The sequence below is a fragment of the Bos grunniens genome, chromosome 9 (assembly GCF_055505025.1).
Source record: "Bos grunniens cultivar Pamir isolate PY7600 chromosome 9, Bosgru_T2T1.0, whole genome shotgun sequence".
NCBI lineage: Eukaryota > Metazoa > Chordata > Mammalia > Artiodactyla > Bovidae > Bos > Bos grunniens.
The window spans coordinates 44,570,407-44,858,764 of record NC_141173.1 but is presented as its reverse complement, the minus strand read 5'-3'; the positions used below and the strand labels follow the sequence as shown (position 1 = coordinate 44,858,764).

General features: G+C 40.1%; 2 protein-coding genes, 2 long non-coding RNA genes and 2 pseudogenes across 17 annotated transcripts; 4 read left to right on the top strand and 2 right to left on the bottom strand.

Annotated features, from left to right (window-relative positions):
* Positions 1 to 74,312: 74,312 nt before the first annotated feature.
* Positions 74,313 to 96,885, top strand: PRDM1 (PR/SET domain 1). Of its 3 annotated transcripts, none has more exons than XM_086317518.1 (7): positions 74,313 to 74,594; positions 76,222 to 76,470; positions 82,876 to 82,995; positions 86,523 to 86,775; positions 91,819 to 92,939; positions 93,408 to 93,536; positions 93,882 to 96,885. In XM_086317518.1, the coding sequence occupies exons 1-7, from the start codon at positions 74,553 to 74,555 to the stop codon at positions 94,452 to 94,454; spliced, it is 2,487 nt and encodes an 828-aa protein (XP_086173644.1). In that variant the 5' UTR covers positions 74,313 to 74,552; the 3' UTR covers positions 94,455 to 96,885. The 3 variants fall into 3 exon arrangements, with proteins under 3 accessions (XP_086173644.1, XP_086173646.1, XP_086173645.1); XM_086317520.1 differs by lacking the exon at positions 74,313 to 74,594 and adding an exon at positions 75,822 to 75,968 and having other exon boundaries at positions 93,882 to 94,987; XM_086317519.1 differs by lacking the exons at positions 74,313 to 74,594; positions 76,222 to 76,470; positions 82,876 to 82,995 and adding an exon at positions 86,181 to 86,338.
* Positions 96,886 to 136,320: 39,435 nt separating this feature from the next.
* On the bottom strand, positions 136,321 to 139,224 carry LOC147365903 (small ribosomal subunit protein eS1 pseudogene; annotated as a pseudogene). Its single transcript, XR_015133005.1, has one exon. The product of XR_015133005.1 is annotated as a small ribosomal subunit protein eS1 pseudogene (transcript).
* Positions 139,225 to 140,112: 888 nt separating this feature from the next.
* LOC147365902 (uncharacterized) lies at positions 140,113 to 141,832 on the top strand. Of its 2 annotated transcripts, none has more exons than XR_015133007.1 (3): positions 140,113 to 140,251; positions 140,905 to 141,027; positions 141,701 to 141,832. It is a non-coding gene; the product is annotated as an uncharacterized LOC147365902 (long non-coding RNA). The 2 variants fall into 2 exon arrangements; XR_015133006.1 differs by having other exon boundaries at positions 140,136 to 140,251; positions 140,908 to 141,027.
* On the bottom strand, positions 140,943 to 286,999 carry ATG5 (autophagy related 5). 10 transcript variants are annotated; one of them, XM_086317527.1, is made up of 10 exons: positions 286,745 to 286,999; positions 280,386 to 280,549; positions 266,725 to 266,852; positions 265,439 to 265,539; positions 256,974 to 257,052; positions 248,468 to 248,630; positions 218,055 to 218,149; positions 188,886 to 189,003; positions 153,807 to 153,971; positions 152,548 to 152,801 (listed from the first exon to the last, which is right to left on the bottom strand). In XM_086317527.1, exons 6-10 carry the CDS (start codon positions 248,568 to 248,570, stop codon positions 152,605 to 152,607), a joined length of 678 nt encoding a protein of 225 aa, XP_086173653.1. In that variant the 5' UTR covers positions 248,571 to 248,630; positions 256,974 to 257,052; positions 265,439 to 265,539; positions 266,725 to 266,852; positions 280,386 to 280,549; positions 286,745 to 286,999; the 3' UTR covers positions 152,548 to 152,604. The 10 variants fall into 10 exon arrangements, with proteins under 10 accessions (XP_086173649.1, XP_086173653.1, XP_086173654.1 ...); XM_086317528.1 differs by lacking the exon at positions 286,745 to 286,999 and adding an exon at positions 286,493 to 286,570; XM_086317523.1 differs by lacking the exons at positions 152,548 to 152,801; positions 265,439 to 265,539 and adding an exon at positions 140,943 to 141,379.
* LOC147365900 (uncharacterized) lies at positions 155,340 to 166,323 on the top strand. Its single transcript, XR_015133008.1, has 2 exons — positions 155,340 to 155,474; positions 166,046 to 166,323. It is a non-coding gene; the product is annotated as an uncharacterized LOC147365900 (long non-coding RNA).
* On the top strand, positions 158,253 to 159,044 carry LOC147365901 (small ribosomal subunit protein eS1 pseudogene; annotated as a pseudogene).
* Positions 287,000 to 288,358: the final 1,359 nt, after the last annotated feature.

The window sequence follows — 288,358 nt, the reverse complement described above, 5'->3', positions numbered from 1 at the left end:
AACTTTTGCCATTTTTTAAGGTAGTATGAAGTATGTGACCTATCTTTACTTATATATTTTGTGCGTGTGTGCCAAGTCGCTTCAGCCGTGTCTAACTCTTTGCGACCCTATGGACTGTAGCCTGCCAGGCTCCTCTGTCCATGAGATTCTCCAGGCAAGAATACTAGAGTGGGTTGCTATGCCCTCCTCCCGGGGATCTTTCCAACCCAAGGATTGAACCTGTGTCTCCTACATTGGCAGGTGTATTCTTTACCACTAGTACCGCCTGGAACTATATCCAAAAGTTTGCAAAATGATGTAACTACTGCTATCTTCAATGTGCTAATCTCTATGTACCTATCTCCAAGACACATCAAAGCCAAGTTTGCTTCAACTTTTAAAAAGATACACATTTTTATGTTCAAACTTTCCTTACTCTTTTCATCTTTCTCCTCTTCATGAAGGTTGCTCCCATGCATAGATTTTAGACTTACTATATTTGTGTGTATATATAACATTGTTTTGCTTATTTTTTTAAGTGATATAAATCACACCATATTGTATATGTATGTTCTTTTTAACTAAACGTTGTTCTTTTGAGATTTACCCATACTGATATATGCTGCTTTTGTTGATTGCATTATCAATGCTGTAGTATTCCATCAACAAACATAAGATCATTTTTTTTTTTAATAATTACTACTGGTTTCTTTTTTTTACCTTTATGGAAGTATAATTGATTTACAGTGCTATGTTAATTTCTGCTGTACAACAAAATGATTCAGTTATCTTTTTCATATTCTTTTCCATTATGGTTTATCACAGGATATTGAATATAGTTCTCTATGCTATATAGTAGGAACATACCATCATTAATTTATTTGTTTTGTAGTGTTTGCTATTTAAAATAATGCTGCTCTGAAATTCTCCAACATGTCTCCTTGTGCAGGTTGTCTCTCTAGAATACTACCCAGAAATGCAGTTATATTGTCACCAACACTTGTTAGGATCAGACTTTCAAATATTTCCCCACTTCAGATGGAGATAAAATGGTAATTCACTACTGTCTTAAATTATATTTTCCTAACTACTAGTGAGACTGTACTTTAGCTATAAATCTGGCTTTCCTCTGCTCTAAATTACTTGCTCTTATCCTATACTTATCTTTTCATATTTGGAGTGGTTTGTTTTCTTACTAATTTTTTTTCGTTCTGGATTCTAATTCCTTATTGGTTATGTTTGCTATAAAAATATTTTCCTGTTCTGTGGCTTAGCCAGGCATTGTTTATGGTATCTTTAAAAATGCATAAATTTTCTTTTTAATATTAAGAAATATATTTCCTTGAAAGTTTGTGTTTTCTCCCTCTTTTAAAAATCTTCCTTAGCTTGAAGTCATAGGTAAATTTACCTATATTTTCTTGTGAGTTTCCTAAAGTTTTGCTTTGTTTTTAATCTACCTAAAATGTATTTTTCTGTTTGGTATGAAGTCTAAATCTGTTTTCCATCCCCAATAGATATCTTGTTGTCCAAGCACATTTATTATATAACTCATCCTTTCCTTATATTTTGAATTGCCAACTCCATCCTATGTCAGATTCATGCCTACATCTGTGTGTCTCTTTCCTTTCCATTGGTCTGCTTGTCTGTCTATCCTTGTACCAGGGCAGTGGAATCAATTACTTTATGTCTTGACACCTGATAAATTCCTCAGCTGTGTTCTTCAAAATTGTCTTGGTTATTCCTGGCCTTGTACTCTTCCATTAGATAAGGGCTAGTGTGTATGTATATATATATATATATGTATTTTTTTTTCAAAGTGGAAAAACAGATTGGGGAGTGTGCTAGTATCTGTAAACAACTTTTTGTTGAATTTCAGGTTGGAAATATTCATTTAATATTTTCTGTCTTTAATATCTGGATCTTCATTGAAATGCATTATGTAGTTGACGCTACACTGCCTCCAAACCTGCTGCTGACTTTGGCTACTCTCCTGAATTTTGGTACATGAATGGAGTTGGAAAAGTTTAGTTTTAATTTTTTTTTAAATTAGAGTTTGACCAAGCTGAAAAGTGGTTGCAAAAAAATGAGGGGTTTTTTGTTTTCTTAAGTAGCATTTGAATTGAGATGTAGAGGTAAGGCCAGGTAATCGCTTTCTTTTCTCCTTTTGTCATTAAGTTGGGATAGAACAATGGATGTTATTTGAGAGCTGCCCTTCTAACCTCTGCTGCTCTGCAAATGCCTTCGGGTCATCACAAGTTTCTTAGTGGTGTTTTAATTTTTTTAATTTAATGTTTAACTTCAGAGAGAATTGCTTAGAAACACTTAACCTTGTTGAGCTGCAGGGAAATGGTTAGATAATAGTATCTGTTGGTGACAATAAAGGATTTCATAACATGTTTGTTTCGGTGCCTGATTAACATAGGTTTGTCAAAATTTCATCTAATTATAAATTACTTTGAATTCTTTCATCCTTAAGGTATCCAACATTGGAAATGAATCATGTTAAAACAGCAGAAAATTTTTGATTTTTTAAATGAATCTTACTTTACACAAACTTAGAAAGTACACTGAATTATCCTCATTGAATATGAATCTACATCATAATTAAATAAATGTTTTGTTTTTTCCTTACTGACCTCATTGCCTTTGTCCTCTGGAAGAAAAAATGATACTAAAGCATTCAATTCTTTCCATTCTACAGTTTACCACGGATTGGCCCTAGGTGTTGCTATGTATACCTGCAGAGTACAGTTTCTGGTTCACAGTGCTGATTTTTCTCGATTTCTCATGCAGTTTCTGTCTTGAACTTTTTGGCCACGTTCCTCAGCTGTGTGTGGCCAAGAAAAAAAAGCAAAAGCCACCCCCCCACACACCAAAAAAACCCCCACAGAGTTAGCCATTCTCCTTTGGAGGCTTCAGCAGGATTATGGTGTTTGGAAATTTTTATTTTATTGTAATGCAATGGTGTGTGGTTATTTTTTTGTTCTTTAGTTGATTTATTCCAGCTTAGTAAAGACTAAGACAAGCCTAGTCAGAGAACTCTTTTACACATAGAAACATATAGTTGGAATTGAAGATAGTCACTTATTTATTCATTCACGCATTATACATATATAAACATGTTATGAATAGAGTGACCATATAATGTATAGTTCAAAGCAGGACACTGAAGAGTGAAAAGGGGCATTAGAAACAATAAACATAAACCAAGATCTTCCCTGGTGAACTGTAATGCTGTGGGCACTGTGTATCATGCTTCCTACAATGAGGAAGTTTTTTTAATAACCTAGTTAACTCAGGATGGGAAAGGAAGGGAAAGAACTGATTAGAAGGAAGGGGAAGGCTTCCGTATAGGCACTGCCCCTATTAATATAAAACAAACACCCAGAGACTGCAGGTTTATTGGGTGCTAAGTGTGCCCTGGCTATAATCTGGTTTCATTGAATTCACACACTCTTAGTCCTTTTCTGGAAACTGTCTCTGCTTTGCTTCCTTATTATCCTTAGACATTTTGGGAAATATATGTAATTGACATATAACATTGTATGAGCTTTAGGTAAACCTTAGGTATTTAAAAATTTACCTTCTGCATATCTTTCTTTTGGACCGGTAACATACTTCTGGCCCTTGCCTTTGTTCCTAGTTCTCTTATTTTATAGTTAGACTAGTTAGATTTCCAGGCCATTCTCTAGGCAAAATCAATTGGCTGTTTCTTTTGACTACTTGAGTAGAGGGCCATGTGCTTTTCATTGTCATCCAGTTGTTCAAGTCATAGGATTTGTAGGTACTTGTTTTGGGTTATCAAGAATCTGAGGAACTTCCCTGGTGGTTAACACAGGTTCAATCCCTGACCGGGGAAGTAAGATCCCACATGCTACACAACCAAAAAACAAGGGGGGCGGGGGGGGAGAAACTGGAAGGAGCACAAACTTTCACTTCCAGTCTGGACCTTGCTAATTTTTGGACCCGAGTGCAGATGATTCTTAAAGCAGCACAGCTTCATGTACCTGCATTCCAGTTCTGTGGTTTTGCAGTTTGCCTCTTCCTCCAAAGAGAGAGTGAGTGTTGAGTGGAGGGAAGGTAGATGCAGGAAGGGCTTGCCTTGCCTTATGTGGCAGACAGGATTGGGAGGATGTATGGACTGTTTGGGAAAGAGTCATTCTGATTTTGTGGGTTCGACCCCTCCCTTTGCTGAAATCTATACTTGAAAGTACGAAATACGTGAGTGTATATTTGCTGATAGTCAGATCAAAGGTCCCAGGGGGCTGAACTACCTGAAAAGGAAAAGGAGGAGAGTGGCTCTCCGCAGCCTGACCTCTGCCTGCTCATTGTAACCAGGCTTCTGATGGGCAACTAGAGAGAAAGCCGCTGGTATGACCTTCCCAGGTGCTGCTGAGAGGGAAAGTGTGGCCCTGTATATGGATATGGTAAAGTTGAGCCATTGGAGGTAGAAAAAAAGATAATAACATTCATGCTAACATCAATATTAAAACAGATTGCTCACCTTTCATCAGAGCCCCTTGGTTTAGTATCCTTTTGTTCAGCAATAAGGAGTGTAACTATTGACTAATACTGTTTCAAAGACTGATATTTGTGGCACCAAAGGTAAGCATAACCTGAGTAACTTCTTGACCCTTTGCAAATATTTACAGGTTGAAAGAATATAGTTTGACAAAAGAGCCAGGTGATTCTGTAGTGATTTACTTTCTGGTTTTCCTACAGTTCAGTAGATAACTTACCTGGAAAAAAAGAGAAGATTCTCTTATTTATTTTTTCTTTAGTGGTGGTGTAGCAGATTATTCTAAACCGCTTTGTTGTTTCCAACTTTTTGGAAACACAGAGTCTAGATGAATTTTGTTTTTAATTGAAGGAAACTGCTGACAATGGTAATAGCATGACACATTATGCTGTTATAAATATATTAAAGCAATTTAAAATCTTTTATACATTTTGGCATGGTGATTAAAAATATATAGGGTCGACATACCTTTTTTTTTTTTAATAGATGTTGAGTTAAAAAGCGTATCTTGATCACTTTCTCAAAACAACTGTCAGGAATGATAACATTTGTGAAAAGGAGAGCAACCTCCCTCAAATGTTTTTATGGAAACAACAAACTCCTCAATAGATTTCCTCTTAAGGTTTGTGGTTCTAATAATGTCATAAGTTTACCCTAGGCCTGACACTTAATTCTCCAGGCCCTTTGTACAGTTAAGTGCAGGCTGGAGTCTTCTCAAGACTGAAAGAATGACACATTCAAGCAGCCTTTGACAGTGTTTAAACACCTCTTATCAAAACTTAATTTCCATGAATGATTGATTTTGGCACTTGATGGAAGGCTGAAGAATGTTCAATTACCCCATTTTCATGTGCTAATGAAGCCGAAAGTGACTTAAGGAGATTTCTTTACACCAGGGTAGGCTGTTTGGATATGCACATGACTTCTTAGGTTTCTCTCCCAGGGTTTGTCTCTACTAAATAGTTGTTTTATTGAGGGACTGTGGCTAATCTGTGTGCTTGGTCCCAGCCCTTGGCCTTCCTCTGCAGAAGGGACTGCAATTAGTGAAGCTGTCAAACCAGGTGTTTAATTTCCAGAGAACTTATTTTTACAGATCTTCCAGTAACTTGCAAAAGTCAACGAGGTTGGGATTTTCTATTTGTTCACAGGCACTCCTTGGGAATCAGGGTTTGAATAAAATCAATATGGAAAACATTTTAAACTGGAGAAAAAGCAACTTTCAAATCCAGTTCCAAACTAGGGGTTGAAAAGTTTGATCATCAAATTCAGTTTTTCATACACTGCACTAGAATTTTTATTAAAATGCTTAATCCAAGCTTGACCAGAAGTATAATATTTAAGGATGTCCTGGCTTCTTTTTTTTTTGAAGAAGTGAAGGAGAGAGGAGAAAAATTGTACTTATAGGAAAATACTTAAATACTTAAGATTCTCACTGCTAAAATATATGGTGGTCGTGGATTTAAATCTTGATGATTATGCTACATGTTCTTTTATAATCATCTTCAATATAATTTTAGTATTAAGAACCCAGAAAACTTGAGATTTAGACAGCCTTCTGGGTTGAGATTCCCTTGGGGTTTATAATTCTGTTGATTCCAGCAAGGTTGTTTCTCTGGCTTCTGAAGACTTCTGGGGCCTGAAGGAAATCGGAGGCTGGTTTTGTGACCCTAGATGAGCAACTTCTAGCCTCTTAAGTTCAAAACAACAACACTCCTCATCCAAACTGCTTATTACTTCCTCTCAGGTTCCACTTCCTCCTAATGAAGGTGTCTGACTCCCCAAGCATGGAAAGCGCTGGATTCCCGGGAGATCAGATCCTTGTTTAGATTGAGGCAAACATGCTGTGTGTAAACACTTAAGCTTTTCCTTAGGAGGTATTCAGGCTCAGCCAAAACTGACAGTGTCTTTTCCTTTTTTCTTTTCCTCCCCTCTATGGATGGTAAGGATGACCTCTCTACATGACTATTGAGTGGCTGATTACTGACTCCTGACATAATCTTTACTTACATAGGAAGCACGGAAATTATGTCAGGGGAAAAAAACAGCTTTGCTTCCTGAAAGGAGCCCTACCGAATGAGCTTGCAATTAGGAGATTTTAATAAATCTCCCTTCCGGGGGTGAACCTAAACTCTGATGAAGCAGAAGCTTGAGATCCTTTTAAAATGTTATTCAACTTCAGGTATCATTTTATCAGCTGTTTGTCCTTAGAAGACACCTTCTCTCTCCCTCCATCCTCCCCCTAGTTATCCTCCTCATTCCTCCACCAAAAAAGAAAGAAGGAAAGAAAACAAAAAAACAGAGAGGGAATTCCCTGGCAGTCCAGTGGTTAGGACTTCCAGCTTCCACTGCAGGGGGCACAGTTTCTGTCCCTGGGGAACCAAGATCCTACATGCTGCATGGCCAAAAAAAAAACTAAAAACAGAGAATGAATGGAAATGAGACCATTAGCAGATATCACCAAAGTGTCCTCAGGGTTTGTCTGGTACTGGTAATGGAGAAATGCTTTCTTCTTTCCAGCTCTGAAAGGTGAAGGCCATGTCTTGGTCCCCACTTTCCTTCAGAAACTGCCTGTCCTGCTTCCTACTCAGGTACTGTGTTGTAGGTCTTCTCTACTTTGATAACAGAGCAAAATCATCTCATTCCTTGGGCTAGAGTATAAGTTTAGAATGTCTAAGGTTTCTCCTAACTCCCACGTTCAATGATTGTTTATTCCACTTGCATATAATTTGGAAGGTGTACTAACAGATGATAACATACTGCACACAAATTAATGATTATTATTTTCAGTTTCCCTGCTGTGTTCAGGAGGGCTTAGTCACAGTCAGATCCAACCTGTTTTCCTTCTGAGTGATTGTTCTCTCATTTTTACCTTTGCTGCATTACCATTTCACATGTTCTTTAGGAGCTGGTGAATCAAACATTATTTGAGGCAAAGGCAACCATCATTTTGCTACTGTTTGAGCAGACCATTCATGGAAATGATCAGCTCTATTACCTCTTCCAAATTGTGTGGAACGAAAGATGAGGGGGAGTTGGCAATTAAAAAGTTATATTCCAAACTAATTTTCCTGGTATTTTTAATCTTCTTAATTTCATTAAGACTTTTTATATAGACATTTCCCACCTTGTTTGAACTTTTCCCTACTTCTTTATTCCTTAAGACCTTCTCCTAATGGCGCTCTTCACTTGGACATTAGCAGATCGGGGCATGCCTACCTGTTGCTTTTGTATCACACTGGTCAGCCTTCTTGATGTTTTCCTTGACTTGGCTACTAAAGACTCCCCAGCTCCGGGCTCTCCCAGCACCTGTCCCTCCTCCACACTGGTGTCAGCTTCAGCTTCCTAGTGCACCTTTTCTCTGCCCTGTGAGGGCAGGGACCAGGCTGGTCCTCTCTCACCACTGTACCCCTTTCACTCACTGGGTGTTAGTTCAGTGAAACACGTACCACTTCGGTGAAATCTCTTTTTATCTCCATAGCCCCTAATGGCTTTACATTATATACAAACTAAATTTCAAGCCCCTTAATCCCACATTCTTGTCAAAGCCTTTTAGGAAATGGCCCCAACAGTTTCTCACATAACTCACATCAGTGGGAATTCTCTCCCAAGCTTACCTTCCTTCCTGTCTTGGTGCAGAGGTGGGATACCCCCTTCTTTAAATATGTGCTTTCTAGGATTTTTCTTCCTTCCCCTGACTGGCAGGCAGGAAGAGACAGCCCCTTTGGTAACATCTGAGTGTAGGGGGTGGGGGGCAGTATTTGGTGGTGCCCCCTTTTCATCCCTGTTTCTCCATAGCTTTACCTGATGCTTTGCTTCAAGTAAATTTGTGCTTATTGCAACCTCTTTCCCCTCTTGCTCAACCCGTCTTCTGCTCTCGCCTGAAATTTCCTCTCCTTCAACTCTGCCTTTCTCCAAAGTCCTATCCATGGTCAGACATCATCTTTCCTCTGAAGACTCCAGAGCCTGAACATGATCCTTTTGTGGCAGGAATCATCAGATGCGGCCTTGTGTCTGTATTGTCCCTTGGGTCAGCTACCTGAATCTCTCAATCACTGTAGTAGTTACTTTTGTCTCCCCTGGAACACTTGAATGGGGGTTATTATGTTCTTGGTTTTTCTTCTCAGCATGAAATAAATTCACTTTGACAATAGGTATTATTATTTTTATATTTTTGACCACGCCATACTGCATGTGGGATCTTAGTTCCCTGACCAGTGATCAAACCCATGCCCCTTGTATTGAAAGCTTGGAGTCTTAACCACTGAACTATCAGGGGAGTCCTCAACAAAAGATATTTGAAGCAAGGACAGTGAACAAATTCCAAATGGATGAAATATACTAGAATTATATATGTGACAATCATGTTTTAAAAATTTTACTGTGTGCTTCAAAGCAGATTCAATTCAATTTGAATTTGATTTTTGTTTATTTACTTATTTTTTGGCTGTTCTGGGTCTTTGTTGCTGTACAGGCTTTTCTCTAGTTGGGGTGAGAGGGGGCTGCTCTAAAGTTGTGGTGCATAGGCTTTTCTTGTGGAGCACAGGCTCCAGGGCACATGGGCTTCAGTAGTTGTGATACGTGGGCTCAGTTGCTCCACATCATATGAGCTCTTCCTTGGCAGGGATCAAACCCTTGCCTCCTGCATTGGCAGGCAGATTCTCTATCACTGAACCACCAGGGAAGCCCCAGTTTTAATTTATATTGTAGCAAATATTAAGATGGGTTTTTAGGATTATTGTCTCTTCCTTCTGGTCTAGAGAGCTGTATCACACTAAGGTGAAGAAAAAAAAAAAGAAAAACTTAGAAAGGCTATACATATACTTGGATGAGTAATTAGCACTCTTTAGGTAAATCATTCCCCCAGGGTTATGTTTTGTTTTGATTTTCCCATGAACTCTGCTCATTTCAAAAATTCACACATATTCAGAGCTGTAGTAAAGGAGGAAGAGGGTACAGAAGCTGTGTCTACATAGATATATATGGAGGAAATAAAAGGCTGTATCTAGGTGAAGAACAAAAATGAATCAATCAGTGAGGGCTACAAATAGGAGGGAAAGCACAGAAATTGAAGAAGAGGCTAAGAGAAGGGGAGGGAGGCCAGAGGAAATTACTGAGACTCTGCCATGAGGGGGCTGTGGTTACCTGCCACCCCCTGATTATCTGAGGCAACACCATGGCAGGTCAGAGCCAGCAGAAGTCCAGTAGGCCACTCAGAAAGCTATGGGACCCCCAAATGTCCCTCTCTCTGGAGTAGAGTGAGGTTGGTTTAGACCCTCTGCAAACAAACTACCTCAAGCCTCACAGCTTGAGATACTCAGGACTCTGGCAGGACACTCCTGCTTGTGTTTTCAATCCTTTACTTTTTTTTTCCTTAAGAAATAGACCTCCTATTTCAGAGAAACATTTACTCAAAATCTCTAAATAAAATGTATGTAAGTGATAGCTTAATAATGTCAACAAAATGCATAATAAATTTTTATATATTTAAATTTAAAACATTTATTTATTATGAGATGAATCAGTTCAACTCTTACTGAATCTCAAATATGAAATCTATGGTTATAGATAGTTACAGCCTTCCATCAGCCTGTAAAAGTTCCACCTTTCATTCAAGGGTCATCTTCACAAAGAACCAACACTTTTCATCTTCATTAGTGCTGCCAAGAGTTTCAGAAGAGCCCACTTGAACCAGTAGAGCTACAGATGCTGAAGTGGCTTCATGGCTTGCTCAATGCATGGTTCTTGAACCATACCCTCCATTCAGTGAACAGACCACATCTTGGAACTTAGTGGGTATTAATTACATAAAGATCTGTTGAAATTAATGACCCAGGTTCCTGCTTCAGTATAACTTGTCAGAGACTTTCACATTGCTCAGAACCCCTATGAATGGTTCAGACAGCGATATTAGATCTGCTCATTTACCATAATTTGACCCTCTATTTATTTCCCATTTCATTTAGGATAAAATCCATGGTCTATGATAGGGGTTGACAAACTTTTTCCTGGGAAGAGCCAAATAGCAAATATTTTTGGTGTTATGTGTGTATTGGTCTGCTCAGGCTGCCATAGCATAATATCACAGATTGGGTGGCTTAAGCAACTGAAATTTCTTTTCTCACAGCTCTGGAAACTGGAAGTCTAAGATCAGGATGCCATACTGATCTGGTCCTGGCGAGCACCCTCTATCTGGCTTGTAGCTGGCTGCTTCTCCTTGTCCTCACCTGAAGGTGGGGCCCAGCAGGGGGCGGGGGATGGGAGATGGAAAAGCAGGTTCTCTGGTGCCTCTTTTTATAAAGGCACTAATCCTGTCCCGAGGGCCCCACCCTCATGACCTCATCTAAACCTAATTATCTCCCAAATGCCACGTTTCCAAATACTACTACATTGGGGGGTGAACATATGAACTTGTGGGGGGTGGACATATGAACTTGTGGGGGACACAGTTCAGTCCATAGCAGTGGGCCATATGGTGTCTGTCACAACTTCTCAACTCTGCCATTGTAGCACAAAAGCAGCCAGAAAAAAAATAAGTATCCTGAAATTTGAATTTTACAAATTTTCATATGAAAACTTGTCATGAATTATTATTCTTCTTTTGATTTTTTCCCTAGCATTTAAAAATGTAACTGCTATCTCAGTGTTAGCTCCTGGGCCATACAAAATAAAGCAGCAGGCCAGACTTGGCCTCTGGGTGATAGTGTATCCACCGCTGGTCCATGAGGCCGCATAGGTCTGGTCTCACTTCTTTGACCTTCTCTCGCTGCTCCCTTCTCTTCACCCCAGCTTAGCCTCCATGTTCTCCACCGTTCCTTCCAAGGCTCTTTACTGGATCCCTAATTTCCCAGGGAGTGGCCCTCTGCCTTCGTTGGTTTTGGTCACCTCCTCACAGGGGCTTTCCTGATGGTCATCTCCAAGAGAGCTTCCTCTGTCCTCTTTCCCCATCCTGTTATCCTGCTTTATGTTGTTGTCTCCTAGCTCTTGTCAGTGTCTAAATGCACGTGTCTATTTCTTTACTTCTTTGTTGTCTGCCTCTCTAGCCAGAATGCTAACTCCATGAAGTCAAGGAATTTATTTGCCCTCCTAGTTCACTGTTGTGTCTGGAACCACATCTGGCACATAAAAGATGCCCCCCCCCCAAATCACTTGAATAAAAAATATTAAATAAATGACTTGAATGAATGCAAATGCTGAAATATTTGTTTTTTTTTAAGTTTGAAACAAGTTTAATTATATATTTTATCTACCTTTAATATATAATAGCTACTACCATTGTCCCTTCTAAATTTTAGATTTATCCTGAAAAGATATAAAGTGATTTTCTTACCTTTTTTTTTTCTTTTATTTTTTTTAATAGAAACTTAAAAGACAGCAGTTGGTTTTCTGGTGACAGGTGTCTTTCTCTTGTCTTTTAATAGCCAAAGTTGTAAATTACTGTGATCAAAATAGTTTGGGAAAATGATGGGCTGGATTTTGCTTGTTTTGTCTGTCTTTTTGTGAGATGAGGTTGAGGGGAAAGGAAGGAGGCCCTGGGACAAAACAGGTTTATAGAGTTCAAGGCACAGTCCCCTAGGACGCCCAGAGAACTTCTTTAAATTGAAAGAACAGAGACTTGCCCTTGCAGTCTGAGTGGTGATCATCCAGAGGCCACCCCCACCCCGACCCCAAGTGTTCCCTTTTCTGGGACGGATAACTCAAGGGTGGGGAGGTTTCATTTCTTCCTTTCTTTTACAAGGTGGTAATCTCTTAGCTGCCTATGGAAATAAGGCTGCTTTGAAAGAGGAGCTTTACACCTTGTAAACTTTTCCCCCAGGGCAAGTCAGCCATCCTTAATGCTTCTTGAAGTTAAATTTTCTTTTTTCTCTCTCTCTTTTTCAAACTTTTGTTAATGAAGTAGAAAGTGAACTCCACTGCACTTGTTAAAAAGTGCTACTTGGGTAAAGAAAATATGTCTGTGCTCTTTTCCTCCACAAATGTGTAAAATCATCACTTTTGAGGTTGCATTAAAACATTTCAACCTTCTTAAGATTTAAAAGAACAGCAAGATGCTACATGATGAATATAATGTGCTACCTCTTGTGTAAGAAAGAGTGGGAAAATGAGATATCTATTTGTGTTAGCTTCTGTTTGCTAAAGAAGAATAAAGGAAAAATGGTCCCTGATGAACAGCTGGGACTGTGAGGGCTGGTAGGAGGGCAAGGCTGGAGATTGGACCAAGGCTGAGACTCTCCCTGTTTATCTTTTTATATCATTCTGCCTTTTGAATCATATAGTGTATTTCCTATCCAAAAATTGTAAAATAAAAATTTTCCAAATCCTTAACTCCCATCTTATTTTGATCTTTGGCACTTACTGTTCTAATCTTTTCTTTCTTTAATTTTTTTTTGGGGGGGGGAAGGGAACTGCGAATTTTTTAAAAAATTGTATTAAAATACACACAACATAAATTTTACTATTTTAACCATTTTGAAGGCTGCAATTCAGAAGTATTAAGTACATTTACAGTGTTGAGCAAATGCTACCAATACCCATTTCCAGAACTTGTTTCATCAACTTAAACAGATACTGTATGTGCACTGAACAATAACTCTCCCTTTGCAGCTCCTGTTCTACTTTCTCTGTGTCTCTGTCTTTGGCTGTTCTAGTACCTGTATAAATGGAATTATACCATGTTTGTCTGTATGTGTCTGGCTTATTTCACTTAGCATAATGTCCTCAAGGTTCGTGCATGTTGTAGCATGTATAGAATTTCACTCATTTTTAGGAATGAATAATATTCCATGGTATGTATATACCATGTTTTGTTTACATATTCATCTGCTGATGGACATTTGGGTTGTTTCCTTCCACCTTTTGGCTATAATAAGTAACACTGCTTTCTTTTTACCATTATATACTTACAGTGTGTAATTATTTGCATTGTTTCTTTAGTCCCTTCTAAACTGCGAGCTTTGAGAGAGAGAGCCATGCCTTGTTTATCTTATTCATCTCTGAATTCCCAGCACTAGAGGAGTAATAAGCAAGTGTTTACTTGGCACTCGACTCTCTGTCAGATGACTAAGTGGTAGGTGAAAATGAGTTTTGAGTTTACTTCATAAGTACAAAAGAGAATTCAAAGGTACTTACTCAACTCTATCAGTTTTGAAGCAATGATCTTGTTTATTTGGAATTAGTTTTGAGTTCAGTCACATTTTGGTGATGGAAAGTGGCTGCAGAAATGTAGCCATTTTCCAAACACAACATAGTATTGCCAGACGACAATATTAATGAATGCAAGCTAATAAAAAACAGCCCTGCTCTGTGTCTGAGTGTGGGTATGTGACTCTACCATGAACTGGCCATAGAGGTTGACCCGTGCACTACCTAGCCCTGCCGGAGGGCACCATGGTAAGAATAAAGTGACTAAGTTTAGAAACAGGCAAAAGGGTAGCAGTGATGGGGTTTGGGGTAAGTTCACGCAGTTGCCTGGCCATTCTGACCCTGGGCAGATGTCCTCTCATCTCTGAATGATGGATGACGCAGCAGCTTTGACCAAGCTGAACAACCCTAGTTCCAAGACCAGCTGCCAGAGTTTTTAACTTCTTGTAAAAGGACCCTGAAGGGATGTTGATTTAGTGGCAGCCCCTCACGGTTGACTCTGTCAGTCATGGTGATGATGTGGGAGCAGAGGCAGATGAAAGGTCAAGCCCACTTTTGGAACAAGAAATATAGCCTGTTGTTGGCTGAGAAAAGGGGCTGAGGTGGAGCTGGGAGAGACCTCTGTTATTTTAAATGTATGCCTCCGGCTTTTGGAGAAATGATATGGAATACGGTAGAAGTGGAGAGCTGTAAAGAGCCATACTGATAATCTAGTCCAGCTTCTTGGATATACTGGTGTGGAAATTAACAGACGAGGTTGAGGTTGCTTAAGAGGTCTTGCATGTAGCCATATTACACTGAGGTCAAGCTGGGCAAATACCAAGACATTTTCATCTGGACTGCTCAGCATTTATGACACAATGATTTTCCATTGATGACTATTCCTTCAACAGAACACCATTTTTTTTTTTTTAACAAAGCTGGAATGAATAGACATTTGACTCTAGGAAAATAATTTGCTAGTAATGGAATGAATAGTTATAAAAAGAATTTTGTTAATGATCTATAGTGTTTTTTTTAAGAACAGACTTAGACATACAAAATATTTGGTAAGATAGTACAGAGTTTCTTCTGTTATTAACATCCTACACTAGGATGGATCATTTGTTAGGATTAATGAAGCAGTATTGACATGATCATTGATACAGGCTTCCCTGATAGTTCAGTTGGTAAAGAATCCACCTGCAATGCAGGAGACCCTGGTTCAATTCCTGGGTCAGGAAGATTCCCTGGAGAAGGGATAGGCTACCCACTCCAATATTCTTGGGCTTCCCTTGTGGCTCAGCTGGTAAAGAATCCGCCTGCAATGCAGGAGACCTGGGTTTGATCCCTGGGTTGGGAAGATCCCCTGGGTTGGGAAGATTCCCCTGGAGAAAGGAAAGGCTACCTACTCCAGTATTCTGGCGTGGAGAATTCCAAGGACCGAATAGTCCATGGGGTCACAAAGAGTTGGACAACTGAGTGACTTTCACTTCATTGATATGGTTTATTGACTAAAATCCATACTTTCTTTCAGATTTCCTTAGTTTTTACCCAATGTCCTTTTTCCTCTTCCAGGAGTCCATCCAGGATACTGTTAGTATTGTCATGTCTTCTTAGGCTCCTCTGGTCTGTAACAGTTTCTCAGACTTTCTTCGTTTTGACTTTGACAGTTTTGGGGAGTCCTTGGTCAGATATTTTGTAGAATATCCCTCAATTGGGATTTGTTTAATTTTCTTTTCATGATTAGACTCAGATTATAGGTTTTGGGAAATATGACCACAGAGATAAAGTACCATGTCATCAAATCATATCAAGGGTACATGTTATCAATGCAACTTATCACTGTTGATGTTAATCTTACCCTCCTAGCTGAGGCAGTGTGGGTCAGGTTTCTCCACAGTACTTTCTCCTCCCAACTTCCCATATGTATTCTCTGGAAGGAAATCTAATGCACAGTCAACACTTAAGGAGTAGAGAGTCATATTGCATTTCCTTGAGGGCAGAGTATCTACATAAATTATTTGGTGGAGAGAGTTTTTATAGTCGAAGAAAAATTTAATCTTATGTATGTTACTTACTCATGTAAATTTACCCAGGTGGCATCTCAAAATACCATAAATAATTGAAACATAGGTAAATTACAACTATTGAGTTAGTTGATAGCTTTTGACTATTTCTTATCCCTACAAATTAGAACTGAAAACTTGATAAACTTGCATTTTTGTTCATCTGTGACAGGAATAAGCTACTTAAGGAATGGAATGGTTAGAGAAACAGATGGAAATATTCCACATATTTGTTATTCACCTAAGAAATAAATGATTTATTATGTTTATTATTGATTGATATCTTTTTCTGTCTGACTCTTTATTTTTAAAATTTTGGAGTATAATTGATTTACAATGTTGTGTTTCAGATGTACAGCAAAGTGAATCATTTATACATGTATATCTACTCTTTTAGATTATTTTTGAATATAGGCTGTAACAGAGTATTGAGTAGGGTTCCCTGTGCTATACAGTAGGTCCTTGCTGCTGCCGCTGCTGCTAAGTCACTTCAGTCGTGTCCGACTCTGTGCGACCCCATAGACGGCAGCCCACTAGGCTCCTCTGTCCCTGGGATTCTCCAGGCAAAAATACTGGAGTGGGTTGCCATTTCCTTCTCCAATGCATGAAAGTGAAAAGTGAAAGTGAAGTCGCTCAGTCGTGCCCGACTCTTAGTGACCCCATGGACTGCAGCCCACCAGGCTCCTCCGTCCATGGGATTTTCCAGGCAAGAGTACTGGAGTGGGGTGCCATTGCCTTCTCTGTAGTAGGTCCTTACTAGTTATCTATTTTATATAGAGTATGTCAATCCCATAAAGTATGGTCAATCCCAATCACCCAATTTATCCCTCCCCCCATCTCGCTTTAATTTTTGAAATTTTGCTTAATGTCAGAAAGGGAAACATTTACTTAGTACTTCTTGTATGCCAGGTGGTTTACATTTATGTTATCTGACAGAAACTCTGAGAGCTAATGGGTGGTCGGAGGTGGTTAGAGTATATTTTCCCTATTTTCACCTATGAGGAAGGTGATACTTGGAGAGATTAAGCTGTTTGCTCAAAGTTTACATGGACTAATCCAGATCCAGTCTGGGTGTGCCAAACCCTTGAGGGCTCTTTATACTCTACTCTTCACCTCCATCCCGTGTTCTGTTCCTAACCTTCATGCTGAACTCAATTGGGAGGAAGGGAGGATTCGCTGTGATGGAGAGAACATCCTAAAGCCATGTGCATGGCATTCCACGAAAGACCATTTTTCTGTCACTTGAATAATTTATAAACTGATCATTGACCTTTTGTTATTTGGGCAAATCCCTTTATACCTAAATCTCAGTTTCCAAATGGGTAGAAAGAGAACTTCAAGTAGGTCGTCTCTGAGTGCCTCCCCAGTAATCACACTGCATCCTCTTCTGGATCAGCCCTGGCCCATTTTTTTCTCTTCTTCACATCCTCTGAGGATTTGGACTACATTGGAGTGGATTGTGGCTCTTACAAAAAGCTAAGAGTGCTCATAAGTAGAGTAGAAATGTAGGCCATTCATAACAATAACTTAATAAAGATAGTGTTATTTGGTTTTTGATAATCGAAAGGAAACATAAGTGTGTGCACTAAATCACACTGGCAAGAGTGTGTAATCTGAGGCCAAGTGTAAACTGAACAGACTTGAGGCTTACTGACATCAGATTCTTTGATTATGTTTTTTAAATTTCTTTTTTTAAGTACTTCCAGTTTCCTGCATTTAGATGGTTTCCCTTCTCAACCTCCTCCCCTACGCCTGCTTCAATTTCAGCAAAAGATGCAGAGAATGGAGAAAAAGTCAATGAAAACTGTGTGTGTGTAGGGGGATGGGAACGGATGGCAGTGCAGCAGACTCTACTTTCCAGTGAAATTTGCAACTTATAAAGCATCTGTGAGTGGAGTATGCCAGACAGAGTTGGTTTTCTTCGAGTTTACCTAAGAGGCCCTTACTCCTTTACTTGGGGGCAAAAGGAAGCTTTCCTGAGCTTAATTAATGGCTTAAGAAGCGAAAGAAACATCCCCACTCTCCTCCAAACTAAGTGTTTATTTCTTCAAGTGTGTGCCAGCACCAGGAGATTGTCACTAAGGAGACTGATGAGTCTGAGAAAGTAATTTTAAGTTGATGATTCAGTTTCCTCATATCTAAAATGGGAATTACAGTATCTGTCTTCCCACCCTAAAGGCAGATTTCATACCCTGCTGCTGCTGCTACTGCTGCTGCTAAATTGCTTCAGTTGTGTTCAACTCTGTGCGACCCCATAGATGGCAGCCCACCAGGCTCCTCTGTCCCTGGGATTCTCCAGGCAAGAATACTGGAGTGGGTTGCCATTTCCTTCTCCAGTGCATGCATGCATGCATGCTAAGTCACTTCAGTTGTCTCCGACTCTGTGTGACCCTATGGACAGCAGCCCACCAGGCTCCTCTGTCCACATGATTCTCTTGACAAGAATACAGGAGTGGGTTGCCATTTCCTTCTCCATTTCATACCCTACCTACCTTAAATACCTTATTTCATAAAGATGAAATAAGATAAGAAAGAGCATAGGATGTTTAAGTTGCTACAGAAGCCGGATGGCATTTCTATTGAAAGAGCAAGCTTTTCTAGCAGAATTGGAAATATGAAATTCCATGTAAATCTTCTAGCTAGTAAAGCATGTGTACCCTTAAGCAGTGCATAGAGTTTTGAACATCACTCTGTTTCTTAAAGATTCAAGGTAATCACCAAGAATATTGGTTATAGAATAGTTCAAAGTCCCCTAGAGTCAACTTTAGAATGGGGCTATGTTCTGCAGCCAACTCATTGATTATATAAACAAGGAAAGAAGTTTATATAATTTTCTTAGAGAATTTTCATAGGGGAATGTCTTCCTACCTATCTGTTACTTATAAAAACAAACCGGGATGTTTATTTAGGTATAAGAAATATTAGCTTAATAAAAGCAGACATTCACAACCCCCACCCAAAAAAGAATTGTGCAGAATCTTTATCCTTTATTCTAAGTGGCTTCAGGCTACTGTGGTTTTTTGTTTTTGTTTTTGTTTTGAGTTCTTGTTTGTTCGGCTTTTTCACTTCTATCTTACTGAAAGACTGTCAGCTGCCCCTCTCGTGTAATGAATGTGGTTTCCTTCATCTTTTTGATTGCTTTTTCTGATTTTCTGCTTTGGAGCTTGGAAATCTGGTAATTAATTCATTAGAATTATCTCTGATAGGAAATAAATGCCTGGCAGTGGGGAATTGCCGTGACTTATGGATGCACCCTTTGTTCCCTCCCTGTTGGTTATTTGGTCTGTTGCTTTACTCTATTCTTATTTTTTTCCTTTTCTTCCATCTTCTACTGTGTATTTTCTATAGTGTATGTATGATTCTGGCACTTTTCTACAACTACCTTAATGTGTAAGCGTGCTTTAGATTTTAGTGAATTAAAGTAAGTTCTGAGCAGCCCTCAGCTCCTCTAAGAAGCTTTGCTTAAGTAGCTGAGGCAGGTCATTCCTTTTTTTTTTTTTTTTTTTCATTTGACAGGAACTTAGCTTAATTCCTTGTGTTGTCATCTATCTTGCGTAAGCTGGGTTCTTAGCTCTTCCTTAGGGTAGGAACCACACTAATTGTCTGAAAAAGTCTGTCCTTTAGGACAGGCTAGATGCTCTGCATAATTCTGTCCCTGTTTCTACAAACAAGGAAACACTGGGGCTGGTTTCAGTAGCACAGGCCACATGGCTTATGGCAGGGCCAAGACTGGTGCTGATGGAATCTGCTAGTATTTGACTCCACGCTGTGTTTCTGCCACATCTCAATGGTGACTTGAAGCCTTATTTCTCTGATAAAAGATCCAGAAAAACCAAGCCATGTACCTACATATCCATTTAAGTTCTGGAAACCTCTTTGATTCCTTTTGTGCCTATGGGGCCATCTCTCCCTGTAGAGCATGGCCTTGTGACTATCTTCACAACCCCCCCCCAAAAAAAAAAAAAATTAAATGCAAGAATTCTGTGCCTATGACTATGACCATAGCTTTTTTCAAAATTTCAAGGACCTTTGGCCTTTAAAAATGTGGCACATACTAACATAATATGGTTTGTACATTTCCCCCCACCTAATTAGTACTATGTCCCATTCAGGGGATTAAAATACTTCAGACACCTTGTTTCATTTGCTTGCTATGATGATAGCAGATTGCTGTTGAAATTTTAAATTTGTCTTGGACTGCTCTTCTATGAAAGGAAATGACTTTCCCATGAGACAAACATGTGACATTTGAAAATGACATTATTATTTTCTGCATTCTTAATGATCTACTCAGTGGACGAAGTCACACTGAAAGGTATGGAGCTTTTAAAATTTCTCTGAACCTGAGTCTTTTTTTCTGTCCAGTAGAGTACAAGTTTTTATGCAAACTGTACCAGATCCTGGGTTTAGCTCATCCTTCCGTGAGTTTATTTGCCATGCTCCAGGCAGTGAAATCTCTCTTTCTCTTTGCCAGCAGCTTTGCAGGTAGAATATGTGTCAAGTAACATATCCATGCTTGTTTTTTAAAAAGGGAAATGGAAATGGTTCTTCGAAAAGGAAGAGGATTGAGATCTAGCACATGGGAGTGAATCCCAGTCTCCTGTCTGCCTCAAATTCTATTGATTACCTCTGCAAAGGTAGAGGATCCTTGACCAGTGCAAGAAAGAAAAGAATATGTAAAAGTCATGGTTTTAAAATGTCATGCTGCATGTAGTTGAGTTTTTTTTTTTTTTTCAAACAAGAAAACCACCTCTGGGCTATCTGGTAAAGTTGAAATATGTTATCAATCAACTTCTCTCACATTTAAAAGGAGAAAAGAAGGGGAGGAGCAGTGGAGATGGAGACCTTATGTTAAGTTTGAAAAGTAGAAGCCTAAAAAAATGCAAATTTTTATAGTGTAATTTAGGCTCTTCCACAGCTGTATTCCTTTGTGTTGTTGAATTCATTAACTTTTACGTCATATGCCGGACATAATCCGCAGCACAGAATCATCCAGAAGCACGAGAGGACTGAACTTGCCATCAACAGTCCATAACTTTCAGCTCGCAGGAGTTTCTCAGGTGTAGTGTGCTGGCAGTTTTTTAGGCTTAAAAACATTTAATTAGTATTTGGTCCCCATAGTGATGCAAGTTGAAGATTGCACTTTTTTTTTTTTTAATTGCCTTCCAGCTGAAAGGCAGATTTAGAGTATTCAGATCTTGAATCTGCTTCCTAGAAGAAACATCTTAGCGTGAGATGAAAGCTGCTTAGTGTGATCAGGCTTAATTGAGAAGGATGTATGTAAAAGTAACTTTCATTTCTCTCCTAAGGAAAAAAAATGAATGATCTGTATCCTCCTATCACTGAAGGTGTAACAGCATGGCATTATGATGCTTTTTCTTTCTGTCAAATAGGGATTCTTTGGGGGAGTTTTGTATGTGCAGTTTTCTCACAAAGTCATTTGGCCTCATAACGTTGCACTGTCTTTCTGGTGTTTAGTCATGGAGAGTAATAAGAACAATAAACATGACTAAAAGTTGGTAATCTTATATACAAGGGACTCAGAAGTTTTGAAACAGACCTCATGCATTTCGTAAAGTTAAGTGAAACATTACGAAGACATTCTTTCATTTTCCCCTCATTTCTTCTTCCTTTATTTCCTTCAACAATCTCAAAAATTCTGTAACTCAGGAGAGGTCTATTAACTGAGACACTTAGGGTGGGGTACATTGCCTTGGGAGTGACATTAAGGAAATATATAATCAGATAACGTCTTTGAAAGAGGGTGGTTTTCTTTTTTGTTTAACATAGTTTTTGGTACAGAGGGAATCCCATTTGTGTGTTTGATTTAAAGAGCAGAAAACTGAACAATATGTTCTCCTCTGATGATGCAGAGCAGAGGGAGGAGCATGAATTTCCTGCTCGTTAGTGACAGTAAGTGGAGGGTGTGTTGAGCAGCGCCTGGCTGACCAGCACCAGATGGGTATCACCTAATAATTAGTCTTGCTTCTTACTTAGTTCACCCCTTAGATCTGCAGGTCTTTATTTTTCCTATCTTAGAGAGAGAGAGAGAGAAAGGTATTTGTGCATACAAAGATGTCTATTTGTGGAAGGAAGTCTGTAGACTAAGAATGAATGCACATCCATGAGAAGCAAACAGAAAAGTCCCCATCTGTGGGAAAACATGGACCAGCAAAACCACAGACAGGAAACAGTGCTAAATCTAAACGAGTCACAGCAGTACGTTTCAGCAAATGGGAAAGAGACTGTAAGATGTGCTGTTTTTACCAAAGACATGTGTCAGAGTTTGAGCATTGCCTACTGTAACTTCCATCTTGTCTCTTCTGGGCCCCGCTCCTGTTGAAATTCAGATCCCCACCACCCACCTTATTTTTCCACAATATGTCCTATGTGATCTATTCAGATCTCATTAAACTGATTTACTGGGCCCGCTGGCTCTGCTCACCCTCAGTTTATTCCTACTTTGTTTAAAATTCGGGAAGTGCTGGGGGAGGGGCAGGACATGAATCGCTACACTTGTGCAAACGGAGTGCCAGCTGATTTATGGCAAAGGTTATAAAGGAAAAGTATTAAGTGCGCTTCATTCCGTTTGGCAAAACCATCCTGCACAATGTCCACAGAAACCCCAAGAGCCCTGTTTTGTGGAAAGAAGGGGGGAAAAACTCCACCAAAGATGTGCTCTTCTTCTTTTGAGCATTAATTAAGACTGTAAATCACAGGCCACATGAAACAACTGTACAGGACAGAACGTGGATGGTCGGGGGAGTTCTGCTGGGCTTGTGTGATCAGTCTGAATACCTACACCAGAGCCCTAACGGGAGGGCAGACTTCAAAGGGCAGTTTTGGCATGAAGGAGAGGTCTGCTCCAACAGGCAGGGAGAGAAAGAGTTGTAAAGTACCGGCTGCATGGAAAATAGGTGGCGGGGGAGGGGGGGGGGGGGTGGGACCAGGAAGGAGGGGAAGAGAGAGAACAGAGTGGAGTGGTGGATTGTTTTTAAAAGTGCCAGATAGGTATTATATGATGTATTATTCCTTTGTCCTAAAATGGTGGTTTTAATTGTATCATTTGAGAGCTGTCTTCCCCAAAACAAAACAGAGCAAAACAAACCTCTATTTTCAGGGAGAGGAAACTATTGCTTATATTCTTTTTTTTTTTTAACCTGAGTGTAATGTCCTTTGGCAGCTTTTTTTGACCATTTCACCATCTCTCACTGTTGGATCTCAGACCACTTGGACAAGTGTAGTTAGCTCATTACACGTGATCCCCTGTGTGGGTTTGTCAATGTGAATTTACTTATTAATTCCCCTTCCTCAATGTAAAATCAACCTTCGGCATGATAGAGCTGAGATAGTATTATTTTCCTTGGAGAGCTCTTCTGCATTCCTCTTCCACCCCAGAATATATGTTGAAGACATGCAATGAATATTTTTTCTTTTTTCCTTCTTTTAAGGCTGATTAAACATATTCTTTGTGTTCAGAGATAATGTGATGGATACTCCTTTTCAGCATATGCCTCTTTCTCTTCTGGTACTGCTGGATTTGTATTGATTTTTTACCTCATATTGAGTTCGTCCAGTGCCTCTTGGTCCAATTGTGTGTATGTTTAGCATAGCAGTTCAAGACTAAGGTTAATTCCAAGTTCATGGCTATGGAACAGAACTTTAATGTTGGACCTTTGCTTCATGAGTGTTGTATACTAACCAACAGAGGTAATGCCTCTGAGAGTTAGACATGGCCGCTCATTGAAAACATTGTCTGTGGGTCGTGATAGTGAGCAGTTGAAAGCAAATTGAATATCGAAGCATAAGGGTTCGGTTAAATAAATCAATATGTTCATGTAATGGAATACTAAAACAGTACAGAAACATATGCATTTGTATAGAAATGGGTTCACATTGTATTATTAACTTAAAAACACTATGTATGTTTGATTTTGTTTTTCCACTTTATTGAGGTATAATTGAAGCAAACCAAACTACTCATATTTAAAGTGTACAGTTTGATGAGTTTTGACATTTGCAGATACCTGCAAATTCATCACCACACTCAATATAATAACTATTCTATCCATTCCCCTCCAAAAAAAGTTTCCTTGTGCCTCTTTGTAATCTTATTAATCTGTTCCTCCTTCCACCCCTGTCCATAGGCAAACACTGATCTGCTTCCTATCACTATAAATTAGATTGCATATTCTAGAATTTTATGTAAGTGGAATCGTGCAGTACATGTTCATCTTTTTGTCTTCTTTCACTTAGCATAATGGTTTTGATATTCACCCATATTGTTGTATGTATCAAGAGTTCATTCTTTTATGTTGTTGAATAATACCCCATGGTCTGTTCATCTCATGATGGTTCTGGTTCTACTTACAGCTCCCTAGTAGTTTTTCTTTGTTACTTGGCCTTATGGAATCTCACTTAAAGGATTCTAAGCCCATTCAGTCAGAGACTCAAGGAGACCCACCTGCAGATATCTTAAACTTTCCCTTCTGTTTGGTTCTTTGCCATACGAATTCCAATCACCTCTGCTGCCTCATTCCTTGATATTTGGCACCTCAGGTTATTGAGATGGCAGTAGTCTTCTTGGGGTCCTTTCATTTGTTGTATCTTGTAGATGCTCAGGCAGAAATCTGGGAGGTGGTAGGGCTCATCTTGTTAGTTTTGCATCTCTCAGAGATCACAGTTCTATGTTGTCTATTCTGTATCTCCAAACATTTGTATCATATTTTTGTCCAGTGCTCAAATTGGCTCTAGTTGGGGAGCTGGTTTAGAACTAATTACTCAGTTGTAACTGTCAATGTTAAGTTCACATGTATTGTTATAGTGATATCTAGCATTCAGTGTGAAGATTTGTTTTTAAGAATCTTAACAATTTTCCAAACGGGGAAGGTGGCTCTTAGTAAGTATTGTTATCTTCTTACTTCTCAGGGCAAGTAAACCGCTTTAATAAGATTCAGTGGGAGTGCAGAATCGGGAAGCATTTGTAGTATAGTTCATACTATGACAGGAAGAAATCTTTTTTCATTAGGAGCTTTCTTCATTGACTAGAGTGAACCAAAGCTAACACAGAACAATTAAACTGTTTCAAATGCCCATTTACCAGATGAAACCCATGTAACTTGTATAGGCCAAGGAAGTTTGGTTTAGGATGTGTGTAGTATCTGGTTAATGAAATAGAACGAGTCCAGGCTACAACTTTCTATTTTCCTTCGAACGCATTCCCTAGCTGACAGATGCTATTGATAAAAAACAACTTGCTTCAAAATCAGAGGAAAAAATGGACAGCCTTTATTTTTGGTGTTTTAGTAATATGTGCTATTATCATCCAAAGATTTAGGTAAAGGTTACAAAAAGGAAAATGCAAATATAACTTATGGAATAGACATACAGCTAATAAAAACCCTTGCCCTTTATTCCATCCTTGCTTTGGGAATCTACCAGTGTTGTACCTGGCTTGATTTTTGGCTAGAAACATCTAGAAATTTTCTCACATAAGTCTCAGCAAACCCTCACTGATAACTTGACTAGAACAATTCCCAGAGTTTGCTTTATTTAGTTTATATTTGCTTTGTGACTGTTTTTGTATTGTGGCAAAATACACGTAAGACTTACTATCTTGCCCACATTTTAGAGTATAGGTAAATGATATTAAGTGCATTCATATTGTTTTCCAACCATCACTACCATCTATCTCCAGACCTCTTTTCATCTTGCACAACTAAAACTCTCAGCATAACATCCTTAAGGTTCATCCATGATATAGCATATGTCAGAATTTTCTTCCTTTTTAAGGCTAAATAATATTCTGTTATATATATTTACAATATCTGGCTTATCCATTCATCAGTCAATGTACAGTTGAGTTGTTTCCAAGTTTTATCTATCATAAATAATGCTGCTGTGAACAGGAGTGTGCGATATCTTTTTTATATTCCACTTTCAGTTTTTTTAGGTATATACCCAGAAGTGGATTTCCTGAACTATAAAGTAATTTTATTTTTAATTCTTCGAGGAATCACCATGCTGTTGTCCACAGTGGCTGCAACATTTTGCAATCTAACCAACAGTGCACAAAGATTCATTTTATCCATAAGTGCTCCAACACTTGTTATTTTCTGGGTTTTTGATAATAGCATATTCTCTCCTCATGGTTTTGATATGTGTTTCCTTGTTGATTAGTGATGCTGAGCATCTTTGCATGTGTTTATTGACCATTCATATGTCTTCTTTAGAGCAATGTCTATTCAAATCCTTCATATACTTTAAAAAAATTTTCTCATGTATCATGGTGGCTTCTTTTTTTCAATATCGATTTATTTTTGGCTGTTCTGGGTCTTCGTTGCTGCAAGGGCTTTTCTCTAGTTGTGGCCGGTGAGGGCTGCTCTCTAGTTGCAGTGCTCGGGCTTCTCATCGCAGTGGCTTCTCTTACTGTGGAGCACGGGCTTCAGTGGTTGCAGCACGTGGGGTCAGTAGTCGCAGTTCCTGGCCTCCAGAGCATAGGCTCTGTAGTTTTGGCACACGGGCTTAGTTGCTCCATGGCATGTGGGATCTTCCCAGATCAGGGATCCAACCTATGTTTCCTGCACTGGCAGGAAGATTCTTCACCACTGAGCCATGAGGGAAGCCCCTTTGCCTGCTTTTGAATTAGAATCGGTTTTTTTGTTGTTGAGTTTTAGGAGTTCTTTCTATATATTCTGAATATTAATGTCTTTATATATAATTTACAAATATTTTCTTCCATTCCATTTGTTACTCTTCATTCTTAATAGTATCCTTTGATACACAGATTTTAATTTTCATGGTCTAATTTGTCTTTATTCTTTGTCTTTTGAACGGTTGATAATAACGTGTCTCAGTGCAGATCTCTTTAAGTTCATCTTACTTGAAGTTCGTTGAGCTTCTTGGTTGTTTATACTTATGTCTTTCATTAAATTTAGGAAAACTTTCACCATTATTTCTTCAAATATTCTTTCTTCCTCTTTGCCTCTTTTCCTTCTGGGACTCCCATGGTGGGTGTTGCTCTACTTGACTTCCAAAATAATTGCATCAGACAGATTTTTCCAGTGGGATTGTTATTTAGGTGGGGAGATGAATTCCTGATACTTCTTACTCCACCATCTTCCCAGAATCTCCTCCAGCTGCCATTTTGAACACATATGTTGTAACCGGCTACATGCATTTTCAGAAATCTAATTCAAATTTGCATAAAATTTGTCAATCCTAATGACCCATTGCTAGAGGAGAGCAAATGAGGTGACCTAAAAGTATGCGTTTTTAAAATATTTGTAAAATAACTAAGGTATCTTCTTTATTTCTCACATTCTTTCAAGAAGCCTGTGAATTTAGAAAATGCAGAAGTAGCTATGGTATAAGATTCCTTTTGATTTCTTGTGGTCATCTCTACCTTTTCAGCTTGTATTGTTGGGATGGGGAGAGACTAAGAGATTTCTTCAAAGGATAAGGACATTTCCTACAAAAGAGACCGGTAAGGAGAACTTCTGTGATGTAAGTTTTTAGTACATCAAGAATAGAAAATTACATTTGAACTGTGTATTTAGACAAGTCTTCTTAGGGTTTTCTTAAGAAACAAATGAATAAATTCCTGTTACAGTTGTATAACACTGTAGCACATTAATTATACAGAGAGGAATTATCCTCTGTAGCTACTATTTTGGTTATTCATAAATGTTTCTGAAACATCATGCCAACTTATCAGACAAGTCTACATTCCTAAGCTCACTCATTTCAGGAAACAACCACAGCTTTTTTTGCTTTTTCTTTTTACTTAGTTTTTATTTTGTAAGGATTGAAATATAAGCCACCTGGAATTTGCTCCCTTTCATCTCACCTTGTCATTAAATTCAAGTATATAATATTACCCTGATGTGTTCAGTGAAACATGATTAAAATTTTACTTAAAAAGTTAAAATCTAGTTTGTAAAATAATAGTACTAAATGGATTAGTCACAAATGTATTGTCATATAATATTAGAATTAAGTATTTCTTGCTGACATCCCTGCCTTAATCAGTTAGCTAGTCCATAGAGGCTTAGTGAGATTGTATTTAGCCTATTTCCCAAATGTCAATTAAGAAATGGTTTCATTTCCTAGTAAAGGTTCACCTGTGAAATCTCTCTGGCTTGTCCACCTCTGTGAATTCTGTATGTCCATCCCTCCTGCTCCCCTCCCCACACCTCTCTAGAAACTCTCTTCCTTTCCTCATCCCTAAGACCAAGGCTTTCCAAACATTCCCTGTGTGTTTGTACAGTACATATCGAGGAAGAAATGATTAAGCAGCGAGATGTTTGAAAGTCAGCTAAATGCAAGGATTATCATCTATTTAACTCTTTCTTATCTTGATCTGAGAGGGGCTTAATGGCTGGACCTATTCTCCTTTTCTTGACATTAATGAAGAAATCATAGCATCAGCTAATTTCCAGAGGTGGCTCAAAGTGACCTGCTGAATTGATTAATTTTTTTCCCTCCTTAAAACTAGACTGGAGTAATGGAAAGCATGGTATTGTTAGAATAAATACAGATGTGCTTACGTGCTTGCACACTTAATACAAGCACACCACCTCTGTCCACACTCAAACCAGTGTGTTTAGCCTCTAATAAAAGGATTGAAGGGGCCTGCAGATAGTCTGCTTAAGGGATATACTGCTAGTTTCTGTTCTACTTTCTCGGTGATTAGGAATCCCATCAGTAGCAGCCAGCAGCTTCTCTGTATAAAGCAGACTTTCCAGTTCTAACCTGTATCTTGTAGGCTCAGGTGTTGTCAGAATACATACCTGTCTATAGTAGGTCAGAAGTTTACCTATTTCTTATTTTTCATAGTTAGAAGAATTATTATTAACTTGTATTTTATGACTTAAGAATAAAAACTCCATTTTTATGTTAACATCATGGTGTGTGTCCTTTATTCCTTTCTTCCATAATCATATATAGAGGAACATAGAGTTATACAACATTTTCTGTCATTGTTTTTGAAAAATCAGGTTATATTGTGTTTCTTGCTCTTCTAAATAAATGTGTGAGGGAAATCCTTCTAAACCTATTACAGATCCAACTTCTATTTAATTTATGCCTGGAATTCATTGGTATGACTATGTCAATGTATTCCTCATTCTCTGTTAAAGGGCATCATTAATTTCTTATTTTTTCCCACTACAAACCACACAATCTTCTAGGAGAGGTAATAGTAACATAGATGCTGAAATTGAACTGCTTGGATTAGAATCCTGTTAACACCACTTACCAACTTTTTGATCTTAGGCAAGTTACTCAACCACTGTCTGCCTCATTTTCCTCCTCTCAAAATGGAAAGAATGAAAGCATTTACCTCCCATATCTCTTGCCCAGCAAAGCTGAGCACTTGCCTAGCTTTAGGGCAAAAATAATTCAGTTCACCTGTTCAGCTCTGTTTGGAAGAAGGGGTCAATGTAAACCTTCAGGCTGTGTCCTTCTTGGGGAGGTGGGCGGGGCAGGAATGGGGGTGGATGGGCTTTCTAAGGATCCTCTGGAGGCTAAGGACTCATAGTTGTGTATGTTTGGCATCTAGTGGGGATAACATCCAGATTTCACCCTGTCTTTCCATCCAAGTCTTAACCTCCACATCATTTCAGTTCAGTTCAGTTCAGTCACTCAGTGATGTCCAATTCTTTGCGACCCCATGGATTGCAGCACACCAGGCCTCCCTGTCCATCACCATCTCCCGGAGTTTACTCAAACCCATGTCCATTGAGTCAGTGATGCCATCCAACCATCTCATCCTCTGTCATCTCCTTCTCCTCCCACTTTCAATCTTTCCCAGCATCAGGGTCTTTTCAAATTAGTCAGTTCTTTGCATCAGGTGGCCAAAGTATCAGAGTTTCAGCTTCAACATCAGTCCTTCCAATGTATATTCAGGACTGATTTCCTTTAGGATGGACTGGTTGGATCTCCTTGCAGTCCAAGGGACTTTCAAGAGTCTTTTCCAACCCCACAGTTCAAAAGCATCAATTCTTCAGTGCTCAGCTTTCTTTATAGTCCAACTCTCACATCCATACATGACTACTGGAAAAACCGTAGCCTTGACTAGACGGACCTTTGTTGGCAAAGTAATGTCTCTGCTTTAAACTTCCATATAGATGAGTTGAAAGCCGCCCTTTCCCCATCCAGTCCAGCCCAGCCCCAGCAGTAGCTCTCTGCTTGGATTTGGGTTGAGCACTGCAAGCCATCATCTTTCTGAAATCCCATCCAAAAGAAACTATCTACCTAGACTTGGCCTCATAGAAATATATTTTTCTGCTTAACGAATTCAAAATAAAGTATATACTTTCAATGCTTGATAATTCAATCAGAATAGACCATGATAGTTATAAAATTATGTGACTAATTCTTATAATATTGTGCAAGATCTAGGATTACTTGTACATGTGCTCATATCACTGGAATGGATTCTTAGTTAAACAAGAAAAAGAACAGAAATGTTTCCTGTGTTGAATTCCGTCTCTTCTGTTCACAGGTCTTTGAGCTGGCATCCCTATTAATGTTACTGTATGTCTCTGCTACTTTTCACTGATGTTCATTTGAGAGAGTTTTCTGAATGACAAAAAGCCTCCCCCTGGCCCCGTTCCCAGTGATGATATATTTTCACATTGCTAAAAACTTAGTATTTCTGGTCAGGAGCAGAATAAGTTAGTTGAGGAAGGTTCAAAAATTTTAAAAATTTATGAAGCATGAAAGAAAATGTGTTAGTCACTCAGTCGTGTCCAACTCTTTACAACCCTGTAGACTATAGCCCACCAAGCTCCTCTGTTCATGGGACTCTCCAAGCAAGAATACGGGAGTGGGGAGCCATTCCCTTCTCCAGGGGATCTTCCTGACCCAGGAATATGAAACTGGGTCTCCCGCACTGCAGGCAGATTCTTTACCATCTGAGCCACCAGGGAAGCCCACATTAAGCATATTAATCTCAAATAATGGTTAAGAAAAAAAGTCATTGTTTAGGGAATTATTGTTTACTGTGTTGTTCTTTTATTTCTACTACTTCAAATTATGTGGCTTTTGCCCCTGAAAATTAAAGTGAAAGTGAAAGTCGCTTAGTCATGTCTGACTCTTTGCGACCCCATGGACTATCCAGTCCATGGAATTCTCCAGGCCAGAATACTGGAGTGGGTAGCCGTTCCCTTCTCTAGGGGATCTTCCCAACCCAGGGATCAAACCCAGGCCTCCTGCATTGCCAGGTTCTTTACCAGCTGAGCCACAAGGGAAGCCCCCGAAAATTAAAGTAATGCCTACTAATTGTAGAGAGTTTGGAAGCTACAAAAAAGTGTCACGATTAAGCCATCAGGTGTGGTTATAAAGGAATAGCACAAGGGGGTTTTTTGGCATGATGGGATCACCCTGTAATTGGTTGTTACAGGAATCTATACATGTGTAAAGATTCATAGAATTCACTTTACTGTATGATAATAGGAAAACAAAATTCAACAAAAGTTGACCATCTATCAGTGTAATTCCTCCATTTAGCTTTAATCATTTTTAACATTTTAGTGTAGTTCCTTCTACTATTTCTATTACTACAACTACAGATGCATTTCTCTTTTACAAAATTGCTCTTTTATGTTTATGTATATACTGATTTTAAATATCTTGAACTTTTTTGGTATCATTTAATATCATTCTGAAGCATTTTTACATGGTTGGATAATATTCTGTCATGAGATGTACCTAATGTATTTAACTGTTCTCTTATTGTAGTATATTTCCACAACTGAGTGTGCAACAAAAGTTCTTAATTTAAGAATAAATGCTTAACTTTTGCTCCTATTAGAATTATCCTCGGAAGAAAATCCTTTTCTCACCAGGAGCTGCAAAGATCTGTTGCTTCTGCAGCCTCAACTCACATCACTTACACAGCTGTGGTCCTTCCACCCCCAGAACTCACTGAGGACTTCCTGGCTTGGGAGTGCTGAGATGCTTCTCTTCTTTCCATCCCACCTGGTCTCTGCCCCTGTCTTCTTCCTCTCTTTCCAATCTACAAGGCTGACACCTTTAAGCTAGGCTTCCCTGGTGGTCCAGTGGTTAAGACTCTGCCTTCCAATGCAGGGGATGTGGGTTCGATTACTTGTCTGGGAAATAAGGTCCCACAGGCTGTGGAGTATGGCCAAAATTTTCTTGAAAGCTTCAGCTTAAGAGTTCCCTCATAGAATGTTCTTCCTTGAACATCCCGTTCCCCGCCATTCCTCTCTTCTTTCACACAGCACCCTCTCTTTTTTTCCTTTTCTATCACTTCCCACACGTGGCAATTATATTTTGACATTTACTTGTTTCATGTCAGTCTCTCCGTTAACAATTAGCTTCATGAAGGGTAAGGACCATGTCCATTTCGCTGAGTACTGGACACCCGGAGCTTAGCACAGTGCCTGCTCCCTGGGGCGGACTCAGTAAATCATGGATGGCTGCCTGACAGGCTGGCTGAAATGAATGAAGGGCTGTCATGCTCTACTAACACACAGACCTAATAATGACGAAAATATGTTTGGAGAGCTTACATTCAGACTTTAGTTTTTTTAATCGAATTAACAGTAAGTGGCATTGTGATTAGTAAGTGACTGTCAGTGAACTTAGTTTAACAAAATGGGTTGAGATCCTGTTACTGTACACTGGAGTAACTATTTTAAAACCTAAGGAAAGGCTTTTTCTCAGTTACAGTTCTTTTCTGTGTTAATTTTATGCCCTACTCCCTACCCCTACTCTCTCTCTCTCCCCACCTCCCCACATACTTTTTTGTCGATGTATATCTATATTTTTAAAATTACCATTTTAAGTTCTCACTTTTTAAAGAAAAGCTTTACATTTTTTTCTCTCATCAACTACTTTCTCCCTTTTTGTTCTTCTTTTTGTTGTTACTTTAAAAAAATAATCTTTTTCTTCACCCCTGCACACACCCCAAATTATGTCGGAATTCTTAACTTCATTTCTCTTCCTTTGAACTGTTAGAAGATTGGAAAGTTGTAATTGAGTAATTAAATTGAATACTAGGTAAAATTTGGCACAGTAATGGAACTGTGTGTGGGTTTGCTTCTTTTGTTTTTGTTGTTGTCTGTTTGTTTAATAAATCACTTAGTATTTTCTTCCAGGGGAAGCCAGAAGGCTACCATCATTGAAAAGCATAAAATATATATTCTATCCAGGGCAAACATTTGGATGTGGAGGGAGAGTATCCAGCATTAAATCACATAGCCTGTTTCTACCCTTCAGTTCCCTCAATCTTTTACTAATGCTTCCTAGAAAATCTTAATTGTCTAATCCAAAGTGGATCAAAAACCTTAAGTTAAAGATTTGGATTCCTGCTACTTCCCAAATAGGTGAATGGACCATTCTCATTCTTGTGTTTGTAGAGCCCAGAATAAGCTTGGTAGTCATCAAAGTGAGTTAATCAGGTTCCTTCTCAAAGGACATCCTATCCACCTAGATAAGACCAAGGAAAGGAGAAAAGATCACTCTGATTCCCAGTGAGAATCAGAAGATAACAAAAAAGACCATGAACATCTTTTCTGCTGAGGATTTTTCCCCCTCAAAATGAGAGGGGAAAAAAAAGGAGGTGAATATGTAGACACCTTTAGAAATTTCACTTTTACTTCAAAGTGGCTAGGAAACCAAACGGCTAGAAATGTTAAATCCAGTTAACCCTCAAAGATAAGATAATTGAATACAACGTAAATGAAAAATATGGCATTGGGATATTTTTCAGATAATTAAAAAAACTTTTATCAATCGCTGTGGTGTATCAATCACTGTGCCTAGAAAATGCAGTTTCTCAGCTGTCTTGTCAATGTTCTAACTGATTCAGGAACTATCCCAATAAAACAGCATCCTAATTAACATAGCTCAGGTGGGTGTGAATAGCAGCTTTAATCCTCAGAGCAGTAGCTGTTGCACAAGTGGCTGCAGGGAGAGAGCCGTGTCAACAGGATTCAAAACTTGGATTAAGGGTCGCAAGTCCACTCTTTTACGACTTTCCTTAAGACACGTGATTAAAAAAAAAAAGTTTCGTATTAGACTTTTTTTGAAAAGCAAATAAACTTTCCTGAGTTTGGTAGCTTTTCTTCCTGGTGTCTGAAACTGTGCCCTCATTTATTATGATTTATTCTGGTGGCTCAGTGGTAAAGAAGCTACTTGCCAACGTAGGAGATACAGGTTCAATCCCTGGGTCGGGAAGATCCTCTGGAGAAGAAAATGCAACCCACTCCAGTATGCTTGCCTGGGAAGTCCCATGGACAGAGAAGCCTGGTGGGCTGTAGTCTGTGGGGTTGCAAAAGAGTCGGACACAATTTAGCAACTAAACAACAATAATTCAAAATAGCATATATAAAAGCAGTAATTAAAGCATAGATGATCAATAAAGCTAAACATACATGCTATGCTAAACTTTGTATAGTGTTCTGAGAAATCAGTGCTGTAGTTCTCTTTTATTAGTGGTTGAAAGTAGTTTAGAAATATTTTCATTAAAATCTGGTTGACACTGAAGTTATTATTCTAAGAAACAATGGAGGGACAGAGGATAAATCTCCTTTGGCTTCTGTGTGGTTTTCATTGGTTCTCTCTGAAATGTGATGGATAAAATCACATAGAGATCCAAATCTATTTCTATGTGCTTCAGTCTGATGAGGGTATGGGGCAAAATTTAGAAGACCTTGGATTTTTAAATCTCAAACTAAATATAGTATTTACTAAGTGGAAGGTTAAGCAAAAGCAATGTTTGCATTCTAGACAAATGTTCTAATAATCCCTTCTCCCCTCTCCAGATCTTCATGGCTGATTTTATTATAAAATACATTCTCACACCCATTGCCACCAATGTCTGATTTTTTCCCTTGAGCAAGACAAAAAAACCCACCATTGTTACAGGAAAAGAAAGTATTAGTCCTGATCCTAACAGAGCTGCTTTAGGGAAGAAAACACACAAACACACTCACATACACAAACCCTTGGTAGGATGCTAATCAGGCCTATTCAGAAAAGCCCTAATTAATGTAATTAAAATCTGTCAGATCAAACTGATTAGCCTGATTCCCAAGCCAGAGTAGAGGGAGTGGAGTTCCCGGCGGGGTGGGGAGGGGAAGCGGGCACCGCCAAGGTGGGGTTAGTTTTCAGCCAAAGGAGGTAGTTGGTCTCCAAGGTGATCAAAGCAACTTGTCTTTCATTTCCATGGAATAAGGACAGTGGGCTCCTGGCCGCAGATCTAGTTTCCTGCGTCTCTAGTTCCTGACACGTCCTGAGCCTTTCAGGTGGGAAAAGCAGATCCTTTCTGGGCTGTGATGGAAGGCAGTGGAAAAGGCTGTTTGTCTTCTCTCTTTGACAGCTAGAATACAAACATGTGAAGCATTTTTCATCTCCTAGCAATCCCCTGTTGCAGTCTTTGGCCATGACCACTGACACACCAGCAGGAAGGAGACAAAGGCCATGTCATGTGATCATTCCGATAGGGCTGTTGACTCAGGCCTCTTTTGCAAAGAGAGCCACATTCTAGGGGGAGAGCCGCTCTGCACTGCTTTGCTCCAAGCAGCTCCTTCCCAGTCCGCAGGAGTATTCCAGGCCGATTGAGTGGAAAAGTGAGTATTTCATCAGCAACAAGAGAGAGGCTGATTGTAGCCAAATTAAATTAAAGAAGAACGAAGGACTAGTAAATAGAGGGCTAGGAAATTCTGAGCTTCTAATTGGTTCCTGAGAATATATTCTTTCTTATGGAGGGAAAATGACATTCTTCCTAATAACAGTTTTTTTGAAGCTTCAAGTAAGATCATCATAGGTATTTTTCAATTTTTTATTGATTAAGGAATTTGAAAAGCAAGACACATTAAAAGATTCATGATCACATAGGAAGTAACCTATATGATCTTTCCTGGTTTCTTAAACTAGTAAGTACAGAGGACCAGGTGTCTTGGGTCTTCATAATTCTTTACACATATTGCATCTATTTTCATTTCTCTGCTAATACCTGTATCAGAAATACTAGGAAATGAAAGAAGAATAACTAGTGGAGGTGAGGGAAGAATTTGGAGTTTTTATTCGTTTCCTTAATCATAAGTACTACATGTAGTATACACTTCATTTTTAGTCACAACTTATGCAGTTTCTTTAGTTTTGAGGACAGTGAGAGAAATAGTTACTTTGGGTTTTATTAGCATGATACATTTTAAAAATAGTCTTTTGCTTCCACCAAAGAAATAGGTCTTTGGATAGCGCATTTCTTCTAGTCATTGTGTGTAGTGTAGCTCATCACACAAGAGGAGGATATAAAAAGGTAAATATTTATTATTAGACATTCATTGGGACTTCCCAAGGGGAAAATGTGTCTTAGGGTGGCCACTTCTTTCATTCTTATCTTCAGAGTTATGTTTCACTAGAACCTCTCGTAATAGTTGCACCAAAGGAATAAGAATTACATGGACTTTCACTAAAATTGTAAAGACTAGTAAGAAAACTATTTATAGTAATGGAGAGAGTAAGGGCCAGGAGTTGAGAACTTGTATAGTTGTCAGTTTTCACTGTTGATTAGCCAAGTGTGAGCAAATCCCATCCCTCTCTGATCCTTGGCTTCCTTGGAGCTAAAACTAGGAGCTGGCTAGGAGAACTGCACAGTTCTAAAAGTCTGGGACATTTTAATAAACAAACTCAAAGTAGAGGGAGAGTCTTTCTTTTTTTTAAGCTGTAAAACTTCAGATTTGGCACTTCTTAAACAGCTTATACCAGAAATTCTAAAATGTAGTGGCAAATAGTAAATGGGTGTTATGCCTTTGTTTATATTTGTTTGGTCTAAATAACTAGACTTTGGAAAATGCCTCTCCCTCTTCCAGACTTCTGATGGCACGGGCTCTGCATCTCTCAAAAACAACACGTCTGGAAGAAGCAATGCGTGAGTGGACATGGGCAGGACTGGGGCACTCAGAACTGACCACACTGTGTTATCCTGATGTCAGCAGCTTAGCTGTCTGTCCACAGCCATACTGATCAGGCTAGGCCAAGCCTGTGTCTGACTTAGCCCCTTCTTCTCGAAATTTCACAATTTTATGGCTCTTCTGGTTGCACTGATATCCTTGAAAAAGACAGCTTAGTTAGTTAGTGAACCTGCAGTAAAGTGTGACTGCCTGGTCAGCACAGAGTCTTATCAGGAGGGAAATGCGTTTTATGGAATACTGAAGGCCAGAAAGGCAAGGGAAAGCTTTTCTCTTCTGCCTTGGTATTACTTTTGTCTTGCTTCAGAGTTAACCTTTTCCATTCCTTAGTATATTCGAGTTTTGTGGGGTTTCCCCCCAAAAAAACATGAGAGAAAAGCTTTCTCCAACTCTATATTAGCACTTTCGGAGGCAGGCAGCGGAGTAGAAGGGGAAGCGGGGGCAGGGGTGAGTTGCAAAGACACTGATTATAGAAAGCAAAGCATTGCAGCCTCCAAAGCCCATTATGCTACCTCTACTGTTTCTACAGAGAAGAACCTGGCAACAACTGTTGAAATCTATAACCTCCTTTTACCAACAACCGTTGGGTGACTGACCAAATTTTACGCATCTAATTTCTAGATGGATTTATCTTCCATGTATCTGTTAGTAAATAAACACTCCCTTTACCCCCCACCCCCCCAAGTCTGAAGCCCTGGCCTGCACTTTGTCTCCTGGCTACCTTTCTTCTCCCTACTCCCCACCCCTTCAAGTTTTGGCCAAAGTAACTTTCCAGACATACTTTCCACAATTCTGTAAGAGGCCTTCGTTTCAGTCAGAGTAGATGGGGGAAGGCCTGTGTTCTTCCCTTCCTTTCCACCTCTGCACTCCAGCCGTGGCTGCTGGGAGTTCACCTGGGTGCCACCATTCCCCATGATAGTTTTTGAGGCTCAGCTCAGATGACACCTGGACACCCATGCTTGATTGCTCTTTCCTCTCTGCATTTCCTGCATCACTTTCATGGCATCTATCACATCCCGCCTAGGACTGTATGCAAGTGTGCACACACACATGAGCAGCACCATGCCAAACAGGAAACGCACCTGGCAACAAGGTCCTAATTTATTTGAGCATCTTTCTCAGTACCTGGTGCAATGTCTGCGATAACTGTCTGCTGAGTGAATGAATATAGGAAAGGATGATGATGATGATGATGATAATAATGCCTTTACCCTTCAATTCAATTAGGTCCCTTCTTTTCCTGATTCTCTGTTTCTTGTCTTTTGGGCCTTGATAATGGAAATTGAGGTGATCAGGAATTTCAAACACATACTTCCCTACAACCCCACCCCTACCCCCACTAAATTTTATGCTACTTCTTTAGTTCTCCAAGTGCAAAATAATAAACTATTTGCAATTCCAAACCGTTAAGATTTGGTGGAGAGGAAGGTAGTAAATAAGGAGTGCATGTACTAGTCTCAGCTCCGAGGCTGGTGTGATGTGAGTTTGGAGAAGTCACCTAATCTTATTGGGCCTCTGTTTCTGCTTCTATAAAATGAGGGGATTGGACTGACACAGTGATTCTCTGACACGGGCCTTGGACCCTCAGGTTGCGTCCCCAGTTGGATTTCTGCCTTTATCTATTCCACTTGCTCAGAGCATGGTAAGATTTCAATAGGTTTAATAGAAGAAAAAAAGCTAATTAGTGGTAGCTCCACTACTGGAAAAAAAGAAGTTTGGATATTCTTACATTATACTACACGATCTATAAGGTTCCATGCATGTGTGCTAGCTCAGTCGCTTCAGCTGTTTCCAACTCTTTGCAACCTGATGGACTATAGCCAGCCAGGCTCCTCTGTCTATGGGATTCTTCAGGCAAGAATACTGGAGTGGATTGCCATTTGTTTCCCCAGGGGATCTTACCCACCCAGGGATCGAACCTGCATCTCCTGCATTGCAGGCAGATTCTTTACCCACTGGGCCACCTGGGAAGCCCATAAGGTTCCATACAGAATTCTAAAGTGTGATTTTAAGAGAGCATGAGGAAAGTTTTAATAAAATTAAAATGAAAACCTAAAAGAGAATTATTACACATAGAAATTTTTAAACCAAAATTATTTATGGTACTTTAGTATATAAAATGTTGTGGTTTTTTCTAAGTTAAAAGCAATTATCAATATTTTGCCAAAACAGATGAGATTTTTTGAAAATAGTGAGCTGTCTTCCTTCCAGGCTTGCTCCGTTTTCTCCCTTCATCCATTTCATCTACCAAGACAAAACTTCCCTCCCTACGGAAGGCTCAGTATGGACTTGCTCGTTTTGTGTGATAAATTTCTTATAGAGTTAGACCTTCTACAACATATGAGTCAGTTCTTAGGTGGATTTTGGTCATTCATCCTTTCTCTTTTCTTGAGGTAAAATAAAGCAAAGCAGTTTACTCATACCTAAGCTACTGAGAGAAGCGTTACTCCAAATTTACAAGTAGTGGAAAACATTTTAAAAAGACGTGTATTTAAGGAAAGGATTGTATACTTTTCATTCTTATAATCCTATGATAAATTGTACTTAGAAAACATGTATAAAAATATATTTGGGAAAGGACAATCATAAAATCTTTACATCTGTTTGAATGGTTTTGCTGCTATATCTATAGTGTTGTATCAGTTTTCTAAAAAAACAAAACAAAATTTTTTTCTGGAAAATTCAGACTCCATCTGTCAAAAGACCACAGTGTTAACCATTTAGTTTATATATTTTTTTGCCTTTAAAATCTTTAGGCCCAACTGAAAAGAAACTTAAGAAAGGTCAGAAAGCAAAAATATCTCCTTGATTATACCTAGGAGTAAAAAGCATGGTAACAAGAAAATGTGACATGTAATATGGCCCTTGTTAATCGTTAACTCTTTGAGTTGAACCTAGCTCCTTAAGCAAACATAACCACGGTGGGATGGGTCCTCTTTCCCCTGTAGACCCAGGCTTAGGGACTAAGCTGGAGGACTGAGGAGGCCTCTTCCCCAAACTTAGAGAGTGGACTCTCAGCAGGAGGGCTTTCACTGTCTCTTCAAACAGGAAGGGAAGGAGTCATGTTACTTCAACTGCTATTTTCACATAAAGAAGACAGAGAAGGGGGACTGGTTTTGTAAATGTCTTTCAGATCAGAGGGTAGCTGACCTGGCTTTCTCAGCTGTTATTTTGCTTGTTTAAATGACCCGTTGTCTGAACAGGTGTGTGGTACAGCAAAGGGTTGCTTAGGATAGCTGGCATAACTTTCTTTTCCGGGCTAGAAGTAGACCACAACATGGTTGTCCAGGAAGATTCTGGAGTCTGAACTCTTGAAGGGGGAAATGATGCTGAAACCTGAATTTTCTTTATAGAAGGCAAAAATTATTTTTGAAGAGGTGAGTGGATGGTCTGTGATGGTTATCCTGTATTTGGGAAATGATATTGCCTTTAAGTTTTTTTTCCATATATAAATTAGATAATTAAGATTTACATTTTTTTAATTAACATTATGCTAAGTGAAATAATCAGACACAAAAGGACAAATGTATGATTCCAGTTACATGAGTTACCTGAAATTGTTTGATTTTCAGAGACATTAAGTAGAATACAGGTTACGAAGGACCGGAGGTGGGGAGAAATGCAGAGTTGGTGTTTAGTGGGTTTGGAGATGATGAAAAAGTTCTGGAGATGGAGAGTAGTGAAGGTTGCATACCAGTGTTAGAGGCCTAATACCACTGTACACTTAAAGATGGTTAAAATGGTAAATATTATGTATCTTTTGCCCAGTTTTTAAAAAATAGGCTATCATAAGTATTGTTGAAAGACATTTTTATTATAAGACTTACCAAAGGGACTCTGGAGAAGTTTGGTTCAGTGACATGGAGATTAACATGACTAAGACATAACGAGCGAGTTGCTTGGTTTTGTTTTTTAAGTGAACCGAGTCTTTGGGTAATTTTTTTTTCTGTTTTGTGGAAGCTTTTGCACATCCTGTGTGTTAAAGGCATGGTCGCCTTGAATTTCTAGTTAACAGATGCCTTTTTATCTCTTTTAGGCTTTATGTGCTTTACATTTAATTAACAATTCTAAAAATAATTGTCAACTTGATGTTAATATTTACCTCATCAGACTGTCACAGTAGAATACCCAGCATGTTAAATTCAATAGTTATTTTGGATCCTCATTATCTCCTGGTTGTTAGCCATTGATGATGATTTGGTGGGATGGCAGATTTACATTCAAACACTTCTTAACTAGGTGTGTTTAAATCATATAACATTAAAAATTCATGGTGATCATCTAGAAGTTATTAAAACTTAAAGACTATAACATATTATTATTTTCTACAATTTTACTCCTTAATTTAAAGGTATTGTTTAGAGTGAAATTTTCTTTTAATTAAATTTGAGTTTTAGAATAAATGTATTCCTTATTTTCTTCAGTTTAGGCAAACTGGACCCAATTTCACTTCCTGCTTCCCCCGGTGATTTTATTCCCACCGGTTTTAAGAGCATGGAGGCTCCCTTCTTCTCTCCTCTCCCTCTCTCCCCAAGAAGAAAAGACTTTCTGCACTCTAGGATCAAATAATCTAATTAAATTTGTAGTCAAAACATCTTTGAACCTGAAAGAAGTAAAATCTGTTACTAAAAACTAAAACAATTGAAAATTAAGACAGCCAAATGAGAGCAGAAATGCTAAGTCATAAGTAATTTCTTCTGAGTAGCAGTCTCCTCTTTACATGTGTTTTTTTTCCTTGCACTTCATTTACAATTTAAAAAACAGAAAACACTGTTGCAATCCAGATTATAAATATATATTCTATTCTATTGTGTCCTGATTCCTTTTTATATATGCCTTTTATTAGCACCGAAAGATGCTGACAAAACTTTAAAAGTGCTCTAAAATTTTGCTCTAAAGAGGCTTGCTTGTTTTCACTGAGGCCTAGCTCTTGAGTGAAAGGGTTGAAGTTAAAATTGGGTTCCCCGCCTGAGAGAGGCTTCCTGAATAAAAGTGTCTTGGCTAATGTCCTTTTTTATGGTTTATTTTAGCAGTAGCACTGGGCCTCCCCCAAATGTTTACAGTCCCCTGTTTGGGTAGAAAGTTCAAGCCTCGGAGCATCCTTAGCCCCTGGTTTACAGAGTGGTGGGGTAGTTTGAATGAGTGTCTAGAGTACAAAGGTTATGAACTACTTGTAACAACTTCCAGAATAAAAGCCCCTCTGGGGTTTCGCTGCAGAGCTTGATCATTGGGTTGGTCTCTTTTTTTTCATGGAGACTAAACTCTTGGATCATAGGTCACCTGCTGGAAGCATCAGTCTGCCTCCTGCTCGGTGAAGCAGCCGACCCCAAGACTGATCGTGTCTGAGGTGGCTGTCATTATTCTACTGAAGCAGACAAACAGAGAACAAGTTCATCGAAAAGTTTTGGCACAAACAATTATGTAGAGAGAAAACCGAAGGAAGATACATACTCAGATATTTTACAGAGAAGGGTTTTAAAATGCTTTTTTGCTTCAAGTAAATGAACGCCTCTTAATTCTTCTCATAAATATTTTTAAATCTTTTGTGTGTACGCCTGGTCATGTTTTTGCCCTAGATTGAAAATCAAATTGCTTCTTGTTCCCTTCTGTCTGTCTTAATGTCTCTCAGTTAAAACTAAGTCTGAATTGTGGGGAGGGGAGGGGAGTGTGTCTTTGGCGCTATTCAGTTTTCTTTCAAGATACTCTTCCAAGAAACTGTCAAGTATTTAAAAGACTATTAGGTGGGTAATAAGCGTAGCTCTTCAACTTTTGTGCTTTGCACACCAATATATGAAAGACTTATACATTTCAGTGTCAGATAAATATATAAGCTTTAAGAAGATAAGGACCATGTGCATTTTAACTTTTTCAGGTAGAGCTAAGAATGTGTGTGGCTTAATCAGTTATTTTATGGTAATTGTAATGAATCATAGCTGTACTTTCTGAAGAGAAATGAGAGAAAAGCTTAGTTTAATCCTTTTCAAACTTTTTTATGCCAGGAAAACGTGTACATTTCTTTTGTCTTTATGGGATGAATGTATATGTGTTCCTTCATAAGCAAAGAGACATTACTTACTGATCTTTTGACAGAGGGGACATACATTTTGAATTTGTAGTAAAGATAGGGTTTTGACCTTTCTATACACACCATTTTACTAAAGATATCACTACCATAAATATTGGCACATAGTTTACACCCTTGGAACAAAATATGTTGAAATGATAAATACTGCTATTGGATTTGTGACCTGGGTTTCATCAACCAATCAGCACTTCTCAATGTGATCTGTCCTGGATGATCTGAGCCAAGAAAGGAAACCATTCATACCCAGCAAGTCTCCGCCAGGGGCTTCCCAACAATGAATGTGTTAGGACTTGGTTCACCACACCCAAACTGCTCACCCTCCCTTCAGTGGGGGTAACTTTGCAGAAGGGGTTGTCGTGAAGGATAACTCTTCCCACTCAACATTTCTTGATTCAAAACATGCCATGGAGTTTGGACCCAAGACTGTTCAACAATTATAAATCACTGCCAGTTGAATTTTCCTAGTACTTTGGCTGGTAGGAGACTGGGTGGATAGCCTTAAATATATATCCAGTAATACCCTACTCTGCAGTTTACTGAAACAGCAAGAAGACTTCGTTTCAGAAGAATATTTCTTTTTCTTTCATTTAGTTATATTTGTGTGAACAAAATGCTGTCATTGTATCTAGAGGATACATACATACCCTGCATTACTATATACATGAGACATATTACTAATCTGGTTAGCAGCCTGATTCACAATTATACCTAGTTGTCTATACATCTCTTATGTTTTATTTACTTGTAAGAACATATTAAGTGGAAAATATTTGTCATTTGAATGTCTGAAACTCAAAAAAAAAAAAAAAAGAAATATGTGTCTCTGTGAAAAGCCTGCAGGTTAGATTATCAGCACAGCTAATACTTCAGAGATCTGTGTCTCCCTCATTTGCCAATATCTATTTGTTGAGTGTTGCAAGAGTTTGCTAATTAAACAATTCACAAGGTGTTTTGAGCAGTGCTTGTGGACATTTCGCCAATTAGACAATTTATTGCTGCAGTTGAAAAAAGTTAGTTGCTGTTTATTAACTAACTTTCTTGCCATGTTTATGGAGAGGCATGAGTGCAACTTCTGGCCCCTGACTCAATTTTTAAAGGGCTCATAGTCATTATTGGCACTTTAGTTGCCAAGGTGCTTGTTATTATTCCAAGACACAGCCATCACTTTGCTGAATTTGCAAATTTAAGTGAAGTAATAAGACTCTAAGCCTAATAAAATGAAAGCTGTATATATGGGAAGAGGATTGGGTGAGAGTTTCATTCTTAAAACAAGCATCACATTTTTCACTCAAGGGAAAAAACTCATTGTTATAAAAAGGTAGAAATTGAGGTGTTTAAGATAAAAAGAAAACCTTTTCAAGCTATGAATTTCCATATCATAATTCTTAACAGATGAAGCTACAAAACACTTCTATTTCATTAGGTAAGTGCAAACTTTCATCACCAGCTCTTTGTTGTCACAGCCCAGCAGAATTTAGGGTGCTGACTTCCTACTCTGATGTGCATTGAGCGCTCAGCAGAAAAGTGGAGGAAGCACAGGGCATATGAACTGGGACCCACAGACCCCTAAGTGGATAAGGAAGGGCAAGTTTTGGTCTCTCCACCTTCCTGCCACCTCTCCTGGGCAGGTGACTGAACTCTAATTTGACCATTCCTAAAATGCAGTTAGTAAGAATATTAATCCAGCCTTGACAAAAGTGGAAAAATTGCCTCACTCACCAGATACCATATCTAATCTCCAAGGTGTATACACTTGCTTAGGCTTGAATCCCTTAGACCCAATAGCCTGTTTCATCAGCCGTACATGAACCACTCAGAAGCAACAAGAGAGGCTCCTGCGAGGAAGTGGGTTTGAGTCTATTTGCCCTTTGTTGTGGTCAGTAGAGGAACTACTTGTGCTTTTTAATTACAAGGGTGGGACCAGAGTCTTCTTAATTGCAATTTGAGCTATAATGTAAAGCATTTACAAGAAGAATTTAAAAAAAAAAAAAAAGAAATTCATTTATGTTCTCTCCTTCTTGCAATCCCTGGCCTTTTCTTTGAATGACTTCTCATTTTACATGTTTTACTTAACCCCTTCACCAGAATATATTCAGCTTTCTCATCTCTGAATATGTTTCTGAAGCTGCAACACTGCTTGTGTTGCTTATTAACTTGAGAAGGTGCCCAAAGCGTGCAAAGCCTTGGCTGGTAAGGATGCAGAAACACTGGGTGTGCCCTTTGTTTTTGGAATAGAGACTCAAAAGTGCACACAAAATATGAATTCAGCCATGCACATTTAGAATAGCCAGAAAGGGTTCATCAAAAATTGCAGACAGCTGCTTGTGCTAAGTAGGATTTATCCTTAGAACTAGACAAGGAAATTTGTATTTCCTGTTTTAATTAGAAGGGACTTTCACAACATAAGAATAAAAGGCATGGTTTGCCCCAGAGACACACATCTGCTTTATATAAAAATAAATGCATTATAAGTGTGAGAAATTGCTTGAAGATGGCCATAATATTGAGAATATGCTGTGTATTTACTTTATAGCCATCTGAGGTTTTCTTTTCCAGTAAGGTTAAGAACCTCAAGAATTTTTATGAGTGGTGTAGAGAAAAGCATGTTCAAGTACTCTTGTTAAAGTTATATTTGCACAGAAAGGTGAAAAGAAGCTTTTTACCTCATACACCTGCCAAATATATTCACATAAATGCAGCTTTTTCTTGTAGACATGAGAGGAGGCAATGTTCCTCAGTTTTTCACCACAGTTGTTGGTTTGAGATGCATACTGAATAGAGTATAAGTTGATAAGAATATATGTGTGTGTGTTCTGAATTTGTAGAATAATATACTGGTTTACTGCACAATGTTAATTGTCTTTTTAATAAATCAACTCTACATATATCTATGCCAAATTCACTGTGTGTCTAAGAAAAACATGTCAAAGAGCCATTTAAAATCACTTGGAGTGACAGGATTCCTACCAGAACCGTAAATCATCTTTTAAAATGAAAAAATATAATAATCATTTGACCCTTGGTTCTTACTTTATATAAAACCCAGTTTTTGTTTCCGTGCTTCTCTTGCTCTAAGAAAATGTGACATTTCTTAATTTGTTTTCTTCTTAAATAGACAAATAAATATAAAGGAGATGTGAAGTGCAGAGGTTGCTGAGGCCCATGATGACCACAGTTTGGTGCCTGGGAGGGTTCTCACAGTCCTCTCCTAACTCCATCCTTTGAGTGGTGCGGCTGTGGTCCATGCACAAGGATGCAGGTGGTAGGGGCAGTTGCAGTAAGCTCCTCCCATAGTCACCCATCAGCCATGGACCAGAGTCTTCTTTCATGTGAGTCTCTTCCCCTTTTTCTTGCTGCAGTTTTACCCCAGCCCCAATTCAAAACCAAAAATACAGTGAAATATAGTTAAGTCAGAAAATAAGGAGAACTCATAGTTCAGCTATTGCTGTTAAAAGTAGGTAGACCATGAGGCAAATTAACCTGTGATCCTCCTCTCTTGCCCCATGCTGGTTCCTCTTTGGGCAACAGCACTTCTGGGTTGTATAGGTTTACATTCTTAAACTGCCTTGCGACTTTTCCTCACTTTGGCCCCTCCTTACATGACATACCATCCTGCAGCAATATCTGGCAAAAGTTCTTTTCCACTCTCAGATGCTTCTTGGAACAGCCTCAGGGCGAGTGATCCTGACCTCTGTTTGCTTCCGCTTCAGCATTCTCACATGAGTAGCTGGCACATCTCTCTAACTTCATCTTCATCATGTCAGTGGCCCTGATCAAGAGATCACTGTCCTTAACAATCACTTAATGAACCAAATTTAAATAAGTAGCATTCAATTTCTCCATCCACTCATTCAGTAATCTTTGTCCAACAAATATTTGTGGAGTACCTACCAGTAGTACCAAGCTTAATTCTGAGTGCTAAGGACTATAGGTAAAAAGACAAAAAATAAAAACAAAAAATATATTCTGTAATCTTAATGCGGATTACATTCTAGTGGGAGAGACAGATTAAGTCAATAAGCAAGCAAATTAATTAATGCAATTTCAGGTTTTTCTGAGAGATAGTGAATTAAAACAAGGTAAAGTCCCAGAGGATGATGGGTTCTGGTGCTATTTTATATAAAGGTAGATAAGAAAGGTCTCCCCGAGGAGATGGCATTTGAGTATAGACTGTAATGAAATGAGTGAGCAAATCCATGTAAAATCTGGTGAGAAAATAGTACAGAATCAAGGTAAAAATGATTTTGTCTGTTAGAGAACAGCAAAAAGACAGTGTGGCTAGAGCCTGAAGAACCAATGGGATCATGAAAGGAGATGCGATTTGAGAACTAGAACCCTGAAGGTCTTGAACCATGGTAAGTAGTTTAATTTCATTCTAAGGATGATGGAAAGCCCTTGGCAGGTTTTATCTTTGGAATGATGTGATCTCATTTATGCTTTAACCGGCTCTCTGAATGTTGGGTAAAGAATGGATGGTGGAGGTCAAGTCAGAGAGACTACCAGCTAGTAGAGTCTTTCAACAGTCTAGGCAAGAGATGATAGTGTCTGGGGCTAGAATAGTTCTGGCAGAGATGATGAGATGTGGTTGGAGGACCTGGAATATATATGAGACGTAGAGCTAGTAAGACTTGATGATGGACGGGATGTAGGGGAAGGAACAGAGAGAAATAGGGAAGCATAAACAGTTGATTATTCCTAAGTTTGATATTGGTGAGTGGAGGTACCTTTCAGTGAGACTGGAAGACAGAGAGAAGAGTAATCTTGGGAGGAGAAATTCTATTCTATTTTAGATTGTTAAGATGTAGATTTCCATAAAACATCCAAATAAAGACGTCAAGTAGGTTGTTGGTTATAGAGATCTAAAATTGGGCGTTCTCAGCATATAGCTAATTATTTAAATCTAAGCATTAGATGCTTCAGCTGAACCCTAGTTCACTCCACCTCTTGAAGGAGGAAGATGAGAATTCAACAAAGAAGACTAGAAGCAGCGGCCAGTGAGACAGGATGGAAACAAGAGTGTGTAGTGCTTATAAATTAAAAGGATTTTCTCAAGAAGGACGATTGTGTCAAGTGCTGCTCAGAGATAAATATGATGAGAATAGAGAATTGCTGACTCATTTGGCAAGATGGAAGCCACTAGTGAACATGGTGATTTCAAGTGCAATTCTGGGAGTGAAAACTTGATTGCAGTGGATTGAAGAGAAATTAGGATGAAAGAAAGTAGAGTTGGAAGACATAGACACCTCTCTTGGGTCCTGGAGTTTGGGGTAAGCATGACAGAAGTGGGACTATGTAGTTGAAAACAATATGCAAGGGAGACTAGATCGTAGACTCAAAGTTGGGTAACAAGGGACGTCAGAACAGGAGGTAAATATCAGACAGTGAAAAAGTAGGGCGTCTTGTCATTGGACTAAAAGATCTGATGTGATCCGAGACATTTCCAGAGTCAGGATAGTAAAGTGAATGTGCTGGGAAGACCAGAGAAGGGGAGATTGAGACAGAGGCTTAGAGGAAGGATGTTGCATGGTGCTTCATGATGCGATGTCATTAAGTGGACTGGGAATGGTTGATTGGGGTGGAGTGAAGGGGAGAAAAGATCAGGGGATCAACCAGGAGGGTCTATGAATGATGACAGCAAGCAGAGGTGTGACATATGCATGTGATGTCCTTCAAAAGGAGGAACTGAGGGTGAGGAGAAATGATCTAGAAGCAGTCACAAGAAGCAAAAAAATCTTAACCTCAATGCCAGGCAATCCGCCGCCCTACCTTATTCCTTTTTTTTTGTTTGTTTTTCAGCCGTTGTCTAGAGATTTAGCCAGAATAGTTAACTAGTTCCACTAACTCGGACCGAATGCCTTCCAGTAATTCATATCCACCTGTCCTCTAACACCTGGCTCAAGTGTTACCACCCCAGCCAGATGTCTGAATTCATCTGCCTTGGTCATGATAATTGTGTCCCTCAGGTCAGTGTTATTTCAAATCTATTTCCTACTATGCAGTTAGATTCTGAGTTCCTCTACTTCATTTCAGCCATCTCTAGCAACAAGCACTGTGGTATAAAGATACACTATTTCTTGTTTGAGTTGAGGGTCTTTAATAAGGAAATTGAGACTCAGAGACATTGAGTGATGGGCTTGAAGCTTTCAGCTAATTAGGGGCAGAGGTCTTCATACATTTCAGAGGCCTTGGGAGACTTTAATGCTATCTAACAGGGAAATTCAGCCCTGGTCCATCCATGATCAGTTTCTAGGTTTTAGAGAAGGGATTTAGAGTATACATCTGTCGAAGAAGAAGTGATGTGGACAGGTTTTAAAGCACATTTACAACATGTAGTCCAGAGAGGATCTATCCTGATGGACAACTAACTCATCCCATATCATTTTGCTTATCAGACTGGCAAAGACGATTGCTGAAAAATGCCAATATAGGTAAGGGCAAGGGAAAAATAATGATTGGTGAAGTTATAAATGCATTCATCAGTATTGTAGAGTAAGTGGGACATATATATTACAATAATAATAAAAACCTCTTGGCTCCATGTCTACATATCTTGTTTTATAACTCGGGATATTTATAAAGAGATTTTTGATCATTTCAAATTTGGACCTAGCTATAGCATCTTAAAAACACATTTTTGCTTCATCTATTGGAACACACCTCTGAAATGCAGTGTTACATTTTATTCTTAAGATCTAAGTATTGAGTAATTTTCCATGTCTTTTTTCTTATAGCATTCATTTTCAATCTATTTTTCTTGTCAAAGGAAAGGAAAACGTGTAACCTCTTCTTCCATGAGGTTAATCCGTAACACAAAAGTTTAAATCTTAAAAGTGATTTTTCCATGAATTTATACTGCAAAACAGTTTGAGATGGATTTCCATTGCTCCGTACATCACTGCCAACACAGTTAATGTTGGAAGTACAAAAAGCAGAATCTCAACAAAGTACTTGCAATGTGATATGTACAAAAAAATGTTGGCTACATCTGGCCATTTCTAAGAGTGGACTAGCTTTTATATGGAAATATTCTAACAGAAGTTATTCCTGACAGAAAAAAGTTAGGAAGAGCTTTTCAAATGTTTTAAAGCTCCCAACCCCCAACATACATATCTCCTCTAATTATGGGTTTTGAATAAGTTGTGACTTGCTGTGGTTAATAGGATGGCTGCTAATGTGTGGGGCCATGTTGATTCTTCCCCAGTTGCCCTACAAGGGTTTGGTGGGGGGCACTGGATGGAAATGAATAATCACTGCTGGCTTCTGTTTTTCAAAGCCAAAGGAAATGGCAGGCCCCCTCCTTCCACCACCCCCCTCCTAGAAAGCCTAATGAAGATGGATGGATTCCCTCCCTCCCAAAGGGCACAGAGGATGCCCTCCATCTGCAATAAGAACGGTGGGGTGATTCTTGGGTCCCCGCAAATGCAGTCCTTTCCTTGTGCTGTTTTCCTGGGGTTTCCTGACTGTGGCTGCTGCTCGGCTCTTAAAACCTCTACCTCCAGGTCAGGCTGAGGTTAATGTAAACTAACTCAACACCTCCTTTCCAGATCATTCTTCAAATGGCAAAAAAAAAAAAAAAAAAAAAAAAATCCAGGGGAAGTAAAGTGCTTGGATTCTCAAAAACTGCCTTGTACACCAAGGACTTCACCTCTTGGTTACAGACCAGGTAGTCTTGGCACCAACTAGAATGACCTAAAGTTGGTAGGGTTTACCTGATCTTAATCTATATTCTGCCTATAAATGTCTCGCAACCCCACCCTTGAGAAATGAGCAGTCACATTTTAAAACAAGGACATTAATTGCATCTAGCGTGAGTTTTCTCCTCATTTTGGGGTATTTAGGTATCAAGTTTGATTGCCTGCTTTGTGGGACATTTTTTCTCTAAAGTGTAACATGCTACATAAAGATAATAAATCAATTTAGTAATTCCTGGTTCCCTGAAAAATAATTTCTAAAAAATATGAAAAATTGGCAATATGATCAAACCCCCCCCCAAAATGTTTTTTGGTCAGTTCTGGAAATTTCATTTTAAGTGTACTGCATGTTGAATCAAGTTCTTGATCAAATCATTTGTTAGCCTGAGATTTAAAAAAATGGAGTGAGGATAGTGGTTGAGAAGGGTAGAAGGCAGAAATATGTCAAGAAGCTTTTGTTGTTATGTTGGTTAATTTCCCCCTTATGTGCTAGTCTTATTTAAAGTAAAGGATCTTCATGATTGCATCAAGAGTGTAGCTTGTAGGGATTTAGCCTATACTCTGTTGACTTTCACAGTTTAAAAGAGTTCAGTATAGAGGGTGTAGCTTTGAATTGAAAACAGAAAATTCTAAGCTCACTGACTTTACAAAGGGTAATAAATGCCCTCATATTAAAATTTTACCCCAAATCCAGCATCTGGGAAGGACCTGAATGCAAGAGGATGTAGATGTCTCAAAGATAAAAGGGAGAATTCACTGTCCTGTCTAAAAATAGCATTGTGTCTTCCACCAGTTACTATCAGTTAGAGGAAGGGTTAAAGAGTAGTTGTCTAGGAGAAAAAGACAATAATTGAGTGTGACTGATTCTTTTGCAAGGCGGGTGCAGGTGGTGAAAGTTAAGTATTGTCATTCAGATAAGGCTCAAAAAAGTTTGCCTCCACATCTCTTTGACTCTTCTGCAAAATGTCCTCTCTGGGTGTTGAGCCGTAGACAGACACAATCCAGATCCATTCAAAGGGGTCCCATGGCAATCGATTGCTCTCCTGGGTTCTCAGTGAGGGGCTGAGCTGGAAGGGAACTGCAGGACTGTTAAAACACATAGGCAGATGTTTTTGTTATGGATCTAAGTCCAGAGACTCAAAGAGTATTTGCCAGGTGACTTAAATCTGATATTCTGAGGGACATCTGGGTAATTTGACTCCTGAGTGAAGTTGGAGCAGGGAAGCAGTGCAAGAACCAGGGACTTGGCTTCTGAGAGCAGACAGGCAGTGTCCATTTATCCTGACCTCTACGAGCAGGAAAATTCTCTCTAGTTTTCATGGAAGTGGAAGCTTAGGTTGGGTCCTGATGTTTCAGATGTTCCCAGAGCTGGTTCTCCTTAGTGAAAAGGAAAAGAAAGCACATTTAGCCAGAGTTCTCACAGATGTGGGATTAAAGCTAGCACTGATCAGGGAACTTTCCGCTGGGGTGGGGTGAGAGGGACAGCAGAGGGAACTGGGTGCCTCACAAGTGCCAGTGGGTTCTCACTGAGTTCAAATCGGTCTTTAAACTTAGGACAGTTGCCTTATTGAGTCAGTGTTTCCTCACCTGTGGAAGGGAGATGATGCTTTCTGCTATTGGCCTATCTGGTCCTTGGTAGGGCATCAGCCAGCCACAGCTGCTGTTAATGTGACAGACCTTGCACAGACTGCAGGGATGGCTCAGGAGGCCCATCGAATTTATTCTCACTTCCACATGCCTGGAGGATGTCTATGGTTTAAAGGTTTCTGTCGCTCTTGTCTCTTATTTATTCAACAAGTATTTCTTGAGTATCTATGGTGATTAGACCTGTCCCTACACAGATCAGTCCACAAGAGCTAGACCCTAGAAGACAATACATTTTCAGGGAACATCCTATAACTCAGCTCCTTTTACAATGGCTTGTGTTGTTAATAAGCAGAAATGAATAGTGGCTAAAATTCTCAAAGGAGGTTATGGTAACCAACAGTTCATTTCCTATGTGTATCATTAGTATCATGCATCATCCATAATGTTCAGGTTACTGTAATTATATACGAAGAGGGCTATACTTCTGCTATGCAAATAGTTTCAAAAGTCTGTTTTTAATTACTGCACAAATGTTCATTTGTGATTAGGCTGCCTGCCCAACAGTATCATAGAAAATGACTATAATGTCATCTGTAGTTTATCAGTTTATTTTAAACAAAAACTGGGTCAACAGACCTTCAGATAAGAGGTTAGGATAAAAGAAGATTGAGACTTCATTGCTTCTATAGATTGAGTCTTTGACTTCCAAAATCGGGGGCTGCCTAGTAATCCTAATGGATTGACTTCCAAAATTCCTTAGATTTGCCCTGTCGGACTTGTCTCTCTGGGGCTTAGCCAGATCCCTGCAGATAGATATTATGGTTTATATACAGTAATTCCACTCAGTCCAGCTGTAAATTTAAGTCTATTGTATTACTACAGCATTGAACAGCAACCTTGTTCATGCCTGTCTTGCAGACATGTTGAACAGAAAATCAAGGATTTTCAATTAGTTGGTTGGGAGGCCCTTGGAGAAACAGCCACTCTGCCTCACCACACATTAGCTATGGTTTCTGCCTGCTCCTTCTAAATGGGACAAATGAAGAGATTCTGTGCATGGTCATTAATAGGCAAGCTTTGGTGGGGGCTTTGTTCTTAAACGGGGGCTTTATTTTATCCCTGCTGGCTAAGCTCCTCCACTCACTCCTCACCTGTCATATCTGTCATACATTTAATTCATCACGCTGGGGACAGGAGCTAGCTGATCATGTCAAAAGGCAGGAGGGAGCTTGAGGAGAGTGGCTTGGTCAAGTGAGTCTTAAAACTTTACCGTCAAAGACGATTAACAGATCTTAATACAAATTTGTAAATAGAATGTTAATTGTAGACAGTTTTGTAAAGGAGAATTTTCTGCTTCATGATTCTTCATCAAAGAGGAATCTAGAATTTCTGAAGTGAGGACAGCAAAATCTGTTTAATTTTAGGAATCCAAATGAAAAATGTGGTGGGTATTTAAAAAACAGCTCTCCTATCCAGTATTTTTAACTTTTTCCCCTAAATATAAAAGTAATATTCATTTTTAAAGATTTTTAAAATCTTAAAAAATGCAGGGAAAAACATTGTATTTCTACCACTTAGTTATAATTATCAATATCTTATGTATATATTTTCAGTTTTTTGGACATACATACACATTTCCACCCAAAATCATTATAGTAATGCTAGCTATAAATCCAAGTATTTCCTCCACTTTTACACATCTTCTGCAAAAGTTATTTATTATAAAATTAGGACAAGCTTATTGTAAAGTATTCTAACCATATGTATGGACATGTACTAAGCACATTGTATGTGCCAGGCTCTCTTCCAAATGTTCTATGCACATTAACTGGTTTAGTCTTTACAACCTCTCAGTAAATATAGTGCAGTTATTATTTCCATGTTGCATATGAAGAATATGAGAAGTAGAGAAGGTCATTAATGTGACTAGAGTCAGATAGCTTGTAAATAGTGGAGACAAGATCTTAACCCAGGCGGGATGCCCTCATAGTCAATTCTCTTAATCACCGCCCTGAACAACCTCATGGACTTTGCTTTTATAAGTAATACATTTATTCTATCCTATGTGATTTAATCATTTGGCTTGTTTCTAATTTTTCAAATTTATAAACAGTGCTATGTTCAATAACCTAGTAGGTAATTATCTGGGAGCATCACAGTTACTTCCCTAGAATAAATTCCTACGATTATAATTTCTCTACTAAAATGTACATGAGTTTGCTTCTTCAAATAGCTAATCAGAGTTGCCATATGACACAGCTATTCTTCTCCTAGATATATACCCAAAAGAATTGAAAACAGGGACTCAGATACTCGTACGTTGATGTTCAGTGTTATTCACAATAGTCCAGAGACAGAAACAACAGGTGTCAATCAACAAATGAATAAGCAAAATGGTATATACAGATGGATAAACCAAATGTGGTAATATCATACAATAGAATATTACTCAGTCATGAACAGGAATGAATTTCCAACAGACACTACACATGGATAAACCCTGAAAACATTATGGCAAGTGAAATAGTGAAAGAAGCTAGACACAGAAGGGCAAATACTGTTGCTTTTTACTTATATGGGAAATTAGAATAGGCACAGCCATAGAGACAGAAAGGATAGAGGTTATCAGAGGCTGGGAAGGGGACAAGTGGGATGGGGATGGGAATTAGGAGTTATTGCCTAATAGATACAGAGTTTCTGTTTCAGGTGATGAAAGTTTCTGGAAATAGGTAGTGGTGATGGTTGTACAACTGTGTGAATGTAATCAATGTCACTGAATTATACACTTAAATAATTAAATTGTTTTATATACTTTATTGTAATTTAAAAAATGTGTAAGTTTGTCAAATTGCCCTGAGTCAAGATTTAGCATATCTTCAGCAACATTATTTTTAAATATAAAGCTATATATACATATATATATAATATTTGATCTATTTTGCATGAGTAAATACAGTCCCATGGTTCAGAATTCAAAAGGTGACAAACATGTACAGTGAAAACTCTACACACACAGTCAGCCACCGAGTTCTCCCCAGAGGTAGAGCCTCCTGTGTAGCCTTCCCTATGTATGTCTGTGTGCAGTGTATATATTCTTCTCCCTTCCTTTTCCTGTAAATTGTATTTCATAAAGCATTTTTGTAAATTTGTATTTATGGAAACCTCGCCCACTTCATTTACTTTTTAAAATCCTGATTAAGTTTCCTCACTCCCATCCATAGTCAAGCAATTGAATATTGTTATTTCCCAGATATGTTGAGTTGGGAGTTTGGGTCAAGAGATGGACCCCCTTGTCTGGAAACATCATGCAGTCTTGGGATAATCTTTCCAACTCTAGATGGAATGATAGCCTCATGGCACCTCCTGTAAAAAGAAGATAAGCAGCCATTTTCTTTCCCTGCAATAAGATGAACGTTATGCTCTCTAGCTTATTTCCTGATGAAAACAGACAAGTTCTTGAGGAATTGGTGCTTGACAAATGTTCTCTACTTGAGAACTGTGGGATGTCCCCCACTTTTGACCATTATTATGTCAGCACAGACAGAGCCTTCTTCAACTGCACGGGACTTCCCGTCACTCCCTGGTCTCTGCGCCGTGTGGCACGGGGTTGCAAAGAGTGCACAAGGACACGGGAGGAAATACCTCAGCTCTGGCACCGGCTCTTCTGCTGGCTGCCACCCCTGGCAGGTCACCTAGCCTTCCTCCTACAACGAGAGGGATGACAGTAGACTCACTTGTGGCAGCTAGAGCCTACTAAGTGTTGATTTGCTTGGCATAGGATCCAGCCAATTAAAAAAAACTTAAATCAGTAACTTGATTTTATCTAACTCCTGATAATGTCTATATTTAAAAGAAATAAAATCACAGTTCCTCAGAATGTATATAAAGTGAAAGTCTCTCAGTCGTGTCCCATGGACTATACAGTCCATGGAATTCTCTAGGCCAGAATACTGGAGTGGGTAGCCGTTCCCTTCTCCAGGGGATCTTCCCAGCCCAGAGATTGAACCCAGGTCTCCCACATTGCAGGCAGATTCTTTACCAGCTGAGCCACAGGGGAAGTAAACTATAATTCAACAAGATAAAGAGAGAGATTTAGAAGCAATTAAATTTGAGGCCCTGAGCAAGAAACAAATCTATCAATAACCAAAATCCTGCCCCTGTGAGCCTAGAGTGTCCTTTTTCTCTTTAGAAAGATGGACACAGAAAGTATTAAAAAACATACAATCCAATAAATGTACTGCATTTCTAGGAAACAAAAATACAAATAATAAATAGAAATCCATGTGATTAGCAATTCTATAACCAGTTCAGCCCTAAATATAGCAGTCGGTTTTCGGATTTAAAGTTTGATGTCTACTTCTTAAGGCATTTAAAACACTGAGGTGATAACAAGACTGTTAACTTTAATTAAACCTGAATGTATATATGAAGGTCCTAAAACTGCCTTATGATGCAGAGCTTTTTTTGAAATCATGGTTATCAAAAATTGTTTATAGACTCATACAACTCTAAAGTGATGTTCAGAGGAAAGAAATGGAAGCACCTTTAGAATGTAGGGGAAACTATTACAGGGTTATGCTTACAATGGTGATAGATAGCTATCTATCACAATAATAAAAGGCTAGCCTTTTATTATTTTATCAGTCACGGAAAGAAAGGCAAACTGGAAGCAGAGTAAAGTGTTCCACTTATAAATTCAGATGACGCTCTATCTTACTCCGTATGAGTGACATTACTCTTGCGATGGTTTGGCAGCCCTCTCTACTGCTTGGATGCCATGGAGAAAGAGCGACCAGCTTCTCAGATATTCCAAATGACGCGTGCCAAACACGTGGAAGGTAAATCCCCTAATTCAGTCCGTTCTTCCAGCATTCTCTGGCAGACAGCCAAGCTAAATATTTCTGCTGGATAAAAAATACACTCTTGTGAGCTACACTCTTAACTGGTTGCCTGATTCAGTGGAAGGAGTTGCCTTAGTGAGGAGAGTAGGAAATAAGGAATTGGCTTCCAATGCCTGTGTATGTTTTTTCACCTTAAAAAATTTCTCTAAGCTATTTATGGGCTGTGATTGGATTAACTTATGGTTGCAGGAGGGAGGAAAATTGGAAAACAGATTTAATGCAATTCTTCCTCTTTCCCTCCCTCCACCTCCCCCTCAATTTGCTTTTAACGATTATCTTTTCAGATTTCCTAGGTGGCTGTCATTTTGTGTCTGTTGCCTATTTTTTAGCTAAATTAATTTTCAAAGGCTGTTACATTTGGTTGACTAAGAGGCCCAACATATGGACCAGCGAGTGCGTGTCAGATGGGGATTATAGTTAATTGTAATTTATGACAACACTACTGACTTCATTAAGACTAATTAGAGGAATAGAATTGGAAATCAACTTTCATATATACTCTTCTAATTGTGTGGATGTTTTTGTTTTACATAAAAGACAGGACACTTTTAGTAGTTGTAAAAAAGAATACACATGGAATCATATCATAGTACAGTTTTGTAGCCTCCTTTTTTCGTCCATTTGGTATATCGTGAGCATTCTCTCACGCCACATTTACTTAAAATCTGTTTCAATGGCTGCGTAACACTCATCACGTGGCCATATTATAACGTATTTGGCAATTTCTATAAATATGACTATTCAGGCTGTTTTCACTTTGTCATAATTCTAAATAATATTGCAACTAATATGTTTACATGAATCTGACTCTTCAAATTATTTTCTTGTCAGTATATCTCCATAAGTATAATCATTTGACGAAAGGTTATAAATCTTTAAACCTCTTCACATATATTGCTAAATTTCATTCCAGAAAAGTTATACCATTGAAATATAGTTTGCAAATAATTGGACATTTAGATTCAACTTAAAATGTCAAGAATCTCCATATTTTTTTATCTACGTAAATATTGATGGCATTACTGATATTTGAAAATTTTCCCTGTGGCATACATGTTTATTGTTTGTTCATTTCACAAACATATTGGACTCTGTCTATGTTCTAGGCACCAGGCATATCCCAAGGAGTAAGTTTGGCTGCTTTCAAATATTTATTCTGAAAACAATTTTCCAGACTGTTTCTTTGAACAATCATGATTTACATTGATAGGTTTGAACCTTCTACATTAAGAATGTATCTTGCTATGACCATATAGTCACCTTTTAATTCAGACTATGACCAGAATATAGTTTGATAAGAGCAGTAATATAAAGATAAAAAAAATTAATACAAGAAGATTACAGTACTGACCCACTTTCAGTAGAATGCAGAATTCTGAGTTGATTTTCTGGTATTGGGTATTGCATTGAAATTTACTTATCCACACTGTTGATGGTAGTTTCCTTTTCCAGCCACAATATTCCCCCATAACTGGAATTAGGGGCACAATCTGTGGCCACAGACCCAAGCCAGCCTAAAGGACCCCTGTGAGTACAGAACTCATGTCCTTGGCCTCATTGCCCCAGTTCTTTGCTAATCTCAGCAGCAGATTGTTTGTTACCCGTGATCACCCCAAGCCATACATTCAGATGCCATTCCTGTGAATGTTCCACAACCGTGGTACATTTTGTTTGCCAGAGGAGGGTTGAAGAAGACAAGATTTTAAATGCAGATTTAATCTAAAAGGTGGGCATCTGATTAAGTAAAGCATTTGGTCCCCAAACTTGGCAGCATATTGGAACCACCTGTGTGTGTGTGTGTTTGTCTGTGTGTGAGTGTGCTCACTCATGTCTGACTCTTTGCGACCCCGTGGACTGTAGCCCGCTGGGCTCCTCTGTCCAGGGAACTTTCCAGGCAAGAATACTGGAGCAAATTGCCATTTCCTTCTCCAGGGGATCTTCCTGACCCAGGGATCAAACCTGCATATCTTGCCTCTTCTGCACTGGGAGGCGGGTTCTTTAACCAGCTGAGCCATCAGGGAAGCCCTAAGGATCTTTAAAAACTAGTGCCAGCTCCAATGCCAGTATTCTGATTTAATTGGTGTGAGCTGTGACCTGGTCATCAGAATTCTTTATTGCTCCCAGCACCATTCTAATATGTGGAAAACTTTGAGTACCACTGAGAGAAGGGTTTTGTGGGGCATTTTTTGGGGGGTGGGGGAGAGGTGGGGTAGCTCCAGGTCTTAATGCCAGCATGCAGGGTTTTTGATTTTTGTTGGGGCATGAAGGGTCTTTAGTTGCAGCATGGGGACTCTTAGTTGCAGCATGTGGGATCTGGTTCCCTGACAAGAGGTCGAACTTGGGACCCCTGCATTGGGAGTTCAGAGTCTTAGTCACTGGACCACCGGGAAGTCCTTGTGGAGCATATTTTAATGACCAACTATCAGTACGTTCCAGTCACTGATTCCCTGGCCTGGGCCTTTTGCCTTTATGTCCATACCAAGTCATAGGCATCCATCTTCTTTACCTACCGCGATTAAAAGCTCTCCATCATACTTAGTTATTTCTTCGGGTTCAGGAAAAGAAGAGAGAAGTTGAGGAATAAATTCATGGTCTAAAACGAAGCAAAATACTGCAGGCATATTTGGGGGACTAATATATGAGTCTAAAGCAAGGTTTCAGATTCCAAAGGAGGCAGTTCTGGAAACTGTGACCTTTGCTCTCTCTACACTCAAGTACAGCACATAATTGGGTGCCTCGTCTGCAACTAAGGTATTTCATATTCCCCATGCACAACTCTCCTATGCTTTGCTGTAGAGTTTGAGTATTGCTTCAATGCAGAGGGGAAGCAGAGAGAAGGAACAGTTCCCTCTTCTGTCCCACAAAGTTAGTCCCATGGTGAATCTTTTCTCTGAAACCCAGTTCTAATAAAACTCAAGACCGGATAACCAGATTTCAGAGTGTTCTATTTGGGAGCCTTTACCCAGATGTGTGAGTAGCTTCTCCCGCCGTCTGCGGTGCCGTCTGCGTGGGGGAGCTCCGGGACAACCTTCTAACCATTTGTGTCAGGAGCCCTGAGTAAATGAGAACAGAAACACGATGGGGTGGATTTAGCCCTTCCCTGGAAAGGGGATGGTTTCAATACTCTCATCCCACACAGACTTCCAGGGGATGCTTTGAAGGGAGCCTTATGCCAGCAGGCCTTTGAGCTTCCCCGGAAGACGAGGATTGTGTTGTGTGCAGATTTGATTCCAGTGGGCCGAGGAAGGGGAAGTGGAGATGACACGAGGGCGAGGAAGAAGGATGAGAACTGGCTGCTGGCTGTTCTCTTCACCACAAGGCAGCCGGGAGCAGGCATCTTAACTCCCAGTGGTCAATGAATTTGTGGGCCTGTGTGCAGTGTATCATTCTAAACCCACCATATCTCTCTTTGAATTGCTTATATTAAGAGCAATATTATATCCTAGCATTTCAGGATCTTTTTAAATCTAGAAAAAAAATGACAAAGCCATTTTATTGTCCCTGTCTTCAAATCAGTTGAGCAGTATTAATGAAGTATTATTTTTATTTATTGTTCTGCCTAGATAATGTGTGGCTAAATATCTTACTGTTTAAAAATTATTTGTGACTTTTAAGTTTGCATAAGAAGAGAAAAGATTCAAACTTTATAACTGACTTCAATTAGTATCTTTGTTGAGCCATGGTCAGTCATTTTATTAATAAACATCCGTCTAGTCAAAGCTATGGTTTTTCCAGTGGTCATGTATGGATGTGAGAGTTGGACTATCAAGAAAGCTGAGCACCAAAGAATTGATGCTTTTGAACTGTGGTGTTGGAGAAGACTCCTTGGACTGCAAGGAGATCCAACCAGTCCATCCTAAAGGAGATCAGTCCTGGGTGTTCATTGGAAGGACTGATGCTGAAGCTGAAACTCCAATACTTTGGCCACCTGATGTGAAGAACTGACTCATTTGAAAAGACCCTGATGCTGGGAGGGATTGGGGGCAGGAGGAGAAAGGGACGACAGAGGATGAGATGGTTGAATGGCATCACCAACTCGATGCACATGACTTTGGGTGAACTCCGGGAGTTGGTAATGGACAGGGAGGCCTGGCGTGCTGCAGTCCCTGGGGTTGCAAAGAGTCGGATATGACTGAGCGACTGAATTGACTGACTGATAGAGTCACAGGCCCAGGGACCAACTGAGGAAAGTGATCTGGCTCTGGAATTGACCCTGGGGTAGGTCCCACCCCTTTATGGACATCTCTCAGGGCCAGGTGTGATTTGGACTTTGGAACTTCTGAGAATTTAGAGAGGTAATATTGATGCATATCCACTCAGTGAATTTTTCTGATTCAAACATTAGTGTTTCTGCAGCAGAAAACAGCATGACATTTCAGTAATGAGGCAAAAAGAAAAGACAGTCTTAGGTCTGCAGCAGCGGGGGCTGTGCAAGGGTCTGGGCCAGGGAAGGGCCTCAGAGCACTAATTCCAGTGGCAGTGATGTTGACGAAAGTTCTAGTGAAACTAGAAATGGAGAAAGCAATTAGAAGACCATAGTATCTTGGTGATGAGAGTAGATACATGGTAATAGGAATAAAAAAGTGAAACAACTTTCAATTTTCAGAGCTGTTTGGATTGAAGACTGGCAGATAAGATATTATGGACCTGGCACCAGTAACTAGGATCAAAAGAAAATTACTCGCTCTGTCTGTGTCAGCTTTTTTCCCCTATAAACTTAGTAAGTTAGATAAGATTTCTATGGATTATAACTTTCCATGAACTGAATGCTCCTGAACTTTAGACTCAAATTGCTAATTGCCCACAGCATTCGGTATAATAGTTTTAAAATATTGTAAGTTTGATGATTAATAAAGCATGGTATGATATACTTCATGCTCTACACTTTAGAATACTCTATCCCAGGTGGCTCAATAGAATATTCTAAAGTGCATATTCATGGCTTATTAGTCATTAAATTTATACCATTAATGTTTTTTTTAACTGTTATAAGAATGCTATGGACAGTTAGCAATTTGAATCTGAAGTTCAGGAAATTCCATGGACAGAGGTACAATCATGGTGTCGCAGAGTCAGACACGATTGAGTGAGCATACATCCCAGGTGGCTCAGGGTAAAGAATCCACCTACCAATGCAGAGGATAAAAGAGATGTGGGTTTGATCCCTGGGTCGGGATGATCTCCTGGAGGAGGAAATGGCAACCCATTCCAGTATTCTTGCCTGGAGAATCCCATGGACAGAGGAGCCTGGCGGACTACAGTCCAACGGGTAACAAAGAGTCGGACACACTGAGCGACTGTACACACACAGAGCAATTAAAGATGACACAGACATGGGAAGATATTTCCAGTAACAGCTGAAAAAAGTGGGTTATGAGACTATTTACAATAGGATGTCGTTTAAAAATGATACTTGGATAGACTCAAGAATCTACAGAGTAATGGTTAACAGTGATTGTTTTGTTGGGGTTTACTTGGTAGCTAGGAATAATAAACCCACCTAAACTGTCTCAGGTATAAAGCCTTTTGTTGAAGATTTACGAACGGGGCACACCAGATAATTTCATGGCCATATGTCTGAAAAGCAATGCAGAAAAGCTACTGTGATATTGTAAGCAATATTCATTTCTTTTTAATTTAACCATGAGCATTGATTACTTGTGTATTAAAAGGGTAATTTATTTTTAAGTTTTTAAAAACTACTATTTCCTTTATCAGCATCACTGTTGATTCAGTTCTCAGCTAGCATTTTAAGAAACATCTTGCTTCTGCTTTGAGTTCTGCTAGTAACTATTTGTTGTCAAAGCCAATGAAGGCATCTCATAACTCTACCTCTACCAGTGAAAACAAGGACATATTTTTTGTGTGATAACTCTCTTAACTAAGCATAGGCTTTATAGTTTTGTATTATATATACTCTTTTGCTTTTTAGATCAGAATGTTTATTTTATGGAGTCAGTATTTCCAGTTTACTAGTTATTAAAAATCATGTTTCATAGTTGAGAAGAAATATGGGCAATATGAAAAGTGAATAATATTTTAAAATCACAGCATCTTCTTGGTTATACTTTATATTATCGGTTGCTTCAAAACAATTTATTATCCCAAGTGGAGTGATTTAGAAAAATTCAATTATTGGCTGACCACCTAGAAATGCTGTTAACTAACCTCACTCAATCAGCTTGCTGTGTGTCTTCATATTCTTCTTGTCCTCTGTAAACACACTGACTTTTTTATTCAAGAATAAAAGTCCAAAGATGTTTATTGCATTGTTTATAATAACTCCAAATTAGAAACTCATTATTCATCAAAAGGAGACTGCTTGAATAAACCATGGTTTATCCATAGCATTCTTTTTTAGAAATTTTTATTGGAGTATAGTTGCTGTAAACACACATTTTACTCCCATGCTTCTCTATTTGACCCTTCTCTGACATTTCTTGAGACTTTCTGCTTTTTATTTTTTTATTTTATGCTTACCAAGAGATGTTTGTATATGTTCCCAAAGTTGATGGTGCTAGTTGGAATCATGTAATTTAATTAAATATTATATAAACAAATGAAATATAAGTATTAAGACTTGGTTCCATTAAAACCAAGTAGAAATCTTTGGCAAGACTTGATAAATACTAATTGAAAAAATCCTATAATTGAAATAGATGTGGGTGAAACAATTAAAAAATATTGGGGAAAGTGTAAGTCTAAGAGGATTTTGCCTTCACCTTTCTTGGACTGAAAAGCACTGCAATATGTGAGGATGTATGCAGGAAAGACACTGGAAACTTCAGAAGGAAGAGGATCATTTTGAGACAAGAGGCCTTGGCCCTGTATCAAAAGCAGAGAAATTGTCATTCATTGACATATCATCAAATACAATGTATAAGGTTAGTATTTATTGTTTTTTTGTGAGTCTCTGATTTAACTCTTTATATAATTTTAAAAATTGGGGAGGGACAAGATGGGGTAGGAGGTTAAGAAGAACAAGCTATAATCCATGTTTTATAGTAACTATAAGTGGAGTATAATCTTTAAAAATTGTGAATTACTATGTTGCATACCTGAAACCTACATAATACTGTAAATGAGCCATGTCTGTGCTCGAGCTCAGTCGTGTCCCACTTTGCAACCCTTTGGACTGTAGCCCACTAGACTCTTCAGTCCATGGGATTTTCCAGGCAAGAATACTGGAGTGAGTTGCCATTTCTTCCTTCAAGGGATCTTCCTGACCCAGGGATCGAACCTATGTCTCCTGTGTCTCCTGCATTGCAGGCAGATTCTTTACCTGCTGAGCCAATGGGGAATATTGTAAATCAATCATACCTTGATTAAAAAAATTTATAGAAAAAAATTTGATCCCAGTTACACTGAATATGAAAACACCAACTGCATTGACAGTCAACTAAATTGAAAAAAAAAGTAATTTTGACTGTAACAGAACTTGATTTGCATTATCAATTTCTCTTAATATATCAACAGATCTCATTTTAATTTTTTTTTATAAAACCAAAGTTTTACAAAGTGAGCCATATTTTAAAAGCAGGGAAAATTTGCTATTTAGAAGAATCCTTCAGTGACTTCATTTCTCAAGCAAACTAATTAAAAAAAAATCATGATTTCCTATACTAGATTAGATTTCTAGAAGCCAAAATAACATTTTAGTTATTTTTTTTTTTTATCTCTAGCTCTTCACCAATTCTATATAATTTGAGGCAATTGGATTTTTATTTCCAGTAATCTGTGTCATTCAGAATAAAGACCCGCTACTTAGCTACAATGGCTTCTTGGGAAATCCAAGAGATAAAAAAAGCTTATATTAACCGTTAAATGTCCCTGGTTCTGATAAGTCTCTTCGCTGGCCCTCAGAAGCTATTGTGTTTGTTTTCCTGTAGGGTTATCTGAATTTTAACACACTGAGAATTCTATTACTGTCAGATGCTCATCCAAACTTCTAGTGGAAAGGAGAGTTTACTTTTAATTAAATATAGACTTTTCCTTTTCAGGTGTAGTTGCAGAAAGCTTCCTTCATCGTTATGTTCTTATTCTAAAAGTCAAGGGAGTTGGTATAAAACTGTCATAAAGATCACGACAGGAAACAGCAAATTAAAGTATAAAGAACTCCACATATATGCTTGAAATCTTATATGGCACTAGTGTTGAATAATAGGCAAAATGTTGGAATTATGCCACATTTTTGGTGTACAAAAAAAGATTTTACAATGATAATGACTGGAAAAAGAAGTAGACTTGAAATCATAGTATTTTGTGTAATTTGAAAGTAATATGGATAGGACCTGGTGAGGCTGAATAGTGACCGAATGAAAGGTCCTAGGCGATAGCGTTGCTTAATGGACCTAGCTTGGGTGACTAGGTCAAAGCAAAATCATAACCACACTTGAATAGTGTGATCCCCTCACTGATCCCTTTTAAATTAATATGGCACACAAGTAAAGTATTTTGTGTAGAAGCATTCAGGAGATTGTATCATGTTTATAATCAATCTTCCGTTTAAAAAACACATAAGAGCTATTTAGTAGAAAATATGAGGCGTTTGTCTCAGGATCATTTAAAACTCTGTAACACTGAAAAAAATAATTTGATCTGAATATTAATTGAAGAAGCCATAATGCTTAGTAAAATGTAGCTAAAATGTAATGGTAATTTTAGACTTCAAATTTAAAATATGGAATTGTGTTTCCTACACACAATGGATTATATGCAAAATAGTTGCATAACATATTTATCTTTCTTTTAAACTGCTTTGTACATCCTAAAACAATTTTGCAATCAGAATTATCAGCCCACTAAGCAGCAAGGAGTTTGTTTTGTTAATTGCTCTTCTTAAACCTAATTACCATGGGGTGGAGTGGCTATGAAGGGGAGGAATGCCCAAAGACCAGCAAGGAGAAATTTTAGGGAGAGGTCCAGTGTGGCATGAGTGGACAAAAGCAGACCTCAGAAGACTCTGTAAATCACTTAGGTTTGGGAAACTGTTACATTTGTTTTTAGCCAGTGAAGTTATTTTCAAGTGCTGTTGTTAGAGGTAGGTTCCTCCCTTCTTCCATAAATACGCACATTTTTATGTCTGTGGGTTCTGTCCAGGAACATTTTTTAATGTTCCATGAACTTAGGGCTGAGCAACTTTCTCTAGACAAAGAGCCTATGGCTGTGCTTCATTCACAGGTGGGATCCGAGAACCATTTTTTATCCATTCATGAAATGCACATTAATCAGCCATATACGCTCAGCACTGTGCTGAGTGGTGGGTGTTCTAAGATGCCTGGGATTGCTTGCAGGCAAGTAGGTAGCAGATCTTAGAGACAGGTCCTCCCTCAGTTCATGGGTAAAACATGAGCCAAAAAGTGGTACACATGAAGAAATGGAGCCCAGGGACACAGCCTGGCCTGGAAGCCAGATGTCCTAGCCACGCCTGGCACTCCCATCCTCCAGCAGCTCTTTAGCAAGGAGTACACTTCAGTAACCCAATATCCTGTATGAACTGTCATGTTAGTCTTCGCCAGTCGGGGATTCTGAAATTAAAAATGTTTTGAAGAATGTCTGGAATCATATGAATGAATGTGTATATTTCATATGCCTCACAATTTGAAGCGTAATGTCTCACACTGTGTTTTTATTTCTATTTTGGAAAAACTCCTCTCCTAAGGAAGAGAGGACATTATCACCGGAGAAAACTTTAATCTGGCAGAACCTTTTTATATTAGCGTAAACTAGATGTTCATGAAATAGAGGTCAATAAGGAGATAAACCTTTGATTTGTTTAAATATATTCTGAGTAGGACATCAAGACGAATTGGTGTCACTTGTCTGATGAGTGAAAAGCTTTGGGAGAACATTGAACTAAGCAGTGAGGTAGTTGCGATTAGTTCTTTCTTGCTGGGTAAATGTGTTTACGTTTTTCCACTGGTATTTATACTAGTTAATGTGTTGTACCAGATAAATCTACTTCCTGAGTCCATCTCTCAGCTTGTTCTCCTCTCTTTAGAGCTGACAAATGATTTGACTTTGACACAGTTTATCAGTTGAGCCCCTGTGGGGTGCTGCCAGCCGCTGGCTCAGAAGAAAAAGTGAGTTTTCTGCAATATTTTGTTCCCGGTTCCTCTACCTAGAAGTGCATGACTCAGGGACTGATTTTGAGGGCTATGAGCTGTTTTACCTCCTGTCACATATTTATGTTTTCAGCCCAAGACGCGCTCTTGATCATTTCCTGGTGGGGTCACCGTAAAGCTGCATCGAATGAGGCACAACTTTCAGTTTTATCATAAGGCTGAAATCAAACCGAGTTGGTGACTGTTATACCTCTGAGGCTGAAGGGCACTAAAGATGCCTTACACATGCCGAACCATCAAAACCAAAAACTCGTCCCCCAGAACGACTGCAAGCCCAGAGGCCGCATCTCTTGACAGGGCCAGGAGAGCAAGCAGGTGCCTTTTTCATTTTGTGTCAATGTTTCTTCATGTGCATTCACATGAACAGAAGGCAATAAACTTGAGTTCAACACCATGGGTCAGTCAGGCAGAACTTTAAAAGTTTAATTTTTTAAGCTTTTTATTATAAAATTTTGTTTACAATACTAAAGAACATATTATAATGCACCCTTGTGACCCAGTTCAACTCAAGACCTGGGTTGTTTCCTCTGTATCCCAGCATGAGGGGTTTTGACACAAATCCCAGAAGGCACAGTTGCACACATCAGTATTTCAGTGTGTATATCTGAAATGCAAGGAATTCTTTCAAAAACCAAAAAAAAATTATTGTATTTTTAAGAGACCGATTACTATATGTACTGTTTAGGATACTGAGTAAGGCAAGAAGAATACATGGTTCTAATACAGATTTTCAGCATTCAAAATAGAACCTAAGGGCTAAAACTGTATTGCAAAGATAACTTTGCCTTTGCTCCCTTCCTAAGATTCTGAAAGGAGAGCATGCACACGCAGGCGGGCACCAAACTGGCATTTAAAGCTCTGTTGTTGAGATAGAATTATATGCTTTGTGGTGCTGGTTGAGAATGAACACTTTCCTCTAAGTAGTTGGTGGTGGCAGCATAATTAGTGAGATGTCAGCCACAAATAGAATCACCCAGGCAGATACTCCGCACGCATGAGCACATGCAGATTTGGCAGCCAGCCGTGATCTAACAGTTGGATCCTCTGTGCCCCGTGCCACTTGTAGAGTCTGATGCCTAATGCAGTTTACTCACTGGTGTGTCCGAAAGGAAGATTAGCTGTTACCGATTAATAAACTGTCTGAGGCCCCAGAGGTATTGATTTGGAGTTAGCCTTCTGTTCTAACACCCCGCTTCCCTCCAACACCCTTCCTTCTCATCTCCTTGAGTTATGAGGAAGAGGGGGGAAATAGAAGAGAAAAAGAGGTCCAGATGGGAAGAAAAGAATGCTGGAAAGATCCTGTAGGAAGTAGGTCAGGTACTTTGGAGATTAGAGTAGCGTGCTTCATCCTGAATGCTGGAGCCGGGGACAAGTAGCATACAATTAGAAGGAATTAGAACAGCAGCAAGTAGCTTGGGTTTATCAGCTTTAATTGTCTATTGTCAGGACAGAGCTCTCCTCCCGAGGATCTCGGTGGCGGGCTACATCCTAATACTTCTAATGGACCTCCATTGTGGGATTATCTCTCCTAAAGTCCAGTGCCTGTTCTTTTAAAAGGAGCCGTTGGGAAGCCAGCCTGAAAAACGCGAAGCCCTGGCTCTCCCTGTGATTGGTCCCATTCTAGGGTAATGCTGGGCTGCCCTTCTGTCCCCAGGGGAGCACCTTAAGGGGGAAGATGCCTAGTGAACATTAACCCCTCAGCCCCTGCTTCCCCTGCATATTTGCAGGAAACAATGGGCTGTAGATGGAGATCAGATAAGCCAGGACTGCCGGCTGCGATCTCCACCACGCTGTCTTCTCGTTAAAAGGTTTCCTTAGTCAATAACAGAGTTTTTCAAAAGATAAGATGTCTGTTAAATTAGGTTTGTCATTGTATTGCCTTCCCATTCCTCCATCACCTCTCAACCCCTCAGGTGAAGAAAGCATTGAAGGGAGGGGTCACCCAGGCACTGAATTAGGCTGGTTTACTTTTATTCTTGTCACCACCAGTTTAGAAGGTAAAAGGGTCTACAGTAGGTGAGTCTCCTCCCTCCCCCTTTCCCAGCCCATCTGTACTTGGTGTTGGTCCATCAGTCACATTTGACTCGCTGTGATTCCATGGACTGTGGCCCGCCAGATTCCTCTGTCCTTGGAATTCTTCAGGCAGGAATACTGGAGTGGGTTGCCATTCCCTTCTCCAGGGAATCTCGACCCAGGAATTGAAACCAGGTCTCCCACATTGCAGGCAGATTCTTTACCATCTGAGCCACCAGGGAAGCCCTGTACTTTGGGCCCCACAGGTGCTTAAGAATCCGAGGATTTTACACTAAATGGAGAGCCTAGATCTGGTTTTGCTCACTGTCTGAGCAGAGGCTTGTCTGCTGGCTGGCGTGAGCCAGCTCCACAGCTTATGGAAGAGGCAAGTATGGAAGGAGAGCCAGGAGAGATGAGCTTTGTGCTTCCTGACCTCTGCCCCTCAGCTTCCTCTGCAGGAAAATAAAGTGTTGGGCTAGGTCTGGGGTCCTCAAGGCTGGAGGATTATGAAATCCCCTTTGGAGCAGAACGGTGGCAGAGGGGACATCTTTCTGTCTTTAAACAAATTACAAGGGTCTTATCTTTCCCCCCACCCTCACTGTCTGTTTGGCAGGGTGTTCAAAAGATTTCACTATTAATTCTGTCTCTTCCTAACTCACACTAGCACATAAAAATTAAGCTTCTACAACCTCGAATCCTCGCTTAGAAAGGATGAGAAGAAATGCCAATCCCATTTTTAATTAGAAATCATTCTTCCCTGATCTTTTGCTGAACACTCTGGGGCTTCAGAGAAGTAGAGTGTGGCAGGCCCAGCCATGGGGCACATTTTTCCATTCCTTGGAGATGGTTCCTGCTTATGCGGGCTCTCCTGGGCTCAGGGCTGCTCTTCCAGCTACTGTGCTTCTCATCAGCCCACCTTTGTTTTTAAGACAACTTTCCCCTTTCAACTCACTCTGCTGAAACATCCACTCTGCAACCCTCTTTTGTTTGTAAGTCCACCTTGGATCTCCACTCCCCACCTTCAGTGTGATTTCTCCTCCCACTGGAAGGTGCCAGAAGCAAGCTTCCGTCCCAGGTCTTCCTCCCCCTGTGTGACTGCTGCTCTTCCTCTTCCGTAAATGAAGAGAAGAGGTAAGAGGAAGCTGAGTTTCAGGATGGACACCTTTCCTGTTGCGCTCTTACTCCCTTATTTACAGTTCCTATTTTGTCTTCTGTTTGTTTGTTTTATGTCTTTGTCCCATCAAATGCAAGATTAGGAAATGTTTTCCGGTTTCAGAAATGATCTTCCTTCCTGTGTCCTTCCCCGCCGCCTTTTCAGACATTTAAATCCCCCTCTTGTCTGACTATTGGAAAAAATAGATACATAATTAGGAAGAAACACCAATATTGGAAACCCACCTTGTTTGCCCCATCAATCTCATAGGAACGATTATAATTGCTGTTGTAGTTTATTAAGTGACTGGATGTCAAACTCAGGAATAATTTAAACATATGTAACTGATTCAATAAGAACACAACTGTATGTCTGAAGGCTGAAAGGACACTTAGGTAGGATGAGACACAAGTGATTCTGTCAATCCTGAAACCTCAGACATTGTGTGGGTTTTATAAAGTCCTCTGGATACTTACCGGTTCTTTATTCCTAAGAAAGGGAGGGACCTCAGCTTTGGTTCTTCAATGTACTTAATTTCTGTTTCCCTTATTTAAGAAGTCAAAACACTGATCTCATTTCAAAACACCCATGGTCCCCTAGGATTACCATCCCAGGGTTTAGGCCCTGAATAGGTTTGTCCAGAGTCTTGGAGTTGTGAGCTGTATCACCAGAAGGAAGCCTGGTGCTATTTTTAAACTGATGCAACCCATCACTGAAACATATCATACACATATCATACCAATGACACATACACTGCATTGTAACATAGCATGTGTCATACATACATTCTCTCTCACTCACACACATCCTTGCCCTTCTTGTCCGGCTTTAAAAAAGGAAGGCAGCCAACATGCCGAGCCCAGTGATTTGAGTTGAAAGGCTGTTAACGTGTAAAAACCAAGTGCCCTTAGTGCTCAGCTTGGCTTTGAGACGTGTGGGAGGGCTTCAAAGCTGTGGTGCCCCTCTTTTAGAGCTCAGACTTGCAGTTGGTCCCCAAATGTTTACCAGCAGGAAGATGCCTGACTTACAGGAAGTGGGAAGTGGGTGTGGGGGGTAAGGGTGGGTGGGTGGGTAGGGAGTGGGGAGAGGAGGGTGGGGGGTGTTCTCTTGATGTGGTTAGTCTGTCATTGACCTTGTTTGGGTAGAGCAGGAGTTGAATTAGAAAATGAAAACACGTTTCATCTTAGGCACATTTCATCCCATTTTTTACTTTCCTTAGGAAAAAAAAAATTATTTTTTTCCCCCAAGTGGAGTCAGGTCTCCAAATTTGGTACTCAGTTTCCTTTCATTCTACAAGAGTCTTCTCTCACACTCATCTGGCCGCCTACACGGCAACTCCCAGACCACCGAGGATGGGCCAGGCCCAGTAGCTGAGTCCGAAGAGCATAGACTTTTCAAGCCGTTGTGATGACACCATCAAAGGGAATAGATAGGGGTTTCTGAGAGCCCAGCTGTTCAGATCATTTATGATTTTGCTGCCATTGTGAACACTCTTAAGGAGAGAACTCTGCCTGAGAAATGCTGATTAATAAAGGTAACTGAGGTTGGCTTTTTTTTTTTTTTTTGGTGTTCTAACAGGGAGGGAAATAATATAGTGACTAAAAATGCACCAAGGTATTACTTAGAAATGAACATTTTGAGACTTAATATTCCAGACAGTGGCAGCCTCTGATAGCTCTCTCTGCACAGCAGTACCAGTGCTGACATCTGCCTGCTTGTCAGCTTTCTAAATGCTATGCTCGGGCCTTCTAGAAGCGGGAGACCCTCTCTTCTCCTCCAGCACTTTTGTGCTGGACATACCTAGGTGTGACTATATGAACCTACTTTTTCTTACAAGGGGGCTTGCTTCCTTCCTTTATCCTTTCTTCCTTTTTTTTTTTGCAGCTTTCATTTTAAATTATATTATGGCCGACCTTTGACTGCTATGATTACAATAAAAATGGTCAGGTTTGTGCTTTTGGTATTATTGGAAGGATTTTCTAGTTCAACACTCTGTGTGTCTTTTTTCTTGAAAGCTCCAATCGTGCCTTCTCCAGCTCAGCTGGAGCACCTGGAACTAATTTTAGGGTTGCCTGGCTAAGCCCCACACTGGTATTTGAAGTTTGCGTCCTCCCTAGACTCAAGCCCATTTCACCACCTCTGAAGGTGAGTGCAGGCTGATATTAATTAACAGTGAGTTGATTCACTGGCATCTTCAAGTCATTAAAGTAAATATTTGGTTTAAAATAGCCTCTTCCCATCTAAACTATCCAACTTTTTGCCCCTTTCCTTCCTCCACTGTGGTTGACTCACCAGCCCTTGGAGGGTGTATATGGCCTAAGAACAGTTTGATTCTAAAAGGGAAGTGAAATACTCTAACATCTGCAGGCGAGACTGACTGAACAGCAGGCCAGCCTTCAGTGTGACTACGTCGGGGTTTTTTTGCCCCTTGTGGCGCTGACTCAGCATCAGTTAATAAACCCTCGCGAGAAGGCTGGATTTCTCTTGTTTAATTATCATCTTGGAGCTTTCTGAGAACTCTTTAACAAATTGTTCATTCAGTTTTACACCCCCTAGCACATCTGCCAATTCAAAGTCCTGTTTCCTCTGGGTGCTAGCGTCCCCTCTGGCCTAACATATAATCACAGGTCATCAGGCAGTGATGGGGACTGTATTACTTATGTCCCCTAGTGGGAATTTAATTGTTCTCTACTACAGAAATTGAGGAAGGATTTTAGACACAAACACCATTTCCTGCCAGATAATCTTTTACCTCCCCTCTACCTGCCCACTCCCCCCGCCAAAAAAATTCTAGAAATGTTTCCTAAAAGAGAGAAAAGAAATTTTAAAGATAAATATTTTTATGGTTGAGTTGGGCTTTGTTTGGCTTTGTTTCTTCCTGTAAACAAATACTCACATGTCCACTTCATTGTATGACTAAGTTGGTATCATTAGGTTGGGACTGGGTGTGTGTACGTGGGGGTGTGCATGTCTGTCGGGACGTGGGTGTGTATCACACGTGTATTTAAATGTTAGAAAAGACACTGCAGCCTAAGGTTGAAGGAGAGATGCTTTTAAAAATCACCACGTATAGAAAAGAAGCAGGAATAGTGGGAGACTTGTGCTACAAAGATCTAAACAGTCCTTGTAATGGGGTGTCTGCTCTAAATGGACCCTTTGCATGATTGTTTCTCTGAATTAGAGGATTCCTTGCTGAAGGCACAAGACCATTGAAGGAAGTAAAGCATCTGGTTTGTTTTGTAATGAGAAGCAGGAATGCAAGGTCCACGCTCTTAATAATAAACAAACAGGACATTGTATGCCATCATCACAGGATGTCCTTCCTTCAACAGAGGACTGACCCGGGCTGGAGGAAAAGCCGGACAGGGCTCCCAACGAAGAGCCCCACTAATTACTGCCTGTGTCTATCTTCCACTTGGAGTGATCAGTTCCACATTCTCTTTAAGAAACAGATTAATGCTCTACATTTTGCAAACACACTCCTCTGCCTGTGGGTTTTGGGGAGGGGAGAAAAGGCAAAGAAATTTCAATCTGTAGGATGATAACTTTTTCCTATTTCCCTAAATAATTGAAAGAGGGAGGTCAGTTTTACTAAGTATGAGCTTTAATAATCAGGAGAAATGGACGCTTACAAATTTTGGGGCGGGGGGGGACGGGGGCGGGAGGAAGGAGTCCTTTATTTCCCAAGCAATAGCTTGAGGACTAGACAGCTCCGTCTTATTTCATAACATGCAAATTAATTGCTCTTTTTCACGTGTTCTTTTCAAGTAAGTTTTGTAAGCTCTCTAACTGGACCTAGGCCGAGGAACTCCAACAAGTTTAGATCCTTTTTAGGTTTCCCTGAATTTAAGGAATGTGCGCCCCCTCACAAAGCCGCAGCAGGAAGGAGGGCGGTCTGGAGTCTTTAGAATACAATACAGTCCGAGTCTACGCGGAGGTTAAGTGCCTTCAAAGGGAAGTCACGATTCCAAGTAAATGTTGAAATTCAGATACGGAGAGAGGAAGCTCTGGGCGCTCGCGGGCTGGGGGGAAAGCCCTAGACTGAGCTCGACGCGGCTTGGCCAGGTGCGGCCACGCCCCCTCTTCAGGCGACTGGTAGGAGTGAATCACGAATGGGAAATCTGCAAGCTGGGAGGGGGTAAGGGCCGAGCCGCCGGCCGGGTTAACACAGACTGTAAGCGCAGCCGTGACACTCGGCCCTCCAGTGTTGCGGAGAGGCAGAGCAGCGCGGCACCTGTCCGCGCCGGGAGCCGGGACGCGGGCGCGGGCGGCCGAGCAGAAGGGCACCGCCGCGGTGCGCGCCAGCCTTCGGCCCGGAGGGGACGCGGAGCACTGCGGACTGTTTAGGCATGAGCGACATTTATCTCAGATGTTGGATATTTGCTTGGAAAAACGTGTGGGTACGACCTTGGTAAGGAACTTGATCTTGTTTTTGATTCTGAAATTGATCTGAAAACTTCGCCCCCCCCCCCTCCTCTTTTCGGCTAACGTAGTCTCAGTATAAACCAGAAATGCTTCTGCTTTAGGGCACTTAGCACTGTCAAACATTTATAAGACTTTTTCCTTATGAATCATTAACCCTTTCAGTTCTAGGCATAATTGTCAGTTCATTGAAATTTCAATAGTGACTCCCGCCCACCCCCGTCCAACAAAAGTAACTATTCCGCGTTGGCTTAATTTTAAATTTTGGTTTTATTTTAACACTTATGTGGCATCGTGACTGTACGTGTCGCAACTACGTAGACTTAAGCACGTTTGTTTCAGTCGTGACTGAGGGAAGGACAATTTCGCATCTGATTTTTAAAAAAGGGGGGGGTCATTATATTTAGAGAAGAAACAGAAGAATGGAAAAGCCACCCTGAAGGACTTGGACAGTGTTGTGTTTACATTCTAACGAGGACACGTTCTTACATGGAAATAATACCCTACTCCTTTTTAATACGTTCCTACTTTTTCCCCCAACACGTCTGTATGGGAAAACACTGCAGACGTTGTTTACCTTTTTACCCCCTCTCTCTCTTTGGAAAGCACTTTTCCTGCGTGTGAGGGGGGGATTTTCGGGAATACCCTTATCAGTTTACAAGTGGAAGCAGAGCTTGTCTTCTGAGTCTTCTATATTTGTTATAACTTTAGTTACAGTAAACTGTAGCCCATCAGTGACTTCTGGGAATTGGTACACTTTCAGATTTAAATGGAAAGTGCTATTTGTAGCTGAGGGCTCCTAAAGGAATTCTCTTTAGGGAATTCTGTTGAACAGTTTTATGTTTTGTTTTTGCTTTTTCAATCTGGCATAAGATACCCACAATCAAAAGAAACTGTGGGGAGTTTGCCCCCTGCCCCCCACCCCCATCTTTCCTCGTCTTTTCCTATGGTCCAAATGATTTCTGAAAAGCTGCAGCTCAGTGATGCTGGCAGGATGCAGTCCTTTTCAGTCTTCCATGTGAGAGGATGAAAGAGATCGCGCTGCAGAGGGGGTGTGGGGGGGGGGATAAGTTGTTTTGAAAGTTGTTTTGAGTTGGGAGCTGGTGGGAAAGTTCAGTCTTCCCCATTTGGAAAAGGCAGGCTGGGTTCCGCTCCTGCACCACACGCGCTTTCCATTTTTAGCTTCATTCAGAGGCAGACAGAGCTCCTTCCTCTTCCTCTCCTTGTTTGTGACACTTTTCTGAGGCAGCTTTTCCACAGCGTTGAGGGTCTGGCAGCCATGACCCCAGGCGTCCTGGGACAGAGGACTGGGCGCCCACAACATTTTTCTGCTGTGAGAGGTAAAGCCTGGGATTGTTCGGAGGTGGTTCTTTTCTTTTTAAAACTTTGTCTTCCAGTGAGGTTGCCACACTCTTTGTTGTTGTTATTGTTGTTAAAGGATAGCATTTAAAAACCTTGCTTCTCCAAGGCAATCTTTATACGGCTTTTTGGCTCTTACTCAACTGTACCGAGCACTCTGCATCTGCTTTTAAAGTCTTCAGACGACTGTATTAGTCATAGCCTCTCAGAGGAGCCACGGGACAATGGGGATTAAAGGCCTTTCCCTTCTCTTCCAGGCTGCCCCCAAGTGTAGCTCCAGTGCTGTGAAGGTTCCAGGGTTGGCAGAGGGGACTGAAGGGACCATGAAAATGGACATGGAGGACGCGGATATGACTCTGTGGACAGAGGCTGAGTTTGAGGAGAAGTGTACATACATTGTGAATGACCACCCCTGGGATTCTGGTGTGGAAGGAGGCACTTCGGTTCAGGCGGAGGCTTCCTTACCGAGGAATCTGCTTTTCAAATATGCCACAAACAGCAAAGAGGTAAGCCTCTGGTTTCTTGCTGAAGAAGATTGGCACCTGATGCCAAATCTCCCTACTTGCCCTTGAGGCCTTGTATATCTGTGAGAATCTGTAAGTATCAGTAAATAATTGATCACTTAATTCACTTCTTTCATTGCTTTCTCTTGCCCTAAGTCTGTCCCTGCTTATTTTCTCCAGCTCTTGACTATTCCATATTAATCAGTAAACAGTTAAATTTTTTGGCAAGTTGACATGTCTTAGAAAAGCCGAATTGCAGCATGGGGTGGGTGAAATTGTCAGCAGCTTCGAGAAAGTTTCCTGACCGCTCTGGACTCACTGGCCCTCATCACCCCGTACAACTGCTTTGGAGGGAGAAAACTTTTTCTTTGAGAAAAATGTTTTTCATGTTTCTTTTGTCTCCTTTTGGTCATGAGATGGCTTTAGTCTTTTTTTAACGAGCCAGCTTTATTAGCTGGGTTTCTAAAATTATTCTCAAAACCTTGACGTGTTTATGAACAGAAGTGATGGTGTAAATTGAGAAGAGGTTCATGTAAAAGTGTCCTCTGTCCGGGTGACTTCAGAGCTAACCACTGTTTATCTGCAGCAGCTCCTTTGCTTTGGCAGGGCTGGCAGGCTGATTCCTTCTTAGCCTCTGAAGTGGGTACACTCTTTGTTGTTTCAAAGGGGTTGAAAACCCAGACTTGGAATGAGCAAAGGATTTGTGTTTACCCTTTTATATAATGATTATAGCAAGGCGTGATGTTTAGCTGTGAAAAAACTTGCAGAACCACCTCTTGTTTTGAGAATTCAGCTACTGCAGTTGCTCTCGTGGGTCGACTGCAGGGCTGAGTTGAAGGAATCGACCCCACCACAGACTTAGCACCACCATTCCCGTCACTCACTGTCAATCCTATCACTGCCTTCAGAAAGTCGTGAAGGGCGGGGGGGGGGGGGGGGGGGGGGGGGGGTCTTTTGCTGTAGGAGTCCAGAATTCCATCCCGAGACTATTCATTAACAACCATGTCAAATCACTTTCCTCCTTCCCTAAGGAACAGTATTTGAAGGCGTTGAGAGCTGATTTGGGAAATACTTTGTCTCTTTCCTGTTGGTGTGTCTGAGTTTAGTGTTGTTAGTGAGGGGGTGACACAGCTGTCTAAAATTAAATAGAGCAACTCTGCTTTGGGTTTCATTAAAACTCAACTCCCCCCCACCCCCGCTCCCCGTTTTTCCTACTGGGAGAGAGGAGGCTGATTTCATAAAAAGCAAAATTTAAATTGTGTTTGTATGTGAACATTACCAAAAACTTGACCCCAGAAGTCAGGCTTAATTACACCTTTTTTGTGAAAGTAAGACCCTTTTCTATAGAAAGTCTCTTAGTTTGTGGCCCATGGAATCAGTGTAGGATTTGTTTGGGTCTGTAAGGTTTGTCTGTGGCTTTAAAAACTGTAGCATTTTTTTCCCAGATCAAATTTGACCAAATACTGGTCTGTTCCCAGATTTTAATTGTGTTGTGTTGCCCTGTCCAGCCGCTTGGGATTAAAATCAAGACCTCTACTCTGGTTCATCCTTGCCTTTTAGTTCTGTAGTATTGTCCTCATTTCAGCTCTTAGCCTGTCTTTCAATTTTCATCATTCTATTTAAAATAATAGCTAAATAGAAAAAACAATGCCCTTAGATCATTAGTCCAAAGTTCAAAAAACTAGGCACGGACTTAAGGTGTATACTTGGAGGCAGAGCAAGACTTGGAGCAAAGTTCTTCAGACTTTCCAACTAATGCTTCTACATTGTGCTACACTGGCCCCTCTTGGTGTCACTGTGGTTTTATTTATCGTCTTAACATACTTCAGACCAATCCTTTCTTAAGCTTGTTTGGCGTTTTTTCACTGCATGTGTAACTCCTTATTTCGTATGTTCAGCACTGAAAACGCATACGGTACCTGTATTCCTAAGGAGGGTCCTTCAGAACAAACCTAGTAAGAGGCCAGGGTTCTTTTATTCTATTTTCTCCTATTTGATTTTACCGAAATGCTTGAAGAGAACAGTATGTCTTTAGTCCTTCATCATAAAAGTCAGCAGGAAACCAGCTTAAATGTAATAATACTGGCTTAAGCTCCCTCTGTAATGCGTGCCTGCTTTTCAGTTTCTCCTTCCTTTTTGCCTTTTGGAAAAGGACAGCTCCCTCAAGATGGTGAAAGAGAACTGTGAAATTGAGCCATTGAGAGTATGATAGCTGCAAACCAGTTCTAGGACAGGAACCTTCAGAATGGATGAAATGTTTACATTATCATTATTCAGTTCTTTCAGTCCCACAAGGCGTGGAAAGAGGAAAAAAGCCTTTGTACGTGTAGTTTTTATCTGACCGATGTATCTTGCCCTTCTTTAAATGTTTTCATTTAAGTAGCAGAAGATGTTACATTATGTACTGATGTGCTGACATCCTGGGGATTTTTTTTTTAACAAGACCATTTTTCATTATGAATTTGTGCTATGTGTCAGCACCTTTTTTTTTTTTTTTTTGGTTTAAAAACAAAACATACAAACCGTATTTCTGATCTTGACCCTCATTTTTAGATTTAGTTTAGAATCATTTTGCACCTTTAATGAGGCTGTTCTTACTTCCTATTTCCAGAACCCAAACCAAATATAGATGTTCTATTCAAAAAAACTTTTAAAACTTTTTAAACTGCTGGGTTATTCTTTTAGGGGGATTTTCCCCTTGATCTCCTGAAATAATCTACTGTGAATACTTGAACACAGAAAGATTGATTTAAACACTTCTGTTCTAGAAGCCGTAGCCTGAACTGAGGTTGCTTGCGTTGAATTCAGAGGCTCTGTGGCTCTGAGCCTGAACTCCAGCATCATGTGGCAATTAAACATCAGGCCGATGATGGGGACTCAGTGTCCATTTTGATTGAAGTCCATTATTAAGTCATCTGTAAAAAGTATCTCGCCATAATATGCAATTCCCTCTTCACACTGCCTTTTATTGGGAGACCATGTAACCAGGCATTTCCTTTAATATAAAGATAATTAAGGAAACTTTCCAAAAACATCTCTTTCCACTCCACCCCCTTTTAAAAACAATGGAGTAAAGTGCAGGCTGAAGTCTTGGTTCACTGCAGAGCACTAACCATCTCAATGCAAATATCCTTGTATTCAAAATAGAATTTTAATCTAATGAGTCATTTCTTTTGAGGGGGAGGGGAAGAGGTAGCTAGTAATTAAAATGATTTTAATATAATTTGGGGTGAGGATACTTATCCCATCGTTAGACCTGAATGATATTTCTGCTTGAAACTCAGTGAGATTCATGTGTATTCATATATTCCTGAAGAGGGAATTCGCTTTAAAAAAAATTATTCTCCTTTCTATCAAACTTTGATTCAGCACTCCTAGTCCACCCGTACTAAGTTGTGACATCTTCATTTTGTGAAATGGAAAACAGGCCCTATTTTTTGTCTGCAGGTCTTAGACTTCAGGGTATGTTGTGTAACTGAGGCTGTTGATAGATCTGTAGGGGTCAGCCCAGCACAGAGCACACAGCTGGGAAGAGCGGGCAGGCGGGGAAGTGTGAAGGCCAGCATCCTCTCGCTGGGAGATTTATGGGAGGCACATAGGAGTCTGGGCCCAGCAATGATGCTTTAGGACCCTGGTCAGTTCCAGTGAAGTTTCCTTCCTGAGCTTAGGTGAACACATTCTTAATTAGTCCTTCTAGTTCTGGGAAATTCAAGGCACACACCAGGTTTCCCTACATTATGTGCTGGCTCCAAGGATAGAATGTTGTTGGTTGTTGGTTAAGATTCACATCCAAATCTTTCCAGGGCCAGAGGGAGAAGTATGACTTAGTCTCTTCCCATTAAAAACTACCCTGGTTCTGATCCCCGCTGTAGTTACCTGACTGAGCTCAGGAGTCTTAGAGCTGGAATCTTAGTTATAGCTCTTATGTCCTCTTTGAATAATTTCTCAGATAAGGATCTGAGATGAAGGTGCTGATTGTGAGATAGGGTGCTGAACTGGGAATGGATAGAGATAGTATATGAGCTAAACGGTTCCTTCCAGCCTCAAAATTCTGATTTGGTGTCTCTATTTATTCATGTGTGAGTATATAAGTACCCAAAGCTCTATGGATCACAGAACTTAAAATATTAGTGTTCTGTCTCACTTGTAAAGATAATCTGGTATTGAGGCTCTTTTATTTGTTTGGGACTTGAGGATTTCTGCAGACCTCCTTTTCCAGACAATTGTTCTCCTATCTTGTCTGGTGAGTTGCATTTGTATGGCTATTGATGGCAGGAGCTCTTTAATGCCCTCTCATATCTTCGCCAGTGACTTGCCTATGGCTGCGCTCAAAGATGTTTGGTGGCGTATGTCTTCTGCAAATTCTTTTGTAGGAACAAGTTGCTAGTTGACTTCTTTCGGACCATAAGAAAGTGTTGTGTATTTTCTTAGTGTAAGATTGATAGCTGAATACGAAGCCCATTGGTTAAAGAATGGCAATTCAAGAGAAAAACCCTGACCTCGTTGTCATACTACTTGTTGGTAATCAAGCTCTGACTCCCAAGACATTGTCTGCAAGAGACTATAATTTAAAACAAAGTTGATAAACCAGTTGAGTACCTTTTTTAAAATTACTGCTTTAAAGTGGATATGTTGAAAATATCAACTGCTTATTATTGGCTCACCAGTGAATGCCATTATTTGTTTTTCCTGTTTGTCATTTTAATATTATGGAATAATCACTCAGATATGAATGCCAAATGATTTCTGTCATAAAAGCCGATTCCATGAATTTTTCAAATTCATTTCAATAATACATAATAAACAGTAACCTCTGAATAAGTCTACTTAAGCTTTAGGATGCGTTTTAACTCAAGGCTGTTATAAGGTACTCCGCAGAGCTATACTGCCAACATATACCAATAACGATGAACTGTTATTGAAAGGGCAGATAGATGTAAATGAGGCAGAGGAGGAGAATGAAATGAACATCTGCTTTTTTCAGCTCTTGCCAGAAATTCATAACGGACCAAAAATAACACTCTAGCTTACCAACCTTGTTTCAACTTGTGTTGGGTATAGGAAATTTTCTTTTTTTCTGTCTTTCCAGTCTCGGTATGCTCCATTGGCTTGTATATTGAATATTAAATTTTTAAAATTAATTTTTAAGTCATGTATATGAGAAAGACTGGTCTGTCACAAGCGTGTAGGTGTGTTCTATATCTTTTTAAACAAAGATTTCGGTTGTTGATGAGATTTAATGAAGTATCAGTGTATATCAAAACCAAAATCTTAGATTCCACTGCAAACATTTATTGATTCATATATAAAGGCCTACCATTTCAGGTGCACAATTAGAAAGGAGCCACCAGGAATAATAAAAACTGGAGATAAATATGTTTTTACCTCTCCTCTTGGTCCATATCAATAAGGCATTCAGTAAGTGATTTGTAGGCTGTTTTGGGTGAAAAGAAAATCAAAATGGGAAAGTGAGTGAATAAAAAACAAAATGTACTGCACAGTGTTGTAAAGGACTGTTACAGAGTTCTTTTGAATAATGACGAATTGCTTCCTGATTCATGGTTGGTGACTTTTTTTTTTAAACCCCACCCCCGACCCCAAGAAATTTACCATCAGGGAGGAACTGGTATAGTTAACATGTTTCTTTTTAGCAAGGCCCTCCAAAGTCAAATGTGTGATCCATCCAGTCTAACAAAGCCATTTCCTCAATCTTAGAACCCACAGCTCTCCTAGGTATAAATTCCATTTCAGAGGAAGACTTTTGACCACCGTTGAGCAGAAGATGCTAGAGAAGAGCAAAGTTACTTGAAAGAATTTCCTTCTACTAAAGAGAACTTACAAATTATAAAGAAAGAAAAAAAAAAAAACCTCATCTGGAATGAAAAAAATATATTATGTTTTGTTTCTGGTTCCTTAGGCCTTTGTGGAACAACCAAAGAACATTACTTTGGTTTCTGAGGTTAAAACTATTTTATTCCCCTTAAGCACACTGTGTTTATGGTTTGAGGGAGAAGAAGAAATAGGAAACTAGGAGCGGGCTAAAATGGTCTAACCTTGACTAATTCTGCAGTATTCGAAACTCATCCTAAAATGGAATAGTTTTACCCACTCTGTTCTTCTAGCATAAAAAGTATTAATAAAAAATATTGGACCCTCAGTCACCAGAGAACTAGACTATTATACTTGGCTGAATATTTATTTGCTTATCATCTGTGAGTTTAACAGATAGTCTTCCCCAAAAGTCAGGCTCGTTGTTAATTATGTAGGCACGATTAATGTCTGCTCTCCATAGCACAATTTTGTTATCATTGGTGGTATTACCATTTGACAATTCAACTCATTGAAATGAAAAGATCGATTCATATTTTACTGTTGAACTCACTGTTCAATGTGTTTTACCCCCTTTAGATTACTGGAGTGGTGAGTAAAGAATACATACCAAAGGGAACACGTTTTGGACCTCTAATAGGTGAAATCTACACCAGTGATGCAGTTCCCAAGAACGCCAACAGGAAATATTTTTGGCGGGTAAGTAGGGAAATTTTTCCCAACTCATTAAGTATCAGGGGGAAAAAATGAAACTAAAATTGCTGGGTCACTTCCTTCTTCAACTGTCCTGGAGCTCCCCACAATATTCAGGGTCCCCACGGACACAGGGAATTCTAAGCAATTGTGACGAAACGGGTTAAAAATTCAGCCTGGGAAACACAGCTTGAAGGTAGTTGGGGTGAAGAGGTGGTCTGTGTGAATCTTAACTTTTTGCGATTCATTGGAGTTTTGTGATGAAAGGAAACAGTTTGCTGCTTGCTTCAAGGGTAAGTTCATTTGCATTTCTGTGCAAGGAAGTAGTAATGAGTCACCAAGTCTTAGATTTCACCCCTTCTTGATTTCTTGCTGACTTAACTTTAATTGAGTGGACGAGTAATCACAAATGAATTACCTTGAAAATAAATGCCATTTAGGAAGGATGGTACTGGAGGAATGGAGATGGACTACAAGACTCATCCTGTTTAAATGCATCTGTACCATGAAACTGCTGGATTTGACAGCACATAAGTTATTCCATAGTGTAAGGAAGATGCTTACAACATTCAAGAGGATAAACTTCCCTTTAACATCCCATCTAGTCAATCCAGTTTCCTTTGGAATATCACAGTTAGAAAAAAATCTCACAGGTGAACTAATTAGATAGAATCTTTAGGTAAAAGACCCTGGATGAGAATGAATAGAAAAAAGCAGACTGTTTTCCATTTGCCCATCCATCTCTCTGGATACTCCGTTTCCTCAATTAGAAAATAAATTTAAAAGCAATTATATGTATGTATGTATATAGACTTGCATAAAATGTACATGATTACTGGGAAACCTTTATTGAAATTCTTTCAAGAAACAGTTGCATGGTAGCAACAAAAACTGTATTGTACTTACTTGTTTAGTCGCTCAGTTGTGTCCTATTCTTTTGTGACCCCATGGACTATAGCCCACCAGGCTCCTCTGCCCATGGGATTTCCCAGGGAAGAATACTGGAGTGGGTTGCCATTCCCTTCTCCAGGGGATCTTCCCAACCCAGGGATTGAACCTGTATCTCCTGCATTGGTAGGTGGATTCTTGACCACTGAGCCACCAGGGAAGCCCATATTATACTTATTCTGGTCGGATTTACCTAGAATGCTTATATTTTTTGGACAAGTATTTTTATAAAAGACCTATATTTTGTGATCACCCAGAAGCTGTTCCTAAGAAACAAGCTTTTAAAAAAAAAAACAAAACAGGAAGTTTTGTATTTTAAGAAATCTACTTTACTATTTTCTGAACAAAAGAGATCACTGAGAAGTTTCCACTATGAATTGCATGCTCAAAATTTAATAATTACTCATACTTAAAATACATTTAATACCTGACTAATAATGGGTAAAATGTGAGTGCACTTTTGCCTTTATTGCCAATAAGGTCTTCTGAGAAGTGAGCCATAGATGTTTGTAATTCTTGAGTCTAAGGTCTGAATTAAAACAATCCAGCACAAGTGTGGTTAATGCAGGGTCCTTTCCAAAAAAATGACAAATATTTAAGAACCTCCTATCTCTGTCTCAGTTCCCTAGTTTATTGAAGATTCACTCTAAGTAGCTGAAATGCTTTCCCTGAGAGGATTTATTTGAATTTGGTCCTTCACATGCAAAGGATACTGTAGGAGATAACTCCCCACATGTTGTTAAAAGCATCCCGATTTTGTTGGCAGGAGTATGAACATCTGTTGTGAGGAAAGAAAAAGTTTCATGCAAATTACACAAAGAAGAGAAGGGATGTTCAAGTTGAGAAACCAGTGACATTTCTTGTAACTGTGCTATGAGTCAGCACGTTTTTAATCTTCTTGATAATATATGGAAATAAAGTGAGGGTGATAGGCAGCAGTGTTCATCTGACGTATCATTATTTTATTTTCTTGTGGGGGTGTGTGTGTGTGTGTGTGTGTGTGTGTGTGTGTGTGTGTGTGTGTGTGACTTCATGGCATCGACATTTCTGTTTTTAAATGAGGATACAGTAAATTGTAGTCTGTGGAAGACTGACTGGAATCAACATACCCGTAGCTTTAGAAAGCAGTTTCCGCCCAGCGAAGAGTGCAAGAGCGATGGAACCCCGTGTTCCTGGAAGTTTGCACATCAGAGTAAACAAACTTGAAAACCCCTCTTGATAGCAGAATTCACCCAGCCTTGTTCCATTTTCTCTTAACAAAACACACCGCAAAAGCTCTCATAAGCTGCTTTGATGAAGCCACATGTATTTCCCCCTTCACAATTTACAGGAAGTTACTCTTAAAAGAAAGTGATTCTGGTGTTTACTGCCTGTGTTAAAGGGACAGAGTTCCTTTTTGTCTCTGATAACGTTTGAGCGAAATACAGAAACACTTTAGAGATTAACATACTCAGTATGTGACTAAGAACAAAGCAATGACCTGCTGTCCGGTTAGAGCAAAACTTCTGCTGTGAATCATGCCCTATGACTTGGAGCCTCCAAGTTGCAGAAAACGAGGTACTGCTTGTATATGTGTAAGGATCTTTCTTAAGTCTTAAGATGAGATGGGTACATCTTAAAAAGAGGGAAAGAGAAACTTTCTGGGGAAGGTAAAGGGTCTGTTTATAAAGTCGTTTCAGTAAGACTTTACCTTTTTACTGAGTGGCCTGAGGATATCTGCTAACCAGAAGTAGTAGTAACTTTAGGACAAACTTTGAATTCCTCATTTTGTATTGCTTTTAAAGAACAACACCGTTTTTTCCTCTTCTTCCAAAAACAAACCCTATGGCTCTGTGAGTGGTGTCTTAGCCACCCCCCTCACAGATAAGAGGGTTCCCTCTCCCTTCCTCAGCCTTGAAAGAAAAGCACAAGGCCGAACACATTCATCAAGAGGAAAAGTGACTTCTCAGTAGACTGTCAGATGCTGGCTTCTGTCCCAGTGTTCACTTTGTTATGGCAGGTGAAGTTCACCTTGGCCCCACCCAGCGTTTCCACAAAAAGGCAAAGTTCCAAGTATTCATATGAACAAGTGTTACTGCTGGACTAGGAGGCTTGGGGGTGGAGGATGTTTGCAGAGTTTAAGCCTTGGGCGGGGGTGTAGGAAACGGGCAAGTACAGAGGCCATAGAAAAAGCTGAGAGACTCAGTTTGACGTACTCAGTCGGGTTGGTCTAATACCTAGTGACTCAAAGCATTAAAAGTCAGAATGATCGGAACTCAAGCCAGCCCTGCTGCCTGTGCGCCATTCACTCTGCTAGCAGATGGAGTACTAGGTGCGGCAGCTCCTTAAACGAAATCTTGGGTTTCATTCTTCTGTAGGTTTTCCCCAAACATGAAAAGACCCTAAAACTGAAATGGAAAAGGTAACTGATAAAGCGTGCCTCCCGTTTCCTCCCTTATTTCTGCTGATTCAAGACAACTCCGGCTAAACTGATTTCCTTTTCTAATGAGGCAGTCAGGGACCAGAAATCACACTTGCTATGTGCTGGCAAGCTTTCCATTGCATTGGGGGCTTTATTTTCCACGTCTCTCTTCTCTTTTGCGCAGATCTATTCCAGAGGGGAGCTTCACCACTTCATTGATGGCTTTAATGAGGAGAAGAGCAACTGGCTACGCTACGTGAACCCAGCGCACACTGCCCGGGAGCAGAACCTGGCCGCCTGTCAGAACGGCATGAACATCTACTTCTACACCATTAAGCCCATCCCTGCCAACCAGGAGCTTCTTGTGTGGTACTGCCGGGACTTTGCAGAAAGGCTTCACTACCCTTATTCCGGAGAGCTGACAATGATGAATCTCAGTAAGTGGATTACAGAAAAAAAAAAAATTAAAAATGCCAGTAATGTCAGTTCTGCCCCTTTGCACTAATAACATGTTGTTTAATTACATGGCTTCATTTGATGGGCCAAGTAGGTGGCTTAAACTCAGCACTGGGAAGAGAAAAACAATTTTTTTCAGTCTCTACTCTATTCCCTATAATGAAACTTGATCATTTAAAAAATACTAAGAGCAATTCTGAATGTACAGGAAGAAATAAAGGTCCAATGTTAATCTGTCCAAAAGGAGGCAGGTAGGATTATATTGTAATAGAGATTAGTTCTGACATGCCAAGGATGAAAGGTATAGTTCCTTGTTTGTGGTAATTTCTCAGTGCTTAAAATAAGCTTTGAAATGTAGATGCACATTTGGTTATCAAGTTATGGTCTGATGTGAAACATAATTGTTTTAGAAAAACTTGGAGCTATAATTTTTCAAATCTTATTCGAAATGGATAACCCTGAAGATTTTATATCTTCGCTTCCTTCCTTATGGTAAAAACCTAATTATCTGATCTCCTGATCGGTATTACAGTAACCACCTATCACTTTTATCTTAACAAATTTTCAGTTCCTTAGGTTTATAAGCTTTTACTTTTCTATTGGTTAAAGTTACTGTCGTGACCTCTCTGCAAAGGGCTACTTTGTTTTAGTCATTCTCAAGTGATCTCTAGGAATGATGTAAGATTTACCATAAAATTCCAACCTGTTGTAACTATAGTTGTATGTTCTCAGACTGCTTTTAAAGCAGGTTTTTAAAATCCGCTCCTTTTGGTTTCAGAGTTTGGCATCTAAAAGCTGAAATTTTTGTAACCTTTTGTTTTGATCTCATTTCCAACATAAGGAGAAGTTGGAAGAACAGTACAAAGAATTCCCAGAAACACTTTACCCAGATTCATCAATCATCCATATGCTGTCCCATTTGCTTTATCTGGAGTCTAAATTGTTTTAGTTCACATTTTGGCCTTTGGGACCTTTGGGATGAATGTTAATATTAACATAAATTAGAATTTGACTTAAATTTTTAGCCAATTAACAAACCAATTACTTATCCTAGTCAGGCATAATCCAACTCTATAGCTATTTGGTACTCATCCCAATGATCTCCCAATGATCTCAAGACTATATTTGTAGTTTTCTGAAAAGCTGAGGCTATAAAAGCTTAAAGACCTCTACCATAATATCTTTACATTTGTGTTTGTGGTCCTTATGTACACACATATAGTTACCCTTGAGGTTTGGGGAAAAAACCTTGAAATGTTTGGAAACAAATTGGCTTCCAGCTTGAGCATAGTAGGTATAATCAGGTCCTGGCCAATGGTGGTGGGTCTTTTCCCTCATCTCTCTAGCACTTGCAAGAGTCCCATTATTTCACTAGTACCCAGCATCCCAAGAGCCCTTCTGCTCTTCCACACTCTGTAGGTGCCAGGCCCAGTGGCAAAAGGCAACTTACTCTCCAACAGGCCATCTCCCAGGAAAATGTGCTGCTGCTTCTTGAGGGTCTCCTCACATTCCTTGAGCTTCATCATTCATGGATTCGGAAAAAAGACTTTGATTTTTTGTTTTCTTTGAACTGTAACTCCATTTTAAATGACCCACCTTGGTGACTTTGCAGTAACCACAAAGCAGTTTTTTCACATACATCCCTCACCTTCTTCCACACAAAGAAGGGTCCTAAAGGCCTTGAATTTTTATTCCCCAACAAAAGGCTTCAGCACAGAATTTTCAGGTTCAAATGGTTATTTTTTAAGCTCTGAAGGAACAATCATGTTCTCTATGAAATGACACCTTTGTTCCCTCAAATATCTGTTGATGTTTATGCAGAGTTTTTTCTAAATGGTGGTTGAACATTTTCAGGTACCCACTCACTGTCCAGTATTTGTAGTACAGAATGAAAGTTCACAATAACCAGTCACAGTAAGCCAAGACTTTGCTGCCTGTTGTGAAACCAGTTGTCTTAGGTGTGGTAACTGATGATTGAGATGCTGATCAGGAAAATTTCCACTATTTCATCAGGTCTAAAAGGTAGATTGTGTCTTCAGATGAGTTGTGTTGGGTTCCATGTTTCATGCACAGTAGAGGCCTGTATCAGAATCTCTGTGAGGGCTTTAAAATGGCAGTGATGGTTCAGTTGGTAGAGTTTTGAGGAGAACAGATTTGAAGAAAACTGAAGTCAAGAAAAATAAATAGCCAGAAATCACAAATAGTTATTAAAAAAAAAAAAAAAAAGGAGTAGGAATTATTAGGTTTAACTCTTACTCTCCCAAGGTTGTGTGGTTTTTTTTTTTTGGTATTTTTTTTTTTTTCAGTCTATCTAACTAACCCATCTAGAAAACAGTTGACCAAATTATAGACTTCTAAATGTTAATCTGCTTTCTCAGTTTCAGTTGAAAACAGACTTTGTTTTGCCTACTGCAGAACTTCTAGGTTCTTTCTTATAGTCTTGGGGGTTCTTATTATAGATCGAAAATGTGAGTCGGCATAATTAAGCCATTCAGAGCCTTCAGAAGCAGTTCACTCTTGAAATGACTCCGTCCGCCTACAGCCATTAAAGAATTAAGAACAAAAACAGATCTTGATTTTCTTTTTCAAGTTAACTCAAGCTGCTGCTGAGTGGGAGAGTCAGAAATGACACCAGCTCCACTGATTACTCAGCTACTGAAGGATGGTTTTTTTTAATATATCTTCATATAGACTCCATGAGGGCTTCCCAGGTGGCACTAGTGGTAAAGAACCCATATGCCAATGCTGGTAGATATAAGAGACGCAGGTTTGATCCCTGGATCAGGAAGATGCCCTGGAGAAGGGCACAGCAATCCATTCTAGTATTCTTGCCAGGAGAATCCCATGGACAGAGGAGCCTGGCAGGCTGCAGTCCATAGGGTTGCACAGAGTTGAACACGACTGAAGTGACTTAGCACACACATGCATAGATTCCATGATTGACACATTAGAACACCTGAGGGGGGCTGACATTGCTCTCCAGATATTGTTTTTTTTAATAGGAAATAAATGTGTTTTTATGAAGGTGTAAGATAGTGAGCATTTATCGTGGAGCTATGATACGCTAGGTACACTCTGCTCAGTATTTTGCATAGAAAATAATAAATTCCAACTTTTCTTGTTGTTGGCTCGATTGTTAGCTTTGCAACAGTTCAATAATTGGATTATGGAGGTGCTCAGCAATAACACCTGACTATAAATAGGAGGGCAGTGCTATGGACAGATTAAAACTTCCTGCTTATAACTTTAATTTATTCAATATTAGAACCCAGAGAGTGTGGAAGCTACTAGAAAAAATTAGGAGACTCAGATGTAATTTGCCACATAACAATGGCAGAAAGTTGTGATGGTGAAGCTTCTGTGTTTTCTTTTTTTTTCGGGTTACGTCTTTTTTTTTTTTTTAACCTGAGCCTATATGGTTGCCTCCAAATCATTCTTTTTTTGCCTCAAAATCCCCTCCTGTGGCTGAGATGCCTTGCCCATCAGTTTTCCAACTTAGTTGTCTCTCTTCCTCTACCATTTCAGCTTTAAAAAACAAAAGTGACAAGCTGAACTTCCTGCCCGCTGAGCCTCACTGAAAGACTGGTATTGGCCTGATAAGGGGGTATTTATTTTGGTTTAGTGGCCTCAGAAATCCCTCTCCCTCAACAAGCTTTCCATCACTGCCCCCATCACATCTTCCCTGATAGTGTCTGGGCTGTGTTTATTCTGGGGCTTCGGGCTCACCCGGGAGTAACTGATAACAGCCAGCAGAGATAACATTCTGAGGGGGCTCTCAAACTGGAACCGAATCCCTCAAGCCTGTCAGCCTAGAGAATGGATTTGAAGAGTTCAGACTCTGGAGTCCACAGAGTTCATTTCTAGACCTATCGGGTATCAAGCCTAGAGTTCTTCCTCCATTAAATCAAGCAGGGACAACAAAATGATGCTTTTACGGAGGCTTAGCAAGGTCCCCCAAGCCTGTCCTCTTCTAAGGCTGAGGCCAAGAGCTCTCCTGATGGCATCTATACAAACCCACAGCTGATCATCTCTCCCTACACTGAGGGCAGGTGTGCAGGCTGGAGTGCTTACCAACCAACAACCAGAGCTCCAACCAAGCAGCTTGTATTTTACTTTTGGTTTCCAGGGAAGGCTGAGCAGGGAGTGGTCGGTTTTCCCAGCTCTGGGTGGTTGGTGTCTTCCTGAAAGCATCTTTCGTTCTGCGTGTTTGGAGGGAGCAGTGCTGGCCATGACCTGGAGAACCTGTCGTAAACAGGCTCTGTTTAAGAGCATTGCTGCTGTTCCTAAACAGTCTGTTTACCGAGTAATAATATGCCATCTTTTGGAATACGTGTGTTCATCTTCGCTGCCTGTTTTCTTTGGTGCTCTAAGTAATTGAACTGGCTCGCAAAGTGCCATTTGTGGTTTGGCAGCGATGACTATGTAACGCCTTGTGATTCCGGGGGACAGCATTACTGGGAGCCTGGTGAGACCCGGAGCCTCAGTGAAATTCTGGTGGTGTCAGCAAATCCAGAGGAAGGGTTTGCATCACCTTGCTAATATGTTTGACAGAGGCAGTTTGAACAGGATTTTATCAAATTCGTATTAAACAAGAATGGAGGTGAAAATTGATGACTGCTTATTACTTGAAATGAGTCTTCATCTTTCACATCTAGTTCACAGGGTGTGCTGATTTCCTTTAGGTAAACTGTGACTTTTATTAACCTGTGACACCCCGCACCCAGTATTTCGTGGAGGCACGCTCCTACTCTAGGTTGAACAGGACTGTTCTATCATGAGGATTTTACCAGTGGAAACAGTCATCCAAACGATGTTATTCATTTGACTGATGCCACCGGTGACCCGGTTTTGCTGAGGAGGAACTGGAGTGGCATGAGCCTTCCAGAATGAGTGGGTGTTGAGAAGCCAGGTGGCCCTCTTGGGGCAGCTGGGGCTCAGGTTTGCTCAAGGAGAGAGCAGCCTGGGCAATGTCGCTTCAATTTTCTGTCTCCCTCTGAGTAATCATCTCCCTTTCTTTATTTCAGCACAAACCCAGAGCCGTCCAAAGCAGCAGAGCACTGAGAAACATGAACTGTGCCCAAAGAGTGTCCCGAAGAGAGAGTATAGCGTCAAAGAGATCCTAAAATTGGACTCCCACCCTTCCAAAGGGAAGGACTTGTACCGCTCCAACATTTCACCCCTCACTTCAGAGAAGGACGCGGAAGACTTCAGGAAAAACGGGAGCCCGGAGATGCCCTTCTACCCGCGCGTGGTGTACCCGATTCGCGCCCCGCTCCCGGAAGACTTTCTGAAAGCACCCCTGGGATGCTACGGGATGGAGCGGCCGCCCTACATCACTCACTCCCCCATATCGTCCTCCACGACGCCCAGCCCCTCGGCGCGCAGCAGCCCGGACCGGAGCCTGCAGAGCTGCAGCCCGCACAGCAGCCCCGGGAACACGGTGTCGCCGCGGGCCCCCGGCCCCCAGGAGGCCCGCGACTCCTACGCCTACTTGAACGCCCCCTACGGGGCCGCCGCCGAGGGGCTGGGCTCCCTAGCCGGCTACGGGCCGCCCACCCACCTGCCGCCCGCCTTCATCCCCTCCTACAACGCGCACTACCCGAAGTTCCTGCTGCCCCCTTACGGCATGAACTGCAACGGCCTGGGCGCCGCCGTGAGCAACATCAACGGCCTTAACAGCTTCGGCCTCTTCCCGAGGCTGTACCCGGTGTACAGCAGCCTCTTGGGCGGGGGCGGCCTGCCTCCCCCGGTGCTGGCGTCCGCCTCGCTCCCCAGCTCGCTGCCCTCGGAGGGGGCGCGCCGCCTGCTGCAGCCCGAGCACCCCCGGGAGGTGCTGGTGCCCGCGCCGCACAGTGCCTTCTCCCTCCCCGGGGCGGCCGCCAGCCTGAAGGACAAGGCCTGCACCCCCACCAGCGGCTCCCCGACAGCCGGGACCGCCGCCACGGCCGAGCACGTGGTGCAGCCCAAAGCTACCTCAGCGGCCGCTGCGGCCCCCGGAGGCGAGGAGGCGGTGAATCTCATCAAGAACAAAAGGAACATGACTGGCTACAAGACACTCCCCTACCCGCTGAAGAAGCAGAACGGCAAGATCAAGTATGAGTGCAACGTCTGCGCCAAGACTTTCGGGCAGCTCTCAAACCTGAAGGTAGGCCTGGCTGGCGTGGTCACCCCCTACCCCCACCCCACCCCACCCCCACCCCCACGCCCACCCCCCGATGCTCGGTCTTTCCCCGGGAGGGCACACAGCGCGCCTGGGTACTTAAACCTCTTGCAGGTTGTTGATTGCTGTTTCCTCCGTGTAAGACCCAGGCATGGCATCGTGGGCCAGGCAGCTTGGGACCTGTTACTTCCCCTCCCCCCAGTATCTGATTAATAAACATCTGGGGTTTGGGCTAGAGGATCAGTGTGGAGTCCCTGCTTAGGCTGTGAGTTTTCTTTAGCTCAGACACGACAGAGTGTTCTGAAGCCCACATTGGAGTTTGATTTGTTCTAAGACTTCACCTTGATGCTTAAGAGGTTTGCATCCTAAATGCCCGGAGTACTTGAGCCGGGATGTTCACTCTTACAGCCTGCAGACTGGGAGCCAGGCTAATGTGTTGTGGCTTCTTCCCAGGTCCACCTCAGAGTGCACAGTGGAGAACGACCTTTCAAATGCCAGACGTGCAACAAGGGCTTCACTCAGCTCGCCCATCTGCAGAAACACTACCTGGTACACACGGGAGAGAAGCCACATGAATGCCAGGTGGGCAGTGTTTTCTGGGTAGAACTTTCGACCTTTGTACACAGTGTCTCAACAGTCACCCTCTTGGTGTCCTAAACCAACGTAAGAATTCTGCCTTCCTTCGGCTGCTGATGAGATGACACAGCCGGCTTCCACTGGGTGGACAATGGTCGGGGAGGGAACCACCACCCTGTGGGAGCGTCCCCACTTCGCCCTATTCACCTTGCGCTGCGGTGAGGGGCCACAGGGAGTTTTCTTTCCCCTCCCAGTTTGTCCTGCGTGGGTGGGCAGCTGGCACCTCCCCTTGGCAGCTCTTAACCTTCTGGTCTCCATCCTCCCTTCTCTGCCTCCCTCCCCACACTGCAGGTTTGCCACAAGCGATTTAGCAGCACCAGCAATCTCAAGACCCACCTGCGACTCCACTCCGGAGAGAAACCTTACCAGTGCAAGGTGTGCCCCGCCAAGTTCACGCAGTTTGTGCACCTGAAACTCCACAAGCGCCTACACACGCGGGAGCGGCCCCACAAGTGCGCCCACTGCCACAAGAGCTACATCCATTTCTGCAGCCTCAAGGTCCACCTGAAGGGGCACTGTCCTGTGGCCCCGGCCACTGGGCTGCCTCTGGAGGACCTGGCCAGAATCAACGAAGAGATCGAGAAGTTTGACATCAGCGACAATGCCGACCGGCTGGAGGACATGGAGGACAACATCGACATGACCTCTGTGGTGGAAAACGAGATTCTGGCCGTGGTCAGAAAAGAGAAGGAAGAAACTGGCCTGAAAGCGTCTTTGCAAAGAAACCTGGGAAATGGACTGCTCTCAGGGTATAACCTCTATGAGTCAACAGAGCCGTCCCTCCTGAAGTTGCCTCACAGCAACCCACTACCTCTGGGACCTGTAAAGGTCAAAGAAGAAACAGTCGAACCTATGGATCCTTAAGATTTTCAGAAAACAAAAGGTGTTTTGTCTTGTTTCTTAACTTACGACTTGGCGAGTCAGGGTGCCTGTCGCAAGCGCTTGTACATAATTCCAATTCTGCAAAGCTCTCCCTGACGGCAGATGGTTTCCCTCACCTCTCTGGAATTAAAGAAGGAACCCCAAAGTTACTGAAATCTCAGGGCATAAATGAGGCAAAGACAATATATATACCTATTATATATACTTATTTACACCCCATCTATATATTTGAACCTGTTGTATTTTGAATATTTGTGTGAATATGTTTGCATAGCCTCCCCATTGCTAAGACTATTGCCTAGCCATAATTATTTTTTCAATGATAATCCTTCATAATTTATTATACAGTTTATCATTCAAAAAGCAATAATTAAAAAAAGTTTACAATGACTGGAAGAATTCCTTGTAATTTGAGTTAAGTGTTATATTTTTGTCTGGTGGCCATTCTTTGTAGATAATTTCTGCACATCTGTTTTAAGTATCTCAAGATTTAATAAACAGATACATTACTTCAAGTCAACCTCCCTCTATAATAATGGTTTGAAAGTGAGGTTTGAGTATTGCCAAAGTTAGGCAGTTGATGTGTTCATTCATAGGATTATATTATTTGAACAGCCTTGTATCATTTGAACATAATTTGGGGGTATGTTTGCAGAATTACCCAGTAATAGGTGGAAGAAATAAAAACCTTGTATGTTTCTGTAGAGAGTTCAGCATTCCTGCCCCCAATCACAGATTTACCAGAAAGGTGATAAGGCGTTGCCAGTCTGTCTCCCTCTTCAAAAAAACAGGGTTGTCCCATCCCCAAAGTCATGTGACCATTTGCAGTGGCCATGAGACTTTAGCATCCCAATGTATTATCTGAAAATGTGAAGAAGACAAAATGCCATGTTTAAAACCACTGCAAAATGTTTCCAAAGCACAGGTGGTTTTGTATGGGTGAGGTCTGGGGGCATGAGTCCAGGTGTTTTTGTTGTTGGTCTTTTGTTATTACGTCAGAATTGCACAAGCATGGTGCTCCACCAGGAAGGATTTGAGTTAGATAGGCTCAGGCCACACTTTAAAAACCAAAAGCCAGAAAACGGGTATTCTCGTTGTCTTAGGGTCAAAGCGGGTAATGAACATTCCTGTCCCCAACACATCAGTTGTATTTGTTTTTTCTGTGCAACTCAAGACTTTCCTCAGTATTTGTGTTTTTACATTTTATGGTTAATTTAATTGAAGAAGAAAGGGCATTGCAAAGTTGTTCAACAACAATTACCTCATTGAGTGTGTCCAGTAGTGCAGGAAGTGATGGCATCTTTAATGATTTGCTACTCAAGAGGAGAGAGCACGTGTGCACCAAAGAGATGGAATGCATCCCATTCTGCCTCGTCCTCTGCTAAGCCCAAAGATGACACGTTGGCATTCAAGGTGTAGCGGACAATGATGTATATTTATAAATCTATTTATACCACTATACCATGTATATAGAATATATTTATAACCACTTAAAATTGTGAGCCAAAACATGTAAAAGATCCTTCTTTTCCTAATGGCAAAAAAAAAAAAAAAAAAAATCAAACCCTTTCTGACTCTTTGCTTAATTAGCACTCGATGACCTCACAATTACATTGGTGAGCTTGGGCACCCCCTTGGTATTATAAGAGATCCTAAAATCTTGGTGCAAAGGTGGGGACTGCATAACAACCAGGGAGAAAGAGACATACCTTTTTTAACTATTAAGGACAATCTAAGATGGCTTTTTTTTTTTGTCACATTCTGATGTGGTCACACCCAAGTCCCAGAAATAGAAATCCCATCAACCACTGTAACTTTTCTCTCTTCCTCTCCTTCCTTCTTAAATAACTGATGGATCACTAATCAATCTGGTTTATATATTCAGCATTTTGGTCTGTGGCAACTAGTATCAGCCTACAGAAGAGAACAACAAATTTAGGATAATCCAGGGAAACCTAAGAGCCTTACTGATCTGTTCCTTTAAATAATGAAACTGACAGTTTTTTTTTATATTTTTTTTAACAGTGTTTGACAAACAGTCCTTGATTATAAGTAAACCAAAGCATCATACTGACACTGACATCAAATATTTTCTATTCCCCATCACTCATTTGTTCTCTTTTTTCCCTCTCATGCTTTCTCGTTAGTGGAAATTTTTACTGAGACCTGCACAGTGGCTTGAGACCCCGTAATTCTCTACCATCTGACTTTCCCTCTGAGGCCTCTTACATGTGAATGTTGAGCCCACAATCAAGAGTGGTTTTGTTTTTTTCTTTCTTCTACTCAAAACTGACCAAAGTTACTGGCTTTTTACTTTGCTAGAACAAACTATCTTATGTTTACGTACTGGTTTACATTGTTATTTATGTGCAAATTGTCAAAATGTAAATTAAATATAAATGTTGATGCTTTACCAATGCTTGTCTAATGTCTTGAGTGGAGGGTGAGGGAGCAACACCTTAGCCATACTGTAAGGGTGGCCTTAGAACAAATTCCGAACGTGACACAATTTGCCTCCATCCTGCTCATGTCCCCACCCCCATCCTCCGTGCCCCATAGAGATGATTCCCTAGTTTTCCCACCTCCGTTGGTGACTGCATTTGTCAGTGATCTGACAGGGTTGATCGCTTGCCTCTCATAAATCGACAGTGTAAGATCTTTGTCTTTAATTATGGGCCATAAAAATGTCCTCTAAGAAAAGCATTTCAAGCATGAGCCAGCTATTGTTTGCTTTTGTTGGACTTTTTTGTTTGTTTTACTTAGTTGATGGGCAGTGGGGTGGTAGCGAGGTGAGGAAGACTTGGATTAAGTCCAGAAATGCCATCCTAGCCTTGATTCAGGATGTATGTGTGTGGACCCAGCCAGTTCATGGGTGAGGGGCTCTGGGGAGCCCTGGGAGCCTGAGGAGCATTTTACCCATTGGTGGCATTATTTTTGCTTCAGTAGCCAACACTCCACAGGGAACCATAGGGAATACGTCTGCATAGTTTTTCTGCCCTATGTGCTACAGTATTTTTTTCCCCTTCACATTTTAACTCAGGAAGTAGATTTGCCACTTGTGCAATTTAAAACAAATTTCAAGAAAGCTGTCTGACAGGCCTCTGGGCATTTTTAGTATGAAGCCCAGGAATCACAGTAGCCTGGCCATGTGGTCCCAAGGGTCATGTGTTGGGAATGGATCTACTTGTTTGTCCACTGACACTCCAGACACTAACCTTTCTCCAGTCACAAACAAAAAGCAAAATTTGAGTTTCACTTGGTAGACATGAATAGGAGAGATACTTATAGAAAAGTGTTAGTGCCCTCAATGAAAAAAAAAAACCTAAAAGCCCTTCACAAATGGTTTTCATGTTTGCCACTTCATCCATTAGCAAGTTCATGGTACCATGCATGTTAAGAAAATAATGTTGCTTATATTTAGACACTCAAAACTGCCCAGTGTTTTTTTTTTTTTTTAATGTTTCTTCTTTATAGTCACTTAAACATCTGTGCCAAGAATTTGAAATGCTGCCAGCATTTTACTGTGGAGTTAAGAAAACCAGACCCTATTGTCATAAACGTGCCAAATGGTGCTGGATGCACTACTAAATTCTACAGAACCATTGTGGTAATAATTTTTCAAAACAAAGCCCAATCAGATCCAGAGTATAACAGTTACTACCATTAATCATTGTTCTTTACTTGGCAAAACATACCTTTTTTTCTTGAGAGTTATATGTCTTGAGCACACTTGTGGACTTAGCTGTTTAATGAAACATTACATGAGAAGATATTCACTAGGAGCTCAAGTCTCCCCTGCCGTCATCTACCCTGCTGAACAGAGACTTCAGGCAGCTGTTTGTATGGCAAGGCAAAACCAAAGAAGCCACCTTTTTAAATTTTTCCTTAAAAGCCCTGTTCAGAAATGACACATTCAATTCTCTACCGTAAGAAAATATATAGAATATAGAGTTCCATGGGAGCTTATAAGGACATTTCTAAATTTTTTTCCCTTGGGGGACAGAAAACCAATTTAGAACCTTTAAGTCTGTGTAAGTGAACTTATTCCTTTATGTGTGTGTGTCTGTGTGTGTGTGTGTGTGTGTGTGTGTGAAGCCTTCTTTAAAAGAAGATAATGGGAAAAGGCCAGAGCAGAGAAATGAAAGTAATTAGAGGCACATGCTGGAGGATTTCTAATGTTTCTGGGATAATCTGGTCCACAAAGGAAGGCTGCACCACAGAGGGTGGCAGCTAAAAACATTAATGAATAGAAGCGAAGTTACATAGAATGGGATCATTGAACCAACTGAAAAGACACTTCTATTTCCTTTATGAGACCATAGAGTTCTTTGTCCATAACATGTCTGTTTCATTATCAATGTCTGGCCAGAAGAAATCAGACCATTCTGAGCTCTTCTGGGTATCCAGCAGCTGCAAGAAATGTTTCAGTACACATAAGCCTCCCATCACATCCATTTCTAAGTTTCATGTCCTTAGGACTCCCAAGTCCTTTTGCTTAAAGTGCTGCTGACAGCTGCTCCTTCAATAAGTGAGAAGTGATTTTAATCTCAGTATAGCTTTAATCATGTAATTTAGGCCCAAAACATAGCAAAATTCCAAAAAGTTATTTTTAAGCTGATTTACACAAATACTCCTCATGCTCAGTTTCACAGAATACTATAACAAACCCTCTCCTGGTTTGTTCTTCCTTCCAGGTTTGATAAGTAATGAACCACAGTTAGTCATGTACACATTTCCTCCTCTGAATTTGAGACAGAAGCTTTTGTTCAGCATAAATGTGAGCACAACCACCTTGCAGTTTTCTCCTACCCCCATCAAGAAAGAAAGAGGAAGTGACAGGTAAATGCCAGTGGGTGGTTTGGGTAAGAAATTCTCCAGTGTGTTAACAAAAGGAAAATTGTCCTCAGGGAAATGTGGCACAGCTTCCCATCTTTAGGTAATCTGAAGGATTTGTATGTGGGTTATGGCAACCAGTGTTCCTCCCTGGATGAGGGGCAGAGCAAAAGAAACAATTAAACCATTAACAGAAGTGACTTTGGTTTATATGATAAAGGTGAACAGCCACCTTTAAGGATGGTAACACAGTGGGTCCCTTTTGGGGGAGGGAGGAAGTAGTCTCCTTCCTGGGATGGCCTAGAGATGAAGAGCCAGCTTGTCTAAAAGCACAGGATAGGCAAGATGCCTGGCAAGCCCTTCCCATGCTTATAATTCAAAGACTTCCATAACCGTGTAAGTGACGGTGCACCCGGGGACAGGACAGAGCCAAGGCTCTGGTGGAGAACTTAAGTCTCCTTAATGTTCCGGAAGCCTCGGAGGAAACTGTGCATATCAATATGTAAAACTCTATAGAAGACAGATCTGGAGAGCTCGTCTCATCCAGAGGAAGAGTCCATGATACCAAGAAATGAACTGTGCTGTTATGTTTTGTGAAATATTTGAAAATGTATTTCCCATTTGAGTCCTTCCCAGGGATTCTGTGAGGGGGTGGAAAATAAGACAGTGCCACTATGACCCGACACCCGGCGCTCTGCAGAGGAGCATCCAGGCTAGCAGCCTGCCAGCGCAGTCCTGTCTTGGGAAGAGAGGGACTGTCTCCATCCTCCCTTCTTCCACAGCAAGGCGCCCTGGAGTACTATTTCCCGTCCATGCAGGCAAAGGAAGTAGGATGAAGCCTTATCCCTTTCCATGGAACACTTTCTTGCCGCCTCAGTTTTACGATTAACCTGACAGTGATCTGCAGTGAGACTCACCATCTAAAGATCATGAACTGGGTGACTTCAGTCCTTCTTCTGTGCTACCCAGGCCAGAGTCTAAATATACCCCCAAGGTAGGAACTGAGATTATGAGCTCCTAGTCTGCTGGAAAGAGTGAACCAGAGATTTTCCTAGTTCTAGTCCTGGTTCAGCTGCTACTACCTGAGTGCTCTCAAGAAAGTCCTAGAATTTCCCTGGGCCTCAGTTTCCTGATCCATAAAATGAAGGAGTCATTCCTGGGCTTTCTTTGTGCTCTTTCGGAAGTATTACATCTCTTAATATGCTAAGATTCCATCATTGTCTCTTTTTTCCTTTTGGTTTGTTTCCCTTGGAAGTCTGATTGTTGCTATAGGCAGTTATTTGTAATTTAGAGAGCAGATGTCAGAGGAAAATGGAAATGAGGGACAGGCTTGTACGGAAAAAACTATTGTGGCTTCTTTTGGCAAAAGAGATTCGGCTCACAAAGGTCCTGCTAATTTGTGAGAATCATGAACTTTCCCCAGGAATTAATATGCTCATCTGAAAGGAATCAAGATTCTTTTAATGGAAATAATGGCTTGTGCTTAAATCAAACCTCTGCTCAAGTGAAGTACCATGAATTCTAGGATGTTTAGTTTAGTGGCTTTTTGTTTTTTCTTCCACATCTTTTTTTTTTTTTTTAATGCCAAGCCTTACTTGCATGAAGAGTAAGAAAGATTTAAGTTTGTTGCTGCAAAAAGGAAAGAAGATAAAAAATATGGGAGCTAAAGAAGACAAAGCCAACCAAGAGAATCCAAAAAGACGTTGAAAGGAAACATTCTGTTAGCAAAGCAATAGAGGCCTCGATACTGTTCTAACGGTTCAAGGTTTAAAAAAGGGAATAAAGACAAATGAAGCAGTCAGAGGGAGGAGAGGGAAAGGTTAAGCCAATACAGAAACTGTGAGTAGATAGATGTGAAAGGGGCTGAAAATAAGTGAAAAGTGAAAAATTGCTTTATGAATAAACCGTTAAAAAATAGTGAGTGAAAAAGCAATCGTGCTTCCAGTTATTACTGAATCACCCGCTGGTGGCAGCCAGAGGCTGACCTGAGCTGCGACTCCACGCTTAACCTACATGCAGCAGTTGGTGCTGGGCTGCTCCTGTGGGCGGACACCGTTTTCTACTTGAGTGTCAGTTTCACTGTGATTACTTGCCGTCAAGACGCATGTGGCCCATTTTACCGCCTTGAACACCAAAAAACATGACTTGGTCATCTCTCCAACCTGCTGACATTACAAGGCAGGACATACAGCCTCTTGGTACATTCAGGACACCAGCAAGGCAAGGAGCTAGAACCGAGGGATGTGAGGACAAGCAGATCTTCTACGGGAAGGTGATGGGGCGTGAAGGCTCAGCCTGCTTCTGTGTTTTTCTGAAAATGAGGCCATGAGTTTATACTCAATGATCCTTGTCATTCCTGATGGCGTGTCTGTCAGGGCAGGGACACAGCAACCATCCCACAATCTCTTCTGCGCTCGGAGTCCACATAATACTCTTCTCCCGAGCACATTCAGGCCAGCAAACAAAATGCCAATCATAGCAGACCCGCCTCCGCCCCTGCCTACTTGAGGAAGCACTGGAGCCCTAGGAAGTGAACCGGTTCCACCAGTTGACTCCGCCCTCCGAGCCGCCGGGAAGAGCAAAGACCGGAAGTGCTCGCACCCACCAGAAGATTGGTCAAGCATCACAAGGAAGGGCTAGTGCAGATGGTACAGGCAATTTCCAAAGCTGCAGGGTCGCCCTCCTCCTCATTCCAAGTGTAGAGCACACTTCTCTTTCCGAGCTGCCTGCATGCAGAGCTAACTTTTGATTCTCTGTTTCAACAGAAAGGAGGTGGGAGATGGGTGCTTACAAATTCCAAGAAAATTTTGCATGGCAGGGCTTCACTGGTTGTCTCTGGTGGACTGCAGGGAGGCAGGTGGCCCTCCGGTGTTCTAGGGCCCCGGGGAAGTCAGTTCTGGGGAACATTTGACCCAAGTGACCCATGGAGCAGTGAGCCCATGCACACAGATGGCATGGCTGTGAAATCAAAGAATGAGGCCCAGTTTTAATGAAACTGTTTCATTTTTAAGAACCAGGATAAGACTGTAGTTCTGTACATCTGGCCAGTTGGGGCTACGATTTCCTTCAAAGCTTCACACAGTTCTTGGTATCTGTTCTTGTTGTTGCTGCAAGAAGTACCTAGCCTTGTGCTGGTGGAAGGAAGGTTTAAGGTTTTCATCCTTGAGTGTTTTCATGGAGACAGGTAAGGATGGGCTTTGAGCATCTTCATTTTATAAATGGGTCTGTCAAAGCATGGAAGGTCAGGAGAGAGGCTCAAGCCACGTGACTAGTTCCTGCTGGGCCTGGAAACCGAATCCCAGCTTCCTGACTCTACTTCCACTTCTCACTTCCGAAGTCAGCACTTTAGAAGATGCTGCTATTGCCCAGCAGGCAGGGCCCACAGGAGTCACTGATGGTGTTTGTATTTAGGTCAGGCTTGCCAAAATGGCAGGGTTTCACAGCATTAAATTGCTGTCTTTTGCCTTGTCAGGAACTTGACTGTTAACAAGTTCTGCAGACATTTCGGGAAAGCAAGGTGGGGATGGCTGGCCTTGGAGAACCGTGGCCTGCTGCAGCCCAGTATTATTCACCAGTTCGACACAATCATTCACATCTCTGAAACCAAGCTTCTTCCAGATGCCCCTTTACTGAAAGGCTTTCATCACTCTAGGGTGGCCAGTTCCCCTTCAAAGCGCCAGACTGAGCTGGCGTTTCCACGTGCATTCACAGAGGCAGGGGGTGTGTGTCAGGCTTCAGTGGTTCCGGGTCAGCCTCAGGTCAGCAGTGCTCCAAAGAGAAAACTGAGGCAGGGAGCTCCCAGGCCCCCATCAGGACATGCCTTGGGGGCCTGGCAACTGCAGCTGAAGAGCACATAGATGCTCAGACAGAAGGCACTGGGCATTTGCAAACATTCAGATGCTATTTTGGATAAAGTGGGTAAGTTCATTCCACTTGAAAAGCATGGGGGCGAGGGGGCGTGTGTTTTCTACAAAGGAGAGGAACCGCATAAATGGACATCTTTTCTGCTTCAAGTGCACATAAAATTTTTTTGTTGCTTCTGAGTTTAAGGAGGTATGTTCTCTGTTTTAAATATTGCCCATACATAGTTAACCAGCATACCTGGACACAGAGTTGAAAGTTGAGAAAAAGCAGTCTGTTGTACCTTTTTGTTCCCAGGCAATGTAATCCCAAAAGGCACGATTCCTCTAAGAATTATCTGAAGACTTGCAGTTTACCCACCTGTTAGACAGCTTTTGCAACCAACAGAAACCTTACAGATTTATAGTCATATTGCTTCAAATTGGTAGTTTTTGTCTTCTCTAGTTCTGACCTGCACGTGGATTCCAGACTGAAAATTACATTTATCTGAAGCAAACCATTCAGCCCATCTTAGATAGGTTACAGCTGTTTCATCCATCCTTCCAACTTTAGTGTAATAACCTCATATATTATGGTTCATCTATAGCCTGAAGAATTATATGCTCTTAAGAGGATTGGATGGGGAAAAAATAAGAAAGAAAAGGAAGGAAGAAAGGAATCTTTTAAGACTAGCTATATAACTCAGACATGAGAGAAGCATCTCTTAAATTCAGGTCCCAATCTTGCTCCCATCAGAGTAAGGAGTTAGAACGTGATCAGGTGGAGATGAACACCAGCTGGCAGGGATGCTGAACCCCAGCTCTCCGTGAGTTCTGCTGAGGGCCACAGGGCACCTGGTGGACTGCTCCAAAAGAGAGGCATATATTTCTTATAAACAAACAAAAAAAAGAGGCAGGGCAAAGTCTGTGCTGAAGGTGCACAGACTTCCTTCCTTCCGTACTTGGGTTTTTCTCCCTTCTAAGGGGTGTTTGAAAGTTTTTCCTGTGCTTCTAACTGAGCAGAAACCACATCACGTCTTTTGTCACCGTCTCTGCTCACCACTGGAGACCCTGGTGGTTAGAGAGGGAAAGTCCCTTTCGATGGGGGTAGAAGGTGTTGGGGGCCTGGGAAGGGGGATGGTGGGGAGAGGGGAGAGGAGAGGTCACTAGGGTTTCCTCCTGGCCTAGACAGTGTACCCACCCCGACTGGACCCTCCAGTCCTCCAAGCAGCAAAGCATGTCTTTTAATGCCCTAATCACCGTAGAGTGATGGAGGAAGAGATCGTCCAGTGCGGGAAATATCATCCACTTCCAGAGCTCTGTGGTTATGGGAAGTCAGAAGAGTGGCCACAGGGACCTGTGTGTAGCCTGAGGATAGCTGCCACCTGACTCCTTAGCACTGGTCCTGACAGATGGGTGATGGACTGGGAGGACAAGGAGGGACGCTGGGAGGCTGGGGCAGAGCTGTTGTATATTTGGTTTGAGTTGTTACAGGGCCGTCTTTGTAGTAACCATTCTTCTTTTTATAAATCTTGGTAAAAAAAAAATATAACATGAAATTCACCACCTTCACCATTTTTAAGTGTACAGTTCAGTGGTGTTCACTCCACTCGCATTGTTGTGCACAGATCTCTAAACATTTCATCTTGCAAAGCTGAAACTCTAAGCCCATGAAATAACAGCTGTCTTTTGGTCTCCCCTAAGTCCCTGCATAACGACATTTCCTGATCACGAGTGCTTTTCTTTGGTTAAATCTATAAACTTGATTTCCGTACCAAAGCCAGTGCCAAGTTCACGCACCAGCTACCCTGTCTGGGGAGCAGTTCAGATTCACTTGGCTATGAATATTCATCACTCGCTGGGGATCAGGTTCCCAAATGCCTGTCCTCAGCACTTTGCCTGGGCTTTAGCAGCTTATAGAGTTGTTATTGGCACCACCAAACTGGTCAGGAATGAAAATAACAATCAACTCCTTAAATGTTTACAAGCCTGTTGGGCTATTGCTCATGTAATTTTCAGCTGCCATCTTGTCTCCTCTCGCTCAGTGGAATGGAATGTCTTCTCCAGCAGTTTGATGACTGCAGGACCATGGGGGAGGACAAGACCACTTGCCCAGTTTTCTAATGGAAACTGGGTTGCAGTCCTCTCTGGTGGCAAGTTGTTTGGGCTCTTGTTGCTGGGCACCACTTCCTCATACAAGTCACTTCTAAACAAATCCTCCCAGTAGGGTGTCCTCCAAGCCAGAGAAGGAGGCAGGGAAGTACTCTCACCCAATCAGCACAATCAATTTGTCATTCCCTGAAAATAGAGTCGTCTCTCCAGTCAGTCCAGTTTCCCACCCCCAGCGCTTGGTGGTGGAGATGGGGAGGAGGGAATAGGGAGGAGGAGATGGGGAGGAGGGCTGGCCTTGGAGCAAAGCCACATTCCAGGGGGAGGGTTCCTCCCAGCCACCACACTGGGCAGGCGTGTTGTGCCTCGTGCTTGCAGCCACCCTTGAAGTGTTGTTGTTACACAACAGTCATGAACTCTGGAATGTCTCTGGTCATTTACAGCATGACTGTGTCGCTCCATAAATGACATGGTCAAGCTTCAAGGCCCAGAATGAGGTTGGCTTGTTTTTCAATAGGTCATTTTCTCCCGCCCAGAACAAAGCTTCCAGGCTTTTACGATGTCCTTCTTACCCTGAGACTCCTGAGAGTGGAAATTCAGGGGAAAGAAAATACAGGAATAGATTACAAGTCACACGCCAATAGTCCTACAGATGTTTTAAAAACATACTGAACAATTTGACCATACTATCTGCAGATAAGAAGCTTTCTAGAAATTAGCTGGGCACTTCTTAGAGAAACTTTTCATCTTCTCTCACTCTTGCCTTGACTTTTTCCTTCTTTGGTTCATTTCCTTCATGAGATAAATGAAGATAGCAACAGATTAAGGTTCCAAAGAACATATGATTCATGAGTCATGTCTATTTTTCTCTACTGTATTCAGTTTAAATGGCATTGGTCCAGTAGAAGAAACAGAAAGTAAAATATGACTTTGGTGCTTCTGTAGTGCAATAATCATTATGAAAATAATGCCTCAATTTGATTTATACTGTATAAGTTACTGGGGTCTGTAGCCACCATTTTCTAATTTTATCTTTTGAGATGGGTTCTATTATACATACAAGGAAACAGAGGCCCAGAGAGATCAATTTGATATTGAAATATAAATTGGATAATGCAGGAAAAAAACACTCAACCCAGTGTGCATAGAAAAGTACTCTGAAACAGTAATTGTTCTTAAGTAACTTGCTTAATATCACCCAACTAATAACTATGATCAAAACCTTCCTAAACCATGGCCACTAACTTCTCTCTTTACCTCAGCATAGTAATCTTAGTCCATAGAATACAAGAGATTTAGTTTTAAACATTTTCTGGCATCTCCACTTTGTTATATAGAATTAGAGAGTTTGTTGAAGACTCACTAAATGTAATTCACACAGCCTTGTGGTTTTTAGACACATTTCCCCCAAGAAAAAAAAAATGCTTAGAAAATCCTCTCTACTGTTCCTCTTATTTTTAAATCATTTTATCAGAATGATTGAGCTTTGGGCGGTGGGGGGGAGAGGTTGTTTTAAACTGTGAGGCTTTCAACACAATAATGAAAGGTAAATCCAGCATTTTGACTATGCATTCAATCATTTGTTCATTCAACAATATTTATTGCCTGCCTATTATACTTTAAATATTGGGCCAGGCTAAAGTAGCACAGCTGGCCAAACCAGGAAGAAACCCAGGATCAGGTATGAATAAGACCAGACCCTGAGACCCCTCCAGAGATAGAGAGTGCATGCTATGTACAATTTGATTAATGCTATTGACCTCTTTCAAATAAATTAGTTCTATTAATAACTGTTAAGAGGGATCAGATTGAATTAGAAACATGAATTCCTAGGTTTCCTTTGAAGCATTTAGTTTTATAAGTATTTTGGGTATCTTCTGCATATAATTCATCTTTGGCTCAAAAATGATACTTTAAGTAAGAACAGTACATGTCCTGACTATATTTGAGTTTGGATGAATAACAGAGAATTTCCACGTTCCACTTGTTATATTTGTACTAGCCTCTATGGGGCAATACCAGAACTGAATTTCAACAAAACACATCGTTAAACCTGGCTATGCCCATAAGGAATTTTTTAATTCCAAAATTTTTGTTATAAATCAGTGATAATTTATTAGTAGGTGGTCAATAGGACTACAGTATCATTTCTACATTAGACCTTCAGAAACATGAGTTTCTGGATGAGACCATAAACAAAAAGAGCTCTAAGTTATTTGTTTTTAATATTATATAAAACACACTATGCTGAGATGTCCTAGGTTTAACTTTTAAATATCCAAGCATCTCATAAGGATTCAGACAATTCTGTCAGGTCATTATTTCCTTTCAGAAAGATGTATTCCCATTATAGCAATAATGATGGGAGGTCTTGAAACAAAATGAGCACTATGGGGTGGGAGAGGGAGTTGTGGGAGGTGGGGCAGGTCATCAAGAGACCTGGGTTCATTCCTGGTGTGGCCAGCTGGGCTACTTTCACAAGAGGTATAGCCTCTCCAAGTCTGTTTCTACATCTGTAAAAGGCAGTAGTAAAACCTCTAAGTCCATTTCTACAATTCAATGGATGTAAAGCTCCTTGCTCGTTTTAATAAAGCTGCGTTAAGGGAAACCTCAGCGGGTGGCCTCCATTCTAGCCACTCTGGGTTTAGCCAACACAGTGTTTTGGTCGGTCAGGTGGCAAAGGAAAACAGGGTGGCATTGCCCTGCAGCTCTTGGCTCAGAGCCTTGGGAAGTATTGATGATTCAGCACATGGCACTCTGCCCTGTGGTCAGGGCTGCAGGTGCCCAGGTGGGTCTTGTTAGGAGGAAGCTGCCAGCACCTTGGGGTGAGGCAGGCACTTGAAATGTGTACCATTTATAAGCATTCAGATTCCAGGACACTTTACTCAAGCTTAGGAGTGTCAGCCTGCATCCCTTCATCAAACTGCCACCTTGGATAATTATGCTCCTCAATTACTCTCGCATTGCAGTGCCATGTGGCATCCATACTCACTGTTCCCTGTTGTGCAGTTTTCTTGTTGTCACCGAATCCATAAACCTGAGGAGAAGGCTTTTATATTGCTCGAGGGTGGGAATAGGGTGAATTGGGATGTTCTTCCTAGACCCAGTGACTCTGCTCTTTCAGGTCACTAAAGAGAAAAGAGAGGAAGAGCAAAGAAAATAACCCAACACTTCCCAATCTGAGGGCAAAGGAAACTTCCTCAAAAACGCTGGTGTCGATACTAGAGTCACCCTCGGCAGGCAGGGGTCTTGGAAATCCTAGAAATGCTCTGTAAAAATGAACACAACACTTATTTGTATGGAAAACTTTTTTTTTAAGGGGGTAATAAGTTGTGAAACTACAAGGCTGTATATATAATCTTTAAGCTATGAGATGTCGACATAATTGTTTTGAGATCAACCAATCAGACCACACATTTTGTGCTACGAGGTTATAATGAGTGTTCATTAAATATCATGATAACAACACCCTCCTTGTTTGCTAACAAAGGGGCATTCTCTTCATGTATCACTAATGACAGGTGATGTGGCACAATTAAAGTCATCTACTCATTCCCTTTTTTCTGATTTATTCCAGAGCAGTCAGGTGGTCAGAGAGCATTTCTTCTTCCTCTTGATTTTTCTCCTTCCTCTCCCCTTCCTTTTTTTTTTTTTAACCTTCCTCTGGGCTGAACTAGAGCCCCTAATGTGAGGCAACATCTCCCTCCTGACCAGTCAGGCACTCTGGGAAATGCTTGACTTTTCCAGGTCACTGGGACACCATTGGGTGGACTGGAGCCAACATTTATGGAGTGAAATTCTGGCAGCTGGAGACAGCTGCCTGCCCGCCTCCCAGGATGACCGGGGTTGCCAGAGGAGTTATTTACTCCCCTTGTAGAGCTGGCCAATGGAGCGAACTCTTCATGTGTGCATGCAAATCTGGAAACTAGTCTGCTTTTGGAACACACTTTAAATAGCTGCAAATATTTGCATCGATTTTAATTTATTCAACCCACTCCAGTACTCTTGCCTGGAAAATCCCATGGATGGAGGAGCGTTGTAGGCTACAGTCCATGGGGTCACAGAGAGTCGGACACGACTGAGCGACTTGACTTTACTTTTACTTTTAATTTATTCATGTGTCCTATGCCTGACTGGTTCTCTGATGTTAGGCAAGTCACTGAACCTTTGATTTACCATTTACTTATTTCTGAAGTATCGTTGATACAAACAAGGAACTTTAATTCATTCTTCCAAAATTTATGAAACCCAACTTTGTGCATGATGCTGCATTTTGAGTTTTCAGAGGCACAGGACAGCACAATCTCTGCTGTTCTTCCCTAGGATTTACAATCTAATTGAGAAGATGGACATTTACACATAAAAATAGCACTAACCATATGTGATTATGTCCAGTAAGACAAATATATGTACAAGGATATTCGCTGCAGCACTGTTTATTATAAGAACATTTTGGGGACTGTCTAAATGTCCATTAATATAGAAGACTGGTAAAATGAAGTATGGTCATCTATACAACAGAATACTATGCAGCTAGTAAAAAAGAATGGGCTGGCTCTCCACGTACTAAAATGGAAGTGCTGTAAAACACAGCTTTAAGAGAAAAAGGAACCGCAATAGTGTGTCTTGTGCTATGATTTGTCAAAAGAAAAAATAGGCATTTAATGCAAAGCATTATGTATTCATTGGATATCTTTGAATAGATATACAGGAATCTGAAAAAAGCAAATGGCTTTTGGGAAGAGATGGGAGGTCAAGGAATGGGGAAGGAGGACAATCTACTTCACCTTTAACATCCTCTTATCACTTGCGAATTTTCCAACCAGGTACATATAATATTAAATTTTACACAATTTGTACAATATTATCAAATTAAAAATAAATAATTAAAATGTGTACAATATTATCAATTTGTACAATATTATCAAATTCAATTCAGTTCAGTCACTCAGTCGTGTCCGACTCTTTGCGACTCCACGAACCACAGCACACCAGCAATCACCAACTCCTGGAGTTCACCCAAACCCATGTCCATCAAGTCGGTGATGCCATCCAACCATCTCATCCTCTGTCATCCCCCTCTCCTCCTGCCCTCAATCTTTCCCAGCATCAGGGGCTTTTCCAATGAGTCAGGTCTTCACATCAGGTGGCCAAAGTATTGGAGTTTCAGTTTCCACATCAGTCCTTCCAATGAACACCCAGGACTCATCTCCTTCAGAATGGACTGGTTGGATCTCTTTGTGGTCCAAGGGACTCTCAAGAGTCTTCTCCAACACCACAGTTCAAAAGCATCAACTCTTCAGCGCTCAGCTTTCTTTATAGTCCAACTCTCACATCCATACATGACATTACCAAATTAAAAAATAATAATTAAAATGTGCCCTGGGACTTTCCTGGTGGTCCAGTGGTTGGGACTTTGCCTTACAATGCAGGAGCTGCAGGCTCCATCCCTAGTCAGGAGTTAAGATCCCACATGACTCGTGGCCAAAAAACCAAAACAGAAAACAGAAACAATATTGTAATAAATTCAATAAAGACTTTAAAAATGGTCAACATCAAATCTTTGGCTTCCCTGATGTCTGAGTGGTAAAAAAATCTGCCTGCAATGCAGGAGACACAGGAGATGTGGGTTCAATCCCTGGGTCAAGAAGAGCCCTTAGAGGAGGAAATGGCAACCCATTCCAGTATTCTTTCCTGAAAAAATCCCATGGACAGAGGAGCTTGGTGGGCTACATTCCAAAGGATTGTAAGGAGTCAAACACGACTGAGCACAGCACAGCAAATCTTAAAATCAGATAAAATTTGCCCTAATCCCTCCCTGGAAGATCTATTTCTCTGTCCTCCTCAAGTCAGTTCCCATCTGATGCTTCTAACATGGAGAGTGGGCTCGAAGGGATTTCTATAACCTAATACTCCATTAAACTTGGACTTATAGGGAACTGATTCAATGCGTGATGCAAAAGGATGTGGGACAACGTTGAGGGCAGAGATTTGGAGGATGCAGGAGAGCAAACTGGGTGTGCCCTGAGTGGAAGGATCTTTCTTCTCTGAGAACCTCTGCTGACCCTGCCACACTCTTGGGTGTCCTTTGTCACACTTGTGGGTGACACCTCTTGTCAAGGAGGGGACTGGCAGCCTGCCTTCTGTCATAATGGGGGTCATGTCTTCTTGCTTCTAAGTTCGCCCTGGCACATCCTGGAGGGTATGGCAGTTTATCAGACCTTTGTTCCCATCGGCAATAACATCTCCTAGCCCAGTAGAATCTCGGAGTCAGGAGAGACTCTAGAAACTCTCCCCATCTGTCTTGACTTTCCATCCATGGGGAAGACTGACCCGCCCGTGGACACCTCAGGCCTCAGGGGCAGAGCTGAGACTCTGCCCTAGCTCTTCTGAGTCCAGTGCTCTTTTTATGACACTATATACAGTCTCAGTCCCCTTGGATTTTCAGTTAAGGCAATGCTAAGCCCATGACAGATGTTCCTCCAAGTGTACTGAACACTATCAGGGCAAATTCAACAAGTCAGAGTCAGAGCTTCTCTTAGGCCAGGCTGCTCAGGCAAGTTTCAGGGTGGGAGTAAAGGGACCAGGGGATTCCCTCTTCCTGCTGGAGAGAAGGTGGGTGATCACACAGACTCCCAACCAATAGCCACAGGTACTCTTCAGAATGTATACCACCCCTCACCCCCGCCAAGATCAAGTCCAACCTAGAAACTGCAGCATCAAAAATCTTCACTCCAAAATGTAACATATCAATTTTCATCAGTGATTGGGTATATAACACCTCCTGTAGTCTCAGATCTAAAATGCATACTACAGGAGCAAAACAGTAAGAAAAATAGACATTTGTCCTTTTTTTTTTTTTCTATAGGAAAACAAAAATAAAGTCTCAGTCCTTGGATAACTTAAAAAAAAATCTAATAAGGGCTGTTTGATACCACTTCTATTTTTGCTACTTGTGTGAGTCCCCTCTGTCTATGGGATCGAGCTGAGTTTCTGGGCATCAGAGCCCACAGGGTTAGGTTGGCAAATGCCTCATCAGCCCTGGACACTGACCTCTAACCCCACTCAGAGTCTCACCTGTGCTGCTCTGATGCCTTTTACTTTCTATTTACTAAAATAAATTTCCTCCTTTATGATGACTTCAGAAAATGGACTCCGGACTTGAGTTTATAAGGACAAGAACCAGCTTATCTCTGTCCTGGCCATGAATCACTGCCTCTTCCCACCCATTTCCACAGACACCTGAGTTAATTTAGTCTCATCTAATTCCGCCTGCTGTTCTCAGAGGGATTTCCGCCACCTCGGCAGCATGAGTCAAAACGGATCATCCAACTGCTTAACGAATGGAGCTATTTGTTTGGAGCTGAATGTTTACAACAAAAACCACCAACCATCTTGTTTTTTTCATGTTCTGACAGCCCGGAAGCTGAGCCCCAGGGAAAGGGCCTCTCCTTTCCTGCTTAGAAGACGGGGTCTTCTGATTTCTTGGCTTGTTTGGCTTTCACTGAAGCTTGGAAAGTTCTACCCAACATCCAGTGTCCCAGGTCTTGATGAATAAAAACGTGTCAGCACCTAAGCTAATCTTCGGTCTTCATTTCCAGCCACAGCTCAGGGGTTTTGGTGTCTGTCTTTGGATATGACTCAACTAACAGATTGGGGGGGTGGGGATGGACTGCACCACTGATTAATTATGTTGCAACTTTAGGCTCTGTCCTTTCATTTACTGAATCGGTGTTTAACAACTCAAGACTGCACTTCCTCGAAGATGAGTTTGAGCTTCATGAGATCATAAAATTAAAGTCTGCCGTGCTCACTGCTCACCAGTCCTTGGCCCTGGTCTGACCCCAGCAGCTTTCATTCCTGAGCCCGCCTTGGCACTCCCCTGTCTACAAAGGAAAGTCTCCCAGAAGGGGCAGTGGGCCACTTCAGAGTGACCTTCGGAGCACCGTCCTTGTCACTTCTGTTCCCTTGACTCTTCACTCTCACTGTTCCTTTGTCTTCTCTGCATTTTTATTTGCCAGATACGGGCAGATGGTTGGGCTGCCTTCAGTGTTTACATTCAGTTCTGTTTTAGCTACTGGTCATTTTACAAAGACACAGTCATAGAGTACCTCCATGGCTTCTCTCCTTTGCTTCCTTTTTCACCATCCCCTTTTCTCTCTTTTTTTTTTCCTTTGCCTGAAACAAGAAGAATGTTGGCATTGGGGGCAGAATTTACTCTTGTTCTGATCTAGAACCAGTCTTCAGCCTGGGCTCATTTTTCTCCCTGCCTAAAAATAAAAGTTCACGTTTACTAAATGCTTTACAAATACCTACTCACGTAACATCCAGCAACTGTGGGCTTGTCTCCATTTTACCACAGAGGCAGTCTAGCTCTTCACACTGTGCTGCCCTGTCACCTCTTGACCAATTACAGTCCACACACATACATACACACCCTTAAATTTAAAAAGGGTGTAAAATCTGATGTAACATGGACCCAAATTTCACTACGTTGACATCTTTGAGTTTAGGCGTTGCCTACAGAGATGAAGTCTGGAGTGGAAAACACATTTAAAATGTTGATAAAGGGGAGAAAGAAAGCAACATAATGCTCAAAATATGACAGAAATATTATATTTACCAAAACCATATAAGTTATTTTGATGATAAGACCTCATACCTTCAAATTACTGGCCTCAGATCCACCAAAAAGGGTTTCAAAAAAGTTCATTGCTAAAATCCAGCCCTTGGCTTATTAGTTGAGCCCCCATTTAAAGTCTCTTCAATTCTTCTTACTCTGACTTTCTACATAATTCTAAAGGGGCCAGACTTCTTTCCAGTCCATAGTAACAGACTAGAGACCACAAATCAGAAGACAAAGCCAGAGAGAAAGATGCTGGGAACCTGCCTCCTAGAGTGGGTAGAAGAGGTAGGTGGCTGATACGAGAAGAGGAGGAAGAGGAGCTTTACAAAAGAGCAAACATAAGACCATTTAGTGTAGGAGATGATAGCCCGTCCACAGCCACTCTGACACTGAGAAACAGAGTAACTGTGTTCGTCATCACATCCCTAAATCACCAAGACAAAGCAGACCATGACTGACTATAACGTGATGAAGTTCACAACTTTTTCAAGGAATTCTTATACATAATGACTAGAGTTTTACTGCCTGAAGGATATCAGTAACACCAAGAGAGCAAAAATGACTCACTCCCCAAGATTTCTGGTTGCCCAAGTTTACTTGGTGTGTTTACATGCACGTTATCCCAGAGATAAGCCACACTGTCACTCTTAAACTAGTTTCTGACGACCATAATTTTATATCATCCAGTGACGAGTTCTCAGACTATGAAACAATCATTACCCTGAACACTGTGAGTCTCTAAAGCAAGCCTGACTATTTCAAGAGACCCTGCATTTCTGCTAGTACAGGTTTCATGAATGATTCTGGAGTCAGCCCGGCACTGTGGTTATTTTGCATACGTGAAAAGTCAGGTTATCGCTTTGAAGGGCCTGGACTGTGTCCAAAGATCCCTTCCTTTTTGCATAATGGGGCTTTACTTCCTGGATTACAAAAATATTATTTTACCAAAGAGAACGGAACTGAACTTGTGGCATACTTTTGTGCAATGATTTAACTTAATTCCCCATGTTCATAACACCTGTCAGTTACGAAGCGACTAAATGAAATCATGCATTTCAAAATCAACAGAATTTTTTTATTCACTCTTCCAACCTACATAGGGTCAAAAGCCCAATATCATGGCTACCCCAGTTTCTGGTTAAAGAGCATTCTAAGCCTTTCTATTATGGAAATTTTCAAGCATCTGTAGGAATAGAGACAAAAGTATAATGAATGTCCATGTATCCATCATCTAGTTTTAACTTTTGTCAGTCTTAAATAGTACACCTTAGTGGGCTGATGTGAAGCTCCCTCTATTTTAATTTTCTAGCAGGCTGGAAAGATTTGGGGTTGGCCTCCAGTGAAGCACAGCAGCCAGGCATCCAAGGACAAGGTGTGACTGGGAGCGTGTCAAAGGCTCTTTACCACCCCACCCATGACGGCTGCTATCACTGGCACTAACCATTCCTGGTGCTAACCATTGTACACCCTCTCTCTCAAGTTCTGTTTTAAAATGCTCTCCTGCTAGGAAATTCCTAAAAATCTTAATAATTGATTTTTATCAAAGTAAGTTGGGTTTTATCAAATGATTTTTTTTTTTTAAGAAGAGAAGACTTGGAAGAGATAGTCTATTATCCCTGTAGTCTGGAGATAGACAGGGCCCCAAAACAGAGAAAGGAAATAGAATGATGCAAGGTAAGAAAGACAAATTCACTGTGCTGTACGAGATTAGTCCTGGTAGTATTTCCTTTAAGAGAATGCTCTGGAAAAATTCATCATCTAAACATTAGTATGACCAATAATCAGGGTTTGGAAGTGGTAGAAAGGATAGTCCTTTTATCACTTTAAAAATAGCTTGAATCCACACTATTTAAAAACACTTTTTAGTTAATGTGAAATGATATTCAAAAATTTCCAACCACCTCTATTGTGAGCAGCAGGGATAACTGGCCTGTTTCCTTAGTAAGAATCACTTCAGTGGTCCTTTTCGCTGATGTACAGTGAGAAACAGTTAGTAGGACACTGTGTGTGTGTGTGTGTGCACGCACGCGTGCATACGTGTGTCTTACAAAAGTGGTCCCTCTTTGGAAACTCCCTGGCAGTCCAGTGGTTAGGACTCAGCACTTTCACTACTGAGGGCCTGGTTTAATCCCTGATTAGGGAACTAAGATCCCACAAGCCATGTGGGGTGGCCAAAGGAAAAAAAGTGGTCTCTCTTTGTACATATTTTAGGATATCTCTGCAGCAGGGAGTGGACACACTGTCAGAATTGCCAGAGGAGAGAGACTAAGTTCTTAGCTGTTGATCTTTGAGGTTCAATATTATAAGAACATTTCAGATGGACTGATGTAGCCCTGACTGAGGTCAGTTGGTGAAAAAGGAATGGAGCATCTGCCCTTGCCCACACTACCCCTGGCCTTGAAAACTCAGCAGGTGTGAGGGGTCTGAACTGGTGAGCCAGGCATGGGTCTGTCCTGTTCAGGACAAAGTGGGTCTGGCAGCAGACATATATCCCAACAACTCTGTATCCAGCAGCAACACCAGTAAGCCTCTTGGTTCTACAAATTATCACAGGAAGAGACAGACTCAGGCAAGACGGAAAGAGAGTCATAGGCAGGACAGGGACTCAAATCTATTAAAGTTAAAAGAGCTGTGATTATTTTGTATTTAAACTGATAAAGCCTAGCATAGGTTTCTAGGAAAAAGATTCTAGGGAAGTTTATTCATGGGTTAATTATTGTATCTATAGGGTGAGTTTGTGGTACATTTTTGTTTTTCCTTATTCTTTTTTGGCTCTTTTATTTTTATTTTTAAACTTTACAATATTGTATTGGTTTTGCCAAATATCTAAATGAATCCACCACAGGTATACACGTGTTCCCCATCCTGAACCCTCCTCCCTCCCCATACCATCCCTCTGGGTCGTCCCAGTGCACCAGCCCCAAGCATCCAGTATCGTGCATCGAAATCCACTTTTTTTTCTGTAATAGAAAGGCATTGTTTTCTATTTAGGAAATGTAAGGACAATAAGAGTTTTAGTTTTTTAACCCAATTATCCTGCTAGAGTGTAATCTGCCTCTCCTACCAAGGCACCTGTCGGCTCCCTCCTCTCTCTCCAGGGTCTGCCACAGTAGAAGCAAGCCCCCTCTCCTCCCAGCTCACCAGAGGTGGGCACTCACTACAGCAAACAACTCTAGAACGTTCCAGAGGACAGCAGGACGGCAGTTTTGGTGGCAGACATTAAGCGCTGAGGAATAGGGAAGCAGACCGGGGGCAGGACTGACAGCCTGGCAGGCCAGAGGCGGGGGGCGACTGGAGATTTCGTCCCCGGCTGCTCAGGCCAAGTGCAGATTTCTGGTTCTCACCCCTGAGAACCCCTGGTTTGTAAAACTTGTGGCGAGGCCCAGGAATCCCCAGATGATTCTCTCTTTAAAAAGTGTGACAAGGCTGGATGAGTGCATGAAGAGGAAAACGCAAGTTGGGATTTCGTAACATGATGTTCACTGTAACTCAGGAACCTCCTCCAGCAGCAAGCAGAAAAAGTACTCCTCGTTCTGGTTCCACAGAAACTGCCCGTGGACTTGGATGACGTAATGCGGTGATGACGATGGTGTCATTCTGGTTCCTGCTCTACACGCTCCTGGCTCACAACCTGAGGGCCTGACATGGTGACTTTGACCGGCCTCACCCACCAAACTCCCCTGGTGAGACCTCACTTTCCTGACGCCTTCCGGGTGGGGCTTGAGCCACGCAAAGGGGAGGAGCCACCATGTCCCCTTCAGTGATCATCACCCTTCCCTTGGCAGGGGGGAAGGTATTGCTGGAAGATCTAAAGTATGTAGTTTTTAAGTATAGCATCTCAATGTGCTCTAGTGAGTACAATCACCTCTGCAGGATTGGGTGAACTCACAGGAGGGGTCCTGCCATTGATGCTTTGCACAGAGCCTGGCAGGGGTCCCCAGACTCTCTCCTGCTGCTCTGCCAGGCATTTCTGAATCCTGAACCACTGAGGACAGATGCAGAGAACCACCAGGTCCCTGACTGGAAAGATAAGCTCTGCCTGGAATTCCCCGGGCACTCACACCTGCTGAGCCACGCGGTTGTGGGGAGGGGGAGGTGTCATTCTGGGGAGGTAACCAGCTGACTGTCCTCCAAGAGCAGTCCACTGGACCTGGCGAACACAGGCTTAAGGAGAGCTGAGATATATGCTTCTCTAGCCTTTGTACTTGACCTTCATAGTTTCCAGGAAAATCATGATTTGTGTAATTTCCTTGCTAGACAGTAGACTCCAGGGGGTACGAATGGAGTCTGTCTGTAACTTCAAAGCCTAGTAGAATGCAAGGTACATCCTTGCCTTCAATCCTGGGCTGAGGAATGAATGAAATGACCCAGCAGCTGGCTGAACCCTGTGCAGAGTGCTGGGCAGGGAAGTGAGAGGCACAACCAAGGGCCAGAGGTGGGGACTTAGACAGCAGAAGCTCAAGTTTCTGAGCAAGGGGTCACATGGAGCCTTCCACCTTTTGGGAGATGAACATGGGGTGAGGCTTGATGGACAGGAGGAGGGAGGATGTGCAGTGCAGGAGGCCACCCCAGGAAAGCCTGGCCCCGGACCTTCTGCCTCCCCCTCCCCAGGAACTGTCACAGTCATGAGTCCCATAAGTGGGTTTCCAACCACTTCTGCATTAGAAGGGATAACACAACTGAAGCTGTTTCTGATACACCAAAGAAATCGGGTTGCATGACCACATCTGTGGTGATTTTGATATCCGTACCAGTGTGTTCATGCCTGTCCACCCCGGAGTTAACGAACCGTGGCTTGATGGTTCCTTCCTTCACATGAACTCTGTCAGAACTTCAAGACTTCAAGTATCCTTTAGTTCCTGCTGCTGCTGCTAAGTCGCTTCAGTCGTGTCTGACTCTTTGCGACCCCGTGGATTGCAGCCTACCAGGCTCCTCCATTCATGGGATTTTCCAGGCAAGAGTACTGGAGTGGGGTGTCATTGCCTTCTCTGATCCTTTAGTTCCTAGAAGAGCTCATTTGCCAAACACATGCTCTGGTGCCCTGAGTTAATGGGTGCACTTCTCACTCTCGTGGAATATTTTACTCACTCTGGCTGAACAGATGATTATTATGGTTATTATTAATATTGAGCCTAATAACAATCACAGTAATAAACATGTTTCTCAGGGGCCACTGCATGGATAGCAATTAAAGTCTAAAAGAACATAGTACCCAGGGACCCACAATACAAGCTAATCAGGCAGTTAAGGAGGATTTTTTTTTTTTTACTTTCCCCCTAATCCCATCTTCACTGTGTGGGTGGAAATCATCCCTTAAGGGATCAGCCTTAAGGCCACATTCTGGAGTTATTTCAAAGAGCCTAAGGAGGAAAGAAAAGGGAAAAAAACAAGGTTAAGGGGTGGCATTGTGGGCCCAGGAGCCCTGTGAAGTTAATGGCTGGTGCCTCACCCCAGATCAGTGCTGCCCAGTAGAAATGCAATGTGAGCCATAAGTGTAATTTTAAATTTTCTTATAGTCATCTCAGAAAAGGTAAAAAAGAAACAGGCTAAGGAAGTTTAGTATTTTCTTTAACCTAAAGTATCCAAAATATCATTTCAACATATAATCCATCCATTAATGATACTTGAGTTTCTCCGTCGTTGCTGTTGCTCTAAGTCTTAGAAGTCTGGTGTCTGTTTTAGCCATACAGCGTATTTCTCTTCAAACCAGCCACGGTGCCAGGGTAGCTACTGGCCACCACAGGGAAGGGCACAAATCAAGCCCCTCTGGGAAGATGCGGGTGTGTCACTCTGCTGGGGGCACTGCGGGTAGCTACATGAGGAGGCCCCTCTAGGGCACTCACCACAGGAATTCAGTACTGGGCACCCAAGCCAGGGAAAGCATCCAATGAGCGACCTGTCCAGCGCCAGCTGAGCAGGAAAAACACTCTTCTAGTAGAGAAGGGTCAACGATGAAAGAAGGGTTGGGGCATAGAGAGGTGAAAGCCTCTGAGATTCTGAACTTTTGTGAATCCAAGTTGCGCTCTTAGGAGGCTGGGCGTTCAGAGACAGGCCCAGGCAGAACCAAGAGAAGAGGAAATGAGGGCGGCGGGAGGGGATTTGCTCCACCAGAATCTGGCCGGGAGGGATTACCGACTTTGGGGCTTCCTTAGAGATGATCCCGTCTACCTTGGACTGGAGAGCTTGCCAAGGGAGGAAGGAGCCACCAACTGCACCAGAGAGACTTATCCTGAGGGATGAAAGGAATGTCACCCAACAACCAAGAGGAAGAGCAGACTCTTGGGCCTCCTTTAGCACAAAGACACAGCTTGGCCAAATGGATGGTGCAGTTTCTAGCCATAAGGACTTGGGGGACAGCGGGGGGTGAGGGGGAGGGCATGTCCACTCTCCCCTCCAGCTTTCTCCCTAAATAGAATTTGAAGAAACATGTTGTAAAACGATCATCTGAATTATTATCAGATGATTCTAAGTCATTAAATGCGATGTGACAGAGAGGTGCGTAACAGGCAGTGGCTGCCAGGCTCCCCCACTGCCTGTATCACTGAAGTGAATCAACCTCGAGACTGAGTAATGCAGGGCAGGGCTGCCCCATTTGGGCTGCTGCTTCCTAAAGAGAACTGGGATCTTCCCCAAATTCCAAAGGTTCAGACCGGCGATCTTGTCACAGGTAGAAGGGCTACTTCATGCCCAGCAGCCATAGGATTTGCCTTCTGAGGCTTGGGATGAATTTTCCTCAAAGGCTACATGTGTGAAACGATGCTTTAGAGTCAGGCCTTTTCAAAGGAGAGTTCTGGGGTCACAGTGGACCATGGGGACAGAGACTTCGGGCCAAACGTCAGCTTACAAGCTGTGAAGACGGCACACTGGGTGGGCCTGGCAGGGCACGACCCACTGGGTTCTTCCAGAGCCAGGGCTCCATTAGCACATTTGGACAGCTGGAATGTTTAGGTGGCTGTTGGCTTTCCAGCCGATTTCTAAAGAAATAATACATTTTTAGGGTTTGGGATTAGAAAATGACCACATGACTGACTTCCTGTAGCCCCAACGGAGACTGCAGTCTTACAGCTTGGGGGGTCCCACCCAGAGGCCCACCCTGGCTGTGTGAGTGCTGCACCCATTCCAGGCCAGCTAGCTTGAAAACCACACATCTGGCAAACAAACAGGAGGGAAGTGTGTTTCTCCTGGGTCGGCCCCGCTCTCTTCTCTCTCACAGAGGAAGTGGCCTGCTCCCGGAGTTCAAAGCATCCGCCTGCTTGGAAACTAGGACAATGCGTACTGACGTCCTGGGTTCCTTCTGCCCCATTCTGAAAGTCTGGATGCCAGGGGACAGGTAGCTGCTCAGTGGTGGTGAAGAAGAAAATCTGAACTGACAACGAAGGAGCCAGGCAGAGGAAGGCTTGCTCCAGGGAGCCTGGCCGACCCGGCAATTATTTTTTATGACATGGCAGATATTATGTTGATGGTTTCATTTCTGGTTATTACCTTCTATTAAAAAGCATCTTGAGGAAGATGATTATGGGGGCATCTTCTTCCCGCCTCAGGAATCTACTCTCAAATTTTCAGTGAACTGTTGTTTTTCCTGGACATGTTATTATGATTGTTCTTGTTATGGTTGTCATTATGCAAACTGCTAGTTGTCAAAGGGCTCTTTTTATTAGCCATTGCTCACAACCCTATTGCTTTGAGGTAAACAGATGTAGAGTGATGTCCATACAGGGCACGGAGAGGTCAAGCGCCCCCAGGAAGTCGTCTCCCGGTGAGGGCCTCCCTCCTAGAGTGCCAGCGTTTCGCCAGGGGCCAGGGATGCCCAAGGGATCCCTCTCCTCCCTCCTCAACCTCCCTGCCAGCAGCACTCTTGGGACCTGTGAACAAATGAACAACATGCCCAGGGTGGTGTCAGCATTTCCCAGTTCTGGGTCCAGCCCTGGTCCCATCCACTGGGCCACGCCGGGGCTGGAGATCTGCTGTGGGTCTCCGGAGCTTTTGACTGGCTGCATCCCAAATGAAGAGTCAGATCTTGGAACCACAGATGCCCCTGAATCCTGAATTGGAACTAAAATGCCACTGTCACCTGGCTGTCCCACCAGTGACTCATCAGGTCTAAATCAGATGTATTATCTTACCCCCCAAGCCAAAACTTAGCGCCTACTGAATTCTTTCAGTGGCATCTCCCAGTTACCCAGGGGGAAAAAAAAAAAAAAACTTAGATTTTTTAATAATCTGATTTTTTAAATTACACTTATTGCAAAAAAAATGCAGAAGCTTATAAAACAACTGAAAATATGCCCCCCACACCCAACTCTCCATCCCCTCCTTCCAATATTGGTATGCATATTTCAAGACTTTGTTCTCTGCAACCAAGAACTGTTTTCTTTTGTTGTGGTTATTATCTTTGACCCTACCCTTGCCTGCCTTCTAACAGCCATTAGTCATCAACTCCCACTAATTTTTCCTTTATGTTTCTCACATCTGTCCAATCTTTCCATCTAAATTCCTACTGCCTTATGTTCAGAATATCACTGCTCCACAGTGAAACAAGAAAGGGCTTTGGAACCGAATGATGTAGCTCTTGGTTTCTTCACTTGAGCAAGTGATGTCCCTTTTTTGAGTCTCAGTTCATCTGCTGAAAGGGAATAATTATATCTGCCTTTTTAGGTTATCAAAATGAATAAAGCTGTTAAAATGCTAGGTGCTTAATAAACGTCCACTATTAATATTCTCTTTTAAGTGGCCTCAAGAACACACTCCAAGTTAGAATGCATACAGTGGTTAGATTAATCTTTCTTAAAACACTCCTTTTATTTTGAAAGTCACTTGCTCATAACCTTTAAAAGGCTTCCCACTGTTTATAGTGTGGGTGGCAAACAGTCTTTAACTCACACCTCAGTTCTAATTCATTGGTAGTGTCTGCTTACGAGGTTGCCCCGGGCTTGGTGGGAGAGTGCTGGGTTAGATTAGCGATGTCTGCTCTGAGAGCAGAGGTAGGGAGTAGCAGGCAGCCGCGACCTACAGAATAAAGTTCTACATTACTTCATTTCCTCTACCCCTTGGAGGGTTCCCCCCTTACAGGAGTCTTTCCTCCCTCTGGACTGGTCTCCTGATCTGCCATACATAATCATAGATCCTCGGCCAATGGAAATCTCCCCCCAAGATCTTGATGCAGCTGGCTGACTTCCCATCACCTCAGATCATGTCTATTTCCCTAAAGAGGACAAGCACTCTTTATAACACTGCCATTGGTTTTCTTCCGAGCACTTCTGTGTCTGAAGCAGCTCGGTTGGTTTCTTTTCATGTTTATTGTCTGTCTCCCCAACAAGAATCTGAACATCTGAAGGCAGGAACTTTCTCTTCTTCACTGTGTGTCCCAAAAGTCTAGACCTGGCCTGGCAGCATCAGGAGCTCAGCATTGGACAACCATGGAGCCCAGGGCTCCTTTGATGAGCAAATCCTGTCTTCCCAAGCAGACTGTGACTTGAGGCCAAGGACTGGGTCTGATTTTTCTTGGTGCCCTCCACATGTAGTCCAGCCAGGCATATTAACTTGCCCAATAAATCCTGGATTAGCTGATTGCTATGGCCTTCAGGAGGAATTTTACTAAGGCATATTTGCCCAGGAATTGCATCAGATTCTATGCTCAAAAGCTGTAGATCGCACCTGTATCCAACCTGCCTTATACAGGCCACTTTGCACATCTGCTGGTGATTTCTCTCTGGACTTTCTCCTTGGTAGTTTTCACAAAATCACTTGTTGCCGAGTTTCCTGTTTCCCAGAGACACCTGATAATGTGCGGGTTACTTGTGCCATGTACATTTTGAATATTCTGGTTTTCTTCTTTCTGTCTTAATATCATGTGTCTACAGGAATGAAATGATCTAAAGGGCTTAGAATATTAAAATCCATCCTGCAAAGAATAGCATGGCCCTTAGGGAATACTGCAGAACAGGAATGATGGGTAACATGAAATGTGCAATCTTTTTTTTTTTTGCCAGTGTGAGCAAACTTCCAAAGAACAAATGATGAAAGATTATTAAGTCCCCTGTGTTTAAATATATTTTCATTGGTCATTTTTCTACTCCCAGACATCTTGTTTTAATTGAAGTTTTTTCTTCAGTTTATTTATGTCTGAGATCACATAACATCAACACTGAAGAGCACATTATGAAGGAAAAATGTTTTCACATTCTACCTCTAACAATTGTTTTTGTTTCCTCCCAATCTTTCTACATATGCATATTTTTTACATAGTTATAATCAGACGAGGGCTTCCCAGGTTGCACTAGTGGTAAAGAACCCGCCTGCCAATGCAGGAGACATAAGAGACATGGGTTCAATCTCTGGGTCAGGAAGATCCCCTGGAGAAGGAAATGGCAACCCATTCCAGTATTCTTGCCTGGGAAATCCCATGGACTGAGGAGCCTGGCAGGCTACAGTCCATAGGGTTGCAAAGAATTGGACACGACTGAAGTGACCGAGCATGCACGCAATCAGACATGTTTGAGAAAGATAAATGTTTTCTGCTAAAGCCAATAATAATAAATGTAAGAAAGCACCAAATAGTTTTACTTCCTGTAATAAAATGCTCATTCTTTCCCCAAAGTCTAGGTTTTTAATTGTTGACCTTGAGCAAAGTCCAGAGGTATAAAAGATCAAGGAAGAAAACGATGGAAATGTCTAGTAAAGGATGCCCATACCTATACAGAAAGACATTTACTTGTTCCTGTCCTAGACATATTCCTACAAGTTGCAAAAGATAAAATGCTTCACTCTGCCTCAGTTACCATAGAATTGGCTTCCTTGAGTTTTAAATGCCTGGAAATGATCTAAGTCAACCCTTATTATTTGCAGATTCTGTATTTGCGAATTCATCTACTTAATGTTTATTTGTAATCCCAGGATCGATGCTGGTGGTACTTTTGTAGACATTTTCGGACACACATGTGCAGAGCAACAAAAATTTTGAGTCACCTGATATTCGTATGTCAGCTGAAGTTGAACAAGGCAATGGTGTCCTCTCATTTTGGCTCTGAGGCTGTAAACAAGTGACTTTTTTGCAGTCTATCTCATTCCACATTATGTGCCTCTTTGTGCTTTTTGTTAGTAATTTCCCTGTTTAAAATGGCCCCATACACAGTGCTGAAGAGCTGCCTTGTGTTTCTAAGAGCAAGAGGGGTGTGATGTTCCTTACAGAGGAAATACATGTTAGAGAAGTTTCATTCAGGCGTGAGTTATAGTGCTGTTGGCCATGAGTTCAGTTTTAATGAATCAATTTCTATTAAGTTAGGTGTCTTTAAAAAGAACCACACATAACCCAAAGTTGTGTATTGATCAGTTGATGAAAATGTTGTGACCAGAGGCTAGCAGGATCCTAACAGTTGTGTCCGACACTTTGTGACCCTATGGACTGTAGTCCAGGCTCTTTTGTCCATGGGGATTCTCCAGGCAAGAATATGGGAGTGGGTTGCCATGCCCTCCTCCAGGGGATTTTCCCAACCCAGGGATTGAACCCAGGTCTCCTGCATTACAGGCAGATTCTTTACCATCTGAGGGAAGCCTAGAAGAGAACTAATGCTGATCCTCTTGAAAAATCATGGGAGTGTTTTCAAATGACTGCATGGATCAGGTCTGGACGGTCCTGGCTGTCATTTTGGTCCATGTTAGTCCCAAGGGAAAGAAAACCCAGGGTGTTCTAGGCCAGGCAAAATCGGTCATGGTTCGTAGACTTGGAATGTGCAGGCACTCCGAACCAGCTAAGAACGGTATGTTTCAGTAACCCTATAGAAACAGTGCTCTCGTTCATTCCTGTCATGTACAGGAGGTGTCCTCTTAGTAAAGAAAAACCAGTATGTATAAACTAAGAACATAACAGCTGCTGTTCATTGAATGTGTATTAGGAACTAGTATTGTTGCAGATAACTCTTCAAACCATCCCAGGAGGGAGGGCATGACTAGTCCCAATTAACAGATGAGAAAACTGAGCTAGTTTTAAGAGATCAGACCATTTACCCAGGTGACCCAGCTCTAGCAGGAGGTGGGGATGGGACTGGAGCTCAGCTCAGCAGGACTAAAATGCCCACATTCCTAACCACTGCTCAGGAGGGTCATGACTTGCTTGCCCTGATCCTTCCCACCAAGTTCTGTAACCACGAGGAGCCCCAGTGTGCTGGAGGTGTGATCACTTTACTAACATCTGTTCTGATCACTTCTCAGAAGCCTATTAGCCACGGTGGAGAGAACTGTGACTCTGCACTCCAGAGCGATGAACTGTAACTCTGGTTCTTCTCATACTACATTGTGGTGGCAAATTCTAGGAGTTTCTAAAAATAGGTGGCAAATTCTAGGAGCTTCTAAAAATAGCATTGGGACTTCTGCTTTGCTACAGAAGGGATTATTGTGACCTTTCGCCTAACAAGGCCCACCTCCTGAGGGTGACAATTTCACTGCTTCGCATGACATTTGGTTTCCCTCACATGTGGCCTGTCGGATTATACTTACAGGAAGTCAGAGAGAACCTCTAACCTCCTGCTCTATTTTTTGCTTTTCATTCTCTTTCTCTTCTACTCCTCACCCTGCTTTTGGTTTCTTGAATCTTTGAGAATCTTCTTGAGACCCCCTCCCCCACCCCGCTCACAGCCACAGTAAGTGTGAGCTGGGGAACGTGTGTCCTGGGGAGGGAAAGGTGGCCAAGTGACAAGGGCCTGGCTTCCACTCACTCTCTCTGTCTCTCACCCACTTCAGAGGTAGGACTGCCCCCAACCCAGCCCCAGCTTCACCAGGGAGGTGCCGCCTGAAGCAAGTCCTTTAACGAACGTCACCGCGCGCCTCCTGGCCCCAATCTGTAAAAACCGGGTGGTCACACCCGCCTTCCCAGTGCAGGTGCTGTGGGGATTAATTACTTTCTGTTGGTGCTTTGAGATGGTCGGATGAAAGTCTTTTCTGTAGGTGAGCCTTGTGCTTCTGAGATTCCCTGCTATCCACGCTCCACCAATGTGACTCTTCAGTGGGGCAGAATCATGTTGATGAGGTACAGGTGAAATAGGACCCATGTTCAGGGCAGAGCCCCAGATTCCTAACAGAGGTTATGCAGAGATGCCTCTTCTGGTGATAGAACATGCACGTTAAATATTGCTGGGGGCGGTATGGGGGAGTCAGCCAGGTCCAGCTAAACATGACACAACAGCCTGCACATAACCTTTCAAATGTGTGGTGGCATTGCAGAAATCCCCTCTTTCTAGCATCTGTGCCTTAATGCTTGTCAAAACCACCTGATTAAAACAGAGGATTTTGATGGAAGTGGAAATGGTGTTCAAATCATGGGCAACTAACACCATTCTCCACGAGTCGTCCTCCATGCTGAGCCAGCCTGGCTCGCTGTGTCCTGGGGACAGGGGCTCCACACAGACACTCTGTTCTTCAGTAGTAAAGCTCCTCTGTGTACTTCCTCCTCTCACCAAGGGCACCATCCCTGGTAAGAAGCCCCCACCAGGCGACTCAACCAGCCCCCTGGCCTTTCTAACATCTCTTGGGCAATTCTTTTCGGCCAAGAGATCCGCAAATATTTTCTACTTCCACTGAAACTTCAGACTGAGAGGGCTGCCTTAATTACAGAGGAGTTGATGAGATTGTGGTCTGTAAACACCAAAGAGGTGAAAAGTCTGGGCTTCGGAGACAGGAGAACGCAGTTCAAATCCCGGTTCTACCACAAGCTATCTGTGCATCCTTGGGCAGGCCTCTTAACTTCTCTGTGCCTTAGCTTCCACATCTGTAAAAGTGTGCTCCTCACTCGACGTGAGGGTTAAACGGAAGACTATACATAATCGTACCCGACACACTATAAGTGTGCCAAAAAGGGAAGAGAGGGGGTGGTGCTGGGTGATGATTCTGGTTTTCAGAAGCTCATTTTTCTTTTGTATCACTTGGCCATGTGAATTATGCTATAGCTCATTGCAGAAAACTCCAAGGGGCGGGTTGACTTTTCTGGGATGTGCTTGCCTTACTTTAACCCTCAGCAGTGGGTCTGATGCCTCTTCCTGAGACAGACTCACCTCTGGCAGTTCTTCTCTGGATGCTGCCTCTCCTCTGCTTCTTCCAGATGCTCCCGAATTCTTTGGGATAAAGCATCTGCTCAGAAGTGCAAGAGGAGAATGGTATCTGCCAGCGGTGCCCACATCACCCACCCCTGGGCCCAGGGCTGTGGCCCCACTCACGGGGCTGCTGTGAACTGAGATGGGGCAGAGAGGGTGGAACCTGAGGCTTTGCCGGCTTCTCTGCTTTCTAGCTCACTCTAGGCCAGGCCTGCATTCTTCGTGCACGTTTGACCTTCGATGTATCTTGAAGCTGCAGTTTTTAAAAACGGAGCTACGTAATAAACTTACTTAAAAAAAGAAATCCCACAGCACCTCAGGCCACAGCGCTAGGCCACAGATCTTGGTTAAAAGCATGCATAGCGTGTGGTGGTAGTTGGATCTCAGTCATCGAAGGGCCCTTCAAAAGCTTTCTGAGGCTGTCATCACAGCAGCAATGGCCCTGTCTGGAGAGGCTGTGCCCCGGCTGTAGGTTCAGATCAACTGTCCCTCCCACCCCCAGGCCACATGGCCCCACCTTTGAGGGTGTAGACCTAGAAACAAGTACTAGGTCTGCTGGGACGCCTCCTTCGGCAAACTAAGCTGGGAGAAGACAACCAATGCCATGGTTTGAAGGTGTGTGTGCCCCCAAATTTGTATGTTGAAATCCTAATGCCCAGTGTGATGTTTCAGGATTGGGAGGTGCGTAGGTTGTGAAGGTGGAGCCCTCATGAATGGGATCAGTGCTGTTTAAAAAGAGGCCTCCAAAACCAGAACTGAAAGAGACACGTGTACCCCAATGTTCATTGCAGCACTGTTTACAATAGGTAGGACATGGAAGCAACCTAGATGTCCATCAGCAGACAAATGAATAAGGAAGTAGTGGTACATATACACAATGGAATATTACCCAGCTATAAAAAAGAACACATTTGCGTCAGTTCTAATGAGGTGGATGAAACCGGAGCCTAATATCCAGAGTGAAGTAAGTCAGAAAGAGAAACACCAATACAGTATATTAATGCATATATGGAATTTAGAAAGACCGTAACGATGACACTATATGCAAGACAGCAAAAGAGACACAGATGTTAAGGACAGACTTTTGGACTCTGTGGGAGAAGGTGAGGGTGGGATGATTTGAGAGAATAGCAGTGAAACATGTATATTACCATCTGTGAAACAGATCACCAGTGCAAGTTCAATGCATGAAGTAGGGCACTCAAGTCAGTGCTCTGGGACAACCCAGAGGGATGGGTGGGGAGGGAGGTGGGAGGAGGGTTCAGGATGGGGGGGACACATGTGCACCTGTGGCTGATTGCATGTTGATATATGGAAAAAACCACAATATTGTAAAGTAATTATCCTTCAATTAAAATAAATAAATAAAAAAAATTTTAAAGGGGGCCTCCACAGTGTCCCAGCCTCTTCTACCATGAGGCCACAAGTTTGCAGACTGGAGGACGGCCCTCATCTGACCATGGCGGCACCCTGACTGCAGACTTCCAACCTACAGAACTGGGAGCTGTACATTCCTGGTGTTTATAAGCCACCTAAGACTGTGGTGTTTTCTTATGGCAGTTCAAAGCACTAAGAAAACCAGCAATGTCTGCCCCCTCTGAGCCTCCACTGAAAGATCATCCATTCACCCAAGAAGAGTTCTGTGCTCAGGGGAGAGGAAGGCAGCGCTCCACACCCATGGTTATTCACTTAGAGCAATCATTTGCTTTCAGATTGTGTCTATTGTTTCAGAAGGAAAATATGGAAAACACAGAAAAGTACAAAGAATATGAAGCCACCTGAAGCCTCACCACTCTGAATTACAAATGACTACTGAAGAAGGAAGAAGCCTGGCCAAAGGCTGGCCTCAAGCCTCACTCCTTCACTGGCACTGTCATCTTAGACCAGTAATTTGACTTCTGGGGACCTCGGTTTTGTCATCTTTGAAGGGAAGCCATTACATGGATGAATTCTAAGGTCTTGTGTTGTGGAGGCTCTTCGCCGTCTCCTGGAACATCCTGCCAGATGTCTGGGGTCTGCTGCTGACGGAGGGCACTGCTGAGTGTGGGGTGCAAGAGAGCTGGGTGCACCTTGATCCCGTCACCAGGATCCAGAGGCCCCTGGCTCCTATGTCTATGAAATGGTGAAACCACCACCTGTCTTCTCCAGCACACAGAGCTGCTCTGTCAAATGAGCACATGTACTTAGGGGCATCTAGAGAAGAGTGCAGCCCTTAAAAATATGCAAACAAGAGAATGGTCAGGTCATGTGAACAAGTGAGTCCGGCCGCTAATGGAAAGTAGGGCTTGACTCTGGTATCCATCCTGTGTGCACAGAGATGTCCTAATCACCGTAATCAAGAACTCAAATGAACTTACCAAACAGGTGAATGGGAAACAAGAGAGGCAGTTTCAGAGCCTGGCTTTCGGTAAATGTTAGCATGACAGCCGCAAAGCAGGCAGTGCTTCGAGAGCAGGTGGGAGACGAGGAGAGGTTTCCTGGCCCCTGCCCTTCACCTTGGTCACTGACTCAGTGTGAAACAGCGCCTGCAGGGAGGAGGAGGGTTCTCATCCTAGTTCACAGATCAGCCTGCGGCCACAGTGGGGGCAGTGAGCTGAGTTCAAGGCCAAGGATGACTAAACAGCCTTCTCAGCATTAATAACAATAATACTTGGCATTTATCTGGTTCTTTATGCTTTCAAAGTGCTTTATAATCATTAATTAGTTAACTAGCACTCACCAGTACCCCTGCTGTCTGCCTGCTGTGCTGAGCAGACAAAAGAGCCGTGTGGGACCTGCTGGTTTGCAGGGGGGATTGCAGAGGCAGGGAAAGTGAGGGCTGGGGCTTGTGGGGTGAATGGGGGCTGGTGGTATCAGCATCAAGAACTAAATTTGGAAGGAGATGGTTATGAATCAGTGCAAACAGATGTGGGCACATTCCTTGACAAGAATGTCAAGCACACAGGCAGGGATGTGACCTGCATTTGGACAATGGGATTCTGTCCTCGGTAGGTTAAGCACGGTGCTTTACTGGGGGCTTAGGATTTCCCTAAAATCAGACTGTTCCAGCCCCTGCTGAGTGAGATGACACCAGATATGGGATGCGTCTGTGCCCTTCTGTTCTTCTGGACATTCATGGACTGGGTCATTGCAATGCCCCAGTGGGTTCTAGGGTTCTGCACGTGGCCAAGATCCAAACCTGCTGGAACTGTTTATCCAACTTGCCCTGGATACGAGGAGATTAGCCTTCCTGCAAAGGGTTAAAAGCAGGGTGCCTCCTGGAGGCTCAACAGTGATCCTGATGCTGATCACTGTTGGCAGAAGGTGGGGTGAGGTGAGCTTTCTCTCCTTCACCCGCATCCTGAACTTTAAATAGTGGCGGGGAAAATCGCTATGAGGTGTCCAGGACTAGATAAAGCAGCAGAACCCGCAGGTGTAGTCAGGGGAGCTGTATGTACCAATTGTCAGCTCCCTGCTTACATGGAAATCTGATAACTGTTGTACTTAGAGAGTAGAAACCAAAGTCATAAGCCAAATAAGTGACCAGAAGAAAGCGATTAGTCATCTTTCTTCATGAGTGATCACAATACTTCTGAAGCTTCTCCACCTGTACCTTGCAATTTAGGGCCTTGTGTAATGACAGGGTAAGCATCTCTTATTGATCTCCAGACTCCTTAGTAAATTAAACGGCAGGTACACAAAGAGGTGAGGGACAGGAGTGTGGCAGCAGCCTCACAACACCTGCCCTGTTAGAACAATGTCCTGGTAAAGCCTGTGGGTCTCTGGGCTGCCCTGGAACCCCAGAACCGAAGCCTGTGGCTGGCAGAGCCTCCTGGGGCCAGTCCCTTGTGGTGAGATATGCATAAATCTGCCGACTAGCCTTCATTTATGGTCCTCCTCACTGCCTAGGGCTGTACCTTGTCAGATCTCAGGAACTAAAAGCGAGGCAAGGGTTTGGCTTCAACTTGGCTGGAAGACCCAGAAATGATAATAATAATTAACACAGCCCAACTTCCACTTGCACAATAAACAGTAATTAATGCACACAGCATCCCAGGGAGGTATCTAGATTTGGATTATGAGCCTTAGTTTTCAGACAGGGAAACTGAGGCCACGAGGTTAAATGGCTTTTTCAAGGCCACACGAGGACTGTGTATCATACTTGAAATAAAATTTGGGCTTCCCTGTCTCCTAGTCTGAGGCCTGGATCATACCTGTCAACAAAGGCTTAAGAAAATCAAACTTACACACACACACACACACACACTGCAAAAAAAGGCATTTTCCCAGAAGTTTAGGAAAAAATGATACGTGAAGTGTGGCACTGACAATATCTAAGCCAGATGATTACTGGAGGTGCTGTGTTCACTCTGTGAGGAAAGGCAATATTTCCTATATTTAACTGCATTTGAATGCATTTAACTGCATTTAATGTAAAGTACCCTGGAGGAGGCCATGGCTACCCACTCTAGTATTCTTGCCTGGAGAATCCCATGGACAGAGGAGCCTGGCGGGCTACAGTCCATAGGGATGCACAGAACCATAGACAGGACTGAAGCGACAGCACGCATGCGCACACACTATTAGTCTGATATACTTCCTTTCTTTTTGGTAGTGTGAACGAAGGAGCTGATATACTCTCAGGTGATTCAAACACTCCCAGACACTGCCTCCTGAAGGCTCAAACCTCTGGATCTTCTCAACCAGTGTCTGTCCCCATTGTAGCGCCTGCACGCTCAGTCGTGTCCGGCTCTTTGAGACCCCATGGACTGTAAGCCACCAGGCTCCTCTGTCCACGGCATTTCCCAGGCAAGAATACTGGAGTGGGTTGCCATTTCCTCCTCCAGGGGTTCTGCCCCACCCCGGGGTTGAACCTGCGGCTCCTGCACTGGCAGACGGTTTCTTTATCACTCACGCTACCTGGGAGTTGACCGGGATAGTTAATATAATTGTCATAAACTAAAGAATTGAATGTTTTTCCAATAATTTGGACACTGCATGGGAATCACCTTTCCTCATGTTTACCTTGCCCTATTGTTGCCTGAGTATTATAAAATTTATATGAACTTAAAACCCCCAAATATCACTTGTATAATAATTCAAAATGGCCTCATTTGATCTCTTCTACTCATTATATCTAATAATTGATAAATTCAGCATAGAATAAACAAAATACAACTACAAAGCCAGTTATTTTCTCAAGGAAGATATTTTCTAGTGCAGTTGTCAAAAGAATATCCTTATTCTAGCATCTTAGTTGTCAGTGACAGAAACTCCATTTGAATTGGTTTGGGTGGAGAATTCCAGGGACGGCTTCAGGTACGGTGGGATTCCTATAAGCAGTGTCACTGGCACCTGAGTTTCTCCATCGCAGCTTGGCCCAGGGCTCCTCTGCGGGGGTGACGGTGGCCACTTGGATTCAGGCTGACTTCTCCTGGTGGAGCAGTCCTGCACATAAAGTCCCTTCCTTACTGATAACACAGGCAAAAACCCTGGGGCTGACCACGGCTGGCCCACTGACCCGCCTAACCCTCTCTGGGATCTCTGTGATAGGAGGGCATGTCACTCTTGTCTAGGTCTAGGTGACATGCTCACTCAAAGAGCCAGGGCATGGGGGTGGCTTAACCCCATCACATACCACTGGGGTTAAGGATGTGGGAGAAGTGGTTCCCCAAAAGAGAACTGGGGCACTGTCTGCAAAAGAGGGAAGGATGTAAGGAAGCTGAAAGCAACAGGTCTCAGGAAGTCCCTGGGAGTCCAGTGGTTAGGACTCTGCTCTCACTGCCGAGGGCCCAAGTTCAGTACCTGGTGGGAGAACTAAGATCCCACAAGCCATGCAACGCAGCACCTCCCTCCCCACCCCCCACCCCCGCCCATCTCCAAAAAAGCAACAGATCTCTACTACCTCCTGTGTAGAAATTTAAAAGTCTACACTTTCCCATTCATAGTAACAGAATATTCTTCTAGATGCTATATCCATTCCCACTCATAAAACCCTGGCTGCGACCTCCAATACTTGCTAAGGGACACCACCTGGAGGAACTTAAAAGCAAATGGGATTCGCCTACTAGTTCAAGTGTCTGCTTACATCCTGTTTATTTAGGATGCTTAAGGTCATGGACTTCAGGACCACACTCTAGAATTGGGACAGGGAGCCAGTGCTGACAACAAGGCAGATACCCTGCCAAGCCAACAAGCGCCTCCTTGCCAAAGAGAGCTGGCAAATAACATAGGCCTGGTGCGTCTTGATTTTAATATAACATTGGATAAAATGTTTTCCAGTTGGCTTCTGGATCATTTGGATTTTCATGAGGAATACAGATAACTTTTGTGATCAAAAAGAAACCCCGCAAATCTACAGAACATAAAGATGAAGGCAAGTGGGTAGGATGAGAAGAAGACAGCTAGAGTGGTGTGGGGCCAGCTGAATCCCCCAGGTATGAGTCTGCACCCAGAGTATGTTCCTTACGTGCTAATACTGAACGTTAAATTGGCAGTGTCTGAAAGATGTCCTCCTGTGGCTGAGCTCACGTAACCTGGACATCCCACGTTCTCTGGCCCTTGCAGGCCACCCTCCCCGGAATAATCCATGTCAGAAAACCCAGCTGTGTCCCCAGTCCACCTCTTGTGTTCTGAGGACTCCCGAGGAGTATGTCCTGGTCCCCACATTCGTCCGGTCATTTCTTATGGTCTCTCACTCTCGGTCAGCACCAGCTGCCTCTGTTCCCTCCAAGGACCCTCAAGGTTCTCCAAAACACAGTGAAGACAACAACAGCTTAACAGCATCGACTGAGAACTCTGGGCTAACACGAAGGAATTACAGAGCAGAAGAAGAAACTTCAAGTGGATATCAGCTGCCCCACACGTCACTGGCCTTCCTCATCATCACTACCTTTCCCAGCCTCCTCTCACTAAAGCACTGCCCCACCGCATGTGACCAGGATAGACCATCTCTCCTGGAAGGCTGTCCCATAACATCTAGCCCTATACCTGATACCTTTTTTTTAAAAAGAAAATCATCATCAAAGTGTTCCTTCCGGAACAAAGGACAAATTGACTCCAAGAGCTACTTTCCTTCTTTCCTAGAATGCAAAAGTCACCCACAAAATCAAAATGAAAATGTCTTTGTTTCAGCCATTTCAGGGTCCAGACTCAACCTTCAATAACAGGAAAACAATGGCAAATTTGAAAATAGAAGTTTTGGTCCCTGCCATGTTGGGTTTAAGACCAAGAAAGCACACTTGTCAAATCTGTGAAGAGCCAAACATGGAAAGGACTGCCTCTGTTCCAGAGGACAGAATAAAGATCTTGACAGATCATAATGAACCAAGTCAAAGACGACACACCATGTCTCCAAGCTGAAGAGATGAATGGCTTGAGTACAGACTGGGATAGACTGGGTTAATTTCAGCTTGAGTCGCTAAGTTGTGTCTGACTCTTAGCAATCCCATGGACTGTAGCCCTCCAGGCTCATCTGTCCATGGGGTTTCCTGGGCAAGAATACTGGATTGGGTTGCCATTTCCTTCTCCAGGGGATCTTCCTGACCCAGGGATCAAACCTGCATCTCCTGCATTGGTAGGCAAATTCTTTACCACTGAGTCACCGGTGAAGCCTGCCAGTGAAGCCCAACTTCAGTTTGGGATGGAACAAACAACCATGGGGTGTAAGTGATCACAGGTTAGCATACGCCAACCATGTGGTCTATTACTAATAAATGACACTAGCAAAAGACTGCTGTTGTGGCAGAGGGAACAGGTGTGATCAGATCAGACCACATCTGAGGTGCCTCAGTATTTGTCCAAAGGAGGGTGCTCAGCAGATGAGGGTTTATAGATCCTGTCACGCAAGGTCTCAGGGTGCTTAACCTGGAGCAGAGAACTTGGGTTGAGGGGTAGGGGTGACACATGGGAGTCGTGTCAGATCTTTAAAGGACGTAAAACTTGCTCTGTGTTGACCCAGTTGAGTGCAATTAGAAGCAGCTGCTGAAAGTTACAGGGATGAAGGCTTTCGCTCAAGGGCTCAATATTAAGAACTTGCTTATACTTAGAGGGGCTGCTTGGATCCCATGGCTGGAGGCAGAGACTGCATGATCCCCCTGGAGGTTGCCTTAGTGGGACTTCTGCCTGCACGGGAGGTGGCACAGATGACCTCAAAGTCTCTTCCGATGCCAGAAGAGTAACCCCCGAGGAAGAAAGGCAAGGCGGTGTGCTCCAGGCCCTCTCAGGTCACGCACAGGAAGCACAGTGCTAAGGCAGAGATGCTTCTGGGGAACTATGAAACTTTAACTATTTTTCTCACATTAAAAAAAAAAGAAATTTTTAGGGCCCACAGAAATCAATTAAATTTGGTCTAAAAGAGGAAAAAATGTTGAAAATTTTAGTTACATTTTAAATATTTTAATATTATTATGATGGGAGGGGCTGACAAAGGCCCCAGTGCCCAGGGCCCTCGGAGGTCACAATGTGGCCTGGGCCCCTGGTATAAGGCCCCAGCTCCCTCCAGGGGTCCCCTTTTGGCACAGGCCTCTCCAGCTGTATGTTGTTACTTACAGCCCAACTCCTGACCTACCTACCATTCTGTGGATCTGGGGATGATCTCTGCTGTTTAAACAAAGGACATTCTCCGTGTCAGAGGCAACCACTTGGTCCCAGAAAACTAAAAGAAAACAGAAGATGGGTCTTAACCACACACATCTTTCCTTCTCTTCCTCCAAAACACTGAACAACAACCAGCTGCCAAATGTAGTGTTGACAAATTGGGAACACAGAGCTGTGTTAAGGCCTCTCCCTGGCCCACCTCTACTGTCCAGGCAGCAGGAAGTTGGGGGCTTAGCACTGGTCCTATGGACTTGCTTCCCCACCAGAGGGGACTCCATGATATCACATGCCCTGAGGCACACATATGTTCTCATTTTGCTGCACTGAGAATATTGGAAATGATGGTCCCAGGCTGCAGGACTGGACTGGAGTAAAGTGATGTCTCAATACTCTGTGTGGAACTAGCACAGAAAAAAAATGCTGTGCACTTATCTACCTTCCCCTGCCCTGTAGCATTTTCCTCTATCCAAATGTATGTCTTTCCCAGTGCTCTGTAATTGTCGTTTTTTAAAACTGTGGTAAAATACACATAATATTTAACAACAAAAGTCCATATGGTCAAAGCTAGGGTTTTTCCAGTAGTCATGTATAGATATGAGAGTTGGACCATAAAGAAGGCTGAGTGCCAAAGAATGGATGCTTTGCAACTGTGGTGTTGGAAAAGACTCTTGAGAGTCCCATGGACTGCAAGGTGATCAAACCAGTCAATCCTAAAGGAAATCAACTCTGAATATTCATTGGAAGGACTGATGCCGAAGCTGAAGCTCCAATACTTGGGCCACCTGATGTGAAGAGCTGACTCACTGGAAAATACCCTGATGCTGGGAAAGACGGAGGGCAGGAGGAGATGGCTGGATGGCATCACCAACTCAATGGACATGAGTTTGAGCAAACTCTGGCAGACGGTGAAGGACAGGGAAGCCTGGCATGCTGCAGTCCACCGGGTGATGAAGAGTTGGACATGACTGAGCCACTGAACAACAACAATTTATCATCTGAACATTTGTTAAGTGTACAATTCAGTGGTACTAAAAGTATTTATAATGTGGTGTAACCACCATGCTATCTACACCCAAACCTTTTCATCATCCCCAACAAACATTCTGGATATTATTCTGTTTCCATCAAATAATAACTTCCTCTTCCCCATTTTCCCAGCCCTTGGTAACCACCATTCTATTTTCTGTCTATGAATTTGCCCATGCCAGTTATCTTGTATAAACGGCATCATACAATATTTATCCTTCTGTGTCTGACTCACTTCACTAAGCATAATGTTTTCAGGGTTCATCCACATGCAGCATGTGTCAGAATGTCATTCCTTTTCATGGCTGAATAATATTCCATTCTCCGGATGTACCATATCTCTTTATCCATTCATCTGTTCACGGACACTGGGGTTGTTTGCACTTTTTGGCTACTGTGGGTAATGATGCTGTGTGTACGGGTGTGCAAGTATCTGTTCCAGTCCCTGCTCTCAATTCTGTGGGAAATATGCCAGGAATAGAATTGCTGGGCCATATGGTAGTTCCATGTCTAACCTTGTAAGAAACTGTCAGTTTGTCATCGTGGTTTTGTTTTTCACAAGATCTTTTATCTGTCATCATTAAAGGACTGCATTTTAAACCTTCTTGGACTTGTTCAACTTTGGCACCGGTCTCATGCCCAGTCACTTTTCCAGAGCTACTACCTTCCCCATGTAACTCCATGAGTTTTCCCCAAGTCACACTTGGGATTCTTCAGCATTTTTACTTTTCTAAAGAAGACATCATGGAGTAAATAGACTGGCAAGTCTTTTCTATGTCTTTTCCAATGCTGTTTGGAATCAATTTACTGACCACCTCTTTGAAGTCATTTGCGCCTCTCAGGTCGTGACTTCCATCACCTTTGTGTGCATCTGACGCACCTACTGGTGCTGGGCATAAGTGGTCTTCCAAATCTGACTGTTGCACTTTTTAGGAAAACCTACACAGAACAGATGAAGCAAGTAACCGTCGGTAGGTAGCCTTGACATCAGTGTGAGCTTCAGTCACGGTCTGACATTTTTTGACCACGGAGCACATTTTGTCATGGGTAAGATCCATGTCATGGAAATTAATCAGGCAGTTTTTTTTCCCTGAACCTCCTCAGTAATTGGCTTGAATTTCCTAATGCAACTTCATCATTCTTCAGATCAGCAAGACTCACTTCAAAAATATAACCCTTGAGGCCATCAGATGTGATTTTAATTGAGTTCCAGTGGCCAGTGTTTTCCCAGTATTTCTTATATTGAACATAGCTGGTGCTTTCACATCATACCAATCTTTCTTAGAAAATGGGTCAACCATTTTCTTCTTGGCTCCCTTTTTGCCTCCTTTAGTATGGTGCTTGTTCTTGACAGCTGCCATGGTACCCCGAAGAGAGCCAAAAGGGTGGAAGTACAACTCAAGTGGGAAGTTAGGCCCTGTAATCATGTTTTGACGGGAATGCTCACAGGTAGGTAGCTTTCTTGGGTAGAGATGATTGGGACATTTGACCTGGGAATAGAGGTGAATAATTGCTTTGGCATCCAGGACAAAGGACGCAAGAAAAGCCTGGCTATTCCTTAGGCACTCACTGGGCCACAGTGCTGACAGGCCACCCCAGATACTTTCCTTGTCAGGGTGGTTGTCACATGGATAGAAACTGGTAAACCATTTGACAAATGGAATTACTCACCATTGTCCCACAATCAGGCAAGCACAATACCACTGGCCATTACCCAGAACAGAGAAATGGCCTCCTTAGAATTTGGCATAAGGACATTCATTTATATTCATTTAATTATAAAATATATGAACATAAAAAGATAAGCACATATTAAATCATAACAAAATTATTGCCATCACATCTACCACTCAGCTTAACAAATAACATTACTGACACATTTGAAGTTCAGCGTTTACCTGTTCCCAAGCACATTTTCCTTCTCCACCTCACAGGTGACCTGAATTTAGTCTATAGGTTTCTTTTCTTTCTTTCTTTATAGTTTACCATACACACATAGAAGACTACATTATAATACATTGTCCAATTTTGCATGTTTCTGAACCTCACATAAGTAAAAACATCTGGATTTATTTTTCTGTGACTTGCTTTTTTCATGCATCATTATACTTTCAAGACTCTTCCATATTGAAATGTGTAGCTGTAGCTCATTAATTTTCACCGCTGTGTTGTGGGCTCCATTTTATGCCCATCCTTAATGTATTTATCTATTCAACTGGAGAGGGGCTGTTTTGGTTATTTCCTAAGAGCTCATTCTAATCAGGGTTTTTATGCTCACAGTAATTAGCACTAAAAGATTTTAATTGTCTTCCTACATGTGTAGGTTTTCCTCTAGATTGTTTAAGTATGAGGGAAACAGGTACAATGGCCCTTTTTTATTGTTGCTGGATTAATAAATGTTGAGTGGTCCTACCCCGTCACCCCACACTTTTTCTGAGCACTGGCTCTCTCTGAATCAGCAGCCATATTTATAACCACGACCCCATCTTCCCATCAGAGCTGATTGGACCAAAGTAGATACTTCTCTCAAGCTGGGCCAATCAGATGCTCTTTCTTCTGTTACCAGAAGAGAGTGCTCTTTGTTTCTTTGCTGGTTAGCCCTGTGAAAGTGGAAATCTGGGAGCCTGGATCAGCTCTGCTTTCCCCTGCACATGGAGGGGAAGGGGTAGGACAAGGGGAAAGGTTAAGGTATGGATGAGAGGACTGAAGAGGATGGACAGTTTTTTTAAGGAGAGACTATGAGGTGAATGGAGAGACCTAAAGCCTCCCAGGCCTCAGCCTCAGCACTTTGCAGAGACGTGGCCCTTGGGTCCCTTGAGGTCCCCTGCTGCATCTTTACAATAAGTTGATCTTTTTGACTTAAATTAGTTTCAGTTGTTTTCTATTACTTGTAATCAAAGACCTCTACTTTTCTATTCAATTTGCTTCTTCCTAGCCATTCAAAGGAACGGCAGGGCTGTCACAGACCTCTATTAACCTGAGTGAGTTAAATTCTTTCCCCGCCTAACAAGAGATAGGAAATTCTCCACTTTCAGAGTCAGTCAGCTTCAGGGAGCTAAACAATGGAGTGGACAGTTAGCTGCTTGCTAGTTTTATGTCAACAAGGTATAAAGTAGCTATGATAGTTTTATCTCGAGTTATTTTGACCAGCTCTTAGAAATGACTGAAGAATCTTGCTCTTAACTTCCTAAAAACAGGTGCTTGATAAACATACCCCACCCTTCCCCCATTATCCTCAGGTGCTCAAGAGGGTAACCTCGAATAAATGAAATTCTACAGATAATCCCCAAACCTTATCTAAACTCTTATCTTGGCCAAAAGCTTCCTCTTCTGCCTTTTAGCAGAGCTGTTGACAAGAAGCAAATGGACTGTGACAAGCTGGGTTTTTTATCTTTTTATTTCCCTCGAACGCCTCCAGTGGAGCTGTTGAAGAACAATGACAAGGACGAAGAGACTGGTGGCAGGTGGGCAAAGAGAAGAAACAAAGCCTGGATGGTTTGAGCACTGGCAAGCCCAGGAGTTGTCTTAAATGGGCTGGGGGGAACACAGATCACTGAGGGGGAGGAAGAGGAGAAGTGGCGGGAAGGGGAGCAGGCTCATGTGGAGGGGAGGGGGACTCCACTCTATGTTTCACAAAACACCTTTCCCAAGTTGGCACAGTTGCACTTACAAGACAACACACTCCCAGCAGAGTCTTCAGTGAGATTTTGAAGATGTGGGCCTCACTGAATGGAAGGGAAGCTCACTTGCCTCCCAAGCTTGGTTTTGCTTAAAATCTTCTATCTTCTTCTGTAAATCTTCTTTTAGGTACAGCCCCTAAAAAGGCACCATAGTTTTCACTCTAGCCTCTGCCACGTGGTGAAGCCAAGGGTGCACACCCCCCTGTCTCACTCTAGAGGTAGCCATTAGGCTTTGATGTGTAATTTGAGGCAAGCGATCTTCTGCCGCCCCTTTCTTTTTTCACTGAAAACCACTGTACGGCCACAAAGCTCAAGTTCAGAGGGGGGAGGATGACTCCTCAGCAGCGCCATCTTAGAACCGAGGGGAAGAGACTGTCGCTTAAACCTCAGCCCATTGAAACAGATCAGCCTTTGCTGTGATGTTTCAACTGTAACATTTCAAACTTGCTCTCGGCAGCTGTTAGGTACTCCTTGCTGAGACCTTGAATTTGGAGGACACTACCAGAACAGAAGCTCACCAGCAGAGGAGGACAATGGTGTTTCATTATTCATGGAAACATGCTGCTTGTGTGCTTCGGTCTGAGCTTTTGATGAACAGAAAATGCTCTGAACTTATTTTCCTTTTTGTGAAATCCTGACACAGCATTTCTGGTTTCAAAGGAAGCTGTATAAAAAAGACCAATAGAAAACCCCACAAAATGGGACCACCTTAAAATCAAGTTTACTGGCTAAATGGGATTAAACTAGAGTTGTGTTTTAAAAAAGAATAAACCAGAAAAAAAAAAAAAAGTCTTTGCTGCATGGTGCCCACTTCTATCTAAACAGCTCTGAAGTCCAGATGCACGCTGTCACTGGAGCATCTCTGGAGAGAGCGTGGGAAGTTAAAAGTCAGTGTTTTTGATTAATTAATAATCATCCTCAGCTGTGTTGGCAAATGATAAAAACAAATTGTCTGCCTTTAAAGTAAGGGTGGAAGATGTGTGCTTACCCAGAACCGAGGGGGAAGGAGGAAGAGCCCTGTTGGCCTAGTTGGCCCTTGGCTGGTCTGGTGGTGGCTGAACAAAAGCGATGCTGTGTGTCTCTTAGCCGGTGTGCTCGTGAAAACAATCACAGCTCGGGTGGTCAGTCAGGGAGGTGAGTGAAGGAAGCCAGGGTCTAAGCTACCCAGTTGTCTTCTAGAACAACCCAACTGAGCATTTGCAGGAATAACTGTTTCTCCATGTTTGTCATTGTGGGGTTCAAGTCAGCCGGCTCCAGCTGAAGTGTGTATGTGTGTGCCTGTGTGTGGTGTGTGTGGTGGGTGGATGTGTGGGTGAGGGTGGGGGTGTGTATGTACTGGGATGAGATGAAGTTTCACTGGTAGTTAGAGGACAGATGAAAAGATCCTTCTCCTTTTAAATTTGCCACCTACAAGTTAAACAGTGACCCCACGTCATTGTCTCTCGAAGGCTCTGTGGCTGCAGCTGGGTACCATCTTCCTCCCTCCTGAGCCTGTAGTTCTTCAGCCATGCTTCTCTTACAGGACTTAACATTTGCCTCTTGGTAACACAGTCATATTTCCTCAAATGTCATGATGTTTGCCTCTGGGGCAGAATCTGGGACAGACTATTGGCTACAGGAGACATCAACACATCTTAAATGCTGGAATGAGTAGAGGAAGGTGGGCCGATGGATGGACCCGCGGGATGCTATGTTTGTTTTGTGGCTCCACTGGTGGGATTTCTATCCTCTCCCATGACTAGGGCATTCTCTCCTTTCTCTGTCCCAACTGCCAGAGTCACGATGCAGGCTCTGATTAACTTTTACCTCTTCTCCCACGGTCTGCAAACAATCCTCATTTCCTACCCACCTCTACTTTAATCCAGCCTACATACTCAGCCTTGATTTTACCCACCCCAGCCTCTAAACTTTCTATGGCCCCCAATTTCTCACCAAGTCTCCCAAACACACTACTGCCAATGATTCAAGAGGCTTCACACACCATGGACCCAGAATACTGTTTCATTTCTAAATCACCTGATTTGTCAAATGTCCGACATACTATTTCTTTAAAAATTCACTCAATTTCCTACTTTCATCCCTAAGTGAAAACCCCACTCAGCTTTCAGGGTTCAGCTCCGATGTCACTTCCTCTAAGAAGTTTTTGATTTCACATACTGGATATAACTTCCCTTGTCTTGATCTACTTTGTATTATACTCTTTATGTGATTGTTCAGTTACTAGATTAGAAGCCCCCGAGGGCAGAAAGGCCAAGTTCATCTTTGTCTTGCAACTGGCAGCAGAGTGCTAGAAACCAAGAGTCCCTCTTGTTGCTGAATTATATTCAGAGAGAACCAGGCAGCTAGGCTCTTGTGCTGGGAGTCTGCAATCTAAGTCTGACAGTCAACAAAGTGTGGCTTCAGCTGCTGACCTGAGATGCAGGTGCCAGGATAAATGTGGAGAATCCACAGCTCCAACACAATTCAGTATTCACTTATATTGGTTTTCTACAGCATCACAAAAATAACTACCAATTTACCTGCTTGGAACAATACCCATTTATGAGTTCACAGTTAAGTTCTATAAATCAGAAGGCTGGCACAGCATGCCTGGGCTCTAGGCACAGGGTGACGCCATGTTGAAATCAAGGTGCTGACCCTGCTGAGCTCTTGCCTGGAGGTTCTGGGGAAACAGGGCACTTTTAGTGCTTTCTTGTTGGTGCTAGAATTTGGTCACAGGACTGAGGTTCCTGTTATGATTAAGTCAGGGCCACTGGGATATAATCTCCCTTAAGGTCAGTGAAAGTGAAAGCTGCTCAGTCGTGTCCAACTCTTTGCGACCCCATGGACTATATAGTCCATGGAATTCTGCAGGCCAGAATACTGGATTGGGTAGGCTTTCCCTTTTCCAGGGAATCTTCCCAACCCAGGGATTGAACCCAGGTCTCCTGCATTGCAGGCAGATTCTTTACCAGCTGAGCCACAACAGAAGCTGCCCTTAAGGTCAACTGTGCTATAAAACATAACCTAATCACGTGAGTAAAATCCAATATATTCAAATGGTGTGCACACAAGAGGGGAGACAGGAAATCCTTGGGTAATTTTAGAATCTGGCCTATCACATTACCTTAAATGTAAATTTGAGCTATTAGTGAGAGTTGGGGCCAAACAAAGTTTGGAGGCAAATGGCAGCTGGAGAGACCACAGTGTATCTTCTGGGGATACAAGAGGACATCGCAGAGAAGGGAACACAGGAGCTCTCGAAGAGCTGGGAGGGGCCTCAAACTCCTGAAAGAGCCTTGAAGATGCAGGAAGAGGAGGGCTTTCCAGGCAGAGAAGGAGACAAGGAAGAGCGCTCAGGGAGTGGCCCAAGGAACCAGAGAGACCAGTGTGGGCGGCCAAAGCTGTCAAGGAAGGAAACAAGGCTGGGAACCCCAGGTCAGGGCTGCATTTATGAGCCACTCTGTGTGGATAAGTTGCTGGCACAGCCAAGGCCAAGGGCACAGGGACCACCTGGTGGATGTGCTGGAGTGAGTGAGGAGGCCAACTGGGACGAGTATGTAAGACGCCAGCTGGAGCTAGACACCCCACAAGACAGCCAAGGGGAGGTGGGAAGGGAGGCTAGGGAAGGCAGGGCCTCTGGCTGTTGAGCAAACCTCAGGAGAACTGACGGCCTTAGGGCAGGAATCACAGAATGAGGGTCGCAAAGAACTCTTGCTATGGATGAAGCAGGAAACGTCTTGAGAGCACAGAAGCAGAGCCAAATGCTGGCCCAGGAGGCCAGGAGTCTGTGTCCTGGGCCCAGTCTTCTGCTGACTCACCCCGTGGCAGTGGGTGTCTTACTTGCTCTTTCAATACCTTTGTTTCCTGATCTATAAAGTGGAGACTAACAACAGCCCTGTGCTGTTCACTCTCATTAGTGCATAGAGATCACTTTCCTGGCACTGGCCACCAGGAATGTGCCTTTCCCCCTCCAGCGCTCTGTGTTCAGCCTCTGCTCATGAATTGAGTGCACAATTCTGTGCTGGGAGAGCACAGCACAGGTGTAGCTTGGCTGGGTACAGCCACCCCTGGGTCAGACCACCTCCAGACTGGGTCCTGAGCTCAAGGAGTTATTGTTGTGTAGTCTCTAAATCATGTCTGACTCTTTTTCGACCCCATGGACTGTATCCCGCTAGACTCCTCTGTCCACGGGATTTCACAGGCAAGAATACTGGAGTGGGTTGCCATTTCCTTCTCAGGGGTATATTCCTGACCTGGGGGTTGAAGCTGCGTCGCCTGCACTGGCAGGTGGATTCTCTGCCACAGAGCCATCAGGGAAGCCAGAGGAGATTCACTTCCAAATCCGGTTTAAATCAGATGACCAGTCTTCCTTAGGAGACTTGCTTTAAGCTGTGTAATCATCTCTTGTTAGATTCCTTTTTAGAGGACACCTCCCCTTCTAGGGATTCCAGGGCAGAGAAGTCTGCATGAGTCTCAATTAAATCACCACTCTAAACTCTGTCATTCTCTTTGTCAGGTGAAGCCCAAATGTCACTGCTGAAAATTCTGTCCAACTGTGAGGCTACCCAGAAGTCTCTGAAACGAGAGTCCAGCACCCTGTATGCCCCATAGACGTCCTCCAGGTGGCAGGAGAGATGGCAGGGGGCATCCACGGGCAAAGTCCGTTCCTACAATGGGTGCAGATCAAGCCTTAAAACACTCAAGACAACAGCAGGCAGTCATTGACATGTTTTAGAATTTTCTGGCCCCCCAAAAAAGTGCTTTGAAAGAGCTAGGCTGCCTTTTCAAGGACTTTGAAAGCAGGCAGAAGTTTGCACTGAGGAGAAACCCAAAGTGAAAGGGTTCGTCCACAGCTGCCACTTCCCAGGAGAAACCAGGACAAACCCCAGCAGAGGAGCGAGGCTGCTGAGGCTGCCTGACTACGCACCCATCGCCGGGAGCACGCAAACCCACGGCGCGGGGGAGGGGGCGCTTCTGCCTGCTGGGTACATCAGGGGCTCCTTCAGTCCAGGGCAGGGAGATCCTCCTGTGATACACATATCATGCGGTCTGAAGGTCTCCAATGCTGACAAGTGTCCCCTCAGGACTGGGTCTTCTTCATGTGGGGTTCCGGTCAAGCCAGGCAGTTGGGCAGTCGGGTCCCAACATGAGACTGCTCGCTGTGTCGCACCCCCCACCCCCACTCCTAGGACAGACCGAGGCCTGAGGGTTATCCTCAGAAATAGGGGTTGGTCTGGATCAGGTCCAGAATTATTTGGAGTTTTCAGGTAGATAGATCTGTTTCGATCCAGTCTCCTGTAGAGTCTTGAGGAATCTTTGGTGACAACCACAGCTTAGCAGGGATCTTCCTCTAGTCTCTCCGTCCAACCTGGAAGTTTTGGCATTTTTCTAAAATTGCACAATGTCTGGCCATATCTTCAATTTTAAGTGGCTTTGTCTGCAATAATTCTTGGCGCCTAATTTAGTTTCCAAACGCATACACACTGAACTCCATCTTGTCCCTGTTCTGTGAATAGCAGCAATTAGCCCTTTAAGAAAGGTCCTTCTACAGCTTGGGGCTCTGGTTTATTGTCTTGCTTGACTCAAGGACTGGTTTATAGGAAAGAATATTCCCAGTAACTCCACCAGTAGGTGCTGAGGGACTTTGGAAAAGTCACCGTGTGGTTTTGGACCTCACTTTCCTCATCTGGATAGTGAGGAAACTGGACTATATCAGATCTAAGGTGCACTGGGGCCCTAACACCTCATCATCTGTGATCTAACCATCCTGGGCTTCCCTGGGGGGCTTCAGTTATTCATTCAATTCATTTGCATTCATGAATATCATGTGATAACTTCTGTGCTAGACCTGTTTCTTTGTGGTGGCTGTTTCAGATTGAAGGGTAAATTTGGTCTTTATCATACCATATTGGTCAAAAGCAGAAGTCTCAGCAAATTTTTTTTTTTTTGGCCACACCATTCGGCATGATGGATCCTAGTTCCTTAACCAGGGATCAAACCCTTTCCTCCCTACAGTGGAAGCACAGAGTCTTAACTTCTTAACTGCTGGGCTGCCAAGGGAGTCCTTCAGCAAACATTTTTTAATCATATAATCCAATCTCCCTAGCCAAAAGTAGAACCTGAATCCCCATCAGATTTATATTTGTAAATGTTACACACATGTACTTGGGAATATTTATAGCAAATATTAGTCATATTATTGCTAGTAGTAAGAACAAAGCTTAATTCCTTTCCTCATTTCTACATTAAAACATAGATTAAACAGAAGTTAAAATATTTCCTTATTGCCATTCAGTCAGTGCATTATCTGTGTACTCTACAGGTCCAGAGTAGAAGGTCTCAGAAGTTCAGCTCTGTAGACTTTCAAGACTGATTGAAACAGATATTCAAGATACTTCGTATGGGTAACATTATACATTTAGTTCTAAAATAAGAGTCAGAAATAGGAGATTGACAATCTATGGCTGATATTGACTAAGGTTCTATAAAAAGAGTTATTTAAAAATAGAGTTATATTATCCAGCAAAGCCACTCCTGTACATATATATCTGGAGAAAACTATAATTAAAAAAGATATATGCACCCCAATATTCATAGCAGCAGTATTCACAATAGCCAAGATACAGAAACAACCCTACTGCCTATTAATAGATGATGGGTTTAACAAGATGCAGTGTGTGTGTGGTGTGTGTGTGTGTGTGTATATATAAATACATATGATGGAATACTACTGCTGCTGCTGATAAGCAGCTTCAGTTGTGTCCGACTCTGTGCGACCCCATAGACGGCAGCCCACCAGGCTCCCCCGTCCCTGGGATTCTCCAGGCAAGAACACTGGAGTGGGTCGCCATTTCCTTCTCCAATGCATGAAAGTGAGAAGTGAAAGTGAAGTCGCTCAGTCGTGTCCGTCTCTTAGCAACCCCACGGACTGCAGCCTTTCAGGCTCCTCCATCCATGGGATTTTCCAGGCAAAAGTACTGGAGTGGGGTGCCAAACTACTCAGCCATAAAAACAAATGAAATTTTGCCACTTGCAGCAACATGGACGGACCTAGAGTTTATCACACTGAGTGAAGTAAGTCAGAAAAAGAAAGACAAATGCCATATGATGTCACTTATATGTGGAATCTAAAATGTGACACAAATGAACGTATGTGCAGAAACAGCCTTACAGACGTAAGACAACAAACTCACAGTTACCAAAGGGGAACGGAGGAAGAGGGAAAATTAGGAGTTTGGGCTTAACAGATACAAACGACTATATATAAAATAGATAAACCACAAGGACCTACTGTACAGCACAGGGAACTATATTCAGTATCCTATAATAAACCATAATGGAAGAAAAAAAATTTAAGAGTTCAAAAAATTGCATTCCTTGGTCCTATTTGGCAAAACTCCTATGATCTTTTCCCTTTCCCTTGGCCAGGCCTTATTTAAATGTCAAAAGGGCCCATAAATATTAAATGCATTCTCAGCACCATACCAGGCAATGTGGGTGAACATAAACGATCTCTGAATACAAATGTCCCACTTGAGTTTAGCCGTATCGCTTTCCTGCCTGTGTTATGGGTGAGATGCATGGGCGGGCTTTAACCCCTGGCACCGGGATTCAGCCCACATTGCCTTTCTGAGACTTGAGACCTGACTCACTCCTTTCTTCAACCAGCCTGTTCAGCCCGGCTTTCGTGTTTGGCTCCCACAGCAGCAGCAGAAAGGCAGCATGGGGAGGTCAGGCTGGAGAAAGGTGCTGCAGAGGCCGAGGTAGCTGTGGAGGCTGGGGTGTTAGTCACTTTCACTCGGGCCCTGCTGCGCCGGCTGCTGCAGGCTCCCCCTATGCTGCCGGCAGAGGGTCCATGCAGAAAACCCGCAGGAAATAGAATGGTCAGCAGAGAGTGTAAGAAAGAAACCTATCCTTTCTCAGACAGGAGCTTTTATTTCCCCCCTGGTCCACAGCTTCAAAGGGCAGCTGCCTCACAGGGAGAGTGTTTGCATGTTTGAAGTAAGAAGACCGTTTCTTGGTCTCTGAAACTGAGTTCGAGAAGGCCCGGTTCCCAGCAGCCGTGGCGCCCCTCTCCCCGCTTTGCACCGTGGTCCAGCGCGCTTCAGCTATGCTGGTCGACCCTCTGGGAAGGTAGATATGGCCAAGAAACAGCAGACTTGGCCTCCACTTGGATAATTCTGCAAACCTTTGTATGAGGACTAATTGCACAAGGCTGCATGGGTGAGGTGGAAGGAAGAAAAAGGGAAGAGCGTTTTCTGCTTATGACTGGGACCCTGTTATTCATTGGCTTGGGTGTTTCAGCTGAGTTCTGTGGATTAGGAGCCGAGTCATGTCAGCACTAGAAACCTCCCGGGTCTCAGTCATATGTGCTACCCCACCTCTTCCCCGCAGCCCAGACCATTCCTTTCAGAGAACCCTCCCTGTTTCGCGCTTTCACAGAGCGAAGCTGTTCTGAGACTTGGGGTCACACCCAGCTCACATGTCCCAACAGAAGCTGAGGAAAGGTCTGGGGTCCTTCTCTGTGGCCTCCATCTTCAGCTCTGCCCTGCTTCCGGAGGTGGGCAGGAAGGAGGCCTCCCGGTGGGAGCTGCCCTGTGTCCGGCCATCGTGGAGCATCTGTCCTGCTGGTTTAGCTCGGCAGAGGGCATCCAAAAAGCCAGCGAGGCTGTGTAATGTGGGAGACAGCGAGGGCCATGTTCCCACACTATAAGTCATGATGACACTGGTAAAACAGTCTGGTGGGCGGGGGAAAGTGAAAGAAAAAGAATAGGGGGAACAGAAACCAAAGTGAGGCACACAGAAGGACCGAGCAAGAGCAAAGGCCAAGGCACAAACAGAGGCTGGGAAACGGGACAGGCCTGGAAGAGAATCGGGAGAGGCAGGGTGAGAGTGTGGGTGGGAGGAGAGAGACTGGACCAAGGAAAACACAACGAGACATGAAGGGAAGATGTGGTCATTTGTTTGAGGAAATGGCAGGTGATCTGCTAACACGTATGCCAACAGAGGGGTTGGAGGCCTGGTCCAAGGATGCCCCTGGGTATATCACCTTCAAAGCCCCAAATACAGGACAGATCAGCCCTGGCAATGCAGTCTACATTTACTGTAGTAATGCAGTAAATGCAGCAACATTTACTGCTTGCTCAAGGCCTACCTCCCACCAGGCAGAAAGGGCCTGTGAGATACTCAGGAGAAAGGAAAGAGGATGTAAGCTGAGGGAAAGGATGGGGGAGATCCACAGAGATGCAGTCACAGCCCTTCTGTGAGTTCATCCCCAGGCAGACCTGCCCCCAGGCTTGTGCAAAGAGAGGCACTGCAAAGAGAGGCAATGGCTTTCAGCTTCAAGAAATTCACAGTCTGAGAGAAGGGACAAGATGTACATATGCAAAGCAATGAACAGCAGCATTATTATTGGGACTGCTCAGACGAACACAGTAAAGAAGGGAACAAAGAATAAGATAATCAAAGAAATGAACTACAGAAAGGCTTTCTTGACAATGTTCCCAACGTGTAAATATTTTTACATGCAGGAATTAAGTGAAATGACGTTGGCTGAACTGGATGGAACATTTTAAACTGGGCCAAGAAGGTGGACCTGGGCTTGACTACAGCATAGCACAGGCTCCGAGTCAAAGCAAAGAGCAGGAGGCCTAACTGCCCAATCCAGTCTTCCAGGTGAGTTGGATCTACCTGACCTGATAGTCAATTCAACAGTCAACATTGCAAAACAGTGGTGCCCTAGGAGTCATGCTGTTGTTGTTCAGTCACTAAGTCATGTCAGATTCTTTGCGACCCCATGGACTGGAGCCCGCCCAGCTCCTCTGTCCATGGGGTTCTGCCGGCAAGAATACTGGAGTGGGCGGCCACTTCCTTCTCCAGGGATCTTCCTGGATCAGGGACCAAACCCGTGTCTCTCATGTCTCCTGCATTGGCAGGCAGATTCTTTACCACTGAGCTGCCAGGGAAGCCCATCCTAGGAGTCATATTTAGCATTAAAAGACATTAAGAAAAGATTGTTGAGATGACCCCAGAGGAAGTCATCTTTCTAGCATGGAAGCAAGACTTGCCCTAGTCTGAGACAGCTGTTGGAAGACAACTTGAGATCACGTGTATAATTGAGACTGGGGGCAGAACCAGTAGGTGGGTTGTACATGTGTGAGTTAAAGACGCAAGGGCACTTAATTTGTGACTGAAAAAAAGGATAGTGAAGGTAGTGATAATTATAACGAACATTTACTGAGTGCAAACTACGTGCCAGATGCTGGTCTACACACTGTACATGCGTGAGTTTACACAATCCTCACTGCCACCAATGAGGGGTTTTTAACCATTAGTGTTATTTACATTTTATATGTGAGGAAACTCATCTACAGAGAGATCAAGCAATTACACCACAGAGGTTAGCCCAGGACTCTAAATTCCACAACCTTCTTTCTCTGAAGCCATGGAAAATTCAGTGTCTCTGTTTCCTCATCTGTAAGCATTTGCTATCTAACCTGCTTGTAGAGACATTGCAGATGATGAAGCCTCTATCAGGACACTGGCTGTGGGGTCACTCTCAGAGTACTAGCATTACTAGGAAGGCCATGCTTTTTCCAAGAATGCTAAATGTATGCTCACTTTCTCATGTTAATACCACAAAGCCTTGAAGAAGTTTACAGAGACTCATCACATAAAAAAACCCTCCTCTGTGCTCACAATGGACAATAATGCCAAGTGAGTCCTGTCTAAAGAGGTGAAAGGTCTCTTTCTGATACCCCTTTACCATTATTATGCTTGGGGGCTGTGACTCTTTTTTTTTTTTAATTAATTTTTATTGGAGTGTGGTTGCTTTACAATGTGATGTGTTTTTACTGTACAGCAAAAGTGAATCAGCAATATGTACACATACATCCCCTCCTTTTTTGGATTTTGTTCCCATTTAGGTCACCACAGAGCCCTGAGTAGGGTTTCCTGAGTTAGGTCTCATTAGTTATCTATTTTATACATAGGATCAATAGGGGATGGGACTCCTGTTTCTTACGAAAATTTTCACACTGAGGAGAACAGCCAGGCTTTTGTCCTGGGCAAGAGCCTCTCCCACGAGGCCCAACTAGAGGACCACGCCATCTTAGAAATCAGGTTTTGAGTCTGAGAGGCAGCAGATAGAGAAGCAGATAGCAAATACATCTGTTTTTACAAGAGCCTGTTGTTCTCTGTACTAACTGCTATAAAAACGACTTGAAACTAGCCACATATTAGTTTTGGTTCTCGTGACTAAATCAAGGAATGGCATGATGGTGCTGTGTCATTAGAAATGAAACCAGTTCTTAAACAAGAGAATAGGGCCGACATTTTAATAACCTGAACGATTTCATAGAAAAATCAAAGCTGAAACTTCTACACCCCAGCTCTGAACACCTGCTGCTTAAGTTTGGTTCTGAACCAGTGAAACTTCTTTCTTGCGATGAAGACACGAGATGGGCCCTGACTTGCCCAACACTTGACGGCCAGGGAAGCCTTCCTTCCACCTGCTATTCTGCTAGGCTCAAACGTGGGCTTGATCTTGGCTTCTACAGGAAGGACTGTATTTGGCACTGTGAGAAAATACAGAAAGTACCTCATAGTTTATTTTTTCAAATATGTGACCTTATATATTTTGATATATATATATCAAAATATATGTGTGTGTGTGTATATATATTTAGATATGTGAATTTTACCTTCCCTGAGGTATTGTCATCCACATCTTCTCAGATAAAAAACTGAGACTTGAAGAAGTCACTCACCAAGAAGCAGGCAGAATTGGGGTTCTGAACAAAAGTTTTCTTGTCTATATCTGCATCACCTCCAATTGGGCCTTTATCACAATAATGATGCTGATGTAGTAATCATATATAGGTTGCCTCCCTAGTGTCCTTTCTTCCTTTTCCTGCCACAGTACCCACATTTTGCCTCAAGGGAACCACTCTCCTCACTGTCTCTCCATCTCTAACAGCTGGATTCATCCAGCTCCCAGGGGTAGCCAGAGTACCCATCACCTGGCCATGGTGACTGGCTCAGAGGTGGGCATACAGCCTGATTCAGGCCAATGGAACTTGAGGAAATGTTTCCTAGGGCTTCTGGGAAAAAGCTTCCTCAGCCCTCTGTGGGTTTACCAGAGGGGACAATCCCCCTTCTCCTGGACAGTATGTTAGAGAATACCAAGTTCAGAACTCCCTCAGCCATTTGTGTCACCAAGAGAAGGGCCAACCTAAGGATGAAGCCAACACACAGAAGAAGCATGGCTATACACAAGACCGGCATGGGGTTGGTATCGTGAGGAGGATGTAAATTCTGGACTGCATGCTCAAGTTTTCAGGCTATAAGCTAATGCAATCCCTTTGTTTGCTTAAGGCAGTTTGAGTTTGTTATTCTGTCATATGAAATTCTTAACCAATGCAAACACCACTGGCATCATTCCCAGTAACATTTGATGGTTGCTTTGGTTTCTCAGTCAAGAGCATGAAACCCGTTTGACCAAAAGGACCAATCCTTCAAAATTCATCAGCATCTCTGGAGCACGCCCATCTCTGGTGCCCAACTTGCCAGAGAGGACTCACGTGTTTCTGTTCCTGGGGACTGGTTCCTTCTGTTTTCTGCTCCCTGTTGGCTCAGTCTAGGCCCGTCCTCTTCCCAGTCCCTCCACAGTGATGGGAGGTGGCTGCCCTCTGCCGAGGATGCCAGCAGCCAAGTGGGCAGCCAGCTGCAGACCTCAGGCATTGGCACTGTCAAGAAAAGGAGTGTCAAGAAAGGATTCTGCCACAAAGTACTTTTAATATAACATAAAATCAGGTGGGAGAAGGGTCTTTGGCACATAGCTAAATACAAAATTACCACCTCCCCCCAGCCCCGACCCAAGTTCCCCGTCAGAGTGTTAAAACCCAAGCAATTCTGGCACCCCTCTGAGGATCTTTATTTGTTAGTGATTGATGTTCACAGAGCTTCAGAGCATCCAAGATTATGAAGTCTCGTGGGACTGACAATCTGCGATAAGAACTGGTTTTTGTGATTCTACAACAATCTGTTTCTCTTGAAAAATTCTGTTATTTCCACTTCTGGCCACTATGACTAAGCACACGGGTAGAAACACAGTCTGAACAGTTAAAGAACCTTGTAACTGCCCGACACAGTCCAACAGCAGAGGAAGTAAGCATACGTGAGCACTGGCAGGTGCGGTGTGGGAGGGAGGGCGCCTACTCTCCCCAGTCCATGTCCCCCAGACCCAATCTGTCAGCAGAACCTTCCATTTCCCAAACATGTCTCGACTCAACCATTTCTCTCCACCTTTACTACAATCGTGTAATTTACCCATTCAACACATATACACCAAAGGGCCACTGTGTTCCAGGCATTGTTCAGTGGCTGGGAGAGCAAGACTGACTCTTCTTGCTCTGTCTTCTCTCTGGACGACCCTTCTTACTGACTGGCCCCGCTTTCCTCATTTGCTCTTTCCTTCCTCTCCTTCCACTCTCCACACAGGAGCCTACAAGTTTTTCTTAAATATCAACACTTCCATGTTTGAACCCCTCCAGTGACTTCCCACTGCTTCCTCATTAAAACACCAAGGCCTCCTCAGCCCTGCCGGTGGGCTGCGTGCCTCCTTGTGTCGTCGGCCTCTTCTCTAGATTCATTCCCTACTGGCACACCTACCTCCTTTCCGATCCTCAAGTATGTTATGGCTTTTTCTCTTTTCAGAGCTTTCATCTGCCTTTATTTCCTCCTAAAACAGTGGCTTCCAAACTTTCTTCTGACAATCATCCCTAGTAAGAAATATTTTATTTCATTAACTAGTAAACACATCAACCTACACATAAAGGGAACATGAGTTCCACATAATACTTCTAGCATGTTCTGTTCCTTTTTAAAAAATCTAGCCGTACCCCACTAACCTGCAGTCTGAAAAGACTCCTCCCTCTACTCTTTGAAAGGCTGAATAGTTCTTATCCTTCAACTTTCCACCTGGATGTTAGCTGCTCACAGGAGCCTTCTCCAGCCATCTGATATAACCCAGGCCCCTGACATAGATTATTTTTCATCTGAGTCCAGCATGTATCAAAGCTATATATTTCTCAGCTGACATTTGCTCATTGTCTGTCTTGCAGGCCACATCACTAGCAGTTGAAGGCGTGGACCTGTCTGCGCTGTTCCCCGCTGTATAGTCCACATCTGGGTCAATGATGAGCACAACACAATATACGTCCATATTCCTTGAATGAATGGCTGAGTGGGTGAGTAAGCGATACTGAGGTCTGGATTGAAAAACAGGCCTCCCCAGTGGAAGGAACCAGGGCTCCTTGGAGAAATGATGGATTCTAGGGCTGGGGCAGGAAATCCACAGGAGTGCCAGAAAGTAAAGAAACACTCAAAAAACAAAAAGACGGGGTATGTTCAAGGGATATAGGAGTCAACCTAAAAAGAACACCCAACGGCCAAAATTGAAACAATCTGAGCCTAATTATCAGACGATAGCCCAAATCTTTAAATAAATATACATGAAAGTCCATACCGATATAAGAAGTTGACTAAATAAGTTCTTTCTTACAGAAGAACTTAAATGGTTAATATAAACACTACCCTGCAGGAGGCGGAGTCTAATTCTCCCCACTCCCTTCCTCCTTGAGGGCTGGAGGTACTGTACTTAGTGACTTGCTTCCAAACAACTGAGTAGGTAAGAGGAGAACAGGCTCACTTTCAGTGCGGAAACCTGGCAAACAGTACTTTGGCCAGGTGTTCAAGGTGATTTCACAGTCCTGTCATGTGGGTGGCACATACCCCCTGATACAATGTGAGGAGGGCACTTCCGCTCTGCTGGCTTCCTCCAATAGCCCACAACCCTGGTGTAACTGTGAAAGATGCATCAGACAAACCCAGTTAGCGGGGCATTCTACACAGTACCTAACTAAAATGCTTCAAATCTGTCAAAACTTCATGAGAAACATGACAAGAGACCATCAGACCAGAGGAGTTAGAGACATGACAACCACTTGTGATGTGGCATCCTAGGTGAGACCCTGCAACAGAAAAAGGAAATCAGTGCAAAAGCTAAGGAAATCTGAATATGGACTTAAGTTAATAATACGGTATCAACATTGGTTCCTTAACTGTGACAAATATACCACTGTGATGTCAGATGCTGACAAGAGGCGGAGCAGGCTGAAGGGCATGTGGGAACTCTCTACATCCTCTTTACAACTTTTCTGTGAATAAAAAACTGTTTTAAAATGAAAAAGCTTAATTTAAAAAAAAAGTCAGCCTTAATGCCAAGAGCCAGGCCTTCATTCAGTTGATTTTTATGGAGTGCCCACAAAGTACGTCTAATCATGCTGGGCACAAAGAAGACATGTAGACATACAGGAGATGAAGAGATGCATATACATAAGGCAAGGCATCCAGGGTGACAAACCACAAGCAGAGCATGCAGTTTTGCAGGCTGACTGGAGAGGGGAGGTGTGTGTGTGGCAGGGGGGCAGGGCAGGCAGAGTAGGGCTGGTAATGAAAGCAATGATGAGAATGAGGAAGGAAGGCAAGGACCGGTTGGCTTTGGTGAGGTGAAGTTGGCTCTTCCCCACTGGAATGTCAACTCCCTGAAGGCAAGAACCTTGTCTGTCTACCCATCACTATACTCCTATGGCCAGAACTGTGCCTGGAACACAGTATATGCTCAAAAATGTGTATTGAGTAGATGAGAGACTGGACAAATAGATGAAGTCCTACTGAAACGTCACTTGAACTCCAGAACCACTATTGTCATGGAAGGTCTGCCAGGTGCCCACTGGATGTGCATTTTTGTACATGGTGATGATTGCGCATCCTCAGAGGTCTTCCATGAAGCATGCAGATGTTAGCATTGGTTTGGAATGGCTCTAATGTTCACTCACAGGCATGGAAGTGCCTTGTAACATTTCTTGATGGTATTAATAGATAGGTCTGCTGATATTCAATGCTTCCTAGGTGGCTCAGTGATAATAGAATCTGCCTGCCAAATAGGAGACGTGGGTTGGGAAGATCCCCTGGAGAAGGAAATGTCAACACATTCCAGTACCCTTGCCTGGAAAATCCCATGCACAGAGGAGCCTGGTGGGCTTCAGTCCATGGGGTTGAAAAAGAGTTGGACATGATTGAACAACAGCTGCTGACCCCAAGGAGTGAATGGCATCTCCTCTTTGCTCTAGCATCTTGTTAAACCTAGCAGAGGCTCTTAGCATTGTAAGAATGGAGAGAGTTAGCGACGGCTTCAAACTTCGATACAGCCTCTACAAATACAAGGAAACAGTTTAGAGGGATGTTGAATTTCCCTGTAGGCATCTATTGACATTCCTCCTTAAAGGTTCCAAATACTCAATGTATTGTACTCACTTGCATATAACATTTTTTAAATGAAGAAAAATTTAAATTGTGGGAAAATGATGGGAAAGTCATACCCAACTATGAAGCTATTAAGAATAGGGCAGACTATATGTATTAATATGAAATAGTCTCCAAAACACACAAAGTAAAGCCACTCTTTGAAACAGACATAAGACCTCAGTTAACAGAGGGGAGTTCTGGGAAGACAGCACGGGAGGGATGAGAGAGACTTTCACTGAGTGTTCTCTCTTGGAACATTCTGAATTTTGCACATGTACAAAGTACCATGAATGAAAAAAACTTTAAAAAGTGATCCAAGAGGAAGAAACGTTTGAATTTTGTCTGCAGGTTATAATAATCCCCTTTTTTTTGATAAAAAATAGCCTCCTTTTTTGTTCTATCCTGATTATCTTGGAACCTCTGCTTTCTAGAGAATTTGATCCATGTCAGGTGATAGTCTTGGCTTCTGACATCATCGCAAATCAGCTTTTACACGAAGTGACAAAGGTACATAGATGAGACTGAAAGAGGAAGGCGCTCATCATTTTTTATACATTCAAAATTAGGAATTAATTTAAAAACTAAGTTCTATAGTTATTTTGTAAACAGCATATTGAAAACTATAAGTAGTTTGGGCTTTTGGCTCTCTGAGCAGCACCATGATGATCAGCAAAAACAAGCATCTTACAAAAACGGCAGAAAGGGAGCCAAGAAGAAAGTGTTTGACTCACTTTCTAAGAAAGATTTGTATGCTGTGAAAGCACTGGCTATACGTCAATGTAAGAAATACTGGGAAAACACTAGTCACAAGAACTCAAGGAACCAAAATCACATCTGATGACTTTACAGATTATGTTTTTGAAGTGAGCCTTGCTGATCTGCAGAATGATGAAAATTGAATTTAGAAAATTCAAGCTAATTACTGAAGATGATGAGGGCAAAAACCGCCTGACTAATTTCCATGGCATGGGTCTCACCCATGACCAAACATACTTTATCGTAAAAAAAATGGTGGATCATGGCTGAAGGTCATGTGGGCGTCACGACTACCAATGGTTATTTCCTTCATCTATTCTACTGTTACAAAATGTAACAGTCAGATTCAGAAGACCTCTATGCCCAGCATTAACAAGTCTGCCAAATCTGGAAGAGGACAATGGAAACCATGACGCAAGGGGTGAAGACAAATGACTTGAAAGAAGTGGTCAATAAACTGATTCCAGAAAGACATTTAAAAGGCTCTCTAATCTACTTATCTGCTCTATGATGCCTCTGTTAGAAAAGTAAATATACTGCAGAAGCCCAAGTTTGAACTGGGAAACCTCATGGAGCATCACGGTGAAGGTAGTAGTTTTGGAACCTGCTGGGGATGAGACAAGTTGTAAAGCTGAATGAGTGACGGTTATGAGCCAGCAGTCCAAGAATCTATTTGGAATTCAGACTTTGAATGATGACAAGTAACAGATCTTATTTGTGGGGGAAAAAAGCACATTACTTTGTTAAACGTTAACATTTTAAAAGTATCTCGAGACCATTAATAATGAATCACACTAATACCCTAAAAACATTTGAAGAAAAGACTTGAGAAGTCCCTTTGAATCAATAAACAATAGATCCCTCAAAAATAAATGATCAATAATTCATCTCAGATAAGTATTTCATCAAGATCACATTCTGCTTTTAGGCAATTTTCTTTTTTCTCACATTCCAAAACAATACAGTTTCAAATTCTGAAGTCAACTTGTTTCTGAGTACTGAGGACACTGATGTTTGAGATACACATGAGCATTCAGAGTTCTTTAGAACACATTTGTGAGAAGATGTATTTCAATCTTATTTCAGCTAATTTCAGAAGAGAGTTCAGTATTTCTCAAACATAAATTTCATTACCAAGGTAAGCCAATGTAAACTCTTTACATTCAGCTGCCATTACAAGAAGGGCTTCCCTGGTGGCTCAGATGTTAAAGAATCCACCTGCAATGTGGGAGACCTGGGTTGGGAAGATCCCCTGGAGGAGGGCATGGCAACCCACCCCAGTACTCTTGCCTGGAGGATTCTATGGACAGAGGAGCCTGGGAGGCTATAGTTCTTGGGGTCACAAAGAGTAGAATACCACTGAGTGACTAAGCACAGCACACAGCACAGCCATTCCATTAAAAAAAAAAGAAAAAAAGCCTCCTGGAAGCAAGGATGGAAGGTCTAAGACAGCAACAAGCACATCCCCAGTGTGTTTGTTGGAAATGCAGACTCTCAGGCTCTGTCCCATCTCCTCTTCACAAGACACATTTAAATAGGCAGTGATTCCCATACTTCTTACAGTTTGACAAGCTGCCAGGCTAAGAAACCTTAATTATGTTCAATTCAGGTTATACTCTTTAGTGAATACTGATATAATCCTTAGTAATAGGACAATGTGACTCGTTTTTTGAGACCAGAGAGTAACATTTATCAGAAATTACTGTAATTAATAATTACTATTTCTACCCTCCTCCTCCTACCTGTGAAACATTCTTTCTCTTTTCTGAGTCCATCCTCTCCACCTGCTCCAAGACCATCTACCACTCCTTCCCCAGGATGACCACACTTTCTCAGCTGATTTCTCCCCTTTCACCAATGAACACACTGAAGTCTCCCTTAGACGTAACACACACACACACATTTTCTCTCCACCATGCTAACAGCTCAGCTACAATCTATTTTTTTCTTTCCATCACTGAAGTTTGCAAGAGTAGTCCGCAAGCAACCCGACAGCTATCAGACCCAAATTAGCTCTCTTGGAGGAGTCAAGTATTTAACTGCCAAATCGGAAGGCCTGGTCCCTGTTACTCCTCTAGATCTCTCTGCTATTTATGAATTCTTTCTCCAGCACTACCACCTCTGGCATCTGCCCTTCTTCCTCTTTTTGTCGCCCATGCCCCTGAGGCATTCCCCTCAGCTCAGCCCAGAGGCTTCTCTTCTCCTTCTACTCTATGTACCTTTGCTGTTTTCTTCCTTCCCTCTACCCACTCCTGCTTCAGAGATCACCTCCATGCAGAAAACTTCCCAGACGCTATCCTCAGCTCTGGTCTCTTCTCAGAACTCCAACAGCCTTGCATGGTTTTCATTCAGTTACTATTTATGTATATGTACAGAGCCTCTGATACACTGCTGCTCTGGTATGCTGCACTATGCTAGGCATCGGTGAACCCAGAAGACTCATCCCTACCCTCACGGCACCTATGGCCTGGCAGGTAACACAGATGTGGAGCCATGAATGCAAGTGCGATAAACACTGAGGAAATGTGAAGACTGATTATTCAGGGGAAGGGATAACCAAATCTAGTCGGGAAGTAGAATTTCCATTTAACATGTAAGATGTCCAGTTAAAGTTGAATTTCAGTGAAACAAATAAAATTTTTAACTATGCCCCATCAATAACATGGGATATGCTTATACTAAATACTAATATTTATATGGGACATACTTACACTAATACTAAAAATTATTTCTTAGTTACCTGAAATTCAGCTTTAATTGGACATCTTATATTCTAATCCACTACATCTAGCAACCCTACCAGGAAGGGACTGGACAGTTGGGAGAGGAAAGTCCTGAGAACTGAGAGAAAGGATGAGTAGGAATTAGCAAAGAGGGTGTGGGAGAGGACATCCCAGGGAGAAGGGATAGTTGCAGTAAGTGTTTATACTGACAGAGAGCTTCATGCTTTTGAGAGCCTGAAAGAGGTGCATTACAGTTGGATCATGAAGAAAAGGAAGAGCATTAGGGAAAAAATCTTGAAAAGCCTGTATATGGTTAGGATTTTGGAGTCCCCTAAAGATAACAGGAAGTCATTTCAAGATCTCAAGCAGAGGAGAAAATGGACCTAAAATGCTTCTGTACCAATGTCAATGTCAGGGGAAGGGGGTGTCCCCACAACACCAATAAGCACTTTTCTGGATACCAGCAGAGTGTCCTACAATTCAACTCAATTCTGACAGCATCTGCCCAGAGGCGGCATCATCTTCCACAGCTTCGGGGGTTAGTTCCCCAAGACTGCTTTCCTCCCCCCTGCCACACTTCAGGCACCAACTCCAAGCCCAGGTTGCTGCCTGGTTTCTGGACAACCAGCAGTACATCAGGGGGTCTCATGACTCCCTCTTCTTTTAATTCACTGCAACAGCTTACAAAATTCAAAAGAGTAATATTTTGTTTTCTACATTACCAGTTTATTATAAAACAATATAACTAAGGAACAGTCAAATAAAAGAGATACATGGGGCAAGCTATGTGGGAAGGGATGCCATTCTCCCCAAATGTCCATGAATTCACCCACCAGGAAGCTCTCAGAAGCTTTTGGTTTTTTATGAAGTCTTCATTAACTACACATAATTGATTAAGTCACTGACCAATGGTGACTGATTCAATCTCCAGCTTCTCTTCCCCTCCCTGGAGGTCAAGGCCAGGTAAGATTAAGAGTTTCAAACCTCTAATCACATGACTAATTCTCCCGGCAACCAACCCCAATCCTTGGATGTGGTTCAAACGTCAACCATAACATGAGGAAAGATATCTTGATTGTGCTCCTCACTAGGAAATTCTCAGTTTTAGGAGCTCTGGGCTGGAAAGGGGACAAAGACCAAGTATATAGTTCTTATTATAAACCACAGTATCACAGGACCTGAGCTGACGCTTTAAATGATCTTTCTGGCTGCCAGATGGAGAGAGGAATTGCAGAGGCTACAGTGGATGCGGGAACTTTATTTCTGAGGTTACCATGATAGTCAAAGAGCTGTTAGTAACTCAGTCATTGCAGTCTTTCTCTCACTGGTCTCCTAGACTCAGTTCAGTTCAGTCGCTCAGTCGAGTCCGACTCTTGGCGACCCCATGAATTGCAGCACGCCAGGCTTCCCTGTCCATCACCAAGTCCTGGAGTTCACTCCAGGAGACTCACGTCCATCGAGTCAGTGATGCCATCCAGTCATCTCATCCTCGGTCGTCCCCTTCTCTTCCTGCCCCCAATCCCTCCCAGCATCAGAGTCTTTTCCAATGAGTCAACTCTTCGCATGATGTGGCCAAAGTACTGGAGTTTCAGCTTTAGCATCATTCCTTCCAAAGAAATCCCAGGGCTGATATCCTAGACTAAGACTGTACTAAACATCTACAAGATGGTTGATCTGAGTCGTCATCTCAAAAGGCTGCTTTACACATACGATCTAACTGCTAATGATATTTAGTGGTTCTTAGTGCACACCAAACAAAATCTCATTTCCTCAGCCAGGTGCTGAGGGCTCTCTATCATCTTTCCAGAATAGATCTTTTCTGTTTTATCTTTCCCTCTCCCCTGCAAGTGATTAAGCCCTGGGCTTTTATTCATATAGCTCTATCTGGCTGTGACTCACTTTCTTCCCTTCCTTCATTCCCCAATTGCTTGAAGACAGAATTTCCCTTTCTTCAAGCTCCAGCTCAAAAGCCTTCAATGAGACTTTTCCTAACTTACTCAGAAGCTGTAGAAACTTATACATTCAATAAATATTTAATAAGGCCCTGCCATGTGTCGAAGGTATGACTCTGACATAAAGTTGGTTCCAGTTGATACTTTCACATGTTGTCAGTATCACTGGTAACTTTCTCTGTTACACTCAAATGTTAGTATCATTATGGTACATCAGAGACACCAGGATAAGCTAACATTTCGTATTATACGATACTTAATTTCAAAACCATGACAAAAAGAGCGATAGAAATATGGGCACTAAGATGACCAAACTCTTCAGGGAGGCGTGGTTGAGACTGCCTAGCCAGAGAAAGGCCAGTAGTCAGGGCATGGCATTTCTCCCTAGGCCTGCACGCAACAGCTCAAATACAGGTTATAGAGGTATGACCTGTTAGAGGTATGAGGATGAACAGAAGAATGTCCCTGCCCTCATGGAACTTACATTCTGTTGTGCAACCAAAAGTAAGCCAAGGCACCTGCAGTAAGTGGGTGAGAGTGTGGACTAGGCCCATTCTGCCTGGTTTTAAATACTGGCTCGACCACCCACCTCAGGATGCTAGTAGAGAAACTTAATTGTCCTGTGCCTCAGTTTCCCTGTGGGGATAGTATCAGTAACTACCTCATATAGCTCTAAAATGAAATGAGTTAACACTTGAAAGCACTTAGAATAGGGCCTGGCAGCCTTCAGAATGGGAGAAAATAATAGCAAATGAAGCAACTGACAAACAACTAATCTCAAAAATATACAAGCAACTCCTACAGCTCAACTCCAGAAAAATAAATGACCCAATCAAAAAATGGGCCAAAGAACTAAATAGACATTTCTCCAAAGACGACATACAGATGGCTAACAAACACATGAAAAGATGCTCAACATCACTCATTATCAGAGAAATGCAAATCAAAACCACTATGAGGTACCATTTCACACCAGTCAGAATGGCTGCGATCCAAAAGTCTACAAGCAATAAATGCTGGAGAGGGTGTGGAGAAAAGGGAACCCTCTTACACTGTTGGTGGGAATGCAAACTAGTACAGCCACTATGGAGAACAATGTGGAGATTCCTTAAAAAACTGGAAATAGAACTGCCTTATGATCCAGCAATCCCACTGCTGGGCATACACACTGAGGAAACCAGAAGGGAAAGAGACACGTGTACCCCAATGTTCATCGCAGCACTGTTTATAATAGCCAGGACATGGAAGCAACCTAGATGCCCATCAGCAGATGAATGGATAAGAAAGCTGTGGTACATATACACAATGGAGTATCACTCAGCCATTAAAAAGAATACATTTGAATCAGTTCTAATGAGGTGGATGAAACTGGAGCCTATTATACAGAGTGAAGTAAGGCAGAAAGAAAAACACCAATACAGTATACTACGCATATATATGGAATTTAGAAAGAGGGTAACAATAACCCTGTATACGAGACAGCAAAAGAGACACTGATGTATAGAACAGTCTTATGGACTCTGTGGGAGAGGGAGAGGGTGGGGAGATTTGGGAGAATGACATTGAAACATGTATAATATCATGTATGAAACGAGTCACCAGTCCAGGTTTGATGCACGATACTGGATGCTTGGGGCTGGTGCACTTGGACGACCCAGAGGGAGGGTATGGGGAGGGAGGAGGGAGGAGGGTTCATGATGGGGAACACAGGTATATCTGTGGCGGATTCATTTCGATATTTGGCAAAACTAATACAATATTGTAAAGTTTAAAAAGAAAAAAAAAAAGAATAGGGCCTGGGACACTGTAATAAATACTCAAAAACTGTTAGCTATATAGCCATGTACAGCAGGGAGTCCCCAGAGGGAGAATGATCTTGGCATATTTAAAGGAAATGGTGGGGAAGAAGATCAGTGCAGAAATAATAAAGTCACAGTGGAGGCACAGAGTGATAAGGCCAGAAGCAGGGACCAGATTAAGCAGAGCCTGGTAAATTCAGACCTATTTTGATGGGCTAGAAAGACAGTGGAATGTTTTGATCAAAGGACTGCCATGATGTCACATGCTTTAATGAGAGACCAGAGGAGAGGCTACAGTTAAGTAGTCCAGTGAGACAATGGTTGCTTAGACCTAGGTAGAAACAGTGGAAGTGGTAAAATATACATATATATATTCTGGGCGTATTTTAAGGTAGAATCATTATGACTTGTTGATAGACTTAGGGATGTGAAGAAAGGAATTAAAGATTACTAGGTTAGGAGTAAAAGATACTAGGCTTTGGGGCTGAGTAGCACTTACTAAGATGGGAAAGAGTGAGAGAGGTACAGGTATGAACAGAAAATCAAGAGTTCTATTTTGAATAAACTTTGAACTAGTAGATATCTAAGACAGATGACAAGTAGGTAGCTGGGTGTAAGTCTGGTACTCAGGAAAAGTTAAGACTGGAGAAAAACACACCATGTTAAAAGCCATAAGATGAGCTCACACACTGAGTGTAGCTAGAGGAGAGTACATCAAAGCCTGAGGCCTGGAGCAACTGCAACATTTAGGAGTGAAGAAAAGAATCAAGAAAGAAAACCAAGAAAGGGGCTGAGGGAGAAGGGAAACCAGGAGGGTGTGGTGTCCAGTGAAGAAAGTGTTTCAAGAATTAAGGTGTGATCAACTGTCAAATGCTTCTGAGAGGTCAAGCAAGATACCATCTAGTTCACTCAAAGTAAATCATTTTCTCAGCTCCATTTCCCCATAGTGGTTTGTTTGTACTTTTCTCATTGCAATATCCAACTGTCTTGTTATAGTTACTCGTCTTCTCTCCTCTTACAGAGCCTCCTTAAGGTCAGAGACCACGTCTTCTTCCCCTCAAAACACCCACTATCCTACTCAATAAATTTTTGAATAAACAAATCATGTAGGATTCTATAAAATCTGGGAGCATATGCCTAGCACACAGTTAGCAATCAGAGTTGGCTTTACTAAGATATCCGAAATGCTCTAAGACTAATGTATGGGCTTTGTTCTGCCTAGAAAATGAAGAGGTCTGCAATGCATCTGAGTTGATCTATGGCCAACTATAGAAGGAAAAGAGGGCATCAGAGGATGAGATGGCTGGATGGCATCACCGATGCAATGGACATGAACTTGGGTGAACTTTAGGAGATGGTGAGGGACAGAGAGGCCTAGCGTGCTGCAGTCCATGGGGATCACAGAAGAGCTGGACACAACTGGGCGACTGAACACAAAGATCACAACCTATCTGGCATTTCTACTTTTTTACTTGAATGCATGGTACTATCCAAAAGGGACTTAACGTTTACCTGATTTGCTTAAATATATTCCTCCCCAACCCCTGCCCCAAGCTGGCTAGACCTCATCTGAAGTTGGCTCCAGTTGATGCCTTCACAGTATCAGCATCGTCAGTAACTTTCTCTGTCACACTTGAATGTCCGCATCACTACGGTATATCAGAATCATCAGGAAAAGCTGACACTTTGTGTGTGTGCTTAGTTGCTCAGTCATATCCAACTCTTTGTGACCCCATGAAGTCTAGCCTGCCAGGCTCCTCTGTCCCATGGGCATTCTCCAGGCAAGAACACTAGAGAGGGTTGCCATGCCCTCTTCTAGGGGATCTTCCCAACCCAGGGATCGAACCCAGGTCTCCCGCACTGCAGGCAGATTCTCTACTATCTGAGCCACCAGGGATTACATGATAACTTCAAAACCATGACAGAAGGAGCTAGGAATTAATGAATTTTTAAGGAAGGCATGGTTGAGATGGCCTACCCAGAAAAAGTAGTCAGGGCATGATATTTTTCTTTAGGCCTGCACACAACAGATCAGATACAAGTCACAAGTTACTGAGTTACTGTCTCTGTAAAAGAAAGCTAAAATCCAACAGTTGTGAGTAACAAGAATATCAATACCCAAATTACGGATTTAAGCTTTCAGCAACATAACTTACCTGGAAAATGTGCACTAGACAATGCAAGAAACCACTCGGCACTTCCCAACAGGTAAGGTAAGCCCTAGAGATGAGGAATGCTTGCCACAGGTGCCAGTGCCACAGAGCACCACCGCCCACAAGGCTGGCCTCTCCACTTCTAGCTCTAGTGATTATCTTCCTATGTTAAGTTGCTTCAGTCGTGTCTGACTCTGTGCAACCCCATAGACGGCAGCCCACCAGGCTCCGCCATCTCTGGGATCCTCCAGGCAAGAACACTGGAGTGGGTTGCCATTTCCTCCTCCAATGCATGAAAGTGAAAAGTGAAAGTGAAGTCGCTCAGTTGTGTCCAACTCCTAGCGACCCCATGGACTGCAGCCTACCAGGCTCCTCTGTCAATGGGATTTGCCAGGCAAGAGTACTGGAGTGGGGTGCCATTGCCTTCTCCAGATTATCTTCCTAGAATGCTGCATTTCAGCTCCACAGCTCTTCTGGCTACCTTCAAGGGGCCTCCCAGAGAGCAATTATTCACCCTTGATTCCTGCTTACTCTCATACCTAAATGTTTACCATTTGCCTAGTTTTTATATTTGGATGGAAATCTTGTAAAGAGAGCTTCTGGTTCCCAGCCCTTTCACTAAATCTTACTCTGAATGTGCTGTCAAATTATGGCAGTGCTGAGCACCCAGACTGTCCGCCCGGTATTACCATGACAAATTCTAACCTATTGCATTTCTTGCACATAGCTTGGCATGTATTACTCATTACACACTCGGTGAATAAATTTCAAGGAGGAAGCTGACAAAAATGGAACTCAGCTAAAGGATGGAATGAACAGGCTCAAGATATTTTGTTTGGAGTCAAAAGCTAAGAGCTACTTTCAAACAGAGTGTCAGAAGAGCAGGGATAAGCCTTATGCTCTAAACTCTAGGTTATCAGTATCTAACAATTTAATGTAGCATTTCCCAAACTAGAGTTCAATGTAATACGGTACTAGGGGGAAGGGCTTCCCTGGTGGCTCAGCGGCAAAGAATCTACTTGCTAATGCAGGAGATGTGGGTTCAATCCCTGGGTTGGGAGCATTCCGTGGAGTAGGAAATGACAACCCACTCCACTCTTCTGGCCTGGAAAATCCCATGGACAGAGAAGCCTAGCAGGCTACAGTCCATGGGGTTGCAAAGAGTCGAACATGACTTAGCTACTAAGCAACAACAAAACTAGGGGAAAAATCCCTATAATTAAGAAAATTTCAGAAATGCTCGATCAGATAGGTCTCTTAACTTTAGAACTTCTCAAAGCTTAATGTATCAATATGCTTTGGGATCTAAAGGGGAGGTATACTACACAGCCTTTTCCAAACTTTTATTCAACAAGTATGGAGTACAGTCCACTAAGTTCCAGGCACAGTAGTAGGTCCTAGAAAACAATCCTGAGCCAAACAGATCCACTCTCTGCTCTTATGGAGTCTGCTCAGTGTGAGGAACAAACACTACACAAATACTGACTGTAAACCACAGTAAATGTTACAAAGTATTCATCAGTATTTTCTAATACATGAAGAAGACACCTCTTCTACTTGAACACCAATATTTCTCTTAAAGCTTTTCCATAAACATGGTTCCAAGAGTCTAGCTCAGTGTGAAGAGCCCTGCTCACAGATCTAACACATTTCCCTTGCCAAAAATGTGTTACATTTTCAGAAGTAAGGTCTACAGGCAAAGGCAAGACACACACCACTCATTTATGAAAAGGCCAGAATTAATAAATACCTCCAGATGCTTGATGAGAATAGCTCCAGCTTTAGGGGCTGCTTAAATTAGAGTGATGTTGAAACAGAAGATCTGTGCTGTGGTCTACACTAAGACTAAAATGAATGTGGACTGACGCAAGGATCGGATCCACAGTGGTTCCTACTGAAAGTCGCCAATTTGAGTAAGCAAGTCTTCACCAGTACTGCAAACCTGCACCCACTGCACTTTGTATACTGATTTCTAAACAACAAGGTCCTTTCTATTTTTACAGCTGGTATTTTTAACAGGAAAATATAACACCAATTTTAAAGTATCATTAAATAATCCTGTTAGTTTTTTTTATTTTTTATACATAGCTGCAAAGCACTAAGTATGTGCAAGACACTCCACTAACAATCATGGAAAACAAAGAGGAAAAAGCCTGGTTGTGCTTTATTTACTCTCCTGACGTGGGGGTGGAGAAGCTATAGAGGGAAAGCCAAATTCATCACTTTCAGGAGAATCAACTGGTATGTCAAAAACATGCTGACATTTTTAAATCTTCAAATTTATCTTTATCTCATTGGTGATCATTCCAAGATCACCATCATTGATGGTAAACAAGAATAGTTAAGTGTTTAAAATGTTTAATACTTAATGAAACACCTCAAGGACCTAAAAACAGAGTCCCTTTTCACTCTATGCTTCCTATGCTGAGACTACCAGATTCCAAGTAGTGTTACATTTGCCACAATGAGTGTGGAGAATCAAATCTGTAATTCACACAAGAGAATGTAAAGGATTCTTTCGTCAAATAAATCTATCTGGTAAATGAATTTTTATTACAAAAGTATCATTTCATCCCAAATTACTTGAAAAGCAGCATAACCCCCTTCTCTCCAACAGCCATGCAGGTTAATTTTTAATACTTCCAGACCAAGAGACAATTATATTTAAGAAAATACTTGAGTGGATGATGGAACTCAAGAGATAGGTAAGTATTTTGACTAATTCCACTCCAGTGACTGACCATGCACTGAATGGACTATAAATGCTGTTATACTTGGTTTTTCCCCTAACAAACCCCAAGGCGCTATACTTCTATTCAACTGCGTTGGCACATCTAAAAGGAAGGACAACTTACCTCAGACCTAAATATCAACAGTACGGTAAGTAAAATATGAGAACATCACTCTTTGGCATGACCCATGTAAACCACATTTCTGAAAATTGAAAGAAAATAAAATATCATACCTTATATAGCCTATAATATATAAAGATATCCTAGAAAGATAATCATTAAATGTTAATGTCACTCAATATCAAATCTTGTACACTGTTTTCTTAGCAAACCATCAGTTTCCACCTGTTTTCCAGTGAATGGGGAGATGAACGTGTAACAGGAATAGTTCACTCCTGGGTTCACGTCAGACTGACTGGAATTATGTTCTAAACATCACCATTCTATAAAGACTGATAGATCAGTTTTAACTATACGCAGGCTATTTTGGGTCTCCAGATACATAAAAGTCCTTATCAATCCACTCTATCCATGAACCTGGATCATCCAACTTAAAAGCAACACTATGAAGGATGAAATCATTTTTTTAGGCTGAATTTAGTCCTTCCTAGTTAAACAATGACAGTGACTTAAGAACATATTTTCATTTTCTTAGGATGCTCAGTACCAAGGATGAGTTAAACAAGTATATTGAGATTTGTGCCCCTCTTCAGTTTTCGATCATATGATCTCCTTTATGCCTATCTTTTATTTAAGAAACTTTTATAACAGGAACAAGGAAAAGGAAACTATGATGATTCCCTCAAGAGGTAATTTGATTTATATAAATTCCATTTCCAACTTCTAGAAATAAAGACAGACACAAAATTAATTGAATTTTTTAATAAACCATAAAATTTAAATATTCAAATAAAAAGAAACAAAAATAGATATTTAAGCCCAGCACTAATTTCTGTTTTTATTCTTTCTCTGGGTATCATGGAGGCTTGACTTACCTGGGACTACAGTAGAGTAATACAGTTATGATGCTGGTGTAATGATGAACAAGTAAGTAAAAAAAAATGAGAAAAGGATGGTAAAATTTACTTTCAGATCTGGAAGTAAAGATCAGTAGCTCACTTGAACCCCCTGCAGAGACCTTACATGGGTCTTGTCTGTGGAAAACTACTATGGCTTACTGCTTGCTCTTACCACACTTATCTTCATCACAGCTTAGCACTCCTGGCATTTTGATCCTTTTGCTCACTGAAGCCCACATCAGTCTGTCAAAACATCAAGGGGGAAAATCCCCAAACTGAATAGATGAATAAACACTTTTAATGTGAACAATCATATTCAGACCAACTTCTTTTGAAAAAAAATACAAGTCAGTGGGTTTTTTTTTAATCCTTAAGTAACTCAAATATTACTATTTTTTCTGCCTTACTAAAATGGCACTTTTCATTTTATTGACATTAGCCAATTATTTGCTACTCGCTTATATTTTTCTCTGATCACAATGCTACCCTATGTTTTTCTTTTTGATTGAGATCTATACTTTCCATTCCAGAATATTTGATCTTTGACTAACTTTGTCTCATTCTGTGAATGTCTGCTACTGATTAGTGAAAAAATATCACAAAAGGAAAAAGGAAGCAGTGAGCACTAGCAGGATCTCACTTCAACATTTGTATTATTTTTTTTAATGAGAAAAATATTTATTTTTATTTTGGAATCTAAAACCATTATTGTATGATACTGCCTTTTAGAATACTTAGGTTGACATTCAATATGAACGGCAAGTTAGCTCACAAGAAACAAAGTGTAATGCACAAGTTATGTTCAGCTGGTAGAAACCCAGCAGCATGGTAATAAAGTGCAGCAAAAATTTCCTTATTTGAGTAACAGCTCCAGTAACCTCTGAATATTTTTGGTAACATTAAGGAAAAGCTACTGCAGTCTGGAGACTAGGTAATCTTCATACTTCAAAGACAGGCTACCAGGGACCACAGTGAAATATTAGACCTGAGGTCAATGAAAAACACTAATTTGAAAAGGAATAGGTTTTCCCCCCAAAATGCAAAATTATACAGATGCTTAAGATACTATGATTTGACAGATTTACAATGATAAAACAGCAATGATAAATGGTAACATTATTTCAGTACTTTTAGTGTAAAGAACACAGATTTAAAAATTGGCAGCAAGAAATTCTGACAGCTCCTGAGACAAGTTATCCTATGCCCAATACCCATTTCATGCCAATGATGACCAGTCTGAAGGGTAACACACAGAATAAAAACAGTGATCTACTGTAGGTGAGTGAGAAAGTACTGGAAAAGTGACAAAATTGTATGTTATTAAATGACAAAACATATTTTGAGGCTTTATTTAAAAATCTCTCACTGTTCATTATCAAAGTTACAAGATTGCATACCAGTAGACAGACTGTAAACATAGGAAATTTTCATTAAGGAAAGATGGGTTTACTGTAATTTGATCTTTTACAAAAAATTACTGAAAGTTATTGATAACAGAATTTCTCTTTTACTTTCTTAAGTCTAATTCTCTTGAAAATTAAACCAATGTTTCCACTCCCTCGAGCTAAAGTTCAACCATGGTCACCTTAGGAAATACCCTTGTTTATTTGTTAATCAGAAATACAAATTGAGTGGCACATATTTCCATTTTCTTCTTAGGCCGAAGGTTTCGGCTTCATTATATTTTACAAGAAAACAGAAGACTTGCAGTGGTCCTGTAAAGTCTTTCATGTCGCAGCTGAGGTTTAATGACGGCAGTGGAGTAAAGCAGTGGTGATGCAAAGTAAGACCAGCCCTAGTGCCCTTATCTGACATGGAATCTTTTTCCTGTTTGGCTTGCAGCAGTGTTTCTGGTCAGGGTGCCTCCACCAAACCTGATTGAAGCAGAAGGGTGACATGCTCTGGTAAATCCTATTTAAGGGCGATTCCATTCAGGAAAATGGTTGATCCTTCAATCTGTTGGTTGCGGGATGATGCTAATATGAAGAAAATTATCCGGGTAGCTCAGATGTTCACTCAGCCACTGCAAAGGTGTTTCCAACATTGGTTCAATTCCATGAATCATTACTTGGTTCTTTTTTTCCCCATCTATTCCAAGAAAGAAATCCAACAATAATCGATGAGTCAAAACAGTTGGAAGAAAAGAATAATCTGCTGCCTTTGAGAATCCTCAGTGAATCAAATGGATTTTACTGCTTTAACAGGTTAAAAACCTGGTCTGTTTCCTGAGCAGGAAATGTGGACATGGAGAAAGTTCAAATGTTGCAATATGTATCACCCAAAACAGAAACCTGAGGGTTACAATGAATTCTGATAAAAATTCTGTTGCTATATGTGAAAGTATTCATTCTTTCTTAATTACTGTGCTTACCTAAGATTGACGTTAATGAAACCATAGTGGAGAAAACAGCCCATTGTACCCACTGATCAAAATTTATTTTAGTTATACATAAAAAACTGTACTAATTAAAAATGACAGGTATATGAAGTAGGTCAATACATATTTAAAACATACAAAACAGAAATGTGTCTAGAAGTCATCAAAAATAAGATCAGGTTTTTTTTTAAGATCAGTGTTGAAGATGTTTAATGAAACAGTTGGGAGTTCTAAGTTAATTTTCAGTAAAGCTGTTCAAATATGCATGAGAAAATTTTAGAGACACTATTAGAAGGGTTAAAATTTTAATGAAAAGGAACTAGGAGTCTGACTCAGGGATTTCTGTTTCAGAATCATGAACTCTGATTGATTTTTGTTGATGTCCATTCATTAATTAAAAGGTTGCTGCAATTCACACTTTTTTCCTAAGTTCAAATTTTGTTAAAAATTGAAGATTAGCTTTGTGTCTTTTATGATTTTGGTATAAATCACTGACAGTCTTTAAAGAAAACGAAGCATGCTTGGTTGCTACAGAAAAACACAGAAAGTAAAAAAAAAAAAACAAAAAACTTTTTTTTTGGAAAAAATAAAATAAAACAAAACACAGAACCTTTAAGAAACTGTATCACTCCTTTAGCACAATTCTTGGTTTGTCTCTTAAGTCTCTTCAATCTGCAACATCTAAATCTCTCAGCTTCATGGACACAGAAGACAACAAGGGAAACAGGGAATTGATGGAACTGTATGAGAGGGAAATACCCCATTTTTCCCCTTTCTTCTCTGTTCAAAATGACGTTTGCATCCCTAGCGCTCTAATGTCTAGGCAAAATGGGCTGGTGATGTATGGTGATAATGGTGTGGCTGGCACCTGAAACAAGAGACCCTTTTAAAGAAATATTTAAACTTCCTGCTAGAGGCAGCACAGTCCTGGGAGGTGACAGTCAACAGACTGACAATGAGAAGACAAAACCACCAGAGAATTGCTAAAAGAATGCTAAAAATAAAGTCCTAACAAACATACTATCAGCCCCAAAGATTTCCAAATAAATGTCTCCAGAAAATGTCATAGCTTAGAACAATTCTGGAAAAGGCTCAAAATACTACTAACCTAAAAAAAATGCTTTCATTGTTTTGATTTGTCCACCGAGCTCTGCTGCATCTATACATACTTCTTACACAGTTGTGATCACAGTATTAATACAATGATTGGTTTTCATAATGATGTGAATCATTTATAACCAAAAGATTAAGCTATACGCAGAATACTAAAGAAAGCACAGTATTAGTACTTTGAGAAGATTTTAAAATGTTGATACTCAAATCGGATAAACCCTCAGCTATCTGGAATGATTCATTCTTTGTAAGTTCTAGATTGCCAAGGTTTTACTGTATTAAATCTTTCTTAGAATATTTAAAAACATTTCCGGTGCAGTTCTCTTTATAGTCTTATTATATATTTCTTTGAAATATCTTAATATTCTCAGAATCTTCCTCCTACTTAGCAGTGAGTCAAAAAAATGAAAGAGCAGTGGTGTTAAGAGTAAAAGTTCTTTATCTATAAAGTTCTTCCTTAAGCAGTGTCACCTTCGGATAGTATGGAATAGAGCTGAATATCCAGAATACTGTGCCTGTACCAGTACGTAAATGTGCCAGCAAATACAATATGACGCACAGCATGTCTGAAAGGGAGAAGACTAACACACGGAGCCACGGAAGAGGACACAAGGAGTCTAAGAACGGTACAGCAGGAGCTAGAGAACATAAGCACAATTCACTCTGTAAAACAAACCCAACAAATCACATTATCAGAAGCCTGAAGAGGCAGCACTGATTCTCTGGTTTAAACTGAGACCACTTTTGATCTGGAACGTAAAAGTATCACTAAACATGGACAACTAAGGAAGTGGTCCAGGACTGTCATATCCTTCAACACAACAGCTTAAGATTTTACATATGTAATTTGGACATCGCCTACTTTTGTCCAAATATTTCACCTGTGTATATTTATCTTTCTGGTTTTCTGACTTCCTCTGATAACATAACTGTCACGAGAAACATTAGAATGGGACAGTAGTGCGCTTGGAACTATGAAGTAAAGTTTCTCTCTTATGTATCACCGCAGGCTCGTGCCTAGCATGGTGCCTGACAATAAATGTCTTCAGGGCTTAGATCATTTTGCTGCTGGTTAAATACACTATCAGAAATAATGTTTTGAAAATAGTGTCTAGTGGTTACCACTGCTATGGAGAATAAGAGCTTGACTGAAAAAGACTGCTTTGGTTATTAAAACAACAAAAAAGTCAGAATGCTTCTGAATGAGCCAAGATGTACATATGCCATCACCAAAATTCATGTTACCATAAATAACAACAAGCACAACAGCATATTTTGGCAATATCAGAACTAGCAAAACGAAGCAGTAAAAAATTAGCAGATTCTTTTTCCCCTAACAGAAAGGAAACGCTTGATGATACTGCTACTAAAGTAAATCATGTTTTTGGTAAATATATCTTTGTGTTTCAAAATGGGAATCTAGAATTTAATACTTGGGAATAAAAAATATATCACTACAAAGTAAATGACTCAGGAGAAAAATGTTACTCCACATCTCACCCACTCAGATTTTTAAAAACGTTAGTCTGATGCTTTAAAGTAGGCAAACGTTTGACACAGTAATCAAGTGAACTCGTTCCATATGAAATTCTCTCATACAGGGCACTTTTGAGGGGTAACTTTTTATTTGGATGTAATTTCAAACTTAGAGAAAATTTGCAAGAACAGCACAAGGACTTTCTCTTCACCCAGAGTCATCAATTGCTTACATTTTGCCCCCTTTGCTTTATCATTTTATGTATATATAATTAATTTCTGAATCATTTGAGAGTAAATTAGAAACACTGAGTCCTTCACCTTTAATTATTTCAGTGTATACTTTCTAATAAAAATATCCTTTTATATAATCATAGCACAGTTATCAAAATTAAAATATTAACACTGACACTATACTATTAAGTAATCACTTCAGAAGTTATTAACGATCCTAATTATTTTTTCTCCAGTCTAGGATCCAGTACAGGAATCATACATTGCATTTAATTTTCAGGTCTCCGTACTCTCCTTTAACTTGGACGGCTCTTGGCCTTTCTTTGCGCTTTCTAACCTTGACAATTTTGAAGACTACATGTCGTTATTCTATAGAATCTCCACACAGCAATTAAAAAAACTGTTAATTCATGTTGTAAATACAAGAACAGTCATTCATAAATACTTGGAGTTTGTGAATTAAGGAAAAGGACAAATAAATGTCAGAGACAAGCATTTTCTTTGGAGAGAATAGTAATTAAATTCACGTTAAGAGTTAGATGTTAAATCTAAAGAGATCATATATCTATAAAGAGACTATCACAATAAAATTTCATTTCTTATACTCATCTTACTTATAAGCCCAAGTATTATAAGACTCAACTCCATAGGTCAGTCTGTAGACCACTGTTCTAAAACAGAGGACTGGGAACATGTCTTCCAGTTTTAGTACATGAGTCTTTTATGGCTAAAAAGCAAAATATTTCTTTTTGAGTTTAAATCAGCATAATACACTAGTTCTGAATTCTCAGGCAAATCACTCAACCTTCCGAGTCCCAGTTTCCTCCTCCTACAGTGTAGATAAAGAATTCTCATCTCTGGGGTTGCATAGAGGATCAAAGGGGATAGCCAAATAAAGCACTCAGCACAGGGCCTGGACACAGTAGGTATTCAATAAAGTGAGGGATATACCAAAAGGTATATACAAACTGTGGATTCAATTAAGTCACCGGCATGCAAAGGGCTGTGAGAATGTGGCCTTGTGTTAATATCCACTCTGCATTACTCAGCCTCATTATTATGCAGTGTGGCACAGATTTTATGAACGTGTTAAGGAAAAAAAGAAAGAGATGGCAACAACAAAAACCCAAAGACTCAATCATTATGCAAACAACAAAATGAAATTTTAAAAATTCCTTAAGCACTCTAAGCCCTCTGGATTAATCTAGTAGTGCTCTCTATGTGTTTATTCAGCAAAGCACAGCCTGGATAAATCAAATGAGCCCTACTGCACTATGGTAGTTACTTAATAAACTTCAGATATGGTTCTCAGTTTATTTTGAAGATGAAAAATTCAAGGAGGGAAAACAAAAAACCTTCGAAAATCTTTGCTACACAAGCTAAAGTACACCATTATTAGAGAACTTAAGAGTAGGTGATGAATCTGCCTTTTAAAGATTTCTGTTAGCAATGGCTCCGGCTTCCCAGGTGGCTCAGTGGTAAAGAATCTGCCTGCTAATGCAGGAGATTCAAGAGCCACGGGTTCAATCCCTGAGTCAGGAAGATCCCCTGGAGAAGGAAATGGCCACCCACTCCAGTATTCTTGCCTGGAAAACTCCATGGACAAAGAAGCCTGGTGGGCTACAGTCCACGGGGTCACAGTCAGACACAACTGAGCACGCATGCAAAGCAAATCAGCAATGGCTCACAGCCTTCCCCACCCAATCTGGTTTTTAGCCATTACTTTTAAGCCAATTATCAACAAGGAATATGACCTAAATGTCTTTAAAAACAGGTTATGTGAGATTCTAGAAAGATGCATGAGTTTCACTCTTACTGTTAATATGTGTAACTAAATATGTGAAACTTCTGAATTTAAAGGAAGCTAGAGAAATGGATGATGTATCTTTTAAGGGAAAGTGCTTTTAATCAGAAAATTTCAGATTAGTAACTTGTTTTTTAGTTCACACTTATGAATATGGAGTAACAGAAATTTAAGACCAGAGATTGTAAACACTGTGTTTAGATCTGTGGCTTCACATATATATTTTATAGTTCAGCAGAAAATGCCTCAGTTTGCTAGCTTGGAAATGTGTGTGATGCTGAAAGGTAAAACTTCTGAAAAATACTTGATCATTCTGAAAAACAGAGATGAGCTTTTTAGCTGCCACTGTTCTGAACAATTTTGTTCTGTCTGACAAATTCTTTAACCTCTGATACGTTCATTAGTAAAACACTAACTAATTGAATCCATTGACATGAAAAACCACAGGCTGAAATCTGAAATGCATACATCATGCTGAAGGATTCTGACTCAGCCTCAGCGGTAATAGTCAGTGAGGTCAGGTCAAAGAGGGTTAAACCAAGCCAGGATATAGCCAAAGGAATACATCAAACGCTGATTTTAAAAGGGCAATTAATCTTAGACAGAAATGCTTCCTGGGGAATGAGATCTCAATCTTAAGAGCACACTACATGATGTAGCAGTAAAAATGAACATATACAAGCTTACAGAGCTTTTATCCTATGATCACAAACAGAAGGAAAGTGCTGTTTATCAGAGAAATACAAACCCATTTAAAAATACTTACATTAACTTCTTCCGGATCTATACTCACGTAGTAGTACAGGTTTTAATGAACATATCACAGTTAATATAGATCACACATCTTTTTCCATGCATAAATTTATATATATGTTAATTATGTCTGTCCAAAATATTGCCAGAGCTTTGATTCTTAACATATTGTATAAGATTTTCAAAACATGTCTATGATAATTCTTTCATTGCCCTGCTTATAACCTTTATATTTTTGAGGAAGTAATAAAGCAAATTTAAACCCCCCCAAATCAGCTATTATTTAAAAAGAACACTGTATTAAGTGACTTTAAGATCATTTAAATAAACTGATTAAATGTCTCTTAATAAGATAAAAGTGTGGTATAAGTTACAAACTTAAACTTGCTCATTTCAAACCCCCCCACCCCAAAACCAAAATACAACTTTGAAAATATAGCTCAAATGTTTTTGATTTGCTTTCATAAAAGGATCCAGTAATTCTAGTTGAGTGTAATAGGGCCTATTAATATATGTCAGGTATGAATTACAGAATAGTTCAGAACTGATTGTTTTATTTAAAATATAGGCAATAATCATGCTGTTTATGTATGGTCAGATTAAGGTCTCACAGGACTTGCTTTAACAAAGAGATGACTTGCTTTTAATCTCCTGTATGTGCTATTATTTTGTTAAAGAAATTCTGTTTTCTAGTGCTAAAGATGAAATTTTTTTTTTAATGGCAAATAGATATCATTTTATTATTTTTTTAATTTTATTTTATTTTTAAACTTTACATAATTGTATTAGTTTTGCCAAATATCAAAATGAATCCATCAGAGGTATACATGTGCTCCCCATCCTGAACCCTCCTCCCTCCCCAAACTGTGCAAGTATCTGTTCCCACTTTTGAAAAAGTCAGGTTAATTCATTTAACGTCTCAGGATCTAGATAAAGGAAATCAGAAGCCTCTCCTGACAGGCCCAGTAATCCTATCTTTGCTAATTGAGAATAATGAAAATAAGCAATTAATTATTTCTTTGATTTTAGAAAAGACATATGTCAACGGACTGAGTCATTAACAGATTTTGTACTACCAAAATCAGTTCATGGTACATATTGGGACAAACCACAGACATGGAGGGAGAATGACACAATGAAGAAGAGAGTCTGATTCAGTTTAGAATTCGCTGGCATGATGACGAATTCAAGAAAATTACCGAGGTTAAAATAAGTATCATAAGTTTCTTCTGTCCAAAATTAAATATAGTACGTCTTTGTTAATGAGGGCTATGTTCGTAGAACTTCTTGTATTACCACTGTGTGTGACACTGTATCATTTCTTTTAAATCCCGAGAGAGAAAACAGTGAAGAGCAGGCAGTGTTAGGCGGAGACTGCAGTTCAGTGACCATTCCCACACGGCAGGCTCACGGTGAGCCTTAGTAAGGTTACAAATGGGCCTTCCACAGTTTACTTGTAATTCTTTCTTCACTCATTTAAAATCTGTCTTCATCCCAGTATCCTTTTGTACCTTCACACTGTCTGATTTAGAAAATCATTTAGCAGTAGGTTTTTCTTTTTTTTAATGGTTCGTACTCTATAAAATAGAAAGAATTACTGAAACTCAAAAATGATTATTATTCTTACTTCTAAACCCTCATCCTGATGAAGTCTGAAGGTTTTCTGTTTGTGTGGCATGAACTGGCAAGTCTGAAATGCCACCTCTTTGGGCAGTCAATGTCACCATGCTGACAAAAGTACCAATTTGAAGTTCAAACTTCAAACTGAAGGGTCTGCCTCAGATGAATACTGTGAGGCTTGGATGTTTCTTTTTTCTAATGCCTTTAGGTATGAAAAAAGTGATTACAAACAAAGAGTTAATTCACTTTATAAACAATTTAATCATATGCTACAGAGCTAAGGAGAAAGAACATGAATACACCATCTTTTCTTAATTTTATAGAAACTATTCTGTGGTTTCTCATAAAGCATGTCAAAAACAAAACACTGTAATTTTCAAGTTAGATGACCTAGATGGGGTATTGTGACACCCTAGCCTCAGTTGTTAAAATTATCTTCTAATGTCCTAAGCAAGCAAATAAAAGATCAATCTTAGTCACTTAGTTCATCAACGCTTTCTCCCACATCTCTGACCTCACTAAAAAATCTTCTGTACTTTTACAGGAGACAAGTACAAAAACAAAGCGAGTCTTTCAGCAAAATAAAGTAGGGACATTTTAAATCAGCATTTCAGAGTAGACATTACCCCTCAGCAGCCTGCCCCTGGGTGAAGGATTCTACTTCAGTGGTCATGTGGTATGTGTGGCCTGGTCCCTCCTTTGCAACAATTTCTGCTCATCTTTTAAGACCTGGCTCAGTCTTTATTATCCACTACAGAATGGATAAGATAATATTCCTAATATCCTTTGCATATCTCCATTCCTATACATATCACTTTCAGTCCACTCCAACTGGACTAGTTTCTTAAAAGCAGGGATGCTATCTTACACATCTGAGTAATGCCAGTGTCAGAAGACAATATGATGTGAAGAAATTGACTGATGAATACTGAAAGCTACAACATCAAAGTGAACCCAAAAGTTCAATGGAAGTTGGGAAGGGGCTCAAAGAGTAAATAAAATCCTGGGAAGCAGGGCAGAAATGGAAAAAGGCAAGCAGCAAGAAGACTGCACTTGCTGGTAAGAGCGATGCTGGGAACCTTAACTCATCTTCTATCAAATGTAAGCCTTTCTCTTAACATACACTCCAGTTGTACAATGTCAAATATAAATTCAGGCTCACAACAGTCCAACTGCTACAGAAGACTAAAATAGACAGCCAATAAGAATTTGCTGTATGACTCAAGAAGCTCAAACCAGGGCTCCATAACAACCTAGAGAGTTGGGAAGGGGAGGGAGGTGAGGGATGTTCAAGCGGGAGGGGACGTGGGTAAACCTATGACTGATTCATGTTGATGTCTGGTAGAAACCAATAGAACACTGTAAAACAATTATCCTTCAATCAAAAATAAATAAATAAAAATATACAACAACAACAAAGCAAGAATGGACACTGTTTTATTTTCATAATCCTAACTTACTAGGTTTTTATGCATTACATTAGACAACTGGGAAATAAAATATATTTGGGCAAAGCCTGTAAGTTTTTTGTATTCTTAAAAGAATACAAGTTAGGATTTTTAGATTTAAAAAAAATTTGGTTATATTGTTTCTAATGGACAAAGAAATACTTCACTTCAAGTCTGCTATAGAAGCTTAGGTTTCTAAGTCATTTTAACTATTGCTGACATCACAGAAAAAATTTACCTGAGTTCACCTTTGGTTATTTCCTGTTACCCTGGCTAACTTCTCAAGCCACTTGAGAAACAACAAAAAAAGAATCACATAAAGCAGCTCATCATTAATTATAAGAAAAAAGACCTAAAGTATGTCTTCATGAGTATTAGTACATTCTACCTTCATATGATGAAACAAGGCAAAATTCCTTCATGCATGAATCACCTGTCATAAGGAGCAATAGACAATGCTGCCACATAACTTTTATAAGCACTTTCTCTTTTAATCATGTGATGACAGCGAGTTCTTATCCGCACACACCCGATCTTTCAGTCTTTCGCTTTCAACTTAAGTTGGGTGCAGGTGTTTCAAAATGCTTCTTGGCTGACAATATTACAGGTGCTAAACCAGACAGTAAACAGTTCTTTACTGAAAGAATGACTTGATGTTTTGAATACTTCCCATAGATCCTGAAATGACAGCTATTTTCCAAAGAGGTGACAAATGGAAGAGGCAAATAAGAGTTTTTTCAAAGATAAGATATTGGTGTGAGAAACACGGCCTCCTCCTGGAATGAAAGGTGCCATCAAGAGGACCTCAAAAGTAGAGGTACTATTTATAGCATTTCAGTGAAGTGTGTGTATGGTCCCTGATTGACACAGCATGCAAGAGTTTGGGAAGAAGTCTGTCACACAAAGATATTCACCTAAGAGGCAAGTTTGTGGATTAAAGTTGTGAGTGTCTACCTTACTGCCCTCTCTTAAAAAAAGGGGGGGGGTCATCTTGTGTATTCCTTAAGAATGGATGGGTAGGTAGGGCAGGTTAGAAATTTAGGAGAGAATAGTGTTTAAATAAATAAAAAAGCCTCACAAATGTATGTGCCATTCTGGTGTGGGATGACAATAACTTGTCTGTGCTGTGATCTGGGTGTGGGAATGAAGAAAAAACACGAAGGTGTGTTCTGACAGAACATGTCGGCTCAAAGCATATGACTGCTTTTCATCTACATGCTGAATGTCACAGACATCATCTTCATATCCAACAAAAAGAATAGCCAGAATTATACACAGGAACACTACAATAACAACAGAAGCTCAAGTCCCTAAGATCATACCAGGGGTAAAAGAGAGTACGGGCCATGCATGCAGGCCAGATTAGGTACTAAACACAAACCAAAAAGAGTTAAGAGAGAGTAAAGATTTCAGAATGTTATTTTAAAGTATACAAAAAAGTGGAAAGGTGAAAATGAAAATAAATGGCAGCACAGTAAAGTGGAAAAACCAATGGACCAGGAGATGGAGACTTGACTTCCAAACCTAGTTCTACAATGAAGCAGCTAAGAAACCTTGGACCAATCATCTAAAAAACTAGGAGAATGAACTAAAATAACTTTAAGTTCCAACATTTACACAATTCTTTAAAGATGTCAAATACAAAATTAACATCCAATCAATTTCTCCTGCTCTCCCTCCATTAAGTTTCTTCCGTCTTTCTATGGATTTGCTGATAACTGTGCTGTTCATTGTGCACCTTATAGTACAACAGTTTTCAGATCTTGAGTCTCATTGTGATGTTCTCACTCAATAGTCAAAGATCTTATAAAGAAATATATTTACATGACACAATGTTTTGGAAAGTAGACTGTCAAAAAAATTTAAGGGAAGTACAATAAGATAGCCATTTCAATACTAAGCTTTAGCTTAAATTTCATTTTTTCAACAATTTTAAATTTATTTATTTTTTTAATTGCGGAGAAGGCAATGGCACCCCACTCCAGTACTCTTGCCTGGAAAATCCCATGGACGGAGGAGTCTGGTGGGCTGCAGTCCATGGGGTCGCTAGAGTCGGACACGACTGAGCGACTTCACTTTCACTTTTCACTTTCACGCATTGGAGAAGGAAATGGCAACCCACTCCAGTGTTCTTTCCTGGAGAATCCCAGGGATGGGGGAGCCTGGTGAGCTGCTGTCTATGGGGTCGCACAGAGTCCGACACGACTGAAGTGACTTAGCATAGCATTTTTTAATTGAAGGATAATTGCTTTACAGAATTGTGTTGTTTCTGCCAAACATCAATATGAGTCAGCCATAGGTATACATATGTCCCCTCCCTCTTGAATCTCCTTCCCATCTCGCTCCCCATCCCATCCCTCTAGGTTGTTACAGAGTCCCGGTCTGAGTTCCCTGAGTCATACAGCAAACTCCCATTGGCTATCTAATTTACATATGGTAATGTAAGTCATCTGATCCCATCACTTCATGGCAAACAGATGGGGAAACAGTGGAAACAGTGTCAGATTTTATTTTGGGGGGCTCCAAAATCACTGTAGATAGTGACTGCAGCCATGAAATTAAAAGATGCTTACTCCTTGGAAGGAAAGTTATGACCAACCTAGACAGCATATTAAAAAGCAGAGACATTACTTTGGCAACAAAGGTCCATCTAGTCAAGGCTATGGTTTTTCCAGTGGTCATGTACAGATGTGAGAGTTGGACTACAAAGAAAGCTGAGCGCAGAATTGATGCTTTTGAACTGTGTTGGAGAAGACTCTTAAGAGTCCCTTGGACTGCAAGGAGATCCAACCAGTCCATCCTAAAGGAGATCAGTCCTGGGTGTTCATTGGAAAGACTGATGTTGAAGCCGAAACTCCAATACTTTGGCCACCTGATGTGAAGAGCTGACTCACTGGAAAAGACCCTGATGCTGGAAAGATTGAGGGCAGAGGACAGAGGATGAGACGGTTGGATGGCATCACCGACTCAATGGACATGGGTTTGAGTGAACTCTGGTAGTTGGTGATGGACAGGGAGGCCTGGCGTGCTGTGGTTCACAGGGTCACAAAGAGTTGGACACGACTGAGCGACTGAACTGAACTGAACTGAATGTAAGTCTGCATGTTACTTTCTCCATACATCCCGCCCTCTTCTTCCTCCCCCACCCCTGTGGCTATAAGTCTGTTCTCTATGTCTGTGTTTCCACTGCTGTCCTGCAAATAATTTCATCAGTACTATCTTTCTAGAATCCATATATATGGCTAGTACATGATATGTGCTTTTCTCTTTCTGACTTCCTTCATTCTGTATAATAGGCTCTAGGTTCACCTACCACATCAGAACTGACTCAAATGCATTCCTTTTTATGGTTGAGTAATATTCCATTGTATCTATGTACCACAGCTTCTCTATCCACTCATCTGTCAATGGCCATCCAGGTTGCTTCCATGTTCTAGCTATCATAAATAGAGCTGCAATGAACACTGGGGTACATGTGTCTTTTTCAATCTTGATTTCCTCAGGGTATATGCCTAGTAGTGGGATTGCTAGGTCATCTGGTGGTTTTATTCCTAGTTTTTGAAAGAATTTCCATACTGTCTTCCATAATGGCTATATGAATTTACATTCCCCCCAACAGTGCAAAACACTCCACACCCTCTCCAGCATTTATTGTTTGTAGACTTTTGGGGGATGGCCATTCTGACTGGTGTGATTTCAATTTATTCTTAATTGATGAAATCATTTTTTAATTAAAATACTATAAAGTACTCAAAAAGAGAGAAAAATAGAGTGCAGAGAAGTGAGTAACTGAAGGCAAATGCTTGCAGTGGGGGCAGCCTATGGGTCCCATCTCTGTCAGCAATAAAAATGATTAATCTCGTAACTTCAAATGGGAAAACTAGTCTATATGCCCAAATCTTTAAGAATTTGGCAAAACAGACATTAAATAGATTAAAACACACACACAAACACACTCTTACAGGATGGAGAAAACGAACTGCAATGGTAAGATTATTCCTAAAGTTACTAGGACTATCCCAGTCCAAATTTCTACAACTTGAGTTCAAAAAATAAAAACTTTAACTATCCCTGTGAGGATTTACAGGAAGATGGCAACACTGGTTGTGTCTCTGGAGAGGGGAACCGAGTCAGGGTTTTATGTATAGGAGTTGAGATAGAGACTTTTCACTAAATTCTTTTATATACTTTTGGATTTTGGAACTATATAAATGTATCACCTACTAGAAAAAAATTTTGATTATTTAACTGAACACAATATGTAAAAAACCTTACTAGGATTTCATAAAAATAAAATATTTTTTACTCTTCAAAAGAAAATGAAAAGATAAGTCCCAGACTAGGAGAAAATAATCACAAATCATGTCTGGTAAAGGACTTAACAGGCAAAATATATAAATAACTCTCAGAACTCAGTAATAAGATACAATGAAAATTAAGAAAAGGATTTACATGAGACATTTCATCAAATATATCCATGAATAACAATAAGCACATGAAAATACTCAACACAATAGTCATTAGGGAAATTTTAAAAAGTGAGCTACCACTATACAACAAACACTAGGATGGCTATAATAAGACAAGAAAATATATACAACGGTGAGACTGTGAAGAAACTGGAATCCCCATTCATTGTGGGTATTAGCCATAAACATACCATACAACCCAGCCATTCCACTCCTAAGGATTTACTCAAGAAAAATGAAAATATATGCGTATATGGATGTTTACAGCAGCATTAGTCATAAAAGTGAAAAGGTGGAAACTCAAACGTCTATCAATTGATGAATAAACAAAATGTGTCACCCAACTGGAATACTATTCAGTAATAAAAAGGAACAAACTACTAATTTATACAATATGAATGAAACCCAAAAACATCAAATAAAAGAAAAAAATAATTGCAATTTTGTGTAACTCCCTTTATGTGAAATATCCAAAGGAAGTAAATTCTAGACAGAAAGCTGACCAATAGTTGTCTATAATTGGCAGCAGGAGCAGAAATTAGCTACAAATATACACGGGAACTTTTGAGGTGCTAGAAGTATTCTAAAACTAGATTGTAGTCATGGCTTATAAATTAAATAAAAATCACTGAATGGCAGAACAATTACTTAAGGCAAACTCTTACTGAAAATGAAGACTAGGTAGCAATAAAAATAGATTAAGATTCTAAGATAGTATTACAATCAACTTACTGTTAATTATGTCATGATTCAAAGATTATAAATGATGTTTCAAGTAATGACACAAAGAACTCAGGAATTGAAATACTGAGTAAACACTCACCTAGCATTAGAGATATGAGGATGTGTATGACAGTAACAGAAGCTTTGCCTAGTATAGTATTCTTGTGTGCCTAGTCTCTCAGTCGTGTCTGACTCTTTGTGACCCCATCGACTGCAGCCTGCCAGGCTTCTCTGTCCATGGGGATTCTCCAGGCAAGAATACTGGAGTGGGGTGCCATGCCCACCTCCAGGGGATCTTCCCAACCCAGGGATCAAACCCAGGTCACCCACATTGCAGGTGGATTCTTTACTGACTGAGCCATGAGGGAAGCCCAGGAATACTGGAGTGGTAACCTATCCCTTCTCCAGAGGATCTTCCTGACCCAGGAATCGAACCCGGGTCTCCTGCATTACAGGCGGATTCTTTACCAGCTGAGCTACCAGGGAAGCTGACAAATGACATAGTAAGGCCTTTCTCTTTCTCTCTCCATATATATAGATATATATTTATAAATATATATATATATATTTCATACATATATATGAAACATGTTGCTTTTTCGTTGCACCACATGGCTTCTAAGACCTTAGTTCCTTGACCAGGGACTGAACCCATGCCCCCTGCAGTGGAAGTGCAGTCTTAACCACTAGATCGCCAGAGAACCTTACTCAATTTTCACAGCTTTAGGTAGTAGTCAATAATCTTTTTTATCAGTCCCTTCTGGAACTGGTTCTGGTGGTATTTAGATGTCCCTCTTCTTCCCTCCTATTGAGCCTTTGTGTATTTTCAAAGTGCTAGATACACATAGAAATGCCAGGAAAAGGAAGCATATTTGATTAACAGGCCAAACGGCACATATTCTGAGCTCTATATTCTTTGTTTAGTCTTTTAGGCTGAAATGTCAATATTCCTCCCAATCCTATTACTTCTAATTCTACTGAGTAGGCAAACCATTTCCATAGATACTAAATGCCTCTTGAACTATGTGATATAGTTACAAGTCATGTAAATAATACTGCCATCATCCCAGCGTAGGATATGTTAATAAGAAACACAGCATGATCTACTGAAGTATTTACCTTTGCATTTATTAATGCCTTACCTCTTACCATAAAAGATTTAAAGTGGTAAGTTTTTAATGTTTTTCTATAGAACATATACAAGTCTAGGCAACATATTAACAAACACAGCACTATGCCACTGAAATTTCTCCTACAGCACAGTAACCAACAATAAGACAAGGCATTCAGTGATAGGGTGATGGTCAAATTATGGTACATAGATACCAAGGGCCATGGCATTTTAAAAAATACCTTTAAAGAATTTTTAAGAACTATCATATTATATCATATTATATCAGGTGAAAAAAGGAGGACATATAAATTTATGCACATATACCCTCTCAAATATTCAAGTATATATCTGCATGTGTGTGTCAAGAGTAGTCTCTATGAGTTAGGGGTTTATAGCGTTTTCCCCCTAGTTTTCTGCATTTTCCTTGTGTTTCTTATGCTGCGATTAAGCGATTTTCCTATTTTTCCTCTCCTGACAGGAAAACAATTTTAACCTAAGTTACAAAATAAGGACTATAAAACAGGACTTTTTGACCAGCCTTGTGAAATGTTAAATCCTAAGAGAATAATGTTCAGTAAAACATTAAAGAGCGGCAAAAACTTCAAATAAAATATGTATCCATTACTCAATAGTTTGAACTTTAAAATATCAACCAAATGTAAGACTTTTTTAAAAAAAAAACTATCTCATTTCTTTAGAATGACGAAACACAATGCAAGATTAAAGTTACAACGTTTACCAGAACTGAATTCACAAATGAAAAACACAGGGCCCCAAAATATAAGAGGGTGACTTTAAAATCATATTTCAGTTTGCTAAAGAGAATGTTTCTTATTCTGTTAGTGTCAATAACTTATGAAATAGTTAAGTATTAAGTGCTTCTGTTTCAAAAGATTTTTCCTCACAAGATAATGAAAATACCTTACTGAAGTAACTAATAAATATTATTTATAAATACAGAATTCTTATGTTACTTCAGTAACAAAGAGGAATGAAAGAAATGTTTTAATGTTGTCAATTATATTACCTTCAGGAGCAACTGCAGAAGGACAGACTTCTTTGAGGAGATCTCCTAGTGTATGCAATTGTCCATCTGTAGACACAGGTCGAAAAAGCTTCTGAATGAAAGGCCGTTCAGTTGTTGTCTATTTGAGAAATCAAAAAAGGGTCCAAACAATTAAGTCTCTATTGCTACAAGCTATGAATTAATACATTAGAAATTTAAAGTTGGCATGAGATGCCTTCTGATACAGATACAGTGTAATCAGAAGCATACAACATCACACATGTGGTATTATGGCTAAAAATGCTTAACACAAATCCAAGAAATCTAACCACAGGAGGCAACAAGGCAAATTCAGAACATGCAGCACTTTAAACACAGCTGACCTGGACACTTAAAAAAAGTCAGAGGCAGCAAAAAAAGAAAGATTAAAAGAGACTGACAAGATATCACAACTAAATACAAAACATAAACTCTGACTGAATACTGGATTGAAGAAAGGAATTTAAAAAGATCAGTTATAAAAGACATTTTTGAAATAACTGGGGAAATATCAGATGAACATTAGATAATATTAGATTAATGATACATTTCTTAGGTGTGATAATGTTTATAAGGACAATATCCTTACTGTTAAGAAATTCATGATCAGATGTTCAGGAATTAGGTACCATGATGTCTGAAACCTACAATCAAATGGTTAGGGGAGGGGAGAGAGAGCGTGTGTATAGAAAAAGAGACAACAAATGTGAAAAAAGGTTAATAACTGGTGAATCCAGGTGAAGGGTCTTACATGGTCTTGGTTGTTTTACTATTTTAAAACTTTTCTATAGGTTCAAAAATCAAAATAATAGGTACATTTCTTCTGATAATTGTTATTATTAGCACTGTCATAATTGACTGCTAACAGCTTCAACATCTTGTTCCTTCAAAAAATTAGGTTTAATTTTCTCAAACTCCCTCTCTAGAAGCAGAGCAACGATGATGGAAGCCTTCCCGTGACACAGCGCAGAGGCTCTGGAATCAGCCAGTCTATGAGTAACAGCACTGTCGTTATGAGTTCTATGATCTTACACCCAATTTATTTGGAAATTTGGGACATTCCCCATCTCTGAAGTTTGTTCTAGGAATAATGGGAGACTTGTGCCAAGTATAAATAAATGATAAAGAGAATAACACCCATCACAACTCTTAACTGTTTTTTCATTTTAAGATGTTAAGTTTTTAAGTTTCTTGGAATGAAAAATCATGAAAATCTACAGGAACAGAGTAATACCTTATATTTTATAAGAAAATAATTTCAAATACCTACCCATTAAAGGTAACTTTTTTTTTTTTTGGCTTGTTTATTTTTAAATCACAGAGGCACATCTCAACTTCTTCAAGATAACTTTAACCAGATTTGGTTAAAAAAAAAAAAGAGGAAAACCTGATTTTAAGTATAGACATGAACTAAAATGTAAGAAAAGCTAAATGTGGTGCAAGTATGTGACTACTTCTCCTGGCTTTATACTGTGTGTTCAGTGAATACATAATAAATATCAAAATAATATTAAAATAATACAGTTGAATGTATAAGGAAAGCATGAGAAAAACTAAAATTTAATAAATATGCATTAAATATAATGCAATTCACTTCACTAATTGAACCCTTCATTTTTCAGAAGTATAACTGAACAGGGAACTCCACTCAATACATGATAATGGCCTATATAGGAAAAGAATAAAAAAACCCAGTGGATTTATGTATATGTATAACTGATTCACTTTACTGTATGAAACTAACAGAAAACTGTAGATCAATTATACCCTACTAAAAAAAAAATTTTTTTTTAAGTGTGATTGAAACCTTTCAATTTAGGAAGCTCATACTTTCCCCACAGGTGAAACTAAGAATATTATGAACAATCAAGGATTCACTATGTGAAGATGATACAGGTTTGAGGAGTTCAGAGAAGAAAGAAATGAATAGGGGACAGCAGTAATCATTTAAAATAGCCACCACCCACTTAGGGCTTTCTATCTTCCAGGCAATGAAGAGGCTTTTAAGACTTTTTAGCAAAGGAAGTGACGTGATGAAAGAGGCTTTTTTCTGAAGGCTAATGGAAAGCAGCACCGTGTACAATGACTTGGGGAAGAGGTAACATCAGGATGACAGGTGAGAGGCTGTCTGAATGATGCAAGCCTATGTGATGACAACTGGGACTTGGTCAGGAGAAAAGGAGGGGTAGGACTGTACCCCCAATCCAAAAACTGTTCAAATGTATCATCCATACTCTAGTCTGATAATACTAAGGCTTTCAGCAAAGTCAAATCTTTTCAAGATTCACTTGCCCCTTATTGAGTGACAGAATTATGAGGTGGCTTAGCTGTACTAATACACATTATAGTAATTTGAAAACAATATGTTAAACAGGAAAGGCCAAGTAATCTTAGCTACATATTAAAAAAACAGCAATTCTCCTCTACTCACATTCCTAGAAAAAATGGCCTGCAATTTCTCTGTACTTCTCTTTTTTTCAACTCTTTCCCAAAATGGAGCAGTTATAATAAAGGTATAACTTCAACAGTCTTTATAATATTATTTGCTTAGGGGGAAGGATGAAGTTCCAGAACTATTAACATATATTCCAAGTAAATCCTACAGACTGTAACCAAGAAAACTTTCATCAAAGTAAATTTCTGTTTCTCATATAACAAAAAAACCTTATTAAAAGACAAAGACCTAAAATACTTCAAACAAAAAAATCTAACAAATATTTTTTGTTTAAATTTTGTTCAAGTGCCTTTAAAAGCTTATATTCTCATTCTTAGAAAACATTCAACTTTGAGAGCTATTTATCTTGAAAACAGAAGCTGGCCACAGACAGATTATGAATTCAAATACTGTACAGAGGTTCTGAAGGGCAATGGGAATGGAGGGTAAATTCATGAAAATTTCTTAAAGATCTCATTAAACCTAAATTCGAGTTCAGCAAAGACTAAATTATGCTAGGATATATTTAAAAGCTATCTTCATTTTGAATACAGCAAACATTTTTAAAATACGAAAATTCCATGAACATGAATTCTTTAAACTTCGATTTAGTATACACGAAACCAGACAATGCTAACAATATCCACGGTAATTTGAATCCTTGTCTGATAGATAAGAAAGCCACTATAATAGAACTACACCACAACACTTAATCTAGCCATATATCTGTAAATCTGCAAACTATTTTAGGGACTTCCAAGAAACAGAATTACTTTCTCATGAGAAATGACTTGGTAAAGTCATGTTTGAAACGGCTCCTGTTCGTTTTCAACTGTTATGTTAGTCCTTTCTTAAAACATCAAATGGAATATAAACCTGGGGTGCTATTGGCTGGCTGTGCCTCAGCCCTTCTCTACTCAGGCACTTTCACTACTGTAATAAGAATTTTCCCTTACATGCAAAAGTTATGCTGTGATTTACCTTGGAGATAAACTGAACAGAAGCAGCAAGAATCAAATTTGTAAAAAATTTTAAGTTAAATTTATAAAATTTTAGTCAATCAAGTTTGAAAACATATGCTGAGTATAAACGGAGGTAATATCTGCACTGCACAGTTTTCAAGTTAATAAAATATGTACACAGTACAATCATGCTGAGCCACAAGGGAAGCCCAAGAATAGTGGAGTGGGTAGCCTATCCCTTCTTCAGGGGATCTTCTCGACCCAAGAATCAAACCAGGATCTCCTGCACTGCCGGCAGATTCTTTACCAGCTGAGCCATCAGGGAGGCCCTCATGGTACACGACTGAGTGACATGGTATACACACCCATCTAAATATACACTAAAACACACGCTACTACCACCACACCACCACCACCATGATCAACAGTTTTAGAGCACTGTAATGAATATTTTAACTTAATACTATCCCAATTTAGCAAACTCGTTTCCTTCTTTTTAATCTATTTTCTCTAAGTTCACTTGTCTAGTTATTAAAAGGTCCAGAATCATGACATTCAGGTTTTATACAGCAAAGTAAAAAAGGCAAAGTCACTTGAGGACTAAATTCGGAACTAATGTAGAACTTAATACCAAAAGCAAGATCCATAAAAGGAAATATTGATAAATTGGATCTTTATCAACAAAACATAACTTTTGCTCTGAAGGTGAAGACAAGACTGAAAGAGAATATCTGCAAGACTACATATCCCACAAAGTTCTTATATGCAGAATAAGAACTCTAAAAGTCCAACAGTAAAAAAACACAAAGAATTCAATCAGAAAATAAGCAAAAGATAACAACAGACATTTCACCAAAGAGGATACACAGATGACAAATAAACACATAAAAAGATGTTTGACATGTCATTAGTCATTAGGGAAATGCAAATTAAAACCACAATACAACATGAATACATATCTACCAGAATGTATAAAATAAAATATAGTAATAATACCAAATGCTGGTCAGCACATGGAGAAACTATATCTCTCATACCATTGCTGGTAGAAATGTAAAGTGGTTCAGCTCTTATCGAAAAGAGTAAGGCAGTTTCTTACAAGACTAGACACACATTTACCATATGACTCAGCAATTGTACTCTTGAGTACTCCCAGAGAAATGCAGACTCATGTTCTCAAAAAAACTGTACACAAATGTACAGTTCGTACAATTCCAGTGTCATTCAACAGGTGAATGGATAAACTGTTTGTGGTATGCCCATACCACAGAATACTAGTCAGTAATAATAATGCAAAAACCTATTAATAACACATGCAACAAACTGTAGGGAGCTCAAGCGAATTACACTGCACATAAAAAGTCAATCTCAGATTACATACTATATAATTCCAGTTATATAATATGGAGTTTCTTACAACTCCATGTGAAGATTATACATGTTAATTCATGTAAAGTATTTATAAGAATGCCTCAGTTCAGTTCAGTTCAGTTCAGTCGCTCAGTTGTGTCCAACTCTTTGCAACCCCATGAATTGCAGCACGCCAGGCCTCCCTGTCCAACACCAACTCCCGGAGTTCACTCAAACTCATGTCCATCGAGTCGGTGATGCCATCCATCCATCTCATCCTCTGTCGTCTCCTTTGCCTCCTGCCCCCAATCCCTCCCAGCATCAGTCTTTTCCAATGAGTCAACTCTTTGCATGAGGTGGCCAAAGTATTGGAGTTTCAGCTTTAGCATCAGTCCTTCCAATGGACACCCAGGACTGATTTCCTTTAGAATGGACTGGCTGGATCTCCTTGCAGTCCAAGGGACTCAAGAGTCTTCTCCAACACCACAGTTCAAAAGCATCAGTTCTTTGGCGCTCAGCTTTCTTCACAGTCCAACTCTCACATCCATACATGACCATACATTACTTTGCTGGCAAAGTAATGTCTCTGCTTTTTAATATGCTATCTAGGTTGGTCATAACTTTCCTTCCAAGGAGTAAGCGTCTTTTAATTTCATGGCTGCAATCACCATCTGAAGTGATTTTGGAGCCCCCAAAAATAAAGTCTGACACTGTTTCCACTGTTTCCCTATCCAGTTCCCACGAAGAATGCCTAGTACACAGTAATTGCTCAATAAGTGCTATTACTGTTATTAAATGTGACTTGACATGCAACAGAAATTTATTAAATACTAACATGTATTTTATATTCAGTTGTAATATAAAATAGGGATTATGATAAGAAGACATACTACTCTTGTTGTCTCCCTGTTACTACATAACATTAGGGTTTATTTTGCTGTTTGGGTCATATATAGTATATCATATGAGTCAGAAATGTTGGTTTGTTAAAAATGGCAAGTTACAGCTGGAAGGATACACATCTGATTCAATGACCATGGAGTCAGTGACTGTAAAGAAGAGGAAGAATCATATCCATAGTAAAAGGAGATTCTATTCACTGAAAGGAAGCAATTAAAAGCTATGAAAGAGAAAAACATAAAAATTCAGAAAGCATACAACTTAAAAAGATGCACAATAGATGCACGATGATTCACTTGTTTGTGAAACTTATAAATGCCCTTAACTAAAAGGCCGGGGTGGGGTGGGGGGTGGTCTCTTACTGATACATCAGGTAGTACTTGATGATTAAACGGAACCCATTGGTTAGAATAGCTGGGACAGAATCATCCCAGTAGTAGTATCCAGGTTCAGGATTTTGATCTGAAATACTGAGGATATGAATTTGCACAAAGAAGATGGACAGAGTGGATATAAGGGATGTGGATATAAGGGATGTGGATAAACTATGTGATCTGCAGATAGATTTTTTCATTAATTCATTCATTTATTCTTACTTTAACTCATCTCTTTTACTGTATCAGGCAGTTATAAAAGGTATTGAGCAGAAAATGAGCAGAGCTTCTGCAATCACAAAAATCTCTGACCAGCCCTGAGTAGCAACTTTAATACGCAACTCAAAAATTAGTCCCACCCCCAGTGAGTGCTCACAGCCTCCATCCAGAACCATTTATCCTACATCCTTTCAAATTCTGCTTTCTAGCCGGTTGACAAATCTCCCAATTTCTGATCACATCTTCTTTTCCTGACTGTGATTCCACTTCAGCCCCTTGTCAGTTCTCATCTCTGACTTTAGTTCTTAGATTCACTTTCTACTTCCTATTTTGAGAGAGTAAGGCTGACTTCATATGCTTTGGGTAAATTCTTGCCTATTCCAGTCAAGCCCAGTCGTCTTGGCAACTAGGCACAATCCTCATGGTTGCCTTCCTCCCCCCACATAACCCAGACTCAGACAGTAAAGAATCCAGCCATAACTAAAGAAAACAAACATCAGAGAACTATCCCTACAGTAGTACACAGGTCCAGGATCTCTAACAACCAGAGGGCAGGGGCAAATCTATCAGAAGTCATCACTCACTAAACATCTACTGAACTTTAATTCTAACACAGTGTTACAGATACATGTATAAGTGAGAACAGAAATATGTACAAAGTACTATGAGAAAATGTAACCCAGCATAAACTTGGCAGCTAGAGCAAAAACAAAAGTTTTTGCTGCAACTGGTGACATAATTTCATTTTATAAGAGTGGAAGACATCAGTAACTACAAAGTACAATATGCTAAGTGCGGTAGAATGTAATGTACTAAAGTAAAATTGTAGGGAGTTTCCAAAGAAGATGAAAACAAAGTAGAAAACATAGGTCTTCAAGCTTTCATCTTGAAATACAGAGTATTTTTTCTTAAAACAGAAAAAGATAAGGTCATTTCAGGCATAGTACAGAAACACAATCCTTCCCTTTCATATGCCCTCTTCCCACTAACGCACACAGAGGCAGATGAAATGCAATGGTACCTGTCAGATATTAGTGGATAAGGGGAGAAAAGTGGGCTACAAATTTAGCATGTAAAGTGTAGAACGTCAAATGCAGTAGAATTAGCAAGGGCTTGGCTGGAATTCTAACTCACAACACAACTGACTGGGAACCTATGGCAAATTATATCAGTCTTGGAAGTATGTTTCTAAATCTGAAAAACAGGAATAATATACATATTTGAATGACTGCTGTAACAATTACATGAGATATACAAAACACCTAGTGCAACAGCTGTTTAACAGTGATTAATTCCTTTCATTCCTCTCTTTAAAACCACGGTTAAACGTGGAGCCAAAGAAAAGTAACACTATTTAGTCCTTACAGAACCCAAAACATAGAGAATAAAAAATAATTGGTATTCAACCATCAGTTGTTCCCTTTGAAGTCTTGTTAATCAGAATAAATATGGGGCACAAAGAAAAAGAAAATAGGGGTTTACACAGGATATGCTGCCAGACTTTACCAACAATGACACATGATGCGTGCTTCAAACTGTCACATGCGTATCTGGCCTGAGATATACTCATGCATGTCAAATTTTGCATCACATGCTTTTCAAAAGAAGCCTCATGTTAAAATTAGCTTGAGAATATACACATTACAATACCTCATTAAGTACAAAGAACAAACCATTTTCAAATGAATGCTTTTAGACCTTTACAGTAAACAGTCCTTTCGATGGTGGGAAGGAGGGGGACAGGGAGACAGCGAGAGGGGAGTCAGGGCCACTTAATCAGACCACTTTTATCCTTCATGTAGGGAAATAGGAGACTTGAAAATAAGCACTTTCTGTAGTTACGCTACCAGAGTCTGAAGTCCACTTTTAATATTCCCGACAACTCTAAAAAATAATAATTAACATTTGAAAAGCTGTCATTATTATAGTCAGGGACACTTAATCCTCAAAGCAGCAGTGTCTTAATTGAGACTATGATTAAATGAAAGCACCCATCAGAATTATATCCACAAATCAGGTTTATAGTTTATGTCTTGTCTTCTTTAAACTGTTATATTTATTATAATTCTGTCTAGACAATACCAAATATATTTTGCCACATAAATAATTAAGGCAAATTGTCTTCAAACATAGGCAACAGTGTGTGTTTTCCTCATATCCTTTCATTGAATAAAATGTGTTATAGGGAAGCACCATTTCCCTCCTGCTAAGGCCGAGAACAATTTGGTGCTGTTTATGAGCTGATTTATAAAATAAGTTATATTGCTTTAAAATGTTTTATTTGAAATTATTAGTAGAGTGGCCAAATTAGAGGCTTCCTATAAAAGTGCTAGGATTGATGTGTTTAGTAATAATTATCTCACTTCTAAGGTTTCTCCTGAAAAATCTCAAAACCATACCTGGGGAATCATAGTTTAAATTTCAGTATCTATAAAAATGTCTTTGCTAATTTTATCCAAAGCCATACTAAAAAGGTAAGCTACTATAAGAGTAATGGAATAAACTGTTTTTGACTGATGATTCAAAGGACATGTTTATATACAGATTATTTCTACCTTTATGGTATACTTACATAAAATAACTATGCAGCACTTTTAATTTGTACAAATATAGAAATCAGAGTAGCAAGAAGCAGCATCTGGGTAAAAGAGGTTGTGTCGACCTCAGAATTGAAACTCTGTTCTCCTGATGATCAATCGAGTGTCTTATCCACTAGAAAAGTGTTTCTACACTTGGGCCAGGAGTGACTAAAGCACTAAAGATCCTCAGCCCTTTGTGTAAGGTCTGTAGGCTTTATAGTGAAAACGAAATAAAGTTTATAATATGAGGATGTTGATATTTTTGTTTTGATACTAATCATTTAAAACATTTATTCACTGAAGTATCATTTGAAGTAGATTTCATAAATTCCTGTGAGTTTTTTAGAAGTAGCAAATAAAAAAAAAAAAGATAAATATTTTACAGATCTCACTGTTGGAAGTCATATGTTGATTAAGAAATTAAAAAAAAAATAGCACTTGACTACCCTAAAAAATATATGAAGAAAAACAATGTAGTAAAACTATACAACTCTTAGAAGAAAACATAGAAGGAAATCTTTACGGCCTTGGATTTGGTGAGACAACCTGAAAACACAAGCAACCAAAGAGAAAATAAGCTGAACTTAACTAAAATGGGAACACATGTATACCTGTGGTGGATTCATTTTGATATTTGGAAAAACTAATACAATTATGTAAAGTTTAAAAATAAAATAAAAAAAAAATCTTTGTATTTCAAAGGGCACTATGAAAATGAAAATAAAACCAAATATAGGAGAAAATAAATGCAGATTATGTATCCAATAAAGAATTAGTGACCAGAAGATATACAGGGCTCTTACAACTCAATAATAAAAAGAAAACCCAGTTTAAAAAGAGCAAAGGATTTGAAGATATCCTGCCTAAGATGATATCCAAATGGTCATTAAACATATGAAAAAATGTTTAACATCATTAGTAATTTGTAATATACCCCTTTACACCTCCTAAGATGGCTATAATTAAAATGATAGAAAATAACAAATGTTGGCAAGGATGTGGACAAATTGGAACCCTTATACTTGGTGAGTGAAATGTAAAATGGTATACATACTTTGGAAAATAATCTGGCAGTTCCTCAAAAGATTAAACATAGAATTACCACATAACCCAGCAATTCCATTCCTAAATATCTACCCAAGAGAACTGAAAGCATATGTCCATCAAAACCTTGTACATTAATGCTCATAGCAGCATTTATTCGTAATAGGCAAAAGGTAGAAACAATCCAAACCACCACCAATCAGTGAATAGATAAACAAAATGTTGTATTTCCAAGCAGTGGAGTATTACTTGGCCATAAACAGGAAAGGAACAGAAACGTGCCATAACATTGATGAACCATGGAAATATAATCCAAGTGAAAGAAGCCAGACACAAAAGGCCATAAACTTTAAAATTCCATTTGCACAAAACGTTCAGAATATACCAATCTGGGGGGTTGGGGAGGCAGGGGAAGACCAGTAGTAGCCATGAACTGGAGGGGAGGGGGAATTTGTCATGGGCTGGAAGGAAGGAAGAATGAGGTGTGACTGCTAATTAGGGATGGGGTCTTTTTGGGGTGATAAAAATGTTCTGAAATTACATAATAGTGATGGTTCCACCAACTCTGTGAATATTCTAAAAAATCAATAGTACACCTAAAAGGGTGAACTTTAGGACTTCCATGATGGTCCAGTGGTTAAAACTCTGTACTTCCACCACAAGGAGCATGGGTTCAATCCCTGGTTGGGGAACTAACATCCCGCTTGCCTTGCAGCAGAACCAAAAAGACAAAAGGATGAATTCTGATATCAAAGTTATATACTTCAATGAAGCTGTTAGTACAAAGTCCTCAAATGGGTGGAAGTAGAAGAGGCCTTCTAGAGTGACAACTCAGATTCATCACAGTCTGATTTATAACTATTCATCATTCTATGTTTATTTCATGAGTTCTTAAGAAACAATAATTATATTCCACCAATTTAAAATTTCCAAATGAGGTCAAGAGCCTCCAAATAATGTTAGAGAAATATCCCTGCCCTCATCAATTTACAAAAATTATAGATTTTTCTTTAAAAGTTATATAGCATTATGGCAATCTGAAAGCTGTTTGTGGGAATTTAAGTAAGTTTCCCTTAATTTGTTTAACTCATTTAAAACTCATGTTCTGATACTTAAAATGAAGTTTCAAGTTTTGAAATTATAAAACCTAAAGTGGATTCAGAATTTAACAATAAGGTGTTATATAAAATAGAACTAATGTATCATACCACATACAGTGTCTGGATTATAAAAAAAATGTCCTTATTGATCAAGGACAACTGCCCAGCTTGTAGACTCTTTATGTCTACTATTTCTGAGCTTTTTTTTTTTTTTGCATCTCGTTTCATACATGACATTTCACATGTTTCAATGACATTCTCCCAAATCTTCCCACCCTCTCCCACAGAGTCCATAAGACTGTTCTATACATCAGTGTCTCTTTTGCTGTCTCGTACACAGGGTTATCGTTACCATCTTTCTAAATTCCATATACATGCGTTAGTATACTGTATTTATGTTTTTCCTTCTGGCTTACTTCACTCTGTATAATAGTCTCCAGTTTCATCCACCTCATTAGAACTGATTCAAATGTATTCTTTTTAATGGCTGAGTAATACTCCATTGTGTATATGTACCAATGGAGGGTTCTGAGCTTTCCCAGAACCCTCCCCACCAGTCAGGGCAGCAGAGAAACAGCCTCTCCTTCCTCGGAGAGGAACGTCTGATTCCAACCCACATTACCATGACCTGAACAGAGAAGAGGGACTCTTCCTCTCATAGTTTCTTGACTTAAGACTTTATTAGAATGATAAGGAATGCTTTCTAAAATGCAGGTCAGGGTTTATAGTATCAACATCATAGTTCAATTTCATTACTAATTACATGGCCTATCCTAAATTTTTTTTTTTTTTACTTATAATAACAAGGCCTATCGCCTTTACAAATTCAAATTTTTAGAACACAATATGTGAAGAGAGTACTGTCTATAGAAATCCAAAACAGGCTAATATATTCCAACAGAATTTTAGTTTAAGATAATTTTTCAATACCACCAATATAGCAAGTAAAAATTACAGGTTTCTTTCCACTATGGAGGTTTTAAAATCACATAAACATTTTCTTATTTAGTAGTACAGTAAAGCGGTGATTTTTAAAGTAAGGTTCTAAGAGGGCCACAGACAGTGAAGATTAATTCTTGGGTAACTTAGTGACAGCTTATCCATCTGAGAAATGGAAGACTGTGATGAGGCAAAAGAAGATACACTGTAGCTAAAAGATATCGTCACTACACTTATGAACAGTTATCAGCCAAACTATAGCATGAGTGTATTTCAACTTAAAATACAGCTCTTTTATGTAAGGAATTTTATCTATCATTCCAAAAGCAGATCATTATTCTCCAGGATTAATTACAATTAAAGGAAACCTTCTTTGCACCAAGCATGAAATAGAATGACATTTAATGTGGATATTGTTAAAACATTCCGAAATAATAAAACTATCCAATTGTATGTGCTATGGCTTCAGAGGACATAGAAGAAAAAAGGTTTTAAAGCTTTAAAACGATAATGTGTCAGTGGGAAGAACAAATTTGTTAGTTCTACTCCATTAAGGATTCCTTAAGCAACGTAAAAACCAGAGTTCAAGTTACACTTTGATGTGTAGATCCTTTTGAAAGCTACTCTACCCTGTTTTATATGAAGCATCTGTAGCTAAAATGAACACCTAGTGAAGAGCATGAATGCTGCGTTACATAAGCAGACGTCAGAACTGTCCCCAGCTGATTCTAAGTCACTTTAAACGTGGATGCAGAGTCAGAAATTAGCTATGGCTTACTTCTTAGAAGTAACAGATAATTACCCTCATCATGATGAAAAGGATTTTAAATGTAAGCTAATAGAGGTATTTTTCCTTTAGTAAAGCTCTGCTTTTAAAAGTAAACTTCAAAACTTTAATTGAAATAGGAAATGCCTTATTACATAGTAAAAACTTTTCAGATTATAGAGGTAGAGAAAAGGGAGGGCTCTGTATAAGAATAAGGTGGGACAGAAAGATGAAGAAAAAGAAAAATAGAGGAGGAAAAGAAAACAAAGGAAGGAAAGACTAAAAGGACAGAAGTGCCTACTGAAATACATTATTTCTTTCAAATTTTAAATAAGCAGGACAAACTCTTCTCATCCATGTGAAATGTCTCTCTTATCCACATTTTGAAAAATCTAGACAAAATGTTAAGAATACTACATTGGATTTCTGAGTCTTTAGTTCTAAAGACATGTTATTTCTTAGTATGTTAATTTTCTACATTTCAAATGTAATAATCATTTACAATGTTTGAAGACAGATTTAATATGGTGTAACACAAGGAGATCCAACCAGTCCATTCTGAAGGAGATCAGCCCTGGGATTTCTTTGGAAGGAATGATGCTAAGGCTGAAACTCCAGTACTCTGGCCACCTCATGCAAATAGTTGACTCATTGGAAAAGACTCTGATGCTGGGAGGGATTGGGGGCCGGAGGAGAAGGGGACGACAGAGGATGAGATGGCTGGATGGCATCACTGACGATGGATGTGAGTCTGAGTGAACTCCGGGAGTTGGTGATGGACAGGGAGGCCTGGCGTGCTGCGATTCATGGGGTCGCAAAGAGTCGGACATAACTGAGCGACTGAACTGAACACATGGTTAATGAAGTTCAATAATAAGTAACATTAGTTTGACTTCTCAGAGTTTCGTGCACGTGAACTCAGCCACACATCTAATATACAAATCATTCCTCAGTGAATTCAACAATCATTTGAAATCCTCACCTTGCTAATTCGTACAATTTCGCAACTAGTATATTTTAATTAATTTATGTCATGTACATAACTGTGTAACAACATAGCAGACAGGTGACTTTCATGAAAAGATCACACCCAACGTAGATACATTGTCTACTCGTACAGTTTCCAAATGTAGATCCAATTCTGTGGAACCTAACTGTGATCAAGACTCGTCATTCCACTGATAGAGAGCTCTCACTACCCATTACCTGCTTCAAGCAACACACTCAAACAGTAACTCTTTGAACTAGCACTGACATTCCTTTACCTTTACAGGATATTTTTGGAAATAGACCTTTGAGAGATATACCTTGTTTGAGACAAGATATATTCTGTAAAATACTCCCAAGGCATCAAAAGACAATGCAATTGACTGTTTATATCAGACTACATTTCTTAACTGAGAATTAACATTTTAATATAGCACAATCCTCTGCAAAAGCAACTTGCTTAGCTAACGATTCAAGAAATTTCAAATATGTACATATCAAGTTCTGCATCTATATGTAATATCAATACAACTGATGTACACACATCAATATATCTATACAAATCTCTGTATTTATATCATCTGCTTAGTACTTGTCTTATAAAAACAACCTGCAAGACTCATGAACCAAATATATAAACTCCTGCAAAACCTTGAAAATTAAAAACAAAATTAAAAAGAAAATGGGTATGATCCAACAACTAAGACACAAACTTCACCAAAGAGTAAGACACCAGGATATAAAATGCCAAAATAAAAACTTCCAGGCTCAGGCCACAAATAATAGGAATATTAGCCTTTGTGTTTTTAAATTGGTTTTTCCTTCTAATATTCCTAAACAATCACACATACATTACCTATTTGAAATTATTAGTAAGTAGTTATTTTAGAAGTATGAGTAATTAGACCAAAAGCAATTCTCATATTTACCCAAAAGAAGGAACCACTACTAAGAATCAAGGCCTAGTAATTCTGTTCTTAACAGACAGGTGGTGTGTCTTCTGGTCTGTTACATGAAAATCATTTATGAGAAGAACAGAAAAAAAAAAATCAGAAGGTAGTTTTCACTATTGGAATAGATAAGTGATTAAGCAAATTTTCTTACACCATGAAATTGTCAACAGATTAAATGATGACCCTACAGAGCATCATTTCTGGATGGTGGCATTCTCTGAGATGGAAACAGACTGAGAGAAAACTGTGATAATGACACACGCAGAGATGATCTGGGTCTTGGAAATCTTTTTGAAAAGTAAGGCTGAAGAAATAAACATTCTTTAGACAGGGATTGAGCTTAGCACCTACCAAGACTTCACTAGGCCAGAAGTAAATCAGGAAACTAAAACCCATGTCAGTTAGAAAAAGATGGGAAGGCTATAATAAATCTACTCATTAAAGCAGCTGATGACCATCCTAAGGTGTAGCTTAACCATGGAATAGGGTGACAATTCCTGCAAGAAACTCAAATATTAACTGTAATATGAGGTGCCTTAATAAACCAAGGAGTAAACAATTTGATAATATTTTCTTTAAAAAATTACACACTAAAATCTTATTTTGTGATATAAATACCATTGAACACTTAGGTATGAAACAGCTTCATTTTCATTTTAGCCAAATTATCATTTTTTATGCCTCTCAGTTAACCTAAGCTTTTTTCAAATTGACTAGTTGAAGTCTAATTTATTTTTACCATATCTACTCACATTCTCAGAGTGTTTAAGGAAACTTGAAATTACGGAAAGGAAAGAATGAGAAAGAAAATACACACCAATAACTGGAAGTAAGGTTAATTTTTACATATATTAGAATACCATAATAAAATATAAGGATCTTATCACAACTAATAATTTTTTTGCAAAGGGATCTAAAAAGTCATTTTTAGTGAAATAATTAAGCCTATCTTACCACAATCTGTCTTTTAAAAATAAGATATTTAATATTTCAGTTCTTAAAATTATCCCATGGTACTACATGCTTAAGCAGGAAGAAAAAAGTTCATTCCATCCCTAAATTTGAGAATTCATGTTTTAACGTGCTCACTAAAAACTACTTAATTGGTAATTCGAAAAAGAACATTCTGTAAATAAAAGAGAAAGAAAACCACACAACTTTAACTATCTGTTTCAATCTCTTCGCACTAAAGGGAGGATGTCATGTTTTTACTTTCTGTCTATGCATTTTCTCTACTAGAAGAAGAAGACGAAGAAAAGCAGGAAACAACAGAAAGCGTGGAGTAATAAGAAGCCTGATGTGTGTAAAAACTGGAAAACAGTCTCAAATGGAAAGTTGTGATAGAAAGGAGTAAGAAAATAAAAGTAATGAGCTTAACAAAGTATCCAAGGGACAGTGATGAAGGGTGAGAGCTCTGAGGCCAGACTGCCTGAGTTCAGAGTCCAGCTCTTCCACTTACTGAGTAATCCTGGGCAGTTTTCAATAATTAATCAATTACTTCATCCACACAACGGGGACAGTACCAGCATATGTCCCAGAGGACAGTAATGAGGAATAAATGAATGAATGCATGTAAAATAGTATTTCAAATAGTACCTGCACACAAATACTCAATAAATGTTAGGTATTGTTGTTATTTGTCTATAGCTTACTTTAATTACCAGCAATGTTTTTTATTCTTGAAAACAGTAAATGAAACAATGACCTAGCTAAGTGTAACAAATTAATAAGAAAATACGGACTTCATTTAATAATAACTAGTAGTCTGCAATAATACTATTAATTTGCATGCTTTAACTTCTCTAACAATAAATTAGGGACAACATTTGCCATTATATTATCTGTGCTATTGTGGCATTAAAGGACTTCCCTGGTGGCTCAGATGGTAAAGAATCTGCCTGGAATGTAGGATTCGACCCAGTCGGGAAGATCCTCTGAAGAAAGAAATGGCAATCCACTCCAATATTCTTGCCTGAGAAATCCCATGGACAAAGGAGCCTGGCAGGCGACAGCCCATGGGGTCGCAAAAGAGATGGATACAACTCAGTGACTAAACAAAACAAAAACACAAATGCTTTAAAAACAAAACAGCATATCATCTGCATCAAAAACTTTCCATTCCTATACAAGACAATTAAAAAAAAAACCCATCAAATAAGTTTGTCATTAATCGTTACTTTCGTTTTTCAAAAACCCACATAAGAAGCAATTTAAGTTGAAAACGATCTCAGAGAATAGTAGGTAGCTTACTAAGGGCAATCAAAACTTGCTGTGTTGGGCTGCCCCCTACAGGCCTCAACGTATCAATTTCTTTCAAAAGGTATCTAAGGGGGTATCATTGTAATCTTATATTAAAAATATTAATTTTCTAAACCAAAGCATTATTCATTTATTTATTTTAGCAGGAAAAAGTCTCTGAGAAATGTTTCTAAAGATACAGAGAGAAATGAAACAACTCCTTGACCTCCAGGAATTCACAGGTTACATCTTACAGAGAAACTGTACACAGACTTTAACAGGTCCATGGTGAAATACTGCAAAAGAGCTTAAGAAAGGTCTATATTACAAATTCTGTGTGTAGAAAAATAATTAGGCTGGAAATGCAAGACTCAAGTTCTACTTCTGTCTCTGCCATTAAATACCCAATCGAACATTTGGGTAAGAGCTCTGTGCAAGCTATCTGTCGTATTTCTAAAATTAGGGGGTTAAACAAGATGATTCTTAAGGTTTCTTCCTAATGTACACACTTGCCATAATAAAAAGTAGAAGGGAACGCTTTAAAACAAAATTCAGAGAAAGAGAAAATAATTTATACATGGTATGAAGGATTGGGGCACATATGGAGAAATCAAGGAAGACTTCTTGGTGGAAATGGCATTTGAGCTGAGTCATGAAGCATTTTGGAAGTAGAGGCTATTCTTAAGAGGAATGAACAGAGCAAGAAAAATTTAAAAACATGCAAGTTTTGGAGATCAAAGACCTAAATGAAAGAAACAAAACTACAAAACTTTATAAGGAAATGTACTTTGTATTAGGCAAAGTTTTATTAGATATGACAATATGAAAGCATAAGCAACAACAACAACAAAAAGACCTGGACCTTCATCAGAATGAAAAACGTCTGTGTTCAAAGGACATGGCCAAGAAAGTAAAAAGACAGTCCAAAGAATGGGAGTAACTATTTATAAAGCAAATATCTAGTGAAGGTCTTGTATTCAGAATATATAAAATATATTCACAACTCAGTATATATATGTGTATACATTCACAACTCAATAGTGAAAAGACAGCCCAATTTAAAAATAAGCAAAGAAAAGATATTTCTCCTAAGGAAATACACAAATGGTCAGTAAGTACATGAAAAGATACTCAGGATCATAAGCAGTAGTAGTTTAGTCACTAAGTTGTGTCCGATTCTTGTGACCCCCACAGACTTAGCCTGCCAGGCTTCTCTGTCCATGGAATTCTCCAGGGAAGAATACTGGAGTGGGTTGCCTTTTCCTTCTCCAGCTCAGTATCATTCAGTTCAGTTCAGTTGCTCAGTCGTGTCCGACTCTTTGTGACCCCATGAATCACAGCACGCCAGGCCTCCCTGTCCATCACCAACTCCCGGAGTTCATTCAGACTCATGTCCATCAAGTCAGTGATGCCATCCAGCCATCTCAACCTCTGTCGTCCCCTTCTCCTCCTGCCCCAATCCCTCCCAGCATCAGAGTCTTTTCCAATGAGTCAACTCTTTGCACAAGGTGGCCAAAGTACTGGAGTTTCAGCTTTAGCATCATTCCTTCCAAAGAAATCCCAGGGCTGATCTCCTTCAGAATGGACTGATTGGATCTCCTTGCAGTTTCAAAATCATAATGAAATATCCCTTCATATCCACTCAGGATGACTAATCAAAAAGGTATATAATAACAAATGTTGGCAGGGACATAGAGGAACTGAAATTCTCATTCACTGCTGATAGGAACATGAAATGGTGCAACTGATTTGGAAAACAGTACAACAGTTCTCCAAGAGGCTCAGCATGGAGTTAGATGATCCACCATTTCCATTCCTAGGTATACACTCAGGAAATCTGAAAACATATGCCCACTGTCACAATTTGTACATGAATGTTCACAGAAAGTAACAGCCCTAAAGTGGAAACCAGCCAAATATGCATCAACCAATGAATGGATAAACAAAATGTGGTATATCCATACAAAGGAACGTTGGTCATAAAAAGGAATGAGGTACTATATGCTACAAGACAGATGAAACTTACACCACATGAAAGAAGGCAAACACAAAAAGACACATGTAATATGATTTCATTTGTATGTCCACATAGCACATTCACAGGGACAGAAAGTAAACTGGTGGTTGCAAGGGGCCGGGGGAGGAGGAAAGAGAAGTGATTGCTAATGGGTATGGAGTTTCTTTTAGAGGTGATGAAAATGTTTTGAAACTAGACAGCAGTGATGACTGCACAACTCTGTAAAATGCTAAAACTGTCACTTTAAAAGGGCAATTCTTATGGTCTGTGAATTATATCTCAAAAAAACAACCCATTAGACTATTTGATCATAAAATTTTGTGGTGTGGAACCACAAAAGACCCTGAATAGCCAAAGCAATCTTAAGCTGAACACAACTGGAGGTATCACACTCCCTGACTTCAAACTGTATTACAGGTCTACAGTAATCAAAACAGTATGGTACTGGCATAAAGAGAGACACACAGAACAATGGAACAGAACAGAGAACCCAGAAATAAACCGACAGACATGTATATGGTCAATTAATTTATAACAAAAGATCAAAGAATATAGGGAAAAGGACAGTCTTTTCAATAAATGGTGCTGGGAAAACTGAACAGTTACATGCAAAAGAATGAAACTGGATGACTATTTTATACCATTCACAAAATTTACTCAAAATAGATTAAAGACTTGGATGGATTAAGACCTGAAACCATAAAAGTGGTGAGCTGCTCGACAGGGTCATGCAAATAATTTCTTTGGATCTGACACCAAAAGCAAAGGCAGCAAAAGGAAAGATTGTTGAACTCTTTATTTTTTTAATCCCTTAAAACTCAAATCAACGCCCCCAATTCCTCATTAATTGAACTAATCTATGTCTGCAAAAGATTCATCTCATATTCAACTGCTAAAGTCTCAATACATATTTATGTTCTTGCAAAAAAGAGATTCTTTTAGAATATGTGTGCATGTATATACCAAACAGAGCTAGATCTGCACTCTAGTCCTTGCTCAACTGCTTACTAGTTTTGTGTCCTTTATCTGGTCATTAACTTCCAGCTTAGAAGAGACAGTAATATTTGCTCTGTCCACACAAAGGTGTTGTAAAGATCAAAGTATTTCACAAAATATAAAGTGCTGCACAAAAATAATTTATTACTATATTTTCATACAGCTCTGTTCTACTTTAGAGCAACAGTAGAGAATGATAGTTTCTCTGTGTGCATGCTATATCACTTCAGCCATGTTCAACTCCTTGCAACCCTATAGACTACAGCCTGTCAGGCTCCTCTGTGCATGGGATTCTCCAGGCAAGAATACTGGAGTGGGTTGCCATTTCCTTCTCCAGGGAATCTTCCTGACCCAGGGACCACACCCATGTCTCTTAGGTCTCCTGCATTGGCAGGCAGGTTCTTTACACCAGTGCCTCATGGGAAGCTCAATGATAGTTTACTCAACAGAAAATCCAGCCCAGAATTCTACAGTAAAATGTATGGTATGAATGTTACAGTCTATTTTATTGAGAGACCAGAATGGCCACCACCTTCATAGATAATGAGAACTTCCTTAGCTTGTTATATATAGTTTGTGTGTTTTGTGAGCACCTATTATGTGTACGGCATTGTGAGGGGAACAAAGATACAAGCACAAGAGGCTCGGCTGCTTCTTTGCATTTACTAAAGAAGAAATTCTCTTTAGCTGTTTAATAAATGTTTAAAATACTTTGTAAAGAAATTAAATTAACTTCATAAGCTGTATCTCTACAGAAAGGTGAAAATGAATGACATGCCTTCAACTTGCAAGTTATTTATAATTTTTTAACTGTTGTCTTCACTTGGATCAGAAGTGAAGTTACTTTGAGAACTGATCATCCATTCTATACTTTCGTGTCTTTACATGTGAAATACAAATCCTGTTTTTAAGCATAGGTGTTTCATTGTAGTATGCTACCACCACAGCTAGGGCATGAATTTAGCATTATACCTTGCCCCGAGAATTACTGCTATAAATTCTTTACATGAAAAAACAGCATAATAACAATTGTATGTGGAGAGGATTCTGGGAGCTGGAAGCTTAATGCTTCCCGCTCTTCCTTCGATTCCCAAATCTGTCTCCTACCAACAAAGTGGCTCTCTGAGCTAAAGTAACTACTGGAGAGAGCAAGGCGGCAAGATCTACATGGGAAACTACAAACCTCTACAGTATTGCCCCTCTGGGTGGACATGAGCCTAAGGACCAATGAGTTTACAGATCCCAAAGGCTAAGGGAAAAGCTGGGGGAAAAGGCTGATTACTGCTAGTAACATTATTATTTAACATGGTCTTGGCGACACAATACTAACAATGCAATGAAGCAAGAACAAGAAACGACTGACAAAAATTGTGGGAAGAGGGGTTTGTTTTGTTTTTTTTTTTTTTGGTTGATGCCATAAATAAATATCTAGAAATGGAAATGAAATAAAGAAAAACAAAATCTAAGAAACACCTAGAAATAAATTTAAAAGAAAGACAAAGGGCCTACTGGAAAACATAAAACCAAATCTGAATAAGAAAAATGTACTGTGTTCTTATGTGGGAAGATTTAATGACATAAAAAGGTGAATTTTACTAAAATTAAAACAGAAATGTATTCCCACTTACTAACCAAGACTGGAAAAAAGGTCAGCAGTGAATTGCCCCAGCAAATATCAGAACATTAAAATCAAATAAAAATAATACTGCCATAAAAATAAACAAATAAACCAATGGAATGGAAGAGGAATTCAAAACCAGATCCCTCTAAGTCAAGCTATTTTAATGTAAAGCAGAAGTGGCACTTTTATCTAATAGGAAAAGAATAGTTTATATCAGGAATCAATACACTACAGCCTGCAAGCCAGACTGTGCCTTTGTCCTGATTCTGGAGATAGAGATTTAACTGGAACACAGCCATGCCCATCAACTGCAAGTTGTCTATGGTTGCTTCCAAGCTACAGAACTGTACAATTGCAACAGAGACCATTTGCTCTACAAAGCTGAGAACCTTTATTTTCTGATTCCCTAAAGAAAAAAGTTTGCCCACCCTTAGTTTATATAATAAATAAACCCACTACAGCTAGCTATCGCCTGGAAGAAAATAAAGCTGTATGCCTGTATCTCACACAGCACACAAAAATAAGTTCCAGATGAGCTAAAGAGTTACATATTAAAAACCAATCTTACAAGAAAAGATAGGTAAGAAAACTATGTAAAACCTGCAGGTGTATGGGGGGGGGCCTTCTTAACAAAGAAAGAAATCCATATATGACTAAGAAAAAGATATATAATAATTGGGCATATAAAGCATTAAAAACATTTTTTATAGAAAGATACTATAAAAATCAAGATGAATTTTAAAGTTGTGATTATATTTTACAGTGTTTGATAGAAAATGGTTAATATCTATAAAAATAATCTTTTGTAAAATAACAAGATAAATAACCCAAAAGAAAAATAAGCAACATATTTATTTTGCCCCCAACTCTGTGCTCAAGAGCAACAGGCTGTCCTCATACTTACATCCCCTCTGCGGACAAAAGTCCTCTCATTACTCTTTGCCTACCTAATTCCATCCGTTTGTCAGACCTCAAAAGACAGGACATTTCATCAAAGAAGTCTTCTCTGCCCTACTAAAACAGATCAAATTCCCCTCAGCAGAACTAGCCTTTATTGCACTATATACCTCTACTTCACAGCACCAATCACAGTTGTGATTTAAAATTTGATTGTACATTTATTTCTTTTATTATTGTATTATAAATTCTTAAAGGGTGATGTACCATATTAATCACCATTTGCATCCCCTGTGCACAGTGCAAGCACAGCATGCAAATATTTGTGAACAAAGGAACTCGGTGAATGATTAGAATGAGACAACTTTTTCTTACATGCAGCATACTGGCAGATAACACTTATAAATCCACTGCTTCTTGAAAAACAGAAATTGTGTGCCTAATTTTCACACTATAACCTAAATATCAATGCCTGAGGATGTCACAGTCAGTTTACAAATCTTTTTCACAGATACCCTCATTAATGACATCTGTAGGCTAAATAACATTTTAGTTACATTTCTGAGGCACTTCCTGCCATTAACCTCATCTCTAGAATACTAGTTAATATGAAGCACCTGGATTTCGGGAACGCAGACCTGAAATACACACACCAAACCAAACTGTTATGTAAATGACAGAAATGACACATTCTGGTCAATAATGGATCTCCAAACTACTTTTGGTCCTATTTTACTTTTACCACTAAAATTCTGTCATTGGATTACAGTCATTCTGAGCCCACTGATAATCAAATTACAGATGAAAAAAACTAAAGTTTTCCAACAATCTGCACAAAAGTCAACCTTTAAAGAATATTGATAGTTAGGGATTTTCTAGGTTTGGTCAAAGTGGACTTCATGGACTTCACTTTATGTGATAATTATGTCTTGAAAATTCTGTAAACTTAATTTTTAGGAAGAAAATAATATTTTGTTTGTAAGTCTCACTTAGGTCTGAATTCTAGTCTTCACACTTTTTGTATGTGTGCCCCTCGGCAAGTCATTTAGAATTCCTCAGCTTCAGCTTCCTCATGTGGGAAATGAGATAAAGATCCCTACCTCCTAAGACAGTTGTGAGGCCTCCAAAGATGACATGAACCTCACTCAAGCATACTATACTCACTGTCCTTCCCTTTTTATCCCCTGCTATACAGGAATTCTGTTAGAATTCTACAAAGAAAAAAAGTTTAGCGAAATTATGTCCTTCATTTGTCTTATTAATAAACCTGGATTTCGAGGTTTTATTTAAATTTACTAATTTAAGGTCTCAAATAGTACAGAGATCTATTAATATATTAAACAAATGAAAGGTGCACATTAATCAAAATGCCACATAAGTAAAAGCTACACTTAATCAATGGACTATCCCAACAATACAAATTAAAGAGCTATGTATAAGGGAGTCAGTAGCAGAAATCTGGTATTATCTTTAGATCATATAATCTAGGAAAACAGCAGATGCCATCTTCCTTTGGTCAAAGCGTTTATGAAGACTCAAAAATACAAAACAGGGAAATGGAAAGAGCCAGCCAACAGACAGTGGGCAAAAACGGAGACTCCTAATTTTTTATATTCACTTATGCATCTCATGTCTAAAGTTTTAATCAAGTTCAAAACCAAACCAGCTAGGGGTAAAGCCAAAAGCAAAGTTACGTAGGTCAATAAAGAGTTCCGATAAAACCCTGAGGCTCTGTCTCCACCTGCTTGAAGAAACAGCGCCACTGCCTTGACTAAGTAAAGAACAGGCAGCAAGCTCTGCCCTAACGGAGTCCCCACCTGGCAACCAGGTTTTGGCAATCAAATTTTGAGAATTCTCTAGCTTCCCACTTTCTATCTAATTATAGAAGTTTATGAAAACCATTCTCTCTCACATGTACACATTCTCTTTCTCTTTCCCTCTCTCTCACATACATTCTAAGTATCACTGCATTTATGATACAGCGGTAAGAGGTAAGGACACATCTGGTAATTTTCCCCAGAAAAGAATGGTAAATGTGAAAGAGAAGATCTACATTCTGTACATCTGCACTATTATTCTAGCAACAGTAACCCTACAATTCCTACGTTAGTAATAGTAATACCCACTTTCCCTTAAGGAGCTTCAAGCATTTGCAATCTATAGTTAAATACACATGCTGGAACTGAACCACCCAGTAAGTGTTGGGAGGTATATATCTCAAATTAGTTTTGGAGCTTCTGTTTTTTGGAAATGTCTTTAGAATCTCTATTTTATTCAACTAAATTCCACAAATAAGGTACTTTGCTAGGCTTTAGGTATGCCTATAGAGCTCACGGTATAATAGTCCCAAACAACTATTAATGACTGCTGAATGATTTAATGAATTTTCAAGATGAATCATTTCAGAAATTATTTTAAAGTCATACAAACAGTGACATAAAGGAAAGAACTATGTTTACTATAAAACTGATAAATTTGCTCTGAAACCAGGAGTATAAAACATTTTAAAAAGAACATCACTGATACAATTAGATAAACCTGTAATATGGCTTCTTTAAAGAACAATTCCAAACAGATGTATAAGTTCACTCAGTTATGCCCTTTTCATTTTATTGATGAGGAAACGAAGGCCCAGCAAGACTGAGTAAGCACCTGTGGACACACAGCTAGTCAGTGTCACATCTCCCACAGAGCCTTAGGGGCCTCCCTTCCAGTTCAGTGCTGGAATTCAGGGGTGCATACAATGCACTGTTTTTGCCATGCAACCCTTCCAACAGCTCTTTTCCACTTGCTCCTACTAGTCTCCAACCATTTTAATTAATTCTAAAAGTGTTTTTTTTTTTTTTTTCTTCTGCTATTACAACAGCACTATCCTTATTAAAGGCAGCTAGCTTTTTCAGTTTTGGATTATTTGAACTATAAATTTTTTTTCAGCTTTAGAATTATGAAATCTTTGGCGCTTTAATACTCTAAGATTCAATTAAGTACCTGTGAAGCACTTACAGTGTACATAATAACACTGTACTAATCCTACTACACAGAATCAAAAAGGAAAAAAGAAACCTTAACCTTGCCTTCAAAGATACCACTAGCATGTTGAAGGTATTAGTGTATCCAGAGTGCTAGCTAGATCAAGAACTTCCTAACCTGGGCAAATCACTGAACCTGTCTTGGCCTAGATAAAGAGTAGTTCTTCAAATTGTGCTTTAGAATTCCCCTAAATATGTGACACTACAACTACTGACCCTAGGAAGACAGGGTCAAGCCCCCTGAGTCAATCTCACTTGTCCCCATCCACACCATCCAAGTTCAACCCCAAAGTAGGTTCCTGCATTTAAAAAAAAAAAAAGAAGAAATCCATTCAGAAAACATAAGGACCACTCTTAAAATTCTGTAATAGCCCGTTACTGCTTTTAATCTGCATTTTTATCACCAATATCTATGTCTGTGATGGTGAAGACGTAGCCTTTTCCTATGAGATTTATAGACCACATAAAACATCCCACCCACTTGAAGTACTACTGTTGCTGTGTTGTGCTTAGTTGCTCAGCTGTGTCCAACTCTTTGCGACTCCATGAACTGTAGCCCACTAGGCTCCTCTGTCCATGGGGAGTCTCCAGGCAAGAATACTGGAGTGGGTTGCCATGCCCTCCTCCAGGGTATATTCCCAACCCAGGGATGGAACCCAGGTCTCCCACATATACTTAGTCCATAATATCTTACTCAATTCTGGCTTTTCTCTGTGGGATAACCAAAGCATATCATTACTGATTCTCGTTCTATAAAACCACTCTGGAAGTTTCTCTTATGGAATGTCTAAGCAATCGTGTAGTAAGAGACAGTTTTCTCTTAATACAAACACGCAGACTTCCTGCCGCCTTTTCCCACGTTATTTTACACAAACACAGGAACTGTCCTGTTTGCCCACTGTTGAACGTAACACGTGCAAAACTGTTCTGCCTCTCCTGCGCCATACAGAGGACACTGAGATTCTCCCATGCCAGTGGCAACACTGCTTCCTGTCCTTTTCCTTAACAGGTCTCTGAAAACCTCTTCCTCTGTTGGATTAACCTTTACGGATTTATCCCAACCCTCAATTGCCTTGCTCCATCAGTAACTTTCCTTCTTATTTGATAAATAGCATTCTTCCATAAAATAACCTAAAATTTTCTTTTGTCTTTGCCTTCCAATTACTTCCCCAGTTCATTATTGCACTGTGGATGATCCATGGCTTATGATACACTGTCTTTAGTTTTCACTAAGTGACACATTAGGAAGCAGTTTTATTGAAACTATTATTGTGCTTCTAACTATAGGTGAGATATAAAGGATATTGCCCCATTCCCTCTAAATGTGGTCACGTGAGAAATTTCTTTCCTATGCGGTACCCAAGAAAAGTTAGCTTCTCTGATACCCTAGTAAATTTTCATCATATATAAAATGAAAAAAAATTATATCTCATCACATTTCTTTCTCCCTTGCTCTGGCTGCAAAGAAGCTTTGAGTCAAATTTAAAGTCAATTTCACTAAATTTAAAAATTTTAATAAATTTGAAGATCTCACTTATTCATAGTATAGGTAATTTCATGCTGAGCTTCCATTTTATATCTTCAGTGGCTCTGATTTTAAATTTTTTTCTATTTTGCTTCTGTACAAAATATATTCCTGTAAATTGCCTCAGATTCTTCATGATATAAGATACAGTATAAATAAATAAGGTATGGCATTTCCAAATCCACTATGTAATACCTGTGCTTAACAAAGACTTATGGAATTAAAATTTTATTTTTCTGAAAAAAGGAATCAGCAATTATAATCCAGCAATCCCACTGCTGGGCATACACACTGAGGAAACCAGAATTAAAAGAGACACGTGTACCCCAATGTTCATTGCAGCACTGTTTATAATAGCCAGGACATGGAAGCAACCTAGATGTCCATCAGCAGATGAATGGATAAGAAAGCTGTGGTACATATACACAATGGAGTATTACTCAGCCATTAAAAAGAATACATTTGAATCAGTTCTAATGAGGTGGATGAAACTGGAGCCTATTATACAGAGTGAAGTAAGCCAGAAAGAAAAACACCAATACAGTATACTAACGCATATATATGGAATTTAGAAAGATGGTAACAATAACCCTGTATACGAGACAGCAAAAGAGACACTGATGTATAGAACAGTCTTTTGGACTCTGTGGGAGAGGGAGAGGGTGGGATGATTTGGGAGAATGGCATTGAAATACATATAATATCATATATGGAACGAGTCGCCAGTCCAGGTTCGATGCACGATACTGGATGCTTGGGGCTGGTGCACTGGGACAACCCAGAGGGATGGTATGGGGAGGGAGGAGGGAGGAGGGTTCAGGATAGGGAACACATGTATACCTGTGGTGGATTCATTTCGATATTTGGCAGAACCAATACAATATTGTAAAGTTTAAAAATAAAATAAAATTAAAAAAAATAAAAATTTAATTTTTCTGAAAAAAGGAAGCAGAAGAAGGTGGCTAATTAGATTATCTGATTTCATTCCATCAGTCATTTTTCTCATTTTATTTATGTTGTATGTATTATTAATCTATGATCTAAACAGTCTATTTGCCATTATCTTTATTAATAATTGAGAAGCAACCTTATTAAAGTCATAAAAACGTTTCATAAAGTATATTGGGATTTTTGGTTTTTACTTGTTTTCAGTTGGATGGTTTACTTTCCTTTTTGAACACACATTTATATGATGGCTCTATAAAAGATTAAAAGATAACCATAGAAGTAACTGTAAGTAAAGACTATGATATAGTAAAAATGTCTACAAAGGGAAGTTATGATACAATCTCTTTAATTTGAATGGAGGTCCTGCTAGATGAGGGTCTACGTCTATGATACTATATCTATTAATAGTTTCTATTCTTAACTGCTTTTTCCATGATAGTAGGCAACTTGCTTTCTGGATACCATCCATAAAAATTCACTCAGTATTGCTATATAGGAAACATATGGTAGTTTTAAAGTACTCTACAGAAACATGGAGTTTTTTAACCCCATGAAATGGTATGGTAGTGAGAAGCTACCATTTATTTTGTTGTACAGCACTGAAGATCCATCATCTAAAACAAATACAGTCGATTCTCATCTGCAGTACTCATGTTCTATAAAGTCACTGCAAACGCTGAATTAGCAAACACTGAACCAATGGAATACAAGGGTTACTGCAAGTCTCTGCTCATGTATTCTTCAACTCATCAATACATAATTGTGTTTTATGTACATTTCTGAATAAAGACAACACTTCAGCACTATGTCTGGGAATCGTTTCTAACATCAAAATTACCAATAAAAAGCATAAAAATGTGTAGAATGTGGCACTAGGTATGAGAGCACATTTTATGGTTTAAGAAGGCATAGCATCACTGAAAATGTGCATATAGGGCAAATCAAATTTTTCATCACTCTGCCCATGTCTAGGGTAGTACTGTTGAATGGTGACTCTGAGGTTGCAAATAAGTATCAGCAAGCAGGCTAATCTGCCAGTACAGAATCTGCAAATAAAGAGGACTGATTATATGAGTGAGGACCCACTATATGAGTCACATACTTCATAGTGCAGTCTCGGATCTGACTGCCACCAAAGAAAGAGATCTGGAAAGTCCTAATAAGTATTATTCAGCTACTATGTAAACTTAAAAGACATTGGACAAAAGTGTTTTAAGAAGTAAGATGTTCAAGGCTTTCATAAGTTGGTATTGTTAAAAATGTTACTTCCTACCTGGTATATTCTAAAAGGGATATAACGAAATCCATTTTCTTCTGCAGGATATTCCATGAGTTTCCGATTGATGGCCCAAAACTGGTCAAATCTGTCTGTAACGATAAATTATTTATTAAAGGTGTATATTATAATTTAATTTTCTGAAAGGGCATTATTTATATATTATTTCTTCTTAAACTTACCTTTCCATAACTAAACATGAAGCAAGATATAAAATTAATTTTTTCTACATTATTGTTCCTTCTTCTTCCTAGATATTTCCATTAGACATTTTTTTCTCCTAAGAGACACCCTAAACAGATTATGATTACTGAGGGTATCATGGCAAAAAACATCTGGTATTGATGAATGTCTTGCTTCCCTTGATTTTATTCCTACTGTCTATAAAGGCACAGCTTCCAGTGACCTAAAGTTGAACCAGAACTTATTTAAGGAAATAAAGTAAAAACACCAAACACTGTACATGTTAAACAGCAAAACCATAAAATTATAGGACAGGCTTTAAAAGAATTGAGAAATAACTGTCAGTTGAACTTTTAATCTCAGACTGATTAAACAATTCCTTTTTTAAAGTGTCAGGCTTAATTTTTAAAAAACAAACTTTACTGATATATAATTCATACACTCTAAAATTCACTGTTTTGAAATATATAACTGAGTGTTTTTTAATACACTGAGTTGCTAACATGTAATTTCAGAACATTTTCATCATTCCCAAAAGAAACCCATATCCATTAATAATTATCCCCTCCCCTCATCTGCTGGAAATCACTAATCTCTATTCTACTCCAGACATTTCATATAAATGGAATCATATGTGGTCTTTTGCATCTGTTTTTTGCTTTTTCTCTTACTATGTTTTCAAGGTTTATTCAAGTCGTAGCATGTATCAGAACTTCACTCATTTTTATGACCAAATTATATTTCATTGTATGGAGATACCACATTTTGTTTACCCATTATCAGTTTGTGGACATTTGGGTTGTTTCCGCTTTCTGGCTATTATGATAATGCTACCATGAATATTCACATAAAAGTTTTTATGTGGATGCATTATTTTTAATTTTCTTGCATACATCACCAAAGAATGGAATTGCTGAGTTATATAGTAACTGTTCGGAGAAGGCAAGGGCACCCCACTCCAGTACTGTTGCCTGGCAAATCCCATGGACGGAGGAGCCTGATGGGCTGCAGTCCATGGGGTCGCTAGGAATGGGACACGACTGAGCAACTTCACTTTCACTTTTCACTTTCATGCACTGGAGAAGGAAATGGCAACCCACTCCTGTGTTCTTGCCTGGAGAATCCCAGGGACGGGGGAGCCTGGTGGGCTGTCGTCTCTAGGGTCGCACAGAGTCGGACACGACTGAAATGACGCAACAGCAGCATAGTAACTGTTTAAGTGCCACATGGTAACTATGTTTAGAGGAATTACCAAACTGTTTTTCAAAGAGGCCACACCATTTTGCATTTCTACCAACAATGTATGAAGGTTCTGATTTGTCCACAAACTTGCCAACACGTTATTGTCCATCTTCTTTATTACAGTCATTCTGTGGGTGTGAAGTGGTATCCCCTTATGGTTTTTATTTCTATTTCCCTAATTATGGGCTTTCCAGGTAGCTCAGTGGTTAAAAATCCACCTGCCAATGCAGGAGATACAGGTTTGATCCCTGGGCCTGAAAGGTCCCCTAGAGAAGGAAACAGCAAGCCCCTCAAGTATTCTTGCCTGGGAAATCCCATGGACAGGAGTCTGGCGGGCTACAATCCATGGGGCCCACAAAAAAGTCAGACACAACTAGGTGACTAAACAACAGTAAAGACTAATTATGCTAAGTATACTTTCATTTGTTTACCAGACATTTACATATTGTCTTTAGAGAAATATCTATCAAATCCTTCGTCCTCTTTTTAATTGGTTATCTTTTTGTTGTAGAATATTGTGAGTTCTCTATGAATTCTGGATATAAGCCCCTTATCTGATAAATAATATACAACTATTTTCCCCATTGTCTGTGTTGTTTTTTTAACACCTTGAACTCACCCAGAATTCTACATTAAGATATTTTTTATATATAGAAATTCATCTCAGAATTAAGTCTCTGTAAAGTACATGAATACTCCAGAATTTCAGATGAGCCTGTATTAAAGCTCATCTATATTAAAGCATCTATATTAAAGCTCATCTGTATTAAAGCTCTATTAATTGACTCATCTCAACCCAATTTACTGGATATCTATTCATACTGCTTGAGCCATAAGTTATATGTAAAAAACAAAATTTAGTTGTTTCTTCTTATAGCCCTGTCCTAGATGACTGTGACAACCTCTAGGCCTTCTCTATTCTCATTTTTAATCCCAATCTGAGGGAAGGCTCATATTACAATAGAACTGGTAGCACAGGGAATTTAGAATCCAGTCAGTCCAGGGCAATTTCACAGACGACAACTAAGGTCCGGCCTGTTATGAGTTTAGTTAAGAACCAAAACCAGACTCTTGGTCTTCTGATTCAAAGCCCACAACCATTTCAATAGTTGGAACCACAAAACTACATCTTAATGCTACGAGTTGCTCCTTTAACCACAGTCGTTTCATATATGAATCAATCATTCATTCAATATCTTTTAAAAATTATCTTTCTACCATCAGATATCAAACAAGAATGTGATAACTAAAGTGATTCTTAATGCATTGCTGAAATTTTACTACTGCCTCATCATTCAATCTCTAGCACCTACTACAGTACATGCATAACATATGCTCTTGAATGAATAACAGAATACTAAATACATAACTATTCATTAAAAAATTTTGGATTCTAATCCTAGACCTCCAACGAAATAGCTAGATGACTCAGTTCAGTTCAGTCACTCAGTTGTGTCCGACTCTTTGCAACCCCATGGACTGCAACACTCCAGGCCTCCCTGTCCATTACCAACTCCCGGAGTTTACTCAAACTCATGTCCACTGAGTCGGTGATGCCATCCATCTCATCCTCTGTCGTCCCCTTCTCCTCCTGCCTTCAATCTTTCCCAGCACCAGGGTCTTTTCCAATGAGTCAATTCTTCGCATTAAGTAGCCAAAGTATTGGAGTTTCAGCTTCAACATCAGTCCTTCCAATGAATATTCAGGACTGATCTCCTTTAGGATGGACTGGCTGGATCTCCTTGCAGTCCAAGGGACTCTCAAGAGTATTCTCCAACACCACAGTTAAAAAGCATCAATTCTTCGGTGCTCAGCTTTCTTTATTGTCCAACTCTCACATCCATACATGACTACTGGAAAAACCATAGCCTTGACTACACAAACCTTTGTTGGCAAATTAATGTCTCTTCTTTTTAATATACTGACTAGGTTGGTCATAACTTTTCTTCCAAGGAGTAAGCATCTTTTAATTTCCTGGCTGCAATCACCATCTTCAGTGATTTGGGAGCCCAAAAAAATAAAGTCTGACACTGTTTCCACTGTTTCCCCATCTATTTCCCAGGAAGTGATGGGACCAGATGCCATGATCTTCGTTTTCTGAATGTTGAGCTTTAAGCCAACTTTTTCACTCTCCTCTTTCACTTTCATCAAGAGGCTCTTCAGTTCTTCGCTTTCTGCCATTCAGGTGGTGTCATCTCCATATCTGAGGTTATTTCTCCCAGCAATCTTGATTCCAGCTTGTGTTTCCTCCAGCCCAGCGTTTCCCATGATGTACTCTGCATATAAGTTAAATAAGCAGGGTGACAATATACAGCCTTAATGTACTCCTTTTCCTATTTGGAACTAGTCTATTGTTCTTTGTCCAGTTCTAACTGTTGCTTCCCGACCTACATACAGATTTCTCAGGAGGCAGGTCAGGTGGTCTGGTATTCCCATCTCTTTCAGAATTTTCCACAGTTTGTTGTGATCCACACAGTCAAAGGCTTTGGCATAGTCAATAAAGCAGAAATAGATGTTTTTCTGGAACTCTCTTGCTTTTTCAATGATCCAATGGATGTTGGCAATTTGATCTCTGGTTCCTCTGCCTTTTCTAAATCCAGCTTGAACATCTGGAGTCCATGGTTCATGTACCGTTGAAGCCTGGCTTGGAGAATTCTGAGTACTACTTTACTAGCGTGTGAGATGAGTGCAATTGTGCGGTAGTTTGAGCATTGTTTGGCATTGCCTTTCTTTGGGATTGGGATGAAAACTGACCTTTCTAGCTAGGTGACTAGAAATATATCAACTGAAAACTCTGCCCTAATTCACTAACAGATGAAATAAAGAGAGTCAGACTAAATAGTTCTAATAACTTTTCTAAAAATAAAATTTTGTAATTATTTAAGACAACCTCCTTATTAAAATAAAATATTTAAGAACCACAGGCAAATCTTTATTAATGAAAGATATATACTGTTTCTAATAGAGAGGGGGAAATGAGCTAAAGGAGTGGTCCTTAAGCAGGGAAGGTTTTGCTCCCCTTGGGTTTGGGGATATTTTTGGATGTCACCAATATATGTGCGTGTTACTAACATCTAGTGGGTATTGCTAAACATACTATAATGCATAGGACAGCTTCCACAACCAAGAATTATCTGACTCAAAATGTCAATAGGGCTAAAGAAAGGAAAGCAAACACAAATAAGAAGTACAGAAAAATAGTAAAAAGCTTTCACATACCTATATCGCAAAAAAGTAAACTGGAAAAAGAAACATTACTACACACATTATCAATTTACTGACTCTCAGCTCCAAATCTGGCTTTCAATATATACACTGGCATAATGGACACAATTTCTCTAAGCATCTCTAGGTTCGAACCATGGGTCAGGAAGATCCCCTGGAGAAGGGCATGGCAACCCACTCCAGTATTCTTACCTGGAGAATTCCATGAACAGAGAAGCCTGGTGGGCTACAGTCCATGGGGTCGCAAAGAGTCAGACATGACCAAGTGACCAACACCCACACTACCGTGACAATCACATTAAGCTTTCTCAGTAGAGTATTGGAAGGACACTGCAGGAAAAAGGGGCTCCTTCTTGCATCTGCACTCTGCAGTCCCCGACCCTGTATCACTGCCCTGCTTTCCTCTGCAGGCCTATGTGTGTGGCTGATCTACAGTTTCCCAGAGCCGCCACTCCCTCTGCTTGCCCGTGCCACTGGCTGCAGGTGGCCCACACTCCAGGTTTTCCTGATTTCCCAGCAACTGCAGACCTGCTCCAGCCTGGCAAAACAGAGACTTTCTCTACTAATCCAATGTGCTGGAATATACCTTCTCCAATGATTTTGAAACCCAGCCCTAGGAAGGGGCTCCTGGTAAGTGTGACCTTCCTCTAGCCCTAGGGTACAGGTCTGATTTTCTTATATATCTAGTTACTCTTTTATCAGGGTTTAACAATTCTGTATATAAAACAATCTATTCAACCCTTTGTGTGGTTTCTATCTCCTGACTGAACCTAGTCTGATACAACTATGTTTAAAAGGAATAAAGATAAATAAATAAAGGATCTGTATTAATTTATATTAGCTTAATTGTCTTATAAAAATAATATGTTCTTAAATAAGATTAGCATTTCCTCAATAACATCAAAAACATTCTAACCAAAAATAATCTAACTTTTCTAAGTCAAAGTTATTAACAGGAAAGATACAAATAGAAGAAATTAAAAGAAAATCAGTGCTGAGTTTAAGTATATAACCAAATGTCTTTCACACTGGGTTTTGTAATAGTAGGATCTCTTCTAACCCCTAGCCAATAATTAAATAAAATTGGAGTAAGGATGTAGTGTTAATTTCCTACATGTTAATGAATCAAGTACATATTAATTTGTTACCAAGCAGTAGTCTGAATACTGGAACTGAGTTATTACTGGCCGTGAAAACAGAACCTACAAGTAAAAGAAGCTCAGTGGTCTTTAGCTACTCATTTTTTAAACTGTAAATTTAGGTAAATGTACATCTATTTCAACAGTTTTCAAACTAGTCCTAATTCTAAAACAAAACAAACAATTAAGTATTGACAGAAGAAAATTAAAACTAGCAGTCACTTAGCTTATCCAAAGAAAAAGAGAAAAGAAGGTAACTTACACACTTCTCGCCACAGTTATTATGAATATGACTGCTAAGTTGGTTTCTGTATTTTAAGTTTAACAATCTTTTATGATGGCTACCCAATCAAAAATCACAAAATTGAAGGCCTGTGCTATAGAATGTCAATATAATTTTTTAAAGATATTAAAAACAGAATTTCTCAGAACCCTCGTGGCAACCAATTTTTTTTTTTCACTCGCTGATGAATTAAGCTTTTATTTTGGTCTTGGAAATTTTTAAAAATCCAGAAAAAAATTTTTAAACCAAGATCTTCCTAAGAAGCACAGAAATAAATTGATTAATTTGTGTTCTTCATTCCTCACAAGCAAAAAGCTGCAGAAAAAAGTGGCAATTTTAAAGGACGTATCTGTTTTTCAAGCTTTATTAAGAACTCAAGGCAAATAATATTTTAATATTCAAATGCCACGAATAACCTGTTTATTTACAATATCCCATGGGAGATATGGAGGTCCTCTGAAGGACGGCACCCCAGCCTCAGTTCAGCACTGCGGTATTGCTCGCTGGGACAGAACCATAGGGAAGGCTGAAATGGCCCCCACATGCATACCATTCCACTTCCTGCTCTTCAAGTCTGTGATGTCAAAATGAACAGATTTACAGCACCCTAAATAAGTGTCAGATCTTGACGGCTCATAAAACACAGGCTTTGAGCTTTTCTTGGAAGAGAAAAGCAAACGGTTGAAAATTACTGCTTAAAGGAACCTATTCCTCAGAAAATTATGGATTTATCAATAGTATTATTCAAATCAATACTACAAGCGGCCATATGATAGATGCAGTGTTTTGACCAGAGGCTTTCAAGCTTTGCAACAGAAAGCATATCCAAGTATAGATCTATTTGAATTAATTTCTTCACGTGTGTGTGTGTGTGTGTGTGTGTGTGTGTGTGTGTGTGTGTTAGTTGCTCAGTTGTATCTGACTCTTTGTGACCCCCATGGACTATAGCCCACCAGGCTTCTCTGTCCACGGGGATTTTACAGGCAAGAATATTGCCCATTCCATTCTCCAGGGGACTTGCCTGACCCAGGGATCAAACCCAGGTCTCCTGCATTGCCAGGTGGATTCTTTACCGTCTGAGCCACCAGGGAAGCCCAGTTTCTTCACATTGTAATATAGTAAACATCTTTGTGAAAAAAAATCAGAGGGCAAAAAACCCATTTGTGTTAAATGAGTGACCTGTATCCTCAAACTCATTTGTCCTGAGTCACAGGACAGTCAGGCTGACCAACTGATGGCATCACTGACTCGATGGACACCGAGTCTGAGCAAGCTCTGGGAGTTGGTGATGGACAGGGAAGCTTGGGGTGCTGCAGACCACAGGGTTGCAAAGACTCAGACAAGACTGAGCGACTGAACTGAGCTAACAGGCTGACCCAGGGAGGGAGCATCTATACACCGCAGCACGTCCAATGGTGCTCAGATGCAGTTCAGCAGAGCCACACCCACACATTTCCATGAGCCCTTCTGTTTGAGGCTTTAAGTTACTGAGATATATCTGGCGGGGAGGCCCTAATCAAAACAAAGAAGCCCTGAAAACTCTTCGAGGACCCCTGAAAATTCATCCTGAAGACAGAAGCAGGCTGGCCTTTGTAATAAGGCTGAGAGGAGAACCAATCCTTAAGGCCAGTCCTTAATTCTGTTCATAAACACTCATCTTGGCAGCAGGATTGTACTCTGGGCTATCCGCTGTTGGAGTTAATCAAAAGAGCAATAAAATCTGAATCTGAGGAAATTTTTGACCTGGCCTATCACTGTCTCAGAATAAACTGAGAGAAAACATTTATAGTAGTCTTCCCTTCTCCACTGGGGCTATGTCCCAAGGCCTTCAGTGGACACCTGAAACAGTGGACAGCACTACGTATCCATGAGTCCCATATGTACTATGTTTTTTTCCTATACCTACACACTCATAATGAAGATTAATTTATAAATAAGGCACAGTAAGAGACCATCTAGTTGCCAGCATCCCTAACAATTTGGGACCATCATTAAGTGAAATAAGGGATACCTGAACACAAGCACCACAATCCCAATACCGCTGATGTGATAACTGTGACAGATACTACGAGACTCATGGGAGGGTAGAACGCATAATGTGGATACACTGGAACCATCCCTTACACTTCACATGCTGAAGTCAGAGCGAGACTTCACCATGCTGCTCAGGGCAGCACACAACTTAAAACTGATGAATAGTTTATTTCTGGAATTTTTCATTTAATATTTTCAGATCACGTATGTCCACAGGAAATGGAAACTGTGAAAACAAAACCATGAATAAGGAGGGACTACCATACCCCTTTGCCCTAAAAAAGAAGTGCTATTAAAAAAAAAAAGCCAATTACTGGGATTGGCTCTTGGAATAAAGATGCTGTAACTCGCAGTCTAGAAAACTGGTATCAAGAAGAGGAATCAATATATATTTTTACAGTGTAATCCTCTCTATATTCACTGCAACAACTTTCACCTAAACCACTACTGTCTCTCATCTGAACTTTTGTGACAGCCTCCTAACTGGTCTCCGCTCTTCTACTTGCATCCCCAAAACAGATCCAGAATGCACTTCTCATACAAATCAAATTATGTCACGAATGAATAAATTTCCAAACATTTTTCTAAGGGACTATAAGGAATAATGCTTTGTAATATACTTCAACAATATGATTATTTGAAGCTAAGTACCAGCATCGTCATTAAAAAGAAAAAATCCATTGCATCTCCTTGTTGGCTATGAATGGGGCAGACCGCATCCCACTCAGAACTGCATGCAGGCAACCAACACGTCGCTGCAGATAAAATACTTCCTGCCAGGAAGCGGGTTCCTTTCGGCCCCCTCCCACCCCCTTGTAATGCAACGGTGTCTGCATCTCTCTGAGATCTCACTGTCTACCAATCTGCTTACCGACTAAGACCCAAAATCATGCTACTTTGCTGTCTCCAGAAAGCACCAAGCTTCTTCCCATGTCACAGTTAGAGGCTAGGAATCCTCACTTTTCTAATCTTCACACAGCTGCTTCTTTCTCACCATTCAAGTCTCAGTGGAAGTGTCGCCTCCTTAGAGAAGACTTTCCTTATAATTCTAGCTAAAGTATTTTTTAATTTTCTTCTAAACATGTCTCTGTCCCCCAACTAAAATATAAGTTCTATGAGGGCAAGGCCTTTGTCTTCAGCCCTAGAAAATTCCTGGCACAACGGACATGCTCAATGAATGTTTGCTAAATGATTAAACAACCAAATACATGACTGACTTCGATAATGTGGAGCAACAAAAAGAAGGCATCGCAAATGCAGCAGAGCACAATGGGAAAGCAGACACTGTGGAGCCACACCGCCTGGGTCTGCTTTCTGGCTCTGCCACTTAATAGCTAGGCGAGTTGAGCAACACTTTAAAACTTGTGTATCAATTTCTTCATCTGTAAAATCAAGATATTATTAATAGTATTTGTAGAGTCACTGGAAGGAATAATGAGTTCATATGTACCAAATAATGAGAACGGTACTTGGCACAAGGTCATTTTGTCTCTTAGGCTTCTCAACAAAAGACGCCAAGCCTTTACACATAGATTCAGTAACAAGGTAAGTGAAGGGTCAAAACCAGTATGAAAAAGTGGTTCCGCCAAAACCCCATCATCACAAGATTGTTGGAGCGTTCAGCCTGGCTCACAACCAGGGAGTCTGCAACATTCACATGAAATTCTACGTGAATGTTGCCTCCGTAAGTTATGCAACTGAGGGCCTTTGCTAGCCACGGTGGGGAGAGTAAGAGCCGTAATGCAATCCAGCTGTAACCCTCTACAACACGGGATTCCTTTTACAGCCCCTTCACTCCCTCCAACCCTTTCAACTACCCTGTAAGGCCCTATCTTCTCACTCTGTGGGAACAACTTAATTGCCATTTACCTGCCATCAATTTCCAATGCATCAATCTTCAGCCATATCATGAAACAGTGGTGGGAGCAGGAAAGGTGGTCCAAGAACATCCGAGTGGTCCTCCAGTCTTGGCAGGCTGGCATGAATTCCACCTCTCCTAACTTTACCATCTAATAACCATTAATTTTCAATCCCTGTCTCTCCTAACAACTCTTAAAATATTAGGGGAGAGGAGATAAGCATGACGAAAAAAAAAAAGGTTTCTTGTTAACCTAGGTAGACGAGAGGCTCATAGTTAGATACTTTATAGCACAGGTCTACAAATGGAGCCAGTCCAAACTAGTTACTTTATAAATGGTTTAAAAAATAAATATTGCTGGAAACTTAAAAAAAAAAAAACCTAATCTTACTAAGTATTGAAAAAGTCAGAGTTGTAAATTTTAATTTCAATATCATCAATCAGTAAACCATAACTGCAAGTTACATCATCTTTAATGTGTTCCAAGCAACAATCCCAAAAACTATTTTTAACAGACATAATTCAATTATTGTATTCTAACCAATTAAGAAACATTTACTTCAAATTTATTTTCAAACATGGCCAGTAACAACATAAAAAGGATTCAAAACTCAAAAACTTCATAATGCAAAAAACCCCCAACTTATTCTATGTGCTCAAGTTAGAAATAAAAAAAAGGAAGAATGACCTTCAATCATATTCAAGTCTTCACTGACTCTAAAAGACAATTTATAAAGTAGCTTGTTTTCCAAAAAGAGATTTACAGAGCACAGTGGTAGGCCAAGACTGATTAATGAAATGTACACCTCCATAAATCATCTATAGATTGTTAAACAGATTACCTTTCAAAACGACTATAAAATAAGAAAGTACTTTTTCTCTCAGGTTGAATCACAGGTTTTCACTTTCCCAAATTAAGACAGCCAGAAACAACTTTAACTTGTTACCAAGCCCATTTTCACTTCATCAGAGCACTCACTCCAAAATCGGAAGACAAAAATAAAAATCTATTTTGATTTTTGAAAGACCAACAGAGTAAAGATACTCCATTATACTCGTTATATCTTTGTAATGTTTATTATGCAGGATATTCTCTTTATTCTAACACAAATTCCTCATGCTTCTGATAAGAAACTGTAAATGAGAAAATTTTATTAATAATTACTCATAGACAAATAAGGAAAGATTAAAAAGGTGGGGGGCACCAGTGGTCATTGGGGATGCAATATACAATGCAACACCTCTCATTTTTAGTGGCCCACTTGAATCACTCGAGGAGCTTTTGAAAAAATACTAATCCCAAGGTCTCACTCCAGATTCCCTGGAACTGTACTTATTGTAAACTCCCAGATGATTCTAATACGCAGCCAGAGTTAACAGCCTCCAGATGTAATAGGAAAACTTCTGGAATGAAAGATCTAGGATCAAATCCTGGTCCCACTTCTTACTAGCTGTGTAAGCTCATTTTCTCATTTTAAAAGCTGATCGTGTTTATCTAATTCTTGTGAAGAATCACTAAGACTGCCTGGGACATCACAGGAATTCAGTAAATGTAATATAATTCCAGGTAAATTCTGTTCTATTTCAAATCCATTACATCTGTCCAAGGCAGCGACATGAAAAATATCTTTTCAAAAGAAGTCCCGGGACTTCCCTGATGGTACAGTGGAGAAGAATCCGCCCCTCAATGCAGGAGACACAGGAAGATTCCACATGCGGTGAGGTAACTAACCCACGGGCCACAACTATTGAGCCCTCGCGCTCTAGGGCCCCCAGCTACTGAGCCTGTGTGCGGCAATTACTGAAGCCCACACGCCTAGAGCCCACACTCTGCAACAGGAGACGCCACCACAGTAAGAAACCCTCAAAGAACACCAGAACTAAAGAAAGCCCGAACAGCAAGGAAGATCCACTGCAAAAAATATTCGTTAAAAAAGAAAAAAAAAAAAGCCCCCAGTTTGCAAGGAATTCATATTATGAATCTCTAGTTTAACTCTAGGCAAGAAAGAGAAAAGGAAAACAACTGACAGAAGTCACAGTGTACTCAAACAAGTTTTTACTTTGTAGGATGTGTATTGAGTTAAATCTATCAAACTGTTTATTTCCTCCTATTATGTACCTAATTGAGTACTGAGAGATGTAGAGAATAAAAACAAAAAATAAAACAAGTACACAGAATCTTCCCTTTACTTATATGTAGGGGGGAAGTCACTGACATACATAAAGTTATCACAATTTCTAATAGGTCTGACTGTCTGACTGGTCCTTTATCATGTATTAGTAGTGCTTGATGGTTCAAGTCCCCCCCACCCTCTTCTTTTCTAATTTAGATGACTAAGTGAGAGATGTTAAGTAAAAAGCATGTCCGAAGTTAGGCTGGTAAAGAAGTGGAAAATAACTCAAGTGATGCTAGAGTGAAAAGTCAGGGGTTCTTATTATAGCAGAACCTCAGACAGCATACTTATTAATAACACACCTGAACAGAATTTAACTGTTCTTTTAAAACCCTAAATGAATTTTATGCTTTCAAAGCAACTTACTGAGGGAAACTGGGGCTCAAAGCAGGTAAATGAATGGCTTGAGGTCACTGGGCCAGCAGACTCAGGGATGCTACCATATCACAAAACTTTCAGTTATATTTCTATAAACAAAAACACTGGTTGTTTGTTAAAACTCCAGGTTTAGTCAATTCAATGATGCATGATTAACAGGAATCTGAGAAACTATTAATGAATAGAAAGTTCATATTATCAAAAACTCCTGAGTCCTATACTTCAAAATTCATGGGTAGTGCCAGGTGTAATAGTTAGCCAGATTTCATCTTTGACAGTTACAGATTACAAACTGAACTTAGCAGCAGCTGCTGCTGCAGAAATAAATACTTAATATTTACTTCAACATGTATGAGGGGCTTCCCTCATAGCTCAGTTGGTAAAGAATCTGCCTGCAATGCAGGAGACCCTGGATCGATTCCTGGGTCAGGAAGATCTGCTGGAGAAGGGATAGACTACCCACTCCAGTATTCTTGGGTTTCCCTTGTAGCTCGGTTGGTAAAGAGTCTGCCTGCAATGTGGGAGACCTGGGTTCAATCCCTGGGTTGGGAAGATTCCCTGGGAGAAGGGAAAGGCTACCCACTGCAATATTCCTGGCCTGGAGAATTCCATGGTCTGCAGTCCACGGGGTCTCAGAGAGTCAGATGCAACTTTCACTTTCACTCAACATATACATTAAGGCATTATTTTTCAATGAGAACGAGGAAAAAAATGCAACAGGATAAAATTGAAAGTGTCACTCAATTAGGAACTACCTCTTAAAAGCAGACAAGGACAATAATGAGTAAAACTGGAAAATTCAAGCATGGTTTAAGTTTCAGCTACTAGGATTATTCAGGTGGCATTTACCACAAAGTTTATTTATTATAACAACTCATTCATTGTCAAAACAAAGTTGATTTGTAAAATTATACACATACCTCAAAAATAGGGCCCACTAAATATTTTATAAACTATTACTTTCTATAGTGAATTTATTTTAGACTAAATACTATTATTTTAAATGTATTAAATAGCTTTTAGTAATAAGTGATATATACAATGTATTCTAAAAGCTCAAGATGTTTAATAATTCCAGTAGAAACAAGAATAAAGTTATTAACGTTCGAAATGATTCTGTGAGTGTTTCTCAACTCATTCATTTACAATTCAAATATCTGAATCCCACAGAGTATTATTCTCAGAGTAATATAACATCTTGAAACAAATGATTAAAATTTTAGGGGAAAGCTTCTGTATGTAAAGTCTTTCTCCTTTAGTCAAGGAGCCTATGCAAATTGCTCCTGTCTCTCCCTCCTTTCCAGATATTAGATCTCCACTAAAGGTCTTTTCTCCCTTGCTCTTCCTACCCTATAGTCTGAGTGAATAAATAGCAATAAGTTTTCTTCTTGCAAAAATGTTTTCATAGGGTTTGAAAAAACCCACATAAAAATAATTTCACCTTAAGGTAAGTGAAAAGTGCAGGTTAATATACTTGTAGGAAAAAAATCTGAATTTATTAACAAAAACAAGAAGCTAGTTTAAGAAAAAAAGGCATATATCATGTAGTTTAGTTCTGAGTGTGGCTTATAGTAATTTGAAATAAAGTGAAATCTTTCTAGTTAAATCCTTTATGGAAATTAACTCCAATTAAAAATAGCATTTGGGATATTTTATTGATACTCCTCTACTGAGAAAGATAGAAATAAGCTAGATGTAGAAAAGCCAGGGAATCAAAGATAGTATGGATCATAAAGGAACCCTGTGGGAAGAGAATTCCACAGACTGTATAGTCCACGGGGTTGCAAAGAGCTGGACACGACTGAGTGACTTTCACTTTAACTTTTTGAAGATAATGATCAGAACTTGACTGAATACTCTGTTGACTGAATACTCTGAGTCTTAGATATACAAGTTCATTTATTTAGCTCTCATTTTTTATGGGCTGCTTCTTTTCTAGTTTTCTAGCATTTGGGTTAAAATCTTGCAACTCTCTGAATGCTAATTAAAACACTGGAACAGTTTAATATTTAAATGTGTACAAGATTCAGAAATCCTTTTACACCAAAATTTGGCATAAAATTTGGCATAAAAGGATTTCTGAATCTTTTACCATTTCTAAAGCAATAGAAGAGACATGCAATGAATAATAAGAAATTAGCACTGTTAGAGAACTGCAGTTACTGCTTTGATTCAGAAAAAACACAGAGAACTGTGACATCTAGAGCTCATTATCACAGCCATTACTCAGAACAGGTCTGCACAGGCAGATGGGGTAAACAGAATGACACAGGGATAGGACTAGGAGAGTGGAAAGGGAGAGGCTTCTAAAATTCTCAATAAAGTCATTTCTAGATCTTTGTTTAAAAGTGCATGAAATCGGTACCTAGGAATAGATAACACACTGGGCAGCATTAATTACAGACTATTGAGCTGAAATGTTTATCTTGCCATTCAGGCCCTAGAAAGATAATAAAGAACTGGTTAGAGAGTAGGTAAAAGTTTAAATGAGTGGGAAGAGAAGGAAAGAAGTGTTTATCAACATATACAGTACTAGGTCAAGCACCATAGAGAAAACAGGAGAGGAAGACGCAAGGCAACAGCAGAAGAAAAAGGGAAAATACAGAAGACACATGTTACCTCCAAAAATGTTAACAGTCTTACTGAAATGACAGCATACTGTTGATTCGTCATTTAACAGTCATGTCAGCAAAAATAACCCTCAGCATCCAGAAACAACTAAGTTTACAATAAGAAGTTCACATGGTTATGTTTACATACGAAAAGAGTTAACAGATTAAAATAACTTTTTAATTTGTTTATATGTCAAAGTCCTTTTGTTTAAAGAATACAGTTCCAAATACAGCCTAAATGAGTCACTGTAACAACTGAACACACTAGTTCTCAAAACTGAGTTGGTGGAACAGATGAGAAACTTCATACATAAATTGGCCCCGGCTTTAAACTTTCAAACATATCTTACAAGGCTGCTGTAAAGCACCCAGGACAGAACTTGGGGATTCAGTAAATAGTCACTGCTACTCTAATAGAGAAGCCGTTTTACCCATTAATTCTACATCCTCTCAGCAGTCATACTCAAATGGAGTGATTTTGCTGCTGAGGGGGTATCTGGCAGTGTCTGGAGACATTGTTTAATGCCATGACTGAGAATAGGGAGCAGTGTGTTACCGGCGTCTCATGAGTGGGCAGAGACCAGGAAAGCTACCAAACATCCTGTGATGCACAGGCCAGCCCCTTCCCCACCACCACCCGAGCATCAAAGAATTATCTAGTCCCACATGCCTAACAGTGACAAGGCTGAGAAATCCTGCTCAGGAGCAGTGGCTCCCACACTGCAGAGCACTGCAATCACCTGGAGGGGTCCTGGGCCAAACACTGCTGGGATCGACCCTAGAATTTCTAATTCAGTTGGTTGGCTGCTGCTGCTAAGTCACGTCAGTCGTGTCCGACTCTGTGCGACCCCATAGACAGCAGCCTACCAGGGTCTGCTGTCCCTGGGATTCTCCAGGCAAGAACACTGGAGTGGGTTGCCATTTCCTTCTCGAATGCAGGAAAGTGAAAAGTGAAAGTGAAGTCACTCAGTCATGTCCTACTCAGCGACCCCATGGACCGAAGCCTACCGGGCTCCTCCATCCATGGGATTTTCCAGGCAAGAGTACTGGAGTGGGGTGCCATTGCCTTCTCCATCAGTTGGTTTAGGATGCATTTCTAATCAGTTCCTGTGAAACACTGATGCTTCCCACTGTCTACATTTTGAGAACACTGCTCTAGAGAAAAGCAACCAGGAGACAACTGATGAAGCAACTGGGGTTTTCTGTTCTCTGAAGGAGAATTACGATATTAAGTTTCAAAACAAAAGATTCACTCAAAAGCAAGTTAAACTATATATGCACATACACCCTGAGGGCTTGGCAATCTTTTTCAATCTGACAACAAAAGCAACAAAGGTAAACAAGTGGAACTACATCAAACCAAAAATCTTCTGCATAGCAAAAGAAATCCTCAACAAAATGAAAAGACAACCTACTGAACGGGAGGAAATATTTGCAAATCATGTATCTGACAAGAGGTTAATATCCAAAAAATAAATAAAGAACTCATGCAACTCAACAGCAACACCCCTCCCCAAACAATGGCAGAATAGATATTTTCAACAGGTTGATAAAAAGTGCTCAACATTGCTAATAATGCTGCTGCTGCTGCTGCTAAGTCACTTCAGTTGTGTCCAACTCTGTGTGACCCCATAGACGGCAGCCCACCAGGCTCCCCCGTCCCTGGGATTCTCCAGGCAAGAACACTGGAGTGGGTTGCCATTTCCTTCTCCAATGCATGCAAGTGAAAAGTGAAAGGGAAGTTGCTCAGTCGTGTCCGACTCTTCGCGACCCCATGGTCTGCAGCCTACCAGGTTCCTCCGTCCATGGGATTTTGCAGGCAAGAGTATTGGAGTGGGGTGCCATCGCCTTCTCCGTGCTAATAATGAGGGAAATGCAAATCAAAACCACAATAAGGTATCACCTCACACCTGTCAGAATGGCTATTGTCAAGCGATAACAAGTGTTGGCAAACTGTTAGTCACTCAGTGGTGTCCAACTCTTTGTAACCCCATGGACTGTAGCCCACCAGGCTTCTCTGTCCATGGGATTCTCCAAGCAAGAATACTGGAGTGTTTGACCAAAAACAACAAAATTCTGTAAAGCAATTATCCTTCAATTAAAAAATAAGTAAATTAAAAAAGAAAAGAATACTGGAGTGAGTTGTCATTCCCTTCTCCAGGGGATCTTCCCGACCCAGGGATTGAACCTGAGTTTCCTGCATTGGCAGGCAGATTCTTTAACATCTGAGCTACCAGGAAAAAGGGAACCCAAGTGTGTTGTTGGTGGGAATGTAAACTGACTCAGCCAGTATTGTAAATATTCTTAGTTCTTTTACAACTGGTAACATACAGAATGGTGACTATGGTTCACAATACTTTACTGCATATTTGAAAGTTGCTAACAAAGTGGATCTTGAACATCCTCATCACAAGAAAAAACTTTTATAACTGTAAAATGACAGATGTTAACTAGACTTACTGTGGTGGTGCTCACTTTGCTATGTATACAAATATTAAATCATTATGTTGAAAACCTGAATAATATTTCACACCAATTATACCTAAGCCTAAGAAATTGAAAACTAAAATAAAAAGTTAAAAACAAAATAAGTTAAACTTTATACGCATATATGTCTATATGTGTGCATGTGTATATATGGGGGTGGGCGTGTGTGTGTCTGTATGTATGTGTGTGTGTGTATATATATATATTTGTTTTTTTAAGAAGAGGAATCATGTTGTAAATTCAAATAATAATTACAGGTTATGACTCCAACAGTGAAAAGCATTGATGTGACATATGTTTCTCTGCATTTTCTTACATAGGGTACCAACATTCATAAGAAAAAAGCTTTTTGAACTTTGCCAAACTTAGCTTACAAAAAAGTAACAGTAGATTAGAAAGCATACATTATTTTTAAAGTTTTTTAACTAGACCAGAGAAAAATAAAACATATGATAAGGTAGTCTTTTCACTGGAGATGATTTGAAATTTTATTTAAAATGACATTACAAACTAAACCTTTGTATTCCTGCAACACTAAGAATTCACTAAAAATATTTTCAAGTACTGATCAGAGTTTGTGTGTGTGTGCTCAGTTTTGTCCAATTCTTTTGTGACCCCATGGACTGTAGCCCACCAGGTATATATCTAGTCTTATAGACGTGTACATTTATTGATTGCCTCTCATACACAAAAATGTATTCTCTCTACCACTGATTAACTCTGCAACACATGACCATTCACTGATGCTCACATTAATGAGCATTCACTGCTATCAATACACTTATGCTAGTATAATTTGTAGTGTATTATGAAATAACTATCTAAACATTTTCACCAAGTTTTATTATTATGTTTACTGCCAAGTATACTCAAAGAACTGTAAGCTATGATCCAAATCATTACCAAATTTATTTATTCATTCAAATCATGTAATTCCCAAGAGCAACCTTTCTCCAGAAGCCAAGTGAAGTATCTTTATGGTTTTACATTGAAACACAAATGCATAAACTTTTACATTTCCATCACTATTTCTAATTACAGAAAGCAAAATACCAAAAGATTGATGTAAAACACGTAATATAGTAAAATGCTTGTTTGTTCCACAGTAAAACTTAATTTAATGCTCAAGCAAGTTATAAATTTTCTCTAAGCAAATTCTTGAAGCCACACACACAGTTTCAGACTGAACCTATTAACCTTACTGTATTGCAGACAGAACCATAATGGAAATGACTAACTCAGGCATATGCAGGAAAAAAAGCAAGCCACAGTTAGTGGCTGGAAAGAATTGTCAAACACCGGGAACACATGGGATTGCTCTGTATTCACTGCCTTGTATCACTGGGACATTAACTGTCCTATCCTTCCAGATGAAATAGTAAAGAGGGTACTCTTTATTATTATTACATGGTGAAAGTAAATAAGAATGAAATTACACGCTGCTGCACTTGATCCAAAAATGGCACCCCACTCCAGTATTCTTGCCTGGAAAATTCCATGGACGGTGGAACCTGGTAGGCTACAGGCGTCACAAAGAGTCAGACATGACTGAGCGACTTCGAATCTGCTGACACACACTCACAACACTATCAACAATTCTATCAACATCTAACTCAACGCATCTTGAAATGAGTGTCTCAGAGACATTTCAAACTTTCGTCTTCAAAGCTGACCTTCTCAATTTGGCTTTGCTCCTCATCCCAAACCTATTCTTTAACTAGTTATTTCATATCACGGTATAAAGTGCCCCTACCCATCCAGCTGCCCAGGTCGGAACTCAGGAATGATTCCTTTCTTTCAACCTAACCTTGAAACCGTATACAAGCCCTTGTGTCCCCATCCTTTGAAGTAAAAGGCTTTTGTTTTAGTTTTCCAGGCCTCACTTGAGTCTCTAAAGCCTGACTCAAGAGTTAATGATTAGGAAATGTGAAGATGTGGAAACAAAGAATGATAGTTGTTGGGCTGGGAAACTGTTTAGACCATAAATCCACCACAGTAGAATCACCCAACTCACAGTTCCCTGAAAGATGGAAACACTCCTAAGTTGTTTTTATAGGAAGAAAACCCCCACCAGATTAAAACTGCTGACTGCAAGAATATAGATCCTAGACTGGTTAGAAACAGAAGACTGACAATGCTTGCAGCTTCACGTCGATGCCAACCACAAGCTAATCACGCTCCTTGTAGCCCCCTCCCTCACACTGCCTTAAAAACCTCTTCCCTGAAAGTCAGCAGGGACAAGGGGTCTCTGGAGCGTGAGCTGCCCATTCTCCTTGCTCTGGTGCCCTGCAGTAAATGCTGTATTTTCCTGCACCACAACCTGGTTGTCTGTCGACTGGCCTTACTGAGTGCAGGGGAGCAGACCCAAGATTGGTTTGGTAACAACCTTACTATCCAGTCTAACAACAGATTCTGTCAAGCCTTGCTCCAAAATAAACCCCAGATTTATTGACGCTTCTCGATCTGGATCATCACGACCCTAAAGACCACCATCACCTTATACCTGGACCTACTACTACAGACTCTCTCCCCTTCCACTCCTGGCTCCCTCTATTTCACTCACCATTCAGTAGCTAGAATGTTCTTCCATCATATTCTGTATCTCATCACTCTCCTGCTTAAAAATCCTCCTACAGCTTCCCACTGCACTTAGTATAGAAATTCTTTCCCCTGACTTAAAAGGACCTATATCATCTAGCTCTTTCCCATCTCTCTAACCTCATCTCATGTCACTGGCCAAGACACAGTGGTCTTCTTTCTATTCCTTAAAATGTACCAAATTCAATATGCCATTCCCCAATTTGACTAGTTTCCTCTAATCTTTAAGACTTGAGCTTAAACATCATCTCCTCAAACAGGTCTTCTATAACTATCTTAATAAAAACAGGCCCAATTCCTAATTATCTCTATTCTGAGCACTTCATTGCTTTCAAAACAGAGTAAGATCACTTCCAAAAGGAAGCTGTCACATAAGACTCATGGAAAGAACTAGATAATAGAAAAGTGACATTTTTGCTACACAGAATTTTTTTTTAATGATGAGACTGCAGGATAGACTGGTCTCACAAGTAAGAAGAGAAATCTGACACGCACACTAGAGGAGAAGGGTATCCCAGGGGAAAACATTTAAGTTATCTCTCACTTTTGGTGAAAGCTAAAAATAGGATTGTTCTTCAACATTACCTAGTACTTTCCCCCACCTGAGGGCCCTGCTGTTCCTTCTGCCTGCTGCTGCTGCTGCTGCTAAGTCGCTTCAGTCGTGTCCGACTCTGTGCGACCCCATAGACGGCAGCCCACCAGGCTCCCCCATCCCTGGGATTCTCCAGGCAAGAACACTGGAGTGGGTTGCCATTTCCTTCTCCACTGCATGAAAGTGAAAAGTGAAAGGGAAGTCGCTCAGTCGTGTCCGACTCTTGGCGACCCCATGGTCTGCAGCCCACCAGGCTCCTCCATCCATGGGATTTTCCAGGCAAGAGTACTGGAGTGGGGTGCCACTGCCTTCTCCTCCTTCTGCCTAGGAAGGTATTATTCACCCCAGATAAAAGCATGGTCCTGCTTCAGATCTTCATTTAATGTCATCCAACCAGTGATACCTTCTGTGACCCCCTGATTAAAAATAGCAATGCCCTCTCCCAACACAGAATGTTCTCTCTTTGCATGCTTTTTCTCCCATGACGCCGCTCATCACAAGGCGTATAATGCATTTTACTTCTATGTATACTTATTGTCTACCTCCCCCACTATAATGTAAGTTGCATAAGGGCAGGAAGTTCTATTTTGTTCACTACTTTATCTTCAGTATGGATTGAATAATTACCTGTTCAATGAATTAATATTAAAATGACACCCATAAAAGATGAACCAAGTTATAGCATGAATGTGATGGAATTTTTTTGTGTGTCAATTTGACCAGCCATGGCTGCCCAGACTAAACATTTCTGAGTGTGCCTGTGAGAGTGTTTTGTGCTGAGATTAGCATATATGAGTATGTGGCATTTCAGTAGATGGCCCACGGCAATGTGGACATGATCCCATCAGCCGAGAATGTGAACAGAACAAAAAGTAAGGCAGAGGAAACAGGAATCTGCCCCCCCCCCTTTTTTCTGCCCCATTTCTTGAACTGAGACATCTCATCTTTTCCTACCATTAGACCAGGATTTATACCAGTAGGATCCTTGGTTCTCAGGACTTCGGACTTGGACTGAATTACACCATTGACTTTTTCGAGTCTTCAGCTTGCAGAAGGCAGATTGTGGGACTTCTAAGCCTCGAAAATCACATAAGTCAATTCCTCATAATAAACCTCCATATGTGTGTGTTCATTCTATTTCTCGGCAGAATCCTAATAAAAGGGGTATGTAAAAACAGTGGGAGGGGGCTTCCCTGGTGGCTCAGTGGTAAAGAATCTGTCTGCCAAGGCAGGAGACACGAGTTTGGTCCCTAATCCAGGAAGATCTCACATGTTGTGGAACAGCTAAGCCCCTGCACCATAACTACTGAGCCTGTGCTCTAGAGCCCAGGAGCCGCAACTACCGAAGCCCATGTGCTGCAACTACCGAAGCCCACATGTCCTAGAGCCTGTGCTCCACAACGAGAGAAGCCACCACAATGAGAAGCCTGAGCGTTGCAACTAGAGAGAGGCACCCCCATCCCCCAAACCAAAGTCACGCGGCACCAAGACCCAGCAAAGCCCAAAATAAATAAATGAACTGGAGGCCAAATACTAACAACAGATGAGATTTTGTATGAGAAATTATGTCTGTGACACCTAAGGCACATTGAAAAAAGAAGATGAAGAGTGTAGGAAGGTTAACAACAAGGATGAGATGCTGCTGCTGCTAAGTCGCTTCAGTCGTGTCTGACTCTGTGAGACCCCCTAGACAGCGGCCCACCAGGCTCTGCCGTCCCTGGGATTCTCCAGGCAAGAACACTGGAGTGGGTTGCCATTTCCTTCTCCAATGCATGAAAGTAAAAAGTGAAAGGGAAGTCGCTCAGTCGTGTCCGACTCTTCGAGACCCCATGGACTGCAGCCTACCAGACTCCTGTCTGTGGGATATTCCAGGCAAGAGTACTGGAGTGGGGTTTATTTTAAAAAAAAAAAAAAGAGGAAAAACAAAACAAGCTTCATAAACCATGCATGGCAAAGGAATGCAAGGAGAACATTATTGGGAAAGACAGTATCGTATTAAGAGACAACAGAGAGCTCAACTATCCAGCTTCTCTTTAGTTTCCATTTTCTTCAACAACAGAGTGATTTTCAAAGAAGAAATGTGTGAAAACATAGCTAAAATTAAAATGATGCTTCAAAAAACTCAGACCTAACAGCAGGTACTCGGCTTTAAAAATTAATGTAAGCCTTCAGATAAAGGAAAATTACTTCAGTGGACACGAAAAGAACTTAAAGATAGGATTACAAAACCAATGCCAATAATCTTATGAAACAATGGAAAATGAGAGAGATGCTTGAGGTCAGCAGACAGACAAATGCTTCAACCTAAAAATATGAATGGATTTTATCAACTGGTAAGCCTGACATCAATCTTTAGCGAAGTTTTATGTTTTTGAGCATTCAGAAAACAGTAATTAGCAGAAACCAGCATAAATTTTAAAATATGAATAGCATCAAAGTGACTTATGCTTCTTTTTATGATGGTATTTAAGGGACTGGGTATCAAAAAAATGACTTATCTTGATCACCATGCCCTCGTCAGAATAGCCTTCTTAAGTGCTTCCAGAATTTATTAAGCTCTTTTCTGCTCCTCAGACTAACCCGTATCATTCCCTATGCTGGGAACACTTTCATCACAACCACTCTGCTCCCTATCCTTTCCTCTACAGCCCAAACCATAAATGTAATAATTATTCAAAGACTGTCTGTTTAATGTCTGCCTCCCCCACCAGGCTGCAAACTCTGAGGGGAGGAATCATGGCTGTTGTATTCAGCCCAGTGGCCCCTATGCCCAGCACAGTGCCTGGCACATGGTGGATTCTTATAATGGGCTAATCCATACTACCAGGATCTGGGCATAACTCTCCTGTACAGAGAGCTGGTTCCAAGACTTGATTAAATATCAGAGGATAAAGTCTGTGAAGAATATAAATCTGTGAGCAATCTTGGTGGCATTAATCTAATTTCTATAAACTCAAAAGTGGAGGAGGGGTGAGAATAGATGAAACAAGACTGACCATATACTAATAACTGCTGAGGCTGGGTGATGGATATGTGGACACTCGTCACGCTATTTTCTCTGCTCTTATTTATACAAAATGATCCCAGTGTTCTCATGACTGATTAAAAAAAAAAAAAAAAAACAACACTGAGTTTTTCTAAAGAAAGGAAGTTTACCAAATAGTGACCTTTCATTAAGACAAAAGCTTCAAGAAGAGTACTTATGCTTCCTATTGACAGTTCAACTTAGGAATCTCCTTCCACACCACTTACACATTGGAACAGCACTGACACTAAGATAACAGCACAGAAAGGAAGCTTCAAGATAGAGATTTAAGTCCAAAAATCTCTTGTCTTTCTGTTTTAGTAGTCTTTCTATGATACCACATTTATTTCTAGAAAACTTATCTACTGCCTTGTACCTAAGTCCTGCTTAAAAAGGCCAAGGAGGAAAGGAGAGGTAAAGTGAGAAAGAGGGAGAGAGAAATGATAAACAATAACTATTCTTCCAGGAAATCCTCTGGAAATATCTAATCATCAGAATTCAAGTGTTAAGTGATTACCACTGGACAGTCATGAGTTTGAGTCTTGTGAGGTATAACCACCTCAACATTTATAAGGAAACTCCAGTTTAGAGAGAAGAGTGATCTACTATGGGCACACAACTAATAGTAGAGAAGCAAAGAAAGACCAGGCCCAGTGCCTTCTTGGACCAATAGATTCTCAGTCCAATACTCAGTCTCAGTCCAGCTGACAAAAACCAAGCAATGCAAATACAGACCAACTATCTCTATTGTATAAGCCTGCTAGAATCATTGTTTTACATCACCTAACAAGCAAAAGTATTTTCAAAATGCTACAACTTATCATAAAATTCACCTTTGGTTAATCACTGCTGCTGCTGCTGCTGCTAAGTCTCTTCAGTGTGACTCCATAGACGGCAGTCCACCAGACTCCCCCGTCCCTGGGATTCTCCAGGCAAGAACACTGGAGTGGGTTGCCACTTCCTTCTCCAATGCATGAAAGTGAAATCACTATTTTCTCTTAAAAATCAGTTTTAATTTAAAATGGTACATTGCCAAATAATGCCTCTAAAACATTACTTAGCTCAAAGGATTAATAATACTTTATAAACAATGTAAATTTTCAATAATTAGCAGTCAAAACTTGCATTTATTTGAAGGTCTATGGAACTTATTTGATATCATCTTTTCTTTTTTGGTATACCCAGAAAGTCAAAGCTAAAAACTGTCATATATTATCTTAAAAATATTTTTTAGAGATTTCTTCAAATCTCTAGCTTAGAAGAAGAACCTTCTGACATTTAATAGAAAATAGCCTGCAAACATAGTGACAAGTTCCTCATAAATAATAAAAATGCTACTTTCTTTTCTTTCTTTGTGGTCATTACCTTTGTTTCAAGGAGAGCTTAGATACTCTTGTAACTAAAATGAAAACCGGTAAAAAACACTGAAAGGCACAGTATGTCTTAAATGAGTTTTCTTGGTTTCAAAAGCTTTTCTTATTTCTCTTTCACAGAGACCTGAAAAATTAAAATTAGCATTTGAAAGTATTCAAAAATTGATTAAATTGTTTAGTTGCTATGTTCTACAGGTGCAGTTCTGAATGAAATAAATTTACCATCTGCTTTGTCTCAGTTCTGCCAATTTACAATTACACTAAACAACAGGTGAAACATCTTTGCCCTAACAAATTTATAAGACTTTCTTTTGGATGGAAAAATTCTTAAATATAAAAAACGACTTCCATATTAAAATTGTTACAGGTACTTCCTCTTTTTTACACTAATATTAATCTATTTATGAAAAGCTGTTAACATTTCCTGGCTGTACTAGATAGGATTAAAATAAAGGAGTCAGTCAGTCAATATTTATTTTGTCCATTCTATGCCTAAAGGTATACTTGGTACTGGGGATACAGAAAATGCATGATATACTATAAGCAAGAGAAAGTTATATTCTACCAGAATACATAAACCATAACTATACCAGAGTGTGAAACATGAGAGCAAAAATGCAGATGAATGGACAAGGAGCCGTAACAGCATGAAAATATAAATGGTTCTGCCTCCACCTGGCTGTAAGTTTCATCAAAACAGGATCCATGTTTGTTCTATCACTGCTGGGTGATCACTAGCTCCTAGTATGGTGTCAGGTACCTGATAGATGTTCAAAAGATACTTCGTTGGCTAAAAAAACAATGAAAGAGGCAAGATTTCACGTAGAGGGTGATAACAGAGAGGAACATTAAAACATTAAGTAAAAAATTAAACAGACTAAAAGAAAGGAAAAGGTTATTCCAGGAAGAAGGAACAGAATGAACTACTACACCCACCTTTCACCAATTTACCTTAATGCAGGCAACAGTCAACATTTTACCCAGCTTAAGATTTCCTAAATGTATATTTCACCTTTAAAAAGTTGAGTTTCCACAGGACTCCACATGTAGGATTTGGAGTGTGTAAACTCAATCATTACCAGTAGCAATAAAACCAAACATAATAGCTACAAAAATAATTTATAGCTAAAAAAGGAATAAAGTATAATTTAACCACATACCATTTTAAGTTGGAATTTATGAAACTCAATTTGAAAAGTACTTTAATAAAAGTGAAGTGAATAAAAATAACTTTAAAACAGTCACACAACCAAGAAAGACTATATAAGCTAAGACAAAAACAGGAAAAAAGGAATTTTAGGCCAAAAAAATTGCAACGAAGGCAGTTATTAGACTAAATCTGATACGTTTATACCAAGTTCTGAAAGTGTGACATGATGAGTCATGCTCTGCATGCGTGCGTGCTAAGTCACTTCAGTTGTGTCCAACTCTTTGCGACCCTGTGGACTGTAGCACGCCAGGCTCCTCTGTCCACGGGATTCTCCAGGCAAGAGAACTGGAATACTGGAGGGGTTGCCATGCCCTCCTCCAATGGATCTTCCTGACTCAGGGATCAAACCCACATCTCTAATGTCTTCTGCATTGGCAGGTGAGTCCTTTACCACCAGCGCCACCTGGGAAGTCATGCTTTAGATCAATGATAAATAAAAGCTATTGGTTTAATAACCTGTAGGCTCACAAATGTTTTGTAAAAGGGTTAGAGAGTAAATATTATAAGTTGTGGGCCACATGGTCTCTTCCAAAACTATTAACTCAGCAGCTGTACCATGAAAATAGCTATAAACAATACTTAAATGAACTGGGGTGGCAGGGGTCTAATAAAGCTTTATTTACAAAAACAGGTAGCTGGCTCATGACCACAGTTTGCCAGCCCCTGTTCCAGAGTTTCCAAAGTGACTTCTCAGTATTTTATCAAGACAGCTTTACTTCCTTTCAAACTCCTTCACATAAACTATATTAGCATTTCATAAAATCTTCTAAAGACACATAAGAAAACAAAGCAGATATTCTTTTGTTTTACAGATAAAGAAACTGAAGCTAAAGATCCGGATTGAGTGACTTGCCCAAAGGAGCTGCCAGAAGAACTGAGACTAAAAACCACACCTTTGTTGTTTTCACAACTCTTACCCATTACCTTCTGTACCCAATTATGCAATGCCCCAGCTGAAAGAGTTCAATCATTTTTAGAATCCTCTGCAGAATCCCTGGGCTCTCTATAGCTGACTCATCATCCTCATGATAGATTTCAAGAACATCTATTTAAAAGTCTATCTAAATTATTTACTTATATTCCGAAGCCAAATTACTCTCAGATCCCTTCTCTCTTTAGGATATTTCTGTCTTATTGCATTTAAATAATCTTATTCATAAGCCTCCTGAAATGCCACTTCATCTACAAACAGCCAGTCAGGACAAAGAAAAAGTACTCCTTCTTAAGGGGTTGTAAACTCTTTTGATCACTTAGTAAGAATATATGTACTCAGTAATACAAATGAGGTGAAAGGCCTGGTGCCTTCCTTTTGCAAAGCTTACAACCTAACTGATACATACGAGAGGCACAAATACAAAACTAAGGAGCAACTCCATGTAACTTGGATCAAATATAAGAAACTTGAAATAAACGAGAAAATTTATAGGACACGTCATAAAACATATACCTTTTGTACTACAGAAGTCAAAGACAATGCCCTGCAGTTTTCATAATGAAAGTTTAATAAATACTAAATAACTACAGACATCTCTTTGACATGGTAATTATGCAGTACAAAAGATAAAACTATCATATTTTTTCAATTATTTTGTTTTAAGGGAGTAAGAGGGGTTTCTCTTATTCTAGTTGTTGCCATGAAAGAGCAGCTTTCTTATTGTGCCAAGTTGGTACAATAACTATCAAAGATGGGAAAAATATAGACAGTCCTTGCTCTGCACAGTAGTACAGAACTGGAAAAGTGATCATGCAAGATGAAACCATGCAAAGTGATCCTAATAATGAGAAAATGTACAACTGTCTATGACCGTTTAGAAAACTGTCAAAACATTAAAAACTCTGATGGTTATAAAGGCACAGGAAAATGAAAAAAGTAAAGAAAACTAATATTTATTTAGTACGCTGTGTTATTTATAGTGCACCAATTAAAACATTAGGAACACGGAGAATTGAAGGACTTTATTTGTAAAACTCAAGCACAATTTAAACAGTGCTTGCTTTCTTGACATATAACTTACAAGCAAGCATCTTTCCTGAACCTTGGCAAACTGTCATACTCCTTTCTAAGTCTGGATCAACTTCAAATATGTTACTTGCACTTTCAAGGTCAGAAATATCCCTGTTCCTTTAATGAGATATTTTTGCCAGCATCAATCCCTCCGGGATAATTTCATCCTTTTCAACACAACCAGTTCACTCATGTGTGTGGAAGAGTTTGCCTTTACTAAGTTCCTATGGCTGCATTTCTGAAGTCCCTCAATCTGGTAGTGTCAAGAGTCTCACAGTTATATATTCTAAAATTCCACTGCATTTCATTCAAATTTCACTTCCAGCACTATCACTTTTTGTTTCTTTGCTACACTTTCATCTTTCTTGGCTAATTCCCCCTTTCAGTAATCCAGTTTTACAAATGTTACATGAGTTTATCAATGGATACAAGGAAGCAACAATGCTTTGCGCTCTGTGAGTGAACAACGTAACAGCTGTATAAGGACCATTCACTGACAAGATGCTGAAAGGATGAGGTACCATTTCACACCAGTCAGAATGGCTGCGATCCAAAAGTCTACAAATAATAAATGCTGGAGAGGGTGTGGAGAAAAGGGAACCCTCTTACACTGTTGGTGGGAATGCAAATTAGTACAGCCACTATGGAGAACAGTGTGGAGATTCCTTAAAAAACTGGAAATAGAACTGCCTTATGATCCAGCAATCCCACTGCTGGGCATACACACTGAGGAAACCAGAAGGGAAAGAGACACGTGTACCCCAATGTTCATCGCAGCACTGTTTATAATAGCCAGGACATGGAAGCAACCTAGATGTCCATCAGCAGATGAATGGATAAGAAAGCTGTGGTACATATACACAATGGAGTATTACTCAGCCATTAAAAAGAATACATTTGAATCAGTTCTAATGAGGTGGATGAAACTGGAGACTATTATACAGAGTGAAGTAAGCCAGAAGGAAAAACATAAATACAGTATACTAACGCATGTATATGGAATTTAGAAAGATGGTAACGATAACCCTGTGTACGAGACAGCAAAAGAGACACTGATGTATAGAACAGTCTTATGGACTCTGTGGGAGAGGGTGGGAAGATTTGGGAGAATGTCATTGAAACATGTGAAATGTCATGTATGAAACGAGATGCCAGTCCAGGTTCAGTGCACGATGCTGGATGCTTGGGGCTGGTGCGCTGGGAAGGCCCAGGGGGATGGTATGGGGAGGTTGGGAGGGAGGAGGGTTCAGGATGGGTTGAATAAAAAAAAAAAAAAAAAAGATGCTGAAAGGAGTGGCATGATTGGTCACTGATTATGATGTGTATCTGCTGTCACATAATCACTGAAGAACTTGCATTATTTAACTAAAGCATGTTAACTGAAATTCATGCAGATTTGACCCATGCAAAGTGAGAAGTGCCTGTACACAGAACTGTGTGAAGACACTGGAGGGCAATCAATTGTAGGCAAGGTTAAGGAACTATGATCTCTAAGAGACAGAGAACACAGCAGTAAGGTGCAGACTGCCCTCAGCTTTTCCCTGGAGTGTATTTTCTAAATCCCAGCCAGGAAAGGGAGAATCTGAGCACAAAGCAAGGCTTACTGTTCTGAGAAAGCAGAGACTAGAGTCTGTGCCCCTACACAAGTGGAGGTATTTTGGTACATTCAGAGGGTATTCAGTTACAGTTCCAGAAACATCATGACTGTAAGTAAGGCCACTTTTTCCAAAAGCTAAAAACAGGAAGTTTATCCTGTCTTATGTCATGGGCAAAGCAATCTGTCTAATGCTAGGAAATTCAGGAAGAGAGGATGCTAGAACAGTACAAGCTAAGTAAGGGATGACCAAAGGTAGCTTCTTTGTGAAATTTTGTGCACAGAGGCTGCAATTTAAACTTGTACCACCAACCCTAAGATGTACCAACTACTCACAGGATACAGTTACTTCATACTTCATAAAGTGGTATTGTGAAACTAAACACTGCTATATTTACCATTTTGTAAACCCATCCAGAGTTGCTTGTGATCTTTTTTCTGCATTTCATTGATTACTTGACTTTTGTGCTTTAAAGCATCAGCTTCTTTCACACAAGACATAAAATGAGCTTCAATTACATCCTTAGATGGACAGTGTAGAAGGTCCTTTTCTGGAAAACTCTATCAAAAGAAAAAAATACACACATTAAACAGGTATGCACATTACAAAATTAGTGCCTCAAGAACTGTTATCTCCCACAATTTTTCAATATTTTAACCAAACCACCTCATACCTTCACAATAGAGATTTTGACATAACTCCAAATATTTTAAAAGTTAACTTAAAAATCTTTAGCTATCTGGCATAGTCTGACTTTCTCTAATCCCTGTGTGATATGGTATGAATTTATACAACTTGAAAAAAGATATGAAAGAGCAATTCTAAAAATATTAGGATGGCCAAAAAGTTGTTTCAGTTTCCCTGCCCTGAACAAACTTTTGGGCCAACCCAACAACTTTTTGACCAACTGTACCAAGTACTAGCAAGAATGAGGATGGAAAAGCAAAATGGTACAACCACTTTGGAAAACAGGCTGGCAGTTTCTTTAAAAAAGCAAACAAACATTTATCATCTGATATTCTGTAACTAGTATTTACTTAAGACCAATAAAAGCATGTGTCCACACAAAGAATTGTATATTAATGTTCATAGCTGCTTTATTTGCAGCAGTAAGAACACAGGAAACAACCCAAATGTCAACAGGTAAACAAATATATAAACTGTGGTATAAACTTATCTAAGTGTGCACTTTTAACATGTATAATTTGCTTTACGTCAATTAGAGCTTAACAAAGCTGTTAAAATGTAAGGTCAAATAGCTAAATTTACATTCTTTACCTTCACTGAATCTTTTAGGCAGTTGAGGCAAGGATCACTGGACAAATAGCATTTATGTAAATGAGATGACTAATGCACTTTTCACCAAAAAAAAAAAAAAGATATTAACAATAACAGCTAACTCTAATATAGAACACTTAGTATGTGACACTGTACCAAGACTTTTAATACGGATTATATAATTTTCATAACAACTCTTGAGGTAAACATTACTGTTATTGCTATTTTACAGATTAAAAATATATATAAATAAAGCTCTGGGAGTAAATACAATCGCACAGCTTGCAAGTGGTGGAGCTAGGATTAGTCTGACTCAACAGTCCCAGCTTTTAAACCACTATGCAATACCACTTCCTCCCTAAGACCTAAATATGTATTTAATGATTATATTCAAACATTATCTTACCAAAACAAGATATTGTTCTATAAGTCCTTTAATAAAAATTGAGTCAAATAATAATGGCAGAAAATAGCACTTAGTTACAGCCTACTCAAGCTATTGTATTAACAGAAAACACTCAATTACCCAAGTCATAGATAGCTCCTAAATGACAAGGAAATTTACCACAGATGCCTTCCTACCAAAAGAATAGGCACTTGATTACCTATGGCTATCTCCTAAATCACATTTTTAAAATACAAATTATCAGTCACATCTCCCTCTATTCTCACAGAGTTCAGGCCTACAGCTTCTGCTGAGTAAAACATGAGCCACTATATAACTACCCATTAGAGCAGAAGGAAACAGCTGAGACCACCAAATTGTCTCTCTTAGGTACAAAAGGATTCCAGATTCACGGTGCTCTTGAACTAGAAGCCCATGAAGAATTAAGATGGATGCTTTCAGACACAGGCACACAAAGGCAAAGAAGAGGAGAAAATATAAAATTTCATAACAACGAGAAGGCAAAAGAGTATGCGTGACAGACAAAACTAAAAGATGAGAGAGATATGGGCAACAGAGAGTGTCCATGCCTCAAGCAACTTTACAGTCAGCTATATTTGCTTTCTATTAGCTAGACTGAAGGGATTTACCCTGGCTTCTGGACCAGGACAAAGAATTGAGTGCATATCATATCAATTCTATTACAGTCAAATGGACAAGCATTATGATAATTATTGCTACTTAAAAAAAATTTTAGTTTTGTTATACTTGATCTATAAAATTAGATGGGCTTTATTCAGATATTATACAGTTCACTGTGCTGCTAATTATCCATTCTGGTTATGAATGTGTGGCAGAAAATATAAAAGTTCATACTCCAAAAAAAGACTGTTTTCATGTAGTCTGAATTATGACCTGAAAAGTTCAAGTGTTAGTCGCTCAGTTGTGTCCAACTCTCTGTGACCCCATGGGCTATAGTTCACCAGGCTCCTCTGTCCATGAAATTCTCCAAGCAAGAATACTGGAGTGGGTTGTCATTTCTTCCTCCAGGGGAACTTCCTGACCCAGGGATTGAACCCAGGTCTCATGCATTACAGGCAGATTCTTTACCATTTGAGCCACCAGGGGAAGACCTAGTTGAGCTCAAAAACTGTTAGAATTTCTTAAAATTGTATGCAACCTGATTATGAAAAAAAAAAAGGAGTTAGATCTCTCAAACCACCAGTTTGAGAAATCAGGAGGAAAAAAAAAAATCCCACCATTTTTTATTGCTGCATCAGCATAGGCTGCTAATTCTTTCAATGGCTCTTACAACCAGAACGGTACTGAGGTTTTGCTTTTCCCAGACTTCCATTGCTTTGCAGGTTTCTAAACTTCTAATGCTGACACCTATAACCGATAGCTGACAATTCCAAATAATCAGTCTTTATAGTAAAAGAGAGGGGTCTGTCAAGAGAGTGCGTATTTGTACACCTACCCTTCCACAGAGAATGCCCTACATCTCTATGTAGGAGAGAGGTGGACTCTAGTGAACTCTGGGGAAGCACGAGAGCAGAAACAGCCTGCTATGCTTAGGCAGCCATAGCAGCTGAATTAACAGTTGCCACGAATACAGCGTCAAAGGTCTTGGCCAAACCCCTCAGATCCTTTTTATGAAATGCTCTTCTTCCCATGATGAGCTTGCGCTGGGGTGGGAAATCTTCTTTTTGAAAGCTTCACAATAAAATTACAAGCAGAATCTCTATTTGTTACATTACATTTCTAAATCTCTTCTTACATAATCTTGTCAGTCCAAACAAATTCTTGCAAATAAAGGCAGCAACTTCAACACCATGTTTTACTTGCTTTCATTTATCTTCCAAGTCAGAATCCTGATAAACTATATCTAATTTCACTTTTACCCTGAAAGGTTCCATTTACTTATGTAATATTACCTGTGTCCTTTAGATAAAATATTAATCCAGGCAGCCTGGAATATGTCCAGACATATTAGAAATAACCAAATAATACTAAATGAAACACTAAATTGAAACTACTTACAAAGTGAGTGGGGGGGAGGGAGAGTCCATTCAATCTATTAATAATAGTATCATAAGCTGTATTATGACAATAGAGCAAAACAAAAAATCATCTTCCATGTAACGCTGAGTCCTCCTCCTCCCTGTTTCCCACCAGCCATCAAGTTCTGTTCAATCTCCACCCTAAATAAATCTGAGAGTTTTGATGAAAATGGGTACTAAATTTTGTCAAAAGCTTTTTTTGCATATGTTCATCACATCATGATTTCTCTACTTTTTCTGCTAATGTGTTAAATTTACATCAATTCATTGACAATGAAAGTTGAGTCACTCTTGTATTTGTGGGAAATTATAACATGGTCACGGTGTATTATCCTTTTTCACGTTGCTGGATTTGATTTGCTTGTATTTTTCTGAGTGTCTGCATCTAAGCTCATCAGAAATGTTGGCCTGCAATTTTCTTTTAATATCTTTACTACGGCCTGTAAAACAAGTTAGGAATTATTCTCTCCCCTTCTATTTCTGGAAAAAGTCTAAAGACTGATATTGTTTAATTCCTTAAATATTTGCTAGAATTTACCACGCATGAAACTAGGCAAGGAATTTTACTTTGTGAGAACGTTTCTTTTAAATTACAAATTCAACCTTTATATATATATATATATATATATTTAGGGGCTATTCATATCTGCTACTTCTTTTTACTGAATTTATCCATTTATCAAATTTACTGGCATAAAGTTGTTCATAATATTTCTTACTATCCTATTAATACTTAACAGGATGTAGTATTTTTCATTCCTGATATCAGAAATTGTGTTTTTGTACTATACAAAGTTTTTCAATTCCCTCTAAGCACTGCTTTAGGTGACTCTCACCAACTTTAATATGTTGTGTTTCCACTATCATTCAGCTTGAAATACTTTAAAACCTCCCTTGTGATTTCTTCTTTGCTGTTGTTCAGTTGTTTTGTCAGACACTCTGCAACACTACGGGTTGTTAGCACGCCAGGCTTCCCTGTCCTTCACTCTCTCTCAGAGTTTGCTCAAATTCATGTCCATTGAGCAAGTGATGCCATCTAACTATCTCATCCTCTGCTGCCCTTTTCTCCTTTGCCTTCGATCTTTCCCAGCATCAGGGTCTTTTGCAATGAGTCGGCTCTTCATATTAGGTGGCCAAAATATTGGAACTTCAGCTTCCACGTGAGTTCTTCCAATGAATATTCAGGAAAGATTTCCTTTAGGATTGACTGGTTTGATCTCCTTGCTTCCAAGAGACTCTCGAGAGTCTTCTCTAGCACCACAGTTCAAAATCATCCATTATTTGGTGCTCAGCCTTCTTTATGGTCCAGCACTCACATCCATACCTGACTACTGGAAAACCCATAGCTTTGACTATATGGACCTTTGTTGGCAAAGTAATGTCTCTGCTTTTGAATATGCTGTATAGCTTTGTCATAGCTTTCCTTCCAAGGAGCAAGTGTCCTTTAATTTCATGGTTGCAGTCACCATCATCAGTGATTTTGGAGCCCAAGAAAATAAAATCTGTCACTGCTTCTACTTTTTCTCCTTCTATTTGCCATGAAGTGATGGCACAGGATGTCATGATCTTAAGTCAACTGTTCCATGTGAAGTTCTAACTGTTGCTTCTTAACTTGCATACAGGTTTCTCAGGAGACAGGTATGGTGGTCTGGTATTCCCATCTCTTTAAGAATTTTCCATTTTGTTGTGATCCACACAGTCAAAGGTTTTAGCATAGTCAATGAAGCAGATGTTTTTCTGGAATCCCCTTGCTTTCTCTATGATCCAATGAACGTTGGCAATTTGATCTCTGGTTCCTCTGCCTTTTCTAAACCCAGCTTGTACATGTGGAAGTTCTTGGTTCACATACTGTTGAAGTTTAATTTAAAGGATTTTGAGCATAATCTTACTAGCATGAGAAATGAGCACAACTGTATGGTAGCCTGAACATTCTTTGACATTGCTCTTCTTCGGGATTGAAATAAAACTGAATTTTTCCAGTCCCATGGCCACTGCTGAGTTTTCCAAATTTGCTGACATATTGAATGTAGAACTTCAATAGCATCATCTTTTAGGATTTTAAATAGCTCAGCTGAAATTCCATTATTTCCACTAACTTTGTTGGTACTTAATGCTTCCTAAGGCTCACTTGACTTTACACTCCAGGATGTCTGGCTCTAAGTGAGTGACCACACCATCATGGTTATCTGGGTCATTAAGACCTTTTTTGTATAGTTCATATGAGTATTCTTGCTACTACTTCCTAATATCTTCTGCTTCTATTAGGTCCTGACTGTTTCTGTCCTTTATCATGCCCATCCTTGCATGAAATGTTCCCTTGATCTCTCCAACTTTCTTGAAGAGATCTCTAGTCTTTCCCATTCTATTGCTTTTCTCTACTTCTTTGCATTGTTCATTTAAGAAAGCCTTCTCATCTCTCCCTGCAATTCTCTGGAACTCTGCATTCAGTTCAGTATATCCTTCCCTTTCTCCCTTGCTTTTCACTTCTCTGCTTTCCTCAGCTATTTGTAAAGACTTCCTAGATGATCATTTTGCCTCTTGCATTTCTTTTTATTTGGGACCCACAAGTAAGTAAGTGAGGATTTTGCAGACTCATCCTTTAGACAAATGTGGTCACCTATTTTACTTACACATATTAACCCTTCCTTAAAATTATATTGGCGGTGGTGATTTAGTCACCAAGTCCTGTCTGGCTCTTTGCGACCCCATGGACTATAGCCCGCCAGGCTCCTCTGTCCATGGGATTTCCCAGGCAAGAATACTAGAGTGAGTTGCCATTTCCTTCCCCAGGGGGTCTTCCTGACCCAGGGACTGAACCCACGTCTCCTGCACTGCAGGCAGGTTCTTTACTGCTGAACCACCAGTGAAGCCCAAAATATACTATTATCACCTTAAACTATCATTTCTGTTTTAAAGAAAAGGTCATCTTTTCTATTTATCATTTATTTACCATTTCCAATGCTCTTCATTCTTGCCCATAGCTTCTTTCAGTGCTTTAACATATCATTCCATTTTCCTTCGTTCTCCACTATTTGATGAAAAGTCAGCCATCGTTTACCTACTGTTCTCTTTTATGTGTCATTTTTTGGTGGCTGTTTTCAAGATTTTCTGTTTATAACTGGCTTTCAAAGATTATAATGTGCCTGGGTGTATTTTTCTATATAGTTATTTGCTTTAGATTTGCTGAGCTTCTCTGAAACATAGACTTGTGTTTTCTCCTCCAAATTTGGAAAATTACTAACCATTGTGTCTTTTTACAAAAAAAAAAAACAACTGAGATATAATTCATATACAACTCATTTTAAATTGACCATTTTGAAGACTAGAACCCAGTAGTTTTTAGTATGCAATTTACTATAACATTAATGTGGTATCTGAAACCACATCAATAAACATTCGACCTCTGTTACATTAAAATTACTGATGCTAATCATGTACTTTGAATGAATCTTTTACACATGCATAATTTTACAACATCATGCACTGGTTATTTGGAATATATTTGTTTACTAAGTTAAGGGTAAATGTTCTCCAAATGTTTTCACATTACCCTATATAAAATCTCTTAAAATCTGACATGATGGTAAACCAATCATAAAGATTCTAAGCCTTTCCTATCATTATTACAATCCATCAACTAATTCAATCAATAATTACAGACAGCCTAGAATCCAATGCCAGCTAGGTACCATAAAATGTGTGTGAGTGTCTTTTGTGTCTTTCACTCATATATCTCAGGCTCCTAGAACACTGCTTGGCTGGTCCACAGTAGACTGAGTATTAGTTGAATGAATAAACAAACAGGTAGGTATGATGTATCTTAACCTAGATTTCAAAGTTTTTTAGTGTATGACACACACACACACACATAATCTAACTACCAGAATTACTTTGCAACATAATGGGAAAGACCTGCTAGGCAACATGGAACCTCTACACTTATGCTTGAAGTAGTTTTACATTCATACTATCCTGAACATGAATTATTATACATACAGGCAGACTTGGCTTTTCATAGTAACTGAAACTCATGTATACCAGAACCATGTCCTCCCTCTGTATGGTTTCATAGTAACTAACGTCTGTGGGAACATGGTGCTATCTAAAGCATTTTAGTCCAAATATTAGGGAAATAAATGTCAACGAACCATAAATTCAATTTTAGAAAAATGGGAAGGAAAGCAACTTAGAAAGATATGGAAAGCCTCTGGGCACTCACTTTTTTTTTTTTTTTTTTTGGGCACTCACTTTGAGTAAGTGTCCCAGCTAAGTCACTTCAGTCGTGTCCGACTCCGTGTGACCCCATAGATGGCAGCCCACCAGGCTCCCCCGTCCCTGGGATTCTCCAGGCAAGAACACTGGAGTGGGTTGCCATTTCCTTTTCCAATGCATGAAAGTGAAAAAATAAAGTGAAGTCGCTCAATCATGTCCAACTCCTGGTGACGCCATGTACTGCAGCCCACCAGGCCCCTCCGTCCATGGGATTTGCCAGGCAAGTGTCCCTAATGCAAAGCAAATCAGACTTCTAAATGACTTTTCAAACTCTTAACATGTTTCGCTCCCACTATATCTCACATTTGAGAATCACTGCCTAGTGATCAACTAATAGAAGGGGTCCTGTCCTTCAGCAGTACTTGTGAACTGCTTATGTGGTAGGGCATGGAAAATCAGGGTGGTTAGAGAGAGAGATGAGATTTTTATAAAATACTGAGACAAAATTAGGTTACAATAAAACTAGCCTGGAATCTTGAAAAACCACAGGAATTAATATTTCTCAAAACAGACTTATATCAAGTCTTTGGCTTTCTGTCTCCTAACACTTCTCTTCATTCCATCAAAACAGTCTTAGAGTTACTCATTGTTAGGTTGCCTCCTTCCCCATTCTCATGCCTACATGCACTCTGGATTTTGCTGTCCCTAATAAAAATAATTCCAAAATATTTAATTTCAAACATGGAGTGTCTAGCTCCAATAAAGAACAGGCACTCATACATTAAATGTTTAAATGGTTGTGCCAAAAGTAAAAAAGAAATCGAAGGACATCTTACACATAAACACAAATGGTAGTTTAGCAAATAAAAGTATCATGGGAAAGCATAACAACTTAAAATTCTACTCTAAGGCTATTTACTAAGTAGTACCACAAATGAGACAAATGGAATATGCTATATAGACTATACCTTAAAATGTACTGTGATGTTCCAAGGAAGAGCTGAACTTGATGCAAGAAGATCAAATAGCAAACCAATTGGATAATGCCTAAAAATTAAAGAGTACATTATAAGAAAAAATTAATATTTAAAGTTAAACTACAAATGCAAAATAAGTTTCAAGTACATTTTAACATCAAGTATTAGGGGACTTTAACCACAAATCACAGGAAGGTGATATTTTACAGTTACTTGCTTGGGCTAGTATGGCAAGTTTTCAGGCATCAGGGTTTTACTCCCCCCTAGCCATTTCATTCGCCAGGGAATTTTCAATATACATAATGAAACTGTACTAAGAAACGTTTTATCAGGCATGAGCACTGTTATGTCACAGTATTGCAACACTTAATTATCATATCAGTATTCATTTTGGATGATGAGCTTTTTTTAAAAACAACTTAAATTTTACAATTTTAAGAACTGAGAAGAGTACCTAAAGGGGCATGAAATCACTTATTTTGTACTTATTACTATTAACATTACAGCATATAAATTTCTAATCTTCTCTTTATGCAAATAATTCTAAATATAGATTAGGCTTATCCTTTACAAACTACTGTAACCTGTTTTTTTTTTTTATGTAACAATATGTCAATATTTTCTAAAGTCACTGAATATTCTTCTATAACCTAAATCTAAAGTTAAAAGAAAATAATAAATTAGCGACTTCTAAATAAGAGAACATTTCCTAATATAATCATTACTCACAGGGAAGCAAATTATTTAGTATCAAACAAGTTAACAATACAGATCTTGCAGACTTCAAAGAACAAACCTTATTTTTTACACCCTTTTAAAGAATCTAAAGTAACTTAATTATCAAAATTAAATAATCCCCCCAGCAAAGGCCAATAGAGGACTGCTTGGTTTTATGCACAGCCTTGTTCTTTCCTCCATAATATATTAGTGAATTACTCCTAGGTTTAAGAGCGGAAAACTTTGAAAATACATCAGTTTATTTCAAAATGAGTGACCCAAATATATTACCTGACCAAAATTCAAATATTAACTAACAGTATTTATGTTTGCCTACTATACAAACAAAATTATAATCTACATAATATAATTGTGGAAAAATCATCAGTCATTAGAGATCATATTTTTATTTAAAATGCATTCAGGATGAATGCCTTGCTAGTAAAATAAAACAGTGAGTAGTTTTAGTCATGTATGTGTTATATCTCTTTATAAAACCCTCAAACTTTTAACTGAATGTCAGTAACTAACACAAATCTTTCAAAACTAGAAATGAATATTATTTTGGATCAACTAAATTACAGCATGCTTTCTTTAGTAAATTCTGAAATCAGGAAAAAATCCAGCCTCAGTTAAAAACTGAAATAAAAACAGTAATTTAAAAAATACTGCACTATAAACAAGTTATAGATCCTATACACTTCTTGTCCTTCTCTCTGACCTCTTAAAATTGTACAAGCTCTATGTAACGCCATACATTTTCACAAAATAGACCTTTTTTAAGTCTTCACGTCCCTCTGAGGTATCTGTAATCAGATTAAAAATGAATGTGGGTACTTAAACTAAAAGAGCATACTGTCTTCCCAACTCTATGGGCCTTCCCAGTGGCTCAACTGTAAAGAATCCACCTGCAACACAGTAGACACAGGGGATGAAGGTTTGATCCCTAGGTCGGTAAGATCCCCTGGAGGAGAGCATGGCAACCCACTCTAGTATTCTTGCCAGGAAAATCTGATGGACAGAGGAGCCTGGCGGGCTACGGTCCATGAGGTCACAAAGAGTTGGACGTGACTGAAGCGGGTGAGCATGCACGCATCCACATAGTTAACCTATTGGATAGATTCACCAATAAGCCCATAAAATGACTAGCAATTCAGTGTTGTACACATTTTCTACTGTTCAAAAATGGAACTATACACAAATTCTTAAGTTAAATCAAATATTATTTTAAAACAACCTATAATACCATTTAAAAATCAAGTATAATTTTTAAAAAAAGTATTTGAGGTGCGCTGGGACGACCCAGAGGGAGGGTATGGGGAGGGAAGATGGAGGAGGGTTCAGGATGGGGAACACAGGTATACCTGTGGTGGATTCATTTCGATATTTGGCAAAACTAATACAACATTGTAAAGTTTAAAAATAAAATAAAATTTAAAAAAAAAAGTATTTGAGTCAGAATACAAGTTATATGTAGTAAGATTCAATGATCAATTATTTTTTACCCTCAATATTAAAAAAAAAAAAACCTGTAAGTGCACAGAATCTCAAACAGGGTAGATAAGAGCTGCTGAATGCATAAATCAAGATCCATAGAATAGTTAACCCTTGTTATACCAATAAAAATTCAATGGGCCCAATATTAGATTGTGAACTTCTTTTCTGTGCAGTTATAACTATTTTAAGATTAATATTTTATAACTTTCTTTCTTAAAAGTCTTCCAAAACTCACAATGAAAACTCACTTAAAAAAAAAGGAATAAGATTAGCAATTGCCATATGAATTCACTGGACCTTTTTATAAATCTAAGGTATACTGTGATATCTTGGTGATCTTATTTTTTTCCTCCATCTTGAAAAATTTTGCTACTTCATTCCAGGAATTATTTCATCATTATCAATTATTCCTAACTGGAAAAAAAAGATTGATAAGATTAGTAAGAATGGAAGAATAATGTTATACCTAGAAGAAAGATATAATAATTATCCTTCTTCCATCTTCTTACTTTGTCACCTGAAACATTACATCGTATTTCAACAAAGTATAAAATAAGGATGCAGACCTCATCTTTGGAGTCTGCTTTCAGCTCTCATTAACACAGGTGAAAATTCAAAATGTCTTATTTTCCACCTATATTGACAGAGAAAGACTACACAATTAGATAAATCAGAAGAGTTTTGCAAAGAGACACAAACCAGTACTTTAGATTTTAATGACATTGGTAAAATGATCATTTAACTAAAATCTCAGACTATGAGTCTTTAGATAATATCCTTTCAATGAATTTTATAAAACTTAAGAACTAATGAATGAACAGTGTATTTCAAAGGACATATGGCATTCTTATCCACATAATCAAAGAAAGTATTTCTTCATATAGTATTTTATGAGTAGAACCTAAACTATTTCATTTTTGAAAAAGCAAGAGTGTCAGTATTCTTATCTTTAATGCTATATGTACTCTGCAATTTTCTTGACAGTTCAGTTCAGTTCAGTTCAGTTCAGTCACTCAGTCCAAGTCTTTGTGACCCCATGAACTGCAGCACGCCAGGCCTCCCTGTCCATCATCAACTCCCGGAGTCCACCCAAACCCATGTCCATTGAGTCGGTGATGCCATCCAACCATCTCATCCTCTTGTCATCCCCTTCTCCTCCTGCTCTGACAGAAAGTGGGCAAATGTTAAAAGCAGATTTGTAAACAAAGATGACTGGAAGGAATTAGATGATGTAGAAATTAAAAAGAACTGGACTGAATGTTTACTCATATAAAAAAGAAATTATTTTACAATATAATCATGATATAAGGCTTTAATAATTTTGCAAAGCACTGCTGTTAAGCGCACAAAGAGCCAGAAGTAATGATAAGTTAGAACCTCATAGAGGTCTATTTGAATGTTTGATAACTAATGAGCAGTTATTTGCGTTGAGGACACTGCCCATTTTTGATATATATACATTCAAAACCAGCGAAAACATGGAGCAAAAATTTGAATTTCTGTATTTAAACGCTTAGTAAAATTTCTAATAAAGTTATTATACACCATTCCTTTATTCTTCTCTAAATTATTTATAAAGTGACTTAAATATATATATATACACACACATATAAAGTTTACTGGTCTCAGTAAATGATGATGATTTTTCTTGATATACTAAAGATTAGGATGGAAATTTAAGTATGATAATTTCTAAAATATATTAAAATTTAAAACTTGTAAAATATTACCAAAAAGCATTCTAAATAAAACAATATCTAATAGTTAACCTGTAACAAACATTAAAAATAAAACTAAGCCAGAAAAATATAGGAGTAAAATAACTATTTACTTATATATACTGTCAAAGTATACAGATCATATGTGGATCATCAATGCAGTTGTTTATGTCAGAATGATTCTGATGCAAGTATACTAACTCCAAACAAATACACCACCTGAATTAACTGGTCCCAAGACTCCTTATTTCTGGTGAATCTATTAATATGCAAGAAAATCTAAAAAACAGAACTGGATAACAGTTAAAGTACTGACTTATTCTTACACTATAATCTGATTTATGTCAAAAATTTCAAAAGTAGTAATTTGCACAATTCTTCTAAATGGATAGTCTATATAGTTTTGTTGCTGCTGCTAAGTCGCTTCAGTTGTGTCCGACTCTGTGGGACCCCATAGACGGCAGCCCACCAGGCTCCCCCATCCCTGGGATTCTCCAGGCAAGAACACTGGAGTGGGTTGCCATTTCCTTCTCCAACGCATGCAAGTGAAAAGTGAAAGTGAAGTTGCTCAGTCGTGTCCGACTCCTAGCGACCCCATGGACTGCAGCCTACCAGGCTCCTCCGTCCATGGGATTTTCCAGGCTCCTAACCTATAATACAGAAACCACATAAGCCATAACTATGAGTAAATTGTAATGTAGCCTTTTGGCTGTTACATCGCTACTCCTGCCAGTTTAACCTAAATTTAATAGAAAAAGAAGTAGTGAGGACTTGAACCTGAATATACCCAGAAGACACAACCAGGAGACGTTCAATCTACTGTGCAGTAAAAACTGACTGCACCAGAATAGTGTTACACCTACTTTCACATTTTATTCTTTTTTTTCTTCCTTAAATTGCTCTAGCCTTTTCTAAATTCAATCCTCAAAATGAATTAACAATTTTTCTGCATAAGTTGTTGCTTCTTTACCCTTTTATTACTGGTAAAACACATGGACGTATTGTACATGGTATAGCAGTAACAGGTACGCTCTGAGGTCAGCCAAGGGTGCTCATTCTAGTCTAAACATCTGAATTAGATAGCAAACCAGTATTTTAAGACTAGCTTTGAAAGGAATGTTCCCTACATTCTAGAGAACTATTGTCCCACTCCATTTCATTTAAATAAATGCATTCTATTCATAAGTTTGCTACATTAGTGATTCACTGAAAACAGGATTACATTTTAATAAATAAAAAAAGGTTTAACTCAAATGCAAACCAAAGTAATTTAATGAATACAATCTATTTTGCCTTTCTCTGTGGTACAAACACAATTACAGGCTAGCACTGTGTGTCTCAGCTTTCTCAGTCTATTCTTTTGCATGAAAAAGTACAGAAATAACCAACTAAAGGAATATTACAAATGTAAAATGCTAATAAGTAAGCCACATTTCAAAAATCTAGTTTACAGAATAATTTATAAAATTCTAAAAATTCACCTTAGAAAAATGACTAGATTTAAGAGAAGAGCCTTTTTACAAAAGTTATTTTGTTAAAGTTCACTTTTGAAATCACATAGGTACAGTATTAAATTCTGAGTCAATGGATATAGTATGTCTACAACCTCAGATCTACATCAGTATTTGTTGCTTTTCTTTAAATACAAAAGGTAGTTTCAACAACTTATTTCTAACAGTCAGTCTTGAAAATAAGTCAATTTATACAAAACATTAATATCCCAGTAGAGACATGTTTTACAGTTGACAGAGAACTTTTTCTAAATTTTGTACCTAGAGGCCTAAGATCTAACTTTAGGATATACTAACAAAATATTCTTTAAAGAACCAAGATCTTTTCTCTTAAAATAAGCCTAATATAAAAGTAACAAATTTGAACACGAGTTACGGTAACAAGAAGTGAAGTGAAAGTTGCTCAGTTGTGTCTGACTCTTCTAAAAAACTATCTCTTACAGTGTAATGTTAGAGCACCCTCTGCTGACTAATAAACTCAAATACTCTTAAGAAAGAGATCCTTAACTTAAGATCAGCTTTTTTCATTTCCCATATAATTTTTAAACATTAAAGACATAAAGAATATAGAGGATAAAGCACTAAACAGATAAAGCCTCCTCGGCACCTCTTTACAAATGGACAATATATTAAGTATTCAGTATATGCATACCACTGTTCTTAAATATTTTTCTATTCTAATATGCAGAATTTAAAATGTAATTAGAACATACAGAATCAGAGAAAACAATAACAACTAACAGAATTATCACCACATATAGCAAAAAGATCCCTGAACTGAGAGCCTCAATATATGGTCCTACTTGCTCATTTGAGTAAGTTATTTTATTTATTTGAGTCTAAGTTTTATCAATAAAAAACTTATTTAGATTCATTTATTCATTCAACAAACATTTACTTAGCACCTCTTCTGAGCCACTGCTTAAGCTACAAAGCACCTGCTCAAGCACCTCACACAGATGATTAAATATCTGCAAAATAATTAATATAAATAGGAGACAGGGTTATTATAGAGAGAAAGAATATCAATTTATACTTTCTTCCTTCTTTTAGGAATTGTCTAAACTGGTATTTGGTTTTCTTTCTCACTTGAATTTACTTAAAACTCCAAAGAATTAAGCATAAGGCAGATATCATCATCCTCCTCAAATAAATGTTCCTCTACTCTTTTTTTGATAATTTTTAATAATTTTATTTATTTATTTTTGGCTGTCCTGGGTCTTCATTGCTGCGTGGGCTTTTCTCTAGTTGTGACAAGAGAGGGCTACTCTTCATTGCAGTACTCGGGATTTTCATTGTGGTGGCTTCTCTCATTGCAGAGCATAGGGTCTAGGATGTGCAGGCTCACATGTGCAGGCTGGGAGCAGTTGAGGCTCCCAGGTGCTAGATCATAGGATCAATAGTTGTGGAGCACAGGCTTAGCTGCTCTGCACCATGTGGTATCTTCCCAGATCAGGGATTGAACCTGTGTCTCCTGCACTGGCAGGCCAACTCTCCACCACTGAGCCACCAGGGAAGTCCTCCTCTACTCTTTAGTGATCATTATGGCCTCAAAAGTCCAAGTCTTAAAAAGCTTCAGTGGTAGCAGCTTCTCTACAATGATTATCCTATCCTATGAAGCCCACTGCTTAAATGCTAGGTAGATATTGACAGCCTATTTCCAGGAAAATAACTCTTATCACATAGGAGAAAACTGCTATGGTTCGGAGCAAAAAGAGAAAAGGTCAGAACTTAGTCCAGAGGCTTTGGATTACATTCATGCCTCAGTAAATTATTCATTCCTCAAATATACAGAGTACCTAACAATACTAAAGGAAACGTTGTATCAAAAGCAGTTAAAGGGCTTCCCTGGTGGTTCAGTGGTAAAGAATCCAGCTGCCAATGTAGGAGACATGCGTGTGATCCCTGATCTGGGAAGATCCTACATGCTGCGGGGCAACTAAGCCCATAGAGCACAACTATTGAGCCTGTGCTCTTGAACCCAGAAGCTGCAACTACTGAGCCCACGTGTTGCAATTACTGAAGCCCACGTGCCCTACAGACAGTGCTCAGCAACAAGAACAGGCCACAGCAGTAAGAAGACTGTACACAGCAATGAGAGAGTAGCCCCAGCTCTTACAATGACAGAAAAGCCCACATAGCAATGAAGATGCAGCACAGCCAAAATAAATAAATAAAACTAAAAAAATTTTTTAAATAGCCATTAAATGAGTGCACAAGACATAGCTATGAAACTGATATCATACATAAAAAGTTAACACCCCCAAAACTAAAATGAAGACAATGTGAACGTAACTGCATTCACATAAGCTCTCTAAAGGGAAAAATAACTTTGCTCTTTAATAAAAGATTTTCAGAAAGGATAAATAATGACAAAGTAGGAACACATATCTTGAAGACAACGTAACAGGGAGAAATGGGACCAAATGTCATTTACTGATATCATATATAGAATACAAACCTACAGAAGACAAATCACATCAAATACAAAAATAACCACCACACAAGATGAATTAAAATAGCAGCTGAAAGATGAAGACGTAATAACCATTTACTATAAAAGCTCAGTTGAAGTTTCTCATCTCTTCCAAAGTTTCTCAATTGGAAGTGGTTTTGCATCCCATGCCCTGCAACATTTTTATTATCACAACTGGCAATAGAGGGTAGGGGCCAGGGCTGCTTCTAAAAATACTGCAACATACACAGTAGCCCTTCCACAACAAAGAATTACCTGGCTTCAAACGTCAATACAGCCCTTGTTGAGAAACCATGCTTTACAATGATAAAACTAAAAAGCCCACGGTCAGTCACATCAGTTCTTCTTATGGTAATCGGTAACTGTAGCCCGCCAGGCTCCTCTGGCCATGGGATTTCCCAGGCAAGAATCCTGGAGTGGGTTGCCATTTCCTTTTCCAAATCGACAACTAATGCACATTAAGCAATACAATTTCAATATCCAACTATAATATAGATAGAACTGTCAAGAACATAGATATATCCTATTGCTACTCACCCACAATCTTTCCCCCTCCTTCCTTTCCCTCTACTCTCCTGATCCTTGCTGCTCTTATACTTCTTTTAAGCCACCTTCCCATTCCAAAACCTTCAATTCTTCTGAGAAATAAAAAGAAAACAGAAAACATTGACTTATCTATGCTGCCTGAGGTCTAGAATTATTCAAGAGTCATGAGTCTGATAATGTGATTATGAAGATCCGTATTCTGTTTTGATTAAAAAATGGACGTTATACCAAAAAAAAAAAAAAAAAGGTTAGTGATGTGACCCATGACTGAATACAAGATATTACCTTGTATGTTTCTGAATCATTAAGAGAAATCTAACTACTCTTGGAAATTAATCAGTACAAGTTGAGTTCCAAAAGTTCACTCCTTATTTCTAAATGATCCTTGGATTCAAGACAGTTGTACTTATTACATACCTACTAGCTTTCTTTTATTTGCTTTAAGCCTCTTTTAAAACTCTTCATTTTTTACTATTCCCAGATTCAGAGAGCAAGTCCATTATTAAACTATTATTCTTCGTATTTCACTTAAAGCTTGACTCAGTCTGTACCTTTTTCATTTAACTACACCTATATCTCAGCGTATCTTGGGTCATTTTATTCTTCTTCCTGTAACTTCTTCAATTTCCATAAATATTTTTGGAAGCACAATGACCAAAGCTCCCGGTAACAGAGGAAGCACAAAATTACATCATCTGTAGATAGATAAGCCCAGATTTGGGATTTATTTTCAGTATGTTTCTGAAAAAGGATATTTATTTTAGATGTTTCTGAAAAAAATAGTACTCTGATATATCATCAAAATTATTTTTCACATAAAAAGGAAATCAATATACTTTAACTACTAGACCAAAGCTAAGCAACATAGCACAGTGGTCAACTGTATGTGGCAATCAGTTTGAAAGATGTCCCTCCAGGTAATCATGTGTACATAAAGATCCGTTTATAAAGATTTTAGAGACAGAAACAAAACTGAATAGTATCACAGAGTGACTTATTCATATTTTAAATATATGCTAAAAAAATAACCAAATATACTATTACCATGTCATATAAAAAAATCTATTCATGAAAATATATAAATCTGTCCTATGCATCCAAATAGAAGGCAGAAATATTTCCAATAAAATAGTTTAGCATTGATTTAAAATCCACTGTATTATAGAGCTAGACTAGTGATTTCTTGCACAGAACTTTTAAAAAACTGCTTCAAGGCACTATATCTTCTTAAAGCTATCATATACTCAATGCTTAATAATGCAGAAAAATTCACTCACCATTTCAGTGGTGTGCCTTCATATTCAAACCATATCTCACTAATGTCCTCTTGTCTCATAACCTTCTGAAAGTGCTTTTTCACTTTGTCAGTTACCAACGTCAAATAACTTACTCTTGGCAAAAGCAACTGAAATGAAAATTTATAAAACCATATTTATTTACTATTTTTTTCAAAAAGAAATACACTAAATAGGATTTTAAACTACATTTTGAATATTCTGAAAAACAGGCATGTTTTTTGCATTATTTTGAATATTATAACAAAGCAAACTTTTTTATAGAAAATCAAAGGCTAAAGGTTAAGATGACTTAAAATTTCTTATGAGGTCATTACTTGATGTATAGCTTATAGGGTAAATGCCTAGAATAAACAAGTCTATGTGTAATCCTTCTGTAAAAGTTTTTTTCCAAATAAAAATACAATGCAATCAGAAGCCATACTATTTAGCATATTTATTAGTTCTATCAAATTTAACTTGAAAATTAATATGATTCACCCGAGTTAATTCAACTCTGGGAAGATAATCACCTCAGTGTAATGTACACTTTGACTTATCAATCAAGAGTTCTCAGTTGATCCATCATATTTTGATAATCTACTGTGTACCGACTCAGTTGTGAGAAGAACACCAAGGCAAGGACATAATCTATCCTCAACTACAAGGCTAAAATAAAGTGGAGGTTAAAAAAAAAACTCTTAAAAAGTACTTACAAAACTACTTCAGCAGCTTTAGAAAGGCCTTTAAAGGTCAGCTAGAAGATTTCATTTGATAAACAATGAAGCCCACTATGATACCACAAATAAAATGATACGATGAGAAATAGTGAAATAAGTGAAAGTGTCAGCTGCTTAGTCATGTCTGACTCTGCAACCCCATGGACTGTAGCCCACCAGGCTTCTCTGTCCATGGAATTCTTCAGGCAAGAATACTGGAGTGGGTAGCCATTCCCTTCTCCAGGGGATTTTCCTGACCCAGGGATCAAATCCACGTTGCCCACACGCAGGCAGATTCTTAACCATTTGAGCCAACAGGGAAACCCCAAAGAGAAACAGTACTTGAGGGTTATTCTAACCATTGTATATGACAGACTGCAATAAGATTCTATACAGGAAATCTATTAAGGAAATATTACATGAGATGAGAAAGAAGGAATGGAAAAGTAGGGGAGGCCTGGAAATTAGAACAAATTTTGGTGATAACTAATGAAGAAATCTGAAGGAGGTAAGACACGTTAGATGACTAACTTTTGAGTTACACATTCACATCTTTAAATGCAATAAAGCACAAGCTTAGAATATAATACTGATGAACTGGGGGTCCTGCTAGTGTCAGTCAACACTAATCTGTCCTTATGGAGGCTGGACCTACTTGGGCTTTGCAGAGAGAAAAGTCTGGAAAGGAACACTGAGGATGGTATAGTAAGAACTGGAAGTATGAAGGCCATCAGAATTATTCCCCCCAGGAAAGGAGCCCAGAAAGAAAACATAAGAGAGCAATGATTTATTTAAAGAACCTACAAGTAGATAAAAGGAGGAACTTGGCAAAAATTCGTGTATTCTCCTCCTTTGCAGGAGAAGCTCTAGCCATTTCTTGCTTTCCTAAGGTTCTGTTCTCTTTTGGTGGTAAAATGGTTTGTTACTCTCTTTCAGCTGCTTCTGTGAATGGAACTCTGTATCACTTTTCATGTTGCTTATTCAAAGTTATGTTTTTTTGATCAGTGAATCAAATAGAATTATGTACTGGGCTGGGGACTATATACAAAGAGAAATATTCTAGTTCAGGGATCAATACTTAATCAATGAAGATAGAGGTGACAGGCTCCAGTTAGGTAAGAGAACATTACAGTGGTCCTAGGGGCTACAAGGTAAAGGATGTGAGTGGTAGCTGGAATGTTCCAGTATGGAAAAAAGGTGCTCATATTAGGAATAAGCTGTAGGATAGGAGTGTGAATTGAACAGAACATAAGTTCCTCTTTTTAAAAGATTTTTAAATTTTTTGGTCATGCCACACAGCAAGTGCAATCTTAGCTACCTGACCAGGGAGGGATCAAACCCACGCCCTGGTTTGGAAGCATGGAGTCTTAACCCCTGGACCGCCAGGGAAGTCCCAGAAGCTCTTCTTTTATTATATAATGAAACAACTAAAATGTGATTAGAGAAGAAAAGAAAAAGGAAACTAAAAGTTACTAAGTATAAGGAAAAGCACTAGTTGTTTTACAGGAAGTATTATTATCACTTCTATTTTACATACAGCTTTAATATTAGTAACTTGTCAAAACCATATTCTATCAAAGAAATCACAAAGAAAAATTCATTAGTGTCACAAATGACAGAATCAAGTACAGATGTAACATGGACAGTCTCTAAGAAATTAAAATATCATGGTAGATTAGCCATTTTTAAAAAATAAATAAATATAATCTATTCGTCCAACAGTTCTGTATTATTAAGTCCAGGACTTTAACCAGTTTGTTGGGTATTACATAGTTATCTACTCTGTAGAGAATGATATTCACCTACGGAGATCCTAAGAAGGAAGATAAATCAGGAAAAAATGAGTGTGGGTATCAGCTCTTGATTTTGGAAAGACCTATACTACATGTACAAGGTTCAGCTGCTGCTGCTAAGTCACTTCAGTCGTGTCTGACTCTGTGTGATCCTGTAGATGGCAGCCCACCAGGCTCCGGCGTCCCTGGGATTCTCCAGGCAAGAACATTGGAGTGCGTTGCCATTTCCTTCTCCAATGCATGAAAGTGAAAAGTGAAAGTGAAGTTGCTCAGTCGTGTCCGACTCTTAGCAACCCCATGGACTGCAGCCTACCAGGCTCCTCCGTCCATGGGATTTTCCAGGCAAGAGTACTGGAGTGGGGTGCCATTGCCTTCTCCGCAAGGTTCAACTAGAGTTGCTGAAAAATTCACAAATGATTTTCATGATACAAAAATTTCTTTCCAATAAGGAATTAGTAACATTAGAATTTAAGCTCCATTAAGACAAGGGTTTTCATCTGTTTTGTTCACGGCTAACATTCCCAATGGCCAAAATAGTGCCTGCTTTATAAGAGGCATATAATAAATATTTGATAAAGAATCAGAGATGACAAAGGTTAAAAGAGTGACAAAAGGTCAAAAGTGATAAATTTTAGAAGAATGCTCATTCATAAGACAGAATCCACACTCACACTAAAATGTAGCTGGAATCTTCTGTTCTACATTGGCCCCTGGGAGTAATCTGTAACTAATATAAACATAGTAGCACTAAGAAAAAACTAGAATAGGTACAGATACAGTTTATCCAGTAAATATTCAAATAGGTAAAATGGAAAGAAAATAACATCAAAAGCATAACCCTGCCTTCTACATTAGGATTGTATCACACAAGAATTTTCTTTGGTATATCTCATTGGTTTACTTCAAGCTCATTTTTTAAAACTGTGTTAAAATATACCTAGCATAAAATTTACCATGTTAACCATTTTAAGCAAACAGTTCAGTGACATTAAATACATTGACACTGCTGTGTCACCCATGTGACACCCATGACTATCCATCTCCAGAACTTTCCATCAAATTCTGTACCTATTAAACAATAATTACCTCATTCTCTTCTTCGTCCCTAGTGGCTCAGATGGTAAAGAATCTGCCTGCAGTGCAGGAGACCCAGGTTCGATCTCTGGATTGGGAAGATCCCTGGAAAAGGGAATAGCAACCCACTCCAGTATTTTTGCCTGGAGAACTTCATGGACAGAGGAGCCATGAGACACTTCTGAGTGACTATCACTTTCCCTTCTTCCTCCCAGCCTTCCATAATCACTTTTTAACTTTCCGGCTCTGAATTAGACCCTTCTAGAAGGCAATGGCCCCCCTACTCCAGTACTTTTGCCTGGAAAATCCCTTGGACGGAGGAGCCTGGTAGGCTGCAGTCCATGGGGTCGCTAGGAGTAGGACATGACTGGGCAACTTCACTTTCACTTTCATGCATTGGAGAACAAAATGGCAACCCACTCCAGTGTTCTTGCCTGGAGAATCCCAGGGATGGGGGAGCCTGGTGGGCTGCTGTCTATGGGGTCACAAAGAGTCGGACACAACTGAAGTGACTTAACAGCAGCAGCAGCAGTTACATCTAAATGGAATCATAAAATAATTGTCCTTTTGTGTCTGGCTCATTTCACTTCAATTAACGTTTTCAAGGTTCAAGTTCTTTTAATACAAAAAGGTTTAACCCCTCCAGGGATACTCTCCACTATATGGACTCTTATTCTCTTATTCTTCATTCAGCACTCAGTATGACACACGTGATACATTTTTTTCCCTCTGTATAGCCAATAAGGAATACATGTTTTACATAGTTGTATAGATTACTTGACTTCCGTGGTGGCTCAGCAATAAAGAATCCACCTGCAACGCAGGAGATGCCGGCTTGATCCCTGTATTGGGAAGATTTCCTGGAGAAGGGAATGGCAATCTACTCCAGTATTCTTGCCTGGGAAATCCCATGGACAGAGGAGCCCAGTGGGCTACAGGCCACAGGGTCGCAAGAGTTGGACATAGCAACTAAACAAAAACAACAGATTGCTTATGTTTCAGCAAAAAAGTGCCTGTAATGTTGTTTACACCAAATCCTATTTTGTCCAAGAATCTTCAGCTATAAAATTAGAGATTCACTTAACAAACAAACATAGAATTAAAATACACTGGAATCCTCTAGTAAACAGAATCCAACAACATACTAAAAAGATCATACATCATGACCAAGTGGGCTTTATCCCAGGGATGCAAGGATTCTTCAATATTCGCAAATCAATCAATGTGATACACCACATTAACAAATTTAAAGATAAAAACCTTATGTTTTATCTCAATAGATGCAGAGAAAGCCTTTGACAAAATTCAACATCCATTTATGATAAAAACCTTTCAGAAAGAAGGCTTAGAAGGATCATACCTCGGCATAATAAAAGCCATATATGATAAACCTACAGCAAACATTATCCTCAATCGTGAAAAACTAAAAGCATTTCCCCTAAAGTCAGGAACAAGACAAGGGTGCCCACTCTCATCAATACTATTCAACATAGTTTTGGAACTTTTTGCCACAGCAATTAGAGAAGAAAAAGAAAGAAAAGGAATCCAGATTGGAAAAGAAGACGTAAAACTCTCACTGTTTGCAGATGACATGATCCTCTACATAGGTGCCCTAAAGACACCACCACAGAATTACTAGAGCTAATCAATGAATATAGTAAAGTTGCAGGATATAAAATTAATACACAGAAATCCCTTGCATTCCTATATACTAACAATGAGAAAACAGAAAGAGAAATTAATGAAACAATTTCATTCACCATTGTGATGAAAAGAATAAAATATTCAGGAATAAATCTACCTAAAGAAACAAAAGACCTATATATAGAAAACTATAGAACACTCATGAAAGAAATCAAAGATGACACAAATAGATAGAGAAATATACCATGTTCATGGATGGGAAGAATCAATATAGTGAAAATGAGTATACTACCCAAAGGAATCTATAAATTCAATACAATCCCTATCAAGCTACCAATGGTATTTTTCACAGAACTACAACAAATAATTTTAAAATTTGTATGGAAATACAAAAAAACCTCAAAGAGCCAAAGCAATCTTGAGAAAAAAGAAGAATGGAACTGGAGGAATCTACCTGCCTGACTTCATATTTACTACAAAGCTACAGTCATCAAGACAGCATGGTACTGGCACAAAGACAGAAATATAGACCAATGGAACAAAATAGAAAGCCCAGAGATAAATCCACATACCTATGGACACCTTATCTTTGACAAAGGAGGCAAGAATATACAATGGAGAAAAGACAATCTCTGTAACAAGTGATGCTGGGAAAACTGGTCAACCACCTGTAAAAGAATGAACCTAGAACATTTTCTAACACCACACACAAAAATAAACTCAAAATGGATTAAAGATCTAAATATAAGACCAGAAACTATAAAACTCCTAGAGGAAAACATAGGTAAAACACTCTCTGATATAAATCACAACAGGATCCTCTACGACCCACCTCCCAGAGTAATGGAAATAAAAGCAAAAATAAACAAATGGGACATAATTAAACTTAAAAGCTTTTGCACAACGAAGGAAATTATAAGCAAGGTGAAAAGAGAGCCTTCAGAATGAGAGAAAATAATAGCAAATAAAGCAACTGACAAAGAATTAATCTCAAAAATATACAAGCAGCTCATGCAGCTCAATACCAGAAAAATAAATGACCTAATCAAAAAATGGGCCAAAGAACTAAACAGACGTTTCTCCAAAGAAGACATACAAATGGCTAACAAACACATGAAAAGATGCTCAACATCACTCATTATCAGAGAAATGCAAATCAAAACCACAATGAGGTACCATCTCACGCTGGTCAGAATGGCTGCTCTCGAAAAGCCTACAAATAATAAATGCTGAAGAGGGTGTGGAGAAAAGGGAGCCCTCTTTCTTTAGGAATAAATCCCACTGTTGGTGGGAATGCAAACTAATACAGCCACTATGGAGAACAGTATGGAGATTCCTTAAAAAACCTGGAAATAGAACTGTCATACGACCCAGCAATCCCACTGTGGGGCACAGACACTGAGGAAACCAGAATTGAAAGAGACACAGGTACCCCAGTGTTCATTACAGCACTGTTTACAATAGCTAGGACATGGAAGCAACCTAGATGTCCATCGGCAGACGAATGGATAAGAAAGCTGTGGTACATATACACAATGGAATAGTACTCAGCTATTAAAAAGAATGCATTTGAATCCGTTCTAATGAGGTGGATGAAACTGGAGCCTATTATACAGAGTGAAGTAACTCAGAAAGAAAAACACCAATACAGTATACTGATACATATATATAGAATTTAGAAAGATGGTAATGATGACCCTATATGCAAGACAGCAAAAGAGACACAGATATAAAGAACAGACTTTTGGACTCTGTAGGAGAAGGCAAGGGTGGCATGATTTAAGAGAACAACATTAAAACAGATATGTGAAACAGATAACCAGTCCAAGCTCGATGCATGAAACAGGGCACTCAAAGCCGGTGCACTGGGACAACCCTGAGGGATGGGATGGGGAGGGAGGTGGGAGGAGGGTTCAGGATGGGGGACACACGTACACCCATGGCTGATTTATGTCAATATATGGCAAAAACCACTACAATAAAGTAATTAGCCTCCAATTAAAATAAATTTAAAAATATACTAGAATTCTGTTCCATTTCAATGTGTGAGGCATCACACTAGGTGATGAGGACAGAGCAGTGAATGAGACAGAAAGAGTTCTTCCTCTCATGAAGCTTATAGGCTTAAGAGGAAGACAGTAAAAACAAAATTACAAATATGATGAATGTAAAGAAGTAAAGGATGTTATAGGAGCAAACAGCAAAGAAATTTCCAGGAAAGCTCAAGGAAGGCCTTTACAGGAAGTACATTTTAAGGCAAGAGTCAAAAGGGAAACAGGAACGAACCAAACATGTGTGGACTGGGATGTCTGGGTGTGAGTAGGGGTGGGAGATACTTCTGTTCATTCTAGCAGAGGGAACTGCAAGGAAGGCACGGCATGAATACAGAAAGACAAAGACTGGCACATGAAGAATTATAAGAATTTGAATATGACAGGACTGTAGAGGTTTAGGACAGAACAGTACTGAAGAAGCAAGGGACCAGATCACGAAGAACCTTGTAAACTACATTAAGAATACTAAAGGCAATGAAAAGCCACTACAGGTTTCAAGCTGGCAGGTGAAAAGATTAGATATGTGTTTTTAAAGATTTCTCTAACTGTGCAGACAGGAAAATGGAAAGAGGGCAGGACAGAAACCAGGGAAATCAGTTAATATTATAAAACCCCTTGGTTTTCAAATGGTCGTCTGAACTAGGCTGTATCATGGCATATGAAAGGTATAAGAAAAGTACAAAATATCTGAGATGTAAAATCAGACAGACCCAATTATGACTGAATGTCAGGGATATAGAATAAGGCAGTATCAAAGGATGAGTTCCATGTTAATTGCCGTAGGAGTAATTAATTAGTTGGATAATAAGACAAGAATAGAAGATGGCAGATGACCAGGTTTTCTGGAGTAAAGATGATGAGTCCAGCTTCAAACACACTCAGTTTGAGTTCCTTTGAGACATCTAAGTGAGGTTATCAGCAGAAAGACATACAGGTCTGGAGCTCAGGAGAAAAAGCCCGGGGAGCTGTTAAGATAAAAATGCTCAACAAAGACACAAAAATGGAGTGAGAGCTCTAGTGGGGGAAAAAATAGAAAGTGAAAGTTGCTCAGTCATGTCCGACTCTTTGCAACCCCATGGACTATACAGTCCATGGAATTCTCTAGGCCAGAATACTGGAGTGGGTAGCCTTTCCTTTCTCCAGGGGTTCTTCCCAACCCAGGGATTGAACCTAGGTCTCTGGCATTCCAGGCAGGTTCTTTACCAGCTGAGCCACAAAGGAAACCCAAGAATACTAGAACGGGTAGCCTATCCCTTCTCTAGCAATTCTTTCTGACCCAGTAATTGAACTGAGGTCTCCTGCACTGCAGGTGAATTTCTTTACCAACTGAGCTATCAAGGAAGCACCACCGCCACCTGCCCCACCCCCGCCCCCGCAAAAAAAAAAAAGAAACAGAGAAGTGGACTCCCCCCCAAAAAAAAGGCAAAGCAAAGGGCAGCACAGGAGCAAAACCAGGGATGAGGCACTGCAGAGTGAGAGGACAGTGTAATAAAACCGAGGAAACAGCCAAAAATATCAAATAAGGCTGAGAGATCAAGCAAATCAAAGTTCAAAAGCAGACTCTAGGTCTGGTTAAAAAATAAAAAAATAAAAAATTTTAAAAAGATGTCACTAGGGACTTTGACAAGAACAGTTTTGTTGAAGCAATGTGAAAATATGATTACAGCAAAGTAAGTAGTGGGAGGTGGGGAGGAAACAATGAGTACAGACAATCCTTTTGATAAGTCTGGCTGTGAAAGAAAACCAAGTGGATGAAAGAAAGATGGGGTCAAAGAGGTTTGTTACAGGATAGGAAGGATCTGAGACAATATAAATGCTGCAAAGTTGTTGTCAATAGACAGAAAAAGTTGAAGTAAAATAAACAGAGAAGGCAGAAGATGGGATCCAGAACATAGATGGAAAGCTGGGCCTTGCTCGAGAATAAAGGGCACCTCTTCCATTAAAACAGGAGAGAAAGAGTGAATCTGTGCAGATACACTCTCACCTCTCTGTGCAGATACGCTTTACAGAGTTGGCGGCAGAAAGTTAAGGAAGGTCCTGTCACGTGGTTTCTATTTTCTTTGTGAAGTAGGCAGTGAGGTGAGGGCTCAGAGGAGTCCTAGCAGAGGACAGACACAGTTGACTATGGGAATATAAACAGACTGCTGGGTTTAGGGTCTACTCAGATCAACTACCACACATCTGCGTGATCACCTCTGGTGAAAAGTCACAAAATATGAATGCAATTTAGTGTGTATGTTTCATACTGGATAATCTAAAGGAAAAGTAACAGTTCAAATGAATATAACAGAAACAAAAACTGAAACGTTGCTTTGTTTCTAGGAAAGTTCCTTGCTAATATTCTCTGTAATATAAGATATAATTCTCAATGATTATGACACATAGAATTGGCTGAAAGATTTATACAGAGCCAACAAATCAAAATGCAGAAATAAAGAGAAATATATCTAACATTAATAAGCTTTTCCAATTAAAACAGAAAATCCCAGAAGACTCTGAATAAAAATTATTTAATTTACAAATTTGGTACAGAGTGGATATTTTAAAATCCAGTTTCTAAGAAAGAAGCTATAAACATTAATAAAAGGAAACTACATTCCCATTCACCCATCCTTCCTGCACCTCCACCTGAACATGAATGGACGCTTCAGGCCACAATGACAACCCTGTTATATCACCTCACCTGAGCTCTAAGAATGTCTGGGCAAGAGGTCTACTAGCTCTCAGGGCAAATTTTCATCCCATTTCATCTACCTCTTTAAAACAGTATCATTATTACAACTCAAAGCAATTAAAAATACATTCAAGCTTAATTTACAACAAAGAGATATGTGAACTAAAATCATATTGGCACTAAAGTGTTTACTGATAATAATTCTAATAGTAAAACCACTGCTAGTGGTTTTGTATACAGCATTTTCTTTCTTCAGTTCAGTTCAGTTCAGTCGCTCAGTCGTGTCCGACTCTGCAACCTCATGGACTGCAGCATGCCAGGCCTCCCTGTCCATCCCCAACTCCCAGAGTTTACTTAAACTCACATCCATTGAGTCAGTGATGCCATCCAAACATCTCATCCTCTGTCATCCCCTTCTCCTCTCGCCTTCAATCTTTCCCAGCATTAGGGTCTTTTCAAATGAGTCAGCTCTTCGCATCAGGTAGCCCAAGTACAGGAGTTTCAGCTTCAACACCACAGGTGAAAAGCATCAATTCTTCAGCACTCAGCTTTCTTTATAGTCCAACTCTCACATCCATACATGACTACTGGAAACCATAGCCTTGACTAGACGGACCTTTGTTGGCAAAGTAATGTCTCTGCTTTTGAATATGCTGTCTAGGTTGGTTATAACTTTTCTTTCAAGGTGTAAGTATCTTTTTATTTCATGGCTGCAGTCACCATCTGCAGTGGTTTGGGAGCCCCCAAAAATAAAGTCTGGCACTGTTTCCACTGTTTCTCCATCTATTTGCCATGAAGTGATGGGACTGGATGCCATGATCTTAGTTTTCTGAATGTTGAGCTTTAAGCCAACTTTTTCACTCTCCTCTTTCACTTTCATCAAGAGGCAGGGTGACAATATACAGCTTAGATGTACTCCTTTTTGTATTTGGAACCAGTCTGTTGTTCCATGTTCAGTTCTAATTGTTGCTTCCTAACCTGCATACAGATTTCTCAAGAGCAGGTCAGGTGGTCTGGTATTCCCATCTCTTTTAGAATTTTCCAGTTTATTGTGACCCACCCAGTCAAAGGCTTTGGCATAGTCAATAAAGCAGAAATAGATGTTTTCCTGGAACTCTCTTGCTTTTTCAATGATCCAACGGATGTTGGCAATTTGATCTCTGCTTCCTCTGCCTTTTCTAAAACCAGCTTGAACAACTGGAAGTTCATGGTTCATGTACTGTTGAAGCCTGGCTTGCAGAATTTTGAGCATTACTTTACTAGTATGTGAGATGAGTGCAATTGTGCGGTAGTTTGAGGATTCTTTGGCACTGCCTTTCTTAGGGATTAGAATGAAAACTGACCTTTTCCAGTCCTGTGGCCACTGCTGAGGTTTCCAAATGTGCTGGCATATTGAGTGCAGCACTTTCACAGCATCATCTTTTAGGATTTGAAATAGCTCAACTGGAATTCCATCACCTCCAATAACTTTGTTTGTAGTGATGCTTCCTAAGGTCCACTTGACTTCATATTCCAGGATGTCTGGCTCTAGGTGAGTGTTCACACAATCACTTTTTCTTTCTTACACTTCAGTCTTTACCTGACTCTTTGTGACCCCATGAACGGTAGCCTGCCAGGCTCCTCTGCCCATGGGATTTCCCAGGCAAGAACACTGGAGTGAGTTGCCATTTCCTTCTCCACACTTAAGTATGCATGCATTTAAAGAGCAAAATCTGAATTATGCTGCATAGTTTTAAAGTTCAGTTCTTTAATATTTATTATATGCCTGTCACCCAATAATCTGAAAAAACATGACCACAATGAAGTTTCTTTTGGGTGAAGAATTAGGAAGAATTCAAGGAAAAATAAAATCAATTCGTATTAAAAACAATCTTCCTCCAACAGTTAATCTCATTACTTACCATTTTTAATTCGATTAGAAACAAAAAACAACTTATCCTCTAGTTCTCACAATGGTCTTTTCATATTTAAAACAGATTTATAAATAAGGAAGGAAAAATATTATATTCTTTACTTGCTTTTTTTAAGTGCAGAAAATGTGTCAAACATCATATTCTGATTTAAAAGTAAACAGTCTTAAATCATGTATCTCTTAGCTTTCACTACTTTGACCAACTGGACACACATACACTCCTCTGTGTAAGTACTATTAGAAAGCTGCCCAAGGTTAAAAGTTTTCATTAAAATAGCAAAAGCTAGTTTGGAAACAAACTTAAATGATATCCTAACCCAAACTACTGAGGGAGAAGAGTAAAAATACATCTAACAAATGAAATGTCTCTAAAAATAAACTATGATCACTTTTCATTTTAACCATGGAAGTTTTTCTAAAGATGGAAAATTGCTGAGTTTCCAAAGTAAAAATGATTCAAATTTATATAATCAGTTATGATTATCTGAAAAAGTACAAAAGACTACCCAATTTCTCTGAAATTATCATTAAGAAAACCCAGAGAATTTAAACAAACCCCCAATATGGGGGTGGAGAGACTTTCATGCACTGAGTATCTACCATTTGTGTGACATATTCCAGATTCAAGGACGCACAGAGAAAAACAAAACAGTTCCTGTATCCAACAAGTCAGAGGACGGGCCCCTACAGGAGCTTCCTCCAGCCATCTGACTATCCCCAGCTGGGGCAGGTAGGGGACGAGTGCTGCCTCACCAGCACACAGGGGAGAAAGCCAAGGGCGAGCTCAACTGAAGTGAAACAAGAGACAGTCCAGCAGCACAGACGTGTTTCACTTCTCCAGATCTTCCTGAGTAAATACTACTACATGTGCATGCATACTAAGTCGTTTCAGTCGTGGCCGACTCTTCGCAACCCCATGGACTGCAGCCCACCAGGCTCCTCTGTCCACGGGCTTCTCCAGGCAAGAGTACTGGAGTGGGTTGCCATGTACTTCTCCAGGGGATCTTCCCGACCCAGGAATCAAACCCATGTCTCATGTCTCCTGCATTGGCAGGTGGGTTCTTTACCACTGGCACCACCTGGGAAGCCTGTGTACCTGAGACACAAAGGAAAAACTAAAATGACAGTAACTGAGAATGTCTTTGCCTACTAGGGACTGTTTAGTAAAAAGGCAAGATGCTATTATCTCTGACTGACAGATGCTTATGTTTGGATCATATTGGGAATTAAAAAGAAAAAAGAAAAGCAGACTAAAATCAAAAGATAACTGATACTCTCTTTTTAGAACAGATAATACACTAACTCCAATCCACAAGCCTACATGCAACAATTTATGTTATTAAACAATATATTTCTTTTTATCTATATTAAATCATGAACATATGAAGATACACCCGCATTCATATGTTCATTTCAGCTATCAAAAAAATTTAAATAGTTGCTTTGAATACAAAAGAACCAAATCTGAACCTATCATTTTCAAAATAGCTTCCTGTTAAAAAACCACACATAACTTATGATTCATTATCATATACTATAGATGTGTAAGAAAAATAAAGTCAAGACGGTCCCGTATCAACATGTCAGCAGTGCTTTTATCCTCTGAGCACTAGGATTAGAGGCGATTCTTACTTCCTTCTTTTCACAGGTCTGTGTCTCCTAATTTTTTTTCCATAATAAGCACATATTAATTGTATACAAAGAGTTGAAAACCAGCCTCCTGGTTCTTAAGAGCTTTCTCTACAGAAATGGACAAAGTCCCGACATCCCACTTGCCACCACCAGCATACTTACATAGTATGGCTCTGCCTCGCGTTCAGTTATCTCATCCTGATACAGGGTGAAGCAAGTTGGAATTCGTCCAAACCACACATCTCGAAGCACATCTTTGTCATCTGTCATTCTTCCAGTGATGAAAGCAGTACATATAGGCTAAATTATTTTCAGCCAAAGCCAAACTGAAAATAAAATGAAGAGCGTTGGTCTGATCCTTGTAAGAATAAACGTACCTGCTCCAAAACAAAGATTATAGGAAATCAAGAATGCCGTTAACGATTATTCACTTCAAAAAACTACATGATGGCATTCTTTAGAATGAATGCAAAAATCAGTACAACAAATTCCAAATGTGAAGCCATTATTTATTTAAAAAGATCACAGAAGTAACCATTTCAAAATTACATATACAAATAACAAACCACAGCCAAAGTAAAACTATACTTGCAACATTCTCTCAAGCCCCAAAAAAGTATACTGCTTATCTAAAGTGAACTCTTCACCTGTAACTTTTGTCTCAGTTTTCTCATCTATAAAATGGGAATAATAGCACTGACCATGTAAGAGAGATATGAAAATTAAATTCATACATGTAGAATACTTACAATAATGCCTGTAGCACAGTACTAGTAGTATAAGATGTATCTGTCATCATAATTTATAGAACCAGCAAGAGCTTGTCTCAAAAAATGTTTAAAAGTCAAAAACTTCAAGAACTTAGAATAATCAAAAGCATTATCTAGTGTAAACTGGAATTAGTAAAGGAAAATACAACCAAAAATTATGCACTGAGCACTGCTAGTAACACTCACGATAAGAGTCACAATTTGACCATTTGATACACCCAGCTCTGTGGCAGATGATGAGGGCTTCACGATGATGATGACAATGACGATGGTGGTGTTCATTTTTTAAAAACCTCAGGCATATTTGACTCTGCAACCCAATGGATTGTAGCCCGCCAGGCTCCTCTGTCCATGGGGATTCTCCAGGCAAGAATACTGGACTGGGGAGCCATTCCATTCTCCAAAGGATCTTCCAGACCCAGGGACAGGACCCGAGTCTCCTGCATTGCAGGCAGATTCTTTACTGTCTGAGCCACCAGGGAAGCCCCTACAGGCATTGCCCAGAAGGTACTATTTACAAATCTGCTAAACATACCATGCACTTTCGTGTACTTTCCATAGCTGTGCTCATGCTGGTGGTTCCTAATCCTAAAGTACCCTTCCTCACCTTGTCTTCGACTTGGACAGCCTTCAGGAATCTGCTCAAAACAGCCTTTCTTCTATGCATGAATCAGGCAGAACCTCACTGCACCTTTACTTTTCCACTGCAGCAGGATTTTCAATCTGGTACTCTTTCCACCATACCATATTAATTGCCAAACATCCCTTTCAACTCCAATATGTCCATGGTTATAATTAAATGTTACTTTGTGAGTGCTTTCATAGGGAGGAGGGGAAGCAGTTAAATATTAACAGAACTTACCATGTTCAGGGAAGAATTTTAAAAGATACTGAACTTGAAGACTGGGTAAAATATGGACAGAAGAAAAGAAGACAAATAATCCAAGCAGGGCAATATAGCATTAGCAAAGACAGGAAGTGGCAGGAGCAATATATGAGCCAACATTTTAGGAAACATATTGGGAACAGTAGTAGACAATGAAAGAGCTGACACTGTGACATGGTCTACTACCACACATGATTTTAAGCAAGTCACTTTACTTCACTAAGTCTCAATTTCCTTAACTGTAAAAGTTACCAGGGTTGTTCTAGAGAAAAAAATCTATAAAGTATGTGACATGGTACTGGACACAGTAAGTGCTGAGACATAAAAGCAATTATTATTCCTTTAATGTCAAATTTATAAATATATAATGTAACCAGATCATGAAGTATACCAAATAGATAACTGTAGGTTTTCAATTTTATCCAACAAGCTGTGAGGTTCTATCATGGTGAAATAAAAACAATTATCTGGTATAGTCAGAACTATGGCTTTTCCATTAGTCATGTACGGATGTGACAGTTGTACCATAAAAAGTGTTGAGAGCCGAAGAACTGATGCTTTCGAACTGCAGTGCTAGAGAAGACTCACAAGAGTCCCTTGGACTGCAAGGAGATCAAACCAGTCAATCCTAAAGGAAATCAACCCTGAATATTCATTGGAAAAACTGATGCTGAAGCTGAAGTTCCAATACTTTGACCACCTGATGGCAAGAAAAGACCCTGATGCTGGGAAAGATTGAGGGTGAGAGGAAACGGAAGTGACAGAGGATGAGATGATTGGATGACATCACTGACTCAATGGATGAGAGTTTGAGCAAACTCAGGGAAATAGTGAAGGACAGGGAAGCCTGGCATGCTGCAGTTCGTGGGGCTGCAAAGAGTAGGACATGACTTAGCAAATGAACAACAACAACAAATCTGATGGCAGTGCACAAAAGGAGATCTGAGTCAGAGAAAGGATAGCCAGGAAGCAATGTCCACAACCAAGGCATATAATAATGAGTGCCTGACCTAGACTGGTAGCAGTGGTTTGAAAACAGATAGGAGGCTTTTCCAGTGAAGAATAGAAGTTGGTAAAAAAAAAAACTGGGATAAAGACAAGGACTGAAAAGATTTAAATGCTTACAGTAGGTAATAGAGTAAGGTAATTAAGAGGTTTTGAAACTGGACTGACATGGGTTTCAACCCTGACTTCCTCATATAAGCTGTGAGTCCTTGGACAACAAACCTGACATCTCCAAACCTCCTATCTGTAAACTGAAGATAATTCTAATGTCACAGGTTGCTCTGTGTTTAGCACCTAGTAACCAACAACAGGAAGAATGGAATACGTATTTAATTCCATGGCCGCTCTGCTTGCATACCCTTTGCCCCTTCTCTTGGCCAATTCTTAATCCTCTTTTAAGAGTGAACCTAACATCAGTTTCTTGGGACGCCTTCCACTAAGCAAACTACAATCTAATTACTTATTATTTATCTTTATTGTTATATGGTATAACAGTGCACTGCAGTTATGTTTATCTTATCTGACTCTTGCCCCTCCCAAAACTGAACAGTGAGTTCCTTGACAGCAGAAATTGAGTCATATATACCTTTGTATCAGGGAGGGTAGCACAATTAGCACATAGTTGGTTCTGGAATTTTTGTTAAACACCGGAAAATATATAAATAAAGAAAATACATAAACCCCAAGGTTACACTAGCTACTGAAGAAACTTCTCCACCTAAACTCTTGCTAAATTGGTACAATCACACTTTAAATTCAGTGAATTTTATTATTTTAGAAAAATGTTTTTCCCTCTCATACATACACAATGATATCAAACCACGCATCCAACTTGAAGGCAACATTTTCGAAGAAAATGAAATCTCAAACCATGATACAATCTACTAGAAATAAGCTTCTTTAGGGCAATGACTACTACCCGACTGCTGCTGTATTTTCTGCATCTAATTCTCAGCCTGGAAAAATGGTAGGTGTGTCCAACGAAAAACACTTAGCAAACAGTATAGTGAGTATGATAAGAATGTAATGCACAATTAACAGTCCCTTTTAGGCTACAAACCAAGAGCTGCTAACCTACTACCTAAAGCTGTTTTTTTGCTGACAAAATCCCCAACTATCCACAAATTACTTAAAATATCAAATACCTACTACTAGTAAATTTGTAAACATCTAAAAATATGTTGGCTGGTCTCCCTTTAAATTCAAAAGTGGGCTCTGAGTACTGCCCAGTGTTCTCATGTTTCCCTAGTCCATTTATTCTTCTGCTGTCCCAGATCAACTCTCTCTTCTCAAATTTTCACATCTCCTTCCTTACTCTCTCTCAGCTAATGACTTGGCTTTTTAACTATTTCCTTCTATCTGGTTACTAAGGATCACCATTTTTGAATAGGGGTTTTAAGGAACAGGCGCACCCCCACCCTGGGGGATATAGTCTGTAACTCGCCCCAACCTCCAAATGTTGAAATGTCCTGAAGTCCTTGAACCCTGCCTTTGGAGATCTCTTAGGGTTTTAAATATCATTTACACATTAACAATTCCCACATTCACATCTTCAACCTAGACTTCTCTTCTGAACTCTAGTTCCACATATACTACTGTATATTGGCATTTCATTTGGAAATTTAGCAAGTGCAAAACAGAAAATGATTTCAGATCTCCCTCTCTCCTCTTCCTAGTACTCTGTGGTCTTCCCCAAACTACTAAGTGGTAACTCCATTCTTTAGTTGCTCAGGCCTTAAATCTGGGAGCCAACCATGACCCCTCTTCACAGCTGACCAGCTCTAGCTTAGACATCAGTCTAGAACCTAGTTATTTCTCACCTCCACTACTACCACACTGATCCAAGTCACTGTGACCTTTAACTCAGATAAATGCCACAGTCTACCAACAGAGGTCTCAATATTTCTGCAACTTGCTGCAGAGAAATAACAACATAATCAGAAAAAAAAATTTAAAACACAAGTCAGATGAGTTCACTCCTTTATTCAAAACTCTTGTTGTTTAGTCCCTCAGTCATATCTGACTCATTCACAACCCCATGGACTGTAGCCCTCCAGGCTCCTCTGTCCTTGGAATTCTCCAGGCAACAATACTGGAATGGGTAGACATTCCCTTGTCCAGGGGATCTTCCTGATCCAGAGATCCTCATTGCAGGTGGATTTTTTACCACTGAGTCACCTGGGAAGCCACTCAAAACTAGACCAATTCATTCAAAGTAAAAACTATAAGTGTTCAAAAACAAACAAACAAAAAAACTCTTACCAGGCCCTTATATGACCTGAGGCTTCCCTGGTAGCTCAGTAGGTAAAGAATCTGCCTGCAGTTCAGGAGACCTGGGTTCGATTTCTGGATCAGGAAGATCCCCTGGAGAAGGGAATGGCAACCCACTCCAGTATTCTTGCCTGGAGAATCCCATGGACAGAGGAGCCTGGTGGGCTACAGTTCATGGGGTCGCAAAGAATCGGACACAAGACTGAGCAACTAACATTAACTACCTACTCTGACCTGCTAATCTACTTCTCTCTCCAACTTGCTCCCCCGGTGGAGCCAAACTAGCTGATATGCTCCTGCCTCAGGGATTCTGGCTGTTCTCATCGTCTTTTCCACTACATCCACATGGCACCCTTCCTTAATATTACTAGGTTTCTGCTCAAATGTCATCTTCTCTTAGGCCACCACTATAACTTCCTACACATGACACCAGCATGTCCCATTCCCCTTCATTATTTTTTCTCCACAGCACTTTTCACCACTCCACTTCACATATACTTTAATTAACTTTTAAATTAATGTTTCCTCACCCCAAACCTCAAAGTGAACTTCATCATGGCAGCGATTTTTATTGTCTTCTTCACTGTTTATTGCTTCGTTTATTTTTTGTTCAGTGCCTGGCACATAACTGGCACTTCGTATCTGTTAAATTAATAAAGTGAATCTACACTTGAAGCTTGTACATTACTCTAAAATCTCTTATCCATATAGTCTCATTCTATTTGTTTTTCCCCAATTTTAATCAGCATACCATGATGGACCAAAGAACATGCTCAAATCCAATATAAAATCCTAAAATTTCCCTCAACTACTACCCTCAGCCCAACATATTTACTTTCAAATTCAAAATTCAATCAACAACTCCCTTTATGGAAATCACAAAATAATTCGGTTCAGACCCAAGTTGTACACACAGTCCCCAAAACTCCGAAATTTATCAAGTAAATTCTAGAAGACTTGAGAAGTCCAGTGCCGTTTGACAGCCTCTGGGTTCTGATTCTTGCTAAAAACATGTTGTGTCTCCACACCCTTCAGAAAAATCTAGAACCAATCCAGTTTCCCTAAGCTCCTCAATTTCAGATGTGACTTGAAAATAATCCAAAGTATAATTAAAGTATATGAAAGTGCTTTGCCAACGGGAAATTTATTTTTTGGCACTAAATATTATTAAAATGAGACTTAATGAATGCTTTGAGAAGATAAACTGGGGAAAACTCCACCGATTTCGGATAGAATCGAACTGCCTATGAAATATCTATGATCTAAATAACTACTCCACGAAAAATGCAGGTCCTGAACTAAACTCCAGAGCCTCTGATGAGACCCAGGCTTCCTACCTTAGAAAGGAACGGACGTATTCCCTCCAGAGATCACACAGGCTACACCCTCCCAGCCGGCGCTAGGGCTCCGGGGGCGGCGCCTGGGCAACGCCACCTTCCTCGGAGGAACCACCTTCACCCGCCACCACCGCCCGGGGGAGCGCTCCTCTCAACGCACACGCCCCTCCTTTTTACCACACCTACTTGGCACTTCCCCAACCCTCTTCCTGCGGGCATTTCCTCACACTGGGGTGACAGACACACACATACCCTACTAGAAGCGCCGGCTTCTCCTCCGGCTTCCTGCACAGGTGAAGACGCTGGGCGGAGGAGAGCGGCCAACACACTATCTCGCCGAGATGCACCAGCCGGGAGTCCCGATAGCCCGCGCAGCCGCAGAAGACACCTGCGCGGAGGTCGGAGTAGAGCCCAGCTCCACTTCCGCCCTCCGGTATCCAGCAAAGACGGCCCGCAGCGCCGCGGAGCCCTGGAAGCCCACCGCAAGTCCAGTCACCCTCGGCGCCCGGAGATGACGTCACTAGACCCCACGTGGCCCGCACTCCGCCCTCCGAGTTCGGCCCAACCCTGCACCGAGGCTGGAGCCAGACTTGAGCATGCGCGGACCGAGCGGTCAAACCCCCTGGCAAGTTCACAGGTGATCTCTTGGCTTGTCTGTGCTTTTGGCAGTCATTGGTATTTAAGAAGGTTATAACAGTTCTGTGAGAGCAGAGACTTTTACAAATACGGAGACACTGCCTCACTGGAGCTTGATCGCGGCGTCTCTCTCCTGGCTTCCCACAGTAAAATTAATAAAACGTTGATCTTCAAAGTGTTTTCCTGTTTTCTCATCTTCACTTTGTCAGAGCCACAGCATGAATTAACAGGCATTTGAAGCCCTCGCATCCATCCAATTGTATATACCTTTGTCTTCCTGTTGGTTAAAATAACAAGCAATTAGTGAACTTACTCTTAAAAGCTGTTGGCACTGGATCTATCTAGAAGCCTTACCAGACATTTAACGTTAGTCTTTTAATTACACATTCCTTCAAATTATTACACTATGCATACCGAGTAAATACTACTTTATCGTTCCTGATAATTGAAAAGATTAGGAAAATCCTAGTATTAGCCACAGGATACTTTTAAAAAGAAGAATCTTCTTAGGGGTTGTTGTTTAGTCTAATGATTTATTAGTGGTAAATCACACCTTATTCAAAATTCAATCAACTTATTGGTGGGTCATCAAATCAATTTTGTGGGTCCTGACTAGCACTTTTCAGGGAAAAAAATTAGAAAATATTGGCATGCTTCACACATGTATGCAGGTCAAGAAGTGACAGTTACAACTAGATATGGAACAACTGACTGGTTCAAAATTGGGAAAGGAGTGTGACAAGCTTGTATATTGTCACCCAGCTTATTCAACTTCTATACAGAGTACATCATGTGAAGTGCTGGGTTGGATGAATCACTAACTGGAATCAGGTTTGCCTGGAGAATATCAACAACCTCAGATATGCAGATAATCCCTCTCTAATGGCAGAAAGTGAAGAGGAACTAAAGGGCCTCTTGATGAAGGTGGAAAAGGAGAGTGAAAAAGCTGGCTTAAAACTCAACATTGAAAAAACTAAGATCATGGCATCTGGTCCAATCACTTTATGGCAAATAGAAGGGGGGAAAGTGGCAGCAGTGATAGATTTTGTTTTCTTGGGCTCCCAAATCACTGCGGATGGTGACTGCAACCATGAAATTAAAAGACACTTGCTCCTTGGAAGGAAAACTGACAAACCTATACAGCATATTTAAAAGCTAAGACATTGCTTTGCCAACAAAAGTCCAAAATAGTCAAAGCTATGGTTTTTTCAGTAGTCATGTATGGATGTG

Bases quoted from the DNA above. Each gene is read 5' to 3' on its own strand.
- PRDM1 (XM_086317520.1), top strand. From the start codon at position 75,885: ATGACCCCAGGCGTCCTGGGACAGAGGACTGGGCGCCCACAACATTTT. The intron at 76,471-82,875 runs GTAAGCCTCTGG...TACCCCCTTTAG, and splicing joins ATGCCACAAACAGCAAAGAG to ATTACTGGAGTGGTGAGTAA. The intron at 82,996-86,522 runs GTAAGTAGGGAA...TCTTTTGCGCAG, and splicing joins ACAGGAAATATTTTTGGCGG to ATCTATTCCAGAGGGGAGCT.
- ATG5 (XM_086317521.1), bottom strand. From the start codon at position 280,493: ATGACAGATGACAAAGATGTGCTTCGAGATGTGTGGTTTGGACGAATT. The intron at 257,053-266,724 runs GTGAGTGAATTT...TTTAATTTTTAG, and splicing joins GAAGGCACACCACTGAAATG to GCATTATCCAATTGGTTTGC. The intron at 152,802-153,806 runs GTGAGTCCTCTC...ATTTTCTCACAG, and splicing joins GTCCCCAGGAACAGAAACAC to TGCCAAATACAGTCCTTCCT.